Genomic DNA, 218,482 nt, shown 5'->3' on the forward strand with positions numbered 1-218,482 from the left:
GCCAGAGGGGGAGGAGACACGTGTCCCGCTAGCGCCGAGTCACGTGGAAAAGAAAACGAACGAAGCCCGCGGCCACTTGCGCACGCGCACAAGGCTCTGGCCTGGCGGGCTCTGAGGGAAAAGGGGAGCGGGGAGGCGACTTCTTCGGGCTCCGCGGCGGTGCGCAGGCGCCGTGGCCCGACTGGAGACTTTGTTCTCCGCGGAGAGACCCAAGGGCGGTGCCGGTGGCTGACTGCGCACGCGCGCCGCCTCATTTCCGGTGCTCTCTTTCGCTGGGTCGCTCGGGTCGGCTTCGGTCGCTGTCGCTCCCGCTCTCCCACCCCCGCCAACCGCCGCTTGGGCCTCTGCCGCTGCCGCGTTGCTTCCTCGATTCCTCGATCGTACATCCGCCCCAATGCAGCGCCGGGACGACCCCGCCGCGCGCATGAGCCGGTCCTCAGGCCGCAGCGGCTCCATGGACCCCTCCGGTGCCCACCCCTCGGTGCGTCAGGCGCCGTCTCGGCAGCCACCGCTGCCTCACCGATCCCGGGGAGGCGGAGGGGGATCCCGGGGGGGCGCCCGGGCCTCGCCCGCCACGCAGCCACCACCGCTGCTGCCGCCCTCGGCCACCGGTCCCGACGCGACAGTGGGCGGTCCAGCGCCGACCCCGCTGCTGCCCCCCTCAGCCACTGCCTCCGTCAAGATGGAGCCGGAGAACAAGTACCTGCCCGAACTCATGGCCGAGAAGGATTCGCTCGACCCGTCCTTCACTCACGCCATGCAGCTACTGACGGCAGGTAAGCCGGGTCCCTCTGGGTCGCCTGGCCACTCGGGGGCATGGGTGGCAGTGGCTTTGTTCCTCCCGCTTCCCGCCCCCTCGGGGCCAAGGCAGTCGTGAACTCCTCTTCTCTTATCCTCATCCTGGGGGGATGATGGGGATCCTGGATTCCGCACCTGTCCCGGCCCACGGTGTGAGGGAGAATTTCTAGGCTGCAGTGGAGGCCCGAAGGGGACTTGGCGATCTCTTAGCGCAAAGATCTTGATGGATAGCGCTGCGCTCCCCGCCCCTTTGCCGACCCTTCCCCCTCCCACTTCTTGCAGCTGCCCTGCCCTCCGAGTGTTCAGATTCTTCCAGAAATGAACCTTTACCTCCCCCTACCCTAAAGGGAAAGGTTTCTTAATTGCGGGTGGAGGTAGACGCCTCTACTGAGGGTGTAGGAGGCGAAGCCGGCCCGAGCGGGGAGGGACCGTGGGAGGGAGGGCCGAGGTGAAATGGGGTGAGGCCGGAGTGCCCTGTCCAGCGCGCTGCGGTCGCTGGGTCCGGGTGGGACTTAGCGGTAACAGGAGCTTAAGTTGCTCGGAGGCAGAAGCAACCTGTGGGAATCGGAGCTTGAGGTTTTCCGAATCAGATTTCCCACTTCGGCCGGTAAAGTGGTGATTGCTACAGAGCCGGAAGGTTGGACCCCTTTATTTTACAACGTGGTGTCCACCAGAAGGGGGAAAAAATAACTCTAGTGAAATGGGATAGGAGGAGGTAAAGGGTGGTGTGCAGGACTTTCTCCAACAAGATGGACAAAATTGAGAGAAATGGCAGGATGCTCGTACCTGAAAGACTTGGGTCTTTTGTTTTATTTTTTATTTTTTGCTTCAGTAGTGAAATAGATTAGAAATAATAGTCTTTGTTCGCTGTCTGTAGACCCACGCTCCTTTCCTGCCCTGGCCAATCACCTGGTCCCTCTGGTTTCTCCCGAAAGCCGTCTGTTTCGCCCTCACTTCTAGTTACAACGTTGTTTTAATAAGTATTTCTTATGATACCTGAATTTTATTAATCAAGTAGAAAGTTGCAGTCTTCAACACTAAATGAGTAGGTGGACTCTTTGGCAAGGCTGATAGAATGAACAGATAGTTATGAAAAGATCATTTCCCTCCCCTTTGTTCTCTAGCACCCTACATTGGTGAGGGGTCCTTACTTTTTAACTCAATGAACAAAGCTGGCTGTGGTCAGGAATAACATTTAGATGAACTGCTTACATTTTCAACTTGATGCTTTGCTGTTTTTGTAACATAGATTGTTTGAAACATTACTGCTCATTGTGTGCCTCTCGCAATCTTTTTGAAGGCCAGGAATGCTTTTTTTATCTTTATATTTTTCATGCTGTCTTGCATATAACAAACACCAAGTGTTTGAATTGGAAAGCAAGCACATGGGCAGATTTAGGAATGTCAGGCTAAATTCTGAAAGGTTGACTGGTAGTCTGATTTTTATTTTCTCTAATCTTTAAGCAGTCCATATTAAATGCAAGAGAATAACAAACTTTAGAACTTTTAGGTGTTGGCTTGGGTTTGAAATTCTGACCCTTAACTAGTTACCTACTCTTGGGAAGCTTTCTGAACCTCGGTAACTTTATCTGTAAAGTGGGATGGTGAGTTGAGAGAATTACATGACATGTAAAAGCACTAGCACCATTCCCTTTGGTCTGTAATCAGGTAATGACTTGTCACCACAGTTTTCTTCTAGTTGTAAATCCAGGGTACTGAATATGGTATGAAAGCAAGATATTTTTTGCTTAACCACACCAAATGTCTAGTACAATGTTTGTCTTTTAAGTAAAAGATGGTTTCTTAGGTTGATCATCAAAAACTGTTGATCATTAAAAGTTACTTACAGGGGTGCCTGGCTGGCTCAGTCGGTAGAGCATGGGAATCTGGATCTTGGGATTGTAAATTGGGTGTAGAGATTCCTTAAAAATAAAAATATTTTTAGAAAGTTACAGTTTTCACTCTTCTCTCACTGCTTAAATTCTGTTATAAGAGAGTGCTCTTCAATCTTATTTTTCACTTGGACATTTTGGTGTCTTTCTTTCTTTCTTTCTTTCTTTTCTTTCTTTCTGTTTTAAAATCAATTTGAAATTTTAATTGGAGAATTGGGGTTGAGGTAATGCCGGCTCATTGAAAGAACAGTCTTAGAAGGGTATATGGATGCTTCTTAGCATGGGTAAGTCTTGATATATGTTGGACCTGGATCATTTTTGAATGATCTGGGAAAGGGAGTGTGAAGTCCACCAACTATGAGGAAGTGAGACTCTGAGAAGACAGAATAGTAGTATTTAAAGTCTGATAAGGATACATGTAAGAAAAATAATACTTAACACTTACTGTGCTAGGCACTGGTCTGAGCACTTTTTATATCAAATATTTAGTTTTTGTGACAATACTATGAGGAAGTTACTCTTATCCTCACTTTTACCAATGAGGAAATGAAGGCACACAGAGATTAATTTGCCTACAGCAACAAGATTCGTAAGCAGCATAAGTAGGATTTGAAGTCAATCTGAATCTGGATCCACACACCTAACCATCCCCACCCACCCCACCCCTTACTGTATATAGTACCTGCAAAAAATTGTACTTTGAAAATATTTTGTACTACTTGCACAAAATACTGTAATGTATTTGAACGCATTGGAGTGGTAGCTAACATGACAATAAAGATAATAAGGCCAGAAGAAAAAGAAGGAAACCCAGAGAGCAGAGCCTAGCTCTTGGGATTAACACTCCTCCAGGCACCTCTGCTCATTTCCGAGCAGGTGCCTCAAGATGCAGCCCACTCTTCCTTCAGCAGTCACATACCTCTTCCTGTCCCTTTCCCAGCTTTACTTTATTTTGCACTCACCAGCATCTGATGCACCATTTATTGTAGTTCTGTATTTAACCACACCTCTTTCACAGCTAGAATGTTAGCTCTACCAGGGCAGGGATCTTTTGTCTGCTTTGTTCACTGCTGTATCTCTTGTTCCCTTGAAGACTGCCGCACAGAATGGCCTCTTACTAAATATTTGATGAATGAGTATTCATCTTCATTGCATAATGGAAAAATATCAACGTAGTTTTGAGGAATTTACATTTTGAATATATAGACTTCTGTGTTAGCCAAGTTGATATTCAAGCTGTGATGACAATTAAACGCATTAGCAGACATGCAAGGAATCAGTTTACCCATGCTTGTTTTCTAAAACAAAAATAATTTATTTTGTGTTATATATTTATATAATAAACAAAATGCTTTTATGTGTCTCAGTGTTTTTTATTCTACTTTGTACAATTAGGAAAATATAAGTTAGTGTAAATGACTCAGAAGTAAGTAAACATCTTGAAGAGATTAACAGTCCCCAGAAGACCTTGAACGTATACTTAGAAATCCATCTTTCAAAAGCACCCAGTGGACATTTAAAGACCAAGTCTGTTGAAACTTCGAAATACTTAATTCCTTTATTTCATTCACAATATGTCATAGAAATATATCCATTTCATTCTACAAGGCTAGCAAAACCTATTAAAATCAGAAAGTGGAATTGCAAAGGAATTCTAGACCGAATATGGGTGTAAGTATCAATAGTAGGATAAAAAGGCAGAGGTTACAACTGTTTGCAACAACATTGTTGTTTACTTAGGAAAGTGGTCAGTGATGTGGCTGATTACAATATAGAGATGTACAAATCAGTAGGTTTCTGATACATGAGCAGGACCCAATTAGAAAAGAATTGACAAAATCTCATTTTTAGAATAGTACCAAAAAATTAAAAATTAAAAAAAATTTAAAAGAATATACCAATTGCCTTGAAATTAGCAAGGAAACACTCAAAATGTATGTGAATAATCATAAACAATAACATTAAATAATATTTAGAGCATGTAATATGTGCCATGAGATATGCTACTCATTAATTCTGTCTCCTGGCCATTCTGTAAGGCAAGAAGAATTTTTTTTCTCAATATTACAGAAGAAGAATATTGTGATCACTTATTGTCAACTTAAAATTTTACTGAAGGTGATAAAGGAAGATCTGAATGAAAAGACAAATATGCCTTATGTCCTGGGAAGCTTGCGGGAACGGGGGAACTAGTGTTATGATAGGACTTTTAAGTGGACATGTTGATTTTTAACTAGGTCAAACAAGGCTTAGGGCTTGAGAGGATGAGAATTAAAAGGAACTCTTTTTTTTGTTTGTTTGTTTAAATGTTTGTTTATTTTTGAGAGAGACAGAGAAAGAATGCGAGTGGGTTAGGGGCAGAGAGAGAGGGAGACGCAGAAGCAGGGTCCAGGCTCTGAGCTGTCAGCACAGAGCTCGAACTCACGAGCTGTGACCTGAGCCGAAGTCGGATGCTCAACCGACTGAGCCATGCAGGCGCCCCTAATTAGAAGGAACTCTTAAACATTGTTGGTGGAAGTGTGAATTGATACAGACACTCTGGATAACAGTTTAGCATTTCATCTGAAAGTTGAACTTTTAAATTTCTTAAAATTCAGTAACACCATTCCTAGGAATATGCCCATAGAAACTTTTGCACATGAATGCCTCATTCATAAAATGGTGCACCTTGTTCACAGAATGGTGCAACTTGTTTCACCATTGATTGAATACTGTGAGATTTTCAAAATGAGATCATTACAAGGCAGTGAAAATGAAAACTTACAGCTACAAGCAACAACATGGAGAAATGTTGGAAATCTAATGTTAGAAAAGTAAGTCCCATAAGGCTAGATACATACAGTACAATACTATTTTTACAGAACATAATACTAGCAAGATTAAGCAAAATATTGTTAGCATACATTTTTTTCTGATAAAGCAACTTTCTGCAAAACTAAGCATATGTTTACCATACTAAGCAGTTGCAGTTTCTTGGGCATTTATCCCAGAAAAATTAAAACTTAGTTTCACACAGACCTGTGCCTGAATGTTCATAGCAGCTCTATTCATAATAGCCAAAAACTGAAAACAAACCGTATGCCTCCAATAGGTGAATAAACTGGTGCATTCCTACCATGGACTACTACTCAGCAGTAAAAAGAGATAAATGTTAACTTGAGTGGCTCTCAAGAGAATTAGGCTGAGTAAAAAGAGCTAATCTCTAAAGGAAACATAATATATAATTCCATTAATTAAACATTCTTGAAAATACAAAACAATAGAGATGGAGAACAGACAAGTGGTTGCCAGTGGTGAGAGACAGTTGGCTACAAAAGGGTGGCATGAGGAATCCCTGTGATAGACATGTTTTGCATCTTGACTGTGGTGGCGTTCACGTGACTGATTAAAATTCATAGAACTAAACACACAAAAGTAGGTGTAAAACTGATGACCTGAACAAAGTCAGTAGATTGTATTAATGTTAATTTTCTAATTATGATGCTGTATTGTGTATATGCAGAGTATTATCATGGAGAAAACTGGGTGAAGGGTATATGAGATCTTTTATTTCTCACAACTGCTTATAAATCTGTAATTATCTCAAAAAGCTTTTTTAAAAAAGAATTTAGAAATTCTAAAATGTATCCTAAGAAAGAGATTCAGGAGACCATGGTCAATATACCATAATAGGGTTTGCCACTATCTTGGAGTGTGAGAATTGAGCCCCTTAGAGGGCTCTTAACTCAGGCTTTGGGGGATTTTTCTGAACCAGTACCCACCCTCAGTCTGTACTGTATGTGAAATACTGTGTTATCTTTTCCTAGGGAGATAATCTGTAGCTTTCATCAGATTCTCAAAGGGGCCCATGACCCCAAAAAAGATTAAGAACCTATTGGTCTGTGCTCTTGCTTAATATAGTAAGTAATTTGATAAATAAAAAGAACAGATTTTTTTTTTTTAATACAAAGATAGTAAGCATATACTGGAATTGGGATTCCAAAAGGTGGTACCAACAAAAAAGGTATAGGGCAGAGAATTATAAAGTTGGGAATAATAAAGTCATGAATCTCTAAGGAAGGTTGAGGGTGTTAACATATGTTTCAGTAAATATTTATAGATGCCTATTGTGTATTAAGTAATTTATAAAAATGGCAGGTACACAGTTTAGTGATGGAAGCGGTCTGGAAATCATTAACAAGAGAAGGAGTAGTGTGGTTAGAAGAGCAGAAATTGAGAGCAGTGTATGACCCCTGACCTTTTGGAGCAGATATTCTATGAATCTTGCCCTCTTAAATAAAACATTATCATTGGATGCCTTAGAAAATGTTGACCATTGTCGTTGCTTATGCAGCCTGTATCAAATGTTCAGTTAATGAAATGTACATGGTAATCTGTTTTTAGTTAAGCCAATCCAGATGATAAAGTTTGTATATAATTTCCCCAAACTTCTCTAGTATTAACATTTTTGCATTTATTAAATCTTTTTTTTTCTTTTTTTATTTTCCTCCTTTTTATTTTTTTTTTTATTTTTTTTTTTTAAATTTTTTTTTTCAACGTTTATTTATTTTTGGGATAGAGAGAGACAGAGCATGAACAGGGGAGGGGCAGAGAGAGAGGGAGACACAGAATCGGAAACAGGCTCCAGGCTCTGAGCCATCAGCCCAGAGCCTGACGCGGGGCTCGAACTCACGGACCGCGAGATCGTGACCTGGCTGAAGTCGGACGCTCAACCGACTGCGCCACCCAGGCGCCCCATATTTTCCTCCTTTTTAAAAGTAAGTAGGGAAGACTAAGAGAGAGGTTGGCTTTTTAAAAAAATTTTTAATGTTTATTTATTTTTGAGAGAGATAGAGACAGAGTGCGAGAGGGGAAGGGCCAGAGAGAGAGGGAGACACATAATCTGAAGCAGGCTGCAGGCTGTTAGGACAAAGCCCAATGCAGGGCTCGAACTCAACAGACTGTGAGATCATGACCTGAGCCGAAGTCAGACGCTGAACTGACTGAGCCACCCAGGTGCCCTCAAGAGAGAGGTTTAATGACTTGCTCAAGGTCACATTCCAAGCGTGTAGCAGAACTGGGAATCAAACCCAGTTCTGTCTGGCTTTAAAACTCTTGCTCTTTCCTCTGAGGCATACGTTTATGAAACAGTTCTCATCCTTTAGAGTTTACAATCTGATTGTGGTAAGATCTACCAAAAAAGGAATGATTAAGTTAGAGTAAGAGAAATGCCACAAGATTTTGAATTTGCTTCAAGTGTTGGAAGGGAGTAACCTGGATTTAAGTACCTGCTCTGTCCCTAACTAGTTTTGTGATCTTGGACAAGTTACATAACTTTTCTGAGCCCAGGTTCTTTTCACCTGTTAAATAGGGATAGTCCTGGCTGAAAGACAATGAAACAGTACAGAATTTCTGACGTGTAGAAGCACTAGGTGGAATGTGATTATTGGAAGCACCTGGCTAAAAAACAAGTGGGTCACCTCTCTGTATTGTTTACATTTTCACTTTTCTCTCTTTGGCTCTGGGGACATCCAAGGTCTCCAGAGGCACAAGTGAAGATCACTTAAAGGAGTTAGTTTCAGAAAGGTTGTCTAGAAAGTACTTATGCCTGAGGGTTAAACCATTTTTAGGAAGCTTCTTGACTTTTTTTTTCCTTCCCAATACGGCCTACTCCCAGCTCTCCAAGAGAAGTGAAGCCAAGGAGAGAAATACAGAATTGGAAAAGAAAAGCAAGATCAGGCTACTGTACATCTGAAGCACCCACAGAGTCCTTTCATTGCCTTTAACCTCATGACCGTCTCTGAGGGTAGAACTGTACTTCCCAACATTTTACACAATCAACTCTTCCTGTGGAAAAAAAGTGCCCCGCTCCCTCCAGAAACTCCTCATTGAGAGGCAGTAATAAAAGCATGAGGTTTGAAGTTAGACAAAGCCTGGGTTTTGAACTATATTCTGATACTTTAATAGCTTTGTGACTTAGAGACTCTTCTCTGAGTTTGTTTCCTCATTTGTAAAGTGGGGATAGTACCAGCTACATCACTGAGTTATTTTGTAGGATAAATGAGATAATATTTGTACAGTATTTGATACATAGTAGACACTGAACTGATATGTCCTTCCCCTTCTAAACATGCAAGATGGCCCCTCTTAAAGACATAAAGTTGCCTCTTTGTGTTTTTCTTTCAAGGCTAAACTTCCCTGACTCTTTTTTCAATTCTCAGTTTTATGTAAATAACTTGTATTCTCTTATAAAGAATTCTTAGAATTCTCTAAAAATGCCTTAATATTCTTTTAAAAATTGTGAGATAAATTGGACAAAGAGATTCTAATTAAGATATGGCTAGTACAAAATAAAACAGAAAGATCCTGTTAGAAATTCTCAGGGTGCATTACATTGCATAAGAACAAATCTTTCTACTGGTTTCAATTTTTTCAACCTTGCTTCCTATAGGAATACAACAGATCAACAGGCTTTGAGTCTTATCTTCTTGCACTGGCCAAGTAAAGTTTCTGGAAAGTAGTATAAAATACAGCAGAAGGGCCTTACTAGAGGGTAGCAATTAGGACATAGATAAAATGAGGTGTGTAATTTGTTCCACATTTTTAGAAGCTCCTCAGTGATGTTTTCAGATCACAAATGTGGCATCTTTGTTCCTAGGACTTTTGAGGATTGAGTACCCAGTTTTTCAGTTTTGGAAATTCAAGAAGAAATGTATTCAAAGATGGTAGGCTCAGGGGCACCTGGGTGGCGCAGTCGGTTAAGCGTCCGACTTCAGCCAGGTCACGATCTCGCGGTCCGTGAGTTTGAGCCCCGCGTCGGGCTCTGGGCTGATGGCTCAGAGCCTGGAGCCTGTTTCCGATTCTGTGTCTCCCTCTCTCTCTGCCCCTCCCCCGTTCATGCTCTGTCTCTCTCTGTCCCAAAAATAAATAAACATTGAAAAAAAAAAAATCAAAGATGGTAGGCTCAAAACTAGTGACTAGAAAAAGCTAATATTAGTAAGTGGGAGGAGGGAATAGAGGTCAGTATATATCAGCGGCAAAACAACAAACAAATAGGGTGTTGAATGAAGCATTTAGCCTGTTAATTGTAAGGTCAAATTTGTTTTCTCTTCCAAGCAATGGAACATAGGAGTGTGAAGAGCACTGTTGTCTATAGTTCTTCCCATAGGAGTAAAGGTTTACTTAATATTTACAGTATGGGGGTGCCTGGGTATCTCAGTCAGTTAAGCATCCAACTCTTGATCTCAGCTCAGGTCTTGATCCTCAGGGTCGTGAGTTCAAGTCCCATGTTGGGCTCCATGTTGAGCGTGGAGCCTACTTTAAAAAAAAAAAAAAAAGATTCACAATATGATTAGCAGTTTTAATTGTCAGAAAGCAAGAGAGTATGTGTTCTTGGGCATAAGCAGGTTAGCTCACCCCATACTGTAACATCTGAAATTAGGCTTTTTAATAAACGGAATACTTTAGTTTGAAATTCTGAATTCTTACGAAGTCTGTCAAAGTGACTTTTCTTCATCTATATACTTCACAGCTGGACTTAGTCTAAACAGTATTTTTAAAAACTGTTAAAGGTATGGGTTTGAATAATGTGTTTGAGGTAGTATATCTTTTTTTTTTCCTTCAGTAGTCTCCACACCCAATGTGGAATTTGAACTTAGAACCCGGAGATCAAGAGCCCCACACTCCACTGACTGAGCCAGCCAGGTACCCTGAAGTAGTAGTCTTTATATTTTAAACCAGTGACTTTCAAAGTGTGGTCCCTAGGTCAGTAATACCAGCATCACCTGGTAACTTGCTAGAAATGCACATTCCTAACACAAATCCTAGACTGGGGTTGGGGCCTAGCAATCTAGTTTAATAAGCCCTCTGAAGCCATTCTGATGCATACTGAAGTTTGAGATCCCTTACCTTAAAATTATAGAAGATAGAAACACAGTGTTAGAATAATATATAAGGAGAACATTATGTGTTATTTAGAATTTTCTAATAATTTTAGGGAGTATAATTTTTTTTTCTTACTCTTTTCAGTGGACCACATAACTTTTTAGTTGCCTGTGCATACCACTCCATCTCTGTTAGTACTCCTGTCATAGCACTTATCTGTACTTCATTGCCAACTTCACAGACTGTACTAATGTCAGTGTATAAATATAGTGAAGGTGGGGATCATATCTAACTTGTTCTGTTGTATCTCCTATATTTTGTAGGATAGGTGTCTGGCCCTTATTAAGTCTTCCATAGTGGTTAATGATCATCCTGTATCTCTCCCTTCATCTGCCTCTCTATAGGAAGCACTCAGACATTTCTAGTGAGTGAGTGAGTGCATGAATGAATGAATGAATGAATGAAGTTCCCTAATGATAGGAAATCTTTTTGAACACTAAGGTCACATCTGATGAAACTATCTTGACCTGTGAATTGAAAGTGCCTTGGTGCATTTTTTCTTTTAGGACATTGAATTTGGACTAATGTTGACTGTATATTAAGCACTTCCTAGGAAATGTTTTTTTGTTTTTTTGTTTTAACGTTTATTTTAGAGAGGGAGACAGAACGTGAGCAGGGGAGGGTCAGAGAGAGAGGGAGACACAGAATCCGAAGCAGGCTCCAGGCTCTGAGCTGTCAGCACAGAGAGCCCGACCTGGGGCTTGAACTCACAAACTGCAAGATCACCACCTGAGCCGAAGTTGGATGGATGCTCGACCTCTGAGCCACCCAGGCGCCCTCCTCCCTCCCCCCCCCCAAGGGTTTTTTTTTTGTTTTTTTTTTTTCAACGTTTATTTATTTTTGGGATAGAGAGAGACAGAGCATGAACGGGGGAGGGGCAGAGAGAGAGGGAGACACAGAATCGGAAACAGGCTCCAGGCTCTGAGCCATCAGCCCAGAGCCTGACGCGGGGCTCGAACTCACGGACCGCGAGATCGTGACCTGGCTGAAGTCGGACGCTTAACCGACTGCGCCACCCAGGCGCCCCCCCCCAAGGGTTTTAATTAGCATATGTACATATGTTATTTTACTCTGTCTTCATAGCAACCTCATGAGGTGCATATTGCTTCTGTTTTACAGATGAAGGAGCCAAAAATTACAGCAATTGAATAACTTTTCAAAGTTCACAAAACTAGTGAGTGGTAGACTAAGAACCGTGTCTTTCAAACTCCTAAGGACTATCATCCAAAGAACTACTTACTGTCACATTGAAATTTTAACAGCGCTCTCCATTGTATGTTTAAATTACTGACTTTTGGGGGCGCCTGGGTGGCGCAGTCGGTTAAGCGTCCGACTTCAGCCAGGTCACGATCTCGCGGTCCGTGAGTTCGAGCCCCGCGTCGGGCTCTGGGCTGATGGCTCAGAGCCTGGAGCCTGTTTCTGATTCTGTGTCTCCCTCTCTCTCTGCCCCTCCCCCGTTCATGCTCTGTCTCTCTCTGTCCCAAAAATAAATAAAAAGTTGAAAAAAAAAATTTTTTTTTTAATAATAAAAAATTAAAAAAATTAAAAAAAAAATAAATTACTGACTTTTGTATTTTCATCAAGATACGACTTTGTGCTTTTTCTTGATGCAGACTTTTTTTCGTTCATTTATCCCTTTTTCCCCATCTCTGTGCATTGGTTTTGTTAAATCCATTTATTCTAAGGAAACATTTGAACGGCTCTGATGTAGCGGTTTCAGGTGGGGGTGGAAAAGCAAACTGCGTTCATGAGAAGCAGGCTTTGGGTTTCCTAGTCAACTCCACACAGCTTTGGTGCTCTCAACCAGTCTCTGAAATTAACACATTCATCTGAACTGTTTGGTCTTCGACTGTTACTGCTTTATGCAGACTCGGAAACTTGCCTTTAGTTACCAAACAAAACTAAATTGTGTTTGTCTTATTCAGAAATTGAGAAGATTCAGAAAGGAGATTCAAAAAAGGACGATGAGGAGAATTACTTGGATTTATTTTCTCACAAGAACATGAAGCTGAAGGAGCGGGTACTGATACCTGTCAAGCAGTATCCCAAGGTAAGGCAGAAAAGGCCTCACTTCATCATCTTTGTAGGTGTAAGAGTCACGGGCTGCAATAAAGACTTCTGGAGATTATGACACATCAGATACTTGAGCCTGTGAAGCTTCTCTTCCAAATACTGCTTTTTGTAGTATTTGTTCCTGGCAGTTGAAACATCTACATCCATAAACTAACAGCATACCTATAGCCAGGAAGGAAATATAATCAACTTTATTATCAAAAAGAGTTTCTTTCTGAAATGTTTGTTCATCCTCCAAGTTCAAAGAGAAAAACTGAAGAGTTGTTCTCTGTCAAAAAATTGACATAGGGGAAACAATGACATGAAATCTAAGTATAGGAAATTTAACACAAATCCTTGACAAGATGAAGTTAATTTTATTTCTTAACATTTTGCTTTTATATAAATGCTTTCTTTTCTCCTCCTCCTTTTTCCCTTTTTAAAAATTTTTTATTTAATTTATTTATTGTTTAAATTACATCCAAGTTAGTTAGCATATGGTGCAACAATGATTTCAAGAGTGGATTCCTTAATGCCCCTTACCCACTTAGACCATCTCCCCTCCCACAACCCCTCAGCAACCCTCTGTTCTCTATATTTAAGAATCTTGTATGTTTTGTCCGCCTCCCTGTTTTTATATTATTTTTGCTTCCCTTCCCTTATGTTCATCTGTTTTGTGTCTTAAATTCCTCATATGAATGAAGTCATATACTTGTCTTTCTCTGACTAATTTCGCTTAGCATAATACTCTCCGGTTCCATCCACATAGTTGCAAATGGCAAGATTTCATCCTTTTTGATTGCCAAGTAGTACTCCATTGTACATACATACCACATCTCCTCCCCCCTCCCCCGCTTTTCAAGGAAAAAGATTAGTTATATTTAGTTTACCTAACAAGTACTACAAAAGAATGTCATTTGTCTGTTCTGAGGTTAGTCACTGCATTACCAATATTTATGTGTGTTAAAATACTAATGGTTGTAGTGTGATAATATGGAAAGAGCACCAGATTACATTAGGAAACCAAAGTTCAAGTCTAGGAACTGCTACTTCCTAGTTGTATAATCTTAGATTATTCACTTTTTCAGTATATCCTCGCATATCCTTCAGTAAAACGGGAATGGTAACTCCCTATTTTACAGGGTTGTTGAAGACCAAATGAGATAACATATATGGAAATGCTTTATAGGAACATGGGTATTTAGAAATCTTTTTTTTTTTTTTTCAAAATTTTATTTAAATTCTAGTTAGTTAACATATAGTATAATAGAAATCTGTTTTTATTTTCTGTCAGTTCAATTTTGTGGGGAAGATCCTTGGACCACAAGGAAATACAATCAAAAGACTGCAAGAAGAGACAGGTGCCAAGATCTCTGTTCTGGGCAAGGGCTCAATGAGAGACAAAGCCAAGGTAAGCTCACGTGAGTGAGGCAAGAAAACATACCTTCTGGAAGCCAACACTTGTATATGTACAGGATGCAAATCCTTTAAATTTGCCTTGGATATAAGAGATTATAGACCAGGTTAATTTACTTGTTTGGCAACCCGGAAGAGCCTAGGTGTGCCCTGCTGATTGCGTGGGTTTTTTTTCCTTCTGGTTCTTAACTGTATAGTAATAGAAGCAGCAGTAGCAGTTTTCATGTTAGTAAGCTTGTCTGTGAAAACTTGGAAGGGGGGCTGGATGTACTAAAACTTATCCAGACTAAACACACTAAAATGTGAACAGCACATTCCCTTTCCGGTAACATAGAAAAGTGAGAGCAATAACGTTGTGTGTACAGGCGAGTCTGAGGACTAGTTGTTTGGGTTTGCTGTTGTGTTTTTTTTTTTTTTTTTTTTTTTTAGCCAGCTGGAATGTGAAGCCCACTAAAAGAATTTGGAAAGGAACCATGAGTAATCCTGACAACAGAACCTAATGCTTACATGTTTTTCCATGTTCTAGCCCCATAGGCTTTTTGTTTGTAAGTGCTAAAAAAAATTCCCACTAAAACGGTATTATCTTCTAGGGTCAGCTGTTTGGATGAGACATAACCAGGGTACAGCCTAAAACTTAGTTATTCAGGGCTCCTTTTATGTAGCCTGAATTGACAAACATTGTTTTCTCAGAGCCTCTTTTTGTCCCCTCACATTTCTCACTAGATGAATACAGTTACGGTTGAAGTGTGTTATTCTAGCTAATGAGATTTACATGAAATTTCTTCACTCTATCCTGATTTCCTTCCTCCCTTAGAACTCCCCAGACCATATAAGCAAATAAGAAGAGCTTGTGCTGGGACACCTGGCTTGTTCAGTCAGTAGAGCTTGCTACTCTTGATCTCAGGGTTGTGAGTTCAATCCCCACATTGGGGCTACAGATGACTTAATAAATAAAAAAAAGTTAGGGGCACCTGGGTGGCTCAACCAGTTAAGCATCCGACTCTTGGTTTTAACTCAGGTCATGATCTCATGGTTTGTGAGTTTGAGTCCTGCATCAGGCTCTGAGCTGATACTGTAGAGCCTGGCAGCATGGAGCCTGGTTGGGATCCCCCCGCCCCCACCCCTTCCTTGCTTGTGCTGTCTTTCAAAAATAGATAAATAAACATTAAAAAACAGAGCAGGGGGTTGGTGCTGGGTGGCTCAGTCGATTAAGCATCCAACTTTTTTTTTTTAATGTGTATTTGTTTTTGAGAGGGAGAGACACAGAGCTTGAGTGGGGGAGGGGCAGAGAGAGAGGGAGATGCAGAATCTGAAGCAGGCTCTAGGCTCTAAGCTGTCAGCACAGAGCCAGATGTGGGGCTCGAATGCATGAACGGTGAGATCATGACCTGAGCCAAAGTCAGATGCTCAACCGACTGAACCACCCTGGTGCCCCAAGCATCCGACTCTTGATCTTAGCTCAGGTCATGATCTCATGGTTTCATGAGATCAAGCCCAACGTTGGGCTCTGTGCTGACAGCGTGGAGCCTGCCTGGGATTCTCTCTCACCTCTCTCTCTGCCCCTCCCCCACTTGCACTGTATCTCTTTTTCTCAAAATAAACATTAAAAAAACTTTTTTTGGGGCGCCTGGGTGGCGCAGTCGGTTAAGCGTCCGACTTCAGCCAGGTCACAATCTCGCACTCCGTGAGTTCGAGCCCCGCATCGGGCTCTGGGCTGATGGCTCAGAGCCTGGAGCCTGTTTCCGATTCTGTGCCTCCCTCTCTCTCTGCCCCTCCCCCGTTCATGCTTTGTCTCTCTCTGTCCCAAAAATAAATAAACGTTGAAAAAAAAAAAAATTTAAAAAAAAAAAAAAAAACAAAACTTTTTTTTTTTTTTTTAAATAAAAGTTAAAAAAAGAAAAGCTGGTGTTTAACGGCTCTACTTGGGATTTAAGAGCAAATGCTTGGCAATGAATAGATGAATGAATGCATGCATGCTTGGCAAACTGCTATATCTGAATGGAGACTGGAATTAAGTGAGTCTCTTCTATACCATCTAATAAGAGCTCCAGTGAATGCACCGAATTCATGACGGTAGTTAACTGTTTAGCAGACCGATTATAGGTTTAGTATGTTGTGTGAATTACTATTCTCCAGACCTTGTTTTGCTTTCTTCTTACACTTTTACTATTTCTCTCACCTGTTTAGGTTATTTTTTGCCGTCTCATTGGACTGGAGGTAATGGCATCATTGTCTCGCATTCACGTGATGATGTTTTTCTGCATTTTTTCCATAGGAGGAAGAGCTGCGCAAAGGTGGAGATCCCAAATATGCCCACTTGAATATGGATCTGCATGTCTTCATTGAAGTCTTTGGACCCCCATGTGAGGCTTATGCTCTTATGGCCCATGCTATGGAGGAAGTCAAGAAGTTCCTAGTACCAGTAAGGAATCCCACATTCTATATCTTTGAGCGAGAACTGGGATCTAGTGTTGTTGCTAAGGCAGGGGTTCTTAATCATGATCTCTGCATAATCATGATCTCTGAAATTGCATATCAAATTCTACATTTATGTTCACTTTTCTGCGGTAGTCTGTTAGTTGTACCTAGTTCTTAAAGCACTGTGCCCCAAACCCACTCTACCCTTTAATATGGTTTTAGTTATATAGCAGTATCTGTTGTCAGTATTTTGAGTCCACAGTGTGTCTGGCATTTTAACATCTGGTTAAAAAAGATTGAACAGAGTCTTCACTGAGCTAAGTGTATTGATACTAGTGTGGAACCAGGAGGTGATGATGATAAAATGGCTAAGATGGTCGTAAACCCCCCTGTACTCAAGGAATTATGTTCTAGACTCTAGAAAGTGTAGAGGGTTAACTAACAGCAAGAAGCTTCTAACATCCAGTGTTAATGGATTAAATTTTGACCTAGGTACATTCAGGACTCTTTCTCCCGGAGGAATTTACTTACATAGAGTTTGATTTGAAAGAGGCATGATTGTTAACAGGCTCGACTATCGATGATATTAAACACATTGGTGTGCATCTCTCCTTCTGGAATGTAACAGGCCCAGGAAGAGTTGGGACAGACCAAGTTACCTGTCTTGCATAATTATTACCATGTGGTCAGAGGGTCCATTCTTTGAATAAGTAGAAAATGGTGTGATTCTTGCCTTTCAGCAAGTCCTGCTAGTTGTCAGAGTTAACATACTACAGTTGAATATTTAATGACCAAGGATGAATCTGGAACCTTAGGAAGCATTGAAATACTATTAACTAGAATTGGGTAAGCATCACGTTTGCATCACTAAAACTAAGAGGAGTTGAGATACAGTTCTTGGTTTTCTTGTGTACGTAAAGTGAGGAGTTGGAACTAGACGTGGTGTCAGCAGGTGTGAGAATAAGTAGAGCAAAAATTTACAGGCAGTGTGTACCTATAATGTCGAGCTCCACGAAGTCCAGCCCCGTCTCAGATGTCTCAGCAGCGGCTTTGCTTCCAAGTACCTCCTCTTCGTTAGAATGTTTAAACACAAAACAGCCAATTTAAAATATCCGAGAGAAAAAAGAGCCGGTAAATTTTCCCTCGATGGAGTTCTTTTTACTCGTTTTGAGGTGTTCTATTGAAGCATCCTAAGCCACCCGGTTTCTGAAGGAATAGGGGGAATGCCAGTCTCCTCTTGATCCTTGGTCTCAGCATATTTCTCAAAAGGGGTAGCTTTACAAGGCTTTCGTGTAAGTGGATCTTCTGAAAAGATGCCTGCCAGGCAGATCTGGGTTTCCTCAGCCAGAAGAATCTAGGCACGTGGGCTGTCATTGGTCATTTGACTCTCCTGTGTGGGTCTCAAGCGTCAGTAATGTGTAAGGTAGGAAGGAGGTGAAGATTAAGCGGGGGGCATCTCTGTGGTAACTAGAATCATCTATTCTCGAAGCTCTGTCCACCTGGGATATATAAAAAAGCATGGAATGTTAAAACTGAATGGCTCTCATCAGGAAATATTGAAAAGATATGCAAATGGCATTTGACTCAGTTCTTCTCTCTTGTGAAGACAAAAAAGTGACCCTAATTTTGCATCCATGACCAGAGCCTCCGTTTTCCCCTTAGAACCATTAACTGTACCAGAGAGGCTTCCTGGTACAGTAGGAAGAGCACTGGACTGGGACCTTTATCTGCGTCATCTTGGACAAGTTATTATTTCACTTTTCTGAGCCTCAGGTTCCTTGTTCATCCCAAACATTTGTTAAGTATCTGGTAGGTGCCTAATACTATGCTTGGGTCTGAAGTTACAAAAATGGCTCCTTTCTCACAATCTAGTGAGAAAGACAGACAATTCTAAAATGACGTGGTAAGTGCTTGGGTAGGGAAAATACACAGTGCTGTAGAAAAAGAGGAGGGAGTGGGGGTAGCATCAAAGAAAGTTTTTCAAAAGAGGTAGTATTTTAGATTAAGTCTTGTAAGAGTAAGTTTGAGTGTTTCAGGTGGACAAAAAAAGGCAATATAGTCTGATGATTCAAAGCCTAGATTTGCGAGACAGGTAATTTCTGAATTCATACCGAGTCTGCCACTTACTAGCTCTATATCCTTAGGCTGGTGGCTTTATATGCCCTGATTCTGTTTCCCAACTGTAAAATGGGAAGATCTGCCTACTTAATTCAGGGTTATCTTGAAGATTAAACTGCAGAATCTATAGAGAGCTTATTATAAAGTGCCCAATGCATAGAGCCTATCTAATGGTAGTGGTTCTAGGAAAAGGAAGCTATTTGTACGAATGGATGTACAAGTATGCCAGGTTCTGAACGACAAGTTATTTTACATGGCTTGAAAGGAGGTTGTCCATGGAGAGTGGATGGAAGTGATCTTGAGAGCTAGGTAGGGACCAGTGATGAAGAGCTTCAGCTGAATAATGAGGGGGTCTGCCATCAGGACTTTCCTCGAAGAGGTGACAGGTAGGGTGCCATTTGACTTCAGAGAATGCATGACCTGAGTCTTCATCCAGGCATTCAGATCTGGTCTTAGGATCCAAGGCTTATGTGGGCTGGACGACTTCTCAGCAGAAGGTGGAGATATAGCACAGTACTCCTCATTATCTTTCATTTGCAGGATATGATGGATGATATCTGCCAGGAGCAGTTTCTAGAGCTCTCCTACTTGAACGGAGTACCGGAGCCCTCTCGCGGACGTGGGGTGCCAGTGAGAGGCCGAGGAGCGGCACCTCCTCCTCCACCTGTTCCCAGGTAAAAATAATGGAGATGACTAGAAACAGGATGTAAATTTGACTGCCAGTAGCATCTCTCTCTTAGTGGTGCTCCAGCTTAGAAGGGGGCCTCAGGATTTGTACCATCAAGAGTGGAATAGTAGATGTTGGCACTTTGGTCATAGTCAAGTGCAGCTGTCCTGCTGAAACTTTTGCTTTTTTAATTTTGGACAGTTCTAGCATTTTCAAAATGGTCTCTGACTTTAGAATTTTACCTGTGACTGACCTTTAATGGAGTGTTCAGACTTCCCAAAGTAGTAGTCCGCTGATGAGACATTCACAGGTCCACTGTGGGACTGGGTCCTTTACCCACTCATACATTCCTGTGTGTTGTAATAATAGTCGATTTAAGGCATCGTGAAATCTGAACATTAAACTAACCTATGTTTTAAAAGCTCTATTTAAAGTAAATTTTCCAGGGCGCCTGGGTGGTTCAGTCCAACTGAATGTCCATTGAATGTCTGACTCTTGATTTCGGCTCAGGTCATGATCTCACAGTTTGTGAGCTTGAACCCCGTGTGGCCCCATGTTGTGCTGTCAGCACAGACCCTGCTTTGGGATTCTCTTTCTCAGTCTCTCTCTGCTCCTCTCGTGCCCTCACGTGTGCGCGCTCTCTCTCTCTCTCTCAAAATAAATACTTTTTTTTTTTTGTTTTAAGTTTATCCTTTAAAAACATAAAAATAAATTCTCCTTCGCAGGGGCCGTGGTGTTGGACCACCTCGGGGGGCTCTGGTGCGTGGTACACCAGTGAGAGGAGCCATCACCAGAGGTGCCACCGTGACTCGAGGAGTGCCACCTCCACCTACAGTGAGGGGTGCGCCAGCACCAAGAGCGCGGACAGCAGGCATCCAGAGAATACCTTTGCCTCCACCCCCTGCACCAGAAACATATGAAGAATATGTAAGAAGTTTGAACAATGTGCCATTTCCCAGTACCTAGAAGGTTGCCAAAGACAGTTGAATGACAGGACCTAGGCCCTTAACATAGGTGGCAGGGACTGCCTGTAAGATCTGGAGTCTGCTCTCTTGTAGTGACTGTAACACTACGAGAAGATTTTTCCATTTTAAGCGTGGTTTACTATGTGTGAATAGATTAAACAGGAAATAGGCTGTGCCTTGATATATACAGTGTTTTACTAAGGGGTTTTTTCACTAGTTACTACTGATAATGCTGAAGTTCAACTTTTTACCTTGTTTCCTGCCCACATGTTTGGTTTGGTTGGTAGTCCAGTTTTGTTTCATTTAAAAAGAAAATAACCCTTTCTCTCTCAGCCATTCCACAGTGGGTGTTAATTTTGGAGGGAAATCCCGCATTCTATTAATCCAGAAGCCTGCCATACTCCCATGGGATGTAATTACCTCCCCTACTCTGTGTGATTCTGACTTTCGGTATCCTTTTATTTGTTCTAGGGATATGATGATACATATGCAGAACAGAGTTATGAAGGCTACGAAGGCTATTACAGCCAGAGCCAAGGGTGAGTAAGGCAACAGAAGTGCCATTTCGTGTCCTAGGGATGGATGGAGGGAGCTGGAGCAACAGAGATTTAGGAAGCACACATCTAGGGAGCGATGTGGCTTCTGTTTGGAGGGTATCTCCTTTGCTTTCCATGTCAGTAAGGCACACGGATCTGTTTCATTTAGATAACTGTGAATCTTATGGTGTAGAATCTGGAAATAGCAGATGGAAAATTCCTGAGCCGTGACCACATGGAAATAAAGGGAAAATGCCTTTAAAATTGTTTTGATTTATTATTTAAAACTATCACAGCCACATTAAAGGTGCATTAAAGTTTAAAAGGAAGCTAGAATCCCACTACCATAAGTGAGGTTATTTTCTGCACTTTTCTTAAATAACGTTTTTTGTGTATATGCATTGTATCTGTGATTGATTGTAAGTGTCTCATAATTCTACAATGGGGACAGAACAGCATGTTTGTGTATTCTTTTCCAGTGAGTCCTATAAATGTGTGTTTGTGTGCACTGTGATTAAGAGGTCAGTTTAGAATTTTGGTTTTTCACTTTATGTGGTATCCATTTTTCTCTGCTATTGTCATTTTTTTATAAATGCATAGCGCATACATGTTTTGGAAGTATTTTCTGGTTTGGAGATGGAGCAGAATTAGCGTTTTCCTGTATTCTACATGTAGTAGAATGACTGAGATGTGGGGGAAGTGAAACCAAAACAGACTTAACTCTCGAGCTCTCTAACACTCTGTCTTTGACTTTCAGGGATTCAGAATATTATGACTATGGACATGGGGAGGTTCAAGATTCTTATGAAGCTTATGGTATGTCTTTATTTCCGTGGTGGGCAGAATGTGCAAGTAAGTGCCAGGGAGAGTGCTGGTGACTGGATTATTGGGGGTCCGCCAGTCACCTAAGGAGAAGACTTCAGAAAGCTGAGATGTTGGAGATGTGACAATAGCAGTGCTGCTCTTACTTAAATTGTGTGGTGTGCCATAGAAAGAGGAGCTCTTAAGGTGAGATGGGGTTACTGTTACTCTTGGAAAGTTAAGCGGATGTCTTAAACTAGGGCCCAGGTCCAGCTTGGCCTGGTTGGAACAGCAGACTTTTAAGCCAGTGTTGATCGTTTTCTACTTCAGGTCAGGAGAGATGGCTAGGCCTAAGTCATGTTGCAGGGCCTTTGCTGCTAGTGCTTAGGCCACATTGGTAGATAACAAGAACTTCATCGTATTTAGCTTTATTCTCCAGCCCCACTTTGTTTTTTAAGAACAGTATTAGCTCTCATCAAAACGAATCTATGTAGAGGAAATGTTAGTTGAAGGGGAGCTAGATGGCAAGTAGCTGGCCAGGGCAGGTTGGATGCAAGAATAGTGCCTGTCAGTCTCAGATGTGAGGCCTTAGGGGCTGGAGCCAGGTCAGGGCAATACTGGCACCAAGCTCCTTACTGGCTTGGAGACACATCAGGTCAGTCCTTGATCCCAAGAGAGCTATAGAGGCTGGAATGGCAGCAGGACCAAGCTGTCTTCCCTGAGGTTTAGTTGAAAACACATTGCTCAAGAGTGTCCTCAAGAGCCAGTTATGGCCCTGGGTTAATGGGCCCCATAGGGAGTGCCATGTGGCAGTGGGTGCAGAGAGAGCAGCCTTTGAAATGCAAGGTATTTTCAGCATACCTGAGGGAATTCCAGAGTCCTTGGCAAGGGGCTCATCAGTTGACAGGTCATCTTAACAGACTAGTTAACAGTCTCCCCTTACCCCTTGTTGAAAAGAAGGGGTGGGGAGCCTTTTCGAGCTGAGACCAGCTGAGCTTAATTCTTCAGCACAGTATGTAGTAGCCAGTCAGTTGCTTGCCCAGGGAAATAGTTTTTACCAGTTCTCACTAAATGGTACTGGACAGTTGCCATCGGTAACACTGCACCGCTCTGCTCGCATGCCACTATTTAGAAGGGCGGTGGGATTGCCCTAGGGTATTTCCCTCCATCGGCGAGACAGTACAATGGGGCCTCTGTATGTGTTTGACTAAATTACATTTCTGTTTTGCCAGAGAAGAGACTGGACTGAAAGAGGCAGGCTGCCTCTTTTGCTCCTGGTATGAAGTTGCCACAGTTAATCTGTTACGATTTCTGCGTTTATAAACAGAATTAGAAAAATAAACCGTCTTGTTGGTACCAGAAGCCACTTGGAAAGTGATGGATGTGCCTATTACCCTAAGGGTATAAACAAGCTTAGATAGGATTCTTTGGGACTTTAGATCCACATAGAGGTTTGAGACCTATAGTGATGGAGGCTCTTATTTGTGAATGCAGGCAGCTGGAGAAATACTTCAGGGATGAACTGGCTTGGGTAAAGTATGGGGGCGAGTGGGAAGAATAAGCTCATAGACACAACTCTTTTTCCTAAAAGGTCAGCTATAGAAGTAAGTGATACCTCCCTCGGGCTTTTCCCTGTGACAAAGGAAAACCATTTGAGGATGTCAACCATGGTGTCTGGCTTCTCTGGGCTATTGCCTAAGAAAGAAAATAGTGAATTCTCTTCATCAGTGCTATAAACACATTCTGTTGTACTTCCCTCCACCAGAGCAGTGGACCAGCTCTGTTGGTGAGGAGGCCTCATGAAATGTGGCCCTTGTTTGCTTCTCCCAGAGAGCCAGAGGACACGCCTCAACAGGGATACCTGACTTGCTGTTGGAAAGGGAGCTGCCTACTTCCATTCTGAAAGACTTCCCAAAGTTGCCATGTTACCTGAGGCTTTCTGCCAAATTCCTTTGGGAACAGGAAAAAGGGCGTCGTGGACCCACTGAGACTGATTTTTGTTTTACTGTCTTGAGTAAGGTGTCGGGTTTATCCAGGTATTGGGTTATCCTGGAGTAGAGATCATGTTGCCTTGGAGAACCTCTTTGCTGTAGATGACTCCAGGTCTTTTCTGAGCTGTTTCTCGTCTGCCCACTCCAAATTGCCCTACAGCTGGAAAATGAACTAAACTGTTCAGGAGGTCCAAGCAGAGCAAAAAAGCAAGGACCACTGGGAGGTGGCATGCCACTGGAAGCGAAGTAGTGTTTCTGGTGATCTTTACCATATACTCTACTCCTGCTCATCCCAAGATGCCAGTGGCATGTGGTTTATTAAACTGTTCTTGCTTTCCCCACAGGCCAAGACGACTGGAATGGGACCAGGCCGTCGCTGAAGGCCCCTCCAGCTAGGCCAGTGAAGGGAGCATACAGAGAGCACCCATATGGACGTTATTAAAAACACACATGAGGGGAAAATATCAGTTATGAGCAAAGTTGTTACTGATTTCTTGTATCTCCCAGGATTCCTGTTGCTTTACCCACAACAGACAAGTAATTGTCTAAGTGTTTTTCTTCGTGGTCCCCTTCTTCTCCCCACCTTACTCCATTCTTAACTCTGCATTCTGGCTTCTGTATGTAGTATTTTAAAATGAGTTAAAATAGATTTAGGAATATCGAATTAATTTTTTAAGTGTGTAGATGCTTTTTTTCTTTGTTGTTTAAATATAAACAGAAATGTACCTTTTATAATAAAAAAAAGAAGTTGAGTAAAAAAAAAAAAAACACAAACCTGTTAGTTTCAAAAGTGACATTGCTTGCTTTAAAGGTTCTGAAGTTTAAGGCTTGTTAACTTTCTCTTAGTTTTGATTTGAGGCATCCCGTAAAGTTGTAGTTGCAGAATCCCAAACTAGGCTACATTTCAAAATTCAGGGCTGTTTAAGATTTAAAATCACAAACGTTAACGGCAGTAGGTGCCACCATGTAAAAGTGAGCTCAGACGTCTCTAAAAATGTTTCCTTTAAAAGCACATGGCGGTTGAATCTTAAGGTTAAATTTTAATATGAAAGATCCTCATGAATTAAATAGTTGATGCAATTTTTAACGTTAATTGATTTAAAACAACAGCAACAACAAAATTAGGTTTGTAAAACTGACTTTTTCATTATGTGGGTTTTGAAATCTAGCCCCAGACATACAGTGTTGAGAGATACTTAGCGGGGAGTACGATTTGAAAAGGTTGATTTGGGGAGAGGGGCTGGCCACCTGGATTGAATTTGATGCAGAGCTTTTTAGCCATGAAAAACCTTTCAATAGTAATACTAATAATTAAAATTTCAGTATTTAAAAAGACAAAGTGTTTTGTCCATCTGAGATTCTGCACTCCATGTAAAGCTCACTTGGACACTTAGAGCCACAAGCTGATGATTTTTTTTAAGTTGACAGTTGTCAATATTGAACTGTTCCCAAGGTAGTTAGTGAAGTATGTCTCAACACTAGCATGATATAAAAAGGGACACTGCAGCTGAATGAAAAAGGAATCAAAATCCACTTTGTACATAAGTTAAAGTCCTAATTGGATTTGTACCGTCCTCCCATTTTGTTCTTGGAAGATTAAATGCTACATGTGTAAGTCTGCCTAAATAGGTAGCTTAAACTTATGTCAAAATGTCTGCAGCAGTTTGTCAATAAAGTTTAGTCCTTTTTTAATCAAAGTAAATGTGATGAATTGTCATTTTTTTTGGGTGGACAATAAAATAGTTTTCTCTTTCAAATAAACTTAAATTAATTCTAAAGTTAATGGGCTTGTTAAAAATTTGGAGACATTCTTAAAAGTGGTGGGGGGGATTTTATTTTAAGTTTACCAAAAAAAAGTTTATCGAGTTGTTAAGTTTTAGTTTAAAAATAACCAAAGCTTTTTCACCCCCTGGAAGTTGTTGACAGCAGTTTTATCCCTCCTATATCACAAGCTCTAATTTCTGGAGAGAAAAAACCCAACTGAGCCGAAACTTGGATTGGTTTCCATACATAGGCCTCAGTATTTAAAGTGCCAGCCACCCTCGCTTGCACCTTCTGTAGAGCCCCCAGGTGGCCCTAAGAGTGACACCAAATAACCTCTGTGAGCTTGGAAAGAGCTAGCACCTGCCTTTAGATACGACCGTTCAGCAAACCCTGGGTGCCCTTAAGGGTTTCCCTTCCAGTCCCAGAAATGCTGTTGACAAATCAGCTGGGCTGGGGCAGGATCTGGCATGTTAGGCTGGCTCTGAACTCCCTCCTGAGAGACCAAGAGAGGAAATGATGGAATTGGTCGGCCCTGTTTCCACTCCTCTGTTAATTCTCGGGGTTCTCATGCCTTCCCTAAGGGAGCCACCTAAACTGCTCGGGGGTGAAAAATCCTCTTGTATGAAGTGCCAAGCTGCCTGCAGCAGTGCATGATGGACATTTTTTTTTCTTTTTAAAACACACCAACAAAAAAATGTATTTGTAGATTGTGATAAAGTGTAAATAACTGAATTTTCAACCATGGTTTGAAGTCAGCTTTCAGGGCATTATGTCTTGTTTTGATGAAAAGAGATCACTCTATACCCCCCTTTTTAAAGGAAAATTATCGCAAGAGAATCAGGATGTGTAAAGCTAACATGCATCGCAAAAAACCAAAGGTAACATAAATGTCTGATTTTAATAGCACATATTTCTCTTTTACATAAACTGTGACAGCAACTTGCATAAACAATTCTTTAGCTGTTAATTTTAATGTTAAAACTTTGCAAAACTTGTTTAATAAAAATAGCTGTAAAAAGAAAAACCATATGCTGCCGCATAAATTAGCCATAACTCTTAATAATCCTGCCCATCACAAGTGAACTGTAATGTAACCTGGGCACAAAGTCTGACATCTTAAATGACACATTGTAAAATTTCAATGAATGTAGATTAGACCTGCTGCTCCCCAAAGTCAAGCTTTCTGCTCAGCTATTTAAAAATGTACAAGGATGAGCCCCTATAGGTCCCCATATTGATATTCACAATGAAATGTTACTTAAAATTTCTTTAAAGTTGCATGTTTCTCTCCTGTAATGTGTAAACTGCATGCAGGATCTCTATCTTTTATTTTGTATGTCTTTAAAACTTCCTCTTCAAAAGACTGACCTCTTACTTCTCCATTTTCAGGTGATTGAAAACTCCTGAGGCATTTCCTGGAGTAGAATGGGTAGTGAAGACCCATGTCAGGTAGGTTAAGGTGATTTCTGCTAAGGATGTGGGACTTTTATCCTAACTATAAAATAGTTTTGCCAGGCGGTGGCCTGGAAGGTGATCAGTGGGCACGCTTTTCTTGCCTGTCATCCGTATCCTATTTACAACACGACTGTGTTTATATGTTGGTTTACGATCCATACTGAATTTACTTGTTATGATCGTAGTGTCCGCTTCTATTTATTAAATCCCACTCTATCCTGTCAATAACTTATGAGGTGGGGCAGTGTTTCATTTGGAGTTCATTGGTTACAAGCAACAAAGTGACTAGATAATGTAAATAAAAGGGTATTTATTAGAAATGTGTTAGGGCTCCAGATTTAGTGTGAAGGCTAGAAAATCTGGCATGGGAACCAGATTGCAGAGAACTGGGACAGCAGTGGTAGATCATTGGAATGTTCTTGAAGACAGGACTAGCTATTTAGGTGCTATTGCTAGAATGAATGAACTCTAGCTGTGTTTGTTTGCTTTCTCCCTTGAGATTCAAGTTCTAGGGAGGGAATGTGAGACTGTATTAGCTTGAGTCACATGTTCATTCTTTACCAGGATGTGGGAAGAAAAAACTAATTATGCAAAAGGAAGCCAGGGTGGTGTTAGGAAAAAGGAACGGGTGCTGGGAAGCCAAAAAACAATTGTCCAGTAATATTTGTATATTACAGAAGTAACTGAGACTTAATGAAGTTAAGTACTTCCCAGAGTCATATAATTAGTATGGCTAGTAATCGAGCCCAAGTTTGTTGCCAGAACCTAACATCTTAACTCTCTATATTATACTGCTTTTAATCTAAGGAAAGAGGTATTTCTCACCCTGAGGAGACCCTCAGAAGGGATAGTGTGGCATAGTAGAAAGGATATGAGACAATGACAAAGAGAGTTGAATCTCCAAGCTGTCTTTGTTAAGTGACCTGACACAAACCACTTATTTCCAAATCTAGGGAGGAAGATGGTGATAATGTACACCTTAGAGTGGTTGGCAAACTGAATGAGTTTTAGTATGTATAAGGCCAATCAATTTGGTGTCCTATATATAGTAAATATTGGTGTTCTGGAAGAAAGGTTAACCCCCTGATTTGGGTAGGCGAGGGCTCCGGCAACTGAGCAAGCCTTCCTGCGGATTGAAGCTGTCGAGGAGCTAGGTGGATGATTCATCCCTCTGTTCCCAAGAGAGTTGTTAAGGTTAAGAGGGCACTGAAGGGAAAGGACCAAACTAGGTAGGCCAAAGGCATGTACAGCCTTTGACGGTGATATCTGCCTTCTTGGGAGATCATGTCTTCCTGACCTGCTTCTCCCAGGAGCCTCTGAGGTCTGGAGACTCCAGAAGACCATGTGTGTTGGTCATGGTTCTGGGCACCTAGGAAGTCCTAAGTCTGATATTGATTACATGAATGGCAAGGCAATTTTAGGGGAAAGTCCCTGAATACAGAGAATTAGTCTTGACTCTTCCCTAGGGTAGTCTTCAGAGCAGAATTGGGGGGATGCTTCTTTCTTCATTTGGCCTACAATTTGTGCCTGGAAAAACAGGTTTTTATTGTTGGCAGATCTGGATCTGCAGCAAGTGGTCTGCTTTTTCTGAGTTTGTAGCTTAGTCAGTTAGTCCCAGTGTTTTCTATAGCTTTCTGTCACTACCTGTGAATTTTTATTATTACAGTCCTGTAAGCTTTAGATAAGCCAGGCAGGATTGGGGACCTATCCTGAGTCTGCTTCATCATTTATCTCTGTTTTGACGAAAACAAAACTTTTAATCCCTCTCTGGGCCTCAATAAAGTTGATAATAGTAGTTAACATCACTGTGTGATAATATCCTAAGCAGTTAATAAGAATTATCTCATTTGGTCTTCTTTTTTTTTTTTTTTTTTTTTTTAAACGTTTATTTATTTTTGAGACAGAGACAGAGCATGAACGGGGGAGGGTCAGAGAGAAGGAGACACAGAATCTGAAACAGGCTCCAGGCTCTGAGCCGTCAGCACAGAGCCCGACACGGGGCTCGAACTCAGGGACCGCGAGATCATGACCTGAGCCGAAGTTGGCCTCTCAACCGACTGAGCCACCCAGGCACCCCACATTTGGTCTTCTTTACCTTTCTCTCTTAACTGTTATAAAACTTGAGTAACATAAAATTTACCATTTTAACCATTTTTTTTTAAGTTTATTTCTTTATTTTGAGATAGGGGAAGAGTGCATGTGTGCGCACATGTGCAAGGGAGGGGCAGAGAGAAAGAGAGGAAGGGAGAAAATCCCAAGCAGGCACCACGCTGTATGCATGGAGCTGGACATGGTGCTTGATCCCACAAACTGTGAGATCATGACCTGAGCCGAAATCAAGAGTCAGTCACTTAATTGACTGAACCACCCAGGCGCCCCATTTTAACCATTTTGAAGTGTACAGTTTGGTGGTTTTTAGAATATCCACAATGCCGTGCAACTATCACCACTATTTAATTCCAGAAAATTTCCATTACCCCAAAAAGAAATCCCATACCTGTTAGCAGTCACTCCCAATTCCCCTCTCTCCCCAGCCCCTGGCAACCACTAACCTACTTTTTGTTTCTATGGATTTGCTTCTTCTGGATGTTTCACATAAATGGAATTACATAATATGTGCCTTTTGTGATAGGCTTCTTTCACTTTGCATAATATTTTCAGGGATCATCCATGTATCATTACAGCATGTATCATTACTCTTTTTTTTTTAATGTTTTTATTTATTTTTGAGACAGAGAGAGACAGAGCATGAGCACGGGAGGGGCAGAGAGAGAGGGAGACACAGAATCTGAAGCAGGCTCCAGGTTCTGAGCTGTCCCCACGGAGTCCGACGTGGGGCTCGAACTCACAGACCGTGAGATCATGACCTGAGCTGAAGTCTGATGCTTAACCGACTGAGCCACCCAGGTGCCCCTGTATCATTACTTTGTACTAGTGATAGGAAGCATACTACTTCCAAAAGCAACCCATTTCATTTAAGACCGCTGCAAGTATTAGAAGTGTTCCCTCACTTTGAATGAGTCACTCTGGTAACTTATACTGGTTCTACCTTGGACACCTGAAGAAATAGCCTGTCAAGCACTTGAAGATCCTTTTCATTCGTGTTTCTTTTCCAGTTCCAGAAGGTTTTTTTTGTTAGACTTCCTAGATCTGATTTTCAAGAACTAGTAATTTGGATTTTATGTGCTGGCAGTTGTTGGGTTTTTTCATTTTGTTTTTGTTTTTTTGTTTTAATGTTTATTTTTGAAAGAGAGAGAGAGAGAGAGAGAGAGAGAGAACGTTGAGTAGGGGAGGGGCCGAGAAAGAGGAAGACACAGAAACCGAAGCAGGCTCCAGGCTCTGATCTGTCAGCACAGAGCCTGATGCGGGGCTTGAACTCACAAACGTTGAGGTCATGACCTGAGCTGAAGTCAGACACTTAACCGACTGAGCCACCCAGGCACCCCTATACTGGCAGTTAATGTTTACTCAGATCAGTATTAGTCCCTGTAAAACCTCTGCTGCAAGCCGAATGCTGCCCATAAGCCTACCAGTTTACAGCCTCTGGTTAGCTTCTATTAATACAAATTAAAAGACATGTTAGGATTATTGAGATATCATATGGAGATGTGATCCCCTATTGAGAATCACATGGTTGTGATTCACCCATTTAAAGTGTACAGTTCAGTGGTTTTTAGTATATACAGGATTGTACAGTCATCACCACATTCAGTTTTAGAGCATGTTTATCACCCCCCAAAAAGAATTCCCATGCCTCTTAGCCATCTCCCCCATCCACTTGCCTTCCCCAGCCCTAAGCAACCACTCATGTACTTCCTACCTCTGTTGACTGGCCTGTTCTGGACATTTCGTGTAAATGGAAGCATACAACATGGGATCTTTTTTGACTGGCTTCTTTCACTTAGCATAATGTCTTCAAGCTCCATCCATGTCGTAACACGTATTAGTACTTTATTCCTTCTAAATTTTTTTTTTCAACGTTTTTATTTATTTTTGGGACAGAGAGAGACAGAGCATGAACGGGGGAGGGGCAGAGAGAGAGGGAGACACAGAATCGGAAACAGGCTCCAGGCTCCGAGCCATCAGCCCAGAGCCTGACGCGGGGCTCGAACTCACGGACCGCGAGATCGTGACCTGGCTGAAGTCGGACGCCCAACCGACTGCGCCACCCAGGCGCCCCAATACTTTATTCCTTCTAATGTCAAATACTGTTCCATTGAATGTATATTGCACTTGTTCTTTATCCATTCACCCACCGATGGACATCTAGGTTGTTTCTGTTTTTTAGTCATAGTGAAAAATTCTGTGGGGCGCCTGGGTGGCTCAGTCGGTTATGTGTCCGACTTAGGCTCAAGTCATATCACAGTTCATGAGTTTGGGCCCCACATTGGGTTTTGGCAGCATGTGGAGCATGCTTGGGATTCTTTCTCTCTGTCTCTCTGTCTCTGTCTCTGTCTCTCTCTCTCTCTCTCTCTCTTTCTTTTTCCTTTCCCTACCCTGCTTGTGTACTCTCTCAACATAAATAAACTTTAGGGGCACCTGGGTGGCGCAATAGGTTAAGCATCCACTTTAGCTCAGGTCATGATCTTCCATTCGTGGGTTCGAGTCCCGCTTTGGGCTCTTTGCTGACAGCTCAGAGCCTGGAGCCTGCTTTGGATTCATTCATTCTCTCTCTGTCTCTCTGCCTCTCTCTCTCTCTCTCAAAAATAAGCATTTAAAAATAATAAATAAACAAACAAACTTCAAAAAAAATACTGGGCACCTGTGTGGCTCTGTTGGTTGAGCATTGGACCAGCTCAGGTCATGATCTCATGGTTCATAAGTTCGAGCCCTGCATCAGGCTCACTGCTGTCAGCGCTAAGCCCACTTCAAATAATCTGTCCCCTTCTCTCTCTGCCCCTCCCCAGCTCGTGCTCTCTCTTTTAAAACTAAGCATTTTTTTTTTTTTAAATACTGTTCTGGGCATTAATGTACAAGTTCTGATGTGGACATATGTTTTCAGTTTCTTGCACGTACACCTAGGAGAGGAATTGCTGGGTCAGACGGCAGCCCTTTGCTTAACTGTTGGAGGGACTGCCAGAGGCTGCACCATGTTCCCACCAGCAATGTATGAAGTTTCAAATTTCTCCACCTACGCTTGTTATTTTCTGCTGTGTTTATTGTAACTATCCTGCTGGCCGTGAATTGGTATCTCATTGTGGTTTTGATTGGTACCTTCCTTAATGAGTAATATTGTTGAGCATCTTTTCCTGTGCTGATCCCCTATTTGTAGGTCTTTTGTGGAGAAATGTCTATTGAAATCTTCTATCAATTTTCACATGGGACTATCTTTTTATTATTAAATTGTAAGTTCTTTATATGGTCTGGTGCTAGACCCTTGTCAGATAGGTGATTTGCAAGTATTTTTCTCCCATTTCATGGGTTATCATTTTATTTTCTTTGGTTGTTTTGTTTAATTCTGTTTTAAGTAGGCTCCATGCCCAACGTGGGGCTTGAACTCACAACCCTGAGATCAAGAGTCTCATGCTCTACAAAATGAGCCAGCCACGCACCCTTCTCTTTACATTCTCTGAACCACAAAAGTACCATTTTGATGGAAGTCCGAATTACCTATTTTCTTTTGTTGCTTGTGCTTTTGCTGTCATAGATAAGAAGCCACTGTCTCATTCAAAGTTCCAAAGATTTATACCTATTTCCATCTAGTTTTATTTCATACGTTTAGGTCTGTCGCCCATTTTGCATTAACTTTTGCATATGGTGTGAGGTGGGAGTCTCATATTCATTCTTTTGCATGTGGATATCCAGTTGTCCCAGCATCATTTATTCAAAAGACTGTTTTTCCCCGTTGGATGATCTTGGCACCCCTGTCCATACTGGCACACCAATTGACCACAGCGATATAGATCTGCTACCTTTTAAAATATGTATTACTGGGGCGCCTGGGTGGCGCAGTCGGTTAAGCGTCCGACTTCAGCCAGGTCACGATCTCGCGGTCCGGGAGTTCGAGCCCCGCGTCAGGCTCTGGGCTGATGGCTCAGAGCCTGGAGCCTGTTTCCGATTCTGTGTCTCCCTCTCTCTCTGCCCCTCCCCTGTTCATGCTCTGTCTCTCTCTGTCCCAAAAATAAATAAATGTTGAAAAAAAAAATTTAAAAAAAAAAAATAAATAAAATATGTATTAAAAGTTACTGATATAATTGGAGTAATTTCTGACAAATAGTAGCTACTCAATAAATAATAGCTGACTGGATTATTTTGGCATCACTAAAGGCTAATAGTCAGTCATGGGGCTAGGATTTGATCCCACATATGGATATCTCCAAACCCTGTCTTTACCCTGCGTTTATACTTCTGGCTGCTAAAGGGGAAAGGAGGCTAGCTATTCTAGCTGCCATGCCTGGCCATATGTAGTTCTTCCGAGGCTTAGAGGCTGTGCTCTGCATGCCCTTCCTTCCACTAGCAACATCCTTTGCTCCTGTCCCCATTTCTCTCCAGGGTTTCTGTGGAACCTCCAGGGTGTTCATGGCAATGACTGTTGCTGCTAAAGGAACACTCTCACCCTTTGTTACCTAGGGATACTACAGTTATTCAAGTAGCCTTAGGGTTTGTCCCTTCTTGCTTTCTCTCCCACCCCCTTCCACCCCGTGTCCCAAGCCAAGAATGAAGGTAAGGATGCTTCAGCAGCTGCTAGGGCTCTCTGGCCACCAAACATGAAACAGACTCAGACTGTGTTTTGTTTTAGGAACAGCAGCCTGAGAGTCAAGACCCAAAAGCCTCTTGCCTGCACATACACAGAGTTGCACTGTACCATGTGAATAGGGGAGTAGGGGTGGTGTGGTGGTAGATGTTTCACTGAGGTTTTTGAAACTTAAGTACTCCCTGCCTGGTCTCAAACCCCAAAGCTGTATGTCCCTCAAGGCTCACGGGCTCCGTCTTTCTGTGTTCTTGTGCCTTGTGAGAGCCTGTACAGGCTGCTATTTGCTGGCAGTGTTACTGTTAAGTAGTCATTTAAATTTTTCCTTGGTCTGGGGCACCTGGGTGGCCCAAGGGTCCGACCTTGGCTCAGGTTATGATCTTGCAGTTTGTGGGTTCGAACCCCACGTTGGACTCTGCTGACAGCTTGGAGCCTGGAGCCTGCTTCAGATTCTGTGTCTCCCTCGCTCTCTGCCCCTCCCCCACTCATGCTCTCTTTCTCAAAAATAAACATTAAATTTTTCCTTGGTCTGTTTCCATGCAGTGATCTTGACCCCACTTGGGAAGGGAAGGAGAAAGTGACATAGGGAAAATAAGCAGCTCTTCCTGGCTAAGGGAGGAGCTCTTAATTCTAATTTGAATGCCTCCTGTGTGTCCCTATTTGGTAAATGAGGCAGCTGATACTAGGAGAGGTGAAGTAATTTACCATCATTGCGTAGCAAGTTGTGGGGTGTGCCTCTCAGGATTTTTATATACTGAAGTCAATTCTCTATGCTGAAAGCACACTACTTCTGTAAGATGACACCATATTTCATTGATACTGAGGCCATTTTTTATAAGCTGTATCAAGTACTGCAAAGAAAGAAAAAATACTGCCAATTAAACCAACACAATAGTTTGTTTTCATATCAAGTGTAAGATGCATCCTGATTTCAGCTGTTAAAATCCGAAAAGAAAATGTATCTTAACTATTGCATTTTGTCAGTTCTAACATTTATTCTTTGCTATGTGTATGTATTACCTTATCCACCTATAAAGTAGCTATTATTGTCCCATTTTTACACAGTGATGAAACTGAGGCCCAGAAAAATTAGGTAACTTGTCCAAGGTCATGCAGCTGTTAAGTAGCAGAACTGGAATTCAAGCTCAAGCCGTCTGATTTCAGAGTCCATGATCAGTTTCAACTACTAGATTGTGCTGGAATTTTAAAAAGAGTTTTACTTGTCAGCTAGAACCATCTCAGCCTATACAGTATTCTCTATTCTGGAAAGAGGCTGCTTCTGCAGGCATATTATTGCTGCTGCAGTGAACATTGCTGAGACCACATAGGTCCTTATTCTGGCTGTTACAGGTCACGGGTCTCCATCAGTTTATAGTGTCTACGTTTCAGAAGCTCAGTCTAATGGAAGAGAATAAGTCTTCAATAGTCACGTAGTGTGTGGTTGTGCTCTGTTGCTGAACTGAATATCAAGGAGGCTGGGGGAGCTGTCCGAGAAGTCTTAGGGAGCATCGGAGAAGGGGAGTGACATTTAAGTCGAGTCTTAAAGGATAACCAAGAATTTGCCAGGCAGACAGATTCACCTAGCACCTTATTATGGCTTTAAACAGACTAATGTCAGTGCCTGCTGCCTCGAGAGGTAGTTTCACTAGCTTTGGAGCCTTAGGTGAGCTAGCCTCCCTGAGTCTCAGTTTCATCCTCTGCAAAATGAGAGGTTATCGTTTATTGAACAACATTGTTGTAAAGATTGAGTGAATGCCTGCAGAACGGTCAACGTGACCTGTAGTAAGCACCCAGTAAATGTTAACTATAAATAGAGGCTGGGCGAGTAGGTTACTGCCCATTTTGAAAAGCTAAATGTTAGGCAAAGAATTTGGTCTTCATTCTAAAGGTTAGGGAGCTGTTAAAGGCCTTGAGCATGAAAGTGACTTGAACACACCTGTGTTTGCAGTTGAGCCCAAGGTAGGTAAGAAAGGAAAGCAGAAGGGCAGAGTTTGGTAAAGTGGCACCATTTCTTTGCCAGAGAGTGAAGGGATGTTGTCCCCTCACCTTGCCTTCCTTCTGCTCTCCTCTTACCAGAAGCCTTTTGGTTCTTAACCTTTTTCAGAAAGAATAATCCTGTCTCCTCTCAGACGTTTGGGCTATTTGAGGGTGGGATGTTAGGCCTTTGCCACATGTTATGGGAGGCTTCCCACATCCTGTCCCTTTAACCCACCCTGTGAATTGGAGACGAGAACTCCGTCCCCTCTGATAGAAACTTCACTCTTAAGGAATGTTGCTTCCTCACTCTAGGACCTGAATGCCTGAAGTCTCTGCCTCCATTTTAAGCTCTTAATTCTAGGCTAACTCCACTGGAATTATCATATGCAGCGACCCACTTAATTCTCACAGACAACCCTGTGAAGCGGGGATTAGGCTGGGAAACTGATGGAGTCCGGGCTAGGATGACCAAAGGGCCCAAGAGCTGGAGTTGAGACCCATGTCTCTGCTCTTACTTAACTGCCTCCTGGTCTCTTCTCTGTACCTACAGTGGCCACCAGAAGATCCGCTTACACTGAAAGTAGTTCCCAGCTTTGGTGTACAGGATGGATACCCCGTGCTGTGTTTCCAGATTCGTGAAATTAAACGAATTGAATATTTCTAAGCCTTCCCTTTCTCTCTCCACAACCTTCACGTATCTCTTGCTCTCTGGATTAATAGTCATTGCATGTTTAAAGCTAGCAAGCATCTGATGAATATTTAATAACCTGAGCAGACAGGCTGGATACAGCTGTCTGAGACAGCAGCTGTTGGGGGGAAGGGGAGGAAGTGCACTGCCCTGCCTAACTACTTGTTCTTTTGTTCCCTGGGCTAGCTCTTGTAGGCTCCTTAGGAACAAAGGCCTATCTATGGTGGGCACTGCACCCTAGTCCTGTTGTGACCTGATTGCTCCCTGAGCTTCCAAGGAGGCTGCGTTCAGGCAGCAGACCAAACCTTGTGGGGATTGGGGAGGTTGGGGGGGGTGGGGGTGGGTAGTGAACAGATAAGTTCACTGACCTCTAAAAGCAATTTTCTGACCCCTGGGCTGAAAGTCGTCTCCTCTGTAACCTGTGCTAGCACGAGGGCGGAGGCCATGTTCTCATCCAGTGTTCCACCAGCTGCAGCTCTCCATTCTAAGAGGAGGGAGACTGTCTCTGGAAGGGACTTGGATTTCATAACTATGCTGCTGAGGGTCAGCTCCTTGACATTCCTTGACTGCACATAGCAGCTTCTCAGCAGTGGGTATACTGCTGTGGTGAGTCTTTGGCTGCTGTCTCAGGCAGGAGATGGGCAGCTAGGAACTTCTCAGACAGGGACACAAGCTATCCCAGTGCTTCTCCCCACCTACCCCCAGGGAGCTTGTTGCTACAAGGAGGCTCGTCATTTCCAGGGCAAACTTGGGGAGGATATGGAGCCTCCTGAAAAAAGCCAGCTCATTTGAGACGTGTCCAGGCAGAGTCTGAGACACAGCCAGGCCATCAGCCCCGATCAGTCACCTAAGTAGAACACGTTGCTAAGAAATTGGGACATCCTCCTGTTCTCAATACTGCATTAAGAAGCCTGTATGAGCTGTTGTTCCCTTGTTAACCTCTGGAGCCCACTTAGCACCTCAGTCTCTTCTCTCCAGACACTGTGGTGTGAGAACTTGAGATAGAAGAGTTTGGGTTTCAGATACAACTAATTCCTCTCAGGCTTTTGGCTCCTGCAGCCTTCATGCTTCCCATGCATGGCCAAGCTTTAGGTACAGAATGGACGCTCTCCGTTTCTTAGGCTCTCTGGGGTTGGAGTTCAGAAAAAAAGCTCTGCATCTGCCTTTGAGAAAGAGAAATACCTTGTGCTCTGATAGGATTCTTCATAAGCTTCTTTCCAGAGGTCAGTATAAATGGCCGCCCCTTTCCTTCATTTTATTAAAGGCATTAGCTGGGGTGCCTGGGTGGCTCAGTTGGTTGAACCTCCGTCCAACTCTTGATAATCGATTCAGGTCATGATGTGGGGTCATGAGATCAAACCCTGTGTCGGGATCCTCTCTCTCCCTCTGCCCCTCTCCTGCCTTGTGTGCACTTGCTCTCACTCTCTCTCAAATAAAAATAAGTGCATTGGCTGATATATATTATTATTAGAACACCTACTATGTGCTAGACACTGGAGATTCAGTGGCAAGTAAATAGGATAAAATTGGTCCCTGCCTTCACGGAGCTTATATTTCTCAAATATAAGTCTGTCCTCAAGACAGACACTAAACAAATATTAGCCTCCTAAATAACATACATCATCTCAGTTTTAACAAGGGCTATGAAAGGAAAGAACAAGGTGCTGTAAGGACAGACAACAGGTGCACTAGCCTAGCTTGGGGGTTTTCTTTAAAGAAACGATGTTTAAGCTGACATCTAAAGGAAGGGTTAGCTAAGCAGACGGTTTGGGTTTGCGAGAATGGTTTGGGGAAAGGATACACAGCACATTCTACCCAGAGGGCAGGTTTGAGGCGAGGTAGGAACCTGGACCTTATTTTGAGGCCGTCACTGAAGACCACTGAATCCAGGAGTGAGGTGTGGGGAGCAACATGATTAAATTTAAACATCACTTGCTGGGGCGCCTGGGTGGCTCAGTCGGTTAAGCATCTGACTTTGGCTCAGGTCATGACCTCACGGTTCATGGGTTTGAGCCCCGTGTCGGGCTCTGTGCTGACAGCTCATAGCCTAGAGCCTGTTGTGGATTCTGTCTCTCCCTCTGTGCCCCTATTCTGCTCGCACTCTGTCTCTATCTCTCAAAAATAATAAATAAACATTTAAAAAAAAAAAAAAACTTGCTCCTAAGTGGAGAGTGGATTATGGATTTTGAGGACCTGTTAGGAAACCTGATTTTAGTCCAGACAAGAAATGAGGAAGACCTATAATAGGGTGATAACTGAAAACGTAGAGAAGTGAATGGATCCAAGGACTTTCCAGAGCTACAATAAACATAGTTTGGTGCCTGATCAGATGTGGGAGAAGAGGACGTGATTAAGGAGGGTTCCTACTTCGCTGGCTGGAACGACCAACAGAGCGGGGGGTGCTATTTTTTTAAAAGAACAGGAGCGCTGCTGACAGGCTTTGGCACGAGAGCAGGGCCCTGCCCTGTGGTCCAGGCTTAGGATGTGTCTCTCCTGCAGATAACTCTGGGTATTTGGGGCTGTGAGGCCAGAAGAGATGGACCCCTGAGCTTAGGACCGAGGTGCTAACAGTAGCTGTAAGAAGATGCCTGTTTTCCTCATTCTCTTTCCTCCAAAGTCTTTAAAGAAAGCTCTTTATCATTTTCACATCTCTGGGAAAGCAAAACCCATTTCCCCTCTGTATAGCTGGAGGCCCCAAAGCTTGTATAGCTAAAGGCCTAGTGGTTTCAAAGCTTGTATAGCTAAAGGCCCTAGTGGTTTAGTTGATTCTGCCCTGAATCACTGAGCTCAGGCACAGCCAAGGAGGGGAGGTACATGAAGTGAGGCTCCATTTTCATTGCCTGACTAACAGCAAAAAGACAGTTCTTATAAGCTGTGGGCTCCTACTGCCTACCCATCTGTGCACCTAGAAACCTGTACTGAATGAAGTAACTAGAGTTGCGCTGTGGGATGAGGAGATTGTAAGGGAGGCAGCCTGGCCGAATGGGAGGCCAAGAAGCCCCCTGATAGGGTAGCTTCATGTCTCTTAATTTTCTACTTGTGTCTTTGCAGCGATCAGAGGACTCCGGAAACCAAGAGAGCTGCCTGCTGTGTCAAGGCTGGCCTGAGGGCATTTGCTGAGCACAGAGAAACCCAGGAGAGATCACCAGTCTTTTCCCACTCCACCTCTTGATCTGTCTGATTTGCCCACAGAAAGCCAGCCAGGATCCCCTAAGAGAGTCTGTAGGCCCAGAATGGAGTCCTCAGGGCTGCAGGGAACTGTGATGCTAACAAACCTGCTTAGGACTTTAAAGAGCTGAAGGGCACTAACAGTATCCCAAGCACAGCTTCCTAGATCTGAATAAACTGGTCACTCCCACTGTGTCCGTTCCCAGATTGCCTGCTTCCCCCTTAGCCTCCAGCAAAACTGGATGGAACCACCTCCTGTTTCCCGCCATACCACACCTGCGCTATGGGTGCCAGCCTGGGAGCCCTCTGGAGGTGCCCAAGGCTGGTTGTCACCTCTGTTACAGTCTGAGGAAAGCCAAGTGAGAAGGTTCATTTACTTTGAGCAAGTTATGTAACTTCTGAGCCTGTTTTTCTCTTCATTGCTGATTACTAACCTTGTCCAAAAGGCTTTTAAAAGGCAGGGCTTTTCCTACTTCGCTTCTGTACTGTCTAGCCCTTCCCCGACACGTCTCTGGCACCGAGGAGCTCAATAAAGTTTGGTCAAGCGAAGAATGGTCCCACTCTGGTAGCTTCTGTCCGCTCTGGGAGAGAGCCAAGGCACCTTGTCTAGCTCCCGCTCTTCCTCCAGCTATATTGAGCTCGCTCTTTGGCCTAACACTTGCTCTTGAAGGATTGGAAAGTCAGCCTTTGATAGCCTTCTAGTTTCCAGTGGCCTGTGTCTAGGCTGATTTTATCCTGAGCTACCTCAGAAGTCAGGGACCTCTAATACTACATTGTTCCTTTAATAAAATAACTCTTACGGTCATTTATCCTAACAAAGGAACTAGGAAGAGGGCTGGGTTTGGAAAGAGAGACTGTCTGCATTTTAATTGCCTAGGACATTCTAATGAGCTTGGATTTGTTCTTAGCAGGAAACAGACATTGAAATCAGTTGACTGACTTTGGGCAACTTATTAAACCTCTGAGCCCAGTTTTCTATTCATTATTGATTACTATAAATAAGAGCTAATAACTTATTAAGTGCTTAGACTGTACCAGGCACCATGTCAAGTATTTATATGCACAATTTCACTTAATCCTCCGATCCATTGTACTCATTTTACAGATGAGGAAACAGAAGCTCACGGATAAATAACTCGTGTAAGGCTAAGAAAAAGAAGCTGTCAGACTCCATAGTCCCTGCTTTTCACCTGTTTGTACCTCTTAACCACCACAAGTACCTTGAAACAGTAAAGCATTGTGTGTGTGTGAGACATTTGTATAGGGCAACCAACCTTATCCAGGTTTACCTAAGACTGAGAAGGTTCCTGGGATATTAGAGTTTTGGTGCCCAAACAAGGAAAGTCCCAGGCAAACCAAGATGAGTTTGTCAACTTAGGTTTGCATTGAGACACCGTCCAGAGCTGGCCACTGAGGCTGCATTTTCCTTGGCTTCTGGGTCTCTTAGGCGTCACCTTGTGGCTAGAGTTCCTTTATCTAGCATTTGAGGACTTAGTTCAGCAGGCAGAGGAGGAGTTTGGGGCAGGGAGTTAGGGATTCACTTGGCATCTGAATGATAAATGGAGGCACAGAGCCTGGGTCACTATCTGAAAAGCCAGCACCAGGTTCCTAGGAAGCCATGCCCTCAACACCCACCCCCCACCCCCCACCCCCCCGCCCCCGACACAGGATGTCTACTTGGGAGCTGTGGAATTACAGTAAAGCTCACAAGAGCTAAAGCCAAATCCTACATTCAAATCCTAGCTCATCACTTGCAGTGTATTTTTCTGGGCCTGTTTACTCCTAAAAGGATAGTAATCCCTGTCCACTGAGTGGGCTCTGAGAAGCAAACGGAATGTGTGTGAAATACCTAACATGGGGGTCTATGCATAATACTGCTCAACACTTAAGTTTCCTTCCTCCTTTTTCCTGGCTTGTGATTCTTACCAGAGTCCTGTCACCTGTCACGTCTGTCACATACAGCCTCCTCCCATTACCACTTGCAGCCCTAGGGATCTTCCTTTGAGAGCCCTGACCTAGTGGCCTTGGCCCACCCACCCAGCTGCCCTTCATGTCAGTCACTTGCCCTGCAAGCAGAGAAGGGATGACATCAGCCTTCCTCCCTTCCCCCAGATGAAGCCTCTGAACTGTTTTGAGCCATAAATATTTTAGCTGGGCCTTTCTCTGGCTGTTGCCAGGGTGATGGGCTCTCAGGGGACTGGGGTGGGAGTGTGGAGGCAGGGCTGGCAGCCTGGGGCCTCGCAGTGGAGCTGGCCCCGGAGGGGCGGGTATGAAGTCTGGCCAAGAGCCAGTGCTTGCTACAGCAGTTCTGAAGGCTATGGCTCTGTCTGCCTGCCTTCCCTTTCCTGGGCCCCTCCAAGCTGCTCCTACTGCTTCCAGGCCCAGCTCTGCCCTTGAGAGCTACGTGATCTTGAGTAAATTGCTAAGTGTCTCTGGGCCTTCGTTTTAACATCCGTAACAGAAAAGTCCTTGCTTAACTCTCTGCAGGTTAAGTGGAGAAGACAAAGAAAAGGAGGTTTTATGAAAATCCTATGAAATATGAGGTTAGTTGTGATTGGAGAAGCTAGGCCTCTCTTGATAGACCTTAACAGCTGGAGTCCCAGAGCAGTGTGGATGCCACTCGGAAGACTGTTAGGGCAGGGGTGCCTGGGTGGCTTAGTCGGTTGAGCATCTGACTTCGGCTCAGGTCATGATCTCAGGTTCGTGAGTTCAAGCCCCGCGTCCAGCTCTGTGCTGACAGCTTGAAGCCTGGAGCCTGCTTCGGATTCTGTGTCTCCCTCTCTCCCTGCCCCTAACCCACTCGCATTCTGTCTCTGTCTCTCTCAAAAAGAAATAAACATTAAAGGCTGTCAGGGCACTGCCTCTCCTCCGCTTCCTCACACTGCAGCTCCAGCTCCTTTTCTAAGGTTCCCAGGTCTAGCTGGGCTACCTGGCCTGCACGAGGCGTTCTAAGAAGGAGTTGGGCCCAGTGACTTAGGAGGAAAGTTGGTGAAAGCCTTTTTTTGTTTGAGATATAGATGCTCAGACCCCCAGGTGAGATTAGGCCCTCATCCTCTACCCCCTGCTTACATCTGGCCAGCTGCTGAACTCTAGGTTGTGGATCGATCTTGTGATTGGTCTAAAGAAGAAAAGAGCCAGAGAGGGGGCACCTAGATCCATGGCCCATTCGTACCATTAAGCAGCTCTGGATAGGGTGCAGGATTCCACATGCCCTGCCCAACGGGCCCCACCACAATTTTCCTGTGGAGTCCGGGGCTCTGATTCCTTTGTGCCAAGCTCCCCCTGGTGGTTAACAGGTGCATTGCAGTGAAATAAGCTCTCAATAGGCTAAATTGCAGGCCACCTGAGAGGTGGAATAGTTTGCTTTATACCAAGGAGAAAAGAATCCTTGTGCCCCACTCGTAATGACAATCGTTCCATTCCTTATATAGGATGTCTCCCCTACATGTTTGTTTATGTCATTAATCATCACAACAATTCAATGATAGGAATCAGCCTAATTTTACAGAAGAAACAGGCTTAGAAAAATATAATCAAGTCCAAACTCTTCACTGTACGTAGTTTTCAAGAACCTAACCTATTTTTCCACCTCCATCTTCAGTTAGTCCCAAGCTGAAATGGACTTGCTCTTCTGGAACATAGCTTACCTCTGGGCCTTTGCTCGTGCTGTTCTCTGTATCACATTGCACGCCCCCCCCCCCCCCCACCAAGTGCATTACCTACCAAAATCCTATTCATTTTTGAAAACCTAAACAAGAAATACAGTATTGTCGGGAGCCTGGTGGCTCAGCCCATTGAGCATCTGACTCTTAATTTCAGCTCAGGTCATGATCGCAGGGTCATGGGATCAAGTTCTGTATCAGGCTCTGTGCTGAGCATGGAGCTTGCTTGAGATTCTGTCTCTCTCTCTCTCTCTCCGCCCCTCTCCTCTTCCCTACTCATGCTCTCTCTCTAAAATAATTTTTAAAAGAAATGCAGTATTTTCTAAAGCTTGCATTTATTATCTTTGTAATACTATAAGACATGGGAAAGCAAATGTCTGGATGAGTACAGGTGCATGAGTAGCCCTGAGATGTGGAATGTTCGATGGAGAGACTAACATATACACGGAAGTAAGAGTGGCTCAGGAAATTAGAAGAACACGAAGACACATGGATTCTCTTTTGGAGCTTGTAATAAAAATCAGATGTAAGTATTCTTGCTGGCAGAAGAGAGAGCAAGTTCCTGGGAAACTGGGAGAGCTACAGGTGATATTTCTTCAAAGTCTTCAATCAAATTCACATTACTTTCCTTTGTACTTCATAATAGATCCGTGTTATAATAATAGTAACTAATACTTAAATAGCACTTACTGTGCACCACGCATTGTTCTAAGTACTTTACACAGACTAATCTTCATTATAATCTCAGAAGATAGGTACTAAGACTACCCTCATTTTTACACTGAAAAAACTGAGGCACAGAGAGGTTAAGTAACTTCCTAAGGTCATGCAGCTAAGAAGTGGTGGAGCCAGGATTTGATTCTAAACTACAGCAGAGAAGGTGCTCTGAATAACTACACTTTGATATTGAAAACACTGCCTCACATTTCCATGAATAAAACTGATACTCCAGAAAGCAGTATTGTGTTTTATCCTGTGGTTGCACACCCCCACTGGGTACCACTAGAGGTCTGCATAGTCCAGGTAGAAAACTACTGATCCAGAGGACAGAATCGCCAGCCATGGCCCCAAAATAATGTGACCAAGGAAGAGATCCCAACTCTAGAGACTCAATGACACAGGACTGGCCTAGAGCCAGTGACATTTCCTCAAGAACCGAGACTCCTGGAGGAGCCAATAGAGAACAAGTTATTAGGAAATGAAGATGCAAAGAAGGGAAGCAAGGGCTTCAGGGTCACAAAACAGCTGAGACACGTGGCCACAGATCTGGAAAACAAGAACCTAACCAACATCCTGCCATCTTATGATTCTTTCCCCCAGGGATCCTATAGGAGGCAGATGTGAAAAGACTAGGACCCTAGATGTTTCTGCTAGATGCTGGGATCGAAGTGTACGTTGTTCTGGATTATTTCAGTTGCAGTTGCCAGACCCCAAACACAAACTGGCTTTTTATAATAGAAAAGTCCATAAAGGATTCAGATATGGCTGGACCCAGGGGTTCAAATGATGCTATCAAGACATTGTCAACTGATTTTTTTACTTTTCTGTGTTTCCTTCATTGCCTGAGTTCTCCCTCCCTAAAAGGTGGCAACGTAGCCACCAGAAGCTCCAAGTTCATATCCTATTGCTTTGACATCCCTGGGGGGCAGGGGAAGGAAGTATTTCCCAGTTGTTCTAGCAAAAGTCCTAGGATAGCATCTCATTTGGCCTGAGTCACGAATCACCCCTGCTCCAAAATTGGTCACTGTAGCCTGGAGTGGCAGGATGGAATGCTTTGATTCACCAGGCAGGGTTATCTGCCCACACTGAACCTGCAGAGTAAGGCAGCCCCACCAGACCACATGGACTGAGAGAGTGGGAGAGAGGGTCGTTTCGCAAGGGAAAATCAAAGTGTTTTAAACAGAAGGAGAATGGATGTTGGGCAGGCAAAATCAACAGACAGCTGATACAAGGTGGGCAGGAGACATGGGTAATGGGTTGCATGCAGAGCAGCCCATTTGAATGGCCTTCCCCTCTTACACTGGGTTACTGGGTCGTACGAATGCCCTCAAATCAATTAAGCAAACATTTCCTGAGCATTTGCCATGTACAAGGTCCAGCGCCCTTCCACGTAATAGACGGATAGCAAGACCTGCCCCTGCCACCAGCCCCAGTAAGGCAATTACTGTTACGCTTCCTCCCATAGGAACATAACAGACAAACTCTTACTCGTCTCTCAGAAACCAGCTCTGATGTCATCTTTCAAGAAGCCTTCTCTTGACTACCTCCCCTCTCAGACTCAGTCACCTTCCCTCCACCTCTGAACTTGGTACATACTGCTATTGTTATCACACTGTGCCATAATTTATTGATTCTTCTGTCTTTCCCAAGGATGAGCGGCACTTCTGTATCCCTAGTGCCCACCGTATAATAGATGTTCAAAAACATTTTTTGACCTGAGTTAAAGTGAGTTCCCAGGCAATGGCTCAGCTTCAGTCTTTTACGGACCATTCCTGAAACCACTTAGCTTCCCTTCCCAACCAGCTTTCCTTTTAAGAACCAGTTTGCTACTACCTGAATTCAACTGAACTGATACCCATTTGAATGCCTATCAGGTGGGAGGTAGTTTAGGCTTTGGCAGTTCAGAAATTAACAAGATACATTTCAAACTCAGCACTCTAAAGAGATCAGAACCAACTCTACTATCAGAATTTCTTTGGCCGAAGAAAGAAATCTCACTGATTCCTACTCTACTTTGTGAGCTGGTCATTCTCCCTCTCTTGGCCTCTTTTCCCCCAGATGGGAAGGCCTGACTTGGTGTAAAATTTGTAATTTAATAGATATCTATGAGTTGAATTAAACCACGTTTCCATTTTGCCTAGACTAAAACCCTTGGAGCAATAGGGGGCGCCTGAGTGTCTCAGTCACCAACTTCTGCTCAGGTTATGATCTCCTGGTTCGTGTGCTGACAGCTCAGAGCTTGGAGCCTGCTTCGGATTCTCTGTCTCCCTCTCTCTCTCTGCCCCTCCCCCCCCATCTCGAAAATAAATAAACATTAAAATAAATCAGTAAAAATGTTGGAGTAATACTTGATCTTCTCTTTCTTCCACACACCTATCCAATCTGTCCACAAATCCTGCTCACTTTACCTTCAAATCCAGAATCCAACATGTCTCACTCCCTCACTCAATCTGGTACAATCCATCAACATCTCTTGCTAATATCATTGCCCTATCTCTATCTGTTCTCCCTGCTTCCACCCTTGTGCCCCTACAGTCTATTCTCACACAGCAGCCAGAGTGATTCTTTAAAAATGTAAGTTCAGGGGCGCCTGGGTGGCGCAGTCGGTTAAGCGTCCGACTTCATCCAGGTCACGATCTCGCGGTCCGTGAGTTCGAGCCCCACGTCGGGCTCTGGGCTGATGGCTCAGAGCCTGGAGCCTGTTTCCGATTCTGTGTCTCCCTCTCTCTCTGCCCCTCCCCCATTCATGCTCTGTCTCTCTCTGTCCCAAAACTGAATAAACGTTGGAAAAAAAAAAATTAAAAATGTAAGTTCAGAGTTGTCTGGGTGGCTCTGTTGGTTGAGTATCTGACTTCGGCTCGGGTCATGATCTCATGGTTCGTGGGTTCGAGCCCCATGTCGGGCTCTGTGCTGACAGCTCAGAGCCTGGAGCCTGCTTCAGATTCTGTGTCTCCCTCTCTCTCTGCCCCAACCCTGCTCATACTCTGTCTCTCTCAAGAATAAATAAACATTAAAAAAAATTTTTTTAATGTAAGTTCAGAGGAGCCTGGGTGGCTCAGTCAGTTAAGCATCCGACACTCAATTTCAGCTCAATTCATCCACGATCTCACCGTTCTTGAGATCGAGTCGTGTGTGGGGCTCTGTGCTGACAGCACGGAGCCTGCTTGGGATTCGCTCTCTTCCTCTCTCTGCTTCTCCCCTACACGTGCACACACGCACCCTCATGCTCTCTCTCAAAATAAACTTAAAAAACAAAATGTAAGTTCAAACCCTCCATCTTCCCCATCCCATTCAGAGTAAGTAGGAGCCCTATAGTGTCCATCCCTTCTCACATCCCACTCTCATGTCTATTTCAGCCAAGCCAAACTGACCTTGCCATTTCTTAAATTAAAAAAAAAAAAAATTAATTTATTTTTGAGACAGAGAGAGACAGAGTGTGAGCAGGGGAGGGGCAGAAAGGGAGACAGAATCCGAAGCAGGCTCCAGGCTCTGAGCTGTCAGCACAGAGCCCGATGCAGGGCTCAAACCCACAGACTGTGAGATCACGATCTGAACCGAAGCCAGATGCTCAACCAACTGAGCCACCCAGGTGCCCCTGACCTTGCCGTTTCTTAAACACATTAGCTGGGTTCATACCTGATTTTTTTTCCCTCTGCCCCGAATACCTGTTTTCTCTGGATATCTACATGACTAACTCACTCATTTCCTTCAAGTGTTTGGTCAAAAGTCACCTTCACAGTGAAGCCTACTCTGACTGTCCTGTTTAAAATTGCAACCTCCCATACCCCTCTCCTGTTTACCCCCACAATTTTTCCCTCCTGATATACTACCGAATTTACTAATTTTATGTCCATCTCCTCCCAGTTAACTGTAAGTATGAATATCAAATATCTACTAATTCATTCAATTAATTGAATATTGATGTCTATTACGTGCCAAGCACTGTGCTAAGCCATGGAGCTACCAGGTGATTAAGACAGTTTACAGGTCTTGTGAGGGAAGAAATCATAACACTTGGTAACAGTACCTCATTTACTGAGTGTTTCCTGTGTTAAGTGCTTGCCATGCATCCTAATAATAATGATGGCTAACATTTTTAAAAACAGACCCTGTTCTGCGAGCGTTATCTCATTCAATCCTCACCAAGACCTATAAGGTGAATATTACGAACCTCATTGTAAAGAGCAAGAAAAAAGATTTCAAGGCTCAGAATTGGCAGAAGCAGGATTTGAACTAAGGTGGTGGCAGGAGAAATATTTAGGATTTAGGGTCAGCAAAACTAAGTGAAGGGGGGGGGTCGAGGGAAACGACTCCCAGGTTTTCGCTAGGGTGGACCAGAGAACAATAAGGCCAAAGACAAATGAAAGCCCAATTTGGGACGCGTTGAATTTGAGCCGCCTGGGGGCCACTCAAGGATACACTCCCTCGCGCAGGAGCCGAGAGACGGTTCCGGTCCCCTCCCTCCGGCCTGAAGAGACGGTGGGAGAAGGCACGCAAGGGAAAAGCAGGAGGTGACTTCCCTCCCTCTGGGGTCTCCCGAGCAGCAGCTGCTGCAAGGGCGTAGGGGACCTAGAGACAAAGAGAGCGCGCAGACACCGCCTTTGTCCGCGCGGCCCCTTTAAGAAGCGCGTTCCCAGCTTCCAGCCCGCCTTGTATGCAAATTTGGCGGCCAGGCGGGAGCGCGCGACTGATACCGCGGGGACTAGGCTGCGGCGGTTAGTCCTCTCCCGGCCGCCGTCGCCTCCGACATATTGCCCGCAGGAGCTGCGGCGGCGGAGCGGAGAGCGCCGGGGGGAGGAGATGGGTGAGCGGAACGGGTCCGGCTCGGCCGGGGAACGGGCAGACGTGGGGGTCGGGATGGCCAAGCTGCTGATTGCTCCCCCACGCGGACAAGATCCCGGCGAGGGAAGGGGGAGGGGATGCGGGGCACAGAGGGGCCCCGCCCCCTCCTGTCGCTTTGCAGGGTGGGGCCTCGGTTATGGAGGCGGGGCATTGGCGCGGTAGGCGGGGCTTCTAAAAGGGAGAGGGCCCATGGGGCTTGAGCTTTGGTGAAGACCCGCTCACCTGGGTTAGAAGCGGGGACGGGGCGTAGCGGTAGGCGGGGCCTTACTGCTGGGGCGGAGCTCCTGGCTTCTAGGCGTTTGTTCGGGGGCGAACTTTCTGGGTTTTCGGGCTTTGCACGAGGGGCGGCGGGGCGAGAAGACCTTCCGGACCTAGGGAGCCCATTCTGGAGCCGCGCTTCTGGGCAAAGAGAGCTTTTATTGGCTTGTGGGAGCGTATTCTGGGCTGACAACTGTGTGTAGGCGGGGCTTCTGGGCCTAGGGGCTTTACGTGGGTGTAGAGCTTCTAAAGAGAGGAGAGTGGGTGTGGGCAGAGCTTTTGGACTGAAGGTGCATATGTGGGATGTTTTAAGCCAGGTGTGATAGTGTATGAACAGAGCTTCTGGGTTGGAGGCTGACTGGGGGCAGAGCTGGACAAGTACTTTTTGGAGACACGTGTGAGAAAACCTTCCGAGCTGGGAAGCTAGGCGAGTGCAGGCTCTGTTGCCATGAGGTGGTTTGAACAGGGCTGTAATTTTGATTAGGACTGGGGTGGTGCTTAGGACCTTTGTGCAGGGCTTTTGTGCAGGATGGTGCCTGGGAGTTTGGGCTACACTGACAAGCTTAGAGAAATAGGGTTTGGGTCCACAACCACAGCATTCTCCCAGAACCCACATCCTTGACCCTGTGCTCAGGTCCTGGTCCTGACCATGAAACCCCAGGATGCCTACTGAGCTGGATCTTGGGCTCTTGAGAAGAAGACCTCAAGGGTGCCCAGAATCATAAGCCTGGAGAGGCTTATAGTATCTGAACAGGACAGCGTACGCCAGAGCTAAGAGCTCAAGCCTCAGACCCACAAATTACCCGTGACACAGTGTAAACTCAGTTTCCTAATCTGTGGGAAACCTATTTTGCTGGGTTCAGCCACTCATCAAGACAGACTTACAGAGCACATAACTTTATGCTGGGCTCTGTGGTAGGGGGAGGGGATACACAGTGAAAAAGACAGCTAAGGTTAATGACCTCAATGACTTTCTGCTCTAGTGAGAAAGACAATACATGTGTTAACAAGTGAATACGGTAAATTCTAAGACTGAATTGTGAAAAAAGTAGAAATAAGAGGGTTATGGGGGCAGATGCTTAAAAAATGGCAGTCAGGGGAGGGCTCTCCAGACATGATACAGCAATATAAGAGGTAGCAACAAGTTTGGTTTGCTTAAGGAGAGAAAGGACAGGATGGCCGAAGCTTGGAGGCCAGGCAGGGAATGGGAGATGAGGTTGAAGCATTAGGCAGGGGCCAGATCAGAGGTCTCTGTGATTAAATGATAAAACGAGACACCAGGTAACTGGTAGCCAGTATCATTGCTGTTATCCTTGATATATGCCCTCCGGCTTGAGGATCTATTTTATGTTGAGTCCCACAGGAGGACGAAGAGGTCCCAACAGGACATCCTACTGTCGAAATCCACTGTGTGAGCCAGGATCGTCAGGGGGCTCTGGTGGGGGCCATACTTCCAGTGCATCAGTCACCAGTGTCCGCTCCCGCACCAGGTAAACCACCTCTGTGTCTTGCCCCTCACTGTGGGCTCACAGGGGCAGTATGAACAAAGCTCTCTCTCACTGGGCTCTAGGATGTGATACCCCAGATCCCAGACGGGGGCTTAGAGTGCAGTGAGCAGCAAAAGACCCAGAGTGGTGGTCACTTGGGCAGATGCAGAGGGACATAGTATAGTAAGCCCAGTTACAGGATTCCACTTACAATTCTGCTCCTGATTTTCTGGTGGCTTCAACAAGTTGTCTCCGTTCATTGGGCCTCCTTTTCCTCATCTGTAAAATGGATCTAATAATTCTTTTCTTCCTGGGGAATGTTGGAAAGCCTGAATAAGATTAGGGATAGGAAAAGTCTCTGTCGGCTCCTTTGTCTGACAGGCAGGATTAGGACTCCGTGTTTGCCTTGTGCTGCTTTTCTGACCCAACCTCACCATCCTTCGCCCCAGAAGCCCTTCTTGGTGGGGTTCTCAGGACAGCTCCTGATGTTTTTTCCCTCCCCACCTCCCAGGAGCAGTTCTGGGACGGGCCTCTCCAGCCCCCCTCTGGCCACCCAGACGGTCGTGCCCCTACAGCACTGCAAGATCCCCGAGCTGCCAGTCCAGGCCAGCATTCTGTTTGAGTTGCAGCTCTTCTTCTGCCAGCTCATAGCCCTCTTCGTCCACTACATCAACATCTACAAGACAGTGTGGTGGTATCCGCCTTCCCACCCGCCATCCCACACCTCCCTGGTAGGTGCCCAGCTAGGACCAGCTGTGTGTGTGTGTGTGTGTGTGTGTGTGTGTGTGTGTGTGTGTGTGTGTGTGACGTTTGGCTTCAGTTTAACACAGCTTACCGAGTGAGTGCCCTGTACATTTGGCCTCATGCCGGGCATAGAACATGTAGAAGGAACAGAAAATGAATGATTCCTGAACACTCACCCGAATTGCTCAGTACTGCATTAGGCGGTTCAAAGGTAGTGGAGATAAATCGGATAGATTTTGCCTAAAGGAAGGCAGAATCTCAAGTCCTGTGGGGGAGAAGAGCCACAGGCATACCTGAGTATTTTAAGGAGTGGAAAGATCTCCGTGTAGAAAGAGAGGTTCAGGGACCGGAGCATGGGTGATCAGAGCAACAGGGCTCACACACCACTCTCTTATCTCCAGGGACTGTCCCACTTCCCTCCTCTGGGTCCTGTTCTACTCCTCTAGGTAATTTCCTGGCCTGACTCAGCTAGAGACTTGTGAAGGTCGGAGAGTGGGGATAGTCCCTGTGGAAAGGACCGGGCAGGGGGAGGTGGGTTTGAAAAAAGCCCGTATATGGGCAGGGGGCCCACGTGACCCCCAGCCTCTGCCCCCTGACAGAATTTCCACCTGATCGACTTCAACTTGCTGATGGTGACCACCATCGTTCTGGGCCGCCGCTTCATTGGGTCCATCGTGAAGGAGGTGATTGGGTCCTAGAGGATGACCGGGGACTTGGGGACTCGCCTTTCCCCTGGGGGGACCAAGGAAACACGCCTAGCCCTTCAAGCCCAAGGCATTTTCCTTGGGGCTCCCTTTGAACTTGGTTGAAGAACATTACTCACATCCCCTTCCTCTTGGAGTTTCCTGGGCGCCAAGGAAAAGCATTCACCTTGCCAGGTTCTGTCCGGCCTGCTGCCCCATGGTTCCCTGGGTGGGATCACAGGTCACGCTGGGTGGGATTTGGGCACAGTCCCCGTGGCCTATCCAAGGCCCCATCCTGTCCTATCTCGCCCTGACCCAGGCTTCTCAGAGGGGGAAGGTCTCCCTCTTTCGCTCCATCCTGCTGTTCCTCACCCGCTTCACCGTTCTCACGGCAACAGGCTGGAGTCTGTGCCGCTCCCTCATCCACCTCTTCAGGACCTACTCCTTCCTGAACCTCCTGTTCCTCTGCTATCCGTGAGTACCCCTCGCTGCCTAGCACCTGGCTCCTGACCTCTGCCCTGAGTGTGGCTGGGTCAGCAGGCCCCCATACCTGGAAGACTCATGGCAGGGCAGCAGCAATAGCCTCTCACGTTGTCTGAGAACATCCCCCTGAGACTAAGGTGATTAGGTTTTTGCAGGAGCAGAAACTGAGACAGCAGGCCTAACTTACCCAAGGTGCCACCAAGGGGGAGGTCAGAATGGGACTCAGATCTGAGTGTATATGCCAAAGGAACAGTTCCTGATAGGGGTGCATGGGCTTTGTCTCCCTCTCTCTTTCTTCTCTCTCTGGTTCTTTCTCTGTCTTTTTTTGTATGTTAATGTTTATGTAATCTCTCGGTGCCTCCCCCAGGTCCGTGTGCATGCGAGCACCTGCGTGTGTGCATGTCTCTCTGTGTGGGTGTCTATGCATGAAGTGTGTGTGCTTATCTACACGTCTATGCGTGTATGTCAGTCTTTGTGTTTGTTTTGCTCACTCACTCCATCTCACCAGAGCCCAGATTATTGAGGACGGAAAGACAGTGTCTGGAAAGAGCCCAGGACTTCCCCCTTCTGACCTAGAACCGGGGAGAGCTTTGGCAAGATGTCCACACTGGCTGTTCTTGGGGCAGGCTCCTGGCTGCCTGGGCATTTACAATCATTTCCCAACCCCTGGGCTTTCTGGTTCATGAACTTCCTCAGGCTGGGCCATTTCTGTGTCCCGGGAAGCTTCAGAGCTGGATACTCCTCCCTCTGCACCTTGCATGACCAAAAGGGCACTGTCATGGGAGGAGCCCCATCACACTTGTTTCAGTTATAACTAGTGTTTAATTATAAGAGTGACACATGTGTCATATAAAAACATTAAACTTTACAGAAGCTTTTAATGTAGAAAATGAAAGTCCTATATAACACCAGTCCTCCAGAAAACCATTATTTGCAGCATATCCTTCCAAATTTTTCTGTCCGAGCATACACACGTATACTTTTTTTTTTTCAACAAAAAAGGAATTAAACTATGCATGATATTGTACAATTTACTGCATTTTTTTGCATCATCGTATAACTCGGGTATTTTTCCATGGCGATGCATACAGGTTTGCCTCATTTTTTAAAATAGCCTATAGTATTCCATTGTGTAGATTTTTCACAGTTGTATTTGTCTTCTATTGGTGCCCTTTTGAGGTGTTCCTAGCTTTCCCTATTGGAGACCGTGAGGTAGGGAACATTCTTTTGCATACATCTTTGCCCACTTGTCCAATATTTCTGTCAACAGGTTCCCAGAAGTAGAATGACTGTACTGAAAGGTGCAGTACATTTTTGATAGATGATAACAAATGGTTAGAGCCGTCAATAGTCGCCTAAATTTTCTCACTTTCTGGTTGCTATCCAGTGAATCCATTCTCTTTGGGTACAGGTATCTTTTAGTATTCATACTTTGCCTTTTTTTTTATTATTATTATTTAATGTTTAAATTTTTATTAACATAAGACATACATAGCCTAACAAATCAGTCCAGTAATGCTAAAAAGCTTATGATGAACAACAGCCTCCAACCCCACTTTTTCGCTTTTTATTTATTTATTTTTTAAGTGTATTCATTTCGAGAGAATGAGCACGAGCCGAAGAGGGGCAGAGAAAGTGGGAGAGAGAGAATCCCAAGCAGGCTGTGCACTGTCAGCACGGAGCCCGATGTGGGGCTTGAACTCCTGTACCATGAGATCATGAGTTGAGCTGAAATCAAGAGTCAGACACATTTAACTGACTGAGCCCCCCAGGCGCCCTACTTACTAGCTTTTTAGTCCCACTTCTCCAAAGCGATCTCTCTCACTGTTTCTGACTTTCAGTGTTTTTTGAGTTACCTCCATAATTCTAGTATCTTTGTGCCTTTATTCCTTTCAAAAATTTATCATTGATTTTATAGCTGGATAATAGGTTTACATAGTTAAAATTCAAAATGTATAAATATGTGTAAAAATGTATAAAGAATATAGAATGAAGAAGTCTCTCTTTGGCTCCTGTCTCTTAGCTACCCAGTTTCCCTTCCAAGAGGTAACCACCACCATTTCTGGTTTCTTGTATATCCTGGAAATAAATGTTTTATGCATATACAAGCACATCATACTCACAAATACATACATTGATTCCCTTCAATGACAGGTGAAGATTTACTTAATTCACCCTTCCATCCATACTATTCCCAGTATTTGATAACTTATTATTTTTATTTTTCTATTGATTATCTTTTCCAATAATATCACTATGCCTGTATTTTTTATGTCATCAACAATAGTATCTTAATCCCTTTAATGTAGACAATAACGTTAGGAACTCTACCCTTCCACTTTTCCTCCCTCTTCCTCCTCTCACTTCTGGCAGCTATACTCTTATGTTGTTAGGCTTGACATTCACATTCCCCTATATAACCACATTTAAGTCTTCCATTCTTTGTTTAGGGTTAATTCTAAAAGCTAAAAAGCAGTAAGTAGCCTTGATGTTATTATGAATATGAAAATACCATTCACTTCAGGACCAAGTAGTGTGCATAGATAACGTTCCTTCTCTGTGGTTACTGAGTTATAATCTTGGACCTCTTAAAAAAAGAAAGTTCTTCATGTCAAAGTCAAATGGTTTCTCTTTTCTTACATTCCATCAATTGCTTAAAATCATGCCACATTTTAGTTTGCTTCGTATTTAGATTGTAACTTTCTAATACAGGCTCTTTTTTTTTCCTTGGAGTTCTAATTGCCTTTCTTTTTTCTTGTTGACAAAAGAGTGATGGGCCTTCAACATATCCTCAAGTTTATCCAGCCTCTCAATCATGCTACCTGTTGCCTGGAGTCCATTTTTCCCCCTAAAGACATCCTTCCTGGAGCCTTCCATCCTCCTGCTCCAGTCTGGAGTGGTTGCTCTTTAGGCCTGCTGTACAGCTCTCAGCCTGGGACTTCCCTTCGCTGCCCTCCTGGGTTGGATCCACTGTTTCCTGGATCCCATGTCTTCTTTCTTGGTTTTCTCCCTTATTTTGCTGGAGTGCGTTATCAGGTAATTTCCTTAGCAATGGGTGTGGGAGGTATATACATTTAGAGGCCTTGCATGTCTAAAAATGTCTTGGGGCGCCTGGGTGGCGCAGTCGGTTAAGCGTCCGACTTCAGCCAGGTCACGATCTCGCGGTCCGTGAGTTCGAGCCCCGCGTCGGGCTCTGGGCTGATGGCTCAGAGCCTGGAGCCTGTTTCCGATTCTGTGTCTCCCTCTCTCTCTGCCCCTCCCCCGTTCATGCTCTGTCTCTCTCTGTCCCCAAAATAAATAAACGTTGAAAAAAAAAAAAAATTTAAAAATGTCTTTATTCTGCCTTCATACTTGATTGATGGTTCAACTAAATGTAGATTTCTAAGTTCAAATGCATATTCTCCCAGAAGTCTGAAGATACTATTCCATTGTCTCTAGCATCCAGTGAGAAGTCTGAGGCCAGTTTGATTCCAGTTCCTTTGTAGATGACTTGCTTTTTCCTTTCTAAAAGCTTTTAGAGGTAGCCTGTTTGTCTTTTGATTAGTTGAAATTTTATAAGGAGGTGTCTGGTGTGGGACTTGCGTCAGTCATCGTATCCGTACTCTAGGACTTTTTAACCTGGAGATTTGGCTATTTCTTCAGATCAGGGAAATTTTCTCCTATTATTTCTTTGATAATATCTTCCCTTCCATTTTTTCTATTCTCTCTAGGACTTCTGTTCTTAAGGTGGTAGACCTCATAGAGTGATCATCTGTTTCTCTTATATTTTCCCTCATATTTTTCATCGCTCTCCCTTTCTCCACCCCCCCATCCCCGTCTTTCTTCCTCTCTGTCTCTCTCCCCCCTTCTTTCTCCTCTCTCTCTTTTTTTACTTTCCCTTTAGGGAGATTTTCTCAACTTTATCTTCCAGCTTTTTTATTGAGTTTTTCAGCAGTCAAATTTTTTATCTCTCAGACCTCTTTCTTGTTTTCTGATTGTCCTTTTCTCATAGCATTCTGTTCTTGTTTTAAAAATCTCTCATGTTCCCTCAATTTTGTCTTTCCACTGGGGTCGATCTTTCGTTTCCTGCTGCTAGGTTTCTAAGCATCGTTAGTTTCTTCAGTTGTCTCTTTACACTTACAAATGAAGGACTGAGTAGGTTGGAGCACACTTCCTCTCCCTCTGCCATTGTATATATGAGTGGGAGCTTTGGCCAGGGATTCTAACTATAAAAGCAGGACACACAGACTGGCAGACTTTGCTTTAGGATAAGTGAGTTGTGCGCCCCCATAGGCCAGAAACCAGGGTGAGGGGGTTACCCTAGGATGCCCCCATTAGAGATCTCCGTTCTCCCCAGGGTAGTTTATTCACATTCTTTACAGAAGAATCCTTCAGGGTAGATTGTGTGAGGTGAATAAGAGAATAAATGGACTGACTCTTATAAATAAATACAGATCTTTGTTTAATCCCATTTGTTCAGTCCTGCTGCTCACTTCTACCCTTTATCAGATGTGTCTGCTTCAAGCCAGAGTCTCTTTTGGGTCACTGGGCAGATAAGCTCCTACCCCCAGTACAGCCCTCGCAGCATATTCTAGACCTACGCCATCCAGTTGAGCAGCTTCCAGCTACCTGTTATTATTGAACATTTGAGAGAAGTTAATTTGAATTGAAGTGTGTTGTTGTAAGTGTGAAGTACGCATCAGATTCTGAAGGCTTAGTGCAAAAAAAGAAAGTAAAAATCTCATTGGTAAATAATGATGCCATGTTGAAATGATAATATTTGGCATATATTGGGTTAAGTAGAGCATTAACATTAATTTCATTTTTTTTTCAAAGTGGCTACCAGAAAATTTCAAATTACATACGTAATTCTCATTATATTTCTGTTGGACAGCGTGGCTCTATTGATGGCTTCCTTCCTCCTCTGTCAACATGTTTCCCTCTGCTTTCTAAATTTGTCAAAATCGCTTGTGAACCAATAACCCCACTCCCATTCTTTTTGCTGATATGAATTTATTACCTACTTTTATACGGTCACGTCTTGAGTGGAGGGGGTGAGAGGGAATCTGCCATCTTGCAGTGAAGCTGCTTCTAACTTGTGACCCGTGGAGCAGTCACTTGCTGTTGCCAAATAACGTAATTGTATCTGCAGTCCTCCTTAGAGGCAAAACCAGGGAGATTCTTGAGTACTTGCCCTTAAATTTGAGTCTGAATCCCTTGTATCACCCTGATCCTATCGGTGCTCCACTCCTTCGTTCCCACAGGGTATCCTGAAGAATATTTTGGGAGTCCCATTACAGTCTTCTTTTCTGTCCCACAGAATCCCTGGTCTCTCTTTTCTAAGCAAAATGTTATGGATCTTCTACTTTGGGTCAAACACCATGCTGGGTGTTGTTACAAGGTTTGAAAGAGGGTATTTATGAAAACACTAGGTGTAATACCTGAGTGTAGAGAATCAGTACAAGCTATGTAATTTAAAGCAAATTAAGGAAACTGAGGCTCATAGAGATGAAATAACTTGCCCTAAATCAGAGTGCTAGTCAATAGCAGAGCTGGGATTTTAATCCTGGTCTGTTTGACCCTAACGGTTATGCTGCTGACCACAGTTCTCAAAGTAATCTTACTTAACCTTATACCAGGGAGAATGGTAGCATCCCCATTTAAAAAATTTTTTTTTTAACGTTTATTTATTTTTGAGACAGAGACAAAGCATGAACAGGGGAGGGTCAGAGAGAGGGAGACACAGAATCTGAAACAGGCTCCAGGCTCTGAGCAGTCAGCACAGAGCCCAACGCGGGGCTCGAACTCATGAACTGTGAGATCATGACCTGAGCCGAAGTCGGCCGCCCAACTGACTGAGCCACCCAGGCGCCCCTAGCATCCCCATTTTATAGACCAGAAAGCAAAAACCCGGAAAGGCCAACTGCTTACCCAAGGATACTCATGTATTCCTTCTTGGAACATCAGGAAAAAGGAAGAAAAACGCTACTCTGGGGAAGAAAATGTAACATTCTCATTGGCCCTAACTCGTAGGGGCAGCCCAGGGACCTTTCTGGGGCTGTGTCTGAGGACCTGGGGAAATTGACAAGCCCCAAGCTGAAAAAAGGAATGCCTCGAAATAGCACCTACTACACTGTTCCATGGACACGTGCTAGGCTAACTTAGCTACTTTTCTCCCCCTACATATTTATTTATACTTAAAGTAATCTCTGTGCCCAATGTGGTACTTGAACTCACAACCCCAAGATCAGGAGTTGCATGCTTTACCAACTGAGCCAGCCAGGCACCCTGGCACTTGGCTACTTTCTATAATTATCTACTCTCCTGGCCTTTAGGTCTATCTACTTCTCTCCTCAAAAGATACCAGCCATACACTCAAAATACCCCACACTGAGTAGCACCAACCCTAAGGGTACTACTCAGGGAAAGGGATTTGTACTGTTCAAGGGCCCATTTCAGTGCTTGGCACATAATAGGCACACGGTAAATAGTGTCCCTGAACTGCTTTCCTCCACAAGCTGAAGAGCTGCCTTTAATGTATGCAGCCGTAACAACTTAGACCTCTTGTGGTACCGCGTCCGTGTTTTGTTTTGTTTTGTTTTGTTTTGTTTTGTTTTGTTTTGTTTTGTTTTGTTTTGTTTAAGCTCTGTGCTGAGTGCAGGCCTCGAACTCACATCCCTGAGATCAAGCGCTGCATGCTCCACCGACTGAGCCAGCCAGGCACCCCTTGTACCTTTTTTTTTTAACTAATGAATTACTCTTAGTATTTGTTGATTATGCGTCTCGGTCTTTGGTACCAGACAGTTCTGGGTTTGAATCCCAGCTCTATTGCTTCCTTATCATTGGGTAAATTTTGGGAATCCGCTTCACTTCTCTGAGCCACAGCTTTCTCAAAAGGGTACAGAATAACCGTACCTAATGCATAGTGTTCTTAGGAGACACAAAAGCAGAGAACGTGTGTGAGGCACTTAGTACAGTGTCTAGAGCATGGAGTGTGCCTAAGGAATGTGGGCTGTTAGGATCACTGTTGGTCAGCAATAGACTGTGAGGCAGGGCCTTGTCTCCTGCTTCCTACTTTGTTCCCGACGCTCGGCACAATGCTTGGCCTGCACTCGATGCCAATACGTGTGTTGAATGTCTTACCGGAGGATGGCTGTATAGAAGGATGGGTAAATTCTCTCCTCTGAGCAGCCGGGAGAGCTAAGGCCCAGGGAGGAAAGAAGATTCCCTCCGTGGGTAAAGATTGGGATCGTGGCCCATGGGCAGGCCTACCCTCACCACTGTCTTCCCCAGCAGGTTTGGGATGTACATTCCGTTCCTGCAGCTGAACTGTGACCTGCGCAAGACAAACCTCTTCAGCCACATGGCCTCTGTGGGTCCCCGGGAGGCGGTCAGTGGCCTGGCACGGAGCCGGGACTACCTGCTGACGCTGCGGGAGACGTGGAAGCAGCACACGCGGCAGCTGTACGGCCCAGATGCCATGCCCACCCACGCCTGCTGCCTGTCCCCCAGCCTCATCCGCAGCGAGGTAGAATTCCTCAAGATGGACTTCAACTGGCGCATGAAGGAAGTGCTGGTCAGCTCCATGCTGAGTGCCTATTACGTGGCCTTTGTGCCTGTCTGGTTTGTGAAGGTACGTAGCTCAGCCCGTGGGGTGGGGGTGGGAGGGGAGCTGCCCCGCAGGAGCCCTCCCCCTTGCATAAATAACTGGACCGTTTTTGACAAGATTCCCATCTGTTCTCTTGAGGGCTAGAGTGACCGCTACCTCGATTTTAGAGTAGAGAGCACAAGGCTCCCTGAAAGGGAGTGGCCTGCGCAAGGTCACCCAGCCAATGATTGGGACATGATATTGCTGTTCATGATACTTGATTGATAACAAAAAGCAGTGATGTTGTATTTCACTGTGGCTGTTTTGGCACAGGCATGTCACAATGTCCAGCTTCATCAGTAAGTAGGAAAGCCAGGATTCATCCAGACCTGAATGACTCCAAAAGCCTGTGCCTTCTCTCTTGCTCGTCTGGCCTTCTGGGAAGGTACCTCCCCAGCTGACAGTAGGCTGGAAACATTTCTCCAGGGGTAGACTGCGCTGAATGATTTGAGGCTGAGAGGACATAATATTTCTTGAACACCTACAATGTGCTAGAGCTTTCAGGAGTGTGATAATCCCCCTAACGCCTCTCATAGGTGGTTGGTAGCTATTCTTATCCTCATTTAACAGATGAGGCAGCTAGAGCACAGAGAAGTGAAATGGTTTGCCCAGCATCACATAGTTAATAAAGCAGCAGAGTCAAGATTTGAACTGATGTCTGTTGGACCCCGGAGTCTATGCTCTGGCTCAGAGTCGTAGGCAGCGGGAGCAGTTTTTATGTAAGAGGAGCTTGTGGAGAACTGAGTAGTGGGCACAGGGTCTAAGCCCATGAATAAGCCTTCTTCGTTAGGTATTTGATCCTTGGTCTCAGGCCCCCACTGAGGGCTGTCCTGGTTTCCGAGGCAGACAGAATCAGGGAAGGGGGAGGGAGGGAGGCCATTGTGGACATCCCAGGCCTTAACCCACCACCCCCTGCCCCCAGAACACGCATTATTATGACAAGCGCTGGTCCTGTGAGCTCTTCCTCCTGGTGTCCATCAGCACCTCAGTCATCCTTATGCAGCACCTGCTGCCTGCCAGCTACTGTGACCTACTGCACAAGGCCGCTGCCCACCTGGGCTGCTGGCAGAAGGTGGACCCAGCGCTGTGCTCCAACGTGCTGCAGCACCCGTGAGTCGCCCTGCCCTTCTCTGCCCAACCCCGGCCCTCCTGGTCAGTGTCTGGAGTTAGTCCCCTCCTCCGTCACCAACTCATTCATTCGGTCAGCAGGTGGTTGTTGAGCACATCTGGTGTGCTGGGCCTTGTGGCCAGAGGAGGGTATGGCAGGACCCAAGGCAGACATGTCCTCTGTCCTTAGGTAACTTGCAGTGTGCTGGAGATGTGAGGAGGCCAGGCAGTAAATTCACAGACTCGTTGACTTTCTCATTTGCTGACTGTTCTTTATCCAGCTCGTTGACCAATATGCTCTTGCATTCATTCATTGCTTCTCTCCTTCTGTCCCTTGCTCACTCATCCATTCAATCATTAGGTCACCTCCTTTCCAGCAGGCATTTACCTCTACCGAAGCCATAACCAGCCTGGTGCTATGTATTGGACAGAGGAGCTTAGACTTTGACCTACAGGCAGAGGGGGACTGGGGGGGTTTTGAACAGTGAAGGAACCCATTCCATCTGTCTGGTCAGAGGATATGTGCTGTGTTAGCCCTGACCGTGGTTATGGTGAGCCCTGGCCAGGGAAGCAGAGCCACAGGGAGGAAATGACTGAGACAAGGTCCTTGAGGAGTTCACAGTCTGATGGGGGTGACAGCCGTACACAAGTCGTTAGGATGATGGGCCGAAAGAAGCCCAGCTGCAGGACGGCCCTGCAGAGGCAGAAGTCACCTGCTCAGGAGCCCTGAGGTGCTGGGCCGGCCTCCCCTCAGCCTGGCTCGTCCTTCATGGTGCCTTTACCGCAGTACTTTTCACCCACGTTACCCTAATTTTCCTGCCTGCTTTCCCCCAGTAGACCGGAAGCTCCTTGAGGCTGGGCCCACCTGAATCTTATCTGAGCCGTGGGCCGAGCAACAAGGTGTGGCAGAGAAGAGGCCCCCAGACAGATTTGTAGGGGTAGGCCCACCAAGAAGCAGAGATGCAAAGGAAGGCCACAGAAGCCAAGCTTCCTGACGTTGGCTGTCAGTGCTAGTTAGGGACCCTCCCAGGCTCTGTCCAGGTGGTCCAGGAAAGGGGATGAAGATTGCCAAATGGGTTCAAAGGGGGCTCGGCTTAGCCATAGCCTCTGAGGGGAGCGAGGAGTAGAAAGATAGAATATAGCTAAGGGGCACCTGGGGGGCTCAGTCAGTTGAGTGTCTGACTCTTGATTTTGGCTCAGGTCATGATCTCAGTGGGGTCATGGGATGGAACCCAGCATTGGACTCCACGCAGACCGTGGAGTGTGCTTAAGATGCTCTTTCTCTCTGCCCCTCTCCCCTGCTTATGTGTGTGCGCGCTCTCTCTCTCTCTCCCCCCGCCCAATAAAAAAATAAAAATAAAAAATGAGAAAAATAAGAATATAGCTGAACATGAGGGAGGCACCTGTCTGTAGCTCACCGTGGTCCACAGAGAAGACCCAGGCTCCTGCACATGGCTTCCCAGCCGCTACACTGGGTCCTGCCAGCCTTTTCTGCCTCATCTCTTACCATGCCTCCACTCATACTCTGCCTTAGCCAGACCAAACTGCTTCAGATCCTCAAATTCTATATGCATGTGTGTATCCAGGGTTTTGCACATGATGCTTGTTTTGCCTGGAACACCCTTTCCAATTCTTTTCCTGATTAATTCCTATGCATTCCTTAGCACTTTGCTTTCCTCCAGGAACACTTTCCTCACCATCCAGGATGGGTTTGGCGCCCCTCCCCTGTGTTCCCACAACCCCATAATATCATGATCATTGCACCTAACGCTCTGCTGTGTTTGCTTAGTTACTTGGCTGTTATTCCAAGAGTAAAGCTCCCGGTCGTCAGGGTCCTTGCCTGTCAAGTACTCAGCCATCTCACTCGCAGAGTGCCTGGCTTATAATAGGGCCACAGTAAATTTTTGTGGTTCGTGTCTAGTCGTTTTATAAGGTAAAATTTACATATAGTGAAATACATAGCTCTTAAAGTGTATAATTCTTTGAGTTTTGATAGTCATATATACCCACGTAGCCCACATCGAATCAAGATGTAGAACATTTACAGCCTCTGAAAATTTCCTCCTAGCTTTTGCCAATGACCGCCCCCTCACCACCACCACCCAGACAACTATTTTTCTACATTCCTTCAAAACTAACCATAAGCGGGGTGCCTGAGTAGCTCAGTTGGTTGAGCATCTGACTCATGATTTCTGCTCAAGTCATGATCCCAGAGTCGTGGGATCAAGCCCCACATCGGGCTCCATGCTGAGCATGGAGCCTGCTTAAGATTCTCTCTCTCGGGGCATCTGAATAGCTCAGTTGGTTGAGCATCTGACTTTGGCTCAGGTCATGATCTCACGGCTCACGGGTTCGAATCCCCCATCGGGCTCACTGCTGTCAGCACAGAGCCCGCTTTGGATCTTCTGCCCTCCTCTTTCTCTGTCCCTTCTCTGCTTGCACTCTCTCTTTCAAAAGTAAATAAATCTCAAAAAAAAGATTCTCTCTCTCTCTCAGGGTGCCTGGATGGCTCAGTTGGTTAAGTGTCCCAACTCATGATTTTGGCTCAGGTCATGATCTCACGATTCGTGAGATCAGGCCCCACATGCTTGGGATTCTTTCTCTGCCCCTCCCCTGCACACACTTTCTCTCTCAAAATAAAAATAAACATTTAAAAAAAAGATTCTCTCTCTCCCTCTGTCCTTCTCCCTCACTCATGCGTGTACACGTGCTCGTGTTCTCTCTCAAAAAAAAATTTTTTTTTTTTTTAATAAATAAACTAACCACAGGTTAGTTTTGGCTGTTCTACAAGTTCATGTAAATGAAATCTTGGGTTCAGTTTCTTTTTCATTCAGCACATCCCTGTGAGTTTCATCTGTGTTATTAGGTATAATGTGATAGCTGGTTTTTCTTTTTTGTTGTCTTGTTTTTAAGTTTTATTTTTTTATTTTGGGGGTGGGGCAGAGAGAGAGGGAGACGCAGAATCTGAAGCAGGCTCAGACGCAGGGCTCAAACCCACAAGCCGTGAGATCATGACCTGAGCTGAAGTCAGACGTTTAATCAGCTGAGCCACCCAGGTGCCCCTCTTTTTGTTTTTTTGTTTTGTTTTGGTTTGGTTTTTTTTTGAGAGAGAGTACCATGCAAGCAGGGAAGGGACATAGGGAGAGGGAGAGAGAGCATCTCAAGCAGGCTCCATACCTAGCACGGAGCCTGATGCGGGGCTGGCTCTCACAACCCTGAGATCCTGACCTGAACTGAAATCAAGAGTCAGACACTTAACTAATTGAGCCACCCAGGTGCCCTGATAACTGGTTTTTAAGTGAATGAATCAACAGGGTAGGAATGAGATAGAGTTTTTTGTAGACAGCAATTCTCTGTCCTCTGGCCCAGGACCCCGGGAGTCCCTGTGATATCTGGCAGAACACTGGAAGAATTGGAAGATCCCACCATCTCAATCACATGCTTATTGAAGTCCCTCTGTGCCAGGCCTTGTGCCATGCTCTGAGGTTGTAGAGATGAATTGGATACCATCTCTTCCGTCAAAGGTTCCCAGATTAGTGAGGAATACAGGGAAATACATAAGTGATAAAACACTGGGGAAAGTGGACCAGTAGCAGGAGATTCAGGGAGCAGTTGAAGAATGCTGAACTCTGCGGGGAGTTTGAGGAAGGCTTTCTGGAGGATCCTGAGTTTGGAAAGAGCTCGCCAGAAGGATACGGCATCAGGAAGTGCAGTTCAGTCGGAGGGAGAGACTTGCGCAGAGACATGAAACAGTAAGCTGTGCTGGAGGAATTAGAGACAGTTCTGAATGGCTTGTGCCTGGGCTGTGCAGTGGGAGTCACGGAAGGGCCTCAGCGGCAACACCACATCCTTGGGGACTTGACTCCGAGAGCACTGAAAACACTTAAGGGGGTTCAAGTAGAGAATAGGCTCAGCTTGGTGTTTTACAAAGACCACTCGGGCAGCTGTGTAGTAGACCAGCTGGAGGCTAGAGGTTAAGAGCAGGTGAGGAAAATGCACCCGAAGAGGGAAAAGGGTTTTCTGGACAGTCTCTCAGACATGAATGACAACCCTAGACCCTCTGCCTCCCAGTGCAGTGAATGTCTCATGACTGTTACCCCATTTTACAGAGGAAGCAGCTGAGACCCAGAAAAGGAAAGTCACTGTGTCTAAATGATAGAAATGGGAGTCGGGGGCCCTGGTGATCACGCCAGGCCCAGGCTTCTGGTGCCCCCTTTTGTGGGTGAGCTGGGCATAAGGGGCACTGTTGGGCTGTGCCTCCAGGTGGACGGAAGAATGCATGTGGCCGCAGGGCGTGCTGGTGAAACACAGCAAGAACGTCTACAAGGCAGTGGGCCACTACAACGTGGCTATCCCCTCTGACGTCTCCCACTTCCGCTTCCACGTGAGTCTCCTCCCCTGGGAAGGAGGGGTGGGGCCTGATCTGGAGAGCAGGAGGATCCCGGACGGGAAGGTGATGTCCTAGCAAGAGACAGCTATTTTCAGCATTTCCCAAATCCAGCGGAAACTACACACTGTGCAGCACAAGGACAGCCATACCAGTGGTGACTTCATAAGTGCAGCTCACTTGGTGGCTGATCCTTGAAAACATCGGGTGGAGGCGGGGAGGATGATACAATAAAAGAAGAGGTTCTCAGTGGCGAAAATAAGAACTATCCCCATTCCATATGGTGCGCCAGGCACAAGTGGTAAGCAGTTGCCGTGCAGCCTCCGTGCAGTCTTCGCCTGTGTGTGAGAGAAACACCACGGCTCTCCCCATTTTCCGAGACTGAAATTGGCTCAGAGGGTCTAACTCGTTCAAGGGTGCCTTGCTCGGAAACTTGGGATCTGATGGTCATGACTCCTGGACTCAGCATTATGGAAAGGGTTGCTCAAAATCATTGAGGCTAGTGGTCTCCATTTTATTTACTTATTTTACTCTCAAAAGCCTTTTTTCCAACACAGTCATAGACTGAAGTCTGGTATATAGGACCTCCTGGCACTACTCTATTTGAAAGAGTTGGAACTCCCTTCAGTTCCCACTCACCACTGCTATAGCCCCTAAAAGACCTCCTCAGAACCCAGGGTTCCAAGGAACACAGTTTGAGGAATCATTGATCTGGGTCATCTCTTCGCGGTAGAGAAGCCCGAGGCCCCGACAGGAAAGGGACTTGCCCAAGGTCCTGTAGCCTGTCAGGTTCAGAACTGAGCCTGGCATGCTGGTTTCTTGGACTCCCATTTCCTGCCACTTCTCTTCCCATCCTTTAAGTAGCTCTTGAGGTCAGGTACCTTGGTCCCTGCAGAATTGAAATTCCCTAAGACGTTGATTGCACTTTGGAACGGATGAGAACATTTTTCTCGAGTCCCCACACTCTGTCTTCCTTTGTAAATACCAGGTCAGAGTGAGGTGTCGCCACATGCCCTAGAAGCTTCTGGCCTAGATCGGGATGCTACCCATGAAGAAGTGGGTTTCTCAGACTGTAGAGTCTATGATGACTTTCCATGCCTGTGTCGTAAGATTCTAATTTGTTCAGGCCTGACTATACCCAGGAGGATCACATATAAAAAGGTGTCGATTATAGACCAGAAAAGGTTTGAGGGAGTGAAACCTCTCAAGAAAAGCTTCCCGGAAAAGAAACACCACAGGCAGAGGTGGAGAGGTGGCAAAGTCCGTGCCCAACCTCACAGTCCTCCTCTCCATCCAAGTCTGCATGGGGCCCCCAGAGCTTGTCCCCTTCCCTGGCCCACCCCAAACCCCCATCCGGGAGGCAGGTTTCTCGAACAAACTTTCCAGTCCCTGCCTACCCTTTCCTGGGCAGTTCTTTTTCAGCAAACCCCTGCGGATCCTCAACATCCTTCTGCTGCTGGAGGGTGCTGTCATTGTCTACCAGCTGTACTCCTTAATGTCCTCTGAAAAGTGGCACCAGACGATCTCCCTGGCGCTCATCCTCTTCAGCAACTACTATGCCTTCTTCAAGCTGCTGCGGGACCGCTTGGTATTGGGCAAGGCCTACTCGTACTCGGCCAGCCCCCAGAGGGACCTGGACCACCGGTTCTCCTAAGCCCCAGGGTGACCCCAGGGACAGCATCCAGGCTTCAGCCAGGAGCTCTCTGGGAAGGGGCTGTTGGGGAGGGTTGGGTGAGGGAGCAAAAAAACACAAAAACAGACAAAAAAAATTGACCAGAGCTTTGTATTTTTGTTACATACTGTTTCTTTCTTTGATAATTGATGTGATTATGAGGGGGGAAAAAAGTCCTATTTTTATACTCCCATTAAGCCTGTGTGTCCTGTGTTTCTTTCCCTTCTTGCCTGTCAGGCAGAGAGCAGAGGTTAGGATTCTGGGCCAGGAAGCCCTGTGTGTGGCTTCTGGGGTCCTCATGGGTCCTGCCTTCTCCAATGGAGAGGAAATGAGACACCAGAAGTCATGGTGTTTACCGCTGGCTGAATGCTGTGTATCAGACATTACTCTCATGTGTATTATAAGCCTTGTTTCAATCCAACTTTTATGTCAACCCTAGGAGGTAGGTACTGTCACTCTAATTCTATAGGTGAATAACAAGCTCAGAGGGCTATAGTGACTTGCCGAAGGTAACACAGCAGCCAAAAAACCCTCCCAAAAGACAACACCACTATCCTCTCAAAATGTGATGTCCTGATTCTCTCAGCATGCAGTCACTGAGACCCTGCTCTGTGTCGGGTGCTATGGTAGACAGGACGCCAAGACAGAAACAGGTCACACTACACTGGGATGGGTGTTAACAGTTACAGGACAGCAGCGCAGGAGAGAGCATGTTTAATGCTCTAAGAATTTCTTGAAGGAGGGGACAGTCTGAGTTGTCAGGCACTTTCTAGGTGGGCAAACTGGGGGAAAGGCACTTCAAGCAGAGTAAAGGAGACATGTAATACATGTGAGATTTGGAACATTCTGGTGTATTTGGGGCAGGTAAGCAGAATGGTTCCTAGAGCAGGAAGGATAGGGAACAAGGGGTGGGGGTTGGGGTGGAGCTGGAAAATTTTGCAGGAGATGGATCAGGGTGGACCAATGGTTCTAGGCTAGGGAGGGTGTGTAAGCAAGGTCAAGCGCTAGAGTGGAAACAAAGCTGCTTGGAGGACCACCTGGCTCTTACTGGACAGGCTAGAGGGCTCACACTGGGAAAAAAGGACAGTCATAGCCACTCGTCTACTCTGTTTCCTGAGCCCTTTTTGGCCACAGGATATGCAGATGAGTCTGTGGCGGTGTATGGGAGACAAATATTGCAGCAAAAACTTTTTGGTGTCTGTTGAGGAAGGCATCATACTGGGTAAGCATGAGACAGATAAAAAGGAAGATGTACCTTAGACAACCAGGAGACAGAAACATACCTTGTAAGCAAATCAGAGTGCTGAGTGCTGAGGAAAATGTGTGTCCAGGGCACTGGGGAGCAGAAGATAGGTACCCAGGCTCTGTCTGGAAAAATCGGGTTTTTTAGGGAGGGGAGAGTTGAACTGGATCTTGAAAGTGAATTTGTTCACCCTATGGTCAAGTGGGAAGGGAGGGCATTGCATTCCAAGCAGGGGAAACAGCATATGCAAAGGCACAAAAGATGCATACTTGGGGAAAGGGGTTCCTCAAATATGAATGGAACCTGGGTGGCTTAGTGGAGAAAGCCCAAGAAGTGAATAAGGACCAGCCTGTGTGTCAGATTGAAATGTTTGAGCATTACCTAAGGGCAGACAAGTAACTAAGCAGAGGAACAATCTGACAAATCCTCTGCTTTTTTAAATCTGATTGTTTAATGTTTATTTTGTAAGTACCCATGCCGCATATGCACACACATGTGGGGTAAGGGCAGAGAGAGCGGAAGAGAGAATCCCAAGCAGGCTCTGCGCTGCCAGCCTGGAGCCTGACACAGGGCTCAATCCCACGAACGGCGAGATCGTTACCTGAGCCGAAATCAAGAGTTACAGACTTAACCAGCTGAGCTACACAGGTGCCCCATAAGGTCTCTGCACTTTGGAGATGGTGGGCACAAGTGGGAGAATCTGGACACAAGAGACCAGTGAGGATCTGGCAAAATAGACCAAGAGAAAATGAAGAGATCTGACCTTGAGGAGTGGAAGTAGGAAGAGAAAGATAATGCTCCCTTTCCTGACCCTGAGTTCCGGATTGGCTTTTTGAGTTATTTCCCTTAATGGCCCAGGCACAAGCCAGGCACACATGTAGAAGAGGCAATTCGTTGTGGCAGGACTTGGAAACCCAGGTCCCTCACTCTGCTTCCAAAAGACAGTTCCCTGTGGGCCTAGTAACTTGAAGATGTAGCCTTTCCCTGTTTGTTGAGGTGGGGGACAGGAGGGCTGGCCTGTCATGCAAAACGGGAGGTCTGATGTGTACCAGCCATAAATTCCATGATTCAAAAGGCACGTGAACGCTCAGAGCCTCAATTTCCTCATCTCTAAAAAGGGAGATGATATCCCTCACTTTGTGTAAGTCTCAGGCCTGTTCATTTGTTTGTTTATTCACTAAACTATTTATGGAGCACATACCATGTGCCAGATACTGGGCTAGGCGCTGGAGGAGATACCATGATGAACAGTACAGAACCTACCACTGCCCTCAGCTTGCTGGTGGGGTGGGCGGGGGAGGATGAAATCCCACGGTCAGCTAGAAAGCCCTGCATCTGTCTCCTTATTTTTCCATTTGTCTCCCAATAAAGTCATGATCTGGTTTACTTTTGCTTTCTTAATTTCCTTATCTCCATATCCTTAAGCAAATCTCGTCCCCCTCTCCAGGTGATCCCTTACTCACATCCAGCTCAGGGTCTATGATTGGCTTTAACTACGGAGAGGAAGGAATGTGCTTCTGGGAAAAAAAATTTTTTTTCAAGGAGAGGAGGCTTCATTATACAGAGGAAATAGGAGCAGAAAAAGCTCAGAATTCCTGAACACACTTGACTTTCTTTAGTATCCCTCCTAGTTATCTCCCTCCACCACTCCTTTTATAGTCCATCCCTATTCCCCGCCTTCAGTAGCTGCGGTCTCTTTAAGTGCGCTCCTCCCCGTAAGCTAGGCTGGGGGGCGGAGAGCGCGTTTCTTCCCGGGGTTGAATGTTAAGTTGTTTGTCCGTTTCGGGCTGCCGTCCTGCAGATCCGCCATATTGTCTGCTGAAGCTACTGCTGAAGCTGCCGCTGCTGCCGCCGCCAAGTAGGAGCGAGCGGAGCCGCGATGGGTGAGTAAGGCCACCAGGCAATTGGGGACTCGAGCTGAGACACTCCTGGGGCGTGGGGCCTAGCGGGAGCCTGTCTCCGGTCTGCGGAAAATGTCTGAGACCTCTCCAAATAGGTGTGAGGGGAGAAGCCAGGCCGGGAGAGCAGCTCAGGCCAGTTTGGGGCCGGGCTAGGGCCCCTGCGGGAGCAGTCTTTGGGGGCTGATTCCGGGAGCACCTTGCCACGCCTGGAGCCCCCACGTGGTGGCCTTGGGCCGGAGCCCTCGCGTTCCCAGGGGCTGGAAAGGGGCCGACCCTTCGGCCTGCGCCGAGACCGCGGCTGGGGGGACGGGCGCCCGGCGGCAGGCCCGGGCGGCGCTCAGGGAGCCGTTTCCAGGCGTGTGTTTGACCGACGCGCATCTTGACTAGATTCGGGGCTCCTCTGAACTCGAGGGAAATCCTGCCTACGTCGCGAGTAGAGTCCTCCGGTGAGGGAACGCCAGGCGAGCTAGCTCCAGGCCCGTAACGAGGGGCAGCCATGCCGAAAGCAGCCTGGGCCGCTGCAGGCCGGCAGAACTTCCCGAGCCGCGGGCGGAAATGGGGTGGTTCGGTTGGACTCAGTGACAGCCTGGTAGTAGAAAATCACAGACCGAGACCTCGGGGCCATGTGTGGTAGATCGGGACTTCAGGTTTGTGGGTCTGGCACTGGTTAGGAGAAAAGGAGCGACCTGTTGCTCTCTCTGAAGGGACTCTGGCGGGCAAGGCCTGTGCTCAGGGATAATACGATGGCGAAGTCTTTGGACTTAGCGACAGAACCATCAGTGAAGAGATACTTCCTCTTAAGCGTTAAACTCGATTGATTTTGCTAAACTCTTCCTACGCGCGGGTATTGTTCTGACTGCTTTACATGTTACGTTTTACTTAATATGCACAAGCTAGTGAGCCAGTTACTACTGTTACCCCTGTTTTACAGGTAAGGAAACTGAGGCTTAGAGAGAGGTAAAGTAACTTACCCAAGGTCATACAGTTAGTGGCTATACCCCGGTGATCCAGACCCCTAGGTTATAGCTGCAGTTCTTTATGGCTTGGCCCCCTAGTGGTTGGGCTGGAAAAGGGGGAAGAAAGCTTTTAACCCTGGGCAAAGTTGTAAAGGTGTTTTTGTGTGCTGGTGTGCCCACTTTGAAATCTTTAGTCTGAAGAAACTGAAAAACTACAAAGTAGATTGCTAACTCCAGCAGTTGTGTGTGGAAGGGAGTGCTAAATGAGGTTCTGGGATTTAGTTTTGTAAGATCCCAGATCCTGAAGAAACAAGTTACTCCCTTGAGCAAGGCAATGACTTTTTTTTATTTTTGCAAGGCAGTGACTTTAGAATCAGATCTGGGATTATAATCCTGCCTGCCACTTTCTAGCTCTCATCAGTTAAATATCAGATATTAAGAGAAGTCACTTAAATATCAAATGCAGCAGTGTGCATAGGAAGCATGTAGCACAGTTCACAGTAAATGTTATTTCTCTTCCCTTCTGATCCTTCCTTTCCTCATCTCTAGAAGGAGGGGAGAGAGTGTTACCAAGATGTTTGAAGACTAAATAAGATAACAAGTGTTTAGAAAACAGCCTAGTAAGGGCTCTGCAGGCATCAGAACAGATTCTTTTCTACCTGCAGTAGCATTCCTTTCCCTTAAGCACTCTGGTTTTCAGAATCCAGTGTCAAGCCTGATAGGTTTGTCTAACTGAAGCTTTATGAAGTGAAACATTTGGGGGACTTTTATGTTATAGATTTCTGTCGGCCTTCAATTTTAGAAACACTTCCTTCAAAGGGAAGGAGCTAGTGTTTAGTTTATTAAGCGCAGTGAAATAAGTTTACAGATTGGGAAACTACCTTAGAGAAGATAACACAGCTAGTAAGCAGCAAAGCCAGACATGAGATTCTTACTCATTTTGCTGTACATAAACCTCTTAGAAGAGTTAAGGTGTGAACAAAAATTAGTCCTTTTCTGGTAGACTTTGAAATGAAAGTTATTTTTTTCTTTTTTCTTTTTTTTAATGTTTTGTTTATTTTTGAGAGAGAGACAGAATATGAGTGGGGCGGAGGCAGAGAGAGGGAGACACAGAATCCGAAGCAGGCTCCAGGTTTTGAGCTGTCAGCACAGAACCCGACGCAAGGTTCGAACTCCCAAACCATGAGATCATGACCTGAGCCGAAGTCGGACGCTCAACCATCTGAGCCACCCAGATGCCCCTGAAATGAAAGTTCTTATGTGGAGCAACAAAGCCTGACCAAGGTCCTGAAGGGGCTTTTTAGTATAGAGTCAGGTGGCCTCCTTTTTTCTTTCCAACTCCATTTCAGATACCTCTCTCCTATCCCACTTGGCCTTTGCGCATGTCCAGCTATTGGTGTGTGTGTTTTTGGCTGGTCTTTATACACATGATGTGAGTGAAACTAGTGTAAGGATACATTTAATCCTAACATGGGGGGCGCCTGGGTGGCGCAGTCGGTTGGGCGTCCGACTTCAGCCAGGTCACGATCTCGTGGTCCGTGAGTTCGAGCCCTGCATCAGGCTCTGTGCTGACCGCTCAGAGCCTGGAGCCTGTTTCAGATTCTGTGTCTCCCTCTCTCTCTGCCCCTCCCCCGTTCATGCTCTGTCTCTCTCTGTCCCAAAAATAAATAAACGTTGAAAAAAAAAAATTTTAAATAATCCTAACATGGGATCCAAGGTGGTTTGGGTTATCCCCATTTATAAGTGAGTAAACTGAGGCTCTGAGAAGATTAGGTGACTTGTCCAAGGCTGGTGGTCTAGGCCCTTTGTGTGCTTGGAACACTAACACAGCCTGCACCACACCTCCATGAATCTAGAACCTGCTGTGTTTCACTGCCTGTCAGACGTGCTCCACTCAGGCCCTGGCCTGTATCCTATACTGTTTGTCCTGTGCCAAACTTTATTAGCTTTAACAGACTTTTGTAGTGACTTTCACTGCCATTAGGAGCCCTGTGGGGGTGATGCTTGCAGCTCTGGAAGTTACTTATTCTGACCCTCCCTAGCAGAGACCACAGTCTTTTAAGACTAAGTCTTGGCAGACACTGGTTGTTTTATCAACCATTCCTGCCATTTTGCTAACCAGGAATCTGGCAGCCCCTCCCCAGCCCCAGGGATAGGTCTTGATTAATATAAACTATAAACCAATCATTGTAATTCTGTCTCCCTAGGCAGTGATTGATTTAGGCTTGGGTATGTGATACAGCTCTGGCTAATTAGATAGGAAGGGAAGCCTGAGGGATTTCTGGAAAAGCTTTCTTTATTTAAAAGAGATTTGTTAGTGGGGTGCCTGGGTGGCTCAGTCCGTTAAATGTCTGACTTTAGCTCAGATCATGACTTCATGGTTCTTGAGTTCAAGCACTGCATGGGGCCCTGTGCTGATAGCTCAGAGCCTGGAGCCTGCTTTGGATTCTGTGTCTCCCTCACTCTCTCTGCCCCTCCTGTGATTGCACACACGCCCTCTTTCGCTCTCAAAAATAAACATTAAACATTTTTATTTTTTTTAATGTTTTAATGTTTTTATGTTTTTCTTTTCTTTCCCTTTTAAAAATTTTAATGTTTGTTTATTTTTGAGAGAGGAAGAGAGACAAAGCATGAGTGGGGAAGGGGCAGAGAGAGAGGGAGACACAGAACCCAAAGCAGGCTCCAGGCTCTGGGCTGAGAGCATAGAGCCCAATGCAGGGCTCGAACTCACAAACTGTGAGATCATGACCTGAGCCGAAGTTGGATGCTTAACCAACTGAGCCACCCAGGCACCCCTTTATTTCTTTTAATGTTTATTTATTTTTAAGAGATAGAGTGAGACAGAGCGTGAGCAGGGGAGTAGCAGAGAGAGAGGAAGACACAGAATCCAATGCAGGCTCCAGGTTGTGAGCTGTCAGCCCAGGGCCCAACACAGGGCTCAAACTCACGAACCACAAGATCATGACCTGAGCTGAAGTCTGACACAACTGACTGAACTATCCAGGCACCCCTGTTTTTATTTTATTTTTGAGAGAGAGAAAGAGTGTGAGTGGGGAAGGGGCAGAGAGAGTAGGAGACACAGAATCTGAAGCAGGCTCTAAGCTCTGAGCTGTCAGCACAGAGCCCAGCACGGGGCTTGAACTCATGGACGGTGAGATCATGACCTGAGCTGAAGTCAGACGCTTAACTGACTGAGCCACCCAGGCGCCCACCCCCAATTTTTTTAAATAAAATAAAAGAGATTTGCCAGGGGGCTCATGGGTGGCTCAGTCCATTGAGCATCTGACTCTTCGTTTTGGCCCAGGTCATGATCCCAGGGTCCTGGGATTGAGCTCTACAAGGGGCTCCACGCTGAGAGTGGAGACTGCTTTGGATTCTCTCTCTCCCTCTGCCCCTCTCCTCAACTCACATGCTCTCGTTCTCTCTCAAAAAATGAAAAAAAAATTTGCCAGGTTTTATTTTATTTTTTGCCAGCATATATTTTAACTCAAGTATCACCAAAGTGTGAGAGCCTCAAAAAAAAAAAAAAAAAAAAAAGAGAGATGGAAAAGCTATAATAATAGCCAGCACTTAAATAGAACTTGCTATGTGCTAGGCACTAAGTACTATAATATTAACTCCTTTCCGTCTCAGATTATCATGTTCTAGTTGATGAAACAAGCACAGAGAAGTTCAGTAACTTGTGCAAGGTCAGAGCTAATAAGTAGAACCACTTAAGTTGTATGGTTCTAACCAACATATGGCAATTAAGGGCTATGTTCTGCCTCTAAAAAGGAAAGAGCCCTTTTCTGACTCTGAAATTGCCATTAGTAATGCTGGGGTGATGAGGCAGAATTTATAAATAAGAGCAGGCAGCTTGAAGAGTGAGAATAGAGAAGATGGGAAGAATCTGATGTTTTTAAGCTACTGAATTAGGCAACTTTGGAACTGTCTTATCTCTTGGTTTAACTAGGATACTGAAGGCCAATTCTTGTTTGTTTTTGGCTGCAAGTAACAAAACCTTTCTGATAACACTTCCAGGTCAGGAAGTAACTTAGCCCATACTTCTTTTAGTTTCTCTCCAACCTTGTGCACCCACCCCACCATTTGTAACAGCTACTTGCAGAGATGGCACTGAACCATCAGTCACCACCTAAGTGTCCCACAAGCATCAAGCTCACTCCCCTTTCCTGACCTGCTTTTCCTGCATTTTTGTTAATGGTAATGGTAGGACCACTGGCCCAGACACTAGGGCATCTACCCATCTTTGGTTCCTCACTCTTTTCTTCCATTTCCATATTGGCAGTTGAAGACTGTGTGATTGTGTTACTGAGGTCTCCTCTAAATTGCTTTGTGTAGGTTTTTCTCACAGCATAGACCCACAAAGAATATTCTGTGCTCTTTAACCTTACTGAGTCTCAGGCTCATCAAAGTGAAAATATGGATAACAGTATTTATTAAAATTAATGAAGATTTGTGAAATATTAGATGTAAGCAAATAGTGTAAATTGTAAAGATATTAATTTAGAAGCCCTCCAGAACTTTTCCGTAGCCTCCTGTACCACTGCTGTAATTCTTCTGCAGCAGCGTCGCTAAAACACCCATTTGATCTGGTCACTCTACTCCTTAGCTTAGGAACCTTCATGGACTTGCTATTATCTACGGGATAAAATCATAACCCATACGATATGGTATTCAAGGCCTTCCTATTGATTTTACTAATCTTACTCTATTTAAAGATGTATCCACATATCCTGCATTCCAGTTAGACTACCTCCTTTGTAATTTAGCATTACTGGCAGAGAAGGTAACACAAGTAATTCTTTCCCCACCAATCTTTTCCTATGGAAGTCTTGCCTGATTTTCAAGGACTAGTTTATTTTCATTTTATTTTCATTTTATTTTTAAATGTTTATTTATTTTATTTATTTTTGAGAGAGGGAGAGGGAAGGAATCCCAAGGAGGCTCTGTGCTGTCAGCAGAGAGCCCAGCATGTGGCTTGAACCCACAAAATCGAGATCATGACCTGAACTGAAATCAAGAGTCAGACGTTCAACTGACTGAGCCACCCAGGCACCCTTCAAGGTCTAATTTAAATGCTATCTCCGGGGCGCCTGGGTGGCGCAGCCGGTTAAGCGTCCGACTTCAGCCAGGTCACGATCTCGCGGTCCGTGAGTTCGAGCCCCGCGTTAGGCTCTGGGCTGATGGCTCAGAGCCTGGAGCCTGTTTCCGATTCTGTGTCTCCCTCTCTCTCTGACCCTCCCCCGTTCATGCTCTGTCTCTCTCTGTCCCAAAAGTAAATAAACGTTGAAAAAAAAAAATTAAAAAAAAAAATAATAAATGCTACCTCCTAGGGGCACTTGGGTGGCTCAGTTGGTTAAGTGTCTGACATGACATGGGTTCAGGTCATAAACTCAAGTCCATGATGAGTTCAAGCCCTGCCCCCGGCTCTGTGCTGACAGCTCAGAGCCTAGATCCTGCTTTGGATTCTGTGTCTCCCTCTCTCTGCCCCTCCCCAGCTCCTGCTCTGTCTGTCTGTCTGCCTGCCTCCCTCCCTCTCTCCCTCCCTCCCTCCCTCCCTCCCTCCCTCTCTCTCTCTCTCAAAAATAAATAAACATTATAAATAAATAAATAAATTGATTAATTAATTAAATGCTACTTCATGAACTCTCAAATGCTTTTTGCCTTCCAAACTGGAAGTGAATTTCTGATTTCTGTAGCACTTTCTTCTTGCCTTTCATGTAGCCCATTTCATATTGTTTTCCTGTGTTACAGTTAATCTGTAATATAATTTGTTCTTCAACCAGTAACTTAATTTCCAGTCTTAGAGTTCTCATGTCTAAAATGGGGATAATAATATCTATGTCATAGGATTGTTAGGGGGATTAAATAAGCTAATGAATGTAAACCATTTTAGCATGGTGTTTATTAGCACATAGTACTCAGTAATTTCTTTTAGTCAGTGAATAAATAAAGGGCTTACTATATTTCAGGCCCTATGCTAAATATAGATTAATCAGTTTGTCTTTGAGGGGAAGGCAGTAACATGAAAACTTGTCAGAAACATACTTTTAGGGGCCAGGCAGTTATTCAACAGTTATTCATCAATTTCAGCAGATGTTTATTGAATACCTAGTATGTGCCAGGGACTGTTCTGCTCCAGGCCCTGGAAATATAGTGGTAAACAAAAGAGACAAAAGTCTATCTTGTGAAATGTCAGAATTTAAATTCTAATGGGTAATCAGCTACATGGAGACTAGCATGCGAGGACTATGGAGCTCCATGCAGTCTGTGCAGCTCTAGCCAATTGTTGCCCTGGAGGACTGTAGGTCTAGTATTGCTGTATTGCATAATTTCCCATTCCTTTCATCATCTGTCTCCTCTTGAAGTTAGAAATCCAGATTTTCATGATATTTCTGGATTAAACATTGATAAATGCTACAAGTTAACTCTTAAAATCTAGAAAGCTTAAGCTAACCAAACATAGGATATTTGAGGCCAAATATAGCCCAAGAGCATCCGGTTTTACTTGTAAAATATTAGAAAATAATATTCCATGTATTTTATAAAATATTTCTTAGTTTATGTATTTTACCAAATTCTATGTGTTTAAAAAAAAGTTTTATTATTGTTTCTTTGGGTTTTTTTTTTTAATTTTTTTTTTTTCAACGTTTATTTATTTTTGGGACAGAGAGAGACAGAGCATGAACGGGGGAGGGGCAGAGAGAGAGGGAGACACAGAATCGGAAACAGGCTCCAGGCTCTGAGCCATCAGCCCAGAGCCCGACGCGGGGCTCGAACTCACGGACCGCGAGATCGTGACCTGGCTGAAGTCGGACGCTCAACCGACTGCGCCACCCAGGCACCCCAAGGTTTTTTTTTTTTTTTTTTAAGTTTATTTTGAGAGAGAGAGAGAGAGAGAGCATGCTTGCCGGTGCAGAGAGAGAAGAAGGAGAGAAAATCCCAAGCAGACTCTGCATCGGCAACACGCTGCCTGATCACAGGGCTCAAACTCATGAACCATGAGGCCATGACCCTAGCCGAAATCAAGAGTAGGATGCTCAACTGACTGAGCCACCCAGGTGCCCCTAAAAAAACCAACAAAAAACATTTTAAAAGGATGAAGACACATTTTTAAAGTCTTACTGATCGTGATTGCATTACATATTCAGTAGGGACTCTTTTTAAGCACAATATACATTTGGAGTAAGATGCACAAGAGATTGTAAGTCCATATTTTAACTAGTCTTCTAGATAATTTAAAAATTTTGGCTGGCTTAGATCTGACTAGCTGGCCATAATATTTTGTTTTGTTTTATTGTGATGTGGCAGGTGGAATTCTGATACTTGGGAGATCTTTCTTCCAGGGACGTCAGCTCTGCTGTTTTTTGTTCCTCTTGTGATAACATTATTAACATTATCTTCCATTAAGTTTCTTGATGGTACTCCATACCATTTATCCATTTTGCAAATATTTAGTTAAAACTAGATAGTTTGCAAATCCACTTAACTAGGCTCACAAACTACAGTATGAGGCACTATCTTAAATGTGAATGAACTAGTATCCTCACCTTTTTGGTATAACTTTTAGTCTTCCTTCAGGAAAATTTGGCCATCTGACCGACAGATAAACATTGCCACATTGCCAGTATTAATAGGCTTATATGTGTATGTACACCCATGATAAAGGTAAACCTTACTAATACATGTGTTAGCATATATACATGTATGTATTTCTTCCTATCTCCTACTTAAACTTGCATCCCATACTTTGGAGAGCAGTATAAAATGGTAAATATTTGGATGAGGCAGTCCAGAATGCTATGGGCACATATAGTAAGGGGGTCCAGCCCAGCCCAGGGGAATCAGCGAAGGCCTTTAAGCTCAGTGAGATCTGACCTATCGATGAGAGTTGTCAGTGGGAGGGAGAGAATGATTATTTCAGAAACAAGAGATTCATAGACTAAATGGATTGGAAGCATGGGGGGAATGATATTTGGACTTTATCTTGATGATAGTGAAATGCCATTGAAGGGTTTTAATCTGTGATATCAAATTTACTTATTTCTATAACTTGGACAGCTCTAGGAGGATGAATCAGACTGCAGTAAGATTCCAACTAGGAGGTTCTTTAAAATTTTTTTTTAAAGTTTATTTATTTTTGAGAGAGAGAGCAGAAAGAAGAGGGGCAGAGAGAGAGGGATACACGGAATCCGAAGCAGGCTCCAGGCTCCGAGCTGTCAGCACAGAGCTCGACGTGGGGCTCAAGCTCACGAACTGTGAGATCATGACCTGAGCTGAAGTCAGACGCTTAACTGACCAAGCCACCCAGGCGCCCCTAGGAGGTTCTTTAAAAGTTGGTTCTTGGGGCGCCTGGGTGGTTCTGTCAGTTAAGCATCCGACTCTTGATTTTGCCTCAGGTCATGATCTCACTGTTCATGGGTTCAAGCCCCACTTCAGGCTATGCGCTGGCAGTGCAGAGCCTGCTTGGGATTCTCTCCCTCACTCTCTGCCCCTCCCCCACTCACTCTCTGTGAAAGGAAATAAATAAACTTAAAAAAAAAAAAAGTAGTTCTTAAGTAGTGCAATAGTCCTAGCAAGAGAAGATGATGACGATTGAGGTGGTAATGGTAGGGAATAAGAGAGTTAGGAATTTGAATTAGCAGGACTTGGTTATCACCTGGAGGCTGATGGGGCCTGTGGGGGAATTAAAAATTGCAGGACTCCCTGGCCTCTTGCCTTAAACAGCAGAGTGGATAGTGATGCTGTTAACTGAGATGAGTTTAAATTTCAATATTTTGAGGTATCTCTGTGATCTCCAGAGGAGGATGTCTCAAAAGCGATTGGATATACAATTCTGGAGCTCAAGAGGGGTCTGGGGATGGAGTTAGTGTTTGATCATCTATTTATCTGTATATGGTAACTAAAACCATGGAATCACTGATGTAATCATGGGAGGTGTACTGAAAAGAGAACATCAAGGTGCATCAGCCTTCACATGCAAGAAGAAGAGGATCAGCAGCCAGAATTGGAAGAAGAAATCAGTGATTACTGTTTCAAAAACCAAGGAAAAAGTATTTCAAGAAGGAAATGGTTGTCAGGGTTGAGTGCTGCTAAGAGCACCAGCAAAATAAGTACTTAAAAAGGTTGGTTGAATTTAGCATCATGCACCTGACAGTTGCTTTTACAAAATGAGTTTTGATGGTATGCAAGCAAATTGGAGCAGGCTAATGCAAGAGGAGAGGCAAACTGTTTCAGGAAGTTTGAAGTATATCGAGAAAGAAGAGGTTAATGAGGCTCTTAAAAAGTCTACCCAAGAAATCACGAAGACTGGAATTAGGGCAATTGGCAGTAGGAATGGAGAAAAAGAATCCAAGAAATAATTAAAGAAATAAAACTGGCCATTCTTAGTGATTGGATGTGGGGATAAGGGAAAAGGGGTTATCAAGAGTAACTCCCAAGTTTCTGGTTTGAAAAGCTGGGAAGAGGTTAGTACAGACCCCTAATCCCTGTATGTGTTTTTCTTAGCCTTTTTTTTTTATTATCACCCTCCTAAGGAACCCTTTTAGACTTTTTCCTCCCCTGATGCATCCCTCCAATGAAATTTCTATCTTTTTACATACAGTAAATATATCTGTGCTTTCTTTATGCATAAAGAGTAAGCATACAGTTGGCTTTTATTCAAAGTAAGGTTAAAATTTGGAGTTAAAAGGGGCTCCTGGGTGGCTCAATCGGTTAAACGTCCGACTTTGGCTCAGGTCATGATCTCGCAGTTCATGAGTTCGAGCCCTGCGTCGGGCTCTGTGCTGACAGCTCAGAGCCTGGAGCCTGCTTCAGATTCTGTGTCTCCCTCTCTCTCTGCTGCTCCCCCCACTCACACTTTGTCTCTCTCTCAAAAATAAATAAACATTAAAAAAAAAAATTGGGGGTTAAAAGTTAAAAAGCTGTTTGCGTTTAACTAAGTTTTATAGCTGGTATTTGTTGAGTAACTTTTAATATACTTTATTTACCTATACGAATTGTAAAGTATCAAATTACACATGCAAATTAACATTTATGAATACCTAACAAATGTAATCAAAAAATTTTTTAATGTTTATTTTTGAGAGAGAGAGAGTGCGCGGGTGCGCATGAGACAGCGTGAGCAGGGGAGGGGCAGAGAGCGAGGGAGACACAGAATCTGAACCAAGCTCCAGGCTCTGAGCTGTCAGTACAGAGCCCCATGCAGGGCTTGAACTCACGAACAGCAAGATCATGACCTGAGCCAAAGTCAGACGCTTAACTTAACCAACTGAGCCATCCAGGTGCCCCCAATATAATCAAATTTAAAGATCATTCAAAGCTGTTCCTTTTCCCATGAAAGCTTCTTGTTTTCCAATAATAGAAAAAAATCACGGGGCACCTGGGTGACTCAGTCGGTTAAGCGTCCGATTCCGGCTCAGGTCATGATCTTGCAGTTTGTGGGTTCGAGCCCCGTGTCAGGCTCTCTGCTGACAGCTCAGAACCTGGAACCTGCTTCAGATTCTGTGTCTCCCTCTGTCTCTGCCCCTCCCCTGTTAGCACTCTGTATCTCTCTGTCTCTCAAAAGTGAATAAAAACATTAAAAAAAAATCACTTTCTTAAAATTATTTTTTGTCAAACTTTATTGTTATTATTACCTAATTTATTTTAGAGAGAGAGAGAGAGCACGAGCAGAGGGAGGGACAGAGGGAGAGAGAAACTCTTAAGCAGGCTCCATGCTCAGCACAGAGACTGAGGAGGGTCTCGATCCCACCACCCTGGGATCATGACCTGAGCCAAAACCATGAGTTGGATGCTCGACTGACTGAGCCACCCAGGCTCCCTATTTTTGGTGAACTTTTAAACTGCTTGATAGGAAAAACTTACATCTTAACTAGCTTTTCGACACTCCTTTAGCTATCGTTGACATTTCTCTTTTCAATACTTGGCATAATGAATCATGACAGATTTTAGTCTGTGGAATTAAATAACAAAACATAAACTTTAATTACCAAAACCTTTGTCACACGCAAAAGCACTGAGTATCAAACATATTAAATAACATCCACAGGCATGACAGTCATGCATAAGCCACCTCTCGTGTGACTTCAGGACCCAGTGGTTAGTCCAGAGAAAGTGCCCCCGTCATAGCCATCTGTTCACCATAGATTTGTAGTACAGATCTTGCATACTTATTGTCTGCCTTTCATGAAATTAGTGTCAATACTGTTCATGTAATACTCAAGAAAATCCAATGAGAGAAATTAAATACTAAGAAATAAGACTTTATTGATAATGTTGCACTTTGGAGCACCACATACCATTGTAATATCTAGGTCCTTCCCACGCCCCATGAACCAGTTTCACCCTTCTGGGTGCAGTATTTACCCCATTGAGAATGCATGTCTTGAAGAAACCATTTAAGCCAGATATTTCAGAATTCTAATTATTTAGATTTTAAAAGGCATTATAGTGCATATAAGTTGGATAGCACATCCAGCAGGGTGTGGGATAGAGTTCTATATATATAGTCAATTATTGTTAATATTTTGTAGCAAACCATTAAGTGAGATAAAGAAGGGCTGTCATCTCGTGTTTTGTTCAAGTTTTAGTAAATGTGTTTTGAAGCTATATTTACTACACTTGATCTTAGCCAAAAGGCCGAGAAGCGATGAAGCTATATTTACTAAAAACCTTATTTTCAGAGCTCTGTTGAATTCAGAATTTGAAATAAGGGATTGTGGATTGTGAATTAAGAGAAATGTATAAGGAGCAGATTTATGGGAAAAGTGATAACTTAAATTCTTTTTAATATATTTATTTTGAGAGAGCGTGCATATGTGCCAGTGGGCGAGGGGCAGAGAGAGAGGGAGAGAGAATGGCAAGCAGGCTCCACACTATCAGCACAGAGCCCAGTGTGGGGCTCAAACCCATGAACTGCAAGATCATGACCCGAGCTGAAATCAAGAGTTGGACGCTCAACTGACTGAGCCACCCAGGCACCCCTAAATTTTTTTTTAAAACATGCTTTTTAAAAAGATGCTTATGGGTTATGGTTGGAAGGTACCGCTTGGGTATTAGGTGTGGACTGTAGATGTAGATTTGGAAATTATCACCATCTTCCAAAGAGGCAGTAATTGTCTAATGAGATGTGACTGGAGTTGCTTATTTGGGGGTGAAGTAAATGGTAGAGAATAGGCCCTTTTTTTAAAACTCTGGCTCATTGGTTCCTACAGCCTAGCTCTGGAGGGAGTGAAGGTGGAAGAATAAAGATTAAGAGAAAGGAGCTACAGTGTCAGGAGAAAGGAAAAGGGAAAACCACCTGTTATGGAAAGCAGGAGAATATAGCTGTCCTCTTTGACCATAACTTCCTAGGAATTGCCCTTATGGGGAAGTGAGGCCTTTTTAGAGGAGGAGCTGAGAAGAAATCACCTGTCTCCCAAATTGGCCTTCTTTCCCACTACCTCACATTGGAAGGCGTTGATAGGATTTGAGGGGCAACATTGGCAGAGAGGATTCCCTTTGTGTGGCCTCTCAATCTGGCACTCCGCTGTATTGTCCTGGGCCCTTTATATATATATGGGGCCTCGAAGATTGCCTTCCAAAATTGGCTCCTCCTTTTTGGATTATTATATATAGGTTAGAGAAATCTCTGCTTTTAATTTGTCAGAAGGGCTCTTGGAAAAGCCCTTTCTCAGATTACTAAAAGTTAAAACAAAGAGCTAATCAGAGAGATTTGTGTAATCCAACCTACAGACTTGCAGAACCCTCCTTGTTCAGTGACTAAGGCTGGAGCAGCATAGTGCTGCAGAATAGAGGCCAACTAGTCAGAAGTTCACTGTTATAACTCAGAGACATTTTGCTGTGGACCTTTGTTTTTATACCTCTCTAATCAAACTTCTTGTTCCTCAAATAAATCTTGGGCCTTCTAATCTTGTAGTCTTTGCTCCTGGTGAACTGCTTTCCCTCCCTACCCCTATTACCTTTAGAAATAACAACATCTAGGGGCACCTGGGTGGCTCTGTTAGTTAAACATTCGACTCTTGGTTTTGGCTCAGGTCATGATCTCAAGGTCCTGAGATCAAGCCCTGCATCGGCTCCACACTGAACATGGTTAAAATTCTCTCTCCCTGTTTCTTGCCCCCCGGCTCCAAAATATTAACATCTAGCCTTCAAAGACCACTGTAGAGCTTACGCTCAGGACAGACAGTTCTCACTCCCACCTTCTGAACTCATTGAATGCTTAGATTCATTGTCTTTTTATATTCTTAATGCCATGACAGCTGTAAAGTAAGTTGTAAAGCTTCCTAAAGGCAGACTCCTTTACACAGTGCCTGGCACACACATTTTTTAAAATGAATAATAAATTACTTTGCTATTTGAGTCAGTTTAGAGATTATTTGGATTTTATATATGTACATATATATGTATAATATATGTATACAATATGCGTATATGTAGATATATTTATAGAAATGTATAATATATTTATATAAATACACAATAAATTTACATATAAGTTACAGTGTATAAATATATAATATATATTAAGTATTATAAATATATGTAAATTATATAATTATATATAATGATTTTATTTTTACCATTTTATTTATTTATTTATTTTTTTTTTTAATTTACATCCAAGTCAGTTAGCATATAGTGCAACAAGATTTCAGGAGTAGATTTTTTTTTTTTTTTAATGTTTTTTTTTGACAGAGAGAGACAGAGCATGAGTGGGGGAGGGGCAGAGAGAGAGGGAGACACAATATCCGAAGCAGGCTCCAGGCTCTGAGCTGTCAGCACAGAGCCCCACGTGGGGCTTGAACTCACAGACCACGAGATCATGACCTGAGCCAAAGTCAGATGCTCAATCGACTGAGCCACCCAGGCGCCCCCAGGAGTAGATTTCTTAATGCCCCTTACCCATTTAGCCCATCCCCCCCTTCCAAAACCCCTCCAATAATCCTCTGTTTGTTTTTCATATTTAAGAGTCTCTTATGTTTTGTCCCCCTCCCTGTTTTTTAAATTAGTTTTGCTTCCCTTCCCTTATGTTCATCTGTTTTGTATCTTAAAGTCCTCATATGAGTGAAGTCATATATTTGTCTTTCTTTGACTAATTTCACTTAGCATAATACCCTTTAGTTCATCCACATAGTTGCAAATAGCAAGATTTCATTCTTTTTGATTGCTGAGTAATGCTCCATTGTATATATATACACCACATCTTCTTTATCCATTCATTCATCCATCAATGGACATTTGGACTCTTTCCATACTTTGGCTATTGTTGATAGTGCTGCTATGAACATTGGGGTGCATGTGCCCCTTTGAAACAGCATACCTGTATTAGTGCAATTGCTGGGTAGGGTAGTACTATTTTTAGTTTTTTGAGGAACCTCCATACTGTTTTCCAGAGTGGCTGCACCAGTTGGCATTCTCACCAGCAGTGCAAAAGAGATCCTCTTTCTCCGCATCCTCGCCAACATCTGTTGTTGCCTGAGTTGTTAATGTTAGCCATTCTGACAGGCATGAGGTGTATCTCATTGTGGTTTCGATTTGTATTTCCCTGATGATGAATGGTGTTGAGCAGTTTTTCATGTGTCGGTTGGCCATCTAGATGTCTTCTTTGGAGGAGTGTCTATTCATGTCTTTTGCCCATTTCTTCACTGGATTGTTTGTTTTTTGAGTTTGATAAGTTCTTTATAGATTTTGGATACTAACCCTTCATCTGATATGTCGTTTGCAAATATCTTCTCCCATTCCATCAGTTGCCTTTTAGTTTTACTGATTGTTTCCTTCACTGTGCAGAAGCTGTTTTTTTGATGAGGTCCCAGTAGTTCATTTTTGCTTTTGTTTCCCTTGCCTCTGGTGACGTGTTGAGTAAGAAATTGCTGTAGCCTAGATCAAAGAGGTTTTTGCCTGCTTTCTCCTCGAGGATTTTGATGGCTTCCTGTCTTACATTTAGGTCTTTCATCCATTTTGAGTTTATTTTTGTGTATGGTGTAGAAAAATGGTCCAGGTTCATTTTTCTGCATGTTGCTGTCCCGTTTTCCCAGCACCACTTGCTGAAGAGACTGTCTTTTTTCCATTGGATATTCTTTCCTGCTTTGTCAAAGATTGGTTGGGCATATGTTTGTGGGTCCATTTCTGGGTTCTCTATTCTGTTCCATTGATCTGAATGTCTGTTTTGGTGCCATATAATGATTTTATTTTTAAGTAATCTCTATACCCAATGTGGGGCTCAAACTTACAACCCCGAGATCAAGAGTTGCACGCTCTATTGGCTGAGCCAGCCAGGTACCCCTAATTTTTTCTTGATATTTTGAACAGTGTGAGTGCTTAGGAGATATTAAGTGAATATTTGGGGGTTGGCTTAAATGGAAGTTGAGCTCTTTGGTTTCTCTACTTTAATTCATCTTAGTTCCTTGTAGCACTTAGTGGTATTGGCAGTTGGGTCTCTCTAAGAAGGTGAGAGCTGCCATATTCTGCACAGTCTATAAAGGATAGTTGGAAGTTTTCTTTTGGAGAAAAAAATGTTTGGACTGTAGCTATCCTAGTCCTATCCTGTGTTTCTCATCACCCCTTACTTCCCACCCCTAGGTCTGACCATTGCACTTACATATAGACTCAAGAGCCAAAAGGACTAATAAATTTATAGGAAAATCAGTATTAGAGAACTAGTGTCTGGGACTGTCAACACCTTGTTGATTCAGTACTTCAGTGTGCCATACTTCACTTAGACCTTGAGCTTTGAATACATAGTTGTGTATGCACGTAAGTTTCCCCATGTGGTCTTTTAGCCAAACCACCTAGTTTATAGACTCAACTTTGTTTCCTAGAGTGATGACTACTCAGCCCACTCCTGTGAGGATCTGCCAGAATAGAAGTAGCCTTAGTATGGCCCCATTCTGGACTGACCCACTTGTCCTGTAGAGGAGCCTCTCCCATTGTCTTGATGACTAGCATTTTTGACAAGCTTGCAGATAACACCCTGAGAGCCTCATGCTGTCCTACCTGTTTCACACTGTTTCCTTGTTGGCCATATTTCCTGGTCATGAACTGCCGGGGAGAAATTTGAGAAGTTTGAAAAGCTATTACCAAACCTAATCCTAAATTATTTTCATGTATGTTCTCAATTTTCTTCAACATAACTCTGAAGTAGACAGGGTAAGGGTAGGAAAATTGAGATGCAGATAAATGACATCCAAGGTTGTACATTTATTAAGTAGCAAGACCAGAAATCAGTTTGTCTGGCTTTGTAGCCCCTTTCACCAGTACCACAGTGTTTCCAGTGTGCCTTTTGGTGGTCCATCCAGCACAGCTGCCTTTTCTCAGCCTAGCTATTTATTTACTTTTTTTTTTAATGTTTATTTATTTTTGAGAGAGAGAGCACTTGCGGGCTTGTGCCCACGAGCACAGGGGAGGGGCAAGGAGAAGGAAACAGAGGATCCGAAGCAGGCTCTATGCTGACAGCAGTGAGCCTCATGCGGGACTCAAATCCATGAACCATGAGATCATGACTTGAGCCGAAGTCAGATGCTTAACCAACTGAACCACCCAGGCGCCCTACTATATCTTTCTAATACAAACCCTTAAAGACATTCTGTCCATTTACATAATGTTGAACTTCTTGAAAACATTTTCAAACCTTACACCATACTTAAATGACATTTATCTCCCTTCATCCTATTTCCCTCAACTTGATATCATCAATGCAACTGCCGCCACCGTGACTCCCTCCTACACACACAAATAGGGTGGAGGGCTTCTAAAACAAGGAGGATTAACTCAAATGGTTGTTTTCGGTTTTTCTTTGAGGTGGCAGACAGCCTTGAAATGACTGCCTAACCACTTGCCAGTCCCTACAGTTTTCTACTTCTGTTCATATCAGTGTTGTTATCTAATATTTGTATTCCCTATTCCTGGCAAGAACCAGACCACACCTCATTTAAGGGATTGAGTCAGGCAATGGTTAGGATAGAAGGAACATTGACACTTCTTCCAGAAAATAACAAGGGAGTCCCCTTGTGGCTAGTATGCTATTAAGTGTATGTAATGGAGAGAGCATTGGCTTTAGAAATACCTGGATTAGACCCATTAAATTAGCTGGGTCCTTCTGTAAATTATGCCTTGGTCTCCCTACCTCTAAAATGGGGGTTCTGTATGAGTTTAGCCTTAGGAGCTAAGCAAATCATTACTAAATTATTACCAGTTAAATATGAATTTCCTTGGAAAAATCTTGAATTTTCCTTCTATGGAGGTTAAACATTGACTTTGGGATATTTCAAAGATCTTTCAAAAGGGAGATCTTGGCTTTTACTCTGGATTTAGTAGATAAAACCTTTTCATCATGGGTAGAGACTTTGGAAAGCATTCTGGGCTGAACTCAATCAAGAATATGGCTTCACATCTAGCAGTGAGGACACAGATGTATGATTTTCTTGGCGGGAGCATCATGATCCTTGTCTGCTTTGGGGAGTCTGACAAAAGTCTCCTAGTGGGACACAGAAGTAAGAAACTTGACACAGGAAATGAACTTGTTGTATACTGCGGCAGTTTCTTGGTTTAATAGATTGGTTTAATCATAAAAATCATTAACTTTGAAGGCATCGCAATTAAAGATAAATTCATTAAGAAAGAACTTGTGTGGATCACTGGTTTATTTTTATTATCCTCATGTGCTAGGTATTATATTTAATGCCTAAGTTATATACAGGTGTCCATTTGCAAAAGAATAAAGTTGGACCCCTCTGCCTTACACCATATACAAAATTAACTCTGTGGATCAAAGACAAATGTAAAGGGTCAAAGCCATAAAACTCTTTTAAGAAATTGGGAGTAAATCATGACCTTGGCTTAGACAGTAGTTTCTTAGATATGACGTCAGCAGCACCAGCAACCAAAAAAGGAAAAGTCAAAATTTTAAACTTTTGTGTTTTAAAAGTCACCATCACGGATAATGAAAATTATGTAAGTGTTTGCTCATTGCTTTGTTTTGGCTGCCACGCAGCTGACATGTCAAAATTCAGATCAATTTTAATAATGGATTCTTTGGGTCATCCTTGTTTGTATTCATCGCTTCTGTTTTTTATACAAATTGGTATATTTCTATCCCAGATTTTTGTTTTTGTATTTTTATTTTGTTGAATTTATTGTAAACCACTTTGGATCCTTTGGAAAACTGAAGTTTAAGATGTTGAATGGAACATTTGAGAGCATGTTCGTGGTGTGCATTGTGCCATGGATTCTTGCTCTCAAAGATTTAATAGTTTAGAAGTGAAAGGTGGTGGGTTGTAAAGTACAACAGTGTCATTGGAAGTTGTCAGTTGGAACCATTTTGGGGTAACGACTCACAGATAAACAAAGCTGGATACTAGTTAATGTGACAAGGACAGATTTTAATCATTAACATACTATTGCAACAGGGAAAAGTATGAATTAAATTCAACCTCGATTTGTACAGGGGTAACTCGGCATTTTGAAGGGAGGATGAGAGAATAGAGGGGGCAGAGAAAGGGGGCTCAGAAGAGTCAGGGAAGTGAAAAATTACAAAATGTGAGAAAGAAGGGTTGGCCTATCTGAAACCCATCTGGGTTTGCTAACTGGTGCTTACTGACATTAGACTCCTACCCTCCCACAGAGCCTGGGAGACAGGGGCCCTGTTTTCAGGTGTTGGTGGAACAAACAGTAAACTCTTTTTGCAACCTTGAGATTTTCTTAAGCAGGCACTTTCAGGGCAGGGGGCTAGGGTCATCCTAGGAACCATGAGTGTTTTGTTCAACTATTATTAGGCCATGGTTGAGGCCTAGTTGAGAAAAGTTTCAAAGGAGGCTGGATAGAGTTTGGTTAAGGAGAGACTCTGGCACAGGTAAAAATCTGTTTATCTGTTGAAGCTTGGGGAGGAGGAAGTTCATGGCTGACTCTAAAGCCAGGTGAATGGTAATGGCGTTAACTGAACTAGGGAAGATACGAGAAGTAACTGGCTTAAAGAGAGGGTGAGATGGAGATATAGCCAGTAGTAGGCATTTGGAAATACACTTTCAGGCAGGAGGCTGAGACAGTAGGGATTTGGTTCTTGGTATAAAAGTGGAGGTTGAAGGGGCACCTGGGTGGCTCAGTCAGTTGAGCGTCCGACTTCAGCTCAGGTCATGATCTCACAGTTCATCAGTTTGAGCCCCGCATAGGTCTCTGTGTTGACAGCTCAGAGCATGGAGCCTGCTTCGGATTCTGTGTCTCCCTCTCTCTCTACCCCTTCCCCATTCATGTGCACTCTCTCTCTCTCTTTCAAAAATAAGTAAACATTGGAAAAAATTTTTTTTTAAAAAGTGGAGGTTGAAGCTGGGGAAGATTACTTGCGGGAGCTGCTCCTGCTGTGATAAGGACCAAAGGTAGAACTTTGATGCACACTAAGAGTGAGAGGTGGGCATTGAAGAGGAACACAGTATGAAATCTGAGGATTGGTAGGAAAGGTAGAACTGGGATAGGGTGGAGCTGTCAGAATCATGGGTAGAGTTTCAAGAAGGCAAAGGTGATCATCAGTGGCAAATTAGAAAGTCAAACAGAATCAACATTGACAAGGTCACTGGATTTAGTAGTCTAAAATTTTTTCTGAAGCGTGTGTATCCTTTTTTTTTAATAACTTCATTTTTTGACTGAGGTGAACATCATGGTATATCATCCTTTTTTTAAGTTTTTATTTATTTATTTATTTTGAGAGAGACACAGTGTGAGCAGGGGAGGGGCAGAGAGAGAGAATCCCAAGCAGGCTCCGCACTGTCAGCACAGAGCCCTACGTGGTGCTGTATCCCACAAACCATGAGACCATAACCTGAGCTTAAACCAAGAATCGGACATTTTAACCAACTGAGCCACCCAGGTCCCCGTGTCCTGCTGTTTTACAACTTTTTTTTTTTTTTTTTTTGGCGTGGGGCTTAGGGGTGCTGTTTGTTCATTTATGTATAGAGAGAGAGCAGGGGAAAGGAGGAGAGAGAGAGAAGAGAGAATCCTAACCAGGCTTCACTATCAGACCTGAGCCAAAATCAAGAGTCAGAAGCTGACCACCCAGATGCCCCTACAACTCTTTTTTATTCGGCTTTCTGTCAATTCTGGAAGAAACTCTTCTAAAATCTGCCTTTGGGAATTCTGCTCACTCCAGTCACAGAAGATTTCTTTGCTGTACATTTCTTCACTAACCTTACACCTACTGGCGAACACTTATTATGCAACTCTTACAGCTAAGCCTTGTGTCTGGGGCAGTGTAGGTGTTCAGTAAATATTGAATAAATATTTGAACAGTGACTCATTAACAAATTCTTGTGTATCTATGATAACCATAGATGCTGGAGATACAATAAAGGTCCCTGCCTTTGCGGAACTTAAAACATCCTACGGAAGAGAAGAGACACAGACTGTAAATAGTGTAATAAAGGAAATAAAACAGGTGTTCTGACAAAAATAGAGTAGCTTACTTTGGGTTAGGGTAATGAGGAAAGGACCTAGCAATTCTCAGAGCTAGGGAAGAGCATTGTGGGCAGAAAGAAAACAGGAAATGTAAAGACTACACCCGGAAACAGCCTCTAAATACCTAGCAGTGGTCTCTCTGGTTTTATTGTGGTGACGGATGGAGAGTAAGGGGGAAGAGAGGAAGAGGCAGGTTGTTTTTTAGTAGCCAGGTGAGATATGGTAGTGACTTGGATGGTGTGGGGGTCAGAAATTGATAGGTATGTAAATACATTCAAGATACATTTAGAGATAAAACGGACAGGTTTTGTTAAGAGATTAGATGAAAGAGGAGAGAAGAGAAGGAATCAAGGATGGCTTTTACTTAGGTTTTGGGTTGAGTAACTTGCAAATGCTGTTGCTGGTAGGGGGGTGAGCAGAAGTTATAAATGGAGCTAGTTTTGGATATCAAAGTAAAGATTTCGATACGTGGTTGAATATATGGGTCTGGAGCTTAAGGGAAAAGGCTGCACTTGGGACATAAATTTGGAAGTTATCATGGGAATGAATGAAATCGCCTAGAAAGAGAGTAAAGATAGAAACCAGTATCTAGATGTAGTGAAGACTGAGAAGACTGGGTGAGGTTGGAAGTGGTGCCAAGAGAGAACCTTCTCCAAGAGAAGGGATTAGTGATTAATATTGAGGGCTTAAGAAGAGAACAGAAATTTCTGTCTGTTAGATATGGCAGTGAGGTTGTTGGTGAACGTGATAAAAGCAGTTTCTGTGGAATAGAAGGAGTAGAAGTCAGGTTTGAAGAGTTAGAAGAATGAACAGCAAGCACACAGATTCAACAATAGTGGTAATACCTATTTTAATAATGGTCGTTTCATTGTGCTTTATATCTTACACACAAAATATGTAATATTCAAGAAACATGTCAGAACAAAATCAAAGTGAATGTAGACTTAGGATATGTAGATGACCTTTTTTAAGTTTCTTTACTTTTGAGAGAGAGAGAGTGTGTGCAAACAGGATAGGGACAGAGAGAGAGGGAGAGTCCCAGAGAGGGCATAGAGCCTGACGCTGGGCTTGAACCCAGGAACCACAGCCTGAGCCAAAGTCAGATGCTTAACCAACTGAGGCACCCAGGAGCCCTGTAGATGACTTTCAGGAGGGATCTGGTTACCATCTTACCAAATTTATGATCATTTAGGCAGCCTATCATTACATGTCTCCTAATGTGATGAGTATGAAACACAAAGCATCGCCTATATGTGTTCTTGCCAAAAAAATATTGTGAACCTGAATCTGTTCTAGCCTCGAGACCTAACTTCCATTTTACAGGAAACACAGGAGATAGGCATAAATTAATGACAAAAAAATGAGAATGTGAGGCATTCATTAAGACAACTGACCTAGTCTTCACAAAGTCAGTATCGCAAGTAAATTAAGGGATTGAGGGAGGGGTGCCTGGGTGGCTCAGTCGGTTGAGCATCCGACTTCAGCTCAGGTCATGATCTTGGGGTTTGTGAGTTTGAGCCCCGCGTTGGGCTCTGTGCTGACAGCTCAGAGCCTGGAACCTGCTTCAGATTCTGTGTCTCCCTCTCTCTCTGCTCCTGCGCTTGCGCATGCGCATGCGCTCTCTCAAAAATAAACATTAAAAAAAAAATTTTTTTTTTAAGGATTGAGGGAGAGGATAGGGATTTTGTAGATTAAAAGTGACCAAATGTTGGAATACCGATAATGTAATTTTTTTTTTAATTTTTTAAAAATTTACATCCAAGTTAGTATATCATGCAACAGTGATTTCAGGAGTAGATTCCTTAATATCCCTTACCCATTTAACTCATCCACCCTCCCACAACCCCTCCAGTAATCCTCTGTTTGTTTTCCATATTTAAGAGTCTCTTATGTTTTGTCTCCCTCCCTGTTTTTATATTAGTTTTGCTTCCCTTCCCTTATGTTCATCTGTTTTGTATCTTAAAGTCCTCATATGAGTGAAGCCATATGATATTTGTCTTTCTCTGACTGACTAATTTCACTTAGCATAATATCCTCCAGTTCTGTCCACATAGTTGCAAATGGCAAGATTTCATTCTTTTTGATGGCCGAGTAATGAATGCTTCATTGTATGTATGTGTGTGTGTATGTGTGTGTACATACACATACACACACACACACCACATCTTCTTTATCCATTCATCCATCGATGGACATTTGGACTCTTTCCACACTTTGGCTATTGTCGATAGTGCTGCTATAAACATTGGGGTACATGTGCCCCTTTGAAACAGCATACCTGTATCCCTTGGATAAATGCCTAGTAGTGCAATTGCTGGGTCGTAGGGTAGTTCTATTTTTAATTTTTTGAGGAACCTCCATACTGTTTTCCAGAGTGGCTGCACCAGTATGCATCCCCACCAGCGATGCAAAAGAGATCCTCTTTCTCCGCATCCTCGCCAACATCTGTTGTTGCCTGAGTTGTTAATGTTAGCCACTCTGACAGACGTGAGATGGTATCCCATTGTGGTTTTGATTTGTATTTCCCTGATGATGAGTGATGTTGAGCAGTTTTTCATGTGTCGGTTGGCCATCTAGATGTCTTCTTTGGAGAAGTGTCTATTCATGTCTTTTGCCCATTTCTTCACTGGATTGTTTGTTTTCTGAGTTTGATAAGTTCTTTAGATTTTGGATACTAACCCTTTATCTGATATGTCGTTTGCAAATATTGTCTCCCATTCCGTCAGTTGTTGCCTTTTAGTTTTGCTGATTGTTTCCTTCACTGTGCAGAAGCTTTTTCTTTTGATGAGGTCCCGATGGTTTTTTTTGCTTTTGTTTCTCTTGCCTCTGGTGACGTGTTGAGTAAGAAGTTGCTGTGGCCTAGATCAAAGAGGTTTTTGCCTACTTTCTCCTGGAGGATTTTCATGGCTTCCTGTCTTACATTTAGGTCTTTCATCCATTTTGAGTTTATTTTTGTGTATGGTGTAAGAAAGTGGTCCAGGTTCATTTTTCTGCATGTCGCTGTCCAGTTTTCCCAGCACCACTTGCTGAAGAGACTGTCTTTATTCCATTGGATATTCTTTCCTGCTTTGTCAAAGATTGGTTGGCCATATGTTTGTGGGTCCATTTCTGGGTTCTCTGTTCTGTTCCATTGATCTGAGTGTTTTGCCAATGATAATGTAATTAAAAATATATATTGTTTGAAGCTACATATTGAAGTACATATAGATGAGATGTCAGGAATTTGCTTAAGTGATTCAGGATCTGGGTGTAGATAGAAACAGAGATTAATGGCTACTAGTTGATTATTGGATCTGAATGATTGCATTGAGATTCACTTTATTTACTCTTCTGTCTACTTTTGTACATATTTGAAATTCTCCATAATAAAATTTAGAAGACTAAATACAGTGGGTGAACCTTGACTGGATTCTGGTTTGGGTTGAAAAAAAGCCAACTAGCTATAACAATCATTTTGAAATAAGAAAAATTGAGTATGGACTACATAATAGGTGTTTTGATAATTTTCTTAGGTTTGAAATTGTGGTTATGTACGAAGGTCCTTATTATGAGGCACATACTAAAGTAATAAGGGTGAAGTGCCAAGTTGTGCCATTTACAACTTTGGTATGTTCAGTTTGGGGTGCCTGGCTGGCTCAGTCAGAAGAGCATGTGACTCTTGATCTCAGGGTCATGAGTTTGAGCCCCACTTTGGGTGTAGAGATTAAATAAACTTTAAAAAATATAAAACAAAATGTGTATAATATTTGTAAAATATCATTTGTACATCTGATAGAGTAAAACAAATAGGGCATCGTTAAAAAGTATTGAATCTTAGGGGTGCCTGGGTGGCTCAGTTAAGTGTCTGACTTCAGCTCAGGTCGTGATCTTACAGTTCATGAGTTCAAGCCCTGCTTTGGGGTCTGTACTGACAGCAAGGACCCTGCTTTGGATTCTGTCTCCCTCTCTGTCTCCACGTCTCGCCCGCTCATACCCTCTCTCTCAAAATAAATGAATAAACATTTAAAAAAAACTTTTGAATCTTAAAGGAGAGTTTATAGATGTTTATTATGCTATTTCAATTTTTCAGTGCTTAAATAATTCATAATAAAAAGGGAGCAGAAAAATTATTTTGGTCTTCATGAGAATAGAGAAATGGGGCAGTAGTTTGGATGGGGGGTGGTAAATGAAAAGATGCACTCACAAGTGACTGGCTGCTTCTCAGGATAAAGAATTGCAGGTGGTGTGGCACCTGGCTGGCTCGGTCAGTGGAGCATGTGACTCTTGATCTCTGACTGTAATTTCTAGCCCCATGTTGGGTGTAGAGATTACTTAAAATAAAATCTTTAGGGGCGCCTGGGTGGCTCAGCTGGTTGAGCCTCTGATTCTTGATTTTGGCTCAGGTCATGATCCCAAGGTTGTGGGGTCAAGCCCCATATCTGGCTCCACACTGTGCATGGAGTCTGCTTAAGATTCTCTCTCTCTCTCTCTCTCTCTCTCTCTCTCTCTCTCTCTGTCTGTCTCTCTCTCTGTCTCTCTCTCTCTCTCTCTCTCTCTGTCTCTCTCTCCTCTTCTCTCTCCCCCACCCCACCCCAAAATGAAGAAATAAACATTTTAAAAAATAAATACGGGGTACCTGGGTGGCTCAGTCAGTTAAGCCTCTGACTTTGGCTCAGGTCATTATCTTGTGGTTTGTGGGTTCAAGCCCCATGTTGGGTTCTGTCCTGACCCCTCAGAGCCTGGAACCTGCTTTGGATCCTGTGTCTTCCTCTCCCTCTCTCTCTCTCTCTCTCTAATATTTATTTATTTTTGAGAAAGAGAGAGAGACAAAGCAAGAGCAGGAGAGGGGCAGAGAGAGACGGAGATCTCTTTAGACAAACATCTTGGCAGTTTTCAGTTGCTCCCTCTTCGTATGAGTACTAATTAAAGAATCGATTGCAGGGGCGCCTGGGTGGCGCAGTTGGTTAAGCGTCCGACTTCAGCCAGGTCACGATCTCGCGGTCCGTGAGTTCGAGCCCCGCGTCGGGCTCTGGGCTGATGGCTCGGAGCCTGGAGCCTGTTTCCGATTCTGTGTCTCCCTCTCTCTGCCCCTCCCCCCCCGTTCATGCTCTGTCTCTCTCTGTCCCAAAATAAATAAAAAACGTTGAAAAAAAAATTAAAAAAAAAAAAAAGAATCGATTGCCAGTAATTCTCAAGTTAAAATGACTGAGTACATAGACCAGTATAGACAGAACCTAGTCTAAAGGCAGGAGCCAAATTGAATAGAAATATATGTGTGTTGGGGGGGGGGGGGGGGTTGGAAAGAAGGGAATTCTCAGAGGTTGGATGAAAAGTGGAGGCCTTTAGAATTAGAGGGTCTAGATCCCAGTCCCAGGTTCACAATTTTTTTAATGTTTGTTTATTTTTGAGAGTGAGAGAGACAGAACATGAGTGGGGGAGGGGCAGAAAGAGAGGGAGACACAGAATCCGAAGCAGGCTCTAGGCTCTGAGCTGTCAGCACAGAGCCCGATATGGGGCTTGAACCCACAGACTGCGAGATCGTGACCTGAGCTGAAGTCTGGCAGCTTCTCCAACTGAGCCATCCAGGCACCCCCCACCCCCCCCCCCCCGGGTTCACAATTTAATAGCTGAATGATCTTGTGTGAGTCATAACACCTCTGAACCTGGCTCCTTAGCTATTAATTGCTATTTAATTACTGTCCTCAAACCAAGAGTTTAAAACAGCTGATTTCACCCTAGCCCCTGTCAGATTTTGTTTGGCTGGCACAATGTTGTAAAAACTGAGTATGAAGACAGTCCCTGATGTAATATTATAACTGTCCTGTAAAACCTGGGATGTGAGCAAATTTGTTTCTTTATCGGAGATGGAGTAACCCCGAACTGAGAATTCTGATGGATTTGCTGCTACCAATAGCTTACCTTTTTGGGAAATGAGAAGAACCTGGAGTTTGCAATCAAATAGGTCAAGGTTGATGGATTAGCTTCCTGGCTTGTTACTTACCCTCTGAGTCTCATTTTTCTCATCTGTAAAATGGATTCTCAAGATTATTGTGAAGATCAGATATTATGTCTACAAAAAGCTTGGCACATTAGCAATTGTTACTAGCCTGCTAAGGCTGTGGACTCTATATCCTGGTATACTCTTATTCCTTTCTTTTCTTTAAATGTTCATTTATTTATTTTTGATAGAGAGTGAGTGTGAGTGGGGTAGGGACAGAGAGAGGAAGAGAGAATCCCAAGCAGGACTTGGCTCAATCCCATGAACCGTGTGATCATGACCTGAGCCAAAATCAAGAGTCGGATGCTTAACTGACTAAGCCACGCAGGCGCCTCTCCTTTCCTTTAAATTAACTGGAATATGGCTGTAGTGGAGTTTTTGTATTTGTTTTTGTTTTTGTTTTTTTTAATGTTTGCTTATTTTTGAAGGAGAGAGAGAGTATGAGCCGGGAAGGGGCAAAGAGAGGGAGAGACAGAATTTGAAGCCTGCTCTAGGCTTTGAGCTGTGAGCACAGAGCCCGATGCGGGGCTTGAACTCAGCAGCCATGAGATCATGACCTGAGCTGAAGTCAGAAGCTTAACGGACTGAGTCACCGAGGCGCCCCTGGCCGTACTATTTTAACCCAGGATTCTGTGCGTGTGTGTGTGTGTGTGTGTGTGTGTGTGTGAGTGAGAGAGAGAGAGAGAGAGAAAGCGAGCACGAGCGAGAGCACGTGCTAGCTTGCATAAGCAAGGGAGAGGCAGAGAGAGAGAGAGAATCCCAAGGAGCCTCTGCACTCTCAGCACAGAGCCTGATGTAGGGCTTGATCCCAGGAACTGTGAGATCATGACCTGAGCTGAAGTTAACTGACTGAGCCACCCAGGGGCCCCCAACCCAGGAATCTTATGTTGATACATATTAGCTAGATAATTCCTAGTGAAAGGTATGAGAGGCCAACTAAAAAAAGCCATTTTTTTTAGCCTAGGAGGAATCAGATTTCTTTCTTGAAGGAAGAGGCCTTAAATTGAGAGATAACCACTTATCTTTTTTATCCCTCTTCCCACTATCATTAAGTAACCTTTAATGCATCATGATGAGTTGTAAAGCTTCCTAATTGTAGCATATGCCCAACAGTGAGTCTGCATGATTTAAAGCCTCAGCTCATCCTTGATGCCCAGGCAGCTACAATGACATTTCTTTAGAAAGCTTCCTTCTGCAGTGATCAGCGCCCACTCAGCTTAACACCAGGGCAAGGGAACTAATTTGAAAGGACTGACTGCTTCGTAGTGTTCCAAGTCCCATCTCCGTTGAAGATTGTCAGGTCATTACCTAGAAAATAATGCTAGTTCCCTTATTTACTAAATATAGCTCTTTTGGGCTTTTTCTAGGCAGATGCCAAGTGATTGCTTGGTAGCTTTTTGAAGTACAGACCATGAACATAAGGCTTTGATTTGGAAAGTCCTAGAGCCAGCAGGTATACAGGATGTGAGCTTGAAGGTGTAGTAGAATCATTCCCATCCCACACACAGGATAGCTGGCTATATGTAGTATGCCTTTTTCTGAGAACATGTGCATAATTTTAAAGTTGTATGAGTCTCAAAAGAGACTCTGGGGGCACCTGGGTGGCTCAGGCAGTTAAGCATTCAACTTCGGCCCAGGTCATGATCTAGCAATCCGTGAGTCTGAGCCCCATGTCAGGCTCCAGGCTTGGAGCCTGTTTCAGGTTCTGTGTCTCCCCCTCTCTCTGCCCCTACCCCACTCATGCTCTGTTTCTCTGTCAAAAAAAAAATAAACATTTAAAAAAATTAAAAAAAGAGAGACTCTGATTCTATCAGTCAGAGCTTATATTATTTTGCTAGGGCTGCCAAAACAAAGTACCACAGCCAAGATGTCTTAAACAACAGGAATTTATTTTTCCACAGTTCTGGAGGCTAGAATTCTGAGATCAAGATGTCAGCAAGGTTGGCTTTTTCCGAGGCCTTTTTCTCTCTTTGGTTTATCAGTGGCTGTCTTCATGTTCACGTGATGTTTTCCCTCTGTGTGCATCTATATCTTAATCTTCTCTTTATAAGGACACTAATCATAATTGGATTAGGGCCTTACCCCAGTATCCTCACTTCTTTAAAAATACCCTGTCTGGGGGTGCCTGGGTGGTTCAGTCGGTTAAGCATCTGAGTTCAGCTCAGGTCATGACCTTGCAGTCCTTGTGTTCAAGCCCCGCATTGGGCTCTGTGCTGACAGCTCAGAGCCTAGAACCTGCCTCAGACTCTGTGTCTCCCTCTCTTTTTGCCCCTACCCTGCTCACACTCTGTCTCTCTCTCTCAAGAAAAAAATAAACATTAAAAAAATAAAAAGACCTTGTCTGCCGGAACTTCAAAATATGAGTTGTAGGCAGGGTACAATTCAGGACATAACAGGGTCTGTGCCTGTTTTGTATCATTGCTCGTCCCTTGGTTCCAAACGTTTAGAGAGTACACTGCAACATTAGCCACTTATTTCCTAAGAAATGGGAGGTATAACTTCAGGGACCTATTCACTTTGAGAGAATTCCTTGACTAAGAAAACCCAAAGGCTGTCTAAGACAGTCAGATGCTAGAAAAGGTTATTTGTATTCTGGATTTCTTAATCCAGTAAGGGAGTGCATGATGAAAACAAACCCTTTGCCTGTTGGTCCTTAAATGAGAGCCCAGCATTCCTTTGGTTGCTGATTCCAGATATGCTTCTGTGGTGTTCCTTCTTCCAATCTAACCTCCCTTGCCTGCCTTCTCCAGTGAAGTCACAAGCAAATATTTGTGATGGTTTCTTGTCACCATGGTGACTAAAGAAGCACATCTTGGTTCTCCTTCCAGCTTTGTTGTCAGCTTTGCTCGAAGGAAGGGACAGCTCCCTGGGAGAGCCCAGGCTCAGAGTCATGAAAAACCATGTGTCAGGTAATGGGGGACAGCAGTCCACAGTCCTGCCTTTAGGAATCTGTCCTGTGCCTATTAGTCTCCAGGCACAGGGGTAATCAGTAACCCCAAAGGGAGGCCACTGCATTCCCCTAGAATGTTTTTTTTAAATAATAAATTCACTTGGGACTTGCCAAGTAGGTGTGTAGGCTTGCACATTTTAAGACCCTACCGCCGCAGTTGGTTCACCAAGCTACTTTACAGAATGACGGAGGTGCCTTCTCTGAAGTTTCATTTCCTCAGTTTCTCTAGCTCCGGAATTCAGCGCTTTCTTCAACTTCCATTTTCATTTCTCTTTCACTCAGATTCTCTTAATAGACTCTTCTCCCCCCCCCCCCCCATTTATGTACTTCCTTATTCTGTTTCCACCCCCAACATGATTTCCTGGTTGAAGAAGCAGCCCCCATCTTCTTAGGAGATTTCTTTTTAAACTCTCAGTACAATCCCCCAACCATGCTACAAAGGGGGCAATCTTAGTTGTTCGTTCTGTGTGCCTATAAAACTTATTTTTCACCCCATTAGCAATAAATACTCTTGATAATTTCCAGTTAGAAATTCAGAGAATCAGAAAGGCCTCTAAAGGACTTGTGGGTTAACATAATCAGCTTCACTTTCATCAGGTCTTTAGATAGTGAGATTGTTTTAAAAATGTAAATATTGGGTAAGGTATGATAAAGCCTCTCTGACCACAGGAAGAGACAGGAATGCGGCATGAAAGGAATACATTTGTTACACTCACAGGTCTCAGAGAGGAAGCCACTGCATGCGTGCAGGGTCACAGAAGAAATACATATGTATATATATACATATGTATATATATTGTCTGTGTATATGTGTGTGTATGTGTGTGTGTGTGTGTGTGTGTGTTTTGAGAGAGAGAGAGAGAGAACACACAAGCAGGGGGAGGGCAGACAGAGGAGGACAAAGGATCCAACATAGGCTCCACACTGACAGCAGCAAGCCCAATGGATGCCCAAACCCACAAACTGAACCGAACAGTGAGATCATGACCTGAGCCGAAGCTCAACCCTAGGCCAGAGACTTTATTAAGGTTTCTGAGGGAAAGTGAAGGCAGGGCAGAGCAAACTGTTTAGGACTGGCAACTTTGAATTAATCCAAAGGATTTTGGTCTGTAGGAGTGGTTTCTACTTGCCTACTACCTCACCAAGAGTTGATTAAAGTGAAGGAATATTGTCTCCTGGGTGTATAGGCAAGGTAGAGGAGGAGATATGGCTCTGGACTTTGCTGTTAGGCAAGTTGTTACCTTTAGGCATTAGCCATGGGAGGGGCAGTCTGTCCCTGGGTCTGTAAAGGTCCCAAATGCTGAAACATCAAGAACACAATGTAATGGGCACCTGAATGGCTCAGTTGGTCAAGTGTGTCCCCTCTTGGTTTTGGCTCAGGTCATGATCTCACAGTTCATGAGTTTGAGCCCCATGTCAACTTTTTTAAGTGCCAACACTTAAAAAAGAACACAGAAAATAAGAAAATAGAGTTAATATAATTGGCCCTGTAACTGGTGAATGCAAATAGACAAATATGGTATCTAAAAAAACATATAGAACAGGGATTCGGTGTTAGTTTTAATTGGCAGAGGTATGCTGCAATTAAAACTTTGGTAAAGGGGGGCGCCTGGGTGGCTCAGTCGGTTAAGCGTCCGACTTCGGTTCAGGTTATGATCTCACGGTCCGTGGGTTCGAGCCCCACGTCGGGCTCTGTGCTGACAGCTCGGAGCCTGGAGCCTGCTTCAGATTCTGTGTCTCCCTCTCTCTCTGACCCTCCCCTGTTCATGCTCTGTCTCTCTCTGTCTCAAAAATAAATAAATGTTAAAAAAAAAAAAAAAAAAAAAAAGCTTTGGTAAAGGGGCGCCTTGGTGGCTTAGTTGGTTAAGTATCCGACTTCAGCTCAGGTTATGATCTCACGGTTCGTGAGTTCGAGCCCCGCATTGGGCTCTGTGCATCATGACAGCTCAGAGCCTGAAGCCTGCTTTGGATTCTGTGTTTTCCTCTCTCTCTGCCTCCCCCCACCCCTCCCCTGCTTGGACTCTATCTCTCTCTCTTTCTCAAAAAAATAAACATTAAAAAAAATTTTTTTTTTAATTTTGGTAAAATATAATATAACTCACCATTTTAGCTTTTTTAAAAAATTTTTTTGTTTTGTTTTGAAAGAGCGCACACACAGGAGGGGCAGAGAGAGATAATTCCAAACAGGCTCTCACTGTCAGTGCAGTGACCCTGGGCTCAAAGTCAGCGAACCGTGAGATCATGACCTGAGCTGAAGTCAGACGCTTAGCCAACTGAGCCACCCAGGCGCCCCATTCAATTTTTTTAGATATACAAAAGTGTAGATTTTACAGTCCCACCAGGAATGCACCAGATGCTAATTTCTCCACATCCTTGCCAACACTTGGTATTTTGTTTTCTTTTGTCTTTATTATAGCTATTTATTAGGCATGAAATCAAATCTCATTGTAGTTTTGGGTTTTTTCTTTTTTAACGTTTATTTATTTTAGGGAGAAAAAGAGAGCACAGCAGGGGAGGGGCAGAAAGAGAGAGGGAGACACAGAATCAGAAGCAGGCTCCAGGCTCAGCTGTTAGCACAGCCCGATGCGGGGCTCGAACTCACAAACAGCAAGATCATGACCTGAGCCAAAAAGTCAGACACTCTACCTTCTGAGCCACCCAGACACCCCTGTAGTTTTTTTTTTTTTTATTGTTTGTTTATTTTTGAGACAGAGACAGAACATGATCAGGGGAGGGGCAGAGAGAGAGGGAGATAACAGAATTGGAAGCAGGCTCCAGGCTCCTAGCTGTCAGCACAGAGCCTGACATGGAGCTCAAACTCATGGACTGCAAGATCATGAACTGAGCCAAAGTTGGAAGCTTAACCTATTGAGCCACCCAGGCACCCTTCATTGTAGTTTTGATTTGCATTTCTCTTAAGACTATGTTGAGCATCTTTCCATATGCATATTAGCCATTTATGTATCTTCTTTAGAGAAATGTATACAAATTATTTGTCCATTTTTAAATTGGGTTGTCTTTTTGTTGTTGAACTGTAGAAATTCTTTGTATATTCTTGGTATTAAACCCTTATCAGATACATGACTTGGAAATAATTTTCCCAGGCTATGCTGTAAGTTGTCTTTTCACTTTCTTGTTAATGTCTTTTGTTGCTTGTGCTTTTGATGTCATAGCAAAAGAATCTATTGCCAAATCCAAGGCCATAAAATTTTTTTTCTATGTATTATTCTAAGTATTTTATGGTCTTAGCTTATATTTAGGTTGTTGATCCATTTGGAGTTAATTTTTGTATATGGTGTAAGCCTGGGGTCCAACTTCATTCTTTTAGATATTAGTTGTCCCAGTAATATTTTTTGAAGAGAGTATTCTTATTCCGTTGAATGGACTTGACACTCTTATCAAAATTATTTGGTTGGCTATAGATGTATGAATTTATTTCTACACTCTCAATTTTATTCCATTTATCTGTATGTTTATCCTTATGCCAGTACCACACTATTCTGATTACTGTAGCTTTGTAGGAAGTTATAAAATCAGGAAGTGTGAGTCTTCCAACTTTATTATTTAAGAGTGTGTTGTTAGTTTCCACATATTTCTGAATTTCTAGCTTCATTCTGTATGGTCAAATTTATTGAGAATTTATTGAGACTCTTTGTGGCCTAACATGGTCTGTTCTGGAGAATGTACCATGTACACTCGAGAAGGTATATTCTGCTATTGTTGGGTGGAGTGTTCTATGTCTTTTTAGGTCTGACTGATTCATAATGTTGTTGAAGTCCTCTGTTTCCTTATTAATCTTCTATTTAAGTATTCTGTTCATTATTGAAAGTGGTGTATGGAAGTCTCCAAGAACTATCGTAGAACTATTTTTCCCTTCACTTCTGACCATGTTTGTTTGCTTCATATATTTTGGGACTCTGTTTTGGTGCATATATGTTTTATAATTATTATATCTTCTTAATGAATTGACCGTTTTGTCAATATATAATGTCGTCCTTGATCTCTCATAAGAGTTTTTGACTTACGGTTTTTTGTCTGATACTGGTTAGCTATTCCAGCTCTCTTTTGGCTACCATATGCTTGAAATATTTTAAAAAAATTTTTTTTAATATTTATTTATTTTTGAGACAGAGAGAGAGCATGAACAGGGAGGGTTAGAGAAAGGGAGACACAAGAACCTGAAGCAGGCTCCAGGTTCCAAGCTGTCAGCACAGAGCCCAATGCGGGACTCAAACTCACAGACTGTGAGATCATGACCTGAGCCAAACTCGGATGCTTAACCGACTGAGCCACCCAGGCGCCCCGCTTGAAATATTTTTTTCCATCCTTTTACTTTAAACCCGTTTGTGTCTTAGGATATGCAGTAAGTCTTTGTAGACAGCATATAATAACTTAAGAGTTTAATCCATTTACACATATTACTCTGATAAGGAAGGACTTCTGGCATTTTATTCTTTGTTTTCTTTAGGTCTTCTACTTTTTTTGTCCCCCTCGTCCTCCAATTACTGCCTTTTGTGTTTAATTTTATGTAGTGAATGGTTTTGATTCCCTTTTCATTTCCTTTCGTGTTTATTTTTTATTTCTATTTTGTATATGTATTTTTTTTAGATGGTGTGGTTACCATGGGGATTACATTTAACATTCTAAATTTATAGCTATATAGTTTGAATTGGTACCAACTTCAAAAAATCTGTTTCTGTACAGCGCCAATTCCCCCTTTATGTTGTTGCCGTCACACAAAGTACATCTTTACACGTACCCATTATATGCCCAGTAACATACATAAATTTGTGATTAGTTTATACACTTTTCTTTAAATCATGTAGGAGATAAAAAGCAGTTACAAACCAATAATACTGATTTTTATATTTACCCATATAGTTACCTTTATTGGCTTCAAGTTACTGTGTAGTGTCCTTTCATTTCACTTCATTTTCAGTTTACAGGACTCTCTCTAGCATTTCCTGTGGAGCAGGTCTCATGGTAACACACTCTGTCAGCTTTTGTTTATCTAGAAGTGTCTTAATTTCTCCCTTGTTTTTGAAGCACAATTCTGTCAAATGTAGAATTCTTTGGCTTTCTCCCCCCTTCAGTTCTTTAACTGTGTCATCCCAATGCCTTCTGGCCTTCATGGTTTCTAATGGGAAATTGGCTTGTATGTGATGAGTCACTTCTCCCTTGCTGCTTTCAAGATTCTCTATGTCTTTGGCTCTCAATAGTTTGATTATGTGACTAGATGTAGATCTGAATTTATCCTCCTTGGGATTCATTGAATATTTTTATGGGTAGATTCATGTTTTACATTGAATTTGGGAGGTTTTCTGCTATTATTTCTTAAATTTTTTCTGTCCCTTTCTTTTCTGTTTCTTTGACTCCCGTAATACTTTTTGGATATGCTTGTTGGAATTCCATGGACTCCATTGGCTCTGTTACTTTTCACTCTTTCCTCTCCTGAGAGTACATAATTTGTGTTCCTGTCTTCAAGTTTGTTGGTCCTCCTGTTTGTTCACGTGTGCTATTGAGCCCCTCTAGTGAATTTTTCATTTTAGTTATTTTTCAACTAACTTTAGTTACTCTTCAACTCCAGAACTGCCTTTTTTTTTTTAATTAATTAATTTAAGTAATCTCTACACCTAGCATAAGGCTCAAACTCACAACCCCAAGATCAAGAGTCACATGGTCCTCTCAACCAAGCCAACCAGACGCCCTTCAACTCCAGAACCTCTGGTTGATTCTTTCTCTATTTGTTGTTGTTCTCATTTTGTTCTGCATTGCTTTCCTGATTTCCTTTAGTTGTTTGTCTTTTTTTTTTTTTTTTTTTTTTTTTTTTTAGTTCTTTGTATTTAAGACAGTTGTTTGAAAGTCTTTGTCTACTATCTCTAGCAGCAGGGATAGTTTCTTGTCAATTTATTTTGTCCCTTCAAATGGGCCATACTTCCCTGTTTATCTCCATTATTGGCTTATTACCTTTAAAGAAGTTTCTTAATGGGAAGACTTTATATGTACTTACATGTTTACCATTTCTAGTATCCTTCCTTTTGTGAAGATCTGAGTTACCATCTGGCATAATTTTCCTTCTACTTAAATGTAGTATTTCTTTAAAAAAATTTTTTTTAATGTTTATTTTTGAGAGAGACAGAGACAGAATGGGAGTGGGATAGGGGCAGAGAGAGAGGGAGACACAGAATCCAAAGCAGGCCCCAGGCTCCAGGCTCCGAGCTGTCAACACAGAGCCCGACGCAGGGCTCAAACCCATGAGCTGGAAGATCGTGACCTGAGCCGAAGTCAGACGCTCAACCAGCTGAGCCACCCAGGCGCCTCTATTTATTTTCAGTTGAGAGAGAGACAGAGTGTGAGTGGGGTAGAGGCAGAGAGAGAGGGAGACACAGAATCCGAAGCAGGCTCCAGGCCCTGAGCTGTCAGCATAGAGCCTGACATGGGGCTCGAACTCACAAACTGTGAGACTATGACACAAGCCCAAGTGTCTGCTAGAGACAAAGTCTCAGGTTTTGTTTGAAGAATCGATTCCTATTTCATTTTCATTTTTTGAAAGTATTTTCATTGGGTATAGAATTCTAGTTTGACAGGTTTCCTTCAATACAATTTCGTATTTCATTATCTTCTGACTTGCATAGTTTCTTTTTTTTTTTTTTTTAAGTTAATTCATTTTGAAAGAGAGAGAGAGTAGGGGAGGGAGGGGCAGACAGCGAGGGGGAGAGAGAGGATCCTGAGCAGGCTATACACTGCCAGCATGGAGCCCGAGCCTGATGTGGGGCTTGAACCTGAGCTGAAACCAAGAGTCAGTTGCTTAACCACCTGAGCCACCCAGGCTCCCTGACTTGCATAGTTTCTGACAGGAAGTCAGGTCATTCTTATCTTTGGTCTTCTGCATGTAATGAGTCATTCTAGCTGTTTTTAAGATTTCGTTATCACTGGTTTTCAGGAATTTGACTATGATGTCCCTTAGTGTGATTTTCTTTGTTTTTACCATTCTTAAGGTTTATCATGATTTCTTGGGTTTATGGGATCAAGTTTGGAAATGTTTTACTCTTTGTTTCTTCATAAGTTTTTTGTCAACTTTCCTCACCCCCCACTTTTTCCCCTGTGAATGCAGCTACAGATAAATTAGGCCATTTGGTAAACATCGCATGAGCCACTGTGGCATCATTTTTGGTCTGTCTCGATTGATTTTTCTTCTTTCTGTGGGTGTGTCATGTTTTTCTGCTTCTTGGCATATCTACAAGTTTTTAATTGGATTTTTGATGTAATTTGTATTGTCTTTTTTTTTTTTTTTTTTTTTTTTTTTTAAGGATGTAGAGCCTTATAGGCAGTTGTTACATTCTGCCCACTTGATCAGTTGAAGTGTTGTTTGGAAGCTTTGTTAGTAGTCTTGTCTAGGGACTTCCCCCCCTAAGTTTTATATATTTAAGTAATCTCTACACCCATCGTGGGGCTTGAACTCACGACCCCAAGATCAAGAGTCCCGCACTACTCTGATGGAGGCAGCCAGGCACCCCTCTAGGGATAGTTTGATCTTACTCTTAAGGCATAGCCCTTTTTAGGGTTCAGTGTATGCCCTGAATGATCAGTGAGGAATCTCCATTCTGATTCACCAAATGCTTTCCAGCCCTGTGTGAGCTCTGGGAACTGTTGAGTTTACAGCTTCCCCGTTGCTCTTTGCCTGACTCATGAAGCTTCTTCACCTCACACCTGTACATCCTTAGTCTCTATCCCAGATTTAAGGGAACCCCAAGCATTTCCTGAGCTTTTTTTCCATGTATTTTGCTCTTTTCTGGAACTCTGCCTCACAATTTCCAGCTGTCTTAATCTCCTTGATCTTTTTCCTCAACTAGTGAGATTGCTTTGCTCTTTGGTAACCGTCTTCCTGCTCAGTGGTCTAGAACGTGCCTCCAGGCAGAAAGCCAAGGAGATAAGTTAGGGCTCACCCTCTTGGGGATCACAGATTTTCAGTGCCTTGTGTCCAATACCTGAAACAAGTTTACAGCAGGAGGATAAATCCAATCCCTGTTATTACACCCTGGCTGGAATGGAAGTGATAGCTATATTTGTAATGCCTAACAAAATAAGACAAAAAGGAATTATAAGGAATAATTAAAAAACAACAACAACAATAGGAACTGGTGTTCAGACAGACTGTTCTAAATGTATGTACCTCTAATAAAATTGTCATAAAATATATAAAGCAAGGGGCGCCTGGGTGGCGCAGTCGGTTAAGCGTCCGACTTCAGCCAGGTCACGATCTCGTGGTCCGTGAGTTCGAGCCCCGCGTCAGGCTCTGGGCTGATGGCTCAGAGCCTGGAGCCTGTTTCCGATTCTGTGTCTCCCTCTCTCTCTGCCCCTCCCCCGTTCATGCTCTGTCTCTCTCTGTCCCAAAAAGAAATAAACGTTGAAAAAATATATAAAGCAAAATAAAACTACAGGGTGAAATGGATACATTTACTGTTGATAAGTCAAGAAAAAAGTTAGTAAAGTAATAGAAGAGTTGAATAACAAGGTGAACAACTTGATTTAATGGACATATGGTTAATAGAATGCCATGCACAATTATTAAAGAATACAGATTTTTCTCAAGCACACATGGGGCACTTACATAATTTGTATACATATTGAGCCGAAAAAGCAAATCTCGATATAGATGGTTCCTGACTTATTATTTATTTTTTAATGTTTATTTATTTTTGAGAGACAGAGCATGAGGAGGGGAGGGGCAGAGAGAGGGAGATACAGAATCCGAAGCAGGCTGAGCCCGGCGTGGGGCTCAAACACGTGAACCGTGAGATCACGACCTGAGGTGAAGTCAGATGCTTAACCGACTGAGCCACCAAGGCGCCCCAATGGTTCCTGACTTATGATGGTTCAACTTACAATTTTTCAACTTTACTATGATATGAAAGCGGAAACACATTCAGTTGAAGCATTACTTTGAATTTTGATCTTTTCTCGGGCTGGTGACATATGGTACAATATTCATTCCCAATCCTGGCCAGCAGCAGTGAGTCACAGCTCCCAGTCAGCTATGTGATCACAAGGGTACACAATTGATAAACTTAAATCATTCTGTACCCATACAACCATTCCTTTTTTCACTTTCAGTGTAGTATTCAGTAAGTTACATGAGATAGTGAATATGTTACTATAAAATAGGCTTTGTGCTGGATGATTTTGCTTGGCCAACTACAGGCTAAAAGAGTATTCTGAGCACATTTATGGTAGGCTAGGCTGAACTATGATATTCAGTAGGTTACGTGTATTAAATGTATTTTTAACTTAACCAGTATCATCTTAACAGTGGGTTTATCAGAACATAGCCCAATCATAACTCAAGGAAGATCAGTAAATTTAAAAGAATCCTTGAGACTCTGATCACGGTGTGATTAATTATATTAGAAATAAATAACAGAGGGGCGCCTGGGTAACTCAGTCGATTAAGCATCTGACTTATGCTCAGGTCATGATCTCATGGTTCATGGGTTCAAGCCCTGTGTCAGGCCCTGTGCTGACAGCTCACAGCCTTGAGCCTGCTTTGGATTCTGTGTCTCCCTCTTTCTCTCTGCCCCTTCCCTGCTCATGCTCTGTCTCTCAAAAATAAATAAATACTAAAAAAAATTTTTTTTAAGAAATAATAACAGAAAAGTAAGTCCCCAAACATTACTGATTAAAAAAAAAACACTCATGGTTCAAATAAAACCAAGGGAAATTTGGTATTCAGAAGTGAATTACAATGAAAATGTTATTTTTTTTTTTTTAATTTTTTTTTCAACATTTATTTATTTTTCGGACAGAGAGAGACAGAGCATGAACGGGTGAGGGGCAGAGAGAGAGGGAGACACAGAATCGGAAACAGGCTCCAGGCTCTGAGCCATCAGCCCAGAGCCCGACGCGGGGCTCGAACTCACCGACCGCGAGATCGTGACCTGGCTGAAGTCGGACGCTCAACCGACTGCGCCACCCAGGCGCCCCGAAAATGTTATTTTGAAGGAAATTAAAAAGACTTTTAGAAAGATAATAGGCAAAATACAAAGTCTGAATATTAATGACTTAGGTACACAGTTTAGAAAGAAAAGTAGTAAGGAGAAAGAAATCATACAGTAGAGAGGATTAACAGGCAAAATTTGGATCTTTCAGAAGACTAAGATTAGTCAAATCTTATAAGATTTCTAAAGAATAAAAGAGGATACAAATAATATTAGAAATGAAAAAAAAGAACTACAAGTAACTAAGGAAATTAAAAAGAACATTAACAACTTTATGCACACCATTGAAAAGACAAATTCCTAGAATAACATAACTTACTAAAAGTGACTCTAATAGGATGTCTGACTAGCCTTATAATCATGACATATTAAATTAGCAGCAAAGACTGTTCTCACAACGAAAATGCCAGATCTAAGTGGTTTTACAGAGGAGTCTTGCCAATTTTTTTTAATTAATTAAAATTTACATCCAAATTAGTTAGCATATAGTGCAACAATAATTTCAGGAGTAGATTTCCTTAAGGTCCCTTACCCATTTAGCCCATCCACCCCTCCCACAATCCCTCCAGTAACTCTCTGTTTGTTCTACATATTTAAAAGTCTCTTATGTTTTGTCCCCCTCCCTGTTTTTATATTAGTTTTGCTTCCCTTCCCTTATGTTCATCTGTTTTATATCTTAAAGTCCTCATATGAGTGAAGTCTTATATTTGTCTTTCTCTGACTAATTTTGCTTAGCATAATACCCTCTAGTTCCATCCACATAGTTGCAAATGGCAAGATTTCATTCTTCTTGATTGCTGAGTAATACTCCATTGTGTATATATATATGTATACACACACACACACACCAAATCTTTATCCATTCATCCATCGATGGACATTTGGACTCTTTCCATACTTTGGCTATTGTCGATAGTACTGCTATAAACATTGGGGTACATGTGCCCCTTCAAAACAGCATACCTGTATCCCTTGGATAAATGCCTAGTAGTGCGGTTGCTGGGTCGTAGGGTAGTTCCGTTTTTAATTTTTTGAGGAACCTCCATACTGTTTCCAGAGTGGCTGCACCAGTTTGCATCCCCACCAGCGATGCAAGAGATCCTTTTTCTCCACATCCTCGCCAACATCTGTTGTTGCCTCACTTGTTCATGTTAGCCATTCTGACAGGCGTGAGGTGGTATCTCATTGTGGTTTTGATTTGTATTTCCCTGATGATGAGTGATGTTGAGCAATTTTTCATGTGTCAGTTGGCCATCTAGATGTCTTCTTTGGAGAAGTGTCTATTCATGTCTTTTGCCCATTTCTTCACTGGATTGTTTGTTTTTTGAGTTTGATAAGTTCTTTATAGATTTTGGATACTAACCCTTTATCTGATATGTCATTTGCAAATATCTTCTCCCATTCTGTCGGTTGCCTTTTAGTTTTGCTGATTGTTCCCTTCACTGTGCAGAAGCTTTTTCTTTTGATGAGGTCCCAATAGTTCATTGTTGCTTTTGTTTCCCTTGCCTCCAGAGATGTGTCGAGTAAGAAATTGCTGTAGGAGTTTTGCCAAATTTTTAATAAGTAAGTTATTTAACTCTTCTTACTTCCAGAAAACAGGAAAAGAGGGGATACTTCTTTTGATAATTACACCAAAGAATAATATGAGAAGGTCCTGTACTTTTCTTTTGTCACTCATGAATAAGGATACAAAAATTCTAAATAATATTAAAACATAAACAGCAGTATATAAAAGGTATAATTTATCCTGACCAAGTGGGGCTTTTCATGGGTAGTCTGTAGTCTGGGGCACCTGGGTGGCTCAATCTATTAAGTGCCTGACTCAGTTCAGGTCATGATCTCAGGTTTATGGGTTCAAGCCCTGCATCAGGCTCTGCACTGACAATGCAGAGCTTGCTTGGGATTCTCTACCTCTCCCTCTTTCTCTCCCCTCCCCCACTAGTTCTTTTTCTCTCTCTCTCTCAAAAGGAGAGGAAATCTATAGTTTGGGGCACCTGGGTGGCTCAGTCAGTTAAGCATCCAGCTCTTGATTTTGGCTCAGGTCATGATTTCATGGTTCATGAGATCGACCCCCATGTAGGGCTCCACAATGAGTGTGGAGCCTGCTTGGGATTCCCTCACTTCCACTGTTTCTGTCCCTTCCCCCTTTCTCTCTCTCAAAAAGAAAAAAAAAAACAATTAAAAACCTAAAAAAAAAAAAAAAAAGAGAATCTTAGTTCAGTTCATTCATTATGCCTTTTAAAGAGAAAAACCATATATCATCTCAGTAGATGCAGAAAAATGATTGGATACTATTTAACAGTGGGGCTCAAACTCACAAACCATGAGATCATGACCTGAGCTGAAGTTGGACGCTTAACTGATGCAACTGAGCCACCCAGGCGCACCATTTGTGAAGAAAATTTTAAATCTATTGAGTAGCATTAACGAAAACAAACTAAGGACTCCTGGGTGGCTCAGTCATTTAAGCATCCGACTTCGGCTCAGGTCATTATCTCATGTTCATGGGTTTGAGCCTCATGTCAGGCTCTGTGCAAACAGCTCAGAGCCTGGAGTCTGTTTCAGATTCTGTGTCTCCCTCTCTCTCTGCCCTTCCCCAACTCACGCTCTGTCTCTCTCAAAAATAAATTAACATTAAAAAAAACATAATAGTAATAAAAAGGAAATCAAACCAAAAAAGGGAGGGTGAGGGAAAGACCCACATGACCTCATTTCGTGAATATGGAATTTCAATACTGGTAACAGTAATTCTGATTTAAATCCCAATAGCATTTGTTTAAGGTTTGGCAAGCTGATACAGATTTTCTGAAACTCAAAAAAGAGCCAGCCCACTTCTCAAGGTTTATGATTGGAGGACCAGCTCTACCAAATGAAGAGATTTGTTAAAATTTTATTTAAAAACTGGGATATTGGAGGGATAGAGCATGCGACTCTTGATCTCAGGGTTAAGATCGATTTCCATGTTGGTCTAGAGATTACTTTAAAATAAAATCTGGGGGCGCCTGGGTGGCACAGTCGGTTAAGCGTCCGACTTCAACCAGGTCATGATCTCGCGGTCCGTGAGTTCAAGCCCCGCGTCAGGCTCTGGGCTGATGGCTCAGAGCCTGGAGCCTGTTTCCGATTCTGTGTCTCCCTCTCTCTCTGCCCCTCTCCCGTTCATGCTCTGTCTCTCTCTGTCCCAAAAATAAATAAACGTTGAAAAAAAAAAATTAAAATAAAATCTGTTGGGGCGGCTGGGTGGCTCAGTTGGTTAAGTGTCTGACTTCAGCTCAGGTCATGATCTCATGGTTCATGAGTTCAAGCCCCACATCAGGCTCTGTGCTGACAGCTCAGAGCCTGGAGCCTGCTTCGGATTCTATGTCTCCCTCTGTCTCTGCCCTGATCCCACTCACACTCTGTCTCCCTCTCTCAAAAATAAATAAATGTTTAAATAAATAAAATAAAATCTGTTAAGGGCCTCCTGGGTGGCTCAGTCAAGTGTCCGACTCTTGATTTCAGCTCAGGTCATGATCTCGTGGTTCGTGAGTTCAAGCCCTGCGTCTGGCTCTGCACTGACAGTGTGGAGCCTGCTTGGGATTCTCTCTCCCTCTCTGCCCTTTCTCTGCTCATGCTCTCTCTCAAAATAAATAAATAAACTTGTTTAGGGGCGCCTGGGTGGCTCGGTCGGTTAAGCGTCTGACTTCAGTTCAGGTCACGATCTCGTGCTCTGTGGTTCGAGCCCCGCGTCGGGCTCTGGGCTGATGGTTCAGAGCCTGGAGCCTGCTTCCAATTCTGTGTCTCCCTCTCTCTCTGCCCCTCCCCCGTTCATGCTCTGTCTCTCTCTGTCTCAAAAATAAATAAACGTTAAAAAAAAAAAAATCTGTTTAAAAAAATGTGATTGAAGCAAGATAGAAATTGACCAAGAGTAGAGATTCTAACACTAAACTTGGTCACAGAGGGTGATTTTCTTGACGATAGGAGTGGCATAGTAAATAAACCGTGCTAGGACAGTTGATTTTCCACATGGAAAAAAATGAAATTGAATCCCTATTTCATATATAGACATAGTTAAATTCATAGATAAAACATTTGCATGTAAAAGGCAAACTTTAAAACCTCTAGAAGACATAGAGGCAGGCGCCTGGGTGGCTCTGTCATTTGAGCGTTCCACCTTGAGCTCAGGTCATGATCTCAGCGGTTTGTGGGTTCCAGCCCTGCGTTGGACTCTTTGGGAGCCTGGAGCCTGGTTTGGATTCTGGGTCTTCCTCTCTCTCTGCCCCTCCCCCACTTATGCTCTGTCTCTCCGTGTCTCAAAAATAAATAAATTGGAAAAATAAAAATAATACCAAATAAATAAAATCTCTTGAAGACATAAGCTATCTTTCTGACTTTGGGAGCATTAAAGGATTTATTAAATAACAAAAAGCTAAGAATAAAAGAACATTTTTAACTACATTATAATGAAAAACTTCTTGTTAACTCCATAAGGTGAAAATCAAAAAAACTAAAAAGCTTCAAACTGCTGGAAGATATTTGAAGACACTTTATTTATTTGTTTGTTTGTTTGTCATTTTGAAAGAGAAAACAAGTGGGGAGGGACAGAGAGAGAGGGAGACAGAATCCCAACCAGGCTCCACACTGTCAGCGCAGAGCCTGATTCAGGACTTGAACTCGTGAACCGCTGAGATCAGGACTTGAGCCAAAACCAAGAGTCGGACGCCTAACTGAGCCACCCAGGTGCCCTGCTGGAAGATATATGTAACACACATAACCAACAAGTGATTAACAACTAGAATATCTAAAGAGCTACAAATTAATAGGAAAGGGGCTAATAATTCAATAGAAAAATATTCAAAATACACAAATGGATTTTTTACAGAAGGAGAAACATAGCTAATAAACATGAAATCTTACCTCATTAGTAATCTGGGATATGCAAATCCTTATCTCAGTGAAAGACCTTACTATACAGAGTAGATTGGCAAAAGTGAAAATTCCAGGTAATAAGGTATATATCAACAGAAGCCTGTTGTGTATTGCTAGACTAGTATAAATTGACATCACATAAAGATGTGGTTTATATATACAATGCAATACTGCTTGGCAGTGAGAGAAAATGAAATCCTGCCATTTGCAACATGTTTGGAACTGGAGTTCCATGCTAAGTTTATGCTAAGTGAAAGAAGTCAGTCAGAAAAAGATACATGTTTTCACTCATGTGGAACTGGAGAAACTTAACAGAAGACCATGGGGGGAGGGGAAGGGAAAAAATAGTTTCAAACAGAGAGGGAGGCCAACCATAAGAGACTCTTAAATACAGAGAAAAACTGAGGGTTGATGGGGGGGCGGGTAGGGGAGAGGAGAAAATGGGTGATGGGTATTGAGGGCACTTGTTGGGACAAGCACTGGGTGTTGTATGTAAGTGATGAATCATGGGAGTCTACCCCCAAAACCAAGAGCACTGTATGTTAGCCAACTTGACAATAAATTATATTGAAAAATAAAGTGGCGCCTGGGTGGCTCGGTTGAGTGTCTGACTTTGGTTCAGGTCATGATCTCACAGGTCTTGTATAGGGCTCTGCACTGACAGCTCAGAGTCTAGAGCTGATTCTGCCACAGATTCTGTGTCTCCTTCTCTCTCTGCCCCTTCCCTGCTTGTGCTCTGTCTCTCTCTCAAAACTAAGTAAACATTAAAAAATATATATAAATATAAATTAAAATTTCTCTTAATGAAATGAAAAAAAATTTTAATGTTGGCATCACATGGAAGGCAACATGGTACTAGTTCGTCAAGTTTAACATTAACCCGCCTACAGCCCAGCAATTCCTTAGAGTTCTCAAAGTGTGATCTGCACAATATTTCAGAGGACCTGGGAAGTGAAGATTAAAATGTTATCTGCCGATGACATGATATTATACATGGAAAATCCGATAGACTCCACCAGAAGTCTGCTAGAACTGATACATGAATTTAGCAAAGTTGCAAGATACAAAATCAATGTACAGAAATCAGTTGCATTCTTATACACTAATAATGAAGCAACAGAAAGACAAATAAAGAAACTGATCCCATTCACAGTTGCACCAAGAAGCATAAAATACCTAGGAATAAATCTAACCAAAGATGTACAAGATCTGTATGCTGAAAACTATAGAAAGCTTATGAAGGAAATTGAAGAAGACATAAAGAAATGGAAAAACATTCCGTGCTCATGGATTGGAAGAATAAATATTGTCAAAATGTCAATACTACCCAAAGCTATCTACACATTCAATGCAATCCCAATCAAAATTGCACCAGCATTCTTCTCAAAACTAGAACAAGCAATCCTAAAATTCATATGGAACCACAAAAGGCCCCGAATAGCCAAAGTAATTTTGAAGTAGAAGACCAAAGCAGAAGGCATCACAATCCCAGACTTTAGCCTCTACTACAAAGCTGTAATCATCAAGACAGCATGGTATTGGCACAAAAACAGACACATAGACCAATGGAATAGAATAGAAACCCCAGAACTAGGCCCACAAACGTATGGCCAACTAATCTTTGACAAAGTAGGAAAGACTATCCAATGGAAAAAAGACAGTCTCTTTAACAAATGGTGCTGGGAAAACTGGACAGCAACATGCAGAAGATTGAAACTAGACCACTTTCTCACACCATTCACAAAAATAAACTCAAAATGGATAAAGGACCTGAATATGAGACAGGAAACCATCAAAACCCTAGAGGAGAAAGCAGGAAGAGACCTCTCTGACCTCAGCCGTAGCAATTTCTTACTTGACACATCCCCAAAGGCAAGGGAATTAAAAGCAAAAATGAACTACTGGGACCTTATGAAGATAAAAAGCTTCTGCACAGCAAAGGAAACAACCAACAAAACTAAAAGGCAACCAATGGAATGGGAAAAGATATTTGCAAATGACATATCGGACAAAGGGTTAGTATCCAAAATCTATAAAGAGCTCACCAAACTCCACACCCGAAAAACAAATAATCCAGTGAAGAAATGGGCAGAAAACATGAATAGACACTTCTCTAAAGAAGACATCCAGATGGCCAACAGGCACATGAAAAGATGCTCAACATCGCTCCTCATCAGGGAAATACAAATCAAAACCACACTCAGATATCACCTCACGCCAGAGTGGCCAAAATGAACAAATCAGGAGACTATAGATGCTGGCGAGGATGTGGAGAAATGGGAACCCTCTTGCACTGTTGGTGGGAATGCAAATTGGTGCAGCCACTCTGGAAAACAGTGTGGAGGTTCCTCAAAAAATTAAAAATAGACCTACCCTATGACCCAGCAATAGCACTGCTAGGAATTTACCCAAGGAATACAGGAGTACTGATGCATAGGGGCACTTGTACCCCAATGTTTATAGCAGCACTCTCAACAATAGCCAAATTATGGAAAGAGCCTAAATGTCCATCAACTGATGAATGGATAAAGAAATTGTGGTTTATATACACAATGGAGTGCTACGTGGCAATGAGAAAGAATGAAATATGGTCCTTTGTAGTAACATGGATGGAACTGGAGAGTGTTATGTTAAGTGAAATAAGCCATACAGAGAAAGACAGATACCATATGGTTTCACTCTTATGTGGAGCCTGAGAAACTACCAGAAACCCATGGGAGGGGAAGGAAAAAAAAAAAAGGTTAGAATGGAAGAGAGCCAAAGCATAAGAGACTCTTAAAAACTAAGAACAAACTGAGGGTTGATGGAGGGTGGGTGATGGGTATTGAGGAGGGCACCTTTTGGGATGAGCACTGGGTGTTGTATGGAAACCAATTTGACAATAAACTTCATATATCGAAAAAAATAAAAAAAATAAAATGTTATCTGCCGATTCAAAATGGATCAAAGACTTAATTGGTAGAAACTGAAACTATAAAATTCCTAGGAGAAAACATGGGAAATAAGACCTTGGTTCTTGGCAATGATTTTTTGGATATGACACCAAAAACACAACAAAAGCAGAAATAAACAAGTGGGACTACATCAAACAAGAAAGCTTGCACCAAAATGAAAAGGCAACCTATAAGATGGGAGAAAATATTTGCAAACCATGTATCTGATAAGGAGTTAGTATCCAAAATATATAAGGAGCCCATACAACTCAGTAACAACAACAACAAAACCCCAAGTACTCCAATTAAAAATGGGCAAAGGACCTGAATAGACGTTTTTCCAGAGCAGACATAGAATCGCCAACAGGTACATGAAAAAAGTGCTTAACATTACCAATCATCAGGGAAATGCAAATCAAAACCACAGTGAGATACCACCTCACACCTGTTACGATGGCTATTATGAAAATAAATAATTAAATAACGAGCTAAGCGGCAAAGAAAGACAAATACAAATACATGTACATGTAGAATATGAAAAGACCAAACTCTTAGAAACAGTAGATTGGTGGTTGCCAGGGGTGGGGTTGGGGAAATGGATGAAGGTGGTCAACAGGTACAAACTTTGGTTGTAAGGTGAATAAGTGCTAGGGATCTAATGTATAGCTTGTGACTACAGTTAACAGCACTGTATTATATACTTTAAGGTTGCTAAGAGAAAAATAAAGGCTGCCTAGTATTCTGTTGGGGTGCCTGGGTGACTCAGTCAGTTAAGCATCCAATTCTTGATCTCAGGGTCACGAGTTCAAGCTTCATGTTAAGCTCTGTGCTGTGCATGAAGCCTACTTAGATAGGTAGGTAGGTAGTTAGGTAGGTAGGTAGGTAGGTAGATGGTAGATGGTAGATAGAGCGAGTGCGTGCACGCGCATGCATTCGTTGCTCCTTCGGTCAAGCATTTGACTCTTGATTTCAGCTCCAGTCATGATCTCCTCGTTCTTGAGATCTGAGCTGTTAGCCTGGAACCTGCACTGGATTCCCTCCCTCCCTCTCTGCCCCTCCTTTCCTCTCACTCTCTGGATAAATAAATAAACTTAAAAAAAAAAAAAAACAAAACAAAAACAAAAAAAACAGGTTATAGATCACTTATATCTCTATAGCTGGAAAAAAGTTGTAAAGATGTTATTTGCCGTTTTTACTATTTTGACATTTGTACTGCAAAAGTAGTACAAAAGCAATGATGGGAAAAGTTCTGGTGTCTTAGCACAAATCAACACAGTGGCACCAAAGTGTACTAGTAGTCCATATATTTGCCACTAGCTCACTCACTGTTGGGGAAAAAAATTGCTATGTCCTTGATGCAACAGGACAAATCCAACCTTTGAAAATGTGTCTGGAGGAAGATCGCCTGTGGTGATTAAGTTACTAGCTAAATCAGACGCTTTATAAATTGAAACTGTTTTTAAGGAAAAAAGAGACAAACAGGAAAACAGACTTAACTTAGACAACAAACTGATGGTTACCAGAAAGGAAGCGATGGCAGGGGAATGGGTCAAATAGGTGAAAGGGAGTAAGAGCACACTTACCTTGATGAGCACTAACTAGTGTATACAGTTGTTGAATCACTATATTGTATGCTGATATAACACTGTAATTAATAGAACACTACTTGTTAACTATCTGAGAATTTTTTTTTTAATTGCCGCTATTTTCACGTGACTGAATGACAGACTATTATTCAGACTTAGATATTGGGCAGATGTTTTCTCAACATGCATGCCATTCAGGATAGCATTTTCCTTTTGCCTGGAGTTGGGGTGGGACTGGAGGAGCCTGTGATAGAATGAGAGCCCACAAGTAGATTCAGGCATATTGGTAATGTTCTAGTTTAGATTTGGTGGTGGGTTTACAGATGTTCATTGTATTATTTTGCTTGGTAACATTATATTTCATCTCTTTGTTTTTATCAAATATTACAGAATAAATTAAAAAAAATTTTTTTAATTTGAAAGATAGATGGTGGACGTTAAAGATAACAGTATCTCACTGAATTAGATGTTTTCAAGTTTATTGAGCAAGTCAAGTTTTCTCTGTTGTCATAGAGGGATCATAACTTGTGACCATTTACCATATGGCCTAGCATCGTTCTAATACTTCACAGTAGTATTAACCTATTTAATCCCTCCCACAACTCTCTGAAGTACGAATAGTTATGTCCATGTTTTAAAGATGAGATGTCAGGTGTTAAGTTATTGAGATTATCAGCCCTCCTCGAGGAGCTTCAGTCCCCTTGAGTAGGGGGGGTTGGGAGGCCGGGTGGAACCGAAGCCCAGTGAAAAGGAAATGCTGTCCTCTTAAGAGCCTTTATATTTGTATCTTCTCTTTTTCTAGAGACCATGGCGAGCCCAGGGAAAGACAATTATCGAATGAAGAGCTATAAGAACAATGCCCTAAACCCTGAGGAAATGAGACGAAGAAGAGAGGAAGAGGGCATTCAGCTCCGGAAGCAGAAACGGGAACAACAAGTAGGTTAACCTGAATATGCTCAAACATACTGTTCAGGGAAATGATCCAGCTGCCATGGTTGGGCTGCTCCTTGCATTTATTTTTCCTTTCCCCTTGGGAAAACAGCTTAGCTCTGGGGCCACTCATCCAGCTTTCTTTATTGTAGAGAAGTGTTGGAAGCTTCGAAGAAAAGAACCAGTCCCTTACTCCTTTTCCACAATTTAGAACAACATAGACATCATGTATGTCTTCTGTATAACATTCTAGTTCTAGCCCCTTGTTGCCTTCTCTCTTCTTCACCCCTATAGTCAGCATTAGGCCTGACGCCTTAAGAGGTTCATCAGCTATTCTGGACTGCCTTACTTCTATGTCTTCAGTCCATTCTCTGGAAGTCTCCCTAGGACTGAGACTGTATGAATGCCTTATCAGCTATGCTCCACCGCACACCACCAACAGATTGGTGCCTTGCCCTGGTCTAGATGCTGTCACCTAACCTGCTTGTGCCCACCCTCTTGCTTTACTGTTACTCCTTTCCTTCAAAGCCTTTTATATCCATCACCTTTTATACAAAGGGCACAGAAATCTTTAAATGGTCTCTTAGGGGCACCTGGCCAGCTGGCTCAGTCGGTAGACCATATGACTCTTGATCTCAGAGTCATGAGTTCAAGCCCTGCTTTGGGCATAGAGCTTACTTTAAAAAAATAGAGAATGTTCTCTAAAAAACTTCAAACAATTAGATATAAAACAGTCAAGTGCTTAGATACCTTTCCATGTCCATATATTAAGCTTGGCATTGTCTCAACTATCCTAGCATTTCCTTGGCAATTATTGACATAATTTAACATTGGATCATTCTTTGTTTTCTTTATTACAGTGAGTAGTTTTACCACTATATCTTTTCTTTACTTTCAGCTTTTTAAACGGAGAAATGTGGAGCTGATTAATGAAGAAGCCGCCATGTTTGACAGTCTCCTCATGGACTCCTATGTGAGCTCTACCACTGGGGTAAGGCCCTTACATGTGCTTCAGGCAGGCCTGGGAAGTACCAATGTGTACAGAACAGGCAGTTCACATCATCTAGTGGCTTTGGCAACAACCACGCTAAGCTCTTTCTTCCATGGGCCCTTTTGTAGCTGGTTGGCTTAAAGAATCAGTAGGGTTACGTCTGTGATGGAGACACCTGAGAAAACATTTTAAGGGAAGCCCTTATTTGCCTCAGAGGTTAGGAATCATTCAAATATCCCAACTTGAAGCAGCCATGAATTAAACAAACACCTTCTCCTGAGCCTGCTGTTATGCCATCCTCTTGCCCTCAAGTCTTTAACAAGCAGGATGCCAAGCAGGGGTGTGTGCTCATATCTAGCTCTAGTGTTGGTTTGCCAAGTCTTAAATCTGTCTTATGTTCTAGGAGAGCGTGATCACACGAGAGATGGTGGAGATGCTCTTTTCTGATGATTCTGACCTACAGTTAGCAACCACACAGAAATTCCGGAAACTGCTCTCCAAAGGTACAAATCCTGGTCTTCCCCAGAAGGCCTTACTGATTTAACCTTATGTTTCCTTTCACTGACCTCATTTGCTGTTCCCCTTCACTCGTTCTACTCTAGTCATACTGCTTTGGTGTTCCATGGACAAGCCAGGCACATTCTTACCTTTGTTCCCTCTGTTCCCTCTGTTCCCTCTGCCTGATATCCTCTGGTTGCAGATACCTGTGACGACTCCCCACTTGCATGATCATATTTTAGGTTCTCAACAAGCCTACCCTGATGCCCTGTATAAAAAAGCAGATCCCCTTCACTCTCAGCATTCTTAATCTTACCCTGCCCTACCTCTTTTTTTTTTTTTCCCATGACACTTATTAATATAATAGAAAGTCTCTCCTCGTTAGGACATAAGCTCTGTAAGGGCAGAGACATTTGACTTTGTTCACTGTAGTGTTCTCGGTACCTAGAACTGGCACATAGTTTGTCCTCAATAAAGATGTGATGTATGATAGGAAAAATACTTCTTGTCTCAGTAAATGAAGCAGTCCTGCCGATAAAAGAATGCTCTTCTTAGACGGGAAATATTTAGACTAGGGTTGCCCATTTCTTGGGCTTTCTTTTCCTTAATTACTTGCTTGCTTAGTTTCAGGAAGCCAAAGGCAAGTATACCTAAATTAGGGATTGGTTTTCTCTTTAGCATCCTACCTAGATCACACAGTTCAAAAATGACCGACTATTGTGAAAACCACCTCACCAAAAAGGAGTTTGGAAATGTTGATAAGAACGGTCAGGACTACCTAGGAAGGATGATAGACCAACCCCAGTCAATGCACCAGCCGAAATCTCTCCTGACTTTTCCTCTCTTTCCTTTCTCCCCTCTTCCAGAGCCTAGTCCGCCAATAGATGAAGTTATCAACACTCCAGGAGTGGTGGATCGGTTTGTAGAGTTTCTGAAGAGGAATGAGAATTGTACATTACAGGTGAGGACTGGTGTAGAGGGGTACCAGATGAAAGCCCCTTTTCCAAGAAATTGTAGTTGAGCGTTTCTATAGACGCATCTCTCAGGAAATAGACAAGTAATATGAGGAACTATTTAAGAGATGCTTCAGAGGTCTTGGCCTCAGATAAGAGAGCCAAAACCTCTTCTCTAAAACAATCTCGAAGGACACCAGAATAAGACAGGCTGATTATTCAGTTATAAATCAAAGGTTCTGGGGTGCGTGGCAGGCTCAGTCGGTAGAGCATGCGACTCTTGATCTCAGCGTTGTTAGTTTACTTAAAATATATATCTACTTTTTCTTTTTTTTTTTTTTAACATTTATTCATCTTTTGAGAGACAGAGAGAGTGCAAGCAGGGGGTGGTCAGAGAGAGAGGGAGACACAGAATCTGAAATAGGTTCCAGTCTCTGAGCTGTCAGAGCCTGACGTGGAGTTCGAACTCACAGACTACGAGATCATGACCTAAGGCGAAGTCTGGACGCTTAACCAAGTGAGCCACCCAGACAGACACCCCAGTGATCTCGTACCTCTAATTACCTGTGTGACCTGAAGCAAATCATTTAGCTCCTCTGCGTCTCTCTTTTCAAAAATGAGTGATGAGTCAATGCATTAAAACTTAACCGGAAACTCAGCTGAAAGGGACTTTGAGTCACACGTGTCACTCTAATACTGGTTTCAGAAACGAAGAATGTGAATGAAGTTCAGGAAATCAACTTGCCAAAGGACTCGGGTGCTATGATAGTGCAGAGCTAGACTTGGGACCATTGAAGCCCAGGTCCATTCTTCCCGTTGTGTCACATCACTGCCCATACTGTGTTTTGTCATTTAAAGGAGAAGAGGAAAAGGCTCAAGTTTTAGTGTTTTAGTCAGGGGCAAGAGGCCTACTGCTCTCAACCAGCTGGTAGGCATGGCTGCTGTGTCTGGAATGACCTCTCAGTCATGGCTTAATCTCACTTCCAGTTTGAAGCTGCCTGGGCTCTAACGAACATTGCCTCTGGAACCTCTCAGCAGACCAAGATTGTCATTGAAGCAGGGGCCGTCCCCATTTTTATAGACCTGCTTAACTCAGACTTTGAGGATGTACAGGAACAGGTAATGCTCAAGTTTGGCTTAATTCTTGATAGTACATGTATCATAATAACAAATACATTTGGTCTTTGTCCCCGGTTCCTAAAAATTCCTAAACACCTTGGAATTTTCTGAGTGATAGGAGTGTCTTTTGCTATTTATAATGGAACACACCCAATGAGATGACTGGGTGGGGTTCCTAGACAGCGTCAAGATGAGGGGGTTGTCATCAGAACCCCCAACTCTTCCATCCCTCCACCCCACCTCCCCAGAGAGCTTCTGGGTTGGTGAACACATTGATGTGGTGCCCTGCAGAGGGCACAGAAGTTCTGCACCACCCTGACCTCTCACCCCATACCTTGCCCAATGCATCTCTTCCATTTAGCTCTTTCTGAGCTGTGTCCATTACAGTAAGCTAGTAGATGAAAGTAAAGTGTTTTCCTGAGTTCTGTGAATCATTCTAGTGAACTACTGAAACTGAGGAGGGCATTATGGGAACTTTTGCATTTATAACCAGTTGGTTAGTAGTATTATGACACCCAGGAATTGTGACTAGTGTTTAAAGTGGGGGTAGTATTGTGGGCCCGAGCCCTTAACCTGTGGGGTCTGCGCTAACTCTAAGCTTAATGTCAGAATTGAATTGGATTGTTGGACACAAAAATGATGTGGGAGAATTGATTGCTGGTGTAGGGGAAAAAACATAACATTTGGCATCAGAGGTAGGTAGTATTGGAAAAAAGACACCACAGTACCTATTTCTCACTACGTACACATCGTAGAGATAAAGACACAACTTGCATTTCTTCACTGGACTTTATTGATTGGATAGAAAATGGAAAGTGGTACCAAGATTTTTTCCTTCGTTACTACATATGGAGTAGATCCTCTCAGGCTGCAAAAATGCAACTTTCCAATCACTCTCTTTTTCTGGAGAGTGGGCATAGGGAGGTCTTGGTTTGGCTTCTTAGGCTGCAGTACAGATGTCAGCCTATCTTTCCCACCAAGCCAAGAACTCCCAGAGGAAAGGCCGTCATAGAACAAGTGCTCAATAAGGATGTCAACAAGGAGGGTACCTGATCCTGTTCGGGATGTCTTGGACCTTGATACGGTTTTTGTCCTAGTTACTGATGGGTACTCACTCTGGTGTAAAATATTGACAGGAGCCACTAGAGTCTGTGAGTGACACTTCCACCGTCCCCTTTTCAGGCAGTCTGGGCACTGGGAAACATAGCTGGAGACAGCTCCGTTTGCCGAGATTACGTCTTGAACTGTTCCATCCTTAATCCTTTGTTAACGTGAGTAATTATGATCATCTGCAGCAGGGGCATCTATAAGGCAGACACATGGCAGATCTTTTCGGGGCAGCTTACATTAAGATGTTAAGTAAATGCAAAAACACTAAAAGTATGCTCATTGCCAAGGTAAAAGATCGGTATCTTTTGAGAGTAAGAAGATTGTGCCACTGGTCTTTGCTGAGTACAGTCTTCTGTTTCCTGACTGTATGGCACTATAGATTCTAGTGTTGGTCATACCTACCTCATCATTGAGCCAGAAGAGAGAGGCAAGACTAGCGCATCTGGAAAAATCCAACCTTCTCTAAAGAATGCATTGATTTATCATTTTATGCATAGGTACATTGGAGAGCTCTGTTGTAAAGCACAGATCAAAGACCCCATGAAGGAGCATAGGAGTCCTTCTCCCGTCCGTCCCTCCCATACCCTCAAATAGAACTTCATCTAAACCAAAACAGATAGATAAACCGTTCTTCCGAGACCACAGCCCCGTAGACTACCACTATAACTCTTTCTTGGGCCCTTCACAGACCTTTAGCTTTTATTTCCAAGGAGAAATAAAAGTATTCCTTGTTTAGATCTCGTGGCCACGGTTAGAGGCACAGTATGTCCTACCTTAAAAGGTTTTCAGACCTACTCAAATTCCAGCCCTTTGTCCTTATTAGCTGTGGTCTTAACTAGCCACAGCTGGTCCTAATTCTCTGTGAAGATGTAGGTCAGGCCTCCTGGTCCAGACAAGCACAGTTAACTTAGGTCTCTGGGTTGGAAGACAAGGTGAGGCTGCAAAAATCTTAAGGGTCTGATTGGACTTGCTCCTGGGGTTCATAGGTGACAGCCCTGTGCCAAGGGCATCATTGCTCAGGATCTGTCTTAAGACTTTGCTGTTTCCTTCAGACTCCTTACGAAGTCCACAAGACTGACAATGACACGGAATGCAGTATGGGCCCTGTCAAACCTCTGCCGAGGAAAGAACCCACCCCCCGAGTTTGCAAAGGTAAGAGAGCTTACCAGTTCCTGAGTGAAAGCAGTTTCCTTCATATGTAGGAATTTTGATATGGGAATTTTCAAGTCTTTGGGTTACCCCTTAGAGTCTCAGTCCCTGGGAAACTAGAAGAGGCAATTGTCAGTGAAGTAGGTGATCTCATGCATCTTGGACAGCAAAGTCAAAAAGGTAGTTCTGATGGTATAATGTAGGAGAAATCTCTAGGGCTTAGAATTACTTGTAGAGGAAGGGACAGCCATGTTAGGGTTAGTGGTAGAGCTGATGTAGCCCTGTCCCTCCATGAGTCTCTCTCACTCTGCTTCCAACAGGTCTCCCCTTGTTTGCCTGTGCTGTCTCGCCTACTCTTCAGCAGTGACTCAGACTTGCTGGCAGATGCTTGCTGGGCCCTTTCTTATCTGTCCGATGGCCCCAATGAAAAGATCCAGGCGGTCATAGACTCTGGAGTCTGCCGAAGATTGGTAGAGCTTCTAATGTGAGTGGTCTGATTAGAAAGTACAGATTCCCTAAGTTTCTCCCAGGCTCTAACTAAAGAACTGCAATAAGCATTCTGCTGCTCTCTGCAAAGATCTAGAGCCATGAGAGTGCTGCCAACCTGGGTGGTCGGCAGGCTGATAACTGTGTGCTGGCCCTCTACTGATCCGTTCTCCCTTCTCTGTAGGCACAATGATTACAAAGTGGCCTCTCCTGCCCTGAGAGCAGTTGGTAACATCGTCACTGGAGATGACATCCAAACCCAGGTAAGGAGGAAGAGAGCTGTTTATAGACAAAATCCTTCCCTGATGTTGGGGGTGGGGGGCGGGTAGAGTGGGCAGTGTGGTAAGGAGAGAAAGCATGGGCTTGAGTAAAAAATTCCAACTTTGACACTTCCTGTATGATTGTGGGCAACTTAGTTGCCTTCGTTTCTTCTACAAGTTGGAAGCAAATCATCTTCCACTGGGAGCTTTTGAAGGAAAACTGAGTGGAGTAAACTGCCTTACTACCTGGGACGTTATAGGGTAATTCTCAAGTTTTGGAGTCCTGGTCCCCATGAGACACTAAAAGCTGCAGAACCTTATCCCTACTTCCAATACCTTTAGAATCCCATCTCATGTTAATAATACTTCCAGTGAGGGCACAGTAGGAACAGTCCTTTGTTCAAAGGCTAGAGATCAGAGTATTGTTTAAGTCTTGAGTTGGCATAATTTGGTAGGATTCTTGACAAAATCTTGAGTGATCTCACTCAAACCCACACTCACTACCTAGGTCATTCTTGTGTGTGTGTGTATGTGTGCACGTGTGCGAGCGTGTGCATGTATGTGCGAACATTCATAACATAAATTGTACTGCTTTTATCATTAAGTGTACAGTTTAGTGGCAGAAAGTCCATTCACCTTGTTATTTGTCAACACCATCCATCCCCACAACTTTCCATCATTCCAAACTGGTTTTCTGTACCCATTTAATAATAACTCCCCATCCTCCCCACCCCTTCCTCAGCCCCTGGTAACCATCATAACACTTTTTATCTCTTAGGAGCGGATTGCTCTAGGTACCTTATATAAATGGAACTATATATAGTTGTCCTTTTGTGTCTACTTATTTCACTTAGCATAATGTCTTCCAGGTTCATCCGTATGTAGCATGTGTCATGCCTTCATTCCTTTTTAAGGCTGAATAGTAAGCAGTCCATTGTATGCATATATCCCATTTTGTTTATCCATTTGTCTGTTGATAGATTCCTGGGTCGTTTTCACCTTTTGGCTATTATGAATAATGCTGTGTTGAACAATGTGTACAAAAGTATCTGAGTCCCTGCTTTCAGTCTTCTAGGTACATACCCAGAAGTGGCATTACGGGATCATATGCTAATTTTATGTTTAAGATTTTAAGGGACCACCATACCATTTTGCACACTAGCTGCACCATTTTATACCTCCAATAGCTATATACTAGGTTCCAATTTCTCCACAACCTTACCAACACTTGTATTGTCTGGGTTTTTTTATAACAGCCACCTTGATAAGTGTGAAATGGTATCTTATTGCAGTTTTGATTTGCATTTCCCTAATGATTAGCGATGTTTGGTGTCTTTTCATATGCTTATTGGCCATCTGTATTTCTTTTTTTTTTTTTTTTTTTTAATTTTTTTTTCAACGTTTTTATTTATTTATGGGACAGACAGAGACAGAGCATGAACGGGGGAGGGGCAGAGAGAGAGGGAGACACAGAATCGGAAACAGGCTCCAGGCTCCGAGCCATCAGCCCAGAGCCTGACGCGGGGCTCGAACTCGCGGACCGCGAGATCGTGACCTGGCTGAAGTCGGACGCTTAACCGACTGCGCCACCCAGGCGCCCCTTGCCATCTGTATTTCTTTAGAGAAATGTCTGTTCAAGCCCTTTGACCATTTTTTAATTGGGTTCTTCAGTTTTTTTGTGTTTAGTTGTTAAGAGTTCTTTATACATTATGGATATTAATCCTTATCAGATATGATTTGCATATATTTTCTCCTATTCTGTGACTTACCTGTTCACTCTGTTGATGGTATCTTTTGATGCACAAAAGTTTTTAATTTTGATTAAGTCCAGTCTACCTAATTTTTCTTTTATTTCCTGTGCTTTTGGTGTTCTAGGTCATTCTTAACTGTTCAGCCCTCCCTTGCCTCCTCCACTTGCTGAGCAGCCCCAAGGAGTCAATCCGGAAGGAAGCTTGCTGGACCATTTCAAATATCACCGCTGGCAACAGGGCTCAAATACAGGTACAAGCAGTGGAGGGGAGGGCAGGAGCAGATGGGAAGGCATGGGAACTTGAGCAGTTGTGGGTTATTTGCTTCCAGAAGAAAGAATTTGTTTCCCTTTAGAAATTGGGGCCAATATGTGCTATTAAAGATTCTTTCTAAGAAGCCAGGCTCCTCTGTAGCTTCTCTACGGGGAGAACAGAGGATTCCCAGGAAGAGGAAGATGTCTGAATCATAACTGATTTTGTAGGCTAGATTTGCTTACTCTTTTTGAAGTGACTTTCTCTCTACCCTGCTCCCCATCTTCTCTCAGGCTGTCATAGATGCAAATATCTTCCCTGTGTTGATCGAAATCCTTCAGAAAGCAGAGTTCCGTACAAGGAAAGAGGCAGCCTGGGCCATCACCAATGCCACATCAGGAGGAACCCCTGAGCAGATCAGGTATCACATTCATTTTTCATTGTCTTGAGTGGTATGTATACTGTTCTTCTTGGTTCATGGTCTGCAGTGACCGCTAAACTGCCTTTTCTGGAATAGATATGCCCCAGATCTAAACCAGCAGCTGGTTTAACTGGTAAGATGCTAGATTGGTACTGAAATTTGGAATAGATTGCTCTAAAGCATGAACTTCTTTTCCTTCCTAGAGAATAAAGACCTATAACACAGACATCCATTTCTCCTCCACTTCTTTCTCCAGAGAAATTTAAATCCATGTAATTCCCAATTATCCATATAAATGAAAGAGAACCAAACTGTGGCTCATTCACAACAGCTTCTTTGGGAAATCACTTTTGGGGGTGACACTTGGGAGAAACAAATAGAAATCCACTGTATGTGTGTGCGTTCTTTGATTCTGGTTTCCGTTATCAACATGAGTAAGGGTGATGGGAACTGGACAAGTGTTTTGCCCTCAGATTGTGGCCCAGGAAGAGAAGTAGGAATAGATTCAACATATTTAAAGCCTTAGGAGAAAGGGGATAGCCATTGGTTAAGCTTTGAAGGACACAGGGTTGCAAAAGCCCTTTGGGACAGGAAAAAGCATAAGTAAAGGCACAAGAATCAGAAACTTGGAGATGTTTACACATTTGGAAGGTAGGGTCTTTGGAAGAGAATGATGGGAGGTGATGGGAGATGATGGGTAGGAACCTGATTGTTGAGGGTCTGTTTTGTCATGCCTGTAGAGCTTGGACTGAAAATTTTAAGCAGGGAAGCAATGTGTTCAGAGTGGTAACATTACACTAAGGGGACATTAGAGATGAGAGGAATCTATGACAGCCTTCCCCATGGAAATGAACTAGACTTGGAGCATTGGGAGGATGGAGAGACTGAGATAAAGGATAGGTGGTTGTGAAGGCTCAGCAAGAGGGGGTTGCTCAGAGTCCTGATGTGTGAGGGAGACCCACAGGCCCCACAGCACCTGCCTAGCACCTCCCTTGCGCTTTGTTAATTTAGAACTTGCCCGGTCTCTGCCCTTAGGTACCTGGTCTCACTGGGCTGCATCAAACCCCTGTGTGACTTGCTGACTGTGATGGATTCGAAGATTGTGCAGGTGGCCCTCAATGGGCTGGAGAACATCCTTCGGCTTGGAGAGCAAGAGGGCAAGCGCAGTGGCTCAGGGGTCAACCCCTACTGTGGCCTCATCGAGGAAGCCTATGGTATGTGCCCTCTCCCCAACCTCACCTCTGCCTTCAGTAGAGAAGTTCTAGGTCATGACCCAGAACCCAGACTGTGAGCCCCCAAAGTAGTATACATGTGAGGCTGTGGGATTTGGGGGGGTCATCATTGATTGCAAAGTTCTATCCCATCATATCCTTCTCCCTCTGAGGAGCAGTAGATCAGTTCTGTTTTTTGATAGGTTCTGTCTAGTAAGTAGGTATGGCACAGATGCAAAAATAAAGCTCTAGAATTGATGAGAGAATCAGGCACTGGAAGGTATGCTTCCAGCTGAGTGTCTAGCAAGTTCCAGTAAGAGTGCTCATCTTACGACTTTAGAGAAACTAATGATTTGCCCAGGCCACACAGGTAGTTAAAAGCAGAATCAGGACTAGAACTTCTGGCTTATAGCTGACATTTTGGGCTTTTTCCTTTGGTGTTATATAGTTTTAGGAAAAGGTCTTAATTCTCTTCTTTGGGGTCAAAGAGAGATCTGATCATATTACTTGTGTTGGTAAACATTAACATACCACAAGGAAGGAAAAACGGATAAATATTTCATGGCCCCGTGGAAAAGCAATCACAGTTCACTCTTGTCCCTCCTTCCTTTTTGCCACCATAGGCTTGGATAAAATTGAGTTTCTCCAGAGCCATGAGAACCAGGAGATCTACCAGAAGGCCTTCGACCTCATTGAGCACTACTTTGGTGTAGAAGATGATGACAGCAGCCTGGCCCCCCAAGTGGATGAGACACAACAGCAGTTCATCTTCCAGCAGCCTGAGGCCCCCATGGAGGGCTTCCAGCTATAATGTCTGCCTCCGGGGAGGGGAGGGGATGGGAAGCACCACCAACCAGCGGAAAAGCAGCCCTCTGGTGGGCGGGAAACCAGCCCCCCCATCATCAGCCACCATACACCTCTGCTGCCCTGGAAACTGTGCTCTTGACCTGCTCCGCCCCCTTCCCTGGAGGGAGCACCCTCTGGACAGACAGAACCATCTGAGGCTCACATTTGGGTTTTGTGACAAGAAGGGGACGTGTTGGGTTTTTCTTCCTTACACTATATTTTGGCTGCACATATGTCTTTAACCCAGGAGCCCCAGGGGTAGACAAAGGAGGACTGAGGTAATCAATTTTGCACCTTTTTTTAATTTTATTTTTTCTTTAGTGGTGACTTCCTTCCCTTTTATCTTCCTTCATCCTTCCCAGTTCTCTGCCCTGATCTGTGTAACTCTTATCTTGGGTACTTGAGCAGATGGAATGTTCCAGAGGTGGGGGGTGGGAGGGGAGGGGAGAAATCCAAAACAAAGTGTTCTTGCTCTGACAGAATATTAATCTTGTATGCTTGGATTGAGTTATTTAATTTTTTTTTTCTTTTGCACATTTTTCTTGTATTAAGATTGCTCTTTCCAAGAGCCATGAGTTCCTGGTTTTAGGAATCCCAGCTGCCAGCATGGTCTGGGACTAGAGGCTGAGGGGGAGGTCACCATGAGACAAAGGCCCCTTCCTCTCTCTAACCCCTTTCCAGACCTCTTTAGTTTGGGAGATCTCCTTCCCTCTCCAGGGGCAAGTACACCAGTGGGAGGGGAGGGGAGGAGCACAGGCCTTCAGATGGGGCTTCCCATGTGTCGCTACTGATCCCATGTTTCCTACCCACCTTCCTATGGTGCGACCCAACTTCATTTGTTTACTTGAAAATTCCCCTCGGAGTTGAATGAACCTCTGAGGTAGCTGTATTTTCTCCTAAGCACGAGACAGGGGGCTGTGGGCCTTCCTCTCTCCTGAGGAGAAAGTCCTTGCTCTGGTGACCCATAAGTTGCAGAGGAGGCTGGAGTGAGAGCGTCATGTATTGGGATAGCCAGGGATCCCTGCCTTTGGCCTTTCTTCTTCCTCTTCCTCTTCCTCTTCCTCTTCCATAGTTGGATCATGTATATTTTACTTCCAAAGGAGAGAATGTCAAAAAGTTCTGTATTTTTTTATATTCTATATATTAGGTAGGTCAATCTTAATTGGTCTCAAGAGGAAGAACTGTCTGTAATTTCTAGAAGTAGGATACTGTGAGGAAGACCAAAAAGAGATGGGGAAGCTCCTTTGCTCAGGGAGCCTGAGCTTGGTCCTTTTCCTCTCTGCTTAGGTTCTGGGCCACCAACCTGGGACCAACCCTTAGCGCTGGAACCTTTACATAGCAGGTCAGCCTGGTCTGATTGTCCCAGTACCTGAAGGGAGCAAGGCTGGCCCCAGGGCCCAGTGAAGTCTACCACTCTAGTCCTTACTGCTAAGCGTCCTGCTTATATTAGGAAACCCAAAAAGCAGTCTGCCTTCTCAGATTCAGTCTCAAAGGCCCTGTCCACATAAGTTATCACACATGGCTGCTTCTCCAGTTATCACAGAACTTAGCAGCCTCCCTCCGGACTTTTGTGAGAGTCACTGGTATCTTTCCTGTTTGGGAATTCTTGGACCTGGTTTGGGTCTTGCCCTTCCTGGTGACAGTTATAATCCTAATGCCTTTTCTCTTTGAGGAAAGCTAGAGTGATGCTTCAGTGGCTTGCCTGTGCTTTGGTGGATTACAGGATAGTAGAGCCCAGTTGTTGGGGAGAAGGATGGAGAAAGCTGCTGGCTAAGTGTAGACCAGCTGCGGAGCTGTGGGCACAGTCGGGTCCCTGCACCAAGCTGTAGTTCCCCTTCCCCAGAGACTGTGCCACTCTTGCTCCTGTTCCCACATATCCCCCCCCCCCGGTTCAGGTTAAACCTATACCCCTCTGCTTACAGATCTAAAGTTTAGGTGCTCACTGTCGGCCATTGGTCTTGAATTTGCCCTCTCCTTCTAGTGTTGAGATCCAACTCCAGAACCATTTTCTAAGGAAGGTGGTTTGGGGCTTGTGGTTGTCACTAAAAAGTCACACCAATGCTGTTACACTTTAGTGAGTCAGATGCTATTCTTCAGCTTAAGAATGACAACTACCAACCCACAAGTAGGCAAGGGGCAGGACCCTTGTCATTTAGCCAGCTGACTCCATCACAAAACTATTCTCCTACAGTTCAAAGAAAAGCCACCCGCCCCCCGCGCATGCCCCCCATCCTTATCCAAAGGGCAAAGCACTTTAGTAGGACCTATTTTATACATCTCAAGCAATAGTTGAGTCCCTGACATTGGGGCCAGATTTTTCTTCTGAGACATACACATCCTGCTTTTCCCAACTGCGCCTCTAAAATCTTACACTTTAGATCTGGGGCCTGTACCAGATGGAAGATTCTCTTTTGATCTTCTGGCTGCTGCTTAAAGCCAGTTTTCTCCAAGGACTTCAAAGGTGAAGTCTTCCAGGGCACAACATGAGGACAGATTTCTCATCAGATAAAGTGGCCTCTAGGAGCTTTCCTTTGTTGGTGTCTTCCTCAGACCATATTTTCCCATTATTTCCCTCTAACCTACCTTTCAGCCAGCAGGTAAGATTCTTCCAGCCCACAGGGGCAGTAATACCACCTTCTCTGTCTCCTCCTCTCCTTTGGCCCTCTTGGGAAGCAAAACATTATTTCTGTGGCCCAGCCTTGACAGCCACTCTTTGTGGGCAGCCCCCACTTGGACTCTAGACCCTGGCCTTGGTGAAGTCGAAGGCCACTTTTTGGTGGATTTCTGAATGGATGTTGTAGGGATGAAGGGGCTCCCCAGCCTGTCGTAGGGAATAGCCTGAAAAGACATGTTTTCAGAATCTCCCTATGTTGGCACATGGCTGGTCTATCCATTTTAAGATCTCTGGTGGAGGTGGAGGTATCTAGGTGTGGATTAGAGGACAAGGAGCCGCCTTCTTAGCTCAAGTGTTCTAGTACTGTTTTGAACAGTGCCAGCTTTTCTTTATTGCCAGCCCCTCTGGTTATCCGACCCCCTATATCTTCTCTAGTACTAATAAAGTCTCTAATCTCAGAAACCTGCCTTCAGTTCTGAGCTATCCCCAGTGGCTAACTGCCTCACCTTGGTGTTGGCTACAGCCTTCCGGTAGAACCACATGGGTTCCACTTCCAGCTGGCCAGCCTAGTTACTTGGGGCATTGTGTACAAATGACCCTTCGGAGGAGCAGGCATTGATGACCTCAGCTTTCAGGAACCCTTGCTGTCTGCTCCCGCCCCACCCCCCCTTACCTAGAACCCTTAGGCCTACTCCTACTCTTTGCCCTGGAAGCCACTTTCCCAGAGCCCTGTTTTTTGGAGCTAAACTGCACAGATTATAGCTGCTACTGTACTTGGTCAAGGAAGAGCAAAAGAAGGCTCTCAGGCACACTCTATTTCTCTCAAGCCACACCAGTTTAAAATGAAAACCATCTTAGCAGAATGAACTGGATTTCCATTTTCTCATGTCTACTACCTGCCTTTCCTCTACATCGTAGAGTTACCCATTCTAGCAGACTAGAAGGGAAGGAGATGAACACCTAACAGTACTTACCCCTCTTCCCACAGTGTCCTTCTTTGGAGGCCTCAGCTCATTTGTTCTGGCCACATCTCCTCCCTGAGACTCATTCAGCTTGGTATCCATCATCTCTGACTCCTCAGTAGATTCATCTTGTGAGCTCAGATTCTGGAGTTTGAGTTGAAGGCAGGGAGCTGTAAGGAGAACTGGCTGGAGGCCTCAGGACTGTGTGTGCCTTTGTGCCTCCCTGGAAGAGGGAAGGGTGCAAGGCTCAGTGTGCTGAACCATAGGAAGTGTTCATAACCAGCAGCAACATCTTCCAGGTAGGACTATCCTAGAAGTGAGTGCGTGAGACTTGAGAATTTGCTCAGAGTAGGTTTCTTCCACAGCCGTTTAGGATTTCACATTGTAGACCAATCTTGTCCAGTATTTTTTGTTTTAACTTTTGAATTCTTTTGTTAAGCCAGCAAGCTGAGAATTTGGCCCTGCGGGGATCCATGTGGTAGACACTAGCTGCTCTTTGGCCAAGGCCTTCATAAATGATTCAGTCATCCCACTGTCTACCCCCTAGCCCCACCCCCACACTAAGACCACGATAAGGGAAGAATTTGAAGTCCATCATATCAGTCAAGTCTGTGAATTAAAGCTGTTATTTTTCCTCTGAGATGGCATTTTGCATCAGGCCTGGGGTATGTGTAGAACCAAAACTAGGTGTGGGAGTCAGCATTAACTTTTGGGTTGGGCCCAGAGCACCCAGGAAAAGGTTTGTGTAGTGTGTTACAAAGGTCTCCAGTGGGTCTGGGCCTACCGTGCTACTTCTGGGCCAGCCTGACTGCTGATGTTCACATTAGCACATACCTGAACGGCCAGACTTGCTCCCCTGTGTAGGTTAGATTCTCAGCCCTTGGGTTTGGGGAGAGAGAACTCTGCCATGCCTTGGGGGCAGTGAAGGAAGTCAAAGCTCAGATCCAGAGACTGGCTGGGAACCTCCGACTCAGGATGTCTTTAATGAGTCCACCTCTACAAGAACTCTCAGGCCCTGGAGCTAGGTACTGTCTCTTTTAGCCAGCTTCTGTGGGAACTATCTGACTGAACCACTGAAGAAGCATGGGGGGTGGGAAGGTGGTATGAGGTCCCAGCCACCCAAGACAGACTGGATGTCCTTCAAAAACAGCTTGGGTTCCCAGCTAAAGACCCTAGGAAGCTGAATCGAAACTTTTTCCTCACTGGTTTATTCTTTCCAAATTCATTTGCTTTTAGTTTTCCAAAAACTATAAACTCTGGCTGTTTTCCATGTTCTCAGGGCCCCTGGGTAGACAGACAAAGCTTGATGATTTCAGAGCAGACATAGGCCAAGAAGCCGTGGCATTGAGTGTGCTGAGTCCAGACAAATGATATTTATATACACATCCAAATTTGAAGAGAAAATGTATTTCTTTAGGTTTCAAACACTGTACTAGATATAAAGCAAAAATAAAAACCTGTTGCAAAGTTCTAAATTGTCTTCTTTGGAATGATCCTAAACTGGAGTTTTTGGAAGTGAATGAGGAAAGGGTGTTTAAACTTAGGGCCTAACAATGGAATTAGGATTGCAGCAGCTTACTCCTGCTACAAAGAATTTTTTTAAATCTGCTTTATTGAGATATAATTGGCATACAGTAAATGGTACATATTTAAAATGTACAACTTGATAAGTTTTGACATATGCACCCATGAAACCATCACAATCAAGACAGTGAACATATCCCATCACTTCCAGAATTCTCCACAAGCTCCTGTGGAATTCCTCCCCACCCAACCCCCAGCAACCACTGCTGTGTGTTCTGTCACAGTACTTTAGTTTGCATTTTCTAGAGTTTATAGGATTTTGACATTTTATCAGCCCCACTCATAGCCCTTTGAGCCCTACTCACATTTAGATCAGTTCCAGGACAGAGATTACAAACAAGCAGCCAAAAAGCTGATTCAACCCAAAAGGAGGATTTTAATGTTTATTAATGTTTAATGTTTATTTAAACATTAATGTTTAATGTTAACATTAATGTTTAATGTTTATTTTGAGGGAGAGGGAGGGAAAGAATCCCAAGCAGGCTCCACACTGTCAGCACAGAGCCCGACGCGGGGCTCAATCCCATGAACCACGACATTATGACCTGAGCCAAGATCAAAGAGACGCTTAACCGACTGAGCCATCCAGGGGCCCCCCTTGCTAACATTTTTTTTTTTTTTTTTTTTTTTAAGATCTATCTTGAAAAATAAGCTGGCACTACTGGGTCTGAGTTTCTGCTTGAAAACAATCTGCACGAGCTCTATTTTACCACAATCTCCACCATTCCAGTCTCCTTGACTGACTGGCAGGTATTAATATTGCTATTTTCTTTTACAGCAAAGGAGAAAATAACTTTCAACCCATGTTTCTCAAATTTTCTTATTCCTTGCCTGCCTACTCATTACCCAGCTGGCCCCTGTAGGCCACTGTTGATCCTTCTGGCTACGTTATTCCACCGATCACCCCATGCATATGTTGTTCTTATGATACTTTTATCTCTGCCTAGAACACCCTCTTCCCATGGGAATCCATCAAGGCCTGATTTGTATGTTACCTCCTCAAGAGATTTCCAACATGTTTGTCTGGAAATAATCAGGGCCTTGGTTCTCAGAGACCTGGATTCCAAACCCTTCTGGCTTGAGTTCCACCTTCAGCCACACTGACTCTCAATGTTACCTGGTAAACAGCAGACTAAGGGATGGAGAAGAGCATTGTCCTGCAGTCTGAGGAAAATACTGAACATCTTGAAGAGCCCCAAAACAATGCCCGATTTGCACAACTTCATTCTCAACCTCACTGCCCCAGACTGATGCTAGGCTGTAGGACTAGAATTTAACCAATAGTTCTTACAATGTTCATTGACTTGTAAGCAAATAATTTCAACATCCCATTACTATGCTGTTACAGAGCTCTATCCAGACCGAGGAGCTGTGACAGACTGCAGAGCACCCGGAAGGCTCTGAAGTGAAGTGGCCTTTGTGCTGGGCCTAAAAATACTGTTTTTGCCAGAAGGGCATTTTGAAAGCTGGAATAGCACCTGAAAAAACGGAAATCCTGGAAAGATTGAGAGTATACTGGAAGCAAAAAAGGCAGAGGGCATGGACAGAATTGGCTGGAAACAAAAGTCAAATCATTTAGGCATTAAATTCCAGGCACGTGGGTTGTTGGCTGTTTTTCTCTTATCTATAGGCAGCTGAAAAAAGAACTGATCTCACGTTTGGAGAAAGTTTGGGTTCTCCCCCGCTTTAGCCCAGTGCAACTGGGATTTTGTCTGTAGAGGGTGGGCCAGTCAAAGTAAAGGCTCAGGAATCTGCTGTGGCCAAACTGCTTGCAGAGGCCCCACAGACCCTTCCAAAGAAGGACTAGGGCTAGTAATGGAGAAGGGATGGAAATAATTTCACAAACTACCTTGACTCATCCTCAGGGAAAGTGTGCCGTGGTTATTTCTCCTGGGTACGAATCAGGGTACTGAACAGTAGTTAAAATGGGTACTGGTGCCAGACTTCCTGCTTTTGAATCCCTGCCTGAACCACTCATTAACGATGTGACAAAGTTATCTTTTACCTTACTGTCCTCAGATGCAAATGGGAATAACAAATACTACTGTTCTTGATAAGTAGTTACGAGGATTAAGCTAGTAGACGGGAAAGCACACGGTAAGCTCTCAAAGAACTGCTATGGTTATGAAGAGTTTTCATTTGAATACAGAAAATGAGGCCCTGGGAGAGACTGTCTGGTCACAGCAAATTAGTGTTGAAGTTAGGACTGGAACGCATGTCTCCAGATTCCCAGCCCAAAATTCCTTCTATCCCTTGTCCTCGGAGTTCCTCCTAGTCATAGATGTTCACAAAAGGAGAGTAAGGCTTGTCGGGGCTTGCAGGAGAGACCAGCCAGTAGCAGGGCTTTGGACTTCTGCATGACAGAAACGGGCTGGACTCGTGTATCCGTGTAGAATGACTAGCTCCTTTCAGACCTCCTGGGTATCCGGCTCCTACGACTAAAGTTCTTTCCATTGCATCTTGGGAGATGGGGGCGTCAGCCCCGGCGCCTGGCGGGACTTGTAGTCCTTTCCCTCCCCCGCCTTCCCAACTCCCCCACCTCAGAGGCCGCCGTCGCTTCATCTTTCCCAGCAAGCACCGCGAGAGTGCCGGCTATCGATTGGCTGTAGCGGGAGAAGGCGGCTCGGCCGGCAGCGGTTGCCCAGGGTTTCCGGTGCGAGGCCAGAGCGGGCGAAGCTGTCGGAACGTCGGCAGTGAGGTTCGTGTAGCGGTCTGGGGGAACGAGGCGACCAGAGGGTCTGTGGGCCTGAACGCTCTCGGCCAGTGGTGGGACTCACGCCGATTCCGCGGGAGGACTCAGGCCAGGCGGGGGACGGGGGGCGGGGGGAGGGGGGGGCAGGGCTGAGGCCTTTGCGCATGCGCTGGCGGGCGGTGCGCGCTGCTGGAGGGCGCGCGGGGCGTGGGTGGCTGCGCGCGCGGGGGGGCCCACGTGGGGCCTGGGGGCCGGGGGAGGGATGGGAATCGAGCGTCCCGCCACGTCAGTCTCCGGCCCTGAGCCTATCCCGCGCTGGGCCTGCAGTGAGGGGGTCGTGTAGTGCCGAGAAGCGGCTTTGATCGAGAAAGGAGGCCTCGCCTGCCCCGCTTCTGGAGCGGCGTCCTGCAAACCTGCCTGGGCGCGTCGAGCTTCCTTCACTGGCCAGAGGCAGAACCGTTGGCTCCCTCCCGTGAAGGCCGGCCGGCGTGTTTTAAGAAGCTCTGAGCACCCGGTACCGGCATCTCGGGTCTAGGCTGTGAAGACTATTGAAGTCTGGAGAATAGAGAGTGTGTTTGTTTCTATAGGATCCGCGCCCAGCCTAGCACCGCAGAGCACAATGAAGAACCAAGACAAAAAGAATGGGGCTGCCAAGCAGTCGGGCAACACTTCCAATGCAAAAAGCAACCCGGGGCAAGCGGAAGCAGGACCAGAGGGCGCCCAGGGGCGGCCCAGCCAGTCGACTCCTGCGACAGAAGCCGAAGGTTCTTCCAGCCAGGCTCCGGGGAAGACTGAGGGTGTGTGCCAGCTCTGCTTTCCAGCGGGCAGGGGGAGGAGTTTGTGGTGCGCCAGGGTAGCTTCTGGAGTCAGAGGCCTTGGCCGCTGTCTGTGCCACCCGCCCCCCCACCCCCAGATCCGTACAGCTTCCCGGAGTGGGGAGGGTGGGGGGGTGATAGCGCCTCCCACTGTATGCACTGGAACAGAACTCTTGAGAGAAGGCTCTGGCAGGATTAAATCAGGGGGCAGCCAAAGAAGACACCCAACCAGCCAACCCGGGTTAGAAACCCCTCATTCACCAGTGGGTAACTGCTCTTCATATTGGAGCCATTCCTGGAACTTTTTTAATAGCAAGAAATAATTCTTGCAGTGAGGAGAAGGGGATGTACTAGACGTTGAGCTCCAGCTGTGTGCCAGCCCTATGTGCTGGATGCTTTATTTCCTTGATTTGTTTGACACTCACAAAACACATGGTTGGGCAATAGTAGGACATAGTTGTATCATTTTATAGGTAAGTAAACTGATGCTTAAAGAAGGTGGGCAATATGTAACCCAAACCAATAAGTTTGGGCCTGGAAATTCCAACTGCTGGTGTAACCATCTTGTTTTTCATTTTGCCCCTTGTCCTGCCCTGCTGTAGGAGCACAAGCCAAAACTGCTCAGTCCGGGGCCCTCCGAGATGTCTCTGAGGAGCTGAGCCGCCAGCTGGAAGACATCCTGAGTACATATTGTGTAGACAACAATCAGGGGGGCCCAGGTGAGGATGGGGCACAAGGTGAGCCTGCTGAACCCGAAGATGCAGACAAGTCCCGGACCTATGCCTCGAGGAATGGGGAGCCTGAGCCAGAGACCCCAGTAGTCAATGGTGAGAAGGAGACCTCTAAAGGGGAGCCGGGCACAGATGAGATCCGAGCAAGTGACGAGGTCGGAGACCGAGATCACCGAAGGCCACAGGAGAAGAAGAAAGCCAAGGGTCTGGGTGAGCAGAGGGCAGCTTCTTGTGAGGCTGGTAAGGTGGGGAGTTTGGACCCAACATTCCCTGGGCTAACCTGCTCTGCCAGGATTCAGAGGAAACTACTTCCCAGAGCAGCAAGTTACATTAGTTTGATCTAAGCTGGGGCTGTAGGCCGTAGTACAGAGAGGTGTGTGAGTTGTTCGTTGCATAGGGACTTCTGGCCTTGGAAGGAAGTAAGAACCAAAATCTAGCCTGCTTTCTCTGTCTTTGAGAAAATGGAGAGCAGGAGGCCTGAGTGGGCTCCTATGTCAGCCAGCACTGTCTCTAACCTGCACTGTGAACTTGGGCAAGACCTTTCTCCTTCTGGTCCTTAGTTTTCACTTGTCTACAATAAGATTTAGACTAGACCAGGGTTGAAAACTCAAATAAGCCAAGTTAGACAGAGGGCCCCATGAAGACCAAGACATCGCCTACTTCATCCAGAGAGGTGATTGCCACTTGGTTGGTCCCAGCTTGTCGATAGCATGTAACATTACAAGCTAAGTATAGCCATGAAATTTCTCTGGAGTTTTAGCAATTGACAACTAATATGCTAGGAGGCAAACAGAACCCCTCTTTGGGTTGGATTTGGCCTGTGTACATGTGCTTTGCGGTCTCCGCACCGATCTTTTGGAGCCTCCCAAGGTTGACACTCCAGGAGCCTGATGCTGTGCTATGTGCAGTGGCCTTCCAGGGAGACAGAAGGCAGACTCGACTCAGGCACAGTGAGGGGAAGTCATTGGAGGGTTGGGCGGCTAATGTGTGTTAAAGAATCAAAGTTAGGTGATATTATATCCGTGTCTTAGTCCCTGCTTCCCCACCTCCTGCCTGTCATCCTGATTGAAAGAAGGTTTTTTGTTTGTTTTTGTTGTTACTTACTCTTAGAGTCAAATATTGGAAGGTATATGTGTTTTAAAGTTCACTGTCTGGAAGGGGTGGGGGAGGGAAAAAATAAATAAAGTTCGCTATTTGACTGCCTCTGTTGAAGGGAGTTTTGTAGTTCTCAAGGAGACCTCTTCCTTTTTGCATCCTTCTTTCATGAGGGCCTTCCTTGCATTGAAACAGTAGCATGTAATTTGCAGATGGGACATTTTTTTTTCTCCTGTTGGTAGAGCAGGCAGCTTTTGTGGTCCCACCCCTGGTGTTCACCAGGGAGTCTTCACATATATTCAGTCATTCATTTATTAAGCATTTGTTGAGTATGTCCTCTGAGGTGGGCACTGGGGACGGTACCGGGCAGTACTGGGACCACAGCAATAGGCAGAATTGGGTTGGCAGCAAACCTCATAAAGCACACGGTCTAACGGGTCGGCAGCCACTTCAACAAACAGAAGTGTAAAGTATGAGGAGAGAGGGCTGCGGAAGAGTGTGGGCCCAGGCCTGGGGAGACCCCCAGAGAAGGGGGTACATTTTTTTGCTCCCTGTGCTTTGCAGGGAAGGAGATCACGTTGCTGATGCAGACACTGAACACGCTGAGCACCCCAGAGGAGAAGCTGGCAGCTCTGTGCAAGAAGTATGCTGAACTGGTCAGTTCTCCCCCTTCTTGCACCCGCCCTGCCTTGGAAAGTCAGCAGGCCACCTGGCGTGGGGTGGAGGGTGCAGGGGCAGGTGGGTGGCTTAATTGCTCTTCAACCTCTTTGAGTCTTTTCCCCATCCGTTAAGTGGGGAGTCAAGTCCCAGCCGGCCTCTTCCAGGCTGACTGTAAGAGGAGAAGCTTCACATTCCAGTGGTCGAGCCCTAGCTGCCTGGCCACCGTGCCAGACACCGTGTCAGCTCACCCCTGTGTGCTTCAGTGTACATCTCCCCAAAATATGGAAACGCACAGTGCCGTCGTCATCACACTTGACAAGACTAGCATTAATCGTGTGATGTTCTTTAGTACACAAATTTCCCCAGTTGTTTAAAATATCAGTTTGGTGACAGTCGGGCCAGAGGAGGTCTATTTAATACTTTGGGTCCTTAACTTTTTTTTCCTTTTACTCCAAAACAGTCTTCATCTTACTGCCTGCTGTTTTCCCCATGACATTGATTTATTGCAGGTCACTTATTCTGTAGGGTATCTCACTTTCTCACTTGGTGGTAGCATTTAACTTGTCCCTTTACCTCCTGTAGATAAAATGGAAATCAGCTGTAGAAGCTTGATCCGATCTGAGTTCAGCTCTTTTGATCAGAACTCTTCATAAATGGTCCTCTGTAGAGAAACAGAGTGTGCTGCTCCCACTTTCAGTGATGGAAGATTGTCCACTGGGTTCAGGTGGGGCCAGCCAGGTTCCTCCCTTGACAGGTTTCCATCAGAATTTGAGTGAACGGATTCATCCACTGAGGGTCATTGCCTAACTACTTATTTTTAAATCCTTTCATTCCATTTACATTTATTACCTGGAATTCTATAGAGAAGTGGTCTCATTTGTAAAATGGGGAAAATCGCATCTGCCTACTGGGGTTATTATAACCACTAAATAAAGGACAAGGTACGAAAAAGATAGCACCCCTTCAGAATGAGCCAGCTAGGGAATGATTGATGAAGCCAGAGAGGAGGAGCTGAGTCACTAGGGTGATGTTCTCAAGTAGACGAGGAGGTAAGGGCCAGAGCATGAGGAGAGGGTCGGCTGTGATGGGAAGCACACCTGGGGCCCGGTGACTGGAGGAGAGAGCAGGTGGAGGTGGATGGGCAGGGGTGTAGCTTGTGCCACCCCCTCTGGTTGCTTCTGTTCCCAGGGAGATGGGATCTCCCTGCTGGGGCTGAGGAGAGGTGAAAAGGAGGAGGAGATAGTTGTCTGGGGGCACCTGGGTGGCTCAGTCTGTTAAGCGTCTGACTCTGGCTCAGGTCACGATCTCACAGTGGGTGGGTTCAGGCCCCACATCTATGCTGACAGCTTGGAGCCTGGAGCCTGCTTCGGATTCTGTGTCTCCCTCTCTCTCTCTGCTCCTCCTCTGCTTGTGCTCTCTTCTGTCTCTCAAAAATAAATATTAAAAAAAGAAAAGAAGTAGTTGTCTAGAAGAGGAGTATGAGTGACAGGAGGGATGTAGTTGGGCTGCGAGGCAGACGAGGGTCTTCCCCAGAGGGGTGGTCACAAATTTAAAGTGCAATTCTTCAGGCAGGGCTGGTTCAGTGCCAGTGCAGAGGACTCAGAAGGTTGATATATCAGGGTTGGGGTTTATCAGGAAAAGGGGGCAAGAGAGTTGAGGATGTAAGAAATCTAAGCCAGGTGAGAAGGTCGGTGGTCATTTAAAGGAGGGTTTGGGACCCCTGGGTGGCTCAGTCGGTTAAGCATTGATTTTGGCTCAGGTCATGATCCCAGGGTTGTTGGATTGAGCCCTGTGTCAGGCTGAGTGTGGAGCCTGATTAAAATTCTCTCCCTCCCTCCCTCCCTCTCTCTCTGCCTCTCTCCTGCTCACACATGCATGCACACACACTCTTTCTCTCTCTTTCTCTCTCTTTACATGTTTTACATATAAAATAAAGAAGGGTTCAAGGAAAGTGAAAGGATGGTTGGGTCATTGAGTTGGAGGTCCAGTATGGTAGAATTTCTGGGTCCACAGATATTGGAATGAGCTAGAATGATAGGTTATAGTTGGTCCTGCCCTGGGATGAGATAAGGGAGGTGCATGTGCTTCTGAGTAATGACAAAGTCTAGACCTGACTGTCCAGGACAGTAAGCACTGGCCAATTGAAGTACGCCTCGTCTGAGTTTGGATGTGTTGTAAGATACACATCAGATTTGAAACACCTGAGGAAAGGGGAAGAATTAAATATCTCCAGTGTTTTGCGTTGATCTCGGGTTGAAATTAAAATATTCAGGTATTAGATTAAGTAAATATTTTACTAATGTTAATTTCATCTACTTTTTACCTTTTTAATTTTTTTTTTTTTAACATTTATTCATTTTTGGGGGAGAGAGAGAGAGAGAGAGACACAGTGTGAGCAGGAGAGGGGCAGAGAGAGAGAGGGACACAGACTGAAACAGGCTCCAGGCTCCGAGCTGTCAGCAAAGAGCCCAACACGGGGCTCAGACTCATGAACCATGAGATCATGGCCTGAACCAAAGTCGGACACTTAACCGATTGAGCCACCCAGGCGCCCCTACTTTTTACCTTTTTATTGTAGCCACTAGAAAAACTGTAATTACATAACTGAGTCACACTGTAGCTGCATTGAATAGGCTCATGGGAGGGAAGCTGATCTGCGGAGAGGACAGGGTCTGAGAACGAAGTTAAAGTCTGTCCATAATGTAAGACCAAAATGATAACAGCAATCGTGGTGAGAGAAGTGGTGCTAAGTCTCGGGGTAGCAAGAGGGAGTGATGGGTCTAGTGAGTACAAGGAGGGGGTGGCAGGAGATCTCGTCTGAGGGCATGAGTGTCCCAAGAGTTGAGGGAGTGTAATGGCCTGAGAGTCTTGAGAGCTGTTTCTTGAGTCAGAGCAGTTACAGAAACTGGGATCTGCACCCCTGCTTGTCCTGGGCACTTGTCTCTGTGTCCTCGAGATGGGGCCTCTGGGTTTATCAAAGTGTGTAAAGCTCCTGCACCACGTCCAGCTGGAGCGATTACAGCCAGGGTCGGGAGATGGGGTTGGGGAGGGGCCCTTGGGAAGAGTCCCACGGGGCACTTACTTGCCCTCCCTGCCCCCAGCTGGAGGAGCATCGGAACTCCCAGAAGCAGATGAAGCTGCTACAGAAGAAGCAGAGCCAGCTGGTGCAGGAGAAGGACCACCTGCGTGGGGAGCACAGCAAGGCCGTGCTGGCCCGCAGCAAGCTGGAGAGCCTGTGCCGCGAGCTGCAGCGCCATAACCGCTCCCTCAAGGTGGGCACCCCCCCCCCCCCAGCTCCTCTCTTGATGGGCTTTGCCCTCAGCAAGTAGCGCGGGCTTGGAGCAGAGAACTAGATGTCCCCAGCGGCGCCCTACCTTAGAGCATCTAGTCACCACTTGACCTGGACTAGTATCCCGTAAGGTGAGGGCCGAGGTGCTGAGGGAGCCCAGGACACAGGGCTTCAGCACCGCTCCGTTCCCTAGCAGTTCGCAGGGAGGCCGGGGCCCTGTGCTGCCAGGTGGCTCCTCTTGCAGATTCCAGCAGTCCCGGATGCTGGCTCTTTTCTCCCGGTTCTGCCTCTCCTAGGAGGAGGTTCATGTGGTCAGAGCCTAGTCACTGCTGTGACCTCTGGGGGCGGTTTTATGTGTATCCTTTATCCCTCACAGATTTGGGTTGGCAAATATGTGGTAGTTTGCAACTTGTTTTGCTCATTTTTAGTTTGTCTTTGAAAACATTTCAACTTTAACATAAACTTGATGTGAGAGATTCAGAGGTGACAAAAGTATAACAAAGGTGACAGTTGCCCACCCTCCTCAACCCCAGTGTCCCGTAGAAACTGCTGGGAAGTAACTACTTACATGTAAGTTTATGTACAGACTTTAGACTTTCCTGAACACGTATGTAGTCTTATATAGGATTTTCTAAATGGAATAGCTATACTTCTATTGTTTCATATTCTGTTTCGTTTTGTCACTTTGCATAATGAATGCCTCTCTTTCCTTATCAATTTAGGAGTAACTCATTTTTAACAGCACTGTTGTATGGATATACTGTATTTCATCAGTGCCTTAGTTAAGGAATCGCTGGGGATTTTTCTAATTTTTCACTATTACATTAGTAGAGCAAAGTGAAAATTCTTGTTACATATGTCCCTGGCTAATTATATAGAATTTATCCATAGGATAAATCTCAGAAGTGAAATGTCTGGGTCAAAGAGCATACACACTATAAACGTTAATGGTTTAGCCAGATGGCCTTCCTGCCAATATGTCTGCGTGCCTGATTCTGCACAGTCTAGCCAACCCTGGGATTACTGCATTTGAGTTGGTTGGGGGTGGGGAAGGGAGAGATGAAAGCACAAAAATTAAGACTTCTTAACCTGAGGTGTGGAAGAAAGGGCTTCGGGAGATCTAGGCTGCTTTAGAATGGCAGTTACGTGTATGCCTGCGTTTTTCTAGGAAGACAATCTCTCACTTGATGTCACCTGATAGACGGGTTCGTTAGGAGCCCTTTTTGCATGACTTCTTGGAACCTGGCTGCTCCTGACTTGGAGAGCAGAGGGGGTTGTTGGTACAGACCATTGCTGGCTGGGGAGCAGCGGGTGATGAAGCTGGGGCTGACTTCTCTGCCCAGGAAGAAGGTGTGCAGCGGGCCCGGGAAGAAGAGGAGAAACGCAAGGAGGTGACCTCACACTTCCAGGTGACACTCAATGACATTCAGCTGCAGATGGAGCAGCACAATGAGCGCAATTCCAAGCTCCGCCAGGAGAACATGGAGCTGGCCGAGAGGCTCAAGAAGCTGATCGAGCAGTATGAACTGCGGGAGGAGGTGAGGTGTCCCTCACAGCCATCACCCGTCTCCAAGCCACCTCTCCTTCACTGTCCAAAAAGTATATAAAATCCCCACGTTCCTTTTTGTCAGTTGCTTTGACCTCTGAAGTAGTACTTGAGTCCATCACCTTCTCTCCGTTCCTGCCCTCTCACCTGGTCCCGGCTCCCAGGGCTCCTCCAGCAGTTAGGACTGCCACTCCTCGAAATCTGCACATCTAATCTTTGTAGGTGGGGCGGGTCTTTGCCAACTGAGCTAAGCCGTTGTGTTGGTGGAGGTGTTGTTTCTGTCCTTTCTTCCCATCTACAAGGGAGTCGGGCCACAGAAGGGAGGGTTGTTAGCCCAGCGGAGTGATCTCTTGGGGCTGGAGGTTTGAGGGTATTCATTTCTTGGCTTCCTGGGAGCCGATTTCATCCCTGTGCACACCCAGGACTGACTGGAGAGAAACAAGGTGAGGTTGGGAAGTAGGTCTTCCGGGGATCTGGGGCCCATGTGCTATGGTAGATGTGGGAGTCAGAGCGAGATGGGAGGATGGGCAGGAGACCCTCGTCTCTGCAGATGGGATGTCCCTGCAGCCGCCAGGCCTCCCTGAGAAAGGGTGCCGCTGACAGGTGGCCCTCCCACCGTGCTTTCCTGCAGCACATCGACAAAGTCTTCAAACACAAGGACCTGCAGCAGCAGCTGGTGGATGCCAAGCTCCAGCAGGCCCAGGAGATGCTGAAGGAGGCCGAGGAGAGGCACCAGCGGGAGAAGGATTTTGTGAGGCTCGGGCCCCGGGGGTGGAGGGTCTGGGATGAGGTGGGTTGGGTTCCAGCTCAGCTCATAGTTAAGCTGGTAAGGGAGAGGCTGCCGCCTGGCCAGACCAGGACACTTTTCCCTCAGATAGCAGTCTGAGAGCAGGAAGCCTCAGCGGGCTCTGGGGCATGTGGCTTAAAAAAAGCCAAACAGCCCCTAGGGGTTTCTGACAGGATCCGGGGTCCTGTCTTGGAAACAGCTCCTCAAAGAGGCAGTGGAATCCCAGAGGATGTGTGAGCTGATGAAGCAGCAGGAGACCCACCTGAAGCAGCAGGTGAGACCGTGTGTGTCGTGACCCTGTGCATCTGAGGCCCCTCGCTGGGATCCATCCTGGGGGAGGGAAATAGGACCCTCGTTCTAGGACCACTTTGACTGCTGTGTGACCTTGCTGAGCCTTTGTTCCCTCTGGACCCGCCAGGCACCTGTGGTGGTGACCAGGTGGCTAGGTGAGCTTGAAGGACCTCGTTCCTAGTTGGAAGCGTGTGCTACTTTTGAGGAGGCAGCGATGCGATGGTTGTTTTTAACTACATAAGTTGTACTTAATTTCCGAAGGAAAGTTTGAAAACAAACATAAAGGCAAAATGTAAGGCAGCATAAATCCTGCTTTCCACGCTTAGCATCTTGGATTCTGTCCTTCCAAATACACAGTTTTTTGCTTTAAAGAAAAAGGGTACCTCAATAGAATTGTCAGGTCAGAGGTCCAAGCATGGATCTGACCGTGTTAACCAGAAGTGCCCCCCGGAGAAGCCTAATCTTCGGACTTCTTTTTCACCCAGCTTGCCCTGTACACGGAAAAGTTTGAAGAGTTCCAGAACACTCTTTCCAAAAGCAGTGAGGTGTTCACCACATTCAAGCAGGAGATGGAAAAGGTAACAGTGTCCAGACTGCATATGGCTCCAGGGCACAAGTTGCTTCATTCAGAATTGAGCACTGGGCCTATCGTCAGGAAGCCCCAGCCCCTGGGGTGCTTTGTGTGGGGAGCTGTTTACAGTAACAGTGTGATTGTCAGCAAAGGTGGGCTGTAAGGAAGCATCAGAACCTTTCCACTCCCTCAAGCATCACTGATATGTGCATCCTTCAGTCCCTCAAGCATCACTGATATGTGCATCCTTCAAGTTGTCCGAGGGGAAGGGGCAGCCTTGTCATTTTCTGTTGTTGGTGGTGGCACTTAACTTGAGATGTCCTGGTGTGGCACCAAAGGCACCGACTCTGCCCTGTAATGCCTTGCTCCCTCAGGACTGTTCCCCCACCTTGGAGACACAGATGCGTAGACAGTCTGGCCCCTGACCATTTCCTTCTGTCTGCCCCATAACCCAGATGACTAAGAAGATCAAGAAGCTGGAGAAAGAAACCACCATGTATCGGTCCCGGTGGGAGAGCAGCAACAAGGCCCTGCTTGAGATGGCTGAGGAGGTGGGCTGTGTGTGCTCTGCCGCTGGGGGGAGGCGGGTGCAGTTTTTGAGTGTTCGGCCCTTTCCTCTACTTTGACCAGTAAGTCCTGCAGCTGGCACGAGGTGAAGCTGGGACTCACGTGTCCATCTGTCCAAGTCCAAAGGCACTGCCAGCTGTTTCCCTGTGGGAGATGGTGAGCCCAGTAGCAGGTCTGCAGTAGAAGCAAAGAGAACAAATGGAAGAAAGAAACACAGGAACGGAAAAACTAAGGGCTACAATGATGGACACAGTTTATGTGCAGAGTAGTTCAGCTACTTTGATTTCGTGGATTGAGATGTAGGAGAAGGGAACTAACTGCTGGCGTAGCTACGTATGCCAGACCCTCCTGAATGATTTAGATAATGCCTGTTCATCGAATCTTCTCAAGATCTGTGAGGTTGGTGTTAGTAGTCCATTTTCACAGATAAGGGAGTAGGCTCAAAAGCCAAGTCTTAACTTTGCCAAGGTCATCTGGTGGATAAATGGAGAAACACACTGTCATGCTCCCTCTCTGCACCACACTGCCCCCTACCTACAGCCACGTCTTGGCATCACACCAGGGCTGTTTTCCTAGGAAGGGACCAGCTTTTGACTCTGGTCTGCCCCCAGCATCTTAAGTGATGCTTAAGTGTGGATGTTTTCTACCAAGAGGTACTGTTGCATGGGGGTTTGATGGCATGGCACTAAAGGCTCCATTTCTCCCCCTAGAAAACACTCCGGGACAAGGAGCTGGAGGGCCTGCAGGTAAAAATCCAGAGGCTGGAGAAGCTGTGCCGGGCGCTGCAGACAGAACGCAATGACCTGAACAAAAGGGTACAGGACCTGAGTGCTGGTGGCCAGGGCTCCCTCACTGATGGTGGCCCTGAGCAAAGGCCAGAGGCTCCAGCTGCCTCCAAGGAGCACGGTGGTGAAGGGCCTGGGGCTCAGTCACCTAGCTCCCCAAGGGCCACAGAAGCTCCTTGCTGCCCTGGAGCACCAAGCACAGAAACACTCAGCCAAGCAGGGCGCCAGGAGCCCACCTCCACCACCGCCTAGGGAGCCTGGCACGGGGGGCATGCTGGGAAGGGAGCAAGCCGCCCAGCCAGGCCTGGCCCATGCAAGGCTCCCGCCGCCAAGCAGTCCAGTGCTGAGGCCCAGGGTGCTCTGACCTGGCTGGCATCTGACACTTCGCAGTTTTGGATTTTGTGGGTCAGTTTTACATACATACGGCATATGTGCAAGGCCTCCTACATTTCTATCTGTAAGTGTAAGGTGGGCTTGCACTGGAGGTTGGGGGTGTGTACAGGTGAAGTCACTGGCTCTTCTAGGAGCTCGAGAGTCTTAAAAAGCTGTCATCTGTAGCTGCTGTCACAGTGAGCTGGCAGGACAAGTGACTTGAGCATTCCCCTGCCTGATTTGAGGCTTAGACCCCTCCCTAGACTTGCCCTTCAGGGCTCGTGACAAGTGACACACTCAGGCCTTGACCGTGTTTCCCTTGTTAGCAGGGCTTGGGCAGTCCTGGCTCTCCTAGCTCCCCTGGAAGTTCCTTTGCTTCTCAACCTGGAGAAGGGGTCCCTGGGCGGAGCCCTGGCAGGGCCCGCACAGCCAGGGATCCAGCTGCTGTCCTGCCTCGGACGGGGGACCAGGGGAAAGTTGCTGTGGGCTGGTACACTGTTAGGGAGCCCCCAGGCACCGCTTCCCCTGCCCTCAGGTGGTGCCAGGACCAGGCCAGTGATGCTTCTCAGTAGCCTTATCATTCACAGGTGCCTCTCTAGCCTGCACAAATGATTGACAAGAGATCACCCAAAGGATGCTTTCTGAAGGTTTTGTTTTTTGTTTTTTTGTTTTGCACATGACCGTGTGTGTGTTGATCTGAGGGAGGAGGAGGGGTCCTGGAGCAGTTGGGTCTCCAGTGCCACCACCCTCACCATCCGACCTGGTACCTTTGCCACGTTGGTGCTGAGGTTTCCTGTTTGGTGAAACCAGATTGTTTGTGGTAGGAGAAAGGAAAGGGCATCTAATGGTTTTGCCACAAGCTTGCCTTTGTGTTTCAATCCTGGGAGGCCACCGCTGATTCCCATCACTACTGTCTCCATGCGGAAGTTGCTGGGCCCCGTGCCCAACTGTCCCTTTGGCTTTTATGAATCTGTTTCTGCTTCTAACCCCATCCCTAATGTGCAATCCTTGAGATTTGCCCTGGTTCCATTGCCCAAGGAATAAGAGCTGAAGTATGTCCTCCTTGACATTCCACCTCCCAGCTCTTGTCTGATAGCTAAGGGATAGAGTGAGACTTGACAGCTGAGCCTCAGAAATCCACAGGTGGCTGCAAATATTTGTGTCTGGTCCCTGCCCCCCAAACTTGCTACTCTAGACTGAAAGTTCTGCTGGTTGCACACTTGCCAGGGCACTAACCAGTCTGTGCAGAGCAATTTTCTGGAACAACAGAACGAGTCTCAGACCCAGAGGCTGGGCTCTGCTGGGCTTGAGGTTCTAGATCCCACCTCTAGCCAGGCCTTGGCTTCGGTGCAGCTGAGGGAGGCACAGGGTCATAGAGCTTTTCTTGCTGGATTTCATTATCCTTCAGGTCCCTTCATCTTGCACGACCAGCTCACTCTCCACACCTTTTACTTCAGTCCCTCACATAAATAGGTTCATGAAGAGTGTTAAGTACTCCTGAATCATGTTATGACCTAGAACAGAGATGGCAAATGAATGGCACACCATTGTCCCTCTGCCCCCCATGGCAGATACCACTAATTGGCCTAGAGTGTTTTCCACTAACCTCTGGTATATCCTCATTAACCAAGATTCCCCCAGCAGCCAGTAGAAGTGTTGAGACTTACTTGCCATCCCTGGCTGAGCTTCTTCCCTCCTGTGGAGAAATGTTCCTGAAATCTTTCCCTCTGAAATTCCTGTGTCTGGAATGGTCCCTGGATATGCCTTTTCCTGCCCCAATAAGGCCTTCTTCCAACAATGCCTGTGTCAGGCTGAGACACACAAGAACTGCCAACCCCATACAGGGTTTGCTGGGTTCTGGAAGCACGGAAGAGGCAGAAGCTTCTGCCTGCCTGCTTTAAATAGCAGGAGGCCTGCAGTAGCCCATGTGATTGCCTCCCTTGCTTCAGCTACCTCGTAGAGCCTATGGGGTCGGGGGGTGGGGGGGGGATAGGGGGAGCTGTTGGAGCCCAGTGTGGTGGTGGGGAATCATGACTGCAGCACAGCAGCCCTCTGAGACCCAGTCTAACTACTGTGGGGCTACGGTGAGCTACGGTGTGGCCCCAGCTGGTCTTCCCAGGTCCAGAATCTAGGTCCTGGGCAAGTCAAACCTTTGCTCTCAGCTCCAGCCATGTCTAGGTATCCAGACCAAGCTATAGATGGGAGTCCCATTTTCTCTCTTCCTCTCCGTTGACCACATCACACCAATCACTACAGCTGCTCTGTTCGTTCTGCTTTCCAAAGTCAACCCAGGTACCTGGGTGCTGCCCTCACCAGCCAGGAGCCTGGGCCAGATGCGGGGAAGGCGGCCTATCTGAATGAAGGCCAGTGCCTTCCTCACCAGGGCAGGTCCCGTGCACGTGACCTCAGTTTTAGGACCAAGTGCTGTGTTGGATTCTTCAGTTGCTAGCTTTTCCTCCAGGGGACCAGAGCCGGCGAGGCTCACAGCCTTGAGCCCTTGTCCCTGCTGACGGTAATTTGTGTTCAGGACCTTGTCCAGCTGAGAGCCTCACATACACCAGATTGTGAAGAGGTTTCAGCAGCACTTTGTTATAATTTGTTTTCCATGAGGCTTTCGGACCATGGGCTGAGCTCAGGCACTTTCTGTAGGAGAATGTTCTGTCTGTAAAGATGGTTATTTCCATTCCTCCGCCCCCATCACCGTGGCCCTGCTGAGGGCTGACCAAGAGGCCAGTCGAACTGCCCTCGTGGCTTTGGGGAGGGCCAAGGCCTGCTGAGTGGATTATCCAGCTGTGGCTCCAGCCCTCCCACCTTTGCAGCACAGAGGTGGTCACCCCAGGGACAGCCAGGTATCTGCCTGGGGGAGGGGTGCTGCCTTCTGTCCCTGTAACTGCTTCCCATGTGGCTCAACCTGGCCGCCCAGATTTGTTTTAAAGCTGTGCTGACAGCCTCTTTGTCTCCTTTTGGTATTCACAACAGCCAGGGACTTGATTTTGATGTATTTTAAACCACATTAAATAAAGAGTCTGTTGCCTTACTTGTTTATCTTTTGACCTTTGTGGTCATTGGTGCTTCTGGATCCATCTAGCGAGCACTGACTTGTCTGGCTCTACTGCAAAGCTTCTGGCTGTGCCCAGCTTTCATGCATCTTCCAGAGCACCCCTCTGGCTGCCTTCCAGGAATTACCATGGGCTAATGCATTTGAGCTGCCCAAGCAAAGCCGTTGCCAAAGTTGGCATGATGCTCATATCCATAGAAGGATCAGATATTTTTCATTTAAGTCAGAGGTTACCCCTGCCCACTAAGGGTCAGGCTAGTGATGAAGAAAGATACTGCATTTTATTTATTTTTGAGTAATCTCTGCACCCAACGTTGGGCTTGAACTCACAACCCCTGGGTTAAGGGTCCCATACTCTACCACTGAGCCAGCAAGCACCCTGGAGAAAGATACTTTCAGATACAGAAAAGTCAGTGGTGCTGTGGGAGCATAAAGGAGGTCTCTGTCCCCTTCAGCAAGGAGATAGGGGTGGACACCTGGAAAGGAATTATGACCCAAAAGGCAGGTAGAAGTTTGACAACTTAGTAGTGAAGTAGTTTACCTAGAAATGCAGGTGCCCAGGATGGGTGGTGGGAGATCACCAGGAGCCTGTGTGCCAAGTTAAGTGATTTGGGCTAGATCCACAGGGCAGGAGGAACCACTAAAGGTATTTAGCACATTGGGAAAATCGACAGAAGGCATAAGGTAAGGGAACCAGAGAGGCATAGGCCAATTGAGGCCCAAAATCAGATGGCTGGATACTAATCCCTGCTGCTCAGGGCTGTCACAGGCCGCATCCTCTGGCATTGACCTACCTCTGAGTTCTTTTGATTTTGTACATTCCTTGAGAAGACCACATTCTGCATGCAGTCCTGAAGAATGGGCTGGTTTCTTAAACACTCCTGTTCACCCTGCCAAGCCTAGGCGCAAAAGTTTAGGCTTCTGTATGGGAGGCATCCTATTGTGGCTTCACCAGCACCCTATTCTCTCCAGAGCCTGGGTTTGGTCTGGCACAAGGGATGGTATGTGAATGCCCAACAAATAAATGGCAGAGACAACTAAAGGGCCCTTCCCTCCAGGCCTCCATGAGCAGTTGTGTCCACACTGGCTGTGACAGTCCTCTCAGAGCCTCTGCCTTTTCTAATCAGGGTCCAAATGGGTTGATACTTTTCTGTGCTGGTCACAATGGCTTCCGTCAAAGATCCTTTGGAAGAAGTCAGGGGAGGCTGCCGCAACTCTTAAAACTCACAAAGCATCTCTGAGAATAACTTCACCCATAGTGGTGTCTCAGGACCTGCCACCATTTTCCTGGAGGAGCCCTGGTTCTCCTCTCTAGCAGCTGGAGGACAGCAGCTTCCCAGTTGTCCTCTCTGCCTGTGCAGACCCCTCCCTCCAACCTCTGGTTATTTAAAAAGTCCTGGGTTAATGTGTCCCCTTCTGGAACAGTCTAGGTGTTGGAAGAACCTGGAAAAGAGCCCCTGCATGGGTGCCTGTGGGAAGGATTAGGTGCAGGAAAGCTGTTCCTGCCCATTGGCAGGGGAAGGTGAACAGTGGGCTCTGCACATTGCCCTGGGGCAGTTATTTGAGACTGCAGGGCAGCCTGGCCAAGGATAAGCCTGTCTCCTGTTGCATCAGATGGTTCTCTGGGGACCTGAGCTGGGAGCCTCTGCCAGGTCTTTAAATAGCTGCCCCATTGATCTGGCCTCCCAGGCAGTGCGGGCAGCGCTGGGTCGCCCTCCATGTGGCGCTCAGGTTTCCCTCCTGGGGGCTGGGGTCAAGTGCCAGGTAATGGCACCGATCTTCCTCTGATCTGGTGCTCCCCACACGCGTCTCCTAGAACTGGGGAAGGGGAGGGAGGAGGCGTGGTCCCACCACTTCATCAGTGACTGAATATAGCCTCCGCTGCTTACCAGTGAGGAGTGTCTGGGTATTGTGGAGTGAGTGGTATTGCCCTCAAGACTATAGTTGACTTTCAGCACAGGGGATAATGACAGTAACTTCCTGCAGGATTGTTACAGGGATCAAACGCACATAAAATGCTTAACGGGACCTGGACTCAATAGATGGTAGTCTTTTCTTGTAGTTTCTTCCTGCTGCTGCTGCTTATAGGCTTATGTGTATATATATCTTGTATGCTTATATATATTTTACATGTGTCCATTTTCTCCCCCCCCCCATCCATATCCCTCCACCCTGGCCTTCTGACAAAGCCAGCACCATTTTGTAAGGGACTGTAGCTTCTCCCCAAAACTGATGGGAAAGTGAGATTTTTAGATTGCCATCACACAACAAACATAGCCATCGTAGTTCGGGTGGGCAGGTAAAGTCCAGTGAGAGGGGCAGCCTGGTAACTGTTGTAGGCTCCTCCCATCTCCCAAGCACTAAAAAAAGGTCACTTTCTCTTTAAATGCAAATTACCTCCTGCAAGCTCTGCTTCCACACGCTCAGTTCTCTAGGAGGGGAGCGCTAAGCGGAGGGAACCACGCTTCTGCCTCACTCCAGACCCCAAACCTCCAGGTCAGTTGCCCGCTTCCGGGGTGTGGGGAGGTGTGGAACATCGCGGGTCCGATGCTGCATTTCGGATCCTGGCTCCCCAGCTGAGGGATCCATTTGGCACACGGCTTTGAACACTGAGTGTAGGAAATAGATCCTAGGTGGCCCCCAGCCATTCCTGGGAAGCAGGGGCTCCTGCTCTTCTATCAAGACTTTAACTGGGCCAAGCTGCAGCAACGCATGGCAGAGGACGTGCTCCTATATCCTCTCCACCACACACCCCCTGGGGAACAGCCAGCCGGGTGCCAATTTCAATGCTTATGCCCCCAGTGCCGCCGCCACCATCCTAGAGTGCAGACGCGGGCTTGGTGGCTGCAGCCTGGAGTGAGCAGCTGGGGAAAGCCCCTGTAAAGGGCCCCGGGCCTCCATCAGGAGGACCTCGGCAGACCTGAGACTTAGGGGGTGGAGCTGGACCGGAGGCTGAGCGGTACCAGCCACAGGCGCAGCCATTGTTGGAGGCCAAGACAGCCAGCTGCCCGACCACCCACCCCACCCTGGCTGCAGCTGAAGCGGAGCAGGGCCTTTCTGACCGGGGACGGTGAAGCAGCAGGAAGCCTGTCCCAGGGAACTTCTGGGAGTTGCCTGATGTTTGCGGTTGGGGGTGGGCGGAAGAGGAGGGATGCCAGTGTAGAAGTAGCGGAACCCACAGTGAACCCTGTCCCGCAGGCTGTGGCTTCTCCCTCCGTCCCCCATCCACTGCTTGACACCGAGGTCTTCCCAGGTGCCCCCACCCACACCTTGGTCACCGCCCTTTGCTGACAGGGTTTGTCAGCATCTGCCTGGACACTCGATTAAATAGAAGAAGGTCTAGTTAATACACCCCTAATCCTCAACTGGCCTCTCCTGCCAGCTCACATCCACCCTGCCCCTCCCCTCCGTGTTTCCTCTCCCAGGCCCGCCCCCTCAGCTCCTGGGACAGGAAATCCCAACAGCAGAGGAACGGTATCTGGTCCAGCCCTTTCACGCAGGGCTCAGGTTTTCAGTTAGGGCTGGAGGCCAGGTGGGAGACCTGGGATGGGTCACGGAAGGTCCTTCACGTTACACATCCAAGACCCTAGCAGTGAGGCGCCAACATCTGGCCCTGCCCATACTTGACAGAGAAGGGGACAGAGGTCCCAGTTGGTATGAGGGGACAGTTAGAAGTTCCCAGGGCCCTTCCTTTGCAGCTCTCAGGGGGTGCTGGGGGAAGTGACGACTTAGCCTCTCATTGTCTCAGTGGGTCCTGAGGCTCAGCCAGCATCCAATGGAGGACAAGAAGAAGAAAAGGAGTCCCAAGCCCTGCCTGACCCAGCCAGCCCAGGCCCCGGGCACATTACGAAGGGTCCCCGTGCCCACCAGCCACAGTGGCTCCTTAGCCCTGGGACTCCCTCATCTGCCATCCCCCAAGCAGCGAGCCAAGTTCAAGAGGTGGGTACAGAAGAAAAGTAGGGCAAGGAGGGAGGGACCCCCAACTCAAGCCTTGTGGGAAGGAAGTAAAGCCAACCTTAGCCTACTTACTTAGCAATGATTGATGCCTTCCCTTGGACTAAGAACTTGGAGATGCCTCAGACCCAGTCCTTGCCCTCAGTGTAGGGAAAAGGCTAGATGGGTCACTGGGATCCCACACTGTGCTGATGCCCTCAGCAGGGAATGAGCAATGCTGCCGGAAAGTGACAGGCTGTGGGGCACACAGGGCAGAGACAATGTCTAAGCTGAAGGGCTTGCGTGACATAAGTACGGAAGAAAAACATTGCCTGGAAGGTTCCCAGAATCACAGGCGGTTGGGGGCCCTGGAGTGTCATGGAGCAGGAGATGGTAAGGGGATGCTCAGGAGTACAATTTGAATTTTCTGCTTAATTTTTCTTAATGGTAGGGAATTTACATCTTACCCTAAATGTGTCCCTGTTAGTGTCCCACTAAGCACCAGGTGTTCTTTCTCCCATTACTGTGCCTCCCTGTGGCTTTGCACACTACCTGCCCAAGAGATATGGCTGGGGATGACCACAGTAGGGTGTCACTGAAGCTCAGGGCTGGAGCAGGAACAGAGGAAATGAGACAGAAGAGAAGGTTCTGGTGGGTAAGGGAGGGGCAGACTGGGAAGGGTCCTTCAGTGCTTTCCTGGGGACAAAGAAAATTCAAAACCGTTTTGAAATAGAAGAGCGCAGAAAGACATTTTTGGGAGAGGTAAGAGGGCTCTAGTGGCAATAAGGAGTAACTGTCCCCAGTGAGGACAAGTGATTCACCCAGAGCCATGGGAGGAATGAGTGCAGGGCTCAGACGAGAACCCCAAAGCCGCCTTCCAGGCATGGTTCTGGCTATGAGTGTCATCTGCAGAAAAAGATTTCTTTTGACCTCTTCTGCCTCCCCCTCCTCACCCGCTCCCTTCCCTTCCCAATCCTGGTGCCAGGGTAGAAGAGAAGAACAAACATCCCTTTATGGTCGGGAGTAGATAGGAAGATGAATTAGTGCATAGACAGATGGCATAAAAGACTTTGGGGTACCAGACCGCCCCCACCCTGTGACTATGGTCCATGCCTACCCCACCCAGGGTAGGCAAGGAGAAATGCCGCCCGGTGCTGGCCGGAAGTGGGGGTGGCTCGGCAGGCACCCCGCTGCAGCACTCGTTTCTGACCGAAGGGACGGACGTCTATGAGATGGAGGGGGGACTGTTGAACCTCCTCAATGATTTTCATTCAGGCCGGCTGCAGGCCTTCGGTGAGTCCCATGGGCTGGGCTGAGAGGGTGGGGGCGGGGGCAGACACGGCTGGAGGGCCTGGTCTCTGGGCGGTGGCTGGGGCCAGGGTCCCAAGCTGCTCCCAGGGCTCAGGCAGGTGTTGTCCAGGGAAGGAATGCTCCTTTGAGCAGTTGGAGCACGTGCGGGAGATGCAGGAGAAGCTGGCCCGGCTGCACTTCAGCCTAGACGTGTGTGGAGAAGAGGAGGAAGAGGAGGAGGAAGAGGACGGGGTCACTGAGGGACTGCCAGAGGAGCAGAAGAAGACGATGGCCGACCGAAACCTGGACCAGCTGCTTAGCAATGTGGGTCAGGGCTGGGTGCTTTGGTTCTTGGGGACATTAGAGGGTGGGGGAGGTACATCATCCTAAGACTAGTCCTGGACCCGGGGTGAAAAGCTGGGGGGTGCATGGAGCCTCAACCCCCACCAGAAGATGGCTGGAAAAGCATCTGGGTCTGGGCCTGGTGCCTCTCCTGACAGAAACCTCCTTTTCTCTCTGTTGACAGCTGGAAGATCTTAGTAACTCTATGTATCCTTTTCAAGGGACCTTGCAGCATGTACATGTGTCCCCACCTCCCACAGAAGAAATCAGTTTTCTTCTCCTCACCACCCTCTAGGACTATTTACAATATAACCAACATCTCCTCTTTCAGTCTTGCTAAAGCGGAATTGGCCACAAACTGCCCCCATGCAGAGTTCTCCCGAATATCAGGAGAAAAGCCATTGCAGGGAATGTGATTTATCTACTTATGAAAATCCCTGCAAGTGAGGCCCCTGGCTGGCTCAGTCGGTAGAGCAGGGTACTCTTGATCTCAGGAACACGAGTTCAAGCCCCATGTTGGCAGAAAATCTTTGCAAGTACTTTACTGACACCATGGCAAAACTTGCCTGATGTCTTTCTACTTTTTCAACATTCAACAATTATTTTTCACTGATTTAGATGATCTCCGCATCTAGTCTCAGCCAGAAGTAGTGCGGGTGCATGTAACTGCATGATCTAGAGCGAAAGAGCAGGCGGGCGGGGGGAGGGGGGCTGGTGGGAGGGGAGGGAAGCCACCCAGCAAGAAGGGCAGGTGTGGACTGCAACCTGGACCACAGACCACCTGAGTCCTTCGCCCCTGCCCCTTTGTGCAATTGAGGAAACTAAGCCTGTTCAGGATGGGGAGACAGGGCTGGAAAGACTGGGGTCCAAAGCATCGCAATCCTTGACTGGTACAGACAGAAGTTGCACCTGGCCGAGAATGCCGAGCCTGAGGAGCAGTCAGCTGTGTAGGTGTCGGACCCAGGACCAGACTGCCTCTCTCATTCCCTTCAAACTGTGACTTTTTAAGAACTCGATCGGGTATTCCGCGGCCCCCCAGGTGCTATTGGGGAGGGGGGCGCTGGATGAAATTAAACCAGAAAGAAAGACACCGGCTCCGTGTGCTCCCTCCCCTCCTTGCGCCTTTACTCGGCCGGGGACCGCAGGCCCGGGCCTCCGCAGAGACACCGCTGCGCAACACACTGGTTTAGGCGGAACCGCTCAGGAGCTGGAATTCCCAGCGTAGTTCTGGAAGCTGGAGTTGGAGGCAGGTGCCAGGACCTGGCGGCCACCGCGGGAGGAGCAAGGTTGCCGTGGAGACGGCGGGGGCGGGGCCTGTGCGCGGCGCGGACTAGTGACGCACGGCGCAGGCGCGCGGCAGGCGGCAGGTCCGTTGGCGCCCGGATGGAGCGGGAGCGGTTGCTTCGCGGGGTGTCGGTGCTGCAGGTGCGGAGCGGGCTGGGAGTGCATGATTCCCACCACGGGGTCTCGGACTGGGGTCTTCGAACGAGATGAAGCTACCACGTTCGGCCACCTACCCTCGTGCCCGCCTCCGGAGTTACCGACCCACCCCCACCGCCCTGACGAGTGCTGGGACCCACGGGCCCCCACCGGCCTTCCACTCCCACCACACGTTCCTGCGGGATCCAGGAAGTGGCGGGAAAGGCCTCACATCGAAGAGGTGGATCCAGTCCAGCATCCTCCCTTGAACCCGCGGAGACTGTTCTGACAGCGTCACCTATCCTTTTCCCGCGGCCAGGTCCCCTCTTAGAGTCACTGGGATGAGCTCTCCAGGAGAATCCTCCAGGAATCCCCCCACTTTTGCAGTGATAAGCGTTTTCTTTCCCCTTATTCTCCACACCAGGCCTGCGTCCGGGGCTTCTTGGTCCGACGCCACATCCAGAGACTGCGAGATGAGTATGAGGCTGTTGTACGCGAAATCGAGGGTGACCTGGGCACGCTTCAGTGGACAGAGGGTTGGATTCCCAGGCCCCAGTTTCTCCCAGAGGTAGTACACACCCCAGTGGAAAAAGGGAGGGAAAGGAGGGACCTGGGCAGGGGATTCGAGGAAATGGTAGAAACCACCCTTCCTATTGACAAGTTTTTCTCAATGGAAGGACCAGCAGACTCCACTCCTCATATCCCAGTCCTTAGTCCTTACTGCCTTATACGCTAAATCTTGGCACCCAGAAATTTGGAAGGTTTAGCTGTCAGGTTCTCCTACTTCTGTTTTCTCAGAAAGCAAAATCCCATCGGACCTGTAAACCCCAAGAGAGGGCACCAAATCCAGAACAGCAATGGCGGGGCCGCTTCTCATGTAAAGAACCTGAGAGAGAAGCTGTCTTTGGGGAGATGATGCTGAAGCAATCAGGACAGAGCTCAGCAAACTCGGGAAGTCTTCCCTGCAGAGGTGACAGTCCCCCGCCTCAGGATGAGCACAGCAGGCAAGCCAGGAATCCCAGCCAAGAGGAGACCAGAGCTATGTCAGGGATGGAAAACCCAGGTACCTCTCTGCCTAGACTGAGGGCAAACCCCTGACACTCTCTGAGCCTTAGCTTTCCCATCTGAAACGCCAAAGGCTTGTGCTAGATAAGCTGCATCTCTCTTCTTCCCGATGCCTGGTTAAGGGCAACTTAGGGGTGGGCAGGAGGAGAGTGTCAGGGCCAAATGATAGGCCAGTGCCCACTGTATACCCCTAAAAGCCTTCTCCCTTTTTCCCTCCCTCCTTCACAGAAGCTGTAGGTCCAGAACTGCCCCACAGCCAGACCAAGCTTCAGGAACTCCAGTACCACCACAGCCACTTGGCCATGGAACTGCTGTGGCTACAACAGGCCATCAATAGCCGTAAGGAGGTAGCCACTAATTTGAAGCCTTTTCTGCACGTTTAGGGCCAAGGGAGGAGGTTAGGGAAAAGCCTCCTGCTATGCTCAGACAGTCCTGCCTGGTACAGTGTCTTTTCTCTTCCCCAACAGTACCTAATTCTCAAACAGACACTGACATCCCCGGAGGCGAGCCAGATGAGAGACAAGCCCAGCATGTGCCCAGACCACAGGGCTCAGACCTGTGTGAGGGCTGGGTCACAAACAAGCCCACCACTGAAAGACAAGTTCTACAGAGAGAGGACCATTAAAGACCCAGACCATGTAGATAACTCCTCCTGGAGGCTGAAATCACAACCCCACAAGTCCCTGGAAAGCCTGGCCACTACAGACAAAACCACTGCTGGGGTCAAGTACAGGGATCCATGCAACAGGAGGGCTAGAGCACAGCTGCCCACACTATCCAATAACCAGGCCTTAGAGAACAGGCTCACTAGAGAGCCACACCGTGGAGGGCCCTGCCTGCAGTTGATGAGAGTCCCGGAGGACCAGATCCCCAAAGGCCTCGAACCTAGGGGCTACTGTTCTGAAAAAGCCAGGATGCAGGTGCCCACACTCGGTGAGGACCTGGATATTGAGGATAAGTCTCCCAGAAAGCCAGAACGCAAAAAGCCTGATTTGCAAAGAGCTAGGCCACGAGAGTTGGACCTCTCAGAGGACCATGGCATCTGGGATGAGACCTTGGCAGAGCATGGTGGCCAGGATCTCTGGGAGACTAAGCCACCCAAGGGCCAGATCCCTAGTGAGAAAAGCTCCAGAGATAGAACCTCCAGTGAACCTAGCCATGAACAATCGACAAACCAGAGGGCTGTACCATGGCGATCGAGGCCACCTAAGAAACTGTCTTTGACAGAGTCTGCCCACACAGGAGAGGACCACTGGAAGGACAAGCCATGGAAAACAGGACCACCAGGCTAGACCCTGGGGAGCCAGGGCCTCATCCTTGCTCCCTGGTACTAGCTCTACCTCCTGCCCTTGGCCATTGGTGGCTCATGGGGCCAAGAGAAGCTGGAGCAGAGAGCTGGCACCGGTATAGGGAGGGGTGGGAGGATACTCTTTCATCTTCCGCCTGTGGCTTACTCCAAATTTGGGGGCAGGGAGTTACCTGGGATAAGTAAAGTGGGGAGCCTGGTGGAGAATAAAGGTTTTTCTTGGCTTCTGCATCTGGCTGTGTTTGTCTTCTGCCTCTGTTTAGGACACTGGGGCCCACGTGTTCCTTTCCTGCTGGCATGGGGCATCTTCCCCAGGGCTGGCTGGGAACCACAGTCCAGGGGCAGACTGGCCATCCTTAGGAACAGTCCCCAAAGCTGATCCACCTTTGAGCTCAGCCCTTGGGCTGCAGGGTGGCAGAGAGCTTCAGAGAATTCCTCCCTCTATCCAGTATCGGAACATCTGTGTTTCAGTGCAATCTCCACCACTGCCTCCCTCACTGAGCCCCAGGGTCTTCCCTTCCAGTATAGTGATCAGATCCACCCTACTCTGTGTGGCTGGATGAGACCCTGAACACAGACAGATGCTCCTGCGGAGTCTCTCCCCACCTTCCTGGGCGAGGGAGCAGGACTCCGCCTCTGATTGGCACTGCTCCCAGCCTGCCTAGTTGCCGGGCAACAGCTCCGCGTCTCTTGCCGAGGACACGATGGCCAGTGGTGGTAATCCAGCAGCCAAGAGGGTAGTGGTATACCGGAATGGGGACCCCTTCTCCCCAGGCTGCCAGCTGGTGGTGAGTCAACGCCGCTTTCCCACCCTGGAGACCTTCCTCTGTGAGGTGACATCGGCTGTGCAGGCCCCAGTGGCTGTGCGGGCCCTCTATACGCCTTGTCATGGCCACCCTGTCACGGACCTGGCGGACCTGCAGAACGGAGGGCAGTATGTGGCTGCTGGCTTTGAAAGATTCCGCAAGCTGCAGTGAGTGGGCTGGGGCTGCTTAGGGCCTTGGGAGGGAGGTAATTGCAAGCGCAGTAGCACGTGTTCAGTACTATGTACGTGCAGGCACTTTACGTGTTCTCCTCTGGAATATGGCAGCCCTACGCAGGAGGTGGTCTTATCCCTGTTCTTTAGAAGACAATCAAGGAAACCTGCCTAAGAGTACCCAACAAATAGTGGAGTCATGGCTCTGGGTGAAGTCTGATGTTCATGCCCACCACCGTCAGGACCAGAACATTCTCCAGCAGGTTGAGCCCCTTTTTCCAAAGGCTCTTGATTGGATTCTACCACCATCACCACCAAACACTTAAATCCATCCAGCACTTCCTCCTTGCTGTGATTAGGTCTCCTATGCTCCCCACTGGGCTGGGGCCACCCCCTTTGCAGGGTGGGGCCATGCCTTCCAAGATGGGAAAATAATTTGAGCATCTGAGCTTCCAGGTGCTACTGAGCTGTTGATGGTAGCATAAGGAGTGAGGGGTGGGAAGTCATTCAGACTTAGAACCTGGGCCCTGTCACCTGTTACTTCTGTGTTACTTTAGGTGAGTACTTAGCTTTCAGTCTTCTAGAAAATGAGATAAAACCTCATGAATGAGAAAACTTCTGAGCTACAGTAAGATGCTTAATGAACTAGTTTCTCTTGACCTTTAATCTTAAGGGTTTGTGTCTGAGACCCCGGTCTGGGTGGTCAGCCTGATGCAGGGCCCTAAGGCAGGCTCAAAGGTCAGGATGTTTCTGGACTGAGGTGTCTTGAGACTGGCCCAGTGGGAATGGATACCTGCTAAGCTGAGCCCCAGACCCTCACTCAGGCAGCTAGCAGGGTGTTGAGGTCCCAGGCTCCCGAGATGACCTGTGACCCATCTGTCTTTTCAGCTATTTACCCCCTGGACGGAAGGCTCCAGGTGGAAAGAGCAGCAGACTACCAGTGAGTGGGGGTGGGTGGGTGGGTGCTGGCTTCTAGCCCTCTGTCTTCTCCCTGCTCTTGGGATTGTTCCCAGTTCAGTCTGGGAAGTCAGGGGCCCTGGAAGTAGCAGGATCTGCTGCTGGGAGGCGGGGCACTCTCCACACCCTCTCTGGAGCCAGCTGCTACCCTTCCTGGGGTGCAGGATTTCAAGATGCTATCCCTTGCTCCTTTCCCAGCCTCTCCCTTTACCTCCGGGTTGTGGTCCCCAAAGGAAAAAGGAAGCTGTAAAACACACGAGGGCAAGGGGATGGTTGGAATGTGACTTCAGGGAGGGAGAAGCTCCCTTTGGTGAAAGGTGTGACCAGTCCCATCCCTCCTTGTCCCCTCCTTCAACCACCCTACCCACCTCAGACGAACCCACCCCTAACCAAAGGCCTCAACTGTCTTCTGATCTGAGGGCCTGACTTGGGTTTCAGGATCCTCCTGAGACTCACTGCCCATGTGATGGGACCTGTGGACCACGACCACCAGCAGGTTCCCCCTGCTATATCCAGTGAGTGCTGGTGTCGGGAGCAGGAGCACAGATTTTGTTTCAGTAAGACCAAGAGGTGGGTGGGATTGTTCCAGAAGCCCCTGGTCTCTGATGGGGATATAAAAAGTCCCAACATGCCTGATGGGTGAAAATGGACCAATGTTCTTAGACCATTTTCTGGCCCTGTGCTACCCTTCTTCCTCTCATACGTGGGGAGTGCTAGGGACCCTTCTCCTTACCAGGCTGCTCTTTGTCCCAGTGTGTTCAGGAATGGGGACCTGTTAAGTCCCCCATTTAGCCTGAAGCTGTCCCAGGCGGCCAGCGAGGACTGGAAAACAGTGTTGAAGCTCCTGACTGAGAAGGCCAAACTACAGACCGGAGCTGTGTGCAAGTGAGTATGGGGACTGAGAGACCCAAAAGTCCCTGGAGGGCATCTCCCTACAGTTTTCGGCTGTCCTTAAGGACAACAAAGCAAAAGAAAACATGTTTCCCCAAATGGCACTTCCTTCTATGCTGAGCCCTTGGAGCCCGGCAGAGCCTAGGAGACTGGCCCAGATGTCCAGAGGGCAAGTGGCCAAAGGGTACCTTGGAATAGTTGTACCCAACCCGTCACAGTCTGCTAAATATGAACAGGGATCTTGTCTACTGGCCCTTACCCACCTACCTGTCTCTCCCAGACTCTGCACCCTGGAAGGGCTCCCACTGTCAGCAAGAGAGGCTCTGGTGAATGGCCATTACTATGTGGCTGTGGGAAAGGATGAGTTCAAGGCCCTCCCCTATCTGGAGCTGCTGGTGCCTAGCCCCTCACTGCCCAGGGGCTGCTGGTATGTATGTGTGAGGCGGTGGGTAGCAGGGTAGAGCAGCGGAAGCCACCCTGATTCCATGCCTTTCTCTGCCTACTATAAACTTTTTCTCTTTTTTTGTTGCAGGCACCCTCCAGACCCAAAGTCTAGGCCTCACAAGCAGCGGGTAGGTGATGGGGGAGGCCACGGGAGGCAGGAAAGATGAGGGGTGACTGGCTGACCTCTCCTCCAGCTCAGGCTCTCACCACGTGTCCCTGCGTCCTCTCAGTCACCTTGTGAAACAGAGGTTATCGTTCCCATTTTCTAGTGGAGACACTGAAGTTCAAAGGAGTGAACTAATTTGTGCAGGATGACACAATTATTGAGTGGCAGGGGCCAGACCAGAACCTGGTCTAAGAGACAGCTCAACCAGGCTCCTCGAAGATCTTTAGACTGAGTTGCTGGTCCTAAAGCCTTTCTGCCAGGTTGGATGCTGGGAGAAAAAACTGGCATATCTGACATAGCAAGATCCAAAGGAGCTTATCCGCTCCTCAGCTGATCCCAGACCTGAGCCCTCCCAAAAGATGAGCCAGTGAGCACTGGGGGGCTCGGGGGCACAGCCTGGCTTCACTGGGCTTCTTGAGTGCCAGGCACCAGCTGTTCTGTCCCTGGATAAGGCAGCCTGATGGGAAGAGGGAGTCAGGAGGGAGCATGCAGGCTATGAAGATGGATGGCATCTCTCCCAAGCTCCCGCAGACACCAAGGGCATTCAAGCGTGGCCTGGCAGGAGAGAAGGCAAGAAGAGCCAGCATCCACAGCCCAAGCCCAGTCTTCCCTCTACAGGCCCATGGCCACGGGGCACAGGCAACCCAGCCCTCTACAAAGGAGCCAAGCCAAATTGAGCCATCTGCTTTTCATGCCAGACGCCAGCAGGCCATTCAGCCAAGAAGCAGGCTCCCCACTCTCTCATTTCCATCAGGTGAGGGGACCCTGGGACCCTCTCACCCACCCTCTGACAGGGATCCAGGATGGTCCCTGCTGTCATGGGAGAGGTCTATGGGGGCAGAATGCCTGGGTACAGGGCCGGCCCTGACCTCAGCACAAATCTTCCCTGCTCCCCCATGTGCACATGCGGTCCCTGGCCTCTTCGCAGGGACCTGGCAATACAGAAAGAGGCACAGGGAAACTCAAAGCACTGAAACTTCAGCGGGGGGTGTGAAAGGGATGGAGGCCAAAGGCCTGCCTGGGAGCTATGCTGCCATCCTCTGAGGTAGTAGGGAACGTGGAGCAAGGCTCAGGGGAGGGCAGGGGGAGGGGCTGGGAGAGGTCAAGGGAATGATGGCTCCTCAGCCTGGGCATCAGCCCGCACTGCGTCCCTCATCAGGAGTCAAAGGAGTATATGAGGCTCCCCACCCAAGGAAGGAGACAGCGGGGGCCCAGGAAGTGCCAGATGATGAAGACACCTGTGCAGAGGAACCCTTGGATCAGGTGTGCCGGGGCTGGAAGCAGTATGTTGGTTCAGGAGTTCTGAGCTGGAGTCGCAGCCCTGGGTCCCAGGGGCAGTTCCCCCTTGGTGCCGTAAGCAGATCGAACTCTCCAAGCCCAACCTCCTACCTTGTTAAATGAAAAGCAGATCCAAATTTCTAGTCTCTTCCTTTCCTGGGGTCAGAAACTTCAGCTGAGGGCTGGAGACAAGGGATGCTAATGCTCCATTATGTACGGCCTTCTGCCTCCTCCAGAGGGCAGTGCAGATGGTGGACGAGGCCCTGTGCCTGGAAAAGCGGCCTGGGACTGGGGCAGCGATCTCAGCCTCAGCCCTGTCTCTGCCATCTTGGGCACCGGCAGCTCCAGCCGGGAACCGGGGCGTCCACTCTGCAGCCACCATTTATCCTTGCCTCCAGCAGCCTGTTCCAGGGGACCCAGCGCCCCGCCTGGGCTCACAGGATACCCTGTAGCCCCCTCAGCCCTGCCCCACTCTTCTGCTCCTAAACCCACATCCTAGTCTTACTTTCCTTTGAATAGAGCAGCCCTAGCCATGGAGGCCATGTCCTTAAGGGATTATCTGGCCAGAGAGAAGAGGAGCCAACCAACCTTTGTAGCCAAGAGAGACTACAAACTTGAGAGCAGGTCTGTCACAATAAAAGAATACTTACTATCCTCCGTCTGTTTAGTGCAGATTTATTTGAGGCTACTGCTCGCCAGGTACCGTACCACATGGCTGGAGTGAGGTGGTGCAGGGGCCCACAGGAGGCTGGCTGTCTGAGAGGGGCAGGCTGGTGAGGATTTCCACCCATCTCATGGGTGCGACAGGCGATGCTACCAGACCGCTCATCTCCTCTACACCTGCCATTCATCCCCTCAGATGCCCCTCAGGCAGCGGGGGCCCCTGACAGCTCTGGAGGCCTTCTCTTTGCATTTCTGGCTCAGACTACAGCTGGCTGTCTCCATGCAGTCCGTGGACCCTGCTGCTGTGACAGTCCGGATCAGGCCATAGTGACAGTGGCTGGGCTGGGGGCCTGACATGAAAGCACGAAGAGGGCTGCTGGGGCAGAAGGGTCGCTGGAGGAGCGTGAAGTCTCTTGTGCTAAATCCTAGCAGTCGAACAGATCTCGGAAGTTACAAAACCCTTTTGCTCCAGTTCTCTTGTGCAATCCACCACGAGGTAGCTCTTAGCCCCCTAAGAGAGGAGGACGCTGAGGCTCAGGCGGGGAAGTGCTAGGTCCATCTGCTGCACCTCACAGCTCAGGGGCTTCCTGGAGACAGAAGCGCTGCAGGGTGGCATCGGCCCACTCAACGGGCAGACAGTTGCCCCTGGGTCTTGCTCACGGAGCTTGTGACGCAGAGTGTAATTCCTGCCATGGTGAGCACCATGCCTGTGAATGCTCCTGGGAGAATGGGCAGAAATCGAGGGGATGAGCCCAGCCACGCTAGGAGGAGCCCAGCTCAGATGGGGTCTGTCCCCAGAACGCCCAGGGGAAGGAAACTCTGATGGCTCTAAGGAAGAGCTGCAGAAGAAAGGGGTGGGATGGGGAAAGATCCTCTCCTCCCCTGCCCTTGGGAGATGGCTCTGGAAAGGACTAACCAGGGGTGGCAAGGCCCATGTAGCGGCTTCCTGCACTAGCAAGCAGTCTAACTTACCTTTTCCACCAATATCTTCTCCAAGGACCTTCCCAACAATCAGTGTGAAGATGATGGCCAGAGAGTTGCTGATGGGTACAGCTAGGGTCAGATCTGAGTGATCGGAATGAAAAAAAATCTCTGAGATGCCAAAAAATGCCTTTCTACGCACAAAACACAGTTTATCAAGACAGCCTGTTTAAAAAAAAAAAAAGAAAAGAAAAAAAAAGTATCTCTTTCCAGATGAAATCAGAGCAAAGCTCAAGATTCCAGCCAGGTTTCCCGACTCTAAATTTGGTGCTCCCTCAATTCCAGCATGAAGACCTGAACTATATAGTGGTCGGCGACCACCTGGTTGGCCGATAAGGATAAGGTCTTTGTACTCAGAGAGTTTCTGAGATCCCAAGGGTATCTGGACAGGCCACAAAGCCCAAAGGATGCAGGAGGACGAGTGCAAAAACACAGTCATCACTTAGTAAGTGCAAATTGTGTGCTGGGTGCTTTGTATCTTACAGACATATCTTACAACACTGCAAGAAGAGCGTTGTCATTTTGCATAAAGAAAACAAAAGCTCAGAGGGGACACGTAAATTGAGGCCGACTGAGAATGTTATTTATTTATCTATTTAGTTTAGTTCATTTATTTTTTGAGAGAGAGAGAGAGAGAGAGAGAGAGAGAGAGCAGGGGAGGGGCAGAGAGGATCCCAAGTAGGCTCCGCACTGCCAGTGCAGAGCTAGATGCAGGGGCTTGAAATCACAAACTGTGAGATCATGACCTGCGCTGAGATCGAGTCAGAGGCCTAACCGACTGTGCCACCCAAGTGCCCCCATCTTCTTAAAAAGTTATATTTTAAGCTATTTAAGAAGATGGGGGCACCTGGCTGGCTCAGTCGGTACAGCGTGTGACTCTAGATCTCAGGGTCAACGTGAGTTCAAGCCCCACGTTGAGCATAATGCTTACTTTATTTTTTTTTTAACGTTTATTTATTTTTGAGACAGAGAGAGACAGAGCATGAACGGGGGAGGGGCAGAGAGAGAGGGAGACACAGAATCGGAAACAGGCTCCAGGCTCTGAGCCATCAGCCCAGAGCCCGACGCGGGGCTCGAACTCACGGACCGCGAGATCGTGACCTGAGCTGAAGTCGGACGCTTAACCGACTGTGCCACCCAGGCGCCCCATAATGCTTACTTAAAAAAAAAAACAAAAAAACACTTTAAGAAAATAGACCTCATGTTAAGTGTGCTTATTACACAAGCATACAAAAAAAAAAAAAGTTTAAATCAGAAACTGAGCTACTTATGATGACAAGATTAATAACTGCCAGGCCAACTGCTCACATTGGCTCCTGAGTCAGCTCATTCCTTCCCAGCATTCCCGGCCTCACCTGCTTCAGGAAGAGGAGGAACTGTCCTGTTTCTCATGCCGAGAGTCCCCACCATGGATGGCATTCCCCACCCAAGAAACTGACCCAACTACCTACTCAGAGCTGCTTCCTGGGGCTCACACACCTTCCATGGAATGCGAGGACTGCTATCGACTGGTGTGCAACAGTAGATGGGGAGGGGAAGCAGCATGGGGCTATGGAAGAGCAAGGGCACTGGAGTGAGGCTGACCTAGGTCTCCCTGTGCCGCCTTGGTTAGGCCCTTGACCTCTGCAGTCTACAAGTACAACAGTGATAGCAAGGTGACAACGCCTCCGCCTCCGTACCACAGTGCTGCAGTAAGATAAGACGGGATGATGTGTCTAGCTCCTGGCTGAAGATATACATCTTTGATAAAGTGACCACTGTTGTTGATTACTAGAATAGACAGATGCTAAAAGATGGATGTAGAGCAGGAGAGGAGATAACAGGACCCTAACGTTGCCATCTGCTCAAAACTTGGTAAGGGGCTAACTGCAGTCAGCTGGCTTTCTTGGGCAGCAGGGAGTGCCAGAGGCTTTCAAACTTGCTTTTATTTGCTTTTCAAACTTTTGGGGTTTAAGTTTTATTTAAGTAATCTCCACACCCAACAGGGAGCTTGAACTCACGATCCCGAGATCAAGAGTCACATGCTCTACCGACTAAGCCACCCAGGTGCTCAAACTTCCTGTTAAATGATGTTTTATGGGGCGCCTGGGTGGCTCAGTCAGTTTAGACATCTGACTCTTGATTTCGGCTCAGGTCATGGTCTCACAGTTCGTGAGATTGAGCCTTGCATCGGGCTCTGTGCTGGCAGTGAGGAGCCTGCTTGGGATTCTCTCTCTCCCTCTCTCTCTGCCCCTCCCCACTCGCTCTCTCTCAAAATAAATAAATAAACCTTTTTTAAAAATGACGTCTCAGGGCGCCTGGGTGGTTCAGTCAGTTAATCATCTGACTTTTGATTTCGGCTCAGGTCATGATGTCACAGTTCGTGGGTTCAAGCCCCACATCAGGCTCTGTGCTGGCAGTGCAGAGCCTGCTTGGGATTCTCTCTCTTTCTTCCTCTCTCATTGCCCCTCCCCTACTCATACTGTCTCTGTCTCTCTGAAAATAAATTAAAAAAAAAATGTCTTATGAGAAGCCCCACATGTAAAAGGGATAAATGTAGCCTCTAGTTGACGCTGAAGTGGTAGGTCTTGAGGTCAGCCTGTCTCCTCACCCTTCTGTGGCCTCTGAGGGGTTCTCCAGAGCTCTCTGGGGCCTGGGTGAGATTCCACGGGAGACGAAACCACAGGAGGGGGACTTCTCATAGTTAAGTTCAAGAACATAACCTTGGAGTAATACGTAGCTTCAAATCCTTCTGCACTAACATGCTTGACTTCAGAGAAGGGAAATAAATTGCCCCAAGTTTTGTAATTTCACCTTCTACACGGATATCATGTCTGCTTCATAGCATCATGATCACAATCCAATAGAAACCCGGCGTCATTTCATTGCACTTCTCTTGATGGCACTTTGCAGATACTGTGTTTTTAACAAATTGAAGGTTTGTGGAAACCCTGCATCGAGCAAGTCTATCGTTGTCATTTTTCCAACGGCATTTACTCACTTTGTATGTCTGTGTCACATTTTGGTAATTCTTGCAGTATTTCAAACTGTTCCTTATTATTATACATGTCATGCTGATCTGTGATCAGGGATTATGACTTGCTGAAAGTTCAGATGATGGTTACCATTTCAAGCAATAAAGTATTTTTAATGTTTATTTATTTATTTAAATTTATTTATTTTGAGAGAGAGTGGGAGGGAGAGGCAGAATCCCAAGAGAGAGAATCCCAAGCAGGCTCACCGCTGTCAGCATGAAGTCCTGTGTAGGGCTGAAACTCACGAACTTGTGAGACCATGACCTGAGCCAAAGTCGGACCAACTGAACTTAACCAACTGAGCCACCCAGGTGCCCCAGCAATAAAGTATTTTTTTAAGATTAAAAAAAAAATTTTCTTTTTTTTTACTTATTTGTAAGAGAGAGAGAGCACATGCACACAAGTGGGGGAGGGGGAGAGAGAGAGGGAGAGACACAGAATCTGAAGCAGGCTTCAGGCTCCAAGCAGCACAGAGCCTGACACAGGGCTCAAACCCACGATCCGAGCCAAAGTCAGTCTCTCAACCGACTGAGCCACCCAGGCGCCCCAAGTATTTTTTAATTAAAATATGTGCGTTGTTGTAGTAGACATGATTTTATTGCACACATAATAGGCTACAGAATAGTATAAACATAACTTTTTGTTTTTTAATTTTTATTTTAAATCTTATTCTTTTTTAACTTTATTATCTTTTAAAATTTATACCCAAATTAGTTAGCATATAGTGCAACAATGATTTCAGGAGTAGACCCCTTAGTGCCCCTTACCATTTAGCCCATCCCCCCTCCCACAGCCCCTCCAGTAACCTTCTGTTTGTTCTCCATATTTATGAGTCTCTTCTGTTTTCTCCCCCTCCCTGTTTTTATATTATTTTTGTTTCCCTTCCCTTATGTTCATCTGTTTTGTCTCCTAAAGTCCTCATATGAGTGAAGTCATATGATTTTTGTCTTTCTCTGACTAATTTCACTTAGCATAATACCCTCCAGTTCCATCCACGTAGTCGCAAATAGCAAAATTTCATCCTTTTTGATTGCCGAGTAATACTCCATCGTATATATATACCACATCTTCTTTATCCATTCATCCATCGATGGACATTTGGGCTCTTTCCATACTTTGGCTATTGTCGATAGTGCTGCTATAAACACGGGGGTGCATGTGTCCCTTTGAAACAGCACACCTATATCCCGTGGATAAATACCTAGTAGTGCAATTGCTGGGTCATAGAGTAGTTCTATTTTTAGTTTTTTGAGGAACCTCCATACTGTTTTCCAGAGTGGCTGCACCAGCTTGCATTCCCACTTAAATCTTATCCTTGAGTAAACTCTCCATGCAAACTCACAACCCTGAGATCAATAGTTGCATGTTCCACATACTGAGCCAGCAGATGCCCCTAAACATAACTTTTATATGCACTGGGAAATGAAAAAATTCATTTGCCTTGTTCTGCAATATATGTTTTATTGCGGTAGTCTGGAACCAAACCTGCAGTATCTCTGAGGTATGGCTATAAAATGTGTAAAACCAGCACAGTATCTGATGCAGTAGAGGACAGTCATCAATCCGTGGGGGAAAGGAAAGTTATATTTATTGAGCTCCTACAGTGTGCACCAGGTACTCTGCTAGATGCTTCTCATACACTGAATTTAATTCTCTCAATGGCAAGAAAACCATCCTATGAAACCAACGCTCAATTAAGAGACTTACACAGGGTCAGACAGGCAGCACACAGTGGAAACAAGAGTGTCAGCGCCAGCCATCAGCACAACAAAATGAACCTTCCCTCTTCCTCTGCTGCTGCGCAAGACTGCCGGGCTTCAGATCAACCCAAATGCCTGGCAGCATACTCATCATCAGCCCACTGTGCCCCAACTGCTCAGGGAAGAGGGTGCAGAGAGGGAACTGGAGATGGTGGGCTCTCCCTCACTCATGGAAAAAAGGTGTTTCAGGCACCCTCCCCAAGTGACTCTTCTGAGTGGCTTCCACCACTGAGCATGGCAGTTCTAAGTCAGAAACCCACCTGTTGATGCCAAGGTGAGGTAGTAGAGGAGGGAGCCACACTGGTTGAGGAAAAAGGGCATCAAGTACTGGAAACAGAAGAAATCTGCAGTCAGTGTGATGCTTGACTGAGCAGCATTGCCTTCTTTGAGCTTCTAGCTATGCCCTTCCTCAGAAGGAGGGGTAGCTATAAGGGCCCAGAGAGTGTTTAGCCTTCTGAAAAGGACCCTTCAGGGCAGACAGGAAGTTACTGACTGAACTCCATGCCTTTGCCTTGAATGCCCCTCCCACAGCCCTGCTATTCCCATCTTCCCCCTCCTGCAAGTCCCTGAGTGCCAATGTCACTCCCTCCAGAAAGCATTCCCCCAGGCTCCTAGCTCCAACCTCCCTCCTGTGAACTCAGGAGGCACCTAATCTGTACCTCTTTCATAGCCCTTAGCCCAGAGAGGTAGTTGTGTCTGTGTCTTGTCTTTCCCACTAGCCTAGACGGGCAGCACTGAGGTCAGGGGTAGTTCTCTAGATCTTCCCACCCCAGGGTCAATTTAAGCCCCAAGCCCTCCCTTGGAAAGGTCTGTTGGAGGGATCACCATAATAAAACATTAGTAACAGCAGCCATAGATTGAACACCAATTGTGTACTAGTTAAGTGCTTTATGTGCCTCACCTCACTGAATCCTCACAACTACCTATAAGATGGTTACCATTCTTTCCCATTTTACAGATGATGAAACTGAGGCTCAAGCAGGACAGGTGTCTCATCTAAGAGCTTCCAGCGAGTGAGCTGGTGGGGAGCAGACTCTGACTCAGATTTGTTTGGCTCCAGAGACCACATTTTTAGCAGCTATGCGCGAGAAAGGGGCCATTCACAGACGTACCTCAGTGTTCAAGAAGAGGGTCTTCATCTCCTGCAGCAACTGCCGGGCCCAGGTCCGCTCATGAACTTGCTGCAGGGGGGAGGAGGCCCGCTTCAGCAGCGGCTGTGTGCCACCCCACAGGGCAGCCACCAGCACCAGAGCCAGCACCTGCCCTGGATGGAGACGCGAGTGACCCTCACCCCCACCAAACTGCCGCCCGCGGGGCCCAGCCCTCCTCTGGCCTCCCCTCCTCAGCCAGCCGCTGCCACATCTCTCCTTCGCTCTCCAACGCCCCGGGTGAGACTGGCGAATAGGGCAGGGCCCTGGAGGCCGAGGAGATGGATCCAGGAGCCCAAAGTTTGGGGCTGGGGCTGGGACAGGGGTCGAGGTTAAGTGGTGAAGGTGGAGCAGGAAATGAACTCGGGGCAAGGCTCGGGAAGCCCCTAGAGGGGCTGGGCCGCCTACCCACCTAGAGATGCCGCCATGGCAACGCCGCTCCCGGCCACTTCCGGGAGCGAAGGGGCGGAGACCCACAATCCGGAAGTGGCGCTAAGCCCCTTCCGGCCCCACTCACGTTGCTGCTTTCCTTTTGTCAACGCAGGGATGGTGAGTTCCCCTGAGCTGGGGTGTTAGCATGGGGGCTCTTTGGGGGTCTGGAGCTGGAGCAGGGGCCGATATTTGGCGGTGACACTCCCGTCTTGTCTTCACAGAAGCCGATCCTGCTGCAGGGCCATGAGCGGTCCATTACGCAGATTAAGTACAACCGCGAGGGAGACCTCCTCTTCACGGTGGCCAAGGACCCTGTGAGCGTCGGCAGAGGGCGGGCCGGCGGGACCTTGCAGCAGGGGCCGAGAGGGGGCGAGTTCACTCTCACTGGGCGGTGGGTGGACAAGCCAGTTTTGCCCGAGAGGAGAACCAAAGAGCGCCCCATTCTGAGAAGTAGGGAGAGACCATCCCGGGAGAGAGCATTTTACCGGGAAAACGCAGTTGTTGGTAGAAGGAAGGAGTAGCCAGGAGGAAAAAAGCCACAGACCATTGTGGAAGGGGGACGGAGATGAGAGTCAGTCCCTTCAGGGGACTGGGAAGAGACCATTCTGAGAAAGAACAAAACTATCCTTCCAGGTAGGGGAACACACCATCTCTAGAAAAGGACAGCTGATCCTTGGACTGTGAGGGACAACAGAGGATTTATGGGGGTGTCCCTGGGCTCATTTCAGTCGGTCCTTCTGGGCCCCATCCCGCCTTTCACTGAGTGCAAACAGCCTCTCACAGCACTGCCCTTTGAGGCACCTCCCTATGCAAGACGTTAACTCTAGTGGCTCATAGTGGGAGTTGGGAAGCCTACAGACCTGATTTGAATCGTGACTCCCACGTCCAATAGCAGTGTGACTTTGAGCCTGTCATTTAATCTTTCTAAACTTCATTTCCTTTTTTATACATTATGGGTACAAATAGTACCTCCCTCGTGGGGTTGCCTTCAGGGTTAAATGAGATTCAAGTAAGGAGCTTAGCACAGTAAGTACCCGGTGTGTATGAGCGAAGAATTGTTAGTCATTTATATTTTAAATCCCTTAGACACCATTTTATTGAAGCTTCGCAGCTACCCTTTGAAGAAGGCATTATTGTTGTGGCCATTTTACAGATAGGAAAAGAAGCTCAGAGGAGAGAAGCACTGTATTTGAGAGTTTGGGGGAGGACTGGGACAATGGCTTGGAGATGTTTTTGCAAGCCTCCTGGTGCCCCTGCCACTTACCTGCAGGAAGGGGAAGAATCTAGGAGTTGTTCTTTTTACCAGCAACCTGCTGTTTTCCAAGAAATGAGCAGGAGAGGGTAAAACGTGGCCTCAGTAGAGGCTGTGGAGGGTTCCTGGGGAACCTCTAAATAGAAGGCCATTGCTCTGCTTGGGATGTTTACCACGTGTCGCTGTCATTAACTCCTCCAGATCGTCAATGTATGGTACTCTGTGAACGGTGAGAGGCTGGGCACTTACATGGGCCATACTGGAGCTGTGTGGTGTGTGGATGCCGACTGTATCCTTGTCTTTGCTCTGAGTCTGTGCTCCCAGGGTCTGCCAGCAACGGAGAGGCCGCCAACTTGGAGTTGAGAGTTTGGGATGATATTGTGGGTCTAGGGAACGATATCTACCTCCTAATCCCCAGTCCGTACCCTGGTTGGGGGAACAGTCAGGACAAGTTGCAGTTCTAGATGAGGAGGGTAGAATGCTCCGAGGTAAGAGAGGAAGGAAGGCTGGCGGGGGCTGAGTGGGGAGGTGATTCAGTTGGTGTTCCAGGAGGACAGGGGCTCAGGGAACTGGGTTCTATTTCTTAACACCGTCTTCAGGGGACACCAAACATGTCCTCACCGGCTCAGCTGACAATAGCTGTCGTCTCTGGGACTGTGAAACAGGTAAGCCTGGATCGTTTACTTTTTCCTCAGACAGCAAGAACCTACAGTATACCTGTTTAGGTGAATACGTTTTGGGGAAGTAGAAATCCAGACATGGCTCCTGTTCTGAGGAACAGGAAGCAGACAAGGAAAGGGGTGCTACACAGGGCACCTGGGTGGCTCAGTCGGTTGAGGGGCTGACTTCGGCTCAGGTCATGATCTTACGGTTTGTGAGTACGAGCCCCGCGCCAGGCTTTCTGCTGTCAGCATAGAGCCTGCTTTGGATCCTCTGTCCCCCACCCCCTCTGCCCCTCCCACACTCTCTCTGAAAATAAATAAACTTAAAAAAATAAAAGGAGGCACTGTGGTGAGACATAAGCCATGTTGGAGAAAGCACAAAGCACTGTGGAAGGCCAGAGGGGGGCAGCTGATGTCTGGATTGGGGATGGAAGCAACCCGGGAAGGTTTCCCAAGAAAAATGTCATGTGAGCTGGGGTTTAAAGGATGAGAAAGAGGTCATCACTTTGGCACAGACTGGAACGAAAGCATGGCAAGTGTCCTGTCCAAGTCATCTGATCTGTGGGGAGTTTCTGCTTCTTAGGAGATAAAATAGGAGAGAAGATGAGGCCGGCGAGGGTCAGAATAGGCCATGAATGACAAACTCAGGAGCTTGGCTTTGTTCCGTCAGACTTGGCGTGCTGTCCCTCAGCGGGGCAGAGCATGTTTGGTTTTAACAAACTCCGGTGGCGGTGGGGAGCATTGGAAGAACAGACCGAAGACATGGGAGCCTATGAACTTGCTCCATTGAATAAATATTTACTCGGCACCCAGTTCTGTGCCAGCTGTATGCTGGGTACTGGAGACACGCAGAGAAATTCTGAGAAGACAGATATATTTGCCCTCCGCTATGAGAGCAGTGCCACAGCGGCAGGATGTCTGAGGAGAGACAGAGAGGAAGTTAAAAATCTTGAGCCAAAGCGTAGCCACCAAGGTGGCGGTGGGTTGGGGTCACTAGACCAGGAGAAGCAGTGAACAGGAAGATAGGTAGATGTAGAGAGTGTCCTCTTCTCAATGGCGTTGGACAAGGGGTAGCCCAGATTTCTGCCTGTCTCCAGGGAAGCAGCTGGCCCTACTCAAGACCAATTCAGCTGTCCGGACGTGTGGCTTTGACTTTGGGGGCAACATCATCATGTTCTCCACGGACAAGCAGATGGGCTATCAGTGCTTTGTGAGCTTCTTTGACCTGCGGGATCCAAGCCAGATCGGTGAGGCAGAGCTCGGGGGGTGAGGACCGGGGCTGGGGTACAGGGCGTAGCTCCAGAGCCCAGGGCCTGACCTCTTCTACTGCACACAGACAACAACGAGCCCTACATGAAGATCCCTTGCAACGACTCCAAGATCACCAGTGCCGTTTGGGGACCCCTGGGGGAGTGCATCATCGCGGGCCACGAGGGCGGAGAGCTCAACCAGTATAGTGCCAAGGTGAGGAGGTGGGTGGGGCCCAAGTCCACCAGAACGATTCCCTTCAAAAGGCAGGATAGCACAGCAGTGAAGAACACCGCTTTTTAGCTGTGAATTTAGGCAAGTTACTTCACTGAGCCTGTTTATCTGTAAAACATTGAAAGGATCAAAGGACATCAGGCATTTGAAAAACTTGTCACAGAGTACTCTGGATAGGTTAATAATGATCACAAGTAAGCATTTTCCTGCCACTACTGAGTGCCATGCTGGGCTCTTAGGACAAATACATGAATCAGACATGGGCCCTGTCCCCAGGGAGACGGACTGGCAAACAGCTAGCACATGAGTCAGGTTGTGAGTTGTGCCACCACAGAGGTCTTGAGCCAAGCACAGAAAGTGCCCTCCGTCACAGAGAAGGTGGCACGTACATTAAGCCATGAAGAATAAATAGAGCTTCAAGCAAGAAGAGAAGGCAGTTCCACAGGTGAAAGGAACAGTGCACACAAAAGCACAGAGTTAAGGGAGTAGGGGGACTGGTCAGAAGAGAGTCTGGTGTCATTGGGACACGGTATTGGAGAAAGTGGATAGCGACTAGATTTTTCGAGTGTCAGGAGGTAAAGGAACTGTGATTTTCCTTTTGGTAGCAGGGAATCTTCAAATGGTTATTGCTGATCAGATTTTCTCTTTAGAGGCTTTTGCAGGCATAGTTCAGAGAATGGACCTGAGTGAGGCAATAGCTCTGGAGGTGTGGAGCACCTGAGAGTCAAGAGATGTAGGGGTGACTGATGAGATGGGGGATGAGGACAGGGCCAAGCCCAGGCTGTCTTGATTTCTTGTTTGGGTGCCTGGGCAATGCTGGAGGGCACTACCATAAAGGTTAGTCACTCAGCAAACATTGGCTGTAGTCCACTAGCCCCCAGACCTACCTGCAGAAAGGGAATGGAAACCAAAGTCAAAGGCATGAATCATGCTTGATGCCAGCAAAGAGTAGAACTGATCTGTGCCTTCAGATAGGCCTGACTGTAAAGCTGGTGTGCTTATTCCCCGAAATACAGGAGCCAGATATGTCCCTACCATGTGTCCACATTGATGGAGGAGACAAAAATACATCCTTCCCACAGAATAGGTAAAAATAATTCAGGAATGGGGCGCCTGCATGGCTCAGTCGGTTGAGCATCCGACTTCAGTTCAGGTCATGATCTCACATCGGGCTCGCTGCTGTCAGCACAGAGCCCGCTTCAGATCCTCTGTCCCCCCCGCCCCCGCCCCACCCCCACTTGTCTTCTCTCTCTCTCTCAAAAATAAACATTTTTTTAAAAAGGTTAAAAACTAATAATAATTCAGGAAAGGGGCACCTGGCTGACTCAGTCCATAGAGCATGCAATTCTTGATCTTGGGGTCGTGAGTTCAAGCCCCACAATGGTCATAAAGCTTACTTAAAAACAACAACAAAAATCAGGAGAGGAAAGGAAAATTCTCTGAGGGTCTAGTGTGTGTGAGGCTCAGTGCTCAAAAGACCTTTCAATCATCTCACCAGTGTCTGCACAATGTAGACCAGGTTCATGTCACAACGAAGTCAAACGACACAGTCCCAGTCTCCCTATAGTGAACCTCGGTGGTGGGCTTTTAGTAATCTTGTTTTCTAGATAGAGAAGGTGAGGCACAGAAAGGTGCTTTTGAGGGCAGACTCTCAAATTCTGCTCTTTGTACTGTACAGGCTAGCCGGTTGCTGAGTGGGAAGGGAAATCGGGAGGTGAAATGGCCCTTGGAGAAGATCTAAAAAAAGCTGGACACACAGCAGTGCTTGTGGACTGTGACTCCACCCCTGGCTGGGGAGGGGTGAGCTCAGGCACTCTGCCCCTTACAGGTTGCACGATCTCCAGCGGGTCACACCATCGCTCTGAGCCTTACTTTCTTCCTTTGAAAATGTCCCTTAGGGGCGCCTGGGTGGCTCAGTCGGTTGAACACCCAACTGTTCATTTCCACTCAGGTCATGATCTCTTGATTCATGAGTTCAAGCCCCGCGTCAGGCTCTGTCCTGACAGAGCCTGCTTGGGATTCTTTCTCTGCCCCTCCCCTGTGTGCTCTCTCAAAACAAAAGAAAAGAAAGGAAAGAAAACAGGTGTTGAGTATATAGTACAATGCTTGGCAAATTGTGACTGTTCACGATTCAGTGACTGTTGAAGGGAGTAAGTGAAAAGTGCTCTGCCCTTGTAATGTGCTGATTAATTAATAGGTCCGTAGGTATGTCACCATAAGCATGTATTTTCGTAGATGGACTACCAGTGTTGATGAAATGTATCCGTGGGCCACGTTTGGATGTGGGCTTTGGAGGGGGTAAATGTTAGTTCAGGGAATACTTAGGCCATCCCAACCCAGACCTCCCTTCCCCCGGCCGGGACAGGGGGCAGTATAGAAGCCCTGCTGAGCAGTGGGGCCTGTGGAGGTCAGGCCACCCAGAACCTCACTCTTCCGCTTCTGCCTTCCCCAGTCTGGAGAGGTACTGGTGAATGTTAAGGAGCACTCCCGACAGATCAATGACATCCAGTTATCCAGGGATATGACCATGTTTGTCACTGCCTCCAAGGACAACACAGCCAAGGTGAGCCTGGGCAAGGGGCCTGGCGGGGGGCTCCTCCCACCATCCTGCAAGGCTTTCAACTTGCCCGACTTCCCCGAAGAAGACTCCTTTTACAGATTGCTTTCCCCTGTCTTCTCCAGCTCTTTGACTCCACAACTCTTGAACACCAGAAGACTTTCCGGACAGAACGTCCAGTCAACTCAGCTGCCCTCTCTCCCAACTATGACCATGTAAGGGAAGCGCACTCAGGCTTCTGCTGAAGCCTCGGACTGCTTCCAGCATCTGGGTGTCAGTGGAGATCTGAATTCTGGAGGAAATAATGTCAGCTAGAGAGGAGATTCCCAGAGCAATGATTCAATGATTGGGCAGCGCCAGGGGATAGGGCAGGAGGTGGCTAAAGTATCTGTTGGGCCCTGCCCTTAGCATCCTTCCAGTCTGATGTGGGAGATATTAAAAGCTTATGAGCTGGGGATAAGAAACAGAAAATGGACTTGCCTGCCCTTTGGGCCTGTCTAGCTTTTCTTCTTCCCTTCAGGTGGTGCTGGGTGGTGGTCAGGAAGCCATGGATGTAACCACCACCTCCACCAGGATTGGCAAGTTTGAGGCCAGGTAAAGGGGGGAGGGCGGGGGCTCTTCCAAGTCAAAACCCCATGGAGTGTCTTTCATGATGGACACAAACCATATACCCGAGACTTCCCTTATTTCTTTGGCTGCTAGGAGGTGCAGCTAGATTTGTGGCCTTCCTGGGACAGGTGTGTGATACAGCAGTTACAGCATGACCTGGGACCCACTGTGAAGCCCTGGACACATCCTTGTATTTCTCTGTGCCCGATGAGCGATCGTATAATGGGGACAGCGATAATACACTTACCTCATACAGTTGTACAGATCAAATGCATGAGTTAACGAGTTAACACTTGCTGCACAGCACGCAGTAAGGAAGTTAGCTATCCAGTCTGCCCCCCCCCCCCCCCGTCTTATTTTGTTCACATTCCCCACTCTCTACTTTGCATTTGGGGAGTGGTACGTCCAACGTGTCTCGGAAGGAGATGGAGAGTGAATTGTCCCTTCTCACCACCCTCCTCCAGGTTCTTCCACTTGGCCTTTGAAGAAGAGTTTGGAAGAGTCAAGGGTCACTTCGGACCCATCAACAGTGTTGCCTTCCATCCCGATGGCAAGAGGTAGGGCTCTGTGCAGGGAGCTGAGCTTAGCCCGGGACTGGCCTCTATCCCTTTACCATGCCCTGCCCGACAGGCCTGTCTCCCTGCCCCAGAGGGGGCACCTGACTGGTCCCTGGCTCTTCTTTCTCCAGCTACAGCAGCGGTGGTGAAGATGGTTATGTCCGCATCCACTATTTTGACCCACAGTACTTTGAGTTTGAGTTTGAGGCTTAAGAAGCTTGGATCTCCATCAAGACCGGGGAAGTTTCTGGGCCTGGACTCACAGAAAGTTTTGGACTCTGAGAAATAAATTAGTTTGGAAATAAATGGTTTCTGGCGAGAAGTTTTATGGGAACTGTTAACATCATTTTCCCTTCTCAGTGACACCCAGGGAGCTGATACCAGTCATAGATATCTTTATTATTTGGACCTTCTCCCCCACACTACGGACACTTCAAACCTGGAGCTTCGGTATTAAGGGCTAGGCTGGGTTGCAGGCACCGTCATCCAAGGCCCAAAGGTACTGAGGGACTTGGAGAGGTCTCAGGAACGTCTCAGCCACTATCCAAGGAGCCAGCCCTTAAAGTTGGGGCTCAGAGGCTGAAACTGTTGGCTGAGAGAGCTTGGTCTTCTCCTTATCTGTCACTATTTGCCACACCTTCTCCCATGCTACCTCTGAAGGTTCAGGTGGGCGGATCCAGCGCAGAAATAGGCCTGAGGAGGAGGAGGACAGATAAGGAAGCTGAGCAGAGGGGTTAGCTAGCTCCCCAGGGAAGAAGTTGGGGTAGGGGGTCACCTTGCCAGAGTCGCAAGCTCTGGAGCTCCACGGAGGGCCAGATGGCCAAGGGATTGGGGGCGTAGAGCGGGTTCCGGAGTTTCCGTTGCTCTTTTGGCTGGTTGAGCCCAGACCACAAGGAGTGTGTTCGAGTCCTCACTTCACAAAGGCATCTGTAGGAAGTGAGTTTCCAGACTCAAGCTATGCCTTCTGGGATTCTGGGTTGGGGACCCGGGTTAGTAGGGTGCCAGCCATTCTGGGGCAGTGATAACCTCTCCTTTTTCCTGCACATGTTCTTGCCAGTCAGATACGTGTACTGGGCACTAGAATAAAGTAGAACAAAACAAAGTCCTAGTTGTTCAGGGGTTCCACTTAGTTCTGCCTGGAAGTATCAGGGAGGCTCATGAGAATGTGCCACTTGAGCTGGGTCTGGCTGCGGAAGTTCACCAGGTGCGCAAAAGCATGGAAATACTCAGGAGGGGAGACGGGGGCCGAGAGCAAGAAAGTGGGGACAGGCCCAAGTGAATGTTGGCGAGTTTTTTTAAGCTGGTGACGGGAACTACAGCAGTGAGACGGCTGTCCCAATAGCCCACGTGGGAAGGAGAGTCTGGATTGGGGTTAGCAGGAGGGGTCTTTGACAGGAAATGACCAAGTAAGAAAGTTTTAGGAGAAAGGCTGTATATGAAAGACAGGGGAGAGGGAGATAACCATTTCTAACCTGGATGAGCCAGTAGTGGAGTCAGCGAAAACAACATGGGGGATGGGGACCCAGGCAACTAAAGAGAACAGTCTCATCTCAGACCGATGAGAGATGGCTCTGGGGGGGCTTGGGAGCACATGGAACGAGCCAACCAAATGGTAAGAACAACCACTGCTTGTGTGCCAGGCACTGTGCTAAGCACTCCCTATGCCTTAACTCCACTGATCTGCACACAGCCCTGCTCCGCAGAGATTGTGGCTGCCGTTAGAATCCTCTCCTTGCTACAGATGGATAGAAACTGAGACAGGTTTCCTAGGATGCCCCAACAGGTGAGTGGTGGAGCTGGAAGTTAAGCCCAAACAATTTGACTCCGTTTTCAACCTCTACACCATTGCTTCACTAGAATCAACCCTGCAAGTGGTAGGGAGCCCCAGAAATGATTTATTTTGCAGCAACTCTCCCCATCGGTCCTTGTTTTTAAGCTAGGGGTGCACGAGCCCTTGGTTCTGGACAGAGTAGGTAGGTCTGTAGGATTGGCCTTGGACCCATTCAAATCTGGGTTTGCAGAAATTAGGGGAAAGCGTGGGGTTTGGAGGCAGGGGAGGAGAAAACACTCCAGAGTTTTCCCCAAAGAGAAACTCATTCGAAAGGCAAAGATGCCTTCCAGGGACATAGGTGCTGACACAGCAGGTGTCTGACCCCATCCTGTGCCTGGCCCCTGACTCACCTTGACACCCCCTTAGCTCACCTCTCCTTTTCGCTGTTGCAGAGGAAGGTGCCAAAAGGGGAGGCATACGCGTGCTCAAACAGGGCCAACAGCAGCCCCTCCCCAAACTCCAGTGACAGCGGGAACTGGCGGCCCAGCTGCCACACGCAGTCCAGGAAGAGGAGAAAGGTGGGTGCCTCGTGCTTGGGACGGGCATGGGAGAAGGCCGAGTGGGCACAGCGCAGCTGGAAGGGGTGGCCAGCCTGGGAAAGGGGTAGAGCCATGGGCACAAGGAAACAGGGTTTCTGGATAGAAGGGCTGGGCTGGGGCTGAGTGGCCACTTACCTGGATCCACTCCCGCTCCACCAGTTCCTGGAATCCAGCCATGGTCCGGCTCAAGGGGTCCAGGATGAGCTGGGCCAGCGAAGTCACAAGCAGGGTGCTATCTGTGCCTTCAGCCCCATGCACCAAGATGCAGGCCCCTTCCCTGTGGGCCAGGACTTATTAACTGGCCAGTCCCTCCCTGCCTGGGGTGGCCGGGCCAGGAATCGAATGGGCCCATTTCTAGACTGTATGTGCTTACTGAGACGTGGTTGTGTGCCCAGGAGTTGAGAGCCCTGCCCGTCTGCCCTGTTCTCTGCCTCGTAGGGTGGGGCCTTACCTCTCCATGCCCTGGGCTGCTAGGCAGGCGGTGCTCAGTGCCTCTTTCACATGTGCCAGCCAGCAGCAGCCTTCTAGTCGACGGAGCCAGCTATCTGTGCTCTGCTGCAGGTCCCCACAGGCCTCCACCAGGCGCACGAAGCTCTCCTGTAGGGGCTGTCCCCTGCACAAGTGGGAATCTGGTCATCCCATCTCCAGCCCAAGCTCTGGTGAGCACAGCCTGGGAGCCAGTGCTCCAGACCAATGAGGGAGACAAAGAACCCTCAGAGGAGCCCATTCGACAAGAGGGACACAGGACCCTTTGGGGAGCTCACTTAACCTGATGGGAATGATTCAGTATCTTTGGGGATTCCCCAATCTGATGGAGGAGACCCAAGAAAGACCCCTTGGGGGAGACCTAGTCTGTTTGGGGGGGTACCTGGGGAAAGGTCACACAACTTTGTCGGAAACAATGCCATGGGAAACGCCCAATTTGATAGGAGCAGCACAGTACTCCCTGGGGAGTCCCCGTCTGACAAGAGAAACACAATACTCTTAGGATTCTGGTATCTGCCCCTACTTCCCAGAAACTGCTCTGCTCAAGATCACCAATGTGACCTCCCACCAGAAAATCTAATGGAGATTTTTCCAGCCCTGTTTAAAAGCCTCCAATGGCTCCCCTCTGCCTTTAGGATAAAGTCTAAGCTCATAATCGTGGCATTCAAGACCTTTTCTCTGGTCGCTGTCACCCCTTTAGCCCCATCTCTCTCTACACTCTACCTCACACTATACTCCCACCAGACTGACATACTTGCAGCTCCCCAGGCAGGGCAAATGGCCAGGAACTCTGCAGTTCTGTCCACCTGCAGTGTCCTGCTCTCCGGCTAACTCCTTTCCGGTGTCAGGTAAAAGGGATGCTTTCTTTGCACTACCCACACACAAGAGAGGGGCGCCTGCTCTATGCTGCTGCTTATCACACTGAATCCTAACTGCCAATTTACTGCGGATCTCTCAGCCACGTCTGGGCTGGCCACCATCTCAGCCTCTGGTGCTCAATCAACACTGGCTGAATAAAGGAATAAACGGGTTTGTATTCTGGACAGGGGAGCTTCCTCAAAGCACAAAAACTCCCTTAGGACCTCCTCTCGGTACTACCAGCACCTGGAGACCCAGGCAATAGGTACAGGTGTGCAGGTCCAGCATCAGGGCAGGGCTGGGACCAATGGGGAGGGATGTGTGTGTGTGTGTGTGTGTGTGTGTGTGTGTGTGTGCGCGCGCGCGCGTGTGTGTAGTGTAGTTGCTCCTGGAAGTCAGTTTAATGTAGAGAGGCTTTTTCTTTTCCAGGCAGAGTTGGGGTGCCTGGAGAGAAATGAGATCTGTCAGTGGGGGTGTGCAAGTGGGGATGCCCACCTGGTGGGATGGCTACCCGGAAATGCCTGACAATTCCTAAGTTTCCTGGAAGACACCCCCCTACTCCTACTCTTCTCTCTCCGCCCCCCCCCCCCCCCCCCCCCCCGCACACGTTCATGGAGAGTCCTGTAGGAGACCGCCTAGGAAAGGACGAAGACCCTTCACCTCTCCAGCGGCCGGTGCAGCCTTTTCCAGCCAGGGTAGGCGGCTTTGGCCTCGGTCCCGCCGCCAGTCATGCGGGCCTGTTTGGCGGCCTGAGACGAGCGCGTGTCCACGATGAAGCCCCGGGCCCCAGGGCGAGCCCCCGCCAGCACAGCTCGCAGCAGCTCCTCGTCCTCAGCGCAGCGCCTTTTCTGGGGACCAGTCAGGGGCTGGCTGGAACGTACCAGCACCTGTGGACCGGGACTGCGCTCCGGAAGCCGTAGCCACCCAGCCTTGGCTTGGGGACTCCTCTCCCGGAGCCCCGAGGGAGGGTCTACACACTAGGGCAGGTCTAAAGCGGGCAGGGGCAGGCCGGAGCCTAGGGCCTTAGCGGCAGAACTGGCCGGGCGCCGGGCCCGGCCTCGGGTGTGTTGTAGTCAGAGGGGAAAGGGACCCGAAGAGTAGGCCGTGGACGAGTCCAGGGTTGACAAAGAAGGGACTAAGCTCAGGGGGCCCGACCGGCCGGGGGCGGGGCCCGGGATTGGCGAGACTCCGAAACTGGGGAGAGGGGCGGGGTCAGAGCCAAGGAAGGCCGGAGGGGGCGGGGCCTGTTGGAGGCAGGACTGGGCGCGGCCAAAAAGGGTTGGAGCCGGCCGGCGGCAGCCGCGCTGCGAATTGGCCGGACCGGTGCAGAAAAGGGCCAAGAAGGGCCGCAGTTGGTCCAAGAGGCAGAGTCTGGGGAGGGGCGGGCTCACGGTTCCGCTGGGCGCGTGGTGGTAGCTGAGCACAGGGAAGCGGCCTCCCTGGCGGAAGCGGGCGCTGCGCGCCAGGGCACCGTCGTCCACAGAGCGAGGCACGATCACCGCGCGGGGGTAACTGGGGCACACGCTGAAGTCCTCGTTCACCTCGCTCAGCCGCCAAGCGTTGGTCTGCGGCCCAGGGAGAGGCGAAGGCCAGGTGTAGGGCACCCAGTGAGTGTCAGGACCCCACGCCCCTTCCAGGCGCGGCGCTCGCCCAACCGTGGGCCCCCAGGACCGCACCCACCTCGCGAGCTACTCGCTTGTAGTAGCGTTCGGGTGGGTGGAAGTGCCAGGCGTCGCCCAATCTCAAGCCCTTGGGACGGTAGAAGAACGGAAAGGAAGTGATGACCGATTCCAAGGAGGACAGCGCCTGGGGAAGGAAGTTGGGCGATCTGGGCAAAGTCGGAATCATCTCGCCCGCACCCTCCCAGCCCCTTTCGCCCCTCAGCTCCCTCCTCTGCACTTACTCCAGACCACCCTGCGTCCCTTACCATTGGCTACGTTCCAGGGTAACACTGGATGCCGAGTCCCCTTGCGCAGTAGCCCCCGTTTACTCCTCTCGTTACGGAGTAGGGGTAGTTTAGGGGCCTCGGGTGCACTGCTTGTGTACCTCGATGGACCGGGCGATGTCCAGCGACGCTTCCACGCCCTCTATTTCCAGCTGCAGCACTCGGAGGTCCTTACAGCGCAACGTGATGGTGCCGGAGTCACTCGCGACCCTGGGGATGGACGGGCTTAGGTTGAGTGTCACCCGCCCGTCACCAGGGAAGGAGAAATGAGTTTCTTAGGACTGGACGTAATGCAAGGGTGCAAGGGCTCCAACTGCTCTTGCCCTCCCCCCTCTCCTCCCGGAGCCGCAAACTCCCCGACTACGGGGACGCCCCCGCCACGTCTCACCGCTTCTCGATAGAGTCTACGCTACGCAACAGCAGCAGCCACAGCTCTGAAGTCGCCTGGGGCCCTGGCGACAGCAGCAGGTGGTGGCCGGTGAGGCATAGCGTGCCACGCAGTGGGGGTGCCTCCGGACCCCTCAGGAGCTTGGCTTGGGCCCGGCCGGTACGAATCAGGTCCGAGAACTCCATTCCGCCTGGGGTGGGCCTAGGGCCCAGCAGAAAGACTCCAGGAGCGTCAGGCGGGGCGAGCGCGGGCTTCGAAAGGGACAGGAACTGGCTGGGCAGCTGGCGACGCCGGCAGGACAGCTGTTAAGGAGGCCCCTTGGAGGAAGGGATCGAACAGTTTCACAGGAATTTCCCCCTCCTACTGCCAGCACCTCTTAGCGAGGAACCCGGCCAGAACCTGTTAAGGAAACCTCAATTTCATCATCTGTGAAATGGGGAGAATAGTCTTGCTTAAAGCCCGTTGCCTCCTGTCTTGGTCGCAGGTGGCACTTAACAATTTTGTTTTTTTTAAACTCAGGTGCTGCCACTCTCGCTGATTTAAAAAAGAAAGAAAAATACCATTTCTTGTACCCTGGTGGAAGGGGTTGGAAAGTGTGGGTGTGAAACTGGGAACTGTCTACTTCCTCCCTCTACATCTGAGGCTGGGTGGGGGAAATCCCTTAGTCCACCTTAAATGCAAGCAGCTGTGTAGCTGGTGCCCCTCCCCCACCACAGCTGGAAGTCGCTGCCTGTGGGCGCCCTCTATGGGGGCCACTTCTGGTTTAGTCTTCCCCTCAACTCGGATCACTCCATCCTTCCACCAAGTATGAATTGCCTGTACACTGAACTGGGCCCTGTATTTAGTGAGAGGCCCCAAGGATGACTGGAGAAGGTTCTGTTCATTAGGATTTTCAGTCTAGCAAGAGACACACACTTAAGCTGATAAATTACAAGAGTTTAAAGGATTTACTGGAGGACCCATCCATCCATCTCTCCATCCATCCAATTATTCTTTCATTTCTTAAATGATGCCTACACACTGTTAAGTGCTGATTACTAAGAAGAATAAGACAGATTCTTGCCTTCAAAGGGCCTTTTGGTCCATTAGGTTCCACACGTCTAGAGTCCAGGCACACACACACACACACACAAAACCCTTCTTTCAACACACACACACATTTCATTAAACACACACACAAAGAAGATAAATCATAGGGGGACACCCATAACATAAACATAAAATCGGAATAATCTGTGAAAGGAACCAGACATAAAAGAATACAAATTGTAAAATTCCACACCAGCTGGGATGGGAATTCGTTAGAAATGCAAATTATCAGGCCCCACCCCATATGTCTCTTTTAACAAGCTTTCAGGAGATTCCCATGCACACTAAAGTGTGAGAACCATTGGAAAGTACACAAAAAGGCAAAACTAATCTTTGCTGTCAGAAATTATGGTAACATTACCCTCAGGAGAGTAGTGACAGGCCAGGAGCACTTCCTGGATGCTGGTAACACTCTTGCTTTATCTGGGTGCTGGGTACATAAGTGCATTCAGTTTGGGAGAATTCAGCAAGGCATGCATTTATGATATGTGAGTTTTTCTGTGTGTATATTTCAAAACAAAATTTTAAAAAGGGAACAGCTCTGGTTGAAGCCCTGGGAGGGACAGGAAGAGAGAGGGTTTAGGAGCCCTTCTACGGCTCTGCCTTTATCCCATATACAGTCCTTAAGGGGTTTCCAAGGGAACCTAAAGTTCCTTAAAGTATAGCTTGAAATCAATCATTGATCTGTTCCAATAGAGAGTCGGTGACTTGTCCAAAGTCTCACAGAGCCAGCACCAGAACCCAGATCTCCTGACTCCCCGGCCAGGGTTCTGGACACTGTTCCTTTCCTACAAGGCCAGTGTCATGAGTGAGGATGGCGAGGGGGAACAGCTCACCAGCCTCTGTCCAATCCCCACCCCTTAACTTGGGTCTTGGGAAGAAGGCCAAGACTCTAGTGTGGATGATGCTTTTCTCATCCTGGAGCAACTTCCGTTCTGGGAACTGGGTGTCTCCTTCTGGGCAAAGACAATAAAATTCATCCAAGGGGCTGGAGGAACAGGGCTCCTCCTGCCCGCACCCGGATGAGCATCACGTGGCTCCTGGGTTAGCAGGCCAGGAAAATCCCAGCCCTTGCACACTTAGCCTCCCATACCCCTCTATTCACCCAGCCTGACACACTCAGAGAGACCAGACCCACCTTGAGCACTCACCGTCACACATTCCCTGGCACAGTTCCATCACCTTCAGCTCCTGCCACCTCTCCCCAGCAACACTGCCACCCTTTCCCAAATTCCCAGAGCTGCAGCCTTGCCCTGTCACTCACCCCAAATCCACCATGTCCCTGGGGCCACTGAAATTCCAGGCAGTAGGTGAAGAAAATGAAGAGGACGAGGAGGGAGAGAGCCTGGACTCCGTGAAGGCACTGACGGCCAAGCTACAGCTGCAGACACGACGGCCCTCATATCTGGAGTGGACAGCCCGGGTGCAGAGCCAGGCCTGGCACAGGACCCAACCCAGACCCGCACTGGGGGGCCCTGGGACCCTCTGCGGCTTCGACTCAATGGACTCTGCCCTAGATTGGCTCAGACAGGAGCTGGTGAGTCAGGTGGGGTGGGCGGTCTTGCAGAGGGCCAGTCATCCTTAGGACCCAAGAACAATGGGTGTGGGGAGGGGTTGAGAATGGACCTCAACTCCAGCAACTGCCTGCTCCTGTTGCTTTGTCCTGGGGCTGAGGAGCCATGAGTGGACTTGTCCAATGTTTTATCCAGGGAGCCTTGCCAAAGCAGGATTCCATCCAATCTATCTTCTACCGACTACTCCTGTGGCTCTGGGGACAGAGCCCTGGCACCAGTTATAGGTGGGGAAGGTATGGCCTCCCCCACTCTGGGAATTGCTATACCTCAAAGATGCAGTGAAGGACAAAAGGAGGCATTGACCACACCGTAGGCAGAATCTGAGGAGGCGAGCATTACATAGGTGGCTCATAACCCATTATGTGCGAACAGAAAGATGTCCAGGCTCCAAATTGGAGATTCCGCTTAGTTGCCCTGGGGTGGGGGCCCAGGCACCTGTATTTGTTTAGCAATCTCTCCTTAACTTAGTTTTAGAGCAAGATCTGAGAGACGGGGAGGGATCAAGCTGGGGCGAGAGGGGGTGGGGAGGCCACAGCCTGTGCGAAAACCCAGGGTGTTGACAGGAAGGGAAGAATGACGAAAGTGGCTGAGGACCAGGCCAGCAGTCTCACGCCCCCTCTCGGCCGCAGCGGGAGATGCAGGCTCAGGACCGGCAGCTGGCAGGACAGCTGCTTCGGCTGCGGGCCCAGCTGCACCGGCTGAAGGTGGACCAAGCCTGTCACCTGCACCAAGAGCTGCTGGACGAGGCCGAGCTGGACCTGGAGCTGGAGCCGGGGGCCGGCCTTGCCTTGGCCCCGCCGCTGCGGCACCTCGGCCTCACGCGCATGAACATCAGCGCGCGACGCTTCACCCTCCGCTGAGCCACACCTGCACCTCCTGAGACCTCGCGGGAAGGGGAAAGGAGGGGTGTCCCAGAGGTGCCAGCACCTCGCAAAGCGTGCTGGGAGGGTTGGGAGATCACTCAGCTTTCTGGGAGCATAAAGGCCCCTGCTGCCTTAGCTTGGGAAGGGGGAGTTGGAGGAAGGGGAGAGGCTCGCCGACCCCCAAGCTCTTCAGTAAAGACCCTCTCTGCTTCCCATCAAGGTCTCTGCAGTCATTTATTCAGGCCCAAGGTCGTTGTGTGTCTTCTGTAGCTGGGACCAGGGATTACACTGCAGGAGAGAAGGCCCAGGTGGAGATGAACAGAGGCACCCCCCTCTCCCCCTAGCTCCAGCTCTACCTCCCTCTTTTACCAAGATCAGAGCTGGAAAAGAACTTCAAATCCTAAATCACCCCCATGAAGGTGACAGGTCAGTGGGCAACTGATGAATGCAGGACCTGGTGGACCTGGGTTGAAAAGCCAGCTCCACCATGCGTTTTCTATCAGATCTGGAGGCGGGCCCCTTAAGCCTGCAACTGTTGCTTTCTCTCTAAACTGGAAATGCTACTTCTCACTCCGCAAACAGCCGGAGATGTCTTAAGTGAGACAATGCACAATAGACACTCCATAAACTTGAACTGTGTCTTGCTTATCCTTGCTATCACCCGCGGTATTAGTACCATTGTGCTGAGGCCCAGAGATGGGCTGTGCAAGGCTCTGTGTCACCGGGTTCTTTTTTTTTTTTTTTTTTTTTTTACATTGTATCTCCTCAGCCTTTGTTTCTGTATTACCCTCTTTGTCTGACTTTCCAACTCAGGCTTCCTCTTCCCCCCACCCATTTCCTGTCTCCCCCTTCCCTCTGCAGCTGAGGTGCAGGCAGCATCAGCTTCCACCTCACAAACCCCAACAATGCTCTGTGGGCTCCCCTCCCCCAACTTGTTCACTAAGTGTAGGTCTGGTGGTGGTGACGGTGACACATTTATGTTTTCCTCCGGGTGGGGCCAAGGCCCCGCTCTTGTGCCTGATAGATGCCACCCAGGGTTCCTCATAACACTGGTGACCTGACGCTTAGCCTATGATGGGTGCCACCCTCAACCTGGCCCCAGGGGAAAGGGAGATTCTTGGCCTGCGTGCTGCTTGTGACAAGGTTCCTGTCTCCCGCCTATAACAGAAAGTCCTGCCAGTCAGCTACCTGCACCTGGGTCCCTGGGCAGGCGTGTTTGTCTCCCGCTTGTTGCAGGAGATGGTGGCAGGCCCCATATTTCTAACAGGGGCTGTGTCCTTGCCTCATCCTGAACTAGAAATGTCGTCCTAATTAGTGGGGGCTTGCCCTGTCCTCTGTCCACAACAGGGGCTGTGACTCTGTCGTCTTGAAAACGCGGGGTCCTGCCTGCTTCCTTAAACAGATTGTTGTCCAGCATTCTGTCTATAAGAAGGGGGTTATTAGCCTACCCTCTGACTCTAATAAAGGTATCGTCCTGAGCCCTGAGATGGCATGACTGTTGTTTTGCCATAGTTATTTGTTAACCTGACATCTGACTGTAACATAAGGTGGTCTGCTCTCCAATGATTGAACAGGGAGAGCGCTCTCTCCTCTGACTCCAAAGTCCCTCTCTTAGACTGTAATGAAAAGGTCACTCAGCTCTCAGACTGTGACAGCAGTGCCACTTGTCTTTCACCAAAAGCCGAGTGTATGTCTGCTTGCCCCTTGCTCATTGAGATATAAAGGCTGCCCTTGAATCTCTTGTCCAGGTCGCCCCCGGGGGGCAGGAGGGAGGTTCCATCAGGTACCTTTTCTTCAGCTCTAAGAGCCCCCCTCCGGTGGGCTGGAGATGTAAAGGACCCCCAGGGGCTGAGGAGCTGGGGGCTATGGCAGCAGGAAGCTTGGGGTGCTGGAGGCTTGTGGTTGGGCTGCTGGGGCCCCGGTTGGCTGCGGAGCCCTTAGGAGGAGGCAGGAAGTCAGGGTGGGACGTGGGCGCGCTAAGACAGGCGGTGGCTACCTCGGCGAGGGGAGCTGAAACTGTGTGTGAGCTGCCAGGCTAGGCCAGGAGGACCATGTGAATGGGGCTGGAGGGCTCCTGGGCTGGGCAGGTAAGGAGTACTGGGAACAGGGGTCTAGGACTGTGGTGGGAGGACCGACTGGGGGAGGGTGGTGCTGCACCTGGGCATGGGGCGCGGCTCCCTGGGTGTTCAGCAGCCCTACAGGCGGGGCAGGGGGATAGAAAAGCCTCACTAGAGGTCAGGTGGGCGGCGTGCGGTACAGCTGGAGGCCCCCTTTCCTACGTAGCTCTTGCCTCTCGCCTCTGCCACGCTGTCTGCACTGGTCCCTCCCTCACTGGGAGCATCTTCTTGGCGATCTGGTGCATGTACTGTCAGGCGTTGAAAAGGCCTTCAGAAATCCCCAAGTCCAGTCCCTGATCCTATTGATGGATGAGCCTCCTGAGGCCCAGAGAGGGCAAACGCCCCCTCCTTGCAGCCACTCAGCAAGGCAGTGGCAGAGTCAGGCCCTGGGAGAGGGTGGTGGCCTAGGCTAGGACTGCCCCCCACCCCACTGGGCAGGGTGATGATGGTCAGTCTTGAGTCAGGGGTTCCAGGAATCCTGCTGATGGCTGGGACAGACCCCAGTGACAAGCATCTTCTGAGAAAGAGAGAGAGAGAGGGATTGAGAGAGAGGGATTGAGACAGAAGAGTCACCCAGAGCATCCAGATGGACACGTGACAAGTGATTTTAGCCTCAGTGACCAGCAGTGCTGGAGAGCCTGGGGTGTCTCCTATTGGGAGCACATGGATGCAGGAGGGCAGGGATGGGGCCTCCAGGGTGGAAGCATCTGACCAGAGGCTGGGAAGTTGAAGGAGAGAGAATGGAAAGGAAAGGGCAGAGGAAAGGCTATTTTTATCCCAGACAGGGGCACAGGCGGCCCTGGGTAAGGAACGTCCACGCTTCCATCTGGAAAGTTGCCATTCCTGCCCCTGCCAAGTGTCACAGGATGTCCTTCCCCGCCCTCCCCCCCCCCCCCCGGCTTGCTCTCTCTGGCCTCAGCACACCCCCCCCCCCCCCACCTGCATGTACAGGGCCAGCTGGTACTGCAGATTGCTGCTTCAAACCCCGGGAAGGTGGAGGCCCAAGTAGGCATAGTCAGCTACCTGCCCACCCCCTCACTTTCTAACTCTGAGCCTTCAGTTTATGGGGGGCATCTCCGTGTGAGCCAGACTTTCCAGGGTCCCCCTACCCCACCCTCCACTGCTGGAGTTTTCCTTGACACACGATTTCCACCTAGTGTGTCCCAGTCTTTCTCTCGTCCCCAAGCCCGATGCCTGTAGCCTTTTGTGAGGGCTGGAGAACATGCTGGCTCTCCCTGTGCCTCGGGGGGGGGGTGGGGGGGGACCCATCCGCACCCTGGACCTGCACCCCCTCATTCTGCCAACATGTGCTGAGAGATGACGCAGGGCCCCTCGCCCTCCAGGCTCATGGACAGAGGTTCTTCTCAAAGGGTAAAGGGCCAAGTGACAGGGCAAGAGAATGAGATAAGGGCCAAGACTACAGAAGACTTCCCTTGGGTGACCTGGAAGGCTCCCTGGAAGAGTCAACACAGTTCTGAGAAGGGCAAAGGCCCTTTTTGGAAAGCACCTATGACAGGAGCCAAGGTCACTGTCCCTGGTTTCTGTTTCTTGGGTACCATGAGGGTAGCGCAAAACCAAACACCAGAGAGTGGATGGGTATGGTGTAGTGCAAAGAACGTAGGTTTCAGGAACAGGCCGACCCAGGTACAATTCCGGGGCTGGCATTTCCTCAAATGGTATTGCCTTTGTCTCTCCAGACTCCAAACTCCAGATCATTAATCTGTAAAGAGGCAATAATCAATTTCTCCCTTACAGTCTGTTTGTGGGGCCTGTCATGTGCCCTGGGTTGTACTTGACACATAGTAGGTGCTTAACGGAGGTTAGGCAGTCCCTCCTCCTGTAAATGGTGCACCAAAAGGAGGGCTGTTCACACCCAGAATTACACCTACTCAGCACCTTGGCAGGCCAGTGAACCCCGTCCCCTCACACTTGTGGTATAGCTTTGCAAATGAGCTTGTTTCCTGTGTATGGTGGGTGTGAGAATTCTAAGCTGAGCCACAGGGTCTACTTTAGAGGAGAGTCCCCCCAACAGCTTCAACACACACACACACACACACACACACACACACACACACACACACACGCACTCCCTATCCCAAACACCAGACATATCATCAGACATTGCGTGTGTGCATATGTGGGCAGAAGCAGAGTCAGGGTCTACACACACAACACACATTGGATCTTACAAGGCTATACATCCCCTCACAGGCTGATGACTTCAAGGCCAAGCTCCGTTTAGTGAAAGCAATGCTGAGGGGAGCTGGGTGTGAGGGTGGGATGGGGGCAGGCAAGACCAAGATACCATCATCCAGGGATGTGGCCAAACTCCAGTGTTGGCTTCAAGTGCCTGGTGCTGTGTTTCCAACATTTGTTCTGAAGAACAGCAGTTCACGGAGTGCCTGGGTGGCTCAGTCGGTTGGGTGTCTGAATTCAGCTCAGGTCATGATCTCACAGTTTGTGAGTTCGAGCCCCTTGATGGGCTCTGTGCTGACAGCTCAGAGCCTGGAGCCTGCTTCGGATTCTGCGTCTCCCTCTCTCTCCACCCCTCCCCTGCTCATGTTCTGTCTCTCTCTCTCTCTCTCTCTCTGTCTCTCCCTCTCAAAAATAAACATTAAAAAATATTAAACAACAACAACAATAAAACACCAGTCTCATGAAGCACCTGGAGAGAAAATGGTCTTGGGGCCAAATCCACATGGCCTCAGCTACCAACCAGCCCAACGCATGTTAATTTCATAGTCAATGTCAGCTTGTAAAAGCTTTGAAAGTTCCCCCAGAGTAGGGGCCTGATTGATTTTGTCCAACTCATCATTTCCCAAACTTCTTTGGTCACAGAACCTTTTCTCCCCCTGATCATCTATTCCACGCCTACTTTTCTTGTGATAGGGAGAGGAACAGAAGAGTAGGCTGTACAGTGAATCCTCCTCGAATGATCGTATCTCTTGGCAGGGTTTTTGCATTGGTGGTGGGGTTTTTTTTGTTGTTTTTTTGTTTTCCAGTGACAAAATTAGCACACGGCTGTTACAAAAAATTCAAACGGTACAGAGGCATGAACAGAAATATAAGAAACACAGCCCCCTCCAACCTCACTTCTGGGATGTGTTCACCGCGAACAGTTTCCAGAGTTTCCTATGTGTGGCTGCTGACAAGTGTCGTGGTTAGAAGCCCAGGCTCTGGAGGTAGACCAAGGTTCAAATCACCACTCTACCACTTACTTATTTGTTATGAGGCCTCAAACAAATCGTTTTACCTCATTTGTGCCTCAGTTTTTGCATGTGTAAAATGGGGTTCATTATAGCATTTACTTGATAGGATTAGTATGAGAATTACATGGAAACATGCAAATAAAGTATTAGCACAGAACCTGGCTTAAAAGAATCCCCTTATAGATGCCCATTTACATGCAAATAGGCTTCCATTCTACATTCTGTTCTGTAACTTGCTCGCCATGTTTTTTGGTCTTGGGTTTTTTGCTTGCCACGTTATAACTGGGATGTCTTTCCATGTCAATACCTGGAGACGGTCCTTCTCTCTTCAACAGCTTCAGCTAACCGTTCACTTGGTAAATGGGTAATGGTGGTGATTTTGAAATGCTACTTCCTGACAAGTATTGCTGTTTTGCGTTGCCAGTGTTGTTGTGAGTCATAGACATTACCAATCAGTAAGGTGAAGACAGGCCTATGGCCTCCTGGGAAAATGGAGTGATCTGCCAGAGGGGCACCCACCTCTGTCAGAGAGGGCAGGGCCAAAAGGACAGAAACCTCTTGATCTGCTCACCTCTGTGTCACCAGCGCTAGAACAGAGCTTGGCACAGAGAGATATCCGTGCAACTTTTGTCAGTAGGCTGACCAGTTAAGAAGATTGTCCCTCCATGGGGCACCTGGGTGGCTCAGTTGGTTGAATGTGTGACTCTTGATTTTGGCTCAGGTCCTGATCTCAGAGTTCATGAGATCGAGCCCCGCATCGGGCACCTGCTTGGGATTCTCTTTCCCTCTCTCTCTGCCCCTCATCTGCTTGCATGTGCTCTCTCTCTCTCAAAATAAATAAATGAACATTAAAAAAGAAAGAAAGAAAGAAAATTGTCCCTTCTCTAACTCACCAACAGACGTCTAAGCCCAAAGCTCTGGCTCGTGTTGTAACATTTCCCAAAATATGGCCTGTGCACCACCGATGTAGGTGAGTGATATTAGGGGGTAATGAATTTGAATTTACAGATGATATTATGAATTTGTTTTAATGTACCCTGATTTCTGTTTATGGATGGTGATACTGATTTTCCATTTATGGTAGATAAATATATTCCATTTTAGGTAAATATATTCAAGGTGAAAAGGTGGTCTATGGAAATGCTCAAAATCACAAAGGAAAAGGAAAATAATTGATAATAGCTAATATTAGCGTTTAGACTGGAAAATGTTTAAGGCTGGTGTAATGAAATGCTCATGTTAGCCGCGAATAATAGAGTTGACCTTTAAACAACAGGGTTGTTGGGCTCCCACCCCACGCAGTCGAAAATCTGCGGTGTATAACGTTCAGCTGCCCAAAGACTTAACTACAGTTGACCCTTAACTACATACAGTCAGGGGCGCTGACTACCCGCATAGTCAAAAATACCTGCACTGGGGTGCCTTGGTGGCTCAGTTGATTAAGCGGCCGACTTCGGCTCAAGTCATGATCTCATGGTTCATGAGTTCGAGCCCCACATTGGGCTCTGCTGACAGCTCAGAGCCTGGAGCCTGTTTCAGATTCTGTGTCTCCCTCCCTCTCTACCCCTCCCCTGCTCACACTCTGTCTCTCTCTCAAAAATAAAAAAAAACATTCAAAGAAAATCCTGGTATAACTTTGATCCCCCCTAGGACTTTACTAATAGCCTACTGTTGACTAGAAGCCTTACTGATAACATAAACAGTTGGTTAACACATATTTTGTCCATTTTTATTTATTTGTTTATTTTTTATTTTTAGAGAGCGAGCACAAGCAAGGGAGAGGGGCAGAGGGAGAGAGAGAGAGAGGAAGAGAGAGAGAGGGAAAATCTTTTTTTTTTTTTTTTTAAGCTTATTTATTTACTTTGAGAGAGAGAGTGCAAGTGAGGGAGGGGCCGAGAGAGAGAGAGACAGGGAGAAAGAGAGAATCCCAAGCAGGCTCCACACTGATGGTGCAGATGTGGTACAGATGTAGGGCTGGAACTCACCAACTGCAAGATCATGACCTGAGCCGAAGATGGACGCCCAATGGACTAAGCCACCCAGGTGCCCCGAGAGAGAATTGTAAGCAGGTTCCACCCTGAGCAGGGCTTCTATCTCAGGGCTCAATGCTATGACCCTGGGATCATAACCTGAGCTGAAATCAAGAGTTGGATGCTCAACCCAATGAGCCACCCAGAGGCTCCAGATTAACTTATATTTTGCATGTTATATGTTTTATACATTGTATTGCTACAATAAAGGAAACTAGAGAAAAGAAAGTGTTATTAAGAAAATCATAAGGAAGACAGACCACCTGGCTGGCTCAGCCGGTAGAGCATGCAACTCTCGATCTTGGGGTTGTAGCTTCGAGCCCCATGTTGGGTGTAGAGGTTACTTAAAAATAAAATCTTTGGAAAAAAAAAAGAAAGGCAAAATCATAAGGAAGAGGAAATACACTTATAGTACTCTACTGTAAAATATCCACATATAAGTGGAGCCCCACGGTTCAAAGCCCTGTTATTCAAGGGTCAGGTGAACTCTCATGTACGTAGTTCTCCCTATGTGCCAAGCACATGCTAAACGCTTTATTTATGGGATCATCTATATCTCACATATAATGCTTACAACAGCCCTCCGTGGAGATCCTGTTTTAGTTCCCATTTTGCAGATGAAGGAATGGAGAGAGGCTCAGAGAGGTTTAGTAACCTGCCCAGAGGCCCTCTGTCATTACGGTCAAGCCACTCTCAGTTTCGTGAGAATAAATTCATCTTGTTTGCATTTAAGAGAAAGCTTATCTTTTTTGTTCTCTGTGGTTTAAAAAAAAAACGGGGGGTGTTATATCACAAAGGAACTCAGGACACATCCCTGTTCTATCCGTTAGAAATTATTTACCATGCCTACCAACCCTGATTCCTAAGTACCATGATGAGGGTTCTGCGTAGGCCTCCATAGGCAAGGCTGTTCATTGAACATATACAACCGTGCTAACAACCAAATCTTGGTCAAAGGAAAAGGCCAAGAAAATGTTTTAAGTGATTCCTGACAGATTTTGCCACAAGGTGGCCCAAAGTACCACAATGGTCTGCATTGGAATAGCCTGTCTGCTCTTGACCAAGAATTCCTGGCAAGAAGCTGGCACACATTTTGGACAGAATGTTCAATAAATGAATAGGTTTACAGTTTAGGGGAGAAAAAGTGTTGCCCCCCCCCTTTTTTTTTTTCTTCTTCAAGGGGACAAAACACATTCTAGGCAGCCAGGCGAGATAATGTCTATGGAGTTGATAAAGGTGAACAGGTTGGCAAAAATCAGAACTCATGGTGATATGAGCCCTAAACAGCCCTGGGTTTAGACAATCCAGTCCAGGAGCTGCACAGAGCCTGGGATTTTTGATCAGTTCTACACAGTGTGAGCAGGGCCACTGCTGCATGTGTTGGGCACTATGCTGAGGGTCATGAAGGGGTGGGGACTGACATCTAGCCCTCACTCTACTCTCCAAGTTTGAAACCCCAGGGAGGGGTGGCTCTTTATAATTGGCACAAAGTGCTCTGTGGACCATGGGCAGCTTTGAATTTGACCGAGAACATTACAGACCCTAGTCAGAGGAGGTCTAGATCTATAAAATTCCTGCTATTGACCTCGAATTCCAGAGTTGGGAGAAGAGAATGTCCTGTTTCACTCACCCCAGAATCTGCCCTCATTGCTGGGGCTGAGAGCCCTGGGGATTCTCTGGATCTGTTTTGTCTTCATCTTCTTTTCCTTTCTTTCAGACAATGAGACATTTATATTAAGATTTAATTTTGATTTTCTTTTTACTGGCCTCGTTTCCTAACCTGATTAGATTATTTTGGCTACCCAGCAATCTTTGTCAAACTAAGACCAGAAGGATGGGGCCCACATTGTGTATAAATAGATGTATGCATATACGATCTCACAACTACACAGGGACAGGCACAAACTATACATACCCCCATTCTGTGATACATCCGTCTGCACAAACAGCCTTGGACAAGCCCATGGGTATGCACACATAAGCACGATGTTCACAGAATCATCCGCCTTCATATACGCAGACTTGCATTCACCAATTGGCTAAATGTACACTCAGAAACATGCATTCTAGGTGGAAGGAGAATCGTCTTGCAGAAAAAGGCCTTTGTTAACAGCACAATGATCAAAGTTTTGATGAAGAGCGGTTCCCCACCCTGTCAGACCTCCTCCCCTGCCCTGTTTCCTCCATGGCCCCTCAGGATCCTCCACCCTCTTTAGAGGACTTCCCAAGGAGTAAAGAGTAGAGGAGAAAGCTTGGTAGGTAGCCTTATCTGAGTTTCACCTCTGCCTAGAGTCCTCATGTGCTATTGGGAAAATCACTCAACCTCTCTGATCCCCCAGAGTCTCCACCTTTAAAACAAGGCTGGTGGGGCGCCTGGGTGGCTCAGTCGGTTGAGCGGCCGACTTCGGCTCAGGTCATGATCTCGCGGTCCGTGAGTTCGAGCCCTGCGTCGGGCTCTGTGCTGACAGCTAAGAGCCTGGAGCCTGCTTCAGATTCTGTGTCTCCCTCTCTCTGACCCTCCCCTGTTCATGCTCTGTCTCAAAAATAAATAAACGTTAAAAAAATAAAAATAAAACAAGGCTGGTAAATTACACCAGTGCTTCTAAGCTCTTCCCTCCCAGGCTTCTTTGCCCTTTTTCCTTGTTGTAATCCCCCCCACCCCCCAGGTCTCATGGTTTTGAAGTTACTTTGTTTAGGTGCTCATTTTCTTGTTTTCTAATTTAAATTTTAATCAGAGACTTAATCAAGTATGCATTGAAGAAACCATCATATAATTTGTCAAACTAAGAAACAAATTATAGTGCAATTTCCCTTCAGGCTTTTTGAAATACTGAAATAATCTGCAGGCCTCCAGCATCATCCTGGGGCCTCCCAGAAACATGGAGCTCCCAGTAGCGGGAGCCACTCACCAAAATCCTCTCTGGCATTGTCGGACCCCAAGGTCTCATGATGGCTGCCTGGCCCTACACTCCACAGCTTAGACTTTTGTAGAGGGCTGGATGTGCTACCTGCTGCTGGAGGCCTCCAGGAGCACAGGACAAGCCACAGAGGAAATTCTGGGGTCAGATTCCCCAGAAGAGTTAGAGTTCCTTTGGGCTTAATCAGGACAGGTTTGACTTCTTCCCCATTCCTGACTCCAGTATATATTTTTATATATTTTTAAATGTTGATTAATTTTTATTTTTTAATGCTTATTTATTTATTTATTCTGAGAGAGAGAGAGAGGATGAATAGGGGAGGGACAGAGAGAGAGAGGGACAGAGAATCTGACCGAAGTGGGCTCTGTGCTGACAGCAGAGAGCCTGAAGTGGGGCTTGAACCAAGAACTGTGAGATCGTGACCCGAGCTGAAGTCAGACGCTCAACCGACTGAGCCACCCAGGTGCCTCAATTTTTTTTTAAGTAGGCTCCATGCCTAATGAGTGCCGGACACGGGCCAAACTCGCAACCCTGAGGTCAAGACCCAAGCTGAAAGCAAGAGTCTGATGCTTGAAGCACCTGGGTAACTCAGTGGGTTAAGCATCTGACTCTTGATTTCAGCTCAGGTCAGGATTTCATGGATTCGTGGGTTTAAGCCCCGCATCTGCCTGACATCACAGAGCCTGCTTGGATCTCTCTCTCTCCCTCTCTCTCTGCTCCTCCCCCTACTTCAAAATAAATATACTTGAAAAAAAAAACAACTTTTTTTGAGAAAAAAAAAGTCTGGGGCATCTGAGTGGCTTAGTCGGTTGAAAGTCCAACTTTGGCTCAGGTCATGATCTCACAGCTCGTGAGTTCGAGCCCCGCGTCGGGCTCTGTGCTGACAGCTCAGAGCCTGGAGCCTACTTCAGATTCTGTCTCCCTCTCTCGCTGCCCCTCCCCTGCTCATGCTCTGTATCTCTGTCTCTCTCAAGGATAAATAAACATTAAAAAAATTTTTTTTAATGAATAAATGTTAAATTTTTTTTTTTTTTTAAGAAAAAGGAAAAGGAAAAAAAAAATGTCTGAAGCTTAACTGACTGAGCCACCTAGGCACCCCTGGCCCTAGTAACTAGGGATGTCAGGTCCTCTCTGGTAGGCCCAGATTTAGTCCATGATATAGATCCTGTCTGCATGCTGTCCTGGACCGTGGCCCAAGGCCCTGTGGCTCTTTTCCCTTCCCCGCGTGACTCCAGCCTGGACCAGGCACCAGCTTCCAGCCCTGTGATCTCCAGCCTGGATTTCTTCTGGCCCCTCCACTGGCTTCTCCTCGCTATCGCATCCAAATTCATCCCCTTACCTCAACCCCAAACTTTTCTGTCTCTTACCCTTTTCTGAAGCCTCTGAGAATGTCAGCCTAGATGGGCCCTACGATCTCAGTCCAACTCCATCTGATGTTGGCGTTCTCTATACAGTACAATCAACCTGTGATCTTCCAAGGCCTGTTTGAATATCGCAAACGCGATGCTCACAGCCTCACCCATAGCTCAGCTCGTCTTTGGCTGCTTCCAGATTGATATCAGGGCTTCTCTGGAGGCGTTTGCTGCTCATTAGTTCCTAGCCATAATAAAATTAGCTGTCAAAAAGCCATTTACAGCCACAGATGGGTAGACTCTGGTTGAGCAGGATTTCTCGAATGTCTCTCCCCCACACTCCAGGACTCCTCACAGGAGCAGGGAGAGTGAATGTGTATCCTTTTCCTTGAAAGTCTCTTGATTTGGCTTAAAGTTCCACGTACATTTTACATTTTCCTCCACAATAGGTCTATGTTTGCTTAACTCTATGAATAAGGTCAAGTAACACTCATGTTCTGAGAAGACACACACCCATGACTTCTGGCATCCATGAAGGGTCCTGAGTATCTCAGTTTGACAAACATGACTTTCAAGGGAGGCCTGGGTGGCTGAATCGTTTAAGCGTCCAACTCTTGATTTCGGCTCAGGTCATGAGCTCATGGTTCCTGAGATTGAGCCCTGCGTCAGGCCCTACACTGACAGTGTGGTGCCTGCTTGGGATATTCTCTCACCCCCTCTCTCTGCCCCTCCCCCAACCCCCCCCCCCCTCAAAATAAACTTTAAAAAAAAAAGAAAGAAAGAAAAGAAACATTGGATTATCTACCAATTCCATTCTCCCATCCTCCAAAGTAGGGCCTGGGAGGGCAAAATGAGCAGTGGTGGAAGTCTTTCTAAGCTCTAAACTAAGCTAACATTTGTGCAAGCTTATGAGAAAGGGATACTAAGACCCCTCTGACAGAAAAGGAAAAGTGAAGCTTAGGAAGAATGATTTCAGCAGTCATACAGTAAGCGTCAGAACTGGGGTTTGAACTTAGGTCTCTCTGATTCTGAGGCCCGTCTTCGAGTTTTTTGTTTTGTTTGCTTGTTTATTTTTTAAGATTTTATTTTCAAGTAATCTCTACACCCAGCGTGGGGCTTGAACCCACAACCCTGAGATCAAGAGTCACACACTCCACCAATGGAGCCAGCCAGGCATCCTGAGTCTTTTTTTTTTTTTGAATTGAGATACAATTGACATGTGTCCTTAAGTCTTGCAAACCAAAAAAATCTCCACTACCCTCCCTCCACTTCTACTTGGTCCCAGCATGGATTAGCATCTCCAGCTTTGTTCTGTCCCAAATAGGTTGTGTGAGGTTTTTTTTTTTTTTAAGTTTATTTATTTTTGAGAGAGAGGATCTTAAACAGGCTCCACTCTCTGTGCAAAGCCCAACGTAGGGCTCAAACTTCATGAACAGTGAGATCTTGACCTGAGCTGAAATCAAGAGTCGGCTGCTTAACTGACTGAGCCACCCAGGCGCCCCTAGATGGGGTGAGTTTAAGCAGGCCTCTCCGGGCCTGCTTATCTAAGGTTCAGTTTGCTCATCTAAAATCAGAAGTTAGACTTGGTGGCTTCTAAGATCCTGGAAGATGGGATGCATGAATCCTCCGCGTACTAGTCAACATTTATTAATGACAACTAGTTCTGGGTGCTGGAGCATTTAGGCAAATAAAGCACAGCTTCTGTTCTGGATGAATCCACCGTCTCATCAAGGGAGTGGGAAATGCAGTGCGACTGACACATAAAATCAGTCCAGTCATGATACTCAGTGCTAAGTTGACAACTCGTTTGAGTGGAGTGTTGTAGGAGGGCTTCACAGAGTAGGTGATATTTGAGCTGAGCCTGGAAGGTTGAGTTAGTTCAGTAGGTAGACAAGAGAGCATTCAAGGTAGGGGAGCCACACGTGCAAAGGTATGGAGTAAGAAAATAGCATGGGGTGTTTGGAAAAGGCAAGAGTAGATAAAAATGAAGGCTGTGTGAGTGTGAGTGTGTGTGTGTGTAGCAGAATAGACCATGGAGGTGGATTTGATCTTGATATTAAAGGGTCTTGGGGCGCCTGGGTGGCTCAGTCAGTTAAGCGTCTGCCTTCAGCTCAGGTCATGGTCTCACGGTCTGTGGGTTCGAGCCCCGCGTCGGGCTCTGTGTTGACAGCTCGGAGCCTGGAGCCTGTTTCAGATTCTATGTCTCCCTCTCTCTCTGACCCTCCCCTGTTCATGCTCTGTCTCTCTCTGTCTCAAAAATAAATAAAGGTTAAAAAAAAAAAGATAAAAAAAAATAAAGGGTCTTGAGTGGTTAATTTTATCTGAGGACTAGTGATTTCTAAGCAGTTCGGAGAAGCAGCCCCAGGAAGGAGATGCTCTCAGGACTCCTGGGGGCTTCACAATGAGGCGTCCAGTCTACTCTGTTTCAGGCAGAACAGCCCCACTTGTACCTGTTTTATCTGTGAGGTTCTGCATTCTGCTTGATTTCCATCTGACAAAAAGTTTCCACTGCTTAAGCAAGCAAACAAATAGAAAAGTTATGGTCAATAGTGTCGCTGAAGGTTTTTCTGCTGGTGAGAATCAGAAAGAACCCTCTGAAGGAGACTTGTTGCGGGGGGGTTGGGGAGGCTGGGGCCTGACCGCTGACATTAGGGAGCAGGAGTCTGCCATTTGGCTGGCTTCCTTGGCTAGAAAGGGGAATTGTAAATAGGAGGTGGGGTGCACACACCTCTCTGGTAGGGGAAGATGAAAATTCAGGTCTCCTCCACGGCCTGGGGAAGTGTATGTGAACTTTAGTAGGTATTCCTCCAATGTGGGGGATGGGCAGAAAGAGAGAGAGAGAGAGGGTTGGGGGAGAGGCAGGAAGTGGGCAAGTAGGCTAACAAAGGTAGCTGTGGCGGTTTGCCCACCCCAGGTGGGAGGGCGGGGCCTAGGGCTCAGTGGGGGCCCATGTGCGACTTTACTTGTGGCCTGGGGGCTCAGAGGGAGCACCAGTCTGGAGCTAGGACCTCATTTCAGCTTTTCTGTGGCTGGTGAATGGGGGTTGGGGGCCTGACAATCTCAGGTACTTGTGGAAATTCCCAGGGCAAGGCCCTAGGATGTCTGATGTCCGGGAAGTAGATCTTGGGGGAGCCCCTTCAGCCCCCTCTCCATTCCCCCAGGGACCATGGGCTGTAGCTGCAGCTCAAACCCTGAAGATGACTGGATGGAAAACATCGATGTGTGTGAGAACTGCCATTACCCGATAGTCCCACTGGATGGCAAGGCCACGGTAAGAGGCAAGACAGGGGACTGACTTGGCGAGGGAGTCTGGTGGAGGACACAAACCAGGAGAAAGAAACCACCACTGGAATAACAGAGTGGTCTTCTCCCCTTGGAAACTGAAAGGAAAGGAGGCTGAGAGAGGGGAAGGGACTCTTCTGAGTAGCTGGTAAATTCAGGGACAAGACCCAGCCAAGCTGGAGAAGTGAGAACAGTGGGGAGGGGAGCCAGTATCTGACCAGTCTTTTGCTCTCTGACCCCATTTTCACCCCCCACCCTACAGCTGCCCATGCGGAATGGCTCTGATGTGAGGGATCCACTAGTTACCTACGAAGGCTCCAATCCCCCAGCCTCACCATTGCAAGGTGACCTCACAACCAGTGGGGCCTGAAAGTTAAGGCCTGTGGATCCTTGGCTGTTGTCTCCCATCTCCCTATCCACTCTCTACCTTGTCTTGCCTCTCTTGTCCCTGATCTTCTTCGCTGCCCTGTAGCTCTTGAACTCTGTGCTTCCAGCCTATCCAGGCTGGTTCTCCCTGACCCCCACCCCCACCCCTGTCTTTACAGACAACCTGGTTATCGCTCTGCACAGCTATGAGCCCTCTCACGATGGAGACCTGGGCTTCGAGAAGGGTGAACAGCTCCGTATCCTGGAGCAGTGAGTGTCCTCTCCATGCCACCCATCCTTGCCCCACGGGAGCGTGGGAGGGAGCCGGGATCCCCTGTACCGCGCGGCCCCTGAGTGGCATGCAGCGGGAGCCCTTGGGACAAAATGGGAGGCTCCGGAGTGCCGGGCTGGAGGCTGGGGTGGCATGGTGTAACTGGAGGCTTTGAAGGTTTCCAACCGAATCCAAGGCCAGGCCGACCCCACTGACTGCCTCTGTCGCGCAGGAGCGGCGAGTGGTGGAAGGCGCAGTCCCTGACCACGGGCCAGGAAGGTTTCATCCCCTTCAACTTCGTGGCCAAAGCGAACAGCCTGGAGCCCGAACCGTAAGTGGGGACTCCTCGTGGCGAAGGATGGGAGCAGAGGAGGGGTGCTGGGGGGGTTGTGGTGAATGCTTGAGGGCGATGGAGGAAGAAGTGACCAACAACACAAGACTGCCTTCGCTTCTGCCTTGCGCAGCTGGTTCTTCAAGAACCTGAGCCGCAAGGACGCGGAACGGCAGCTCCTGGCGCCCGGGAACACGCACGGCTCCTTCCTGATCCGGGAGAGCGAGAGCACCGCGGGTGAGCGGCTGGGCGGGGCCGCGGGGGCGGGGGCGGGGCGGCCCGGGAGCCGGACCTCGGCTCGGAGGTGTGTGCCGCGAGATCCCAGGGAAGGGGCGCGGGACTAGGGGCGCCCTTCGCAGGGCGCATCCTCTCCCTCTTTTTGCATTCTTTCACCCATTCTTTCACCCAGGATCGTTTTCACTGTCCGTGCGGGACTTCGACCAGAACCAGGGAGAGGTGGTGAAACATTACAAGATCCGTAACCTGGACAAAGGCGGCTTCTACATCTCCCCCCGCATCACTTTTCCTGGCCTGCACGAGCTGGTCCGCCATTACACCAGTGAGCCCAGGCAGGAGCCCCTCCGACGTGCGCCTGAGGCGCCTTCACCTGTGCCCCACCAGCCTGCCTCCCCTAAGCTCCTCTGGGGGGGGGGGTACCCTCCGCCCATCTCTCAGCGCGCTCCTTCATTCCCCGCAGTGGGTGAGGTGCGGCACCCGATAGCCCAGGTGTCGGGGTGACAGCCTCACACCTCCCCTGCCAGTCTATTTCTCTTTGGCCAAGTGGGGACTGAGTGGCGGCACCGAGTCCTGCCGTATTGACAACCCTAACCCCCCTCCCTTGTCCTCGCAGATGCTTCGGACGGGCTGTGCACGCGGTTGAGTCGCCCCTGCCAGACCCAGAAGCCCCAGAAGCCTTGGTGGGAGGACGAGTGGGAGGTTCCCAGGGAGACGCTGAAGCTGGTGGAGCGGCTGGGGGCTGGCCAGTTCGGGGAGGTGTGGATGGGTGAGTGAAGCCTTCCGGGACTGCGGGGCAAGGGGAGAAGGGGAGGCTTCCGCTGAGGTCGTGAGAGTGTCCAGGCAGCTACCTGGCTCTGGGTGCTCCGGCTCCCAGTGACTCCCCAGCCCTCCCCGCCCCAGGGTACTACAACGGGCACACAAAGGTGGCAGTGAAGAGTCTGAAGCAGGGCAGCATGTCCCCCGACGCCTTCCTGGCCGAGGCCAACCTCATGAAGCAGCTACAACACCAGAGGCTGGTCCGGCTCTACGCGGTGGTCACCCAGGAGCCCATCTACATCATCACGGAATACATGGAGAATGGTGGGTGCCGCCACTGTCATTGACCGCTGGGGGGCGCTGACACATTCCCTCTGCTCCTGGATAGAGGATGGAGGAGATCTGCCATTTCGCCGGGCTCAGCACTGAGGGTTTCTTGTTTTTCTGGGCCTCTAAAGAGTCACCACCAGGGACAAGAAGAGGGTGTGATGTCTGAGCCTGTCTAGGAGCACAGGCTAAAGTGGAAGGCTCTGGAAGAGCTTTGACTTCTCATCTTCCCTGACCTGCAATCCTGTTTGCCTTTTTCAAAGCTCTACCTTGATCTCAGGATGCTTGATTTCAAACGAGTGTGTCCCTAGCCCCATTTCTATCTTCCTTTTGACCCAGAGCCTTGGGAGGGCAGATCTGCCCCAAATCCCTCTCTTTCAGTTCTAGGTGAGCCCCTTGCCCTTCTTTGGACAGACAGAGAGCCCCCAGGGAGGTGGATAAAAGTTTCTAGGTCCACCTTTGCCACCAATTTGCTGTGTGACTCAGGCCAAGTCCCTGTCCCATCCCTGGTGCTCATTTTTCCCAAGTGTAACATCAGAAATCTAAACGGGCTCACCCAAAAATAATTTAGAGTAGTCCTTAAGGGTTCTAGGATCTGACTGCCTGTATTAGAATCTTGCCTTCGTGATTGTGTGGCCTTGGGCCGATCACTTCACTTCCCTCTGCTATGGCTTCCTCATCTATAAAATGGTGGTAGTAATGCAATGGTAACTTTTTCATAGGGCCTTTGTGAGGATGAAAGAGTCAGTGTATATACAGCAGACAGAATAGTGTCTGTTCAATAAATTTGTTGTCATCTGGCTCAGATTCTTTGGGAGTATAAGATCTGTCACTCTTTTGGCTAGTGGATTCTGGAAGTGGCAAATAGGTTTTACCATGTGGGCCAACTTCAGATGGTAGTTGCTTGAAGTTCTGTGTTGAGGAGGATGCTGAGGCTCATTGGAAGTAAGTGCTGGGGTTGATTACCAGCATCTGCCATGGACCGGATGCAGGAGCGGCAGTTCATGCAATGTATTTACTGTGTCTGGGTGAGGCTTTTATCTTTGGTGACTAATTCAACACTCATAATAGGACACTTAGGTTGCTGCTGTCTTTAAATGCTTATTTATTTATTTTGAGAGAGAGAGAGAGAGAGCAGGGGAGGGGCAGAGAGAGAGAGAGAGAGAGAGAATCCCAAGCAGGCTCACACTGTCATTGCAGAGCCTGATGGAGGGCGGGATTCCACGAACCGTGAGATCATGACCTGAGCCGAAATCAAGAGTCAGACGCTTAAATGACTGAGCCACTCAGGCACCCCAGGTTGCTGCCATCTTTACCCAGGCTTTTAATCTCTTGAGAAGGGCTAGCAATTACTAGCTCCGTTCTAGTAGCTTCCATCCCTGGTCATCTCTTAGTCACCCTCTATTACCAGATGTGGTCCCTCAGGCCCCCAGGCACCTCTTTCCATACTCCATTGAATACATTCAGCACTCATTTATCACTGCTTACTTTGGGCTAGGCACTGGGAGCACAGATGGACAAAACAATGTTCCTGCTATCAGGGAAAACTCATTTTAGTTATGTGGCATAAACTCTAGGAAAACCAGAGTTTCACCATGGGAAAATTCCAGCATGCCATGGGGAATGTAGATAATGATGCAATTTATTAGGCCTGGTAGGACCTAGAGAGGCTTCCTAGAGGAATAGTCTTGCTGGGCCATGAAAGAAAAGTAGAATTTTTAGCAGGCAGAGATGGGACAAAAGAGACTTTGGGGTGAGAGCCCAGTGGTCAATATGAAAAACCTCAAAATTGTCTAGGGTGGATAGAGTGAAAGAGGCCGAAGGGGAGGAAAGAGAAGCAACTATGAATGTGGACTGTGCAGGGCTTTGGACATGGGGCAGGACATTGAGCTCTACCCCATTGGTGATAAGAAGCTTACAGACTTCTCCAAGCATACCCCATCCTAGTCCCTGGGAAAAGACCTCATGTATCCTGGGCATCCTCACCCTGAATGCACACTTGTCCATTCTCACCCCTTACTCTTCTTTCCACATGTCAGACACTACTTCTAAATAGCCAGTTAGGGGACAAGGGTCAGGGAGCTTTCTGCTGGGCCAGCTTGAGTTAGCAACTTTTCTGCTTCTGTTCACAGGGAGCCTGGTGGATTTCCTCAAGACCCCTCCGGGCATCAAGTTGACCATCAACAAACTCTTGGACATGGCAGCCCAAGTAAGGAGACTGGGGAGGGGCTGGGTGAGTGCACAGCCCGGTGGGGTAAGGATGTCTGGTCCAGGACTGCTGACCTCCTCTCTGGCCTGCAGATTGCAGAGGGCATGGCATTCATTGAAGAACGGAATTACATCCACCGTGACCTGAGGGCTGCCAACATCCTGGTGTCGGACACCCTGAGCTGCAAGATTGCAGACTTTGGCCTAGCACGCCTCATTGAGGACAATGAGTACACAGCCAGGGAGGGTAGGTGTGGGATACAAGGGAAGTCTGGGGCCTGCAGGGTCTGGCCAAACAGACCCAGGTGACCTCACTCTGCCTCCCTCCAGGGGCCAAGTTTCCAATTAAGTGGACAGCACCAGAAGCCATTAACTACGGGACATTCACCATCAAGTCGGACGTGTGGTCTTTTGGGATCCTACTGACGGAGATTGTCACCCATGGCCGCATCCCTTACCCAGGTCAGGGCCAAGGGCAGGAGCTGAAAGACTAATGGGGACGAGCAGCAAATCCATGTCTTTCTACTTACTTCATCTGTCCCTGGTTCACAATCTGAATCTTTCTAACTGCTTCTCCTGTATTCACTGAGGACTCCAGCAAGCCCAGTCAGGTGCCACATCTCCCAGGGCTAGCGTCCATCTCTGTCGATTTCTCTCCTGCTTCAATAATCCCAGCTCTTTTCTTTAGTTCAGACACAGGCAGCCTAGGATGGTAGAAGAGGATCTGGCTCGAAGGCAGGAAGCCTGCCTTTATTACCAGATCTGCCATTCAGGCCAACTTTCTGTTTGAGTTTGATCAGATCATGCTTTCTTTCCCCATCTGTAAATTATGAGGTTAGAACAGTACCTGACCCATACGAAGCACTTAAGAGTGTTAGGTTTTATTATTAATCATCATTTTGAGCAAGTGACTTTAGGCAGGTGACTTTACCTCTCTGAGCCTCAGTTTCCTGATATGAAAAATGAGACTATCTGTAAAAGAGTTTGACTCCCTGTAGGTGCTCACTAAATGCTGACTTCCCTTTCCTCCGAAACTTTCCATCTAAAGAATGAGAGAGACATGTAAACAACTAATTCCTACCCTCTAGCTTCTGCACAAAGTCCTTTACCCCTGAATTCAGCCAAGACGGATGGAATTTTTTTTGAAGTAACTTGCTAGGAAACTATGGGGAAAGGAAATGGAACACAAAGACAGAGCAGAGAGGTCACGGAGCACAGTGGCCAGATACGCAGAAGCTTCACATAGCCCGGGAGCAACATGTACAGAACTTTGCTCCTAGGAAGGTAAAAGTACCTTAGAATCAGGTGAGAACCTGAAGGACTTCCCTGCCCGGGATTTGCCCCATCACAGAGTCCAAGGGCAGCACCGGGGCTAGAACCACACTCCAGTCATCCTGCCAAGTGTCCTCACTGCCCCTCCACTGGGCCCATAGAGGTGAACCCATAGAGAATTTCTCTTTTAGAAGAAACAAAGCATTGGGGCAGCTGGCTGGCTCAGTCAGTAGAGCATATGGCTTTTGATCTCAGGGTCATGTGTTCAAGCACTACATTGGGCATACAGCCTACTTAACAACAACAACAACAACAACAAAAAACAGCAACAAAAACATTACAAGTATGATGGCAACAGAAGTATGGCAACAGAAATGTGGCTTCAGGGTTAAGGAGACAATGAGGAGTAATGGGGACCTGGGTGAACCTGGGTGAGCATCTATTCCAGAGGATGGTTGCTACTAAGACATAGGGACCCCCAAAACAGATCCTTTCTTTTTTTCAAAAGCCAAAAGTTGAAATTTTAGGAAAATTTGCCCATATCCAAATATCAGTGATTGATTCAAATTGTTGAAAGACACTATAGGGACTAAACCGAAGTAGATCTGTGGGCTATATTTAAGCTGGGTGTAGACTGTGAGTTTGCACTCTCGCCTCTAGCCATGGGTGTGTAGTTCACTGATCTATGTCCTTGAATTTCCGGGTTTTAAAAGAAGTGGCCCCCAAATTATTTAATCTGGGTCACACAGGGGCCTTTGCTGGGGGGTCTATCTGGTTTCCTGATGCAGCATCTCATGTGCCTGGTCCCAAAGCCAGAGAAGCCTCACCACTATGCTGTCTGTGAGCTCCCATTCTGTCCTGGGCCCTGACCTGCCACCATCTCTCCCCACCAGATCGTAATACTCAAAGATATTCTTCACGCAGCATCTCTCCAGGCACTATACTTGGTGCTTTATATGCACTCTCACTCAATTTTCATAACAGCTCTATGAGGTAGGAGCTACTATATAATCCATTTCCCAGATGAGGAAACTGAGGCTCAAAGAGGGGAGGTGGCTCACCCCAGGTCTCACATTCAACATCTACGTGTTTTGAGTGCTTAAGCCACAACAGACACTCCAAGTGGCGTGACTGACACCGGGCAGGTACCTGAAGTACGCTGTTACCATTGGTGAAGACCAAGATCCTTTGGGATTGATTGGTGCTCACACCATACCAGTTAAACATTCTAAACATCATCCCTGCTGTGGGCTTCCAAAGCCCGAATCCTTGATCTTTCTCCTGTCAACCTCTAGGGATGACCAATCCTGAGGTGATTCAGAACCTGGAGCGAGGCTACCGCATGGTGCGACCTGACAACTGCCCAGAGGAGCTATACCACCTCATGATGCTGTGCTGGAAGGAGCGGCCAGAGGAACGGCCCACCTTTGACTACCTGCGCAGCGTGCTGGAGGACTTCTTCACGGCCACAGAGGGCCAGTACCAGGCCCAGCCCTGAGAGGCCTAGCTGGCCGGGGCCTGGAGCCCTACCTCCATCTAGTCAACCTGGCTGGGGGAGATGCAGTTCTTGTGTCTTACCCATGTGGCCTATGCACATATGGACTCTGCATGTGAATCCCATCCCCCGTGTGGCACATATACTTCTTGTGTCTTATACACGGGTTCTGTAGTTGTGTGGGCTCTGCACGTGTGTCTTGTACATGTGTGGCAAGTGCATATATGACTTGGACACCCATTCAAGTTGTCCCTTTGTGGGTCCTACCTCCCAAGACCACCGGAGAGAAGGGAGACGCCTGTGATTGATACCAGCTTCTGCCCACCCCCTTTTCCTTTCCCCTAGCCATCAAGAAACTCCTTGAAGGCTGGGACCTTATCTAATACCTCTGTGTGCTCCTCCTTGGTGCCTGGCACACATTAGGAGCTCAATAAATGACTCTCTGTTGACGAAGACTGTACATCTCTCAGCTCCCTACTCCCATCTCCTCTTCCTTGGGAGGGAGGAGTGGGGGTTCAAAAGATGGAAAGTAAGTCACCCTGAATTGGGGTGAAAGATGGGATGAGGGGATGTCTGATCTTTTTTCAGCCCTGCTGATTTGGGGGGGCCAAGAGGAAGTTCTTACACTTTGCTGTATGGGCTTTGTGAACTCCTTCAACCTCACCCCTACCCCAAAGGATTAAGTGTGAACCCCTGCGCAGAACCTCCTAGGGAGTGGGTGTGTCCCAGGACCCTCCCCTTCCATTATGTAAGGGCAATAGCTTTTTTTACAATTACTGATTCTGGGGCTAGATTTGTACTCAAATATGTTTTGGTTCACGTTCAAGATGTTTTTGAACACTGAATTAATTTACTCATTTGGCAAATATTTATTGGACATCTACTGTGTACCAGGCATGGTTCTGGGTCCATAGAATATACAATAGATTAAACAAACAAAATCTCTGTTCTTATGGAGCTTACATTCTAGTAAGGGAAGACAGACAATAAACATCGCCAAGAGTAAATGATACGGTATGGTGCTGAGTGCTAAGGGGAAAATAAAACAGGGTAAGGGAAATTAGGAATGTCATCGCTGGGGGAGGTTTTCAATTTTAAACAGGGTGGTCTGGGAAGGCCTCATTGAGAAGGCGACTTTTGAGCAAATATTTGAAGGAAATGAGGGAGCAAGCCACAAGGTATGGGGCAGGAGCAGAGGGGGATGAGCAGCCTGAGGCAGAAGCTTCTTTGGCAAGCTCAGAGACCAAGGTCCTGAATGGGGGAGGGGGGGGCCTGAGGGGCAGAGATCCTGTGTGGCCTGGGGCCTTGTGATCTTTGCAGGAACCATTTCAAGGAGACTTTTTCGGGGATTTTTGCAGAGCCACGACATGATCTGACTTACATTTTAAAAGAATGGCTGCTACTAATGTCTTGAGTTAGTCAATTTATAAAACTGGGAAGATTTTGCATAAATCTCCAGATTTCTAGGGGCGCCTGGGTGGCTCAGTCGGTTAAGTGTCCAATTCTTGATTCATGATCTTGTGGTTTGTGAGGTTGGGCCCCAGAGTCGGGCTCTGCCTGGGTAGTGTGGAGGCTGCTTGGGATTCTCTCTCTCTTCTCTCTGTCCTGCCTCTGCTTGTGGGCATGCTCTCTCTCTCTCTCTCAAAATAAATAAATAAACATAAAAAAACACTATAGATTTCTACCTTCTCTTGAAAAAAAAAAAAAGGACGATTTGGCTTTATTGGATTCACCTGTCATGGAGCTGAGTAGTGGCCACCCTCTTCGGGTGGGATTTGAGCTCTTTCTTTGCCAAAGTCCCTTCCACTCCCAGACAGTGACACTGAGTGTTAGTGGTTATTTATCATCATGCTTGCACTGTTGTTCTTATAATGAAGAGGAAAACGAAATGTTTTTTCCACCTATATTTCCATTAAAAAGTGACAAAATAAAAGATACCTGCAGATGGCACTGTGTTTGAAGAAAGATAGGGGAAAGAAAGGCATATTGCTTTATAAAAGTGAAAAAGGATCCAATTTTAGAAATATGCAAAGCACCTGAATCAAACTAATATAAATTAATATAAATCCGCTTATTTTACATCACTTGCCTCACCTCCGTAAGGATCTGAGTGTTTGATTCCTGTTCTGCATTTTATAAAATGTTGCCACACCCATGACCGCATCTGATCCCCACCCTCCTCTTCGTTCCTGCAGCCATAGAATTGGTGAACTTTGCATTGTTATCCTCTCCAATTTACAAAGAGGGAAGTGGGGCCAGAAACGTTCCTAGCTGGGAAGCAGCAACACAGAACTGGAAATAGGGCTTATTCCCTGGCCCTTTAGCTGTTTTATAATAGAACTGCCAGTCTTAGATCTGTTACTTTTATAATTAGTGCCCCAAATGCTGTTCTCAAATGAGAAACACAAGTGCCCAAGCCCTCTTCAAAGGCTAGGGGCATAAAAATGTATCTTATGGACTACAGGACCATGAGTTTGTAACTTAGTTGGCACACAGATGGTAAGCATTTACTAATATTAATTTTGTGTTGTATTTGTTATTTTAATAGCTCATCACTGTGCTTTTCAGTCTTTCAGCTTTCAGTAATGAACAGTTGATGACTGATCGGTTTAGTGCAGTGTTTCTCAAGGGTAGGGTGAGAGCAATTTTTGCCCTGGAGACATTTTTGCAATGTCTGGAGACAATTTTGGTCATCGGTACTGGGGGTGAGAGTGGAGGTTGCTATTCACATCTAATGAGTAAGGGCCAAGGATGCTGCTAAACATCCTACAGGGCAGGGGACAGCCCCCTGCAACGAGGAATTATCCAGCTCCAAATGTCAGTAGCTTCAATAGCTTGAGAAATCCTGCTTTAGTATAAGGGGGCAATCAGTTCCCTCCTGTGTAAACGCATTCTTCAGTCCTCCTGGTGTGTGTGTGTGTGTGTGTGTGTGTGTGTGTGTGTGTGTGTGTGTGTGTGTGTGTGTGTGTGTGTCTGCACCAGGGAGGTAGGCTTTGGAGTAAGAAAGGCTGGGTTCTACCCTTTTGTTAACAGTGTCTCTGGTGCACAGTAGGCATTCAAAAAATCTGTACTACTGAAAGCTGAATTTAATTACTAATTGTGTGACTCTGAGCAGGTCTCAAAGGTCTGAAGTTCATTATTCTTACCCGTAAAACGGGGATAAAAAGTCCTTTTCCAAAGCCGCTGTGAGCAATCATTGAGATAAACGTTGGTAACTCTATTCCACAGTACTCGGCCTAGAGCGCTTTTCTTTCCTTTGTCAGTTTACTTCTCCCTCTTCC

General features: G+C 46.6%; 12 protein-coding genes, 1 long non-coding RNA gene and 1 pseudogene across 24 annotated transcripts; 11 read left to right on the top strand and 3 right to left on the bottom strand.

Annotated features, from left to right (window-relative positions):
- The first annotated feature begins 251 nt into the window (after positions 1-251).
- On the top strand, positions 252-39,513 carry KHDRBS1 (KH RNA binding domain containing, signal transduction associated 1). 2 transcript variants are annotated; one of them, XR_015254588.1, is made up of 11 exons: positions 252-776; positions 12,539-12,663; positions 13,960-14,076; positions 16,357-16,503; positions 19,158-19,291; positions 20,010-20,211; positions 20,721-20,788; positions 21,543-21,601; positions 23,922-24,114; positions 26,731-26,790; positions 39,204-39,513. XR_015254588.1 is itself a non-coding variant. In XM_086716313.1 (9 exons), exons 1-9 carry the CDS (start codon positions 395-397, stop codon positions 24,017-24,019), a joined length of 1,332 nt encoding a protein of 443 aa, XP_086572439.1. In that variant the 5' UTR covers positions 253-394; the 3' UTR covers positions 24,020-25,279. The 2 variants fall into 2 exon arrangements, 1 of the variants encoding a protein (XP_086572439.1); XM_086716313.1 differs by lacking the exons at positions 26,731-26,790; positions 39,204-39,513 and having other exon boundaries at positions 253-776; positions 23,922-25,279.
- On the top strand, positions 7,436-11,904 carry LOC147577896 (uncharacterized). Its single transcript, XR_015254587.1, has 3 exons — positions 7,436-9,398; positions 9,632-11,424; positions 11,661-11,904. It is a non-coding gene; the product is annotated as an uncharacterized LOC147577896 (long non-coding RNA).
- An 8,849-nt stretch (positions 39,514-48,362) lies between the features above and the next one.
- Positions 48,363-67,189, top strand: TMEM39B (transmembrane protein 39B). Of its 4 annotated transcripts, XM_086716316.1 has the most exons (9): positions 48,364-48,506; positions 50,166-50,292; positions 50,801-51,020; positions 51,633-51,716; positions 52,036-52,190; positions 59,475-59,811; positions 60,749-60,936; positions 65,197-65,317; positions 66,732-67,189. In XM_086716316.1, exons 1-9 carry the CDS (start codon positions 48,503-48,505, stop codon positions 66,972-66,974), a joined length of 1,479 nt encoding a protein of 492 aa, XP_086572442.1. In that variant the 5' UTR covers positions 48,364-48,502; the 3' UTR covers positions 66,975-67,189. The 4 variants fall into 4 exon arrangements, with proteins under 4 accessions (XP_086572443.1, XP_086572442.1, XP_086572445.1 ...); XM_086716317.1 differs by lacking the exons at positions 50,801-51,020; positions 51,633-51,716; positions 52,036-52,190 and having other exon boundaries at positions 48,363-48,506; XM_086716319.1 differs by lacking the exons at positions 48,364-48,506; positions 50,801-51,020; positions 51,633-51,716; positions 52,036-52,190 and adding an exon at positions 48,733-48,796.
- A 2,786-nt stretch (positions 67,190-69,975) lies between these two features.
- KPNA6 (karyopherin subunit alpha 6) lies at positions 69,976-136,905 on the top strand. Of its 2 annotated transcripts, none has more exons than XM_086716315.1 (14): positions 69,976-70,118; positions 120,683-120,816; positions 121,709-121,801; positions 122,205-122,304; positions 123,166-123,260; positions 124,240-124,371; positions 125,554-125,642; positions 126,534-126,633; positions 126,951-127,114; positions 127,301-127,379; positions 129,252-129,377; positions 129,670-129,797; positions 130,833-131,011; positions 131,632-136,905. In XM_086716315.1, exons 1-14 carry the CDS (start codon positions 70,115-70,117, stop codon positions 131,817-131,819), a joined length of 1,611 nt encoding a protein of 536 aa, XP_086572441.1. In that variant the 5' UTR covers positions 69,976-70,114; the 3' UTR covers positions 131,820-136,905. The 2 variants fall into 2 exon arrangements, with proteins under 2 accessions (XP_086572441.1, XP_025790074.2); XM_025934289.2 differs by lacking the exon at positions 69,976-70,118 and adding an exon at positions 100,293-100,420.
- On the bottom strand, positions 82,597-82,744 carry LOC112848983 (U2 spliceosomal RNA; annotated as a pseudogene).
- Positions 136,906-139,568: 2,663 nt separating the features above from the next.
- TXLNA (taxilin alpha) lies at positions 139,569-154,252 on the top strand. 2 transcript variants are annotated; one of them, XM_086716314.1, is made up of 11 exons: positions 139,569-139,712; positions 140,294-140,503; positions 141,124-141,462; positions 142,912-143,003; positions 146,109-146,279; positions 147,640-147,834; positions 148,474-148,593; positions 148,829-148,903; positions 149,406-149,498; positions 149,947-150,042; positions 150,769-154,252. In XM_086716314.1, the coding sequence occupies exons 2-11, from the start codon at positions 140,326-140,328 to the stop codon at positions 151,093-151,095; spliced, it is 1,686 nt and encodes a 561-aa protein (XP_086572440.1). In that variant the 5' UTR covers positions 139,569-139,712; positions 140,294-140,325; the 3' UTR covers positions 151,096-154,252. The 2 variants fall into 2 exon arrangements, with proteins under 2 accessions (XP_086572440.1, XP_025790769.1); XM_025934984.2 differs by lacking the exon at positions 139,569-139,712 and having other exon boundaries at positions 139,952-140,503.
- A 2,414-nt stretch (positions 154,253-156,666) lies between these two features.
- Positions 156,667-160,928, top strand: CCDC28B (coiled-coil domain containing 28B). 2 transcript variants are annotated; one of them, XM_025912163.2, is made up of 6 exons: positions 156,667-156,769; positions 158,022-158,212; positions 159,333-159,499; positions 159,627-159,820; positions 160,023-160,045; positions 160,735-160,928. In XM_025912163.2, exons 2-6 carry the CDS (start codon positions 158,049-158,051, stop codon positions 160,787-160,789), a joined length of 603 nt encoding a protein of 200 aa, XP_025767948.1. In that variant the 5' UTR covers positions 156,667-156,769; positions 158,022-158,048; the 3' UTR covers positions 160,790-160,928. The 2 variants fall into 2 exon arrangements, with proteins under 2 accessions (XP_025767948.1, XP_086572449.1); XM_086716323.1 differs by lacking the exon at positions 160,735-160,928 and having other exon boundaries at positions 160,023-160,530.
- Positions 160,929-161,147: 219 nt separating this feature from the next.
- IQCC (IQ motif containing C) lies at positions 161,148-163,859 on the top strand. The gene is made up of 5 exons (XM_025912528.2): positions 161,148-161,263; positions 161,682-161,825; positions 162,056-162,320; positions 162,551-162,669; positions 162,790-163,859. Exons 1-5 carry the CDS (start codon positions 161,222-161,224, stop codon positions 163,612-163,614), a joined length of 1,395 nt encoding a protein of 464 aa, XP_025768313.1. The 5' UTR covers positions 161,148-161,221; the 3' UTR covers positions 163,615-163,859.
- Positions 163,860-163,998: 139 nt separating this feature from the next.
- On the top strand, positions 163,999-168,997 carry DCDC2B (doublecortin domain containing 2B). Of its 3 annotated transcripts, XM_025926077.2 has the most exons (9): positions 163,999-164,601; positions 165,493-165,544; positions 166,000-166,076; positions 166,315-166,446; positions 166,733-166,879; positions 166,985-167,024; positions 167,681-167,816; positions 168,222-168,325; positions 168,577-168,997. In XM_025926077.2, exons 1-9 carry the CDS (start codon positions 164,333-164,335, stop codon positions 168,790-168,792), a joined length of 1,173 nt encoding a protein of 390 aa, XP_025781862.1. In that variant the 5' UTR covers positions 163,999-164,332; the 3' UTR covers positions 168,793-168,997. The 3 variants fall into 3 exon arrangements, with proteins under 3 accessions (XP_025781862.1, XP_086572448.1, XP_086572447.1); XM_086716322.1 differs by lacking the exon at positions 168,577-168,997 and having other exon boundaries at positions 167,585-167,816; positions 168,222-168,477; XM_086716321.1 differs by lacking the exons at positions 168,222-168,325; positions 168,577-168,997 and having other exon boundaries at positions 167,585-168,220.
- A 1-nt stretch (position 168,998) lies between these two features.
- TMEM234 (transmembrane protein 234) lies at positions 168,999-176,376 on the bottom strand. The gene is made up of 5 exons (XM_025934211.2): positions 176,319-176,376; positions 175,871-176,022; positions 175,019-175,085; positions 169,976-170,068; positions 168,999-169,722 (listed from the first exon to the last, which is right to left on the bottom strand). Exons 1-5 carry the CDS (start codon positions 176,332-176,334, stop codon positions 169,628-169,630), a joined length of 423 nt encoding a protein of 140 aa, XP_025789996.1. The 5' UTR covers positions 176,335-176,376; the 3' UTR covers positions 168,999-169,627.
- On the top strand, positions 176,333-183,763 carry EIF3I (eukaryotic translation initiation factor 3 subunit I). Its single transcript, XM_025931891.2, has 11 exons — positions 176,333-176,455; positions 176,560-176,652; positions 177,792-177,879; positions 178,190-178,255; positions 179,350-179,499; positions 179,589-179,716; positions 182,187-182,297; positions 182,417-182,506; positions 182,812-182,885; positions 183,365-183,457; positions 183,589-183,763. Exons 1-11 carry the CDS (start codon positions 176,333-176,335, stop codon positions 183,668-183,670), a joined length of 1,098 nt encoding a protein of 365 aa, XP_025787676.2. The 3' UTR covers positions 183,671-183,763.
- Positions 183,764-183,835: 72 nt separating this feature from the next.
- On the bottom strand, positions 183,836-189,689 carry LOC112871799 (myotubularin-related protein 9-like). 2 transcript variants are annotated; one of them, XM_025934845.2, is made up of 10 exons: positions 189,505-189,689; positions 189,218-189,326; positions 188,852-188,977; positions 188,563-188,736; positions 187,832-188,058; positions 186,279-186,440; positions 185,963-186,104; positions 185,660-185,880; positions 184,233-184,384; positions 183,836-184,150 (listed from the first exon to the last, which is right to left on the bottom strand). In XM_025934845.2, exons 1-10 carry the CDS (start codon positions 189,687-189,689, stop codon positions 184,017-184,019), a joined length of 1,632 nt encoding a protein of 543 aa, XP_025790630.1. In that variant the 3' UTR covers positions 183,836-184,016. The 2 variants fall into 2 exon arrangements, with proteins under 2 accessions (XP_025790630.1, XP_086572446.1); XM_086716320.1 differs by having other exon boundaries at positions 183,836-184,178.
- Positions 189,690-191,869: 2,180 nt separating this feature from the next.
- On the top strand, positions 191,870-193,245 carry FAM167B (family with sequence similarity 167 member B). The gene is made up of 2 exons (XM_025926085.2): positions 191,870-192,130; positions 192,797-193,245. The coding sequence occupies exons 1-2, from the start codon at positions 191,870-191,872 to the stop codon at positions 193,025-193,027; spliced, it is 492 nt and encodes a 163-aa protein (XP_025781870.1). The 3' UTR covers positions 193,028-193,245.
- Positions 193,246-194,971: 1,726 nt separating this feature from the next.
- Positions 194,972-215,654, top strand: LCK (LCK proto-oncogene, Src family tyrosine kinase). Of its 2 annotated transcripts, none has more exons than XM_025934928.2 (13): positions 194,972-195,117; positions 207,818-207,927; positions 208,201-208,282; positions 208,484-208,574; positions 208,808-208,906; positions 209,040-209,143; positions 209,316-209,465; positions 209,757-209,909; positions 210,044-210,223; positions 212,359-212,435; positions 212,528-212,681; positions 212,765-212,896; positions 215,002-215,654. In XM_025934928.2, the coding sequence occupies exons 2-13, from the start codon at positions 207,823-207,825 to the stop codon at positions 215,202-215,204; spliced, it is 1,530 nt and encodes a 509-aa protein (XP_025790713.1). In that variant the 5' UTR covers positions 194,972-195,117; positions 207,818-207,822; the 3' UTR covers positions 215,205-215,654. The 2 variants fall into 2 exon arrangements, with proteins under 2 accessions (XP_025790713.1, XP_086572450.1); XM_086716324.1 differs by lacking the exon at positions 194,972-195,117 and adding an exon at positions 207,585-207,720.
- The last annotated feature ends 2,828 nt before the right edge of the window (positions 215,655-218,482 follow it).

This window comes from Puma concolor, chromosome C1 (assembly GCF_028749965.1).
Source record: "Puma concolor isolate L17-30 chromosome C1, mPumCon1.1.hap2, whole genome shotgun sequence".
In the NCBI taxonomy this organism is placed as follows: domain Eukaryota; kingdom Metazoa; phylum Chordata; class Mammalia; order Carnivora; family Felidae; genus Puma; species Puma concolor.

What these genes read in the sequence shown, in the direction of transcription:
- KHDRBS1 (XM_086716313.1), top strand. Translation starts at nt 395, where the DNA reads ATGCAGCGCCGGGACGACCCCGCCGCGCGCATGAGCCGGTCCTCAGGC. An exon ending in CAATGAGAGACAAAGCCAAG is followed by an intron (nt 14,077 to 16,356) that starts GTAAGCTCACGT and finishes TTTTTTCCATAG; the next exon opens with GAGGAAGAGCTGCGCAAAGG. An exon ending in AGATTCTTATGAAGCTTATG is followed by an intron (nt 21,602 to 23,921) that starts GTATGTCTTTAT and finishes CTTTCCCCACAG; the next exon opens with GCCAAGACGACTGGAATGGG.
- TMEM39B (XM_086716316.1), top strand. An exon ending in TTGGGTCCATCGTGAAGGAG is followed by an intron (nt 51,717 to 52,035) that starts GTGATTGGGTCC and finishes GCCCTGACCCAG; the next exon opens with GCTTCTCAGAGGGGGAAGGT. An exon ending in TCTCCCACTTCCGCTTCCAC is followed by an intron (nt 65,318 to 66,731) that starts GTGAGTCTCCTC and finishes TTTCCTGGGCAG; the next exon opens with TTCTTTTTCAGCAAACCCCT.
- KPNA6 (XM_025934289.2), top strand. An exon ending in ATGAGAATTGTACATTACAG is followed by an intron (nt 123,261 to 124,239) that starts GTGAGGACTGGT and finishes TCTCACTTCCAG; the next exon opens with TTTGAAGCTGCCTGGGCTCT. An exon ending in GGAACCCCTGAGCAGATCAG is followed by an intron (nt 129,798 to 130,832) that starts GTATCACATTCA and finishes CTCTGCCCTTAG; the next exon opens with GTACCTGGTCTCACTGGGCT.
- TXLNA (XM_086716314.1), top strand. Translation starts at nt 140,326, where the DNA reads ATGAAGAACCAAGACAAAAAGAATGGGGCTGCCAAGCAGTCGGGCAAC. An exon ending in GAAGAAAGCCAAGGGTCTGG is followed by an intron (nt 141,463 to 142,911) that starts GTGAGCAGAGGG and finishes TGTGCTTTGCAG; the next exon opens with GGAAGGAGATCACGTTGCTG. An exon ending in GCAAGAAGTATGCTGAACTG is followed by an intron (nt 143,004 to 146,108) that starts GTCAGTTCTCCC and finishes CCCTGCCCCCAG; the next exon opens with CTGGAGGAGCATCGGAACTC.
- CCDC28B (XM_086716323.1), top strand. Translation starts at nt 158,049, where the DNA reads ATGGAGGACAAGAAGAAGAAAAGGAGTCCCAAGCCCTGCCTGACCCAG. An exon ending in AGGCCGGCTGCAGGCCTTCG is followed by an intron (nt 159,500 to 159,626) that starts GTGAGTCCCATG and finishes GGTGTTGTCCAG; the next exon opens with GGAAGGAATGCTCCTTTGAG. An exon ending in TGGACCAGCTGCTTAGCAAT is followed by an intron (nt 159,821 to 160,022) that starts GTGGGTCAGGGC and finishes CTCTGTTGACAG; the next exon opens with CTGGAAGATCTTAGTAACTC.
- IQCC (XM_025912528.2), top strand. Translation starts at nt 161,222, where the DNA reads ATGGAGCGGGAGCGGTTGCTTCGCGGGGTGTCGGTGCTGCAG. An exon ending in GTCAGGGATGGAAAACCCAG is followed by an intron (nt 162,321 to 162,550) that starts GTACCTCTCTGC and finishes CCTCCTTCACAG; the next exon opens with AAGCTGTAGGTCCAGAACTG. An exon ending in CCATCAATAGCCGTAAGGAG is followed by an intron (nt 162,670 to 162,789) that starts GTAGCCACTAAT and finishes CTTCCCCAACAG; the next exon opens with TACCTAATTCTCAAACAGAC.
- DCDC2B (XM_086716321.1), top strand. Translation starts at nt 164,333, where the DNA reads ATGGCCAGTGGTGGTAATCCAGCAGCCAAGAGGGTAGTGGTATACCGG. An exon ending in TCACTGCCCAGGGGCTGCTG is followed by an intron (nt 166,880 to 166,984) that starts GTATGTATGTGT and finishes TTTTTGTTGCAG; the next exon opens with GCACCCTCCAGACCCAAAGT. An exon ending in CTAGGCCTCACAAGCAGCGG is followed by an intron (nt 167,025 to 167,584) that starts GTAGGTGATGGG and finishes ATCTCTCCCAAG; the next exon opens with CTCCCGCAGACACCAAGGGC.
- EIF3I (XM_025931891.2), top strand. Translation starts at nt 176,333, where the DNA reads ATGGCAACGCCGCTCCCGGCCACTTCCGGGAGCGAAGGGGCGGAGACC. An exon ending in TCACGGTGGCCAAGGACCCT is followed by an intron (nt 176,653 to 177,791) that starts GTGAGCGTCGGC and finishes TAACTCCTCCAG; the next exon opens with ATCGTCAATGTATGGTACTC. An exon ending in TCTCTGGGACTGTGAAACAG is followed by an intron (nt 178,256 to 179,349) that starts GTAAGCCTGGAT and finishes GCCTGTCTCCAG; the next exon opens with GGAAGCAGCTGGCCCTACTC.
- TMEM234 (XM_025934211.2), bottom strand. An exon ending in CCCTCTTCTTGAACACTGAG is followed by an intron (nt 175,086 to 175,870) that starts GTACGTCTGTGA and finishes TTCTGTTTCCAG; the next exon opens with TACTTGATGCCCTTTTTCCT. An exon ending in AGAAGATATTGGTGGAAAAG is followed by an intron (nt 169,723 to 169,975) that starts GTAAGTTAGACT and finishes CCATTCTCCCAG; the next exon opens with GAGCATTCACAGGCATGGTG.
- LOC112871799 (XM_025934845.2), bottom strand. Translation starts at nt 189,689, where the DNA reads ATGGAGTTCTCGGACCTGATTCGTACCGGCCGGGCCCAAGCCAAGCTC. An exon ending in ACATCGCCCGGTCCATCGAG is followed by an intron (nt 188,978 to 189,217) that starts GTACACAAGCAG and finishes TTCCTTCCCCAG; the next exon opens with GCGCTGTCCTCCTTGGAATC. An exon ending in TGGAGCGGGAGTGGATCCAG is followed by an intron (nt 185,881 to 185,962) that starts GTAAGTGGCCAC and finishes CCCCTTTCCCAG; the next exon opens with GCTGGCCACCCCTTCCAGCT.
- FAM167B (XM_025926085.2), top strand. Translation starts at nt 191,870, where the DNA reads ATGTCCCTGGGGCCACTGAAATTCCAGGCAGTAGGTGAAGAAAATGAA. An exon ending in ATTGGCTCAGACAGGAGCTG is followed by an intron (nt 192,131 to 192,796) that starts GTGAGTCAGGTG and finishes TCTCGGCCGCAG; the next exon opens with CGGGAGATGCAGGCTCAGGA.
- LCK (XM_086716324.1), top strand. Translation starts at nt 207,693, where the DNA reads ATGGGGGTTGGGGGCCTGACAATCTCAG. An exon ending in CACGGAATACATGGAGAATG is followed by an intron (nt 210,224 to 212,358) that starts GTGGGTGCCGCC and finishes TTCTGTTCACAG; the next exon opens with GGAGCCTGGTGGATTTCCTC. An exon ending in TCTTGGACATGGCAGCCCAA is followed by an intron (nt 212,436 to 212,527) that starts GTAAGGAGACTG and finishes TCTGGCCTGCAG; the next exon opens with ATTGCAGAGGGCATGGCATT.